The following is a 263,100-nucleotide window of genomic DNA, read 5'->3' as shown; positions in this document are numbered from 1 at the left end:
GGAATTTCCTTTTCTTCATATGCATACAAGAACTGCAAAAAAAAATAAGATAGCGATTCGTTTTAATTGCACGCCTCGTTCAATCACGGACACGGTGTTGCAATTTTGTATAACAGCCGGAAGTTTGATGAATTGGCCACGATGGAAAGCTAGCGAGAAAGCTATTTTAAAAATAAACAGAAAAATCTGATTCATTTGCTGCATATACCACATAAATCGGACTCATATTTGAAATATCATTTTTGTAATGACGTTGTGTCGAAATCGAATTTTTTATTTTCGGTATGCTATAAATTGAGAAAAAGTTTCACAAATACAATACAACTTATTTATATTTACCAAAATGTATAGTATAGTTATTTATTTCTAACAGCCGATTTCAGCTTTTCTTGCCATATCTAGAGAAAGTTGATCAAATAGTACACAGTGTCGACAAGACCAATTCAGTGGCTTGATAGGGAATAGAGACTCCCCATTACTAGACCAGCTCTATTCCTAAAGTGGGCAAACGCCCCCGCCATGTGTGCGTTTGCGGTAACTGTGGGGCACTGACTTCGCCCAATGATTGAGCCATTGGAGACGCTGACTGTCATATTGGGCAATTAGGAAGGCACTGGCAACAAATCGAACAGTTACAGTTTTGTTTGATATAGTTTATTTACATTTTTCGGTGTTTAGAGTTTCTCGTTTAGCGTAGAATATTACGAGTTTTGTTAATCTATAATACTACAGGATTGTTTTGTAATAATTCAAGTCTAACTTATGGCTTAAGTTTATTGAAGCCTCGTTTGCCATAACCCTTTTACTGTATGTTGTCCGTCGTGTTTCGTTGTTTGAAGCGAGAATTTAGGAAATATGGTAGAATATACCTATGATATATATGAACTTATTCTAGTCCAACAGTCTGATTTGCAACCGATGCGTTTGCTGTGTAATAAAACGTTTTCGAATGAAGCGATGAAACCGTCCATACTTTACTAAAATTCATCCGCAAAAGTCATCCAAAAAGATTATACGTTTTTCCAGAGACTTGTGAAAATATAAAAAGGAAAAAAAAAACATTGGCACTATGCTTTCAAATTTATACCAGTAAGGCAGTGATGGTTTACTAATTTACTTGTAGATGAGTGAATTCAAGCCGCCTACCATTGGCGACGAGTTAACCCACCATGAGTAAAGGATGTTCTGGACACTGTTTTGCATTAAGAAGGCGCTTCTTTATTTATTTTATAAGTCTTTTTCATTAAACAATGATATAGTGCAGGGACAAGCTGATGATATGGAATATAGACTATGCAGTTTAACCAAAATCGCATAATTCAGTCTTAAATTAGATGAGTCCATATTGTCAGGAAATGAGCCATTTCTACTCGGGTATGTTTTTTTGTGTATGGTGGATATTCACTTTGTGACCTGGCAATAGCTCCGTCGCTGGATTCAGACACTCAAGGATAAACAGTATTTCAAGGAAGCAAAAAGTGTTCTGAAATTAGCGAAATTAGGTGATCAATATCATGGCGTTTGCAACTGATTGCGCGCCTGCTCATGTTAGGCAGTTGCAATGACTTAATCACCTTAGATGCAATGACTTAATCACCTTAGATTAAAGATGCTAATTCAAATGTTCTGACGATGCACTTTATCAGTGGCGGCGCGTCAATAGGGCCAACCGGGGCAATGCCCCGGTTGTTTTTTCGGTATAATAAAAAATATTCGAAAAATATCTCAATATCGGTTGCACAGACTGTCCACACTAGCCATATTCTCCCGACATGGTTCATTTTTCGCTCGCAAAGCCTTCGCCGAACGTCGACGGGGCGACGCCGATTTTGCCCCGGTTGCTCATTGTATATCGTATTCTCTCTTTCATCTTCCACTCGCCGCGTTGGTCTCGTTTGTTTTCTGTTTCTTTTACTAAATCATCGGGGCCGATCAGGGCTAGCCCCGAAATTATGACGACACAATGCCGACGTTTCTTACAACAACGTGTTGACATATTCACGCATTCCTTCTCGTTCGTTGGTTGCTTAAAGAGTTGATAGTTTCCTCGCCTTCGTTTTTGTCGCTTGTTTCGCTATTTGAATCAGTTAGAGACCTTTAGTCCACTTGCTTTCGATTTTCCACATTCCTTTTGAGCTCCTCACTTCTTTTCGGCTTCGCATTTCTTAGCCTTAGACCTCATAATGAATAAGGTTGATGCACTACTTTGCACTCCGTTTTCGCAGCTGCCGCTGGAACAAAAATTAGAGGTACAACGTCTTGGGCCTTATCAACCAAAAAATTGTTCACTGGAACAATCCCATGACGGAGGAAAGCGTCGGCGTACATTTCGCGCAGAAACTAGGTATAAAAAACACGAATGGTTGTGTTACAGCGAGGACAAAAATGCACTTTTTTGTTTTTATTGCCTACTTTTCGCTACCGCCCGTGACTCACGTTGGTGTAAATTTGGTTTTAGAGATCTTAAACATCTTTCCGAGCGTGCCCGGGATCATCAATCTTCTATGGAGCATCTGGACAATGCAGTAAAATACCGAACATTCGGAAATGTTAATATTGCAGCACAGTTGGATGAAGGACGCGCGGTTTCTATTCGTCGGCACAACTAAAACGTCGAAAAAACCGCCATGTTCTCGGTCGATTGATAGATGTTTTGAAGTTCATTGGTTGTCACGAGCTGTCACTCCGTGGGCACGATGAACGGGCTGGCTCTTCTAATAGAGGGGTATTTTTGGATATGGTGGAATACACCGCATCCCTAGATACAGTATTGAGAGATCATCTGGATGCCGCAACTGTTTCGAAAGGGACATCTAAGGATATCCAAAATGATTTGCTCGACTCAATGTATAAAATTTATTTACAACATTTGGCTCTGGAAATTGAGAATTGCCAGTTCCTTCTGATTCAGTCTGACGAGACAACTGACATCACGTGCGTTTCCCAACTGGCTGTGATTTTTCGGTTTATGAAAGATGGTAAACCTACCGAGAGATTTCACAGCTTTGTACCAATCGTTGATCGCACGGCTTGCGGGATATCGGCTGTACTGAAAGAAGTGTTACAGCCTTACAACGCGAAGTCAAAATTGATAGCTCAAACTTATGACGGCGCGGCAGTCATGAGTGGGTCGAAACATGGTGTTCAAGTTTATATAAAAGAAGATTTTCCTCATGCGCATTTTTTACATTGTTATGCACACCAATTTAACCTCGTTATTAAAAATATGTGTCTTGATACCCCTCTCGTCCGTATATTTTTTGCAAATGTTTCGGGGTTTTCTTCATTTTTTTCCGTTTCGCCGAAGAGCTCTGACCTCCTTCGCCAGATATGTAGCCGCCGTCTCCCAGCTTGTGCACCAACACGTTGGAACTTCCAATCACGCGTGGTGCAGGGTGTGTCCGAAATTAGGTCTGAGCTCATTGAGTGTTTCAATGACATTCAGAGCTCTCCGGTTTGGGACGAACGCTCTGTGAGGGAGGCGGCAGGTCTAAAGCGTCTGCTAGCAGATGGTGGGTTTTCATTTTTTCTCGCTTTTTTCTCCACAATATTCTATCACGTGGATGTATTATACGGCGCATTGCAGTCAAGGCTAATGGATGGAGCGTCTGTGCAGTCGTGTATTTCAGACTTCTGCGATGCTGTATCTCGTATCCGGGAAACAATAAAATACGACAACACATGGAGTGCTTCTTTACGCCGCGGGCAAACAACGCAGCGTTTGATTTTGTCTGCAAAGGAATGCTGTGACATTCTGGTGAATCAAATAGGCGATCGTCTGCGCACTGAACACATTGCCGCGTTCTTTTTGATGAACCCCAAAATGTTTCAAAATTTGCACGTCAATTTCCCATCCATTTGTTGGCTACTGTCTCCAAATTTTACCCCATGATAAACGTGGGTATCTTGGAAATTGAATTGCGATGTATATACACCAATCAAACTTTTTTGAACATCACATCAACTTGCGCGCTGTATGGGTTCCTCATAGATAACACTCTAGTAACTACCTTTGCGGCGTCTGCAAAATTTCTGGACATCATTTTGACGACGCCTATTTCTTCCGCCGACGCAGAGCGAACATTCAGCACGCTGAAGCGTATTAAAACGTATCTAAGAAACACAATGAAGCAAGATAGATTAAATTCCTTGGCTGTTTTATTCATTCACAGAGACGTTATTTCTGGGATGCATGACTTTAATCAGCGCGTTATTGAGCATTTTGCTTCCAAGAAACCGCGGCGTGTTGCATATATGTTCAAGCAGTAGAAGTCTAGCAGCATATATATCTATGAGTGAGCGACGCATGACCTTATCTTTGCATTAGCTTTCCTTTCTTCATAGTAACGTTTTAAACCTTATTTTAGGTTTTGTCTGCTTTCCCCGAAGTTTCTGTTAATATGTCATTGTATTTATCTGGGTAAATATTGCCTTTCCTTTTGAAAGAGGTTTCAAAATAAACTATGTCTATATTTATTAATCCCTTGACTTGGACCGGTTTTAAAGACACTTTCTTATCGTTAAAAATTGTCGCTTTTGCCGATTGGTTGTTACCGATGGAATGGTTTTTATACTCATAAAATGATGGGAGAACTTACAGCGATCATCCTGTCCCCGTAGATGGGGGTGACTTGGTCCCGCAGTAGCTTGCCCCGGTTGTCAAAATGACCACGCGCCGCCACTGCACTTTATAAATCATCGGACACATTTATTTGGAATATTAGCGGTCATAATATTATTTTTGACGATAGCCATGACGGCAGTGAATAAAATGAGGGGGCGCGTGCGCTAGATACTTGCTTACTTGAACAATTATGAAATGAAAATGGTGAAGCATTTGAGCGCTTTCCCCCAGCACGACGGTTGTCGCTGCTCGATAATCAGCATTGGTTTTCGCGCCTCCCTTAACCCTGAAAAGCCGTTTATACGCTTTCTTCTATATTTTTAGTTTGTTGAGAACATAAAACACTGACTGATTGATTTTACTCTCTTCCTAATACTGTTCTAATGTTGTTGCTATTCCTGCAAACTTGCGATCCGAGTCTCACAAAAGTGTTATAGTAGTAAAAATGGCATTGCTTACTTGACAGACTTATTCTATAAATTTAATCAACTGAATTTTTCTCGTCGTGGAGACAAAATCAATCGGACAAAAGTGGAATCAACATTGTCTGGGGTCATCTGGCTCTGTTGTGTATCAATGAAATTCAACTAGACGAGAATTGGTCCAATAGTTGTCAATGTGATCAGTGATTACAAGTTGCATAATATAGGATGTAATATAGCAACTAACCCCCAAATGTACCCCATTTCATGTTGAAATCATCAAAATAAAGTTAATTTTTCCCAAAATTCGAACAAAGACGTAGGAATCAAATTACACCAGTTTCAAGAACATAACATGTTCCACCCAGTCATTATCAAATCAAAATTTATATTCTCAAGACCTTTGGCACTGATTGAAATAATTATATCTAAGTTCCCATCCGTACGATGTACATAATTACCCTTATTGAGATAATAGGAGTTTCTGTTTATAACGTGATATCACGAGCTCATGTTTACAGTATTTAATTAGATTTATGATCGACGTACAAATACGACTCGATATCTTTCAATGTTAAACTAATGTGGATAAATGTTTTAGGATTTGTATTCTGTGTGTTGTGGAAATTTACGAATAAAAACATATAGAGATTTTTAACGCATCTTCATTCACGTGGGCGTTGAAGCTGAAGGGTGAGCGAGTGACTTGCAAGTCAGAGACAATCTACAAATTAGCAATATACGGTGACATCACATTCATTTACCAATTATATTTGCTATAGTATCATTGATTAAGGTATTATATGATGACAGCATTCAGAAGTGAAAGTAGGCGTAGCAGTGAACGGTCTCATGTAGATGTTAGGGGCGCATCTTCTAGTGGTCGAATCTTTCACTGATCACCGACTAACGGTATCAATCCGTTCAGCAAACGAGATTGGTCATTCAACCTTAGCATTGAAACTAACGATTAAAGTACAATTGTTTCTCATATATTTAGTCTTTCATTTACAAAAATAAAATAGTACGCAAGTCCAATTGGTGTTCAACATGTGACAAATGCCAGTTTAGTCTTCAAGATAACGAATCGCTTGCGTTGCTTTATTGCTTTGTCAGTAGATAAACAATTTCGTGCTCGCATGTGACTAGTTTGCCCGTATGATATGATTTTGTGATTCTCGGCTATCGTTATAGGTTATAGACCGGATGACATGGTAGCATAATCGGATATCACACTATGTATGGCAAGTTTATGGGACAAATCCTTAATCACTTCTCCACGCCAAACCCACTCTGACTTTGTGGCTCTGTTGGGTGAAATAGCGATCTTTAACGAGAGACAAATACACGATCCCAATGAAACTCCAAGCACCATTGGACCAGTCGAAATAAAATTATTCAAAATAATTACTGGTACTGGTCGAGTCTAAAACAATGATATATTTCCAACATGCAATTCGTACGAATCTACATCTTGTCAAAGCGAAAGCTAGAGCACACTGCATCTATCTACCAACAACAGTAAATACCGTAACCATCTACAACCAATATTTAACTCCTTACGGATCTATCTGTAGCTTTTCTAAATACGGAGCTGTATATATATTTTTTTAGCGTTTACCACATACATAAATTGGACTTCGTTCGCGAGAGACCGATTTTATCACTGAAGTTATCACTGCAGAAATCGACCTATAATTAGAAGTTCCGCTGATGGCGTAATAGTGAGAACTCGTCGGCGTAATTTTGTATTAGGTTAGAGGCAATTATAGCGTTCTGTGTTCCTATTTGAACAGATTTCTAATTCTACTGGGCGTTGCATTCGGCTGCACTACGTTTGAGCACATACCAATATATCTTTACATTATTAGAAATGACTGTATGCGTAACAAACTATAATAAACCAAGCAGTACTGGGATTCCACGTTTACTTGGTATAGGGAGAAGATGACCCTTACTCTACTCTATATGAAAATACCTATTTTCATCGAATAGTAACAATTCCAACGGGTTAAACCATTAAAATACATTGCATTGTTACATTCCACATTCGTCACACTGGTTTTATTCAATAGGTAAAAATACTCATTGTACTGTCCAGCCGTTCAAGTTGCAATTTGTATCATATGTTACTTATCTCTTGATCTTCAGTAATATCAATAATTATATATTACATAAGATCTTGCTCTTCCTGTTACTACTTTAATATTCGCAGCTACTCATTTCCCCCTTACACTCCAGTACTCAAAATATTAAATCGATGCAATCATGGAATGTTAAAATTGTATCAGTTCAAAGTTGTTTTATATAACAGTATGGGTCGTATTCTGAAAAGCAACTTGAGCACCCAGTCGGACTTGACTTGGACGTGAGTCGGTCTTCGGTGTTAAATCGGTATTCAGAGACCAAACTCGAGTTTCGAGTTCGACAAGGGCTCAAGTTCAGCTTGAGGAGCTTCAAGTACGACCTGGAGTTGGCTTGGTATTCAAATACGCACAAAGTAGTAAATTAAGATACGAATTTTGCTATTTCAAGTTGGAACCTCGAGTCTGGTCAGGGGCTGCTTCGACATCGTACTTGGGTATGGCCAAATCGCATTGTAGTGCTCGGTGAGTTGTGGCCAGGCAGATAACATTGAAAATGGATGTGTTATATATATGTTGCGGAAATGGTCAGACGGCATACCGGACCTCGTAGATACCTGAAAGATTAACAAAATCCACTGAGATTTTGACCGATGTACCGTTTGTTGATCGTTACAGACTCACGAAAGATGGCGTGGTAAACTTCATGGCTTTTTTACACGAAGATCTAGCAAGAGTCAGCAATAGGGGTGCGCCGCTACCGCCACTAATGAAATTAACCGTCGTGCTCCGTTTATACGCAACTGGGTGCTTCAAGGTTGTATCGGGTGACCTTGAAAGACTTTCTAAGCCAACTGTTAGTAGATTGGTGAAGGAAGTCAGCAGAATCATTACAATAAAACATGGTGACTTCATAAAATTTCCTACCTACTATCAGAAGTTCTATCAGAAATCTGGATTTCCAGGCGTAGTTGGCGCGTTGGACTGCACTCATATAAAAATTCAGTCTCCTGGAGGTCAGCACGCTGAACTGTTCAGAAACCGTAAGGGTTATTTTCCATTAACGTTCAAGCGGTGTGTGACGCAGACATGCTTCTCACGGATGTTGTCGCGCGCTGGAGAGGTTCAGTTCACGATGCTAAAATTTTTGACAACAGCTCTTTGCGGGAAAAGTTTGAAAACGGCACATACACAAATATGCTGGTGGCGAACAACGGTTACGGATGTAACCCTTACGTTATGACACCGTTCCTGACTCCACGATGTGTTGCTGAGCAAAGATTTATTAAATCACTGATAAAATCTAGGATCACCATAGAACGCACTTTTGGTGTTTGGAAGAGGGCCTTTCCTTGCCTTTCTTTTGCACTACGCACCAAGATGGACACCACAATGACAATAATTATTGCGACTGCTGTGCTGTACAACTTCGCAAGGCGACAAAGGTAAAAATGACTTCAATACATTAGTAAATAACTTAGACAAGATATTTGAAAAAGGAATCATTTATTTACAATCATCACTGACGACTATTATGCAGAGATACAAGATAACAATATTTCAACAATGCTGGTGGGGCCTCAAGGCAAAAATGTTGCTGGCTTGGATAAAAGGAGGCAGATTGTGCAGAGCCATTTTACCCGTTGAATACTGAAATCATGGAAAGGTTGAATGTCCAAATACCAAAAAACAATAAAAATTTAGGCCTATTCCTGTGATTTTAAAATGCGAACATATGTAAATAGTCAAACTTTGAATTCAAATAAATGTCCAATTTCACAATGCAATAATGTTTAAGATGCTACACAGGGAACACAAAAATCACAATATTGTTCGAGATCAGGGGTTCCCAAAGTTGATTGACCGCAGGCCAAAATTCGATGCAAAAGGATATTTGCGGACCAGAAAAGGCAAAAAGAAAGCGAAGGCACGGCTGGGGTTAAAGACGCACTTAAGCGCCATGAGAAAAATTTAAAAAATAGGCTGTAAGTTTAATTTTAGATACACCTAGCATCGAAGACAAATCGCTGAAATTTGATTTTTTTGAAGAAATGGGAACGCTGCCATTTATCTAAAAAATGTATGTTTTCAATGTCGCAAAAAGGTAAAACATAAAATGTTAAACGTATTAGTATCTATTTACGGTTAAAGTTTACCCGTTGAACTATTTCACATAAGTTCGTTGGGCGCATTTTAAATCATTACACAGGCCTTTATTCTCCCCCAAGCCACAGTTTGGGAACACCTGTTCTAGATGCTACATAGGGAACACAAAAACCCCAATATTGTTTTAGATGCTACAAAGGAAACACAAAAATCTTCTAGCTCCTGTCCTATTAAAGCACTACTTTTCAGAGATTTCAGATTGGTAATCTGTCATCTTTGCAGAATGCTCTTCCTCTATATAACGTATCTGAAGCTCTAGCTTCCTCACCTTCAGATCATGCTGTATCTTCTGGCTTTCCAATAGAAAACTTTCTAGATCAATGCCTGAACGCTTCCTGCCCGAATAGATTTTTGGTTTTTGTTTTCTGCTACATATATTTACCTCTGGGTTCTGAAACGGTATATATATATATATATATCAATGTTTGAATGTTTTCTGAATTTTTAGTGCTGCTTGTACTGTTGTCTAACGTATTTTCTATTTCTGGGATTTCCATACACTCAATCTGGATCACTGTTGGCATTGTGTTTCCATCAATTTCTAAAATGTCACAGAAAAGTTTATGTGAAAACGGCAACACAAAAATGAGCTATTGGTAATGATCGTTCAAGGAAAACTAGTTGAGGGAATTTTTGCCCCATAGGTATCATCGCTGGATGAAAAAGCGCCTCAATCAAAAAAAAAATTTCATTATTTGAGAATATACCCTAACCCTATAAACCTGTTTTTTTAATCACAAATACTTGTTTTACGGCAAAATACGATTTTTCCAATACAACAAAATTTCCTTTGGCGAGATTTCCGGACACGGTCAAAAACAAACCAATGGTTCAGGAATTGAGCTAAAAATTATTCCAGTCAAAGTGATAAAGCAACATGTCAGTTCGACTCTGCATAATATCAAGTATTAGAGTGTCAAAATCAGTGCAGATTTAGAGTGTTAAATCTGCCCTGTAACATACCAGTCATGGTGAAATCTTCAACAGAAAACATGTTTGTGTCACTGTCAAGGTCATTGTACAGTGGGTCGAATTGCTCCGGAATCATACTATAAATTCTGTGGGATAATTCATCTGCTGTATTCTCAGATGGTCCACCTCCCGTAGATCTCAGGCTCTTTTTTTCGTTTAGCACAGCAACCTTTGCCCTATTGAAAAGATATATATAAGATTTGAATTAGGCTAAATATTATATTGAACAGCCAAGAAACGACATGAGTGGTAAATACGGACGCCAGAAGCAGTTCTACAAAGCCTATTGTCGGATTGTCAGTGCTAATACGTTCATTACATAAAACATCATTTCTGGAGTGCCTGACTGTCTGAAATTCTAGATTTTAAAGATTCATAAGTAGGAAACTGAGTCGACTTAGTAAACGTAACAAATTCTGAAAAAATATATAGAATCAAATTAATCGAAAAAATAAATTACGTGTCTCACCTTTAAATCCGAGTAGTGATGGCTCGTATTAATAATTTTTACGATTTCAGTCAATTTCATAATGCAAAAAAAAAAACGGTTTCAAGGCAAGAATATTGAGAAAATCAACATTGAATATGTTATTATTATTTGTTTAATGTTGTCTCTATAAATTGTGACTAGATACACTGCGAATAGATCATCCATGCAACTTTTGTATTGTGATATAATTTTTATATCTGGTTTGGTATCTATTCCAGATAAACAATGAGGCGCACCCAATATTTCCCGAATTTTCAATTGCGATTTGTATGCTTTATAATTTATATACCGTAAATCCTTTTTATAATTTATGCGAGAACGCACATTGAAGTTTCAATCAATCGATCAATCGATCAATCTTTTATTTGTCAACACAAAAAACAAGTATATAGAAAACTGTTACAACAAACGAAATATACTGATCATGTTAATTGTGTGACCGGAGTCGCGAGGGACCTCTAGAGGTCTTCAAGCAGCGACACCTAGCTGATGCAGGGAAATTACCACTCTAATTGGGTTACAGCGAAGAATATATTGCAAACAATACCAGTACGGTATCCTATTGTACGAGTATAAAACTTGCAGTGAGGGGGGTGAAATATGACGAAAGAAAAAAAAAACGGTCATAAAATTTGTAAACAACAGTAAACATAGATTAATTTACTGAGTCATTCAGAGTTAACAGATTTAATGCGGCGGGTATTCTAGAATTGGACTCCTTGCACTCATTATTGTTTGCCCGACTTGCTTAGCCGTAAATATATACTACTACTAGATGTCCAACTCCGCTCGCCGTTCAATAAACAAACAAAGGCGATGTTGCACCTCCAAGTGGCGGGCGTCACGGTTGGTTTTGTTCAGACTAGATGCTGACGACGCTCCTGCATCACAGCTCAAAAACTAGCCCTGTTCATTGATGACTGATCGAAATATTTGCTGAAGGACGAAGAAATTCGATAAAAATGAACAAATAATTGGGAAAACGAAGACACAGTCCGTCTTGCAAATGACCAGGATGCTGTGATAACTTCCTTGTCGAAAGAAAGCAAGGCATCAAAAATGCGATGCATTGCAAAAAATGTCAGTCAGATGTAGGTAAGTAAAGTGGTGACGAAAATGAATACTTTGCACTTTATAGAAAAAAAACGCTTCGTAGCACAGCATTTTGGTCTCACTCCATCTCAAGTATTGTAGCTTTCACAGAAGTTTTTTTTCCACTTGACCTATAATCAGGGCTGCCACAACGTCCTTATTTTTAGAATTTGTCCTTATTTTCAAGGTCTTTGTTTTAGCAAATGTTTTTGTCCTTATTTCTGAGAAACATCTTTATTTTGACGTGTGTCCTTATTTTTAACCTTATAAATGAATATACCAGTGAATTAAACTTTGAATTTAGTTTAGATCTGGAACTTCATAAGAGATAAAATGAGTAAACGTAAAAAAATTGCTGTGATGATTATGAGAAAGAATTCAACGGCGTCGATCGAAACGAAGGGCCAGTGATTTGCGCACTGCAGCTTTTGGGAATGTGACAACAATCTGGAATACATAGATAGAGCATCAATTTCTGTTAATAATGCAATCCAGAAACACAAGGCTCTGCTCCAGAAATTAATCAAACCAATCTACAAATAACTTTTTTAAGAGTCAATGATTATACAAATCTCAACACATGCAAGCAGCTGAAATTTATTTCCATCATCACCTCATTGAACATCCGACACTTGATATAAAAGAAAAATATTTTCAAATCATTCATGAGCGAATACCTATTAAACAATGTAACTGAATGTCAAGATGTAACATCACTACTTGAGAAAGTATTCAAAAAATTTGAGCAAATGTATACGCAAAGTACTGCAGCCAAAATAATAACAACAAGATCTACAATAGGACTCATGGAATATAAAACCAATTGAAGAAACACAGCAGCTAGAACGAAGATTAAGATGTATGTGATTACAGTCAAGTTTTCGTACTCCTGAAGTATGCGTACCAAGAAAGGAGGACACCGGAACGTAGTATGTGTACCACGTTAGGGTTAGGCCAAAATGCCCTTATTTTAGTTCTATTACGAGTTCAGGGACTAACCAAGTGAGTTTTGTAGTATTTGTACCCAAAAGTATGGCCTAACCTGGTACACATACTATGTTCCGTTGTCCGTCATCTTGGTACACGTATTTCTGGAGTACCTAAGTTTTTTTCTCAATAATCCATAGGAATACTAATGTGAATAAACACTGAATATCGAGTTATATTAATAATGGTATTGATGTTTTTTGAGGCTTTGGGAGTGGTTCTTAGCTGGAGTAAAAAGGCAATTTAGGTTCTATCACGTGGACATTGCTACATATTTCTTCTTCTTTGCTTCTCTTCAGTCAACTGGAGCACCGATGGATACCCAGCCCCGCGACCTGCAAAATATGCATCTTTTAAACTGAAAACCTTTTGGCGATTCATTCAATATTTAGGTTGAGGTCCAACGGGCATAGCTGAAGATTTTGAAGGGGGGGGGGGGGGGGGTTAGTTTATAATAGTCCCGATGATCTAACTCTAAAAAGTGTTTCAAGTCACGAAAAATTGATGTATGATATAGTAAAACAATTTAGAAGACTTTTATCTCACACTTAAAGCGGGGTCTGACAGATGTTTGGTCTAATATGGTATATCACATGTTGAAGGTACCAGTATTTGGAGCCCTTCATCCGTTGGAGAAGCAATGAAATGTTGTTGTTTTTTAAATATGACTACAGAATGTGTTGCATGTAGCTGTATAGCATTTATTTTGTTAAAAAATCCTTGAGCTAATCACCTGTTGTAGACTTCCAGTGTGTAAAATAATTTATGAAATTTTAGCTGATCTACTGCAGTCTTTAGATTTCCGTTTTTGAGGGAAGCCACGTCAGTAGTGCTGTTGCATATGTCAAAAAAGGATCTCCGAAATCCTAGCAACAGATGCAGGAAGAACCTACAAAGAAAAATTTCCCCGGTTCATCTGTTATTAATGACCTGAATACTGTTGGTAATTTTAGAAATAATAATCATGATCCAAGTATTTAAATGCTCAATAGAAGATAGATATAATAGGAAAATACAAACGAATTAATACCCAAAACAATTCTTTGTGCTATACCTGTGCCTAATATTTAACAGACATTTTTATCAGGTTATTGAGTTAAACATGTTGATCTGTTCGTTTACATGGCTATTTCAAATGTTTTTTTAGACATATCTTCATAAATTCCCTCTAGATTCCCTCTCCATGCTTAGATAATGGCAATAATAGGTATCCAATTTATGTGAAAAAGGTTATTAGTACCAGCCTGAAATCAAGCAAAATGTATTATCATGACAAACGCAAAACACCTCTTATGTTGTAATATGCAGCTGGTGACTTCGTATACAATGACAGGATGAGTCTGGAAAAAAATTATCAAGATCAGTAGAACTCCATCATAAAACACTAATTAATTGAAGTTAAAATATGTGTGTTTAATTTATGTTTTTCATACAGACGTCACAATTTCAATCACCCATCAGTCAATTTATATTCTTGCTTACTGCTTTGATCACACAGCATAAATCCTCACACTGCAACTTTTTTATGGTCCGAAAATACACATATCTCTTATCAAAATTTACATTTCTTGACAAATCATTACTGTATTGGGTACCTATAGGAACATTTACAACTTACTCTTTTTTATGCTGAACAATCGTAGCACAAAGCGGCTCTCTACTAGACTACATCTACTCATGGGAGCTTTAAATGAATTTAAAATCTTACTGTCAATGTGCTTTCGAGTGCTGAACCGGTCCTAGTGGTCCTTCTCTAATGATTATTAACGCAGGCAAATTTATGAACTGACAACCCGTGACACCCACTGTGTAACCCATGCCACTGACTTACTAAGCATATCTACATATCTCCAAGTTCCCCTGTTCTATAGTTAATCTGTTCTGATCTATAACTATGCAAGCTCAGACTAGTACATTTTACATTAAAAGTTCCCTGTTCTTTAGTTAATCTGTTCTGATCTATAACTATGCAAGCTCAGATTAGTGCATTTTTTTCAGTTCTCAGATCTGAAAATATACAGATCATACATAATAAATGTTGAGTGTAAATAGTTATGTAATTTTTCTATTGTGTGTTATCATAATTCTATAGCCAAAACATGATCTAAAATGCCAGCACTTAAAATTGTATATTTTCTTGGGATATAATGTCTGGTACAGGGTTGCCAGACCCCAGTGATCAAAAAAAGCCAAATCAAGACATAAAAAAGCCAAATCAAGACATATAAAAGCCAGAAAAAGCCAACAATTTTACTAAGTACAAAAACCCCATGATTTATCAGATTTTAAGCCCTTGGCAACGTACTGATGATGATATAGAGCCCTTAGTTCATTCAGTGAGGTACACGAATAGAAAGTAAAGTTCCTATAGAACTGTAGAAAGCAAAATAAATATCAAGCGGACAGCATTATTTTACCATTCAATATATACAATACAGGGTGCCGCTTCAGTCTGTCAGTATGTAATATACCTACATGTTTCTACTTAAACCCGTGATATACCTTAAATTTTTTTCCCTATATCGTACTTATCGTACTATTGAAAATTTTTTCACTTTCAAAATTTATAAACAATCAATTTTATTAAAAAATTATCTAACCCCCTGCCGCTCACAGGTGGACCACTGATATCTTATTCAGTGATTTTAGCGTAGTTAATCACATCGTTACTGCAATTGCAGAATTAAACTAAAGCTCACATAAACCATATCAGGCATAATGAAAATTAAGTTGTACAACTATTTTTAGGAAACCGAACTTAAAACTATCAAATAACACGCAAAACTATAAAAACGAGGCGATGTTTACAACTCTGCTGCTGCTTAGACATCTGTCTGAGCAGCTGCAGAAACGGCAATTATTTGTTATTGGGTATGGTCAACGACTAACATGGGTATGGTTAAGAGGTAATGTAACAAACAAGGAAATCGATGCTCCAGAAAATCCTGATGTTTAGTAGCTAAGTACAGGTAATAAGCTATTTTTCAGTTGTTACACACTAAATATTGTATTTTATATGATTCCAATATTAGACACTAGAATAGACTTGAAAAAAGCCAAAAAAAACGCCAAAAAGCCAAACGGAAATTCTGACGCCAATCGCGTTTGAAAAAAAGCCAAAAATGGCAAATTTGGCGTTAAAAAAGCCAATATGGGTATGCATGGGTGGAGTCCTCATCATTGTGCTCAGTGGTGCTACACTGTAAAACTTTATTATAGAATTGAGATGATTGCCCACATAAGGTAACTAAACGAAATTGAAGTGAGGTTGAACAATAATTGAAGAATCTCATGCATTTATCCTTGATTCTAATTTATGTAAATTTGTCCAGTGGAAATCATCTAGACCTACTAATAGTATGTGTGGTTTTATAGTAAATAGTGGTATCTAAAATTGCTCTACTGTCATTTAAAATGAAATCCACTATATCACATTGTATGTATATTATATCATAATTCAATATCTGTTCAGTTCAGCAGATAACTGGATGAAATTTTGCTATTATATGTAACCTGTAATTAGGTCTTCTTTGTTGCATTTTGATGTGACTATGGTAGTTCTCCACATAAAAATGTATAGCATATTGAACTTTTATTTGAGTTCACATGTTCATGTCTGGAGTTTACATTATTTTTGTTTATATGGACTATTCCTAGACTTGCTGTCGAAATTTTTCTATTGTTTACAATTTCTCGCAATTCCACTATATTAGCTTACCAAATATTGACTTGAATTGCATTTGTCTCACAAGTATTGTAAATTATTATTCATATATTATTGTTAAAAATTGTTCATGTATTATTGTATATTACTGTTTCTTAAATGACATGCAGACATTTCTCTGTCACAATATTTACAGTTACCCTTTATATCAGTGGTTCTTAAAGTATGGGTCGCGACCCAAACATGGGTCGCGGAAGGTTTAAAAATAGGTCGCGACAAGGTCGTCAATGCAAGGGCAATCTAAGAGGAGAAAGACGAATTTTGAGCTTTCCCAATGTTTCAATTTAGCTTCTAAACTCTGGTATTTAAAAATAATGAAATAAAAAATTTCATTCACGGAAAGAACTGTCTTGAGCTCATTGTTACATCACAATTCTGATATGCCAGTCACGTGTATTATTTTTATGGTATCGGTAACCATGCACGTCGCTTGTCGTTGTGTTGACCGCATGGAATGTCGTCTTAGTGGATTAAAATAACCAAAAATGGGTGTCTTTTTGGTAATGAAAATTGTAATAGACGACGCAATGAAAAAGCTCGCTTCTCGACATTAGATTATTCAATATCTAGAGAAAATGTGACTTCATCTCGAGGCACCATTTACCGCGAACGAAGCAGTGCGTGCACATGTGACGAGTAAAAAGTTGTATATTGCGAGAGATACCGAAGGCCAGCTAGGATGTCGTGTTTGCGACGGACAGCGGACGCCTTTTCTGGTACAATTCGCGACAAGGCACTTGTGCGAGCGAGGATATTTGGCACTGACGGTTATCAAAACTAAGCTCGCAGTCGCTTCGATACCCGTGACAACTTGCGTATTGCGTTAAGTAAAATAGAGCTGTGTATTGAGGATATAATGTAAAAGGAATTTCAGTTTCATCAATCTCACTGAGTCAATGGACTGTTTCTAATGAATAGTTGTCTGTATTTGAGTCAAACTGTACTAACATTAAAAACACATTTTGCGTTTTTTAGGATTGGGTCGCGAGTATTCATAAAACTCAGATTTGGGTCGCGCTCGAAAAAGTTTAAGAACCACTGCTTTATATGTTACTAGTACTTTATGAAAATAGGTACGGTATATTGGCTCTTATTCTCCTGAATTTATTTTTAGTTCTGGCCTATAGAATTAAACAATTTATGCTGTAGGTTGAAGGCGTCTATTGTTGATATAAATTGCTGAATCCTATTATCTGTGTTAAACCAAACTTGGATTAATATCTCAAATTATCATTATTGTATATGTTGATATGAATTGCTGCATTCTATTTTCTGTGTTAAACCAAACTTGCATTTATATTATTAATCCAATCTATAGGAGTTATATCTCAAATCTTCTTTAATGTATATGTTGATATAAATTGCTCAATCCTATTTTTTCTGTGTTTAAACTTGCATTTATGTCCCAAATCAAGATTATTGTATATGTTGATTGTTGATATGAATTGCTGCATTCTATTTTCTATGTTAAACCAAACTTGCATTTATATTATTTAATCCAATCTAAAGGATTTATATCTCAAATCTTTATTATTGTATATGTTGATATGAATTGCTGCATTCTATTTTCTATGTTAAAACAAACTTGCATTTATATTATTCTAAAGGATTTTTTATCTCAAATCATTATTGTTGTATATGTTGATATGAATTGCTGCATCCAATGTTCTGTGTTCAAACTTGCATTTATATGTCTTAAATCATTATTATTGTATATACTGATAAAAAATGCTACATTCTCTTCCTACGTTGAGTCCATACCAAACTGGGACATTTGCCCCTATATGTGGGCAATATGGATTATAAAAATTGATAAGGGACAGAACAATAATGAAAAATCTCTCACAACTATTCATATTCTGGAATATGATATTTTGTATAGTAGAGATCATTTAGACTCCGTATTATTCCAAGTGTATATAATTAGAGATGTCACCTAACATTGTACTTCTGTCATTCAAATTGAAATTCATTATTACAAATTGTATGTCTATTATATCATATTTTCTTATCTGATCAAACGGGTTCTAGGTATATTAATATATATATTATGTATAGTATATTGCAGCTTATACTCTTCTTTGAACATACATGTCTTGAGTACTTCCTGTATATATTATACAACTCGTTCGGGCCTACTGTGGTTCTAGGCATCATTAAATAATTTCCTCCTGGTCTTATAATCCATTATTATAGCAATGGAGTACTACCAACTCAATAGTACATCCTGTTAAAATGTGAAAATTTTTTGCATCTCTAGACTTGTCAAATCATAGTGTCCATTATAAATCAACTATTTACTCAATCATAAAAAAAAAATTATATTTCAATTATTTAACATTGAAATAAATCCTCTAACACATTTGGCAATGTTAAGTGTTTAGGTTGAATTGCTCTGTATTCGTGACCCTTTGACTTGATATATTAATCTAGTACCATTCCCTAGAAATCATTCATGTACTATTCATGTACAACTCGCCAATGATGCTTTTTATATTCATATTTTGTGATAATGAAATTACGATACTGCATTATATTTTGCTGTTACATCAACTCATACTATTATAATTGTTTACATTTTATTTATCTTTCATTTGTCGTTTTATATACTACTTTGACATCCCTCTGCAAGCAAAAAAATGTTGATTATTATGCTGAAATAATGCTTGTTAGGTCCTATTAACTATTTTTTCCCCTCCTAACTAGACAAATCAAAGCAGATCATGTTCGTTACATCTTCAATGCGTACCTATGCCATGAAATGAAGCATTTCTGCTAATTCATCACATATGCGTGTAAATTATTCAAATTCATTCAGTAACCTTTGGAATCTCTTCAGACTTTGAAATCCCGCTCCACATAAATAAATAAAAACGATTTACTCTAGCATTCCCCTCCCCAATTTTATTCTTCCATTTTGAGAATATAATTTTAAATTCTAGAATGTTCCTCCCCAATATTTTAGTCATCTGAAACTGTGGATCTTAAACATAATAGCTTGAAAGGGGGAGTTGACTTTGATGACCCTCTGGTCGTATCACTCCCTCCTGTCTATACCAAACTAATTTATTTCTTATTGTTATTTTTATTATTATTAGGATGACTGTTATTTTTGGTTGACGAAAAAAATAAATCTCTCTCTCTCTCTCTCTCTCTCTCTAGGGTCTTCCCACTCAATTGATTGTTTCTCTATTTTGTTTTGTAATCTGCATTCTATCAGTTCTATAGTCAGGTAGATCGTGTAATATTCCATGTGCACAACTAACTTGAATATTTATAAGTCACTCACTTAATCTTGACGCGAGACAGCGCCGTCAACGCAGGAGGTCGCACGATGGTTTCCGAAGCAATAATAATCTGTCAGCGCCAAGTCAAGCGTATCGGCGAATTCAACATCGGGTGAAATTTCCGGAGTTACACAGAGTTGGCTTAACAGCGAGCAATTTGATAGGCGACACTGTCGAGTACCGGTACGGTACTTCAATGGTTATAAGAAGAGAGATAGTCACTAATGTATTTATCTTTCATATTTTTTTTAAACATACCATACGATAGCGATCTAATGGCATTAGGTAAAACATTCCAGAGCTTTACACCCATATATTTGATTGACTTCTGTGTTCTGCTTGACGAGTATCTTGGGAGTTTTGTATTTGATTTTACTGGCTTCTTCATTGTCCTGTTGTATTGTTATTATTATGTGTCTGTGTGTTACTATATGTCTCACGTAAAACGCAGAATTCAAAATACATTTACGAAACGAAAACATATTATGACTGAATAATTAATTCACATTTTTATTCAAAATTACCTTACCTAATAATAATTGAGTTTTGTAGTGGAACCACCAGGTGGCCGCGGTATATAGAAAAAAGGGAATTCCAGCACGAGACGAAGAAAGCCAAGCTGTAATCTGGCGCTCATTGGTCTCTTCAGTCAGGGTTGGTTACGAGTCTGGCATTCTGGAGGCTTGTATTCGAGATTAAAAATTATGTTGGCAGTTTCGTCGGCCTTGCCAGCTATAAAACTTAAACAAGATATAATGAATGATACCGTAACGATGTTATTCTTGAAGAATAGGGAGTACATCACCGTGTTCCTTAACAGGCGATAGCAAACAAAACTGACAAGATTTAGTTGAAGGTAGTCTACGGTGGTATCGTAACATTCCAACACCAGAACACTGTCAAATTATAGCTTACCGTAAAAACGGAATCAAAATAGTCTCCTACTTCTGTACTTTATTTAACGTCAAGCCCAATTCCAATCAAGTGATGCCACAGTTCTATATTTGCAATGAATCTCTCAACGTACCGGTACCGTACAGATGTACGGTACGGCACCGGTACCGGTACCGCACACGATTTTACAGATTCTAGGATTCACGATACTGCGATACCGGTACGACTTGACATTCAGTTTTGCCATTGTTATTTTTGAATGAAAATTTAGAGAATTGGCATAAGTGGAATATTGAGCCCGTGGCAATGCATATATGACTCTATCTGTCTATAGCCCGATAGCGAACACACATAATGTACATTTTTTTAAGCCTTTGTAACAAGAATTTTTTTGAAACATTTTATTATATACCGTACGTAAGAGGTATTACCGGTACCGTACTGTATTAAGGTTCTTAACTTCTTACTTCTGTAGCCTAGGGTGGCTTACTCACTTTGCGGCCATTAACTCAATCGATCTAATTCATGCTGAAAAAATTAACAAGTTGCGACGATATTTCTCACGCATTATCGTCCACTCATAGCTCTGCGAAATTACACTGAAATAAGGCCACAAACAAAAAAGTTACGACCGAAAACCCTACCGATTTTTTCATGTCGCCAACTACCCATTGTCCCATTAGAAAAACTTGGAAATCCATATAAATATAAGAGATAAAAAGATGAAACTTGGCAATGGGGTAGAGTTGTGTTTCTTTTAACCATCTTTAAATTTTCGCGTTTCTACATTTAAAGGAAGGGGAATATGGGGGGTGCGCATTTCCAATACATCGATAATATCTTTGTCGACCAATTTGCGACCACCGTGTTTTTGTCTGTTTGATTGCTGTGATGTGGTGCTTTGTATATAATTTGACGAGTTTTGTTCGAAATGAACGTGTTCTTAAAATACATGACGGTCAGAAATGCAATAAGAAGACCAATTTTTTCACGCATGGCTGCGTGTGCTCTAGTCTCGGCGCTGCAGAAACGATGTTCAATGCTCGAAATCTGCAGTCGCACACTGGTCGTTCACTCGCAAATATGTCTTCTGAATTTCGTACCTTGGTGGTTTGTATAGCTTTAACCCATGGTTGTAAAAAGTTAATTCGAGTTGTAACGTGTAGAATAAATGCCAATGCACATACGGCTGCACCACCCGAGATGTTAAATGAAAATGTTTTTCAATAACCTTTTGTGCTTTCAGTGTATATATATTTTACTGCTTTTGATAAATTAGTGACCTCAAAATATCCACCATGGCAAATGAAGGTGATGAAGTTGGAAAGATTTTTGTCGGAGGACTGACCAGGGAAACGACCGATGATATGCTTAGAAGTTATTTCGCTGCATATGGTGAAATCAATGAGTCTGAGAGTATTGTAATGAGGGACAAATTAACCCAAGTCTCTCGTGGATTTGGATTTGTTAAATTTAATGAACAAAGTTCGGTTGCTGAAGTTTTGAAGAACAGGCCACACATGTTAGATAATAAGAAAATTGACCCAAAACCATGTACTCCAAAAAGCATACAACAGCAAAAGAAAAATGCTGCAATGGAGCATACTTCAACTCACAAAATATTTGTTGGTGGAATCGCACAGAACACTACAGAAGAAGATGTGAAAACTTATTTTGAACAATATGGGACTGTCAATGAAGTTATATTTGTAATCAACAATGAAGAAAAACGACATAAGGGTTTTGGTTTTGTTACATTTGAAGATGAATCTGCTTTCAACCAAGCAGTTGATAAGCATTTCCATGAAATATGTGGGAAAAGAGTAGAAGCAAGAAAGGCCGTACCAAGAGAAAAACAAGGCGGTGGTCGTGGTGGCATGGGAAGACCAGATGGTAGTGATGGCTATGAAGGTTTATACACATATGGATATGCGAATCAAGGTCAAGGAGGTTTCATGCCACCGCAGGGGAACGGAATGATGGAATATGGATATCAGGGATATGGTACCACTTATCCTCAAGGATTTGGCCAAATGGGCCAACAGAGCTATTATGGATATAATTATAATCCAGCAATGGGTGGCTATGGTGGAATGGGACAGATGGGAAAAACTGACAATGGGAGCGGTGCATATGGTGGTATGGGTGGTAATTATCAGCAGCAATCATCTGGCTATGGTCCAGCTAGTAGGGGTGGTGGGAATCAGGCGTACGGAGGTAGTTCTGGTGGGGCAGAGTATGGGAATGGATATGGAAGAAGTGGTGGAGATACTGGAGGAAAAAGTTCCGGGCAAGGATATCATCCATACAAAAGATAATCGTTGAATGGAAGAAGATTTTATAACTTGCTCTGTCACTCAGAGGCTGTGTTATTACGGCTGACCTTTTATATAAAAAAATGGAAAAGATAATATCCCCTTCCCTAATTTGGATAATGTAAAAAGCAATAAAAATACTTCCCGTCGACCAGAAAATCCATTTTGTACTTTTGTGTAGCATTTAATGTGTTTAAATTACAATTTCTGCTGATTTTTGAGTACATTTCATGATTAAACCTAAGTTAGATTAGACTATGCTGTAAATTACTACTAAGACACTTTTAAATAGAATAGTTTAGTTTGCAGTATACTTATTACTAAGTTTATTTAGTCTTAGATATAGAACTGAAGCCTAGAAATAAGTACTTTTCAATTATGAATTCTAAAAAAGACTGCATTTAGTGAGCAGTCCTGGCTTGATATGCTATTCACATGTTAAATCAGTAAATTTTGATAGTTTTTACATGATTTCCAGTCATTGTGTCCATGAGCATACTCTGCAAACACACACAAATTATTAATTAGCTTTTAACTTCTTGTAAAAATTATGATACGCTCAGGTGCATGTTTTTAAATATTATCATTTGCGCAAAACGAGTTCAACCTGTTTTTACCATGAATCCCAGTTCACTTCACATATCTACTACTATTTCTATCCTCATTTTGAACGCTTGATTGTATCTAAACTAACATAATGAGCCCATTCCATAGGTAAGTTTTAGAGCTTGAGATGATAACAGATATTGTTCACTAGTAAAATTCTAACCTCCATTTGGTTTCGCAACAATATTCAATGCCTTCAAATTGTGAGATGAAGTTTAATCTATTTTGTTAGGCTCTTATTCTTACACATATCTTTCCGATAAGTTGTGCCTCTGGTTACTTCACAGACCTATTTATAAAAAATTCTGAGGGGCAATCTTATGTAATCTATATTTTCATGCTGTATTTTCTTCTTTATTAGACCATTGAAGCGACTTACGAGTCTCCCATGTTTTGCAAACGGAAGCTCGTCAGTTTCTCAGTCGTCCAATTCAAAAGAACCCTTGGCGATGCAGACATAAGTATAATTAGAGCTTAGAATTAGGCAAACAGTTATAGTCACAGTAAATATACAAAGTCCATTAATCCATAGCTATGAGAATTATGCTAATGCCTGGTAACTAGTTATTTACAAAGATAACTGTCTGGCATACATTCCTGTTTGCTTTAGGGCGTTCGCCTCCGGTGACACTGAGAATCGGAAGATTTGATTCATCTGTGGAACATCAGAATAAATCGGTGATGGTATCATTTTGGTAAGTATATAGGCCTCTGTGGTGCTGGTATTCAAGTATGAAGTATTTCCTCGAAATGGTACCTCGCTTCGTGACTTCTCTGCTTTTAAACTCCAGGCATATCTGTTATGCTTCTAGAGTGCAGTATTTACATGAGTTTTATTTTATGGCAAGTATGTTGGCTCAGGGATAGCCATTTCCGAATACATTTTAAAATAATATTTTCGAATCTGGAATTCCAAATACATTCTAAAGTCTGACCTAACAAATTTTTGTTTTAGTTTATCAAAACCCAGTAAAATAGGAAATAAACTTTGATAGAAATATCAGAATAAAGCCACAAATCAACAGTATATGTGAAGTAATTGATAGTTTATAGTTACCAATAAAAATAATAGCAACTTGTGACACAGTCAGTTTATTAAAATTGTACACTTAGTACAAATCACCACATGAAAAGATAGCCAAGAAGTTGTCTGACGCTTTCTATCATCGGTACCATGATATTACGATAATAGTCAAGTCTAATGACAAAAATACTACTTGTATTCAGATAGTTGTGTATACTTTCTGAGAGTAATAAAATTCATTGGCAATACAGGCAATTGAAGCAAGCAACAACAATCGAAGAATATTCGTTTTGCATTTACAAATTCTAATATTTAAGCCTAGAGTATTCTACTACCTACCAGTATATTAATTTATGTGAACCATATTGCTATTATGTGTAGCATATTGTTATGTCTAAAATTAGCAATAAGTTAGACTTGGAGGATGAATGGCCACAACTGCCAGGCGCGCAGCCAGGATTTTCAAAATCGAAAATTCCCACTGCCGCCTGTAACAGCCACCGCGATTCCGCGCACGTTCCGTCTTTTCAGCGTATAATGATCATCCTGTCACGTAAAATATTCAATCCATGACAACTACGAGATTCTAAAATATCTTTATATATTAATTTTATGAGTCCAACTGTAACTCGCGGTTGCTTCTCCTTACGTCAAAATAAAAACATTACTATTCGGTCCACGGCGATCTGTGGCCTAAAAGTACGAGATAAACTGCTTGATGTATTTAATTTTAATACGTATTATTGCAATCTTGCCAGCTCGTTAACGCCGTTAGAATAATCTCAATAACTGATATAAAGTCCTGTAGTGAATATACATATAAAGTTTGACAGTAAATTAAAAATCCATATTCATCGCCGCGATTACTCAAAAGAAACGACTTTTACAATGAATAATATAACAACGAATATAATATATATTTTCCGGTTGTGCAAAGTGATGAATTCGTGACCGATACGGGCATATTTAAAATGTCTCGCTTTATTAATTTAATTGTTTTCAACTTAATCTGCGGTTGCGTCGACAAAATAAAATCCTCACCACTCTAATATAACATTGCAATCCGCGGACATAAAAATGTGTGGTGAACTGCCCGATTATATATTGTTTTGATCCGTATTTTGCGAATTCGGCAAATTTGAGATGTGTAACACTGACTCCGCTTAATCGGAATGCCGCCACTCCGATCATTTTTAAGATAAAACCGTTCGAAAAATCCACAAATCTGCCGTAAAATCTTAAGAGTAAAATTTATTTTAGCACAATAAAAATTGATCGAATATACTTTAGATTAATTATATTATATGAATTCTCACAACCCGGGAAAAAACCTTGTATAATGTTAACACGAAAATTGTCGACGGCAATTTAATTAAAGTAATGAATAATCAGGCAAATCCCGCCTTCCATTAGTGACGATATATTTCTAAACGCGGACCAAACATAATGTGTGCCAAAGGCAAACGAAATTTTGCGATTTTCACTGCATAAAGAAACGTTTTTTTAAACTGTCGCGGGCCTCAATAAATCATATATATATATATATATATTTTGTTTACGGTTTTATTTTCAGTATTTAAAATTGCCGCTTTTCAATCAAAAAATTTGCGTTTTCTTTAGAAACTCGCGCCAATGAACGGATTCACAATTCCGTGCGAGTACAAAAATAAAATATTTGTCATCGCTATCGTGGAACAAATTTGTGGAAAATTTGCGTTTTAGAGAAAATAACACAAACGTAAAGGCGTTTACGGCCTAAATTAACACGCCACGCTGATGAAAGCAATCGCGCGCAAGTTTCTATCAAGAATGTTTTCATTCAACGAAACGTCTTGAAAGAGGCGTCGAAAATGTCTGACGTCACAAAAATATCCGATATTCTTATGAACGCTAATTCCGATATTCGAATGTCGAGATATTCGGATTATTTATTCGAATTGGCCAGTATAGATTTTCATCCTCACCTGTGCGATGTAATTGGTAACTTTCAGGTTCCTGGAGTTCTTGGTCTATAATTCGCGTTTGTTTACAATTCCATGACCTAGTGTCCGTTGTTTCGGTACTAATCAATTTTGGGGAGAATTTGATCTCTATTGGGAAGACTTCACTGGGTGTGTGAATAGGCATGGGTAGGGTAACGAAGACAGCAGTTACCAGTTATGGTCAGTAACTCAGTCTGATAGTTCCAATGCACGGGCTACGTGGCCGTGACGGACAGAAAATATTGAAATACGGTCCTGTTCCTTGATCTTTATTGGTGGTTAGGCTAGTAGAATTTGCTCTTATGAGTGCGAAAAGTTAAGTTTTAATTACCATAGCTCCTATCATTAGCTTTGCGTGGTAGTGATATTTTGATCAGTGTATGCATGGAATAGCCATTCGGCTCTCTTCCTGTCATCGCGTCCGAGGTCGAAAAGGTTCGATAAAATAATACTTATCCCAGAATCCTAACATCCTGGTGAATAATTCATTTCTAAAGTGAAACTTCATGCCACGCAATCTGAAGGAATATTCTCTTACCAATAATGCAACTAAAATAATGGATTATTGAGTACAAGACGCGATCGTAGATCTTTCGCACCAGTGTGTCATCCTGTTCAAAGTACATTGTACCGATATTTCGGCTATTTGTTAACCTGAGTTTGGTCGAACCTCTGGGATTTGGTGAAAGTCCTCCGAAATTTTAACATGATATTTAAGTAGCGTACATTCTGCTCCTTTAAGTACTAAACCCACTGTAGAATAATGCAGGAGAATTGATGTTAACGATTCCACATCTTCGTTGTTGTTTGTCTGGTCTAAATTATAAATAAGCAGACCTAGGCAATTAGCGCATCGCGCAGAATCTATGGTTCCCAAACTTTTTTCTCTCTATGCGCATTTGAAAAAAAAAAAAAAAAATTTTCGGCGCACTTCGTACATTTGAAACATGAATGTAAAACATTTTAAACTTTGATATATATATATATATCAAAAATTACTATACTGCACCAAATTCTTTATTTGAACATTGAAAAAATGATCGGTCACATTACCAGGGGCAGGGATGGCCATTTCCGAATACTAAACTATTCCGAATACATTCTAAAATAATGTTTTCGAATCTGGAATTCCGAATACATTCTAAAATCGAAAATAACACATTTTTGTTTTAGTTTATTAAAACCCAGTAAATTAGGAAATAAGCTTCAATAGAAATATCAGAATAAAGCCACAAACCAACAGTATATGTACACAAAGTAATTGATAGTTTATAGCTATCAATAAAAAATAATAGCAACTTGTGACACAGTCAGTTTATTAAAATTATTCACTTTGTACAAATGGCCATATGAAAAGATAGTTAAGGAGTTGTCTGACGCTTTCTATCATTGGTACCCTGATATTACGATAATAGTCAAGTCTATTGACAAAAATACTACTTGTGTTCAGATAAGTGAGTATATTTTCTGGAAGTAATCAAATTTATTGGCAATACAGGCAACTGAAACAAGCAACAACAATCGAAATTTCATTATGCCTTTAAAAATTCTAATATTTAAGCTTAGGGTATTCTACTACCTACCTGTATATTAATTTATGTGAACCATATTATTAATATGTGTAACATATTGTTGTGTTTGAAATTAGAAATAAATTAATAGAGAATAGATAATCACCACTGCCAGCCGCGCAGCAAGGATTTTCGAAATCGGAAATTCCCGTTGCCGCCTGTAACACTCACCGCGATTCCGCGCTCTTTAAAAGAGCCGTCTTTTCAGCGTATAATGATCATCCTGTTACATAAAATATTCAATCCATGACAACTACGAGATTCTAAAATATCTTTATATATTAATTTAATGTGTCCAAGGTAACTCGCGGTTGCTTCCTCTTACGTCAAAAAAAACATTATTATTCGGTCCACAGCGATCTGTGACCTAAAAGTACGAGATAAACCGCCTGATGTGTTTAATTTTAATACGTATTTTTGCAATCTTGCCAACTCGGTATCGTCGTTAGAAAAATCTCAAATAATGATATAAAATCCTGTTAAGTGTACTGTATAATTCATTTCATACAATGAATATACATATAAAGTTTAGCCGTAAATTAAAAATACATATTCAATTTAACCTGCGGTTGCGTCGACAAAATAAAATTTTCACCACTCTTATATATATATCATTGCAATCCGCGATCATAAGAATAAAAACGTGTGGTAAACTGCCCGATTAAATAATGTTCAGATCCGTATTTTGCGAATTCGGCAAATATTTAGATGTAGGCCTACTTGTTAACAGTGACTCCGCCCAATCGAAATGCTGACACTCTTGATTATTTTTAGATAAAACCGTTCGAAAAATCCATAAATCTGCTGTAACATCTCAGAGTAAAATTTATTTCATCACAATAAAATTGATTGAATAGACTTTAGATTAATTCTATTATATACATCCTTACAACCCGGGAAAAAGTCGCTTTTCAAACCTTGTATAATGTTAACACGAAAATATTCGACGGCAATTTAAAGTAATGAATAATCAGGCAAATCCCGCCCTCAATTCGTGACGATATGTTTCTAAACGCCCGACCAAACATAATACGGTAGGCCCACGAAATTTTGCGATTTCCACTGCCAAGAAAAGCGTTGAAACAAAATTTAAAATGCCTTTTTTCGTTTTATTGTTACTAAATGTATGTCGTTCAAATTGTAAATGAGCACCAATGCCCAGCGCGAATTTCCACATATTTTGGAGTTCGTAGTAATGTCCATTTCATGTTCGGTCGTTTCATTTACGAGCAGATTTAGGTGGGTCGATCGACACAAAAGACAAGCAATAGCGTCAAATTGATAACGCCGCTCTCGCACTCCTATAAACATCCAAAAATGAACACGCGTTTCGATATTGTACTCCTCATTAAGATGAATTGCGCAACGAACCTATCAGGTGAGGTTGGTTTTGGAAGGTTAAAAGTAAAGTTTGCCGTTTTAGTATTTTCCTTTTTCTACTCTAGCGTTTCCAATAGGGCAGACCACTGTTTGGCATTTTTCCAACTCTATTCACTGTTAAATATAACGTTGCAAGTAGATGTGTCTTCATGACCTTGACGTAGAGCAGTACGAAAATACTTGGTGCTCTTTGGGGAACAATGGAACGGGGTTCAGTGGGACATGCTCAACGGTGCATCATTTGTCAGTGTCTCATTCATTGAGTGCTTGGAGACCTGTAGATGCGTCAGGTTTTGTGTTATAATAGGCCAGCGGTAGGCAAACCGCGGCTCGAGGGCCGCATGCGGCTCTTCTCGCTAGCAATAATTATTATCCAAATTCAACATCTATATATAACAATTATTCTCAACATAACAATTTTTCTTTTAATTTGTTAAGCGGTTGGGGAAGTTTTTTATCAATGATTTAGACAAATTATGTTTTGGTATGAAAATCGTAGCGTGGAATATAAAGTTAAATTTGCAAACGACAAATCCTAAATCTCAACGATCAAATGTTTGTTGCTGCGTTGGCGGTTTGTTGTAGATTTATTGCGGCTAGTCTCAGTAACAGTGCGATATGTCTGGCACCGCATTGACTACATATCACCAAGACTTTCAGATAGGATGGAAACACACAAATCAACTACTTCTGATATGGGCTCGCAATATATACTTTTCAATATTGTTATTATACGTTCGTGCTCTCGCATATTTCTGACTTGCTGCATGCGGTTCTTATACTAAAACAGTTTGCCCATGCCTGTAATAGGCTATCTATTAGCCCATGGCCCAATTTGGAATCCTTTCCAATTTCAAAAATACATTTTCAGAGTGCATTCGTAAGAGTAAATTATTTGCTTTTGGTAAAATTTGTGTCGCTTGGGTGTTTTCTAGTCGCTGGATAAAAACTACCTTTACCCATTTCTGCATTAGTCCTGCAATGTCAAATGAATGTGCGGTATAGTGCTCAAAAGAAAGAAGTATCCCTATCTTCCCCACGTGTTTTGACAGATATAATACTCGTAGCGCAGGAGAATATGCATATCCGGTAAAAAGTGTTTACTGAGAATATAACCTAATCGTTTCGCGCCGACGCTTTATTTTCAACATCAATGAAACAAGAAATGGTTTCACCAGCAGAGCATTCTGTCGTAAATGCCACTAGTTCTGCTGTGACTCCAAACTTAAAAACTCCACGGTTTAGGCGTCCCTCTCAGGTAATGCCTCATTCTATTAAATCGACCCTCAATAGATTTATGTAGTCCCATCGTTATCCATGGTTTTAATTTAGTATCCTCCATTGACAAAGTTTTCGTAGGGGCGTATTGCTCATTTACAGGTTCAGTCGTGGCTTCACAAAAACAGAAAATTCAGAATTTACATCTGAAACCGAATCAGTTTTCAGCGGAGGCACCACCCCCAATGCCACTTAACGGCCTCTAAACGCCAAAATCACTCTAGTGTGACTAGATCGATGACTTGATTGACAGGTAGCCTACTCTGGGCCACTAAAAGCCTGTTTTGTCCCACTTCCAATTCATCGTAAATTGAAATACCAAGTGATCTAAGTCAGTGGTTTCCAAACTTTTTTGACCATCGCCCCCCTAAAGTAGTTTATACGACTTCATCGCCCCCCGGCAATCCAAAAAAATGTAAAGTCAGAAACGAATATATTACAGACCAAATAAGAAGACAAATCATAGTTTAAATTTGTTTTATGAGATAGATGAGCTTGGTGTTCTTCAGCGTGTTTTTTATTATATCTAAAATTACCCCGTTTACGGAAGGAAAGGCGATTTCGTTGTTTTGATAGCAATAGTAACACGACTCAAAAACTCCTTTTTCACCCTATAATAGGTCAGAAAGGAAAGAATCCAGGGTTCTACCTTCTCAAAAACCGCCGTGTACTCTTGCCTTATAGCATTTCACTTCCTAAATTCACCCCATTCCACATTGAAATAATGAAAACAAAGTTAATTTTCCCAAACTTATAATAATGATTTTCGTACATCTCATTCATTGGTACAGCCTGATGATAACTGCACCAAAATCCTTCGGTAAAATTCATCCCGATTCCTCATTCTACTACGGCCTCCAGTCTGATCACCGGTCCATAATTAACCAGCCATTTGTTTTTGGATTCATGGACTCGGATGTGGAAAAAGCCGTGACCGACTATCGGCTACGGCCCATGGGTCGGCAAATTTTATGTCGTTCGCAGGACAAAATTCAGGGTTGCTAGTCTTTTGCGGGTCGCATATATTTTTTGAAAGTTAAAAACGGAACAGCGCGCGAAAACTGCGACAATTCGTGAACTCAACTCAGTCGTCTTATTAAAAAAATATTACAATGACATTTAATGTGACACTGTCTTGTTGCTGCATCACGCTGGATAGCTTTACGACGCCAAGGTTGAAACATTTTCTAAATGGGCATCACTAATCCCAGTTCTTTGCTTGTTCTTTGTAATGTTCATTTTTGAAAATATTTGTTCGCACAAATATGTACTTCCAAACATCGAAGTGAATATTTTTGCAGGATTTGTGAAATTTTGATAAAGATTTTCTTTAAGAAAATACCTTCTTACAAAAATTAAGCAGTGATGAATCTCTCGAATAGAATATATATGAATTTTATTTCCTTATTGCTTTGCAATATATTCGATTATTGACTGCGCTATTGAACCCCTGCCCTCAGCATCAACTTTTCTTCGTGTTTCCATTTGTCTAATTATAATTAAATTGTAGGCTCGTAAAACGAGTAGCTAGCTGTTCAATGGAATTTTTAGGATATAATAAAATTTAGTCCAAACGTGTGTCACGATAAATTCTGTTACGTAAAAAAATGTAATTTACTCCTCGAGCGTAGATTATAAATAAAAACATTTCATCGTCAAAACCGCCGTTTGGATGTTTCCCCAGGCATAGACTTCCTTGTTTACTTCGTGACATTGGCCAATCAGCAAGATGCAAAAAACGTAACAATGCCCCCTTTCGCATCCGCTCAGGCTCTCAGACACGCTCACTCCGACAGATTTTCAGGCATGGTCGTGAACATTAACTCATTTTCGCGTTTTTGAATCATATTTAGTTTTTAGTTGTTTTTCGGAAATTTAAATCAAATGATTACTTTGTCTTCCTATGAGTTTCAGTTTAAATACAGCAATCACAAATTAGTGTAGAAATAGCTGTGATAGACTAGGCTGAAAATTCTTTATCGGTACTTTTAAAAAACAGATTGTTGAATGGTGTGTATTAGAATGATAGTTTGAAACAAATACCCCATTTTACAGGCAACAACTCGCGAAACCATTCTTAAAATAAGCACCGAAATTTTTAAAGTGGTAAAGTATGGGAAGAATTTTCCGCGGTCAAAGGTCGGGGAAAGGTCCATGCAGTGAATCGTGCCGGGCCAGATTATTTTACTCCGGCCGTATTTTGCCGACCACTGGGATACGCAAACTACCGTACCTTACTGCGAAGACGAGTTCAGCAATTCTTTCGCGTGTGATAATCGCCCACATGATTCAAGCCTGCGAATGCACACAGAGTACAGAATTAAGTGCGCCGAACATAAAACAGGTTTCGCGAAATCGCCCCCCTATCGCCCCCTTGGACTTTTTCGCCCCCCTCTGTATCGTTTTCGCCCACTGGGGGGCGATATCGCCCACTTTGGGAATCACTGATCTAAGTCACTTCTCCATTACGGTAACAGGGCAAAATAAAATAAATATCGATTCCCTGATAATCATATGCGGTACGGTAACTTACCAGTACCTGAAATTCATTCGCAGAACCAGTATGTTCCCCAGCTTTTCTTTTTAGGGGGGGTGTTTCAAAATTTAGGGGGTGGTAAATAATTTGCTGTTAGATATAAAACTAGGCAATTTGTATTCTTAAAAAAATGGTATGTATTTAAGAAACGATGTAGGCTACATGGGGGCCCCCCAAGTTGATTGACGCGAGCCAAAATCCACAGCAGAATGTAATTGTAGGGCCAGAAAAGGGGAGCGAGGAAAAGTGCGGGACGACACGGCTGGGGTTGAGGGCGTGCTCAAGCGCCCTGAGAAAATTTTGAGAAATAGGCACCAAAATAGGCTCTAAGCTTGATTTTAGATACACCTAACATCGCAGTTTGTTATGTAATGAAATCAATAATTATAATATTTAGCTGATAGAATTCCCGGGGAATAGATAACAAGCACGGCTTTCAACCGTAAATATATACTTCTACGTTTCAACAAGTAATTTGCAAGTTGCAACTGATAGTGACTAATGAAGTTACTTGCTCATCTGGCATTGTATGAATGGCTACTTATGGCTTGTTTTGTTACACATTTCTAATTTTTTTGAACATGTTTGTTTGACTTTTGTATGAATTAAATTTTGGAATAAGCTCGTCAACTGATCATAATGTCGCATAATGTTGTATTCCTTCAGAACTGAAATATTTTGTTGGTAAGAAGACAAATCGCTGAAGTTTGATTCTTTTCAATAAAGAAATAAACAACGCTGTCATTCATCTAAAAAAAGTCTGTTTTCAGTGCCTAGTTTTCGTTTTGTGACATCTTTAAGCTTTCTTAATATACGGCTGATATCTAAAATACTGCAGTGTGTAATCCTAATACCCATACGTATACATAAGATACCGGAATAATTCAATTGTTACGAAATAAACGTGCTTAAACTGTGATAATGATGTAACAATAGACGGTATCTTAAACTCAAAAGGTACCACATGAAGGGTTAAACTATTTCACTCAAGTTCGGCGGGCCATTTTAAATCGTCACGCGGGCCGTAATTGGCCCGCAGACTGCGGTTTAGAACCCCTCAGTGTGGAATCGCACCTCAAAATTAGGGGGGGTGTTTGAAATTTTAGGGGGGGTGTTCACCCCCTATAGGGGGGCTGTAGGGAAATCACTGCGCAGAACGGTTCTTCCTTGTTATATAAGAACTCATTTCATTTCCTCTTATCAAATAAAAAAATAGGGTAGGCTACAAAATTTATGTTGTTTCTATCAGAACTGTAACGAAAAGATGAGAGCGTAATCAACTGCGGTACCTTACCAGTGCCGGTTGCTGTGTGTAGGCCTCCTATTCGATCGTGGAACGGTTCTTCTCTGGCATATAAAAACTCAATTGAATTTGCTCTTTATCAAAATTAACAAATACGGTAGGCTAGATTTGCTAAAAAACCTACATTACTGCAATACTAAGATCGCGAAAGGAATAGGTCAATTTCACTGTGGTATGGTAACCTAGCAGTACCGTACCTGCAGGCTTGATCACGCAACCGCTTGAAATAGGTTTTTAAAACAGTGTTCCCTTGAGTAAATTTTAAAACAGCGAAATTTCAAATGAAATATCAGATCTCATAGGATTCATAGAAAGTTTAGGAATAAATAAAAGTAATAGCTCTCTGGAAATAAATCAAACTTTAACAACTGAAAATTTTAAAGCAATTGGTCCAGTATTCGAAGAGAAAAGCGATTTTATAATGATGGTGACAAAGAATAATAACAGTAACAACAACATAATATTGAATCGATCGATATGTCCACTACGTGTCCAATAACAACAAAATGATCGCTATGTCCACTACGTGTCCAAAAACTCTTCGGAATACAGTATAGTTAGTCCCTCTGCAGCGGTTCATTGGTTGTGTTTCGGTCTGTTCTGTTGGTCGCTATCGCCAATCTTGCACATTATTCGATCCCCGTGTTACGTTAATCGCCGATCTCGAGCATAGACATCTTAACTAAGCAGAGCGATTGCTCGGGAAGTGAGTTGTCTGCATCTAATTGTTCGGTTTGGGAGTTGTCTGCCTCTGCGGCACCGACATCGTATCTTCGCAAAGCGATATTGTTCTGTAGGCGAGTTGAAACTCATGCGACTGTCGGTGTCTTATTCGGCTACAAAGCTCACATTCGTGAATATAAAAATATGTGTTAATGTCATGTCTAAGGTTTTAATATGTTTAAAAGCCTAATTCAATATGACCACAATTCAAAAACGCTAACGAAGGCACACAGTCGTATAACGTTAGCAGTCTGAAATTGCTAACGTTACAACGGACTCCAGTTTATTCTGAAAAAGAGTGTACTCAGGGGTGGGCGAGGTTTTTGAAAGAACCACCGGCCAAAAATTTTGCCCACCACTGGCGGGTCATATAAGTCTGACGTTAAAAGTTACATTTTTAAACAATATTCACAGTGCTGCAAAAGCAAAAATGGAAAACAATAAGCAATCATGCTAGTACTAAATTTAATCCCAATCTCAACGGATTCCTTAAGCTATTTTTTTTTTATAGCTGAAACATCAAAATTTTGTTTTACCTCGGTTGTGGCAGCATCGGGCGGGCCAGAATGAATTAGGATAGGATAGGATTTACATATTTATCCCGGGGGAGAGGAAAGCCGATAAGACGGCTTATCCATATGGCGAACCACGGCCTCTCGTCCGGTTACCATTCCAAGTCGGGTATGGGATTAGTTTTTACTGTATTGTTTGTTTTTCGGAAACATGGACTTGGTGGTGGAGGAAGCCGTAACCGACCAGCGGTTACGTGAACCACCCAACGACGGCGAGGAGTCCAGCAATCCTCTCGCACATAACCATCCCTGCATGGGATTCGAACCTGCGAACCCACGCAGAGTAATTAGAGGTGCGGTGGCGAGCGTATTCCTAACGCACCTTTAAATTTGGCCCGCTGGCCGTAGTTTGCCACGCCAGTCGCCAGTTGTACCCTGTATTCGTAGAAACAGGAACAAAATATCGAAGTGAGAATATTGAAAAGTTTTTCTTGCCATTAGGGCCATGAAACGATCGAAATTACACCCCCTCTTGGCCTTAAAACGTCGCCGTAGAAAATGCGTCAAGAAGGACAACTCAGTGAACTCACCAATCCTCCCTCTGTCGTAGCCAACGACTAACATACCGGTCGTAGCAGAGCCATTATACAACAGTAGTGTTGTCCGTGTGGCCGTGTTGACTTCTCAAGATCGGGAATATCTACCACTACACGGTACCGTACTGCAGTACCGGTACCGGATACCAATTTAGCTTTCCCTCTCTCTACTAGTTACTAAATTAGGAATAAACACTCAAGTTTATACGTACCGTACCGTACGTATATCTTTATTTTCATCATTATCGGAATATACCGTAGTACATGTAGTAGGTACCGTAGCTCTACGCAGGACATAAAACAGTTTATACCCCACACGGTACAGCGGTATGTACCGGTACCGTACCGGTATGTGTCTCACAAGTTTTGCGATATACCAGTATACGGTTCTTCTGTACTTCGTAAAGCTTATGTCTGTATTTGTGAACTTTCTTTAGCAAGAGAAGAAGGCTTTTTGAAATTGTGAGCTTTACAGGAAGTATTTTGTATATTTCTGTATTTGATAATTTCAGATCTCAACTTGTTTGTCCCCCTTCTCCCTGTCTCCTGTTCTCACTATTTCGACCTCCTATTCTTGCATTCAACAAGTACTGAAATAGGTACCGGCACTTCTGTACTCAAATAATCTCAGTTTTCAATATATTTTTTTTTCAGAGATTTTTGATAGAACTTTTGATTGGTATTTTATTAGTAACAATGCATTAATAAATTATTCTCTTCTGCTCTCCAGGCTATATTTGAATATTTCCCATGTTCAGATGTTATGTACCGGTACCCATTTCTCCAGATGCATTGTATTACGGTAATTTAGGGACTTGAAAATCTATATCTTCAGCACCAATTTGAATTTTTTTATATGGTAGGTATGATTTTAATTCTTTTTATATATATTAACCTTTTATACCTTATATATATTAAGCTTTAACTTTTATAACTTTGTTGAAGAAGGTATGATTCTATAAATTTTAGAGGATCATTTCAATCTGGAATATCCCAGTTCAATAGTCAGATAGTTAGGCCATTTGTTTATTTTTAAATGTTGCTGTTGATGTTGTTCAAGCAGCTGCAATGCATTGTATTGGTGGTGTCAGGGTGAAGGATTAGGAATTATATGATATTTTATGATTTTACTTACTGACTTATAATATCCTACGATTATATTTTAGTTATGCAGGAAACCAAGGTAACTCGAAGTATGTTCCTTATTCGAGCTTTAGAGCGAATTCTATCAGATAAGGAACTGAAGAAATCTCAAAATGCTCAATTAAGAAAAGCTTGTAAAACTGCACTTGGTAAGAACATGTGAGAATGAAATATGATGCCACTGTAAATGAAATTTATTCATTTGATTATTCCCAAAGCAAATTGCAGAATTGAATAATTCCTTGCTGTATATATTCATACTATCTTTCATGTCAACAGCATAGGGGGTAGATGAGCTAGATCAGACGTGTACAATCTTTTTGCTATTGCTGGCCCTAATACTTTTATATATTAAATGTACCGCTGTCACTGAGATCAAGTTTTATTTAAAACGTATTATAGAATTTATATTACTTGATATATTTAATTTACTTGTTTAAAAATACAATAGAATGTTAAAAACAAATTTTTAAATAAAAGTTTGATTCGAGTCGTGACAATTAATGACTTTCTTAGTTTTGCTCACTGTTAACTATTATAGAGTGCGGCTCACATTCGCAGATGACTTCTTCCACCAACCCTGGTTCTTTCACTTGGCATGAGGCTATATTTTCCAAAACCAGAATAGACGTTCAACCCTTTTTTACTCCTGATAATCAAATGATATCCAATGTAATAAATAAAATTGTTGAGAGCGTTCAATAAATTTTTGATTGAATGATGACCAATACAGTGCAATTTTATAAGCTTTAAGTAGATATTTAGAGTGAAATATAATACCGTAGCTATAGTGTTACTGTATTACTTTTGTACATTTCTGATTGAACAAGCTTAATTAAAAAATAAAATAAATCTGATCAAACATTGTATAAGGTTTTTATATTATTACTCGTGCCTTGGGTAAATTTACCATTCATTTTTCTTATTTTAAATAAAACAGAATAAATTCGTGAGATATAAAAATCTTCTTTTACTTCTTTAGCAAATTATCAATGTTGTATCTATTAAATTTCTTTTCTGTTTTTAGATGAGATTCAAGATGATTTACAGAAGCAAGGGTACAGTATTGTGTTTATCTCATTTGTAATAATGTATAAAAATATCTCATAATCTGAAGGTAGAAAAAATCGTAATAATATGGGATCTGATTTATTTAATGTATTAGTTGTTATTGATGGTGTGAGGTCTAAGTGAGATCATTATTCTCAGCAATGTTTTTTGTGTTATGTACCGGTGGTTCTTCATTTTAGTTGAGTTTGTAAACTTGATATTGCATTACTCGAATTCATGATGTGTGCTATTTTTCAAATAATAAATTAGGTAAGGTATATATATATATATATAAATGGGCTCTATTGTAGTATATTATGGTCATTGTTCAATTGTATCATGAAATGAAAGAAGAATGGAGTCGAACATGTCTGATCTAAATTCATTTATTTCTTTATATTATATAGTGGGCATGATGAGCAGGCTAATTCTCCGCACACGATCATCGAAGCTGATAAATACTTCTTGGCTTTTGAAATGGCATGTAAATCAAAGTCGGCTGGGGTTGTTGGGATAGCTTTGGATTGTTTGCAGGTGAATTTACATTGCATATATGCCCTGAAAGATGTTATGATCATTTATCAACATGGTTTAATTTATTAATGAATCATTATATTCGAACAATATAATATACACTGGCAAATGTCACTTGGATTTTGATATTGAACCAATTAGATAATGGGTTTTGTCTTCAATATATTTTGATTATTCAGTATTTTTTAATATTTCGGGCTTCTTACCCAACTGCTCTTTATATGAAGAATTCAGGCAAATTTGGTCAACTACCGGTAATATAGACTTCCTTATCTCTCCAGTCTCCAGTCTATGCATTTATACAGTATCTGTTTTCTATTTTTATTCATGTCAATTTTTTGGGAGTTCCACGCCTCCAAGCTAGGAGCTCTGTGCCTCTGAGCTAAAGAGGTGAATCACATGAAGTGATTTAATTTATGGAGTCTAATTTTGATTCTCATATACAAGATTCATATTTTGTATTCATATACAGTTAACCTGATTGAGCATATCCAGATTTTATTCCAGAATTCTGCAACTATTTTCAAACATATTTTCCAATGAGAACGAGAGATGATATATTTTTTTTTTCAGAAAATGATTGCCTATGGAATTCTTGTGGGCAATGCTCCTGATTCTACGTTACCAGGGAAACGCTTAATTGACAGAGTGATCGATACAATATGCAATTGTTTCATGGGTGTACAAACGGATGAAAATGTTCAACTTCAAATTATAAAGGTTTGCCTACTTATTGTATATTATTTTTGACCTGTGCCTTATTTAGTCCAAGGACCTAGATAATCACATTCTTTCAAAACCTATTGTGAACAAGAATTTATTAATAAACAAGCAGTGACTTAGAGATATGTCATGGCTAGCTTATAAAGCAGTGGTTCCCAACCATTTACTGACCGACCTTTTACTCCGGCCGCATACTACTGATAAAGCCACTTTTTGGAGTGGGGAACAATGGCTCAAGAAACAAGCTAGAGAGTATTTTATAATGTGACACAACATCCTTTGTGACACAAAACGCAAATGTACAAGAGCAATCTCCAATAAAAAGTTAAACTGACTCTGTTGGTATTGCGGGTTACACATCTCGGGTTCGAATCCCCAACAACCACCTGGTTACACAATGTTCTTCATGAATTAGTAGCTTCCTACATGTCATTAAATATCAGTGGAAGCTTGAAAAGGCCTTGTTCGGTGCAAAAGTGAATAATAATCGTATAAAAAAGAACTCATTCTGTTTAAAAACATCTATTTACTATCAGTGCCTAGCGTATAGAGATTGGGTGGGCAAAATTTTTCATTTTTCTTCTTAAATTGAATAATAAAGAAGTAAATTCATAACCCTAATCAATTTTATTCTGTATTTTTTTTTTTGTGTCTGCTTCCTTATCAGCGAATCAATTGCCTCAATTTCAAGTAAACAATATTATTAATATTGACACCGGGATGCAGATATATATGAAGACAATAGTTGACTTTCTTATGCTTTTTCTTTTCTATCATGTCTGTGTTATTTTTGTAGAGCCGTAGATAAATGCTAAAGGATTTTGAACGATTGATTTAGCGACTAGAAAATTCCATGCCCATGAAAAAAGCAAACAATTGATAACCATTATTTATATGCAAGCTTCGCTTTTCTTGTGGTTGAAAATGTTTGTCTGAAGTAGTCTTACCTTTGTCAGACGAAATGTTACAGAAATACATTTGTATTAGTGGGAAGGCTCTTTAATTAAATAAAAAAAAATACAATAACCATAATAAAAAATAATGATTTCACATACTGCAGAAGTTGTAGGATCGTTCGTCAGTCAAGATTCCTAAACCTTGGCAGGTAACAATATGCTCTATCTGGCTTGTCTATACTCAAATACCGTATCTGCATATCATATTTTGCGAATGTATAGTACCAGGTACCATATTCTTACTATTTTGAAACACACAACATGTTTTGAACTATATCAAGGTAATTTTTTGAGGTATGGTATTAAATTTACTCAACATCAGACGCGATCGACTACTCAAGACGTTGCGGTCGATCTTGATCAATGTGTTGGCCCCCCTGCCCTGTAACTAACATTGCAAATTGAAATAACCTATGGTATATGTCTTGTTTAGGTTCTTCTAACTGCTGTTACAAGCAACAATTGTGAAATACATGATGGCACAATTCTGCAGGCTGTTCGCACATGCTACAACATATATCTCGCATCAAGGAGTGTTGTGAATCAGGTAGTTAAAATACAATGTGCCTGCATTTTCAATTGCAATTCTTTATTAGTATTCATATAAAAGCATATATGCATATCTGGGGTTGCAAGCAATTTGAGATTAATCAATACTTTATTTGATTCAATTTTATACAGATTTAAAGGATAGATATAGAAAAAGTCCTAATAAGAACATCTGTCATTTTGAAGCCACTTTTTATTGTATGATCATCACGTGGGGATATGATGCATCGATAAAAAAATTGCTACTCATTTAATGCTTGAATGGAATTTCCCATAAGTGTCGTATGAGTGTTGTAACATCTTATAATTTATCGTTTACTTGACAGACAACTGCGAAAGCTACATTGAGCCAGATGTTGAATGTTATTTTTGCAAGAATGGAAGCTCAAGCGGTATGTATATATAGTGTAATATTTAACAATTTAATTTAAAATCTCTAGTGTATATAAGACTGGCTGACATTTCCTTAATAATTATCCATCATTTTGACTCAAAATATTTTACCCTACCTGCAATTTGAATGAATGTACAAATGATAACAAATTTTAGCCGGTTTTTTCAGAGCTATTTTATAGTCTATGATTACTATAACTAGACACACATATAATTAAGCTAATTTGTACTGAAGTTTCAAAACATGACTAAAAACTGACGAATAGCACTTAAAACTGTGAAAACGAGCCATTGTTCACAACCAGTTTCTGAGCGCTGTAAATACTATTAAAAATCTTGGAAGAAAATGTAATATAAGATAATCAGGGTCATATTTCCCCTAGTACATCTTGTGGTTGATTGTTAGATTATGGTTATAAGAAATTCATTTGATAATTGTGATATCCTTAATCCTTATCCTATTCAGTTTGATGAATTGAACATCTTTATATCACTTTTATTAAGTGGACTGACCATGTAACCAATGGTGCATATCAGAAAATAGTATGTCATGAAAAGAATGAATAATTTTAACTAGTCTACCAGTATGTAATTTAAAAGGTATGAAGGAATTTTATGTTTTGTTTTCCCCCTTAAACTATTGTCATTTTACAAGCAGAGCAAATAGAGGTAAATTTCCAGACTGTTTAACATGTTAATTAAATATTGGTAGGTGATTGTTCAAGCAAAGCAGTTGGAAAATTTTTTGTTATTGCTTAATCATTCAAGATTCAACTTATTGGATGAGAAAGTATTTTATCTCTGCTATAATTGATTACTTTTCTTCATGATCATTATTGTCTTTTCATTGATGCAGAATATTGACTCTGAATTATATGAAAAAATTGAGCAAGAAAATGAATCAATTACAGAAGATTCTATGGTATGTACCGGTACTCATTTAACATTTTATATCCTCAACAATGGCGAACAAAAACGATTGGAAACAAAATGAAATCTGTGTGCTATATTTAGTACTATTAGAAGGAAAAATCTATATATCAATTTAGCAAATCAATAAATCAATGAGTAGAGATATTTTGATTTCATGAACTCAGGATAAAGTCTTATTATTTTCTGGTTATCTAGTACCTCCCGAAATGTTTTTATTCTCATTGTTGTCCAATGCTGAACATGGAGATCTAATATACTTCATTAATTAGCTAATAATATTTGGAAATGTTTTTTGCAAATATTCAAACATAATATCTACTGGTATATAAAATTGTCCATTATGAATTGAAAATCCATCTCAGTTGAAGACGCAGATGAATCAATATGAATTTTGAATGTAAAAAATAGTATAGGCCTATATAATAAGTAAATTCAAATGAAATTATCAAGTTATTTACACTATACTGGGTACTCCCGTAGTATGTGAACCAAGAGGACAGACACCGGAATCTAGTATGTGTACCAGGGTAAGGTTAGGTCCTAATTTCAGGTACAAATACTACGGGAGTCACTTGGCTACTTCCCGAACTCGTAATAGAACTAAAATAAGGAAAATTGGAATAAAATTATGGCCTAACCCTGTTGTTCCGGTGTTCACCATCTTGGTTCACATACTACGGGAGTACCCTATACTGGGGGTATATCACATATTTATCATGAATTACTTTGACATTTATGAGTCAGATGAAAATAATGCCAATTTTAAAATAAGTAAAATTCTCATTTGTAGTACTGAAATGTTATGGCGTTTGTTTCTATAATAGAACCCATTTCAAATAAAACCTAAATAGTTTGGAGAAAAATAAACACAAACTTACTTGTACTTTAAAACACTTCATATTTCTACATTAACAACTTCAAGCCAGCAATCCTAATAGTGATAATGACATTTTAGTTGAAAATTGAACTGTTGTTTTATAAGATAATATTCAAGTGGTTATGTTTTTGGGACCACAATTAGATGGCGAGGTTTGATTGATAAGATAATAGATAATATTGATAAGGTTTTTTGTACCACCAATTAGTTGACAAGGTTTGATTGATAAGATAATGAAAAATATTGACTGGATACTTGAATAAACAAGATAGTCCATTCCCACAGATTGAATTTTTGAAGTTTTACAAATACAACAAACATTGTGAGGAATTTGTGTTTTAATTGGTACATCAACCCTTATTTATTGCTATTTGACTAATGTTTTCCAGCATTAACAAAGAGGGGTAAAATTCATTCCAGTGTAAAACCCAAAACAAACTAACAATCTGGTCCTTACTTCTATATTATAATGAAAAAGATAATGAGATGAGAATCATATTTTTACATCAGGTCAATCATAATGGGATGGACGAAGGGAACATGGATAGAACAAATGAAAATTCTACGGATAATCTCTCAACACAGAATCAAGGTTCATATTCATAGATACAATTTTCAGTGAAATTGATTTATTCTTATGGTATTTTTCTCCTTTGAGTTACTTTATTTACCTGGTTTGAATACCGGTGATAATAATATTTAAATTTGAATAAGGTACTTAAAATTACTAAAGCAAATTTCTGTGTTTATCAAATCTGTAGATGAGTGTGCAGAAACCACATTCATATACGGTTAGTAATGTGAAAAAAGTCTGACACGAATATATTTTTGTAATGCTTCATATTTGTGGGTTCTTAACCTGGGGAGCGCGCTCGCCTACGGTTATCCAAGGGAGGTACAAAGTCATATCAAATGAAAATTGAGAAAAAAGATTGAACACCACTACCTCATTTATTAAAATGGGAATATATGTATTTCTCAGATGAAGCTCCAGAGAGCGACAGACATCAATCAAAGATGATTGCAGAAACATCGTTAAATCAAGAATCAGGTAAAGGGGATGAAAATTCATCTTCACCTGAACAATCTATTGAAAAGAACAAAGAAAACAATGAATTTGCGCCTGAAAAAGGTGAAACTGAATCTGAGAATGGTAATAACTGTTGTTTATAGCATTGTAGTTTTATGCCATTTTTGGTTAAATTTTGCTTGGCTGTTTATTTCTTAATTTTGTTAACATTGGCCCTATCACAAGAATATTAACGTTGGCCCTATCACCAAAATATATAGGAATACACTACAACTAGAGAAATTCTGGTCTTTTTAAATTATAGTAGCTTCTTACCCAACAATGGCTGTTTGTGCAGAGCATTGTTTAGAACAGTGTTTCCCAACCTGAGTCCGCAATGAGTCAGAAATTCACTGCGGGCCGCAAACGTTTTTGCGAAATTAACTATCAGCCAAGTTAGGATTTGCGTTAGAATTTACAAAAAAACATGAAAAGTCAGTTTATTCACATGACATTAATCGCGTCAATAATTACTGGTTACTGAGTAGGGCTGGGCATATATACGAATATTCAACTATTAGGATAGCATATTTACTAATTGAAAATTTGGTAACATGTGACGCGACAGGTCACTTGCGAGTCGCTTAATCAAACGATTGGATTTCACAACTCACTTGTGGATTTTCGACGAAAACAAGAGTCTGTACACGCTTCGATAGATTCGTAATAGGTGTTTCTCGCAAGTTCGAACAACGTGTAATAAAACAAAATTCTGGTCGGTGTAAATGGTGGCAACCCAAATTTTCTAAATCGAAAAGCGGTCCGCGACCGATTAAAAACGCTTTTTTAGACATTGCAAATCGCAAAATTCCGCGTGCTACCGTAGTATACGTACCAGGGCATTTTCTATTAGGATTCTCTGCTTTACTGCCTCCAGATTGGTACGCACAGTAGTAATGTAGAATTCACACAGATTTGTCAAATTCACAAAAAGACGAGTCAAAACAAAATATAATCGGGCACTTTACCACGCATTTTTGTGTCCACGGATTGTCATGATATTTTTTGAGTAGTATTGCTCTTATTTCGTCAACACAACCGCAGATTAAAAGAATCACTCATGGGGATGGATTGAATAGTTTATGCAACAGAAAAGTCATTGAAAAGTCGGCTTTTTTAATGAGTGACGTATACGCTACGATTACTTCAGAAGTTGTTTGCGAGAATTTCAAGGCGATGAATATGTATTCTTGATTTACTAATATATATATATATATATATATATACTTTCAATATATTTTTAATAAATACTAAATTAACCCTTTCCATGCGATTTTTATTTTTTATTAAACAATCGTATTTGCTACGCCGACTTTATGCATTTGTACCCCCACAACTAATCGATCGACTAACGAAAAAGTAATGATCCTCTGCTGCCCACTGACGGCTCGTTGGAAAGCTTATTTAAAGAGCTTGCAATTGGCAATTAGAAATTTTTTTTTTTTTAAAAGGGGTGGTCTGAGTCACAAACCGGATAGAAAAAAAGCATTTTTTTTCTTGGGTGTTGAAACTTCAAACCGTGATAAAAAATAGAAATATTCGCTAAATCCTTTACTGTTACCGCTTCTTGGTTGGATAACAATAGCATAATATTGCTGTAGCAATTTCGTTATCTAACTCAAAATACTTTGGTAGATGGAAGGGATAATATGTCTTCTATTACCACCCAAAAAACACCGAAATTTGCATAAATTTTAAAAACACTCCCTCGTTCCGCCGCAAATAAAATTCCCATGGTAAACGAAAGCGAGATTTACCGTCGCTCATGTTAATCTCGAAGAAGACTTCTTATCAATAAACTAAAACCCGGAAAAACTAGACCAACAGTTTGCGACTGATTGCTAAATAAAACAGTGGAGTACATCAACGTACCCGCCGCAATCTAGCCGAGTTTTGTCGTGGGTACGTATACGTGCCCACCGCACGGAAAGGGTTAAGTTGTACATTCTGGAAATTTATAGCAGATAGTACGATTTTTTCTAACAGCGATAACGAATTCGCAAGATCGCAAAAACTATGCGTAATTGCGGCGAATTTCCGATTTTGAAATTCGTTGTGTTTGGTTTTTCTGTTGTGTTTGGTTTTATTGCTGCTTTACACAGAGTACGGTTGCAATAAACGCACCTTGAGTCCGCATAGGTTTTCGCCGGTGAGAAAATAGTCTGCGACCAAAAAAGGTTGGGAAACGCTGATTTAGAACCAAAGTTCGTTTTTGAAAAATCCTTTTACATTAATTAGGGTGGTACATGTAACCGCTGGTCGGTTACAGCTTTCTCCAGAATCGAGTCCATGCTTCCGAAAACAAATACCGGGCTAACTAATTCGATACCCGACATGGACTGGTAACCAGACGAGAAGCCATTGTTTATCATACGATTAAGCCCGTCTCGCCTTCCCTCTCTCCAGGGATAAATATGTAAATCTAAATATCATTGTTTATTATTGATGACAGAACAAGAGCAAAAACAAGTTAACGGAATATCAGATTCTGAATCATCAGACACAGAAACAATGATTCGAGATATCATAGAAGACATGGTGTCACAAGTTGTGATCAATACCTCAGAAAATCAAGTTGAAAGGAAAGGTGGGAATTTTTTGAAATAAAACACAGAAGGATACTTCCCTGTAATAAACGTTTTTGACTATAACTAACTAGGGCTGAGCATTTCGAGACGAATATTCAAATCGAATTGAATAGTAAATTATTCGAATCTGTTCACACGATAATTTTCAATCGGCGCCGTCTCGTATCTAGGTAAATCTCTCAATCTTTCTGTGAAGCCATATTTTTAAAATACAGTTCTGACATATGAGATGACTCTCATCTTCCTAGTAGGTTATTGATGAAACATAGTTATTATTGTTTGCGACAACTCAGGGAATTGTTAGATTCAATGTTTTCAGTAAATTATGTGCCTGGAGGACCCACACAATAGAAAAGTCACATACAATTTACATCTTCCAAGTTTTTGAGATTCAATTCAAAAAAAATATTCGATTCTGAAATCATCAAATATTCAAAAATGCCCAGCCCTATAACTAACTTTCTTACCTCATTGTGCTTGTCAGAATGCATGATTTAATATTTATACAAACATATTTCTGGGTATTTTAAAGTCGAATATATAGATAGTATGATTATCCGCTGATATAATGTTGATAGAGTGTATTTGTACGGCGTTCTAACTGAAACCCAGTCTAATTTTGACTAAAGGCTATAATATGTTTTACAATATACATTCAACAAGACCAGACCTATAATTTAGTTCTAAGATTATCATTATTAACTTTTTAGAATCAATGACTTCAGACACAAGTGCATCATCTCGTTATCAGCAGTTGGAACAACAGTTATACAACAGTCAATCATTTTCTCATGTATTACAGAAAGACGCTTTCCTTGTCTTTAGGTATGCTGTTCTTTATCTTGCAGAATCAATGTTGAAAATCTGAAATTCATCTGATAATATTAAATGCTTCTCTAATTTTTGAACCAAAACACAAACCAGAGTCACTTATGAGCAATGAGTATGTTCAAGTAAGGATATCTCAACTTCCAATGATCATGATATTACCCTTGTGGTATGAAAAAAAGCAATCTACTGGTGGTTCAGGGATTATGTTACAAACCATCAAACAGTTGCTTTTATTCTTTTATTAAAATTTTACATACACTTCTCCAGTAAAACATCTTAAGATTATTTATGTTTAGTAACAAGAATTACTCACAGTCGTATCGATTGTAATTCTTTAATCAGATATGAATACCTAATTTTTCTACTCGATCTCGAAGATCTTGAAACAAAAGAGTGAATACTGAAATTTGAAAAAAATACCAATTTTAAAGTATTGTAAAGAGATAAGTACATTAGCTCAATCAATTTTGAGCAAATTTGATATTTATCCTCATTCTGTAATGTAGTTATGATATAAATGAAAAGAAGAAAAAGATGTTTCCAATAAGGTTTTACATATGCGTTTCAATATGCAAAATTAACCAAAAAACTGATGAAACACTAATATGAAGTCTCATTCAAATATTGATGACTTTACACCTATTTTTTTTCATTTCAGGAGTTTATGCAAACTTAGTATGAAACCTTTATCTGAAGGTCCTCCTGATCCCAAGTAAGTGAATTATTAGTTTATTTTTGCATCAGACTTGTTAGGATTGATCGGTGAGTTATCCCAAATTGGTGTCCATTTTAAATCTTTTGACTCCAAGATTGTGTCTGAGACTGATACTGTGTCGTATAAAGCATCAATCCGTTTGTGCTAATCTTCAATAGCTTTATTTATTGAAAGGAAAGCAAGTTTACGTTGTGATCTTGAGATGATGTATACTAGAACAGCAGCTTTGATGTATATTTTTCTGAAAAGATTTCAGGGTGACGCCAAAAAACAGAACCCATAAGTTTCTTTATTACTTTTACGAAAAGGAACAAAATATATTTAACACTTGAATTTCTGTTGTGTAGGATTGAGATTGACTGATTGTACTCAAAAGTTTCAGTAATCTAGGAGCATTGTCACAAAAGATATGTTCTCACTAGATTCAAAATTCTGAGTTCACCTTTGTAAAATTTCTAATCACCTCTGCGATTTCATCACATGCTCAGTTTGATATACTTGCAAGTGACTTTGTGCAAAGGTCAGCAGGAAGATAAAAACAAATTTTTACCATTTCAATACAATTTAGAAAGATATTTTCAAATCAAAGTTATAGGTAGTAGAATTAAATATGTTAATAAATATGATAAATTTCATAATTCATTTTAATTTTAAAAATTGTTTACCAGTTGAGAAATTTTGATCGGCGAGAAAATAAAGTTTTTTATCACTCAATTATGATCTGACTGTGCATAATCACATAATTATGCTTGATAGTGGATGAAAACACTTTGGTTCAACGCTTTGCAAAAACTAAACATGTTTGTTTTGTTTTGATGCTTTCAGGTCTCATGAACATCGTTCCAAAATTTTATCTCTTCAACTTTTGTTAGCTATTCTCGAATCATCAGGTCCAGTTTTCAGATCAAATGAAATGTTCATAAATGCAATTAAGCAGGTGACAACTGTTATTATTTATACTTTTGAAAAATTCATCAGGGCACCCATTTTCTCTGTACACCTGTTGAACGAATAAAGACATCAAGTCATATCACACTAGCTATACGGTGCTCATTCCAAGCTTTTTGCTCTGAGGGATGCCCTGTACAAGTAACCATTGATACGTAAGAAGGACCAGAATCTTTCCGGTTCAGCATTGCTTACCCAATTTATCACATCTTGGGTAGGGCAGTGAGCATGGGATTTTAACCAAAGTTGTGTAGCACTGAATATTTTCATGGTTTGATGATAACTTTCATCTAATTACTGTGAAGACTGTGATATCCATGCATTCACGATTGATCTTCATTTTTGACTGAGCGTATTTGTCACATTGTTTTTTAATTTTGACAGTATCTTTGTGTTGCATTGAGCAAGAATGGAGTATCCAACATTCCTGAAGTCTTTGAGCTTTCACTCGCAATTTTTCTGAAGCTATTGGAAAATTTTAAGACTTATCTCAAAATGCAAATACAGGTGCGTTTGGTTTTATCAATTAAATTTAGTAGAAGAAATAGGGAACTTTTATTGTGGATTGCCTGTAGTCATGTGGATTTTGGGTTAAAAATCAGGTAAATATTCAAGTGTAATCATTGAAAGTTATGGACTCCACCAGAGTATTAATTTATATATATAGGCTTGGCACCTCTTGTCAAGTGTTAGGAATACATTCGCCATTGCACCTCTGATTATCCTATATGAGTTTCGCAGGTTTAAATCCGGTGAGGGATAATTTTGTATGGAAGGATTGCTGGACTTCTCGCAGTTGTGGAGTTTTTTCATGTTAACAGCAGTCGGTTACGGCTTCCTCCACTGTCAATTCTATGCATCTAAAACAAATAACTGGTTAACTAAGCCTAAACTCCACATGACGTGAGAACGTAACATTTTTTCATCCAGTTCTAATATAGTTCAATGATCTGATACATTATCACAATTGTTTTGTGTGGTATTCCACTTTATTACATACCTCCAAGAAAACCTACTTCTCTACTCTGAATAAGAGCCACTAGACAACCACTGTTAATGTGCAGGTCAACCCAGTTTGAAAATAATGCATCAATTTTTTAACACAGATATTGGCTATAGATTGACTTAAGCTCTGATTGCAATGCCAACATAGTCAGTTAGTTACCAAAAAATTTAATCAATTTCTAATAATTTGAAAATCATCGTTTAGGTATTTTTCAAAGAAATATTCTTGAATATATTGGAAACAAACAGTTCATCTTTTGATCACAAGTGGATGGTTCTTCAAACATTGGGGAAAATTTGTGAAGGTAATGAGATCAACTCATTTTGAATTATTCTAGTGTTCATTTAAATTGATTCATTTGAGTATTCCCAAAATTACTGTAAAATTTTCTGTGAGAGACTTCTGTGTTTTGACAAATTAAATGGAAAATTTAATTTTTCAAACTATTTTTACAGTATATTTGTATAACAGATGCACAGATTGTTGTTGACATATATGTGAATTATGATTGCGACATCAATGCTGCAAATATATTTGAAGAACTTGTGAACATTTTGTCGAAAATTTCTCATCAAAATCTCCCAGAATCGAACTTGAGTTCGCATCAGGTATGCTTTTTCAATTTTTTTCTTTTTTACCAATACTGCTGCTCCGTGGAAACCTTTTCACCTAGAGATGTTCTGAGATACGTCAAAGATTAAGTTCTTCTTTTGTATATGAAACTTCGGAAGTCAAAGCTCAATTTTTTTTTAGCTAAGACCCTATTATGTCTTTTGTTTTTTAGGAAAATACAATGCAAAGTAAAAGTTTGGAATGTTTAGTGTCGATACTAACTTGTATGGTGGACTGGAGTAAAGATCTCTATGTCAATCCACACTCAATGTCAAATTTAGGTGAGCAAGATTAATTTTGATAACAATTGATTTGTCTGCTTCTCATATCATGTTAATCGATATGTTATGCCGGTCTTTTGGGCTCATGAGAAATTGTATTTTATTGCATCAAAATTGGATTTGGAGTACTTTGATTTGAAGGAGTAAAATTATGACGTCAATGGTGCGCTTAAATTATTCAAATTTTCTAATTTGAAATACTATTAAAATTTAAAATTATCTATTTATACAATCAATTTGTCACAGTTATAAAACTCTTATTAATATAACTTCTTATAGTATGATTCTCAAAGAATCTAATAAAATATTTAAATTGTAACCTGAATTTGCATACTCTCTAATAACATGTATGACGTTCATTGTATAACAGCAATCAATATTAAACGATACAATCAGTGAATGCCTTCACATGTAATTATCAAACAAAAGATGCAATGCTTGAATATATAAATTTGAAAGTCGTGTATTAGTACTGGTACTTTGAAGCCTGAAAGCATTAATTTCCGACAAGATCTGTAAGCATGCAATGCGGAGACGCTCAAGCAGTACAGAATAAAAAATTTTTACTTTTTAATTGAATTGTTAAATATTGGATCTCATACAACTCATAAAATTATTTGCTTTCTATCAACTTGTAGCGACTTTATCCATCCATGCCAATGATTTGAAATTGATTTGTCTGGGATTAGCAATTTCTCTCCGCCGACAACTAGAATTCAGTAAAATGGTTCATAAGTTGGTCTACTTTGTGTTCAATAAATAGTGTACCCCAGCCGAAGCCAATAACATTTTTGACTTAGATTGACATTGCAAGTTATTAAGGATCATACCCAAGTTTATGTATCCATTGTTCTGATGAAGCACACGCTAAGTAATAATCAATGTTGATTCTTTGTATTCCAATATATTTCCATGCCTTATTAATTAGTTTCTTGTACAAATCGTTATTCAGAATAAATACACTCTGTCTCTGAAGCCATATACAGTGTTGGTGCAACTATCCCACAACCACAAGATATACAGGGTGGGCCAAAAAGAGTGGCCCACCCTGTATATCTTGTAGGATAGTTGCACTAACGCTGACTATGGCTTCAAAGTGAAAGTGTATTCATTCTGAATAATGCTTCATACAAGCAACATTTTTTTGGCCCACTCTGTATATTTCTAATATAATACCTTCTACAATACTATTTTCTCAATCACGTACAGGTAAAGAGCATAACCCTGATGGTGCAATCTCAAATTTATCTCTTTCTGCTGGACATTCATCGAGTAATGTTAATGGTAGCTCACAATCTATTCATTCTGATTCATCATCCGAGCATGCTAGTCTTGAAATAAAGAAACTAAATGCTGATAACCCAGAAACAATTGAAGGCATAAAACAACAGAAAAGTATTTTGGAAAGAGGGATTCAGCTGTGAGTTTTATATTATATTGTTCAATGGCACAAATGGGATTACCTCATTGGGCATGTGGCGATGGGGCTCATCCATTGTGTAATAAAATTTTGTAATGCTAAACCGGAATAATTTTTTTTTTTTATACAACTTAGCATCTCTTTACCTTTTTGTGGTTGCTCGTTTAGAGTCATGTTCAGAGCAAGTATACGAAAGAGAAACTCTTAATGATAAGAATAACATAATCTCTTTTCAGGAAATTGCAAGTTTATTAGTGCGCTTTCATTAGACCATAATCTTCAGGGACCTAATGGTGGAGGAAGTCGTAACTGACCAGCGATTGCCTGAACCACCCACCCTATGGCAACGATGGGTCCTGCAATTTATTCGCACATAATTATTCCCCCCAAAGGATGATCAGAGGGGCTGTGGTGAGCGTATTTCTAATGCTCAGCACAATGCGCCACACCATCGAGTCAGTTTAATACACAATATCCTAGTACCTTCTGTACAATGAAAAAAGTCGATCAAATTATGTCCTGCAATATAAAATAGTAGAGATGTGGATGGAACATTGATTTCAATTTACTAATGCTTTATATAATCAAAGTTTCTGTAGAAACTTCTACTGAGTCTTAGCCAACTTCTTTGCACATAATTTTTCACAAAAATTTAGTTCTTGAAAACCAAATTTTACTAGATTCAATTTGAAACCTAAGAAAGGAGTTACATTCCTGCAAGATCAAGGGATGATTGGCACCACGGCATCAGATATCGCTGAATTTCTATCCTCTGAAGAAAGACTCGATCCTGGTCAAGTTGGGGATTTCATCGGAGAAAATGAAGCGTAAGTTGCAATTTAGCACTTCTTGTATATCTTAGGACATTCCAATTGCCTGTGAATAAACTTGTCTCCTTCTGAATAATTTATGGCCATGGTTTATACAAATTTTGTAGTTTGTGTGTGTTTGACAGGACGATCAAACATGAGACTTAACCCATCACCTCACCCAGGGGTAGGTAAATTACAGCATGCAGGCCGTATGCACTTTTTTTATTCATAGTTTTTCATATTTTGAATTTTGAGCCAAGTCTATTATCCTCAACTGGCCCACTCAGAAAAGTAATTGCCCTTTCCTGGTAAATATATATTTGGAAAAGCAATTCCGACATTGCTTATGTCTTGGTGTATTTACACCATATAAAAGTTTAAGAATGAATACTTGCTATCAATAACCTGTTACTAGTTTAATAATAGTTGACATGTTTCAGTTTTTAGATTTTGTTTTATTATTATTTTCTTGCCTACACAGCCTAAATAAAGAAGTAATGTATGAGTATGTGGACAACCTCAATTTTTCCGGGATGGATTTTGTACCCTCGTTACGCATGTTTCTTGAAGGATTCAGACTTCCTGGAGAAGCACAAAAAATTGATAGATTGATGGAAAAGTTTGCAAGTCGGTTTTGTGATTGTAATCCAAAGTAAGTTATTGCCAAAGTAAGTTTTGCAGAGGTGAAATCTAATTTTATTGATTGAAATTTTCAGATATACAACAAACACAGCTTCTGGGGTTATCATTTTTAATATTTAAAAAACCTTTCTTTTTTAATTTTAGTAGTAATATTACTTGTGTTAAAAATATATATCAGTTCCAAGTTGCTATAAAAATTGCTTCTACTTTCTTTAAAAATGTATTCAATGTCTCCCTCTTGTATTTTTACCTCAGGGACACCGTTTTTGCATCTGCTGATACAGCTTACGTGCTTGCATACAGTATTATTATGTTGACAACAGATTTACATAGTGCTCAGGTATATATTTTTGTGATATGACGAAGCTATGCTTAAAAGGACTTATAGGTTAGCCTGTCCAATTTTTTGTATTTTCCAGCAGTCTAATTCTACTACAATTTGGTATTTGACAATGTTGTTTTTTATCTTCAAGTTCACAGATTCTATCAGCATTTATTAAACTGTTTCATTTTATTTGATTTGATGACTATTTTTAGGTGAAACGTAAAATCTCTGTTGAAGATTACATTCGCATGAATAAAGGAATTAATGACAGTAAAGATTTACCTCGAGAGTATTTGGAAGATATTTATGAACAGATCAAACATCAAGAGATAACATTAAAATCTACAAGATCACAGAACGTCAAAGGAATTAGGGGTATTTTCTTTTATTTTCAGCTTTAAACCAATTTTGTACGTCATTATTATCAATTTTGGCCTGGTTGTGTTTTGTTCTTTACGCTGCCATTTTTCATTGTTATCAGCAAATCATTTAAGATATAGTTCATGCCTGGTATTTTTTATTTTTTCATTTTATCAACAAAGCACACTAACTACTGTAAACTCTGGCACTAAAATAAAATGTGTTAGGCAGGGATGGAAATGAAATATTTTGCTGAATTATTTCTGAGATTGATTATTTAATTTATTTTGGACATAAAGCACTGTAAATCACTGCTCAAGTATGATTAGTCATGATGCATAATATGGCCCAATGTGAAATGCGCCAGAGATGGTATCTGTAATATACATGGTGACTGAAAACAAACAGAACCTATAAATTTTTTAATTACTCGTACGAAAATGTAAGAAATTTATTCCACACCTGATCTTCTGTTCTCTATAGAATGACCAGTGTTGAAACAAACATTTAGACATACTGAACAAATTGGGCTAGAATAATTTGAATATGTTTATCTTGACATGGTAGTCGACCGAATTATAAGCTGAATTGAAATTGTTGACACTTGTTTGGACTGTGTAATTCTGATTTTAAACTTGTCCACGTTGTCATTCAAATGTAATTAGGCCAGACACATCAGTTACTAAATCATTTTGCATATTTTTAATTTCCCAAAACATTATGAAGAAGTTTTTAACTATAATTAAATATAAATGATTCACTGAAAGAACTTAAATTTTTTCTTTAAATAAACAGTTTTTCAGAAATTCTACTACCTCTTCGCATATTACTTATACCCTCTTATTTCAGTGTTGTCAGCAGCTCAGAAAAAACAAGAGATGGATAATATTGCAGACACTGCTAAAGCACTGATGGAAGCAGTCAGTCATGTTCAATCTTCTTTTATCAACACCACTCATCAGGATCATGTCCGTCCCATGTTTCAGGTCTGTTGTTGTCTCTCCTTGATGCTCAATGTTGATTTTCCTATGTCTCATAATAGTTGCAATTTATTGAACCATTAAATATTTGGTGTTTACGTTAGTGGTTATTATATATTAAACCAAAAATTAATGTCTGAGTTGGATTTGACAAGAGGTCGACCACCGTTGAAATTTTTTATATATGAATGCAGAGTGGAGAAAATTTACACCAGTCTATTATTTAAAAATCAACTCGGGCTCTTCTGGTCTGACTTTATATTAGGGAAATTTTGATAGACTTTGGCATATGTATGCCGGTGTCAGACTTACCCAACTGCTCAAACAAGTTCAATACTTGCTAATGGTTATCGCTGAACAGATTGTTGTAAATTTCTGAGGTATACAAAGTTTCTTGGACAAAATTGATCCAAGTAGAATAACTGAATACGAAGAACAATTTTTAGTTCACATGCGAACCAACTGGTTCGGTAGATACTATTTGTTCTGAGGGAAAGTTATCGGATGACATCGAAAATAAACTGTGGTTAACTTCATCCAAACCTTGAAAATCATCAGTCTACTCAATGCCCTTCTAGTTTCACCGGAAATTTTCCCTTCTATTATTACCTTTATGAGTCTGTAAAACATGACTCTGTGGAATTTGAAAATTTGACTGTTACTTCAATATCAATGAAACATGCTAAATTTTATTTCTGCACAGCTTTGGTCAGAACAAAACTTTTTCATTGTCAATTGACCAATTGTTTTTTAAGTACTGATCACTTTTTCCATTTTCTTTTTAGCTTTCTTGGCGATCAATGCTTGTTGCTTTCTCAATGGGATTGCAGGATTCTGATGAGAGTGGAATTGATCAGTTATGTTTAGAAGGCATGAGATGTGCAATCAGAATTGCTTGTATTTTTCAGTTACCAGTAAGTATATGATACCTGTGATGAGATGTGATAGTTTATTCTAAAACAATAATTTGGGTACAGTAGAACCTCTCTTTACGAAATCAATTCGTTCCAGGAAGTGTTTTGTAAGTAGAATAATGGTTAAAACCTGTAACAAAATATGTTAGAATTAGAATACTGCATAATAAATAGAAATGGTACACATGGAAAGAAGGAAGAACAGAGAAATAACAAATAAAGACAACGGACGGTATGTTTGATTACCTTTGGCGTTGGCAAAGATCGGGGTGAGCGGGGGGACGACTGGAGTCCTTCGTAAGTAGAGGTTCTACTATGCAAAGTTTGATAATTCTCGCTATGTAGTTTGGTTAATAACATTAATCTAATAGAAAATAGGGCAAAATACAGTTTTGAATCTTATTTTACCAACTGGGAGAGATTCTCACATCATGCTGTGGTAATATGTAACATTGATATTTTATTTTTTTTAACAGCTTGAACGTGATACTTATGTCCAAGCGCTTTCACGATTTTCCCTGCTCCAAGCAAATGCAGGCATCAGAGAAATGAAAGCAAAAAACATTGAGACGATAAAAACACTGATCAACGTTGCTTACACAGATGGGAATTATCTCCAAGAGTCCTGGCATGAAGTAAGAACTATCGTCACTTGTGTGTTAGTTAAAATGAGTCCTCTGAACCTTTTAAGGCAGTGTGGTTCAAATCCAGGCCTATGCGGCCCGCAGCTTCATTATCCGTTGACCCGAGCCATATTCGGAGGGTAATCAAAAAATCACATTTGGTGTTTGGACCACGCAAATTTTTAGGTGGTTTTTGCCTGTTTTAGCTTGATAAATGACAAATACTGATCAATGTGTTTGTACAATAAAAGTGTTTGTTTTGCATGCTGTATGTACCTATTGGCACTATTGTGGCCCACAAATAATTTTGTGGCCCCTTGAGCCGACAACTTTGGAGCACCCTGTTTTGGGGGGTTTACTATCCAAATAATTTCTGTGTCAATGATTGAGGAGGAGTCTGAATTTTAAGTCATTATTTTTCAAACTTAATTAAATCTATATGGTGCAAGAAACATGAGGTTTTTACTGTTAAACATTGCACAAAGTTCGAATATCTATAAAATTGAATATTTACATGCATTGCACATTGATTGTACATACTATGCATTATGATTCATATTAGCGTAAAAGCAGAAGAGTGATAATATTGAAATAAAAATCATGGAAACTATCTAAAAACAAATTGGTATATTCCTAATGCATAGAATGTATCTACTAAATTTGTTGTTGCCAGATTCTTCAGTGCATATCGCAGTTGGAACTTCTTCAATTAATTGGATCAAAAGTTCGAGATCAGAATGCAACTATGAAAGCTGTTAGATCGGCAAGTGTTGCTGATGCCAATCCAAGTATGTACTTTTTGGATTCTTTTGTTGGTGTCGTGCTATTCTTAATTAATTCAAGTTCCTAAAGCTTCAAGAATGCTATCCTATGAAAAATCATGGTGTATGCTAACTACATATACATTTTGGGATTCAAAATTTTTGAAACTAAAGTAATTAAGAAATATTGCATTCTTCTCTAAGGCTTTGCGACAGTGAAAAAACCTCTGCCGAGTATCGTACTGCTTTTGTATCAGTTATCCAGTTTCTTAGGTAGACTGATCATAGGAAGATATTTGGGATCATAAAAAATGTAATTTTGTGACTTTTTTTTCAGTTTTGACCAAAACGTTTGGTTTGGAGCATAAAAAGCTTGCATCTATCCAAGAATCAATGGGTGAAACAAGTTCACAAAGTGTTGTTGTTGCTGTTGATCGAATATTTACAGGATCTACAAGACTGGATGGTGATGCTATCGGTATGTTTGCATATTTATATTAAATTATGTTTTTTCATATTTGCTTATCGATTTGTTATCATAACCCAAAATCTATTTCAAAACCGTCTGATCTATCCCTCTTGTACTAAATTCCTCTTGTCAGATTTTGGTTTAATATATAATTTTCGTGATGTTTCGGAATATGCAATATGATAGCTCCGAAAATTTATGTTTCACATCCATACGAATGTTGCCAAGAAGGCAGATATTGATACATACCTAAATATTGAATTATATAACAATAGCAGTACTCTAGAATACCTCAAATATTCAAATATACATACTGATAGAGTTTGTTCATTTAAACCAGGGGTCGGCAACCTTTTATCGCTCACGGGCCAAAATTAAAGGTGAAAAGTCATTGGCGGGCCGCACATATTTTTAGAATGTTAAAAATCGAATGGATGACCGATGAATCACATTTTATCACACAGATCAGAAGTTAAATTTTAAGCAGCGCGCGAAGACTGACCATTTGAATATTTTTTGCGCCATTAAACCATTTGCACTTGGCATCAACTTTTCTGCATTTTGTTTTCATTTGTCTAAATTATAATTAAATTATAGGCTCATTAAACGAGTAATTTTAAATTACATACTTGTTACGTTATAATATAATTTAGTCTACACGTAAATTCTTTTGCGTAAAGAATATAATCGACAAAACAGCTATAATTTGTTACTACAACTCAGTGAAGCGTCACGGGCCGGCTTAAATAGCTCCGCAGGCCGTAGGTTGCCGACCCCTGATTCAAACATTCAAACTTATTTTGCTTTAATATTCACAGGATAGTCTGGTTGCAAGTTCGAGCACTCTCGATAGCGTCACTCATCCACTATTTATCACTTTATAGTCATATTGAACTTAATTTTCTTTTCAATTTTGTTAACTGAACCCTTTTTTCTGAAGTTGATTTCGTCCGTTGGTTGAGCAAAGTTTCTCTGGATGAATTGACCAACCAACTCCACCCGAGAATGTTTTGTTTGCAAAAAATTGTGGAAATATCTTATTATAACATGGGAAGGATCAGGATTCAATGGTCAAGAATATGGGCCATTCTTGGTACGTGCTCAGTTCCATAATATACCTATTTTTTGTTTCATGATTGTTATATAAAATCATTGAATGATTATTATCAAAGGCAGTACAAGTAAAAGATCTGTTAATATTCAAAACAGATGGGCTATTATTGACCTAATAGTGATCAGGAATTGTATGATTATCTGAACACAATGTACAATTATCTTCAATTTTTCTAAAGGTAATAACTATGGAGACAGGATATACATGAACAGGCTTCACTATTAGCGCCCTTTTTTGCGAAAACTATGAGTACTTTTGTAATGCAATTTTACATTACATAACGATATTTGTGGAAATTATAAACTATGTGGTGCACATGAGACTCAAAACTTCGAGTCATTCAGAACCAACTCCCGACTTCTGTTTGACAAATTTTGACTACTTCCAACTTGCTATTTGTACACTTACTTTTTGCCAACTTATTACCTATACACTAACCAAAATGATTCTGTTAAACATTTAAACGAGGCATGTAATTCTTAGTCTGACCAATGAAGTTTTTACCTTTATTTTATCTTTTGTTTTCAGGTGACTATTTTAATGAAGTAGGATGTAGTGACGAAGAAAGCATTGCATTTTTTGCTGTTGATAGTTTACGACAACTATCCATGAAATTCTTGGAAAAAGGAGAATTGCCAGGTTTCAGGTAAACAAATCATGCATATTACTTCTTCGGTTTTTATTTCGACAAACAATTTTTACTCATTCAGTATGTTAGAGTCCATAGAGCACACTTGAGTTATAAAGCACACTGTCAATAAATTGCTTAGATTGAGGTTTTGTTCATACATACTGGGATATAAGATGCAGCTATTTTAGGGCATATTGAGTTACCGTACAAAGCTCAATAAACAAAAAAATTCGATATTTTTATGAAAATTATGGTTCTTATTTTATTCAAAGAAAACGTAAAACGACGGGCTGTTTATAAAACAATATTCATCGGTACTGGTTCTGAGTGTAAATTGGTTTTTGAGATAACCAGGATTTAAAGTGCACTTCCTAGTTTGTAAAATACAGTGTTTGGTTAAGTTTTGTTTTCCCGATTTCTTTTTTTCCCATTGCGGCCTTCTGAAAAAAAAACACAATATATTTACTGTGCTAAACATCGCGAATTCCGACATATTTGAGTTTCCGATTTGTTCTGTAAATCTTTGATTAGAATATAAATGTTTTCTTTTTTTCAATTATATATCTAAACTGAATATTTTTCAGCTTTCAGAAAGATTTTCTTCGGCCGTTTGAACATATAATGAAACATCATAATTCACCAAATATACAAGACATGGTGGTGAGGTGCATTGCTCAAATGGTCTCATCTCAGGTAAATCGAAATTTCTATATGTAGGAGGATAGGATCAGTAATTGATTTATTATCTTTACCATCACTTCATGTAATTCTTTATGACCAACCTTTGTTTGTGGTAACTCTTGGGTTTAGAAATGCTGGTGTAACTATAATATGCTGAAAACACAGGAACAGTTTGTACACAGCGTTAGTGGAATGGTAGAGATGCCTTAAAATAGGAAGTTCCCTGCACATAAATGTCTTCGTATTGTTAAAAATATAAAGTGTACAATATATGGATTGTTTTGCACGTTTTTTTCTAAATATAATTTCATTCCAATATGGTTCAAAATTCACCAAAAATTTTGCTCACATTTGTATTATGTCCATTGCGCTAGTCTGCCATCCTTTCAACAAACCTGGTGCTACAATGCTGATGTCTTACTGGTACCAACGTGAATTGCGGCGACTGTGAGAATTGACTCGCAATTTGAATGATTTGATACCTGGCATATATCAATGTATATCACGCAAGCTGCAGCTCTTAATCAAAGCATATATTTATTTGAGCATTGGTTTTTTGTTTAGTTATACATTTGATATTTCAAATTTCTCTCAATACATTGAGTTTGTTCCTATCAATAGGCATTGAACATAAAGTCAGGTTGGAAAAACATATTTGGTGTCTTTACGTTAGCTGCTTCACATCATGATGAAAACATTGTTGAACTGGCTTTTCATGCTACTTCAACAATAATAAGTAAGATTGTTTCTTATGCCTTGTTTCATTTTATTTATGATTGTCGCTGCTCTATTGTATTGTTTTTTGCGCCTTTACCTTGAAATGTCATTTTTACTTTGTAATGTCATACAAGGGTATTTTAAGTATGGTGAGAAATAAACTACTAATTAATACTGATTTTGCCCCAAATAAGACTTGAGATAAGTAAAAACTCGTATATCAGGATTACAATTTATTCGTTAGGTATATAGCATACCTAGTTACCTACTTATTTATATACTCTTAGATAAGCATGGGGTTTGAACCCAAGATTTATTTCGAATAATATTTGAGAGTCACTATTCGGAGTGTTGAAAATAATACTTATTTAATCACTTTGATCACTTAATGAATTGTTCAATACTATAACTGATTATTATTTTTTATTCAGCGGATATCTTCAACCTCTATTTCTTGTCCATTATATACTGCTTCCAAGATGCAATAGGAGCACTCAGGGAATTTTCTTGTTGTGCTTTTCCCGACACAAGTATGGAAGCAATTCGATTGATAAGACAATGTGCAGACTATGTTGCTCAGCGACCTGATGTAAGTATTCTTCTTTTTTCATTCTACGATCAATTTGAGCGAGATATTCTGTGGATTCAATATAGAAATTTGTTATTCGAATATATTCCACAATTCGCGATGACTATATTAATCTGGGGTAAATTTAATTTGATTTGTTTATTTTTTTTGTCTTGAATGCCTTTATTTTTTTTCACTTTGAGTTGTTGGCTTTTTTATTATTAAATGCGGTGCATAAAATAACTGATGAAAACTTACTATGTGCGAAACTAGTTAGAAATCCAAAATTGAGTTTTTAGAGGGCAGCCTATGGTTCATGAAAGTTTGTGAACCACTGGGCTATGATAACATATTGAGACAATATTCTAGTATCATTGTTTTTAAAAGTGGATGTAAAATACTTCAAACCAAAGATGTATTTTGCGCTTCATTCAGTTGAACATTGTAAGAAATAGATATATAGTGGGAAATTTTAATTATGGTTGTTTGGAGTAATAGAAATATTTCAGTCCTGATACAGCTCCACATTTGAACCTTTTAGCAAGGTAATGAATATCCATATTGTCTGGTTTACAAAAAAATAATGCATATAATTTCGCTAATTATTTAATTCCTCATTTTATCATGTAGTATATTTTTTTGGTGCATGCAATTGTTTCAGCTTTTTGAAAGACATTCCGGAGAAGATACGTCAAAACCTGATATGCCTAATCGTGATAATATTTGGGTTCGTGGGTGGTTTCCAATTTTGTTCGAACTTTCCATTATTATCAGCAGATGCAAGTTGGACGTTAGAACAAGGTAAATGATTTTTTTTTTTTGCAAATCCAAAAAGTTTTTGATAGGTAGTTTCCAACTCTTTGTGTGCTTTTGTTCATAATCATTCATAAAATAACACCAATAAACAAGATTATTCTTCATTCTATATTATATGTTACCAAACTTTCTTTTGCAGAGGGTTGACTGTCATGTTTGAAATAATGAAAACACACGGAGATTCATTTCACACTGATTGGTGGAACGATTTGTTTCAAATCATATTCAGGTAGCAAAGTTTTTTCTGAATAAAAAAAATCTGAATCCTCCAGATTCGGTATTCTTAATTGCCCATCCATATATCCTGCATTTCTAGATATTGATTTGTATTTGTAATCGATCAGAAAAGATCACTGCAGTTCAATTAACACATATAATATACCGTTCAGAAATTAATACTCTTTATTCCTCATTCAATAGTATATGAAATTTGGATAGGCCTGCTGGTTAGACCATGTTTAATATCTTCAACTTATATTCCCTGGAAAACACTTTTTCTGAAACATTGCGTATGATAATGGTACTTTCATCTCTCGATATTCTGTAGTACAATATTCTGATCAAGGCTTTGCACAAACAGCTACTGATTTGTGAGCAGCCACAATGTTTTAGTGACACATAACTTTCCAAAATGAATTAATATTTGACAACATTTGAAATTAATCATATGCAATATCGCAAATTTGTTTGAAAATCTGAAATAAGATCACCTTTGGGTAATCTATATTTAGCAATATAATTCTTTCAGAATATATTCAAAATAACAAATCATAATGTTTTAGCCATCTCTGAGTGAGCGGGCAGGCATCGAATTCGAACCCAAGTTGTTTAATCTTTCTTTACTGGCTAACCACTTTTCGCGTGATGTAAAATTATTATTTATTTTTTTCTAAGGATATTTGATCAAATGAAAGTTCCTGAACTTCAATTAGAAAAAAGTGATTGGTTTGCAACCACTTGCAATCATGCATTATTTGCAGTATGTGATGTTTTTACGCAATATTATGAAACTCTTTCTCCGACATTACTACATGATGTATATGGTCAACTTTTGTGGTGCGTTGAAAAAGGTGGGTTTGAAGAATTTCTATTATATAGTATAATGGGCACAACAAACTGCTTTGAAAGTCTGGTTTTTGGAAATGATTTATTTTACATTTCGGAAACCATGAGTTATGTTTTCGATGGGTATCGTTTTGTCTCCATATTATTGCTGTCATTATCGTAATTAATGTTCAAAATTGTTACTGAAGAATTTTCATTTTTATCAGAAAACGAATTTACGTTTTGCTCACAGAGAAGTTCTGTGCGAGCAAACGCTGCTAGCTACTAGCCTAGTGTAGATCGGTAGGACGTCAATCTTCCTTCTTGACAACCCAAATTTCAACACCCTGGATGAGGTGCTGGGCATGGGATTTGGACAAGATATTTTGACTTGCCATGCCATTATAGTTAATTCTGATGCTGCAACCACTTTGAGTTCAAAAAGTATGAGGATTTTTCTTATTTCTATGCAATGCCATAAACGCTCTTCATTCTTATAGAAAATGAACAACTAGCAAGATCTGGTGTCAATTGCCTTGAAAATTTAGTTTTGTCAAACGGAACAAAATTTACAAAAGAAACGTGGAAAGTTACTTGTGATACTATACAGACTGTTTTTAAAATGGTTTCTGCCGATAAACTCATGACGTGGAAACCAGGAAATGATGGTATGTTAACATCCGAATATTTTTGGCCACAGAATAAGCATCAGTTTGAGTGTCCACCTAAGATGATGATGGTGTTATACAGTGGCCTGACAATTAACGTTACCGCTTTTACCTATGAATTAGCATAACAGGGTGACCCCAAAAAACAACATGAGTCATTTGTTACTGAAACCATATACAAACAAAATTGTTAATTGTTAAATAAATTTTTTGTTCATTTTTGTAAGTACCTAAGAAATTGATGGGTTATAATTTTTTTTAATAAATTTATGGGTTTTTATTTTTTGCAGTCGCCCTGTAGAATGCTATATCAAAATATCCCAATAGCAAATGTGCCTTCTCTTACTTGACACAGAGAAACTTTAAGAATCTCTGGCCTTTCATTTCAGTGACATTCGGAACAATTTTAAGGCCTTTGAGTGGGATTTGTGTATCGCAGTAGTGGTTGTTTCTATGATAGGTATGGATTTACAGTCAGGTGGTTAGGGATGACTGTGCATAGCATTGAAGAGATTAATTGTATTTTCCTTCTTTCTGGTAGATATCGCAGAACTTCAAACTCTCCAACTTCGTTGCATCTTGACTGCAGAGATGATAGAATGCATCGATCGAATTCTGTTTTATCCAACAACAACAAAGAAAGATGATGAATATAATGTTACTGTTGCTCAGGTACACGGTACATAAAGAATAATAATATTCCAAAATTGACATTGAGAAATTGTATTAATGACTCAATGGTGCTAAGTGCTAAGCGTCAGAAACCAACTTGTCATCCCACCGCTGATTAGCCTGCGCAGGTTCGTTGATTTAAATTCCATGGGTGATAATAATGTGCGAGAGGATTGCTTGACTCCTCACTGCCATGGTGTGGTCCACATAACTATTCGTTTACGCCTTGCTACACCATCAAGTCAATGCATCTGAATCTATAGCTGGTTAAATATTCCCATACGGTAACCCACATGGACCAGTATCTGGTCTGGACGTGAGGCCGTGATACGCCATATGATTATTTGTCTTATCAGATTTCCACTATGCCTGGATAAATAAGGAATTCCTATTCTAATATAATATTCATTTGCAGACTCCTTCAATGGCAATTGCACAGGAACTTCGTCACAAAGATGCAATGTTTAGTCAGTTGAATGAAAATCACCTTTTCACTATGGTACGGTGCTTGCTTGTAGCTCACGACTTTGCAAAAAGATTCAACGGCGATAATGAACAGAGGACTATTTTATGGAAAGCAGGTAGACCTAAGTTGCTATTTATAGTGAGCATAGGAATAAGGAATAAAATTAAATGGACTTGAAAAGGGTCATTTATCCTGTATGTGCCGAAAATTTCAGCGAAAATAATAAAACTTAATGCTTAAAACAAACAAAAATCAAAATTGGAACCAGGGGAGAGTTCAATTTGTTAACCAGGAGAAATGCAAATCCAATAAATTGGTTGTTAACTTATTATAAACTAACCAGTAACCACCATTTTTATTTAGGATTCAAAGGAAAGTCAAAACCTAATCTGATAAGACAAGAATGCACCAGTCTGTCATGTACATTGAGAATATTATTTCGAATGAAGGACCAATTAGAAACTGCAGAAAGAGTGGATGCTCTATTGTACAGGTATGAATGTAATAGGATACTCGTGTCAATTCTAAGCAACTTTGTTGCGGGGTTACATTTAATAGTCAAGTTATGCAAGTTTGTTACTGTGAGCATGTTTATTCAATTATCATCCAGTGAAGAATAATTTTTGTATCATTTGGGGGCGTAGCCAAGAATTTTCAAAATTTGTTCTGAAATTTCTAATTACCAAGTTAGACAGTAACAACTAGCGGGTCTGCCTGGAGGCCGAAAAACGTGGGTTTTAGCAATCTTGAGGGTCTAAAAAGCTTTTCAAGCTACGAAAATTGCTATGTACCTAAGATGCAGTAAAATGCTTTTTTTTGCACCTTAGAAAAGGGGATTTGCTATTCCCTTATGACTTGTGTACTATGTTCTCATATTAATTTTTTATTACCTAAGCTATCTATTAATATTGAATGGTTAGGAACAATTAATCAAGAAGAGATTAACCACAATGCCATTACTGATATACTGTAGCAATGGAATGATTTAAATACACATTAAACTCAATAATAGACCTTCTGGCAGAATCTTTACAAACATCATTCATTATGCCAATTTCAAGTGAATTATAACTGAACATATCTTAAAATAATAATGTTCAAATTCAATTATTTGAAAGCGTATGTTATTTATATTTTTAAGCAATACTCCAAAGAACAACTTGATATTCACCTAATTTCTGTTTTTTTTTATCATCAATATTTCTTTTATCTTCAGTGTATGTTTGAATGCATTATCATATTTTTCATCACTTACAACTGAAACACATAGGGATGCATGGACACCAGTACTATTGCTTCTAATTACTCGGACATTGAGATTGGAGGAAAAACCAGTGAGTTTGTAGCTCTTTTCTAGCTATCCTCTCATTCTTGATCTTGTAGAACTTGAATCTTTTGCTTTTTTAGGTTTCATTTTAGCTTAAATTGGGAGATTGCTAGCCAAACCTGTTGTCATTGCATGTTGGGTATTCTGTGTTCAAATATCAGTTTGTGTACTGATCAGCCAAAGCCTGCTTTCTTATCAAGTTCATAACCTATTATATTGTACCAGAAGTCCATCCATTGTCATTCTGTAAAGATAAAGAAAAATTCTTTAGCCCCCTGTCTGATGTCATTTACTTTGCTCAGCAAGTTTTTGAATGGATTATAATTCTAAAATAAAGAACTTATGAACAGTAGAATATATCCTGATATTAAATATTTTGTACTTGTTACAGTAATATGATGAATTTATTCCTATTTTCAGTTCCTTACACTGACAAAAAAGCTCCACACTCCTTTATGTGATCTTCTCCTGTTTGAATTGAAACCAGAAGTAAGGTTGTTATTGAGAAGATATTTCCTACAATGTAATGCTGTTTCAACGACATCGAATTCCTGAGATCTTGCTGCACAGTTGCAGTTCAGTGCATTTATATGGATAAATCAAGGACTCAAATTCACAGAAAATCTTTTCAAATTCAAAACCTTCATAAATATTATGCTACTCCAGTGACGGGGGGGGGGGGGGGCAATTTGACCTAAATGACCAGAATTCGTTAAATTTCTCAAGATTTTATTGGTAATCATATGCAAGCTATCGATTTCAAGGACATTATAATTATGATTTATTAAAGAAACTTGAATTATAATTTGGGTAAAAACAGCATGTTCAGCTATAATTTATATATACATAAATTAAATGTGTCGATGAATATAATCACCAGTGCACAGCTTTACATCTCGAAAGTAAGTCATAACTTGAAACCCGATGTCATAATGCTCAAGAAGTTAGTGGCCTGTAAATCATGCATTGAATTAGTGTTTTCACTTCAAATATATAAGAGATTTGCATTATGTAGTTTTAAACTTATGTTATAATAGAACAATTTTGGTTGTAATTTACTGGATGCCGCGTGTCTATAGCTATTTACTAGTTCATACTGTATAATTTTAGGTACTGTTACTCGCACTAATATAGTAGTTACGTTTGAGAAATATTTTATTTGTATTTATGTTTTCACAATATTAAATATTAATTAAAAACAATCACTTACCGTAAATCACCTACTTTGCAATAGAAGTCGGCTGGTTCTTGATCGATTGTTTAAACAACTCTTATATTTCATGAATGATGAAATTCAGATATTTTCTCAGTTCATGAAAGAAGCGACCACCTATCTGTTACTACATTGATTCAAGACTTATTAAAATAGCCTATCCATAAAAAATTGACTTGTTTTAACCTATGCTATGCTTTCAAATGAGTTGTGTAGTAAATCTAGAATTTAAGGTCAATTACGGTATCCTTGAATCATATGTGATTGGTGTTATTATGTCTCGAGATTTTATCGAATTATATCAATACAATGGCACATGCTTATGTGGTTTGTTATGTATTCAAGTTTAGCACACAGGGTTGTATTGATATCACCTATATATATATATATATATATGCGTCTCTATCTATTCAATTTTCTTGTACTTTTCATAATTTGTGTTAATTATGGCAAATGTTAGTAAGTGAAACAATTTGTGCAATGTTTTTGTTGCGTGCATAAAGGGTGGCGCTTGAATTTTGTTACATTAATATGCTGAAGTACAAATAATTGTGCTAAATCTTGTTGAATGGTTTTTGCAGTATAGTATGAAATGTATTCAATTTTGTTAAGTACTATTTGAACATCAACATTCATGCTTGAAGATCTATGGCAGCTATACCTGACAGGTGGTATTTATGCTATGAAGATTCAAAGAAGTTCTTAAGCTTGGGTTCTATGACAAAATTGATTACGACCCCAAAACGATTTAGCCGATTTGCAACAGCATTTGATTGAATATTTTTGATATTCTTTGTTTGTTTTTCATGTGTGTCACGCTGACAGATCGGTACGGTTGGGGTAAAATTGCCTTTGCCTTCAATCAGGCATGTATTGATGGTAACTTTACATCGGGCAATCCGCAATGACATAATTTGAGAAGCCGTAATAGGGGTATTTTTGGTAGTTAATAAGCCGACCAGTTACTCACGACAAGGAAAATAGCGAGTTATCCGTCAGAGGAGCGCTAAAATAGACCTACGTAAGCCAGGCTGATCCAGACGTTTGTTTTTTGTCTAAGTGGGAAAATATTGTCTGGATAGTTGCAGTAAACATAGATACTACAAAACACGTAAAGATTTCCTCGAGACCTAGCTTACCAAAAAAAAGCGCTTGGTGGACCACGAAATAATTAGGTATCAAGGAATACGCAATATGATTTTCGTCAAATCGTTCCACTTCCGATATGTTAATATACCGTCGTTAGATCGAAGCGGTGATACCAAATCAATTAATTGTCTTTGATGTTTAAAAAGCTTTTGATAGAGCTTGGCACACCGGACTGATGCACAGAATTCGAGTCTATCTAGTCAATTTTTTCCAATATATCATTTCTTTTTGGCCGCAGGATTAACGTTGTTCTTGATAGTCAGCGCTCCAGGGAATAACCAATCTCAAACATTGAAAATATAGCAATGTATAAACTCAGAATGTGCTACATAACGATATGTAGCCTACATAAATTTGTTTAGTTTGAAGGCATCACATATAAAATGGAGTCTTCGAATGGATCCTTCCAAATCGTTGACTTTGTTATATTTGGGAGTAAGTTTTGAATGCTTTGCTCGCAATAATAACATTGGCTAGATTTTTGAATTTCCATGGTAACAGTCATTTGCTTAACGGCAATTTGCAATGAAATGTGTGTGGTAAAGTATGCGCATTTACGATGGCAATGTTTTCTTTAAAAAAGTTGCGTGAAATAATTTTTATATTGCAGGGAGCTTATTAGAAGTCGTATGCGGAACGACATTTAATAGCTGGATTGCTATCTCTTCGTCTCAAGCAACATTTCCTGGGACAAGCGAGACTTTACCTATATCCACGGAGAACTGCACTATTGACTCTGGTTTTAATCTAACAGCCATGTTTTTCATTGAAGATTACACAGATTTAACCACAATTTCAGAAATGTCCACGACAATCGAAGAAGAAAGGTATTTATTTTGAATTTTTGCAAACACTCCATAATTGAAGTTGAATAAGTTATGATTTCAATTGTTGCTGATACGCGTGTTTTCGTTCTTTAATTTCATAAAATCGAATACAATAAAAAGTCCCTGATAGAAGTGCTGCATAAGTAAAGCCCAAAACTACACCAATACCAACAGAAACTAATAAGATTTGTGTTAGAAAATTCTTAGATATAGATACAAATATTGATTAAATATATGTGACCCACTCTCTTCTTTTACGCGATAAAAATATAATTTTCAACCAATTCATCAAAAAAGGTTCGCCATCTTAGCATAGGACGTCGCAAAATTTCGTGATTCGTGAACCTTTCAAACAACCCATATCTTCTACTTTTACAGAAACAAAGGGAAGATTATATCGATCCTACCTGTGATGGTGTTACATTAAAAACGTTTAATTATGAAAATGTGGTTTTCTGTAGATAAAGATTATTTTTCTTGGTTCAAAAAGCGTTGCGGACTCCTATCCCCTTTGCGATTTCGTTTTTATATGAACAGACTTTTCTACCAAGGCCCATTAAATATTATTTCACTGACTGTCGTTATGTTTCGTTTGTTCTTTTATATGAAAATCATTGCCAAAAAAGTCTTTTATTGGAAGGTATCAATACGTATTTTTACGGGTAGTCGTAACTTGAGCCTATTTTTGAAGGGCGTCACAATACAATGAAGTTCGAGAACCACTGAGACCTAGTCGATAGCAAGAAATTTATACTCATAAAAATTTCAACTCTTTCTACTTTTTCAATGGTTAATAATCTATATGTAACAGTTATTTTAAATGAAGACGTGCTTTTTATAAGTAATGGAAATCGGTATTCATATTTGGCATAATAAAAAATCTCGTTATTCTCTACATCACCCCAAAATAAGCCCTATTGTTATTTTCGAAATAAAATTGAAGACACTGTCTTATTTACACAGTATGATGATGTGTTTATTAGGAATCGTGAAATTTTTGTTTCACATTATTTTGAATAGTTGTATTTCGAATCAAGAGTCTGGAGAAGTACAATAGATATATTACTTTGTGTAAAACTGGTGCTCCCTTTGGGGCCCCTAAAATTCGTTTCGCGGCCTCTTCGAGAGACGCGACCTCTAGTTTGGGAAGCCCTGGTCTATAGTATCCTATACTATACGTACAGCCAACGGTACAATACGAAATATCCACTTTCAACAGCCAAACAGAACGGAAACGTATAATCCGACTTGCAACTGACAGGAGCCAGCTGGACGTTTTTTTTGCCGTCCAGTAAACAAAGTCACGTGACCCGTGCAAGTCCACTATTTGTGACCTTTTGCATTACCAGCAGAATCCCCGAAGACCTCCTTCATAAATTCAAATGGTGCAGGTCACAAAGTAAAATTTCAGAGCCAATATTTAAAGAAAATCGATATTCACCAATTCCATATATTAGGGGATTCAATGTTCTCTTGAGATAAGCTTTCTTTGTTACTCCGACGAAGTGAACAGTTCGTTTTGTGAACTCTTGCTCTTGAGTAGGCTACACCGTGAACTTTACCCCAGTTCTGCTTATCATCGTGTTACTGTATTGTGGGACACGACATTTTGGAGACACCCTATTTTATGTATAGCCTATAAGCAATAAAATGTGGGGATTAACTGATCGTAAATATATACTACTACGAACTGATATATATGTTGTTGGTCAACATGAAACCGAAAAGTGAATCTAATGTAATGCAGAGCAGCAAACTCGCAAATAGTTTAAAATGATGCTGTTGATGATGAAACGCTCGCAGTGGCGACAAGTCGAAATAATTTTGTTTTATCAAATATGATATAACATAACTTAAGCAGCTGATTCTAAATTACCCATTGGGTATATTAATCAGGTTCCGACTTCTACTGCTTGAATATATTTTTTTCGAAATATTTCTGCCTCTGAAATTTCCATGCCACGTAGTGCCCAGCTGGCATTCCTTGAATAGTGGCAATAGGTTTAATCAGGTTGCCCATGTCCTTCGACGGTAAATGAAATATTGGTATGATATAAAATAAAGTATGCAATGAACAGAATATTATATGGTTGGCCGTGTGGCGCATCGTGCTAAGCGTTCGGAATACGTTCGCCACCGCACCTCTGATTACCCTGCGTGGGCTCGCATCCCATGCGGCGATGGTTATGTGCGAGAGGATTGCTGGACTCCTCGTCGCGGTGGGGTGGTTCACGTAGGCGCTGGTCGGTTACAGCTTCCTCCACCATCAAGTACATGCTTCCGAAAACAAATAACTGGCTAAACAAATAACTGGCTAACTAATTCCATAACCGACTTGAACTGGTAACCGGACAAGAGGCCGTAATTCGCCATATGATTGAGCCGTCTTATCGCCATCCTCTCATGTAAATCCTATCCCATGCAGGCATCAATATTTAACATTGTAAATGAAATTTTACCTGCCGACTGCAACTAAAAGATGACAAATTAAGCCGAAAGTACAGGACCACGATCTGCTAGTTTAAGCTGCGTTGTGGTGGACAGGTAAGGTACGTCATCGGATCAAATCAGCATCCGGTCCGTAGTGTACGGTACATCAAGACTCAAATACTGACATATCACGACAATCCCGATTTAGTTCAGTACCGGTACTCACTAATACCCAATAAAATAACTATCAGATCCTTGAGGGTGCACCAACAAGTAGACAAAGTGCACATGTGCCACCCCATCAGATTCGCACCGTACCAATGACACGTTGAGCACACCACAAATCAAAATTCATACTGAAAGGGTACGATTGCATACGAGCCACCATTCCCTGCGTCAGACTCTACTAGACATTCCGAAGTTTCATGCATTCACCATTGTATTATGCATAATTATAGAACACGTGGTTTTGAGACTAATTTGAAGCAACTGATTGCGCAGTGCCGAGTCAACCTCTTATTTATACAAGTTTAAATAAAACTGTGTACTGCCATCCTCTTTCCCTCCCTTCAACACATTCCTTCAGGCAGTACTTCAAAACAGACCATGAGTTTTGCTACAAGGAAAAAATAACGGTAGACAGAGCCGACGAGTCTATTTGCAATTACGTATATGTCGTAAATTAAGTCAACAAATCATATTGAAATGCAGTGCAGTACACAAAGATACAATCGCAATGACATCGTTTGAAAAATGACACAGATTACAATGAAATATTTCTGAAAGAACATATGTGATTCAACTTTAAATTAACTGAAAACGATTAAGCAAATATACATGCGATCCATCATCAGACATTAATATGGTATATATTATTAAAATTAGGCGTGACACATGAATAAAGTTTTAACAGGGTTCCACATTTATCATTTTTGTAAACAATGATTTAAAATGAAGTTGTTGTACAGAAAAAAAACATTTTTTATGTAAAAAAATTGAACTTTTCCTCACATATCGAATCACGATTTTCTGCAAATTAGGATTAAGAAATACAGACAATTGAATCAAAGAAATTTAGAATAGTGACCCAAATATGGGGATAGACACGAATTTTACAACATTTTGTATATTCTATCATGAATTAACCAAAAACCTGAATCAAATATGTGGGTGAATGTGATATCTGTGATGTATGCTAGCCTGTGGATAGTTATTTTTGATTCAAAGCTCTTGCTCAAAACTGAGCTTGGCGAATCTCTCACAAGTTAGCATAGGACTACGATCAATATTATTTTTGAAATTCAATCAAATGGAATTAATGTTTTGTCAGTATAATGGGTTCCACTACAAACAGTATTTTTATATGCCAGGATTTTGCTGCATATCAAGTGATCTATTATTTCTGTGTTCACAAGAGTCTTGTATATGCTTGGGGATAACAAATTGGGGTCAGAAACTGAATAAGTTACAAAACAAAAACTACGAGAACTACAAAATTGTGACAGACACCCAAACAGACTACTGGCAAATGTATAATTCCACATGCTTTTACAGAGTAAATGTCATATACCAGTAGTCAATGCGCGTCTTTATTAAGGATATGACATATCGCACTGATATTACACTTCTACAGAGGCAAGAAAATCCTAAGCCGTGCAGAATATTTACAGTCTACAGAGAAAAGCCCAAATAAGTATATTAACAAATCCATCGAAAAAGAACCAATCCTTATTTGGGTGTAAGCCATATCCTGAAACTAAACATTGAAATTTTCAGATTAGTTTCAGAATGCATAACCAAATCATACTAAAGTTTTATTACAAAGTATTTTTGATAGATCTAGTTCAGTTGATGAAGAATTCACACCCAAACAAAATAGCATATTGTCGACTTCTTATTTATATATTATATACAATCTTGGAATTTCCAATACATACACTGCTAGCATTTCAACAACTAAATGGGCTATTACATTTCAGTTGTCCAAGTCGACAAAAATTTTAACCAAACTTTAGACATCGGAAATGACATAATTTAAAAGCATTTCAAGTGAAGTGATTAATAAAATTGAACAGATATGATCGCAAAAAATAGCGTAATATCGTTGGTAATTGTTAGTCCAAACCTACAATGATTTGAGATCATGAGCACGATTACGATTAAAATTTGGAAAAAAATGAGCATAAATACAACATACATCGATAAACAAGATTGGGCGATGATGGAATTATATTTCAACCTAAAACCTTTATGCAGTAGTAGTCTTAGGAACGTAGCCTTGCTGACTGTCTCCAGATTTCCGGCTCTGAAAGAAAAATAATACATTATTGTTGCATGAAATGTGATTATTCGGAAACACTGTGATAACTAACATACATAAATTAAAATGTATTGAAGAGTCTTACTGTTCTATTTCCATTTAGGGTTTTCAAGCTGTATAACCGTATATCTAAGATCTACTGAAATTGAACCCAAGTCTCAATTGAACATTTCAATTGATCTACTGAAATAGTACCCAGTCTCAATGAAATAAAATAAAATTCAATATGTTCAAAATATTATATGAAGAAGTTCATATTTTTGTCCTTCATACCAGAGTTTAAAATAGTAGTTGTCCACAGGAATGGGTTTCTAACCATTTGGTGCGGGATATAGAATGTCTGAAATCTGAATTGAGATTTAGGAATAACTTACCGCTGCTTGAGCTGCTCTATTTTTCTGTGTTTCTTCTTCTTGTTGTCGACGTTCATAGTGTCCAAAATCATCGAAGATGCTTGTTTGGTGCTTATAGTTAGCAATAATTTTCAGAACCTGACGTCCTTTTTCAGCAGGAACTTCCTGTGTGTCACGGGAGTTAGTAACCGGCTTATTATCATTATTTTCAAGTCGAATATGGCGCAATACAGTGTTGGGCACATCCTTAACATAGATCCATTTCACTTGAAATTTGCCCTTCCATTTATCTTGCGACCAAACACCGGCACGACTACTATAGTCCACACAGGTTTTCATCTCTGCCACGCCACAGAAATGTCCAGATCCATTGACAGAATAGAGAAGGATGACAGGACCGCGATTTTTCTGCGCTCGAAAACAAGTGTCCAACCTTTTGTTTCCATGCTCTGTCGAACACCAAATATTATACTTGATTGAGCGATGAATGTCATCTTCAGAGTAAGACTTAATCACAAAGAAACGAGCATTGCGAAGGTCCATAGTAAGTCGCTTCGGATTATACTCATTCTGGAGTTTAAGCTTGTCGAGAACAGGGTGAGCCACTGCTGAAGTTGGAGAATTATTTTTCAAATCTTGAGCTTCTTTCTCAGAACTATTTGACTCCGCAGGTTCATAATCATCACCACCATTTCTAAATTTGTCAGAATAAAAAAAGTAAGCAAAAAAAAAATTATTGTTCAATCAATGAAAATCAAAGTATTCAATGAGTATCAACTACTATTAGAGTTTCACTCTGAAAACAAGCTTAAAATTTAGAACCTTTCACTAAAATAGGTGTATTTTTATTTTAAGGATATTAACACAAAAATTAAATTAAAGCACTTGCAGTATGAGAGAATCACAAATGAAATGTTAAATCTTGTTTTCATCAACTGACTATTCATATATGTGTATGGGAAAGCAAGAACTTATTAATAAATCTCTGCGTGGATCAAATATTTACCATATGCAAATATATTTACGATGTTTCCTAAATAAACACATCCATCCTGTATACATTGTGCAATATCTTATTTATGTATTGTTCTTAGTGTATTATTCCTTGTTTTACTTAGAACAAAATTTTTTGCTGATAATTTTGTAAGCAACTCCAAAAAGTATAACTATCTGTATCCAGATATTTGAAAACATTTATTTTTTTTGCCTTTTGCTCAATTTGGCCGTATTTCCATAATAACATTGTCACATTATAGATTTTCTTTTCAGGAAAATTTTAGACACTTTGAGCTCAATCACATCAAATTTTATAAATAGACATTTGTGTTCGAAAAAATCATGTTTATACAATCAGGACTTTTAGCCGTTCTAGCTATTAGCTATGAAATTCTTTTTTCTACATTTATAAATTTCTAATGCTTCATAATCATACAAACAATAAAATCCGATGAAAATACAAATAATAAAACCCTATACAAGAAAAATTATTATGCCACAGAAACTGAAATATTTAGAGGTTCCAGCTTTTGGCAGTTACCGGTAAATTTTTTTTTCATATGTATAAATTTCTAACACATACCAATAATACAATCCAGCACCAACAAAATTATTAGCTATGGAGTTGAACATGCAGTCGGAAAGTTAAAAGCAATGAAAAAAAGTGTCATATGCTGGCGAAAAAGTTGGAGCCATTTTTATTTCAAATCAGCTACCCAGACATGGTCACAATTAATGTTAATAAGTTGAACAGCAATTTGATTAGTCTTACAAAATATTACAAAAAATCCTACTCACTCATAAGTATATCCAGATGCTTTCGAACCAGCCCAGTTGTTAGGAGCTTGACCAAAATGGGCATTAGAAGCTACTCTTGGGGGTACCTTACTTGCGTCCCAATTACCAACGTCCATGTTATGTTTAATAGGTGGTGGCAAGCCAACAGTTGGTTTGGGTTTAGGCTTTGGTTGGGGTTTAGCCGGTTTTGAAGCAATGGCAGCCCACGAAATTGGCTTTGGAACAGAAGGTGCCTGCTGATTGTTGGTAGCAGGTGCCATCTTTGCCTGTCCCTGGGAATTATTAAAACTATTCTGCATTGCAGGACTGTCTGCTACTTGATTGACCCCACCTCCAATACCAACTTGGACGTTTTTACCAACCACAGGTTCTGCATCACCACCCATGCCATGAACATTCAAATTGTGCATTCCATGTTCTATTACATTAATCGAATTAGGAGAAGTAGGCATCTTATTTCCAGCATCACCACTTGACATTCCACCAGGCATCATTCCACCTTGATTATTGTGACTAGGCATGTTCCCCATGTTATTTGGATTACCCATGATCTCGTTTCTTCCCAAATAATCCTGCGGCATAGTCGGCATCATTTGCTGGTAATAGTCTCCATTATAAGCATTTGGCGATGGTTGGTGTCCAACACCAGTGTCCAAGCCTGTGCTATGCGCCGTCGGAGATGTCCAGGCCGTAAACTCATTACCATGTCGGAACATAGGAGCATTGAAGTATGGTTGTCCATTACCTATGCTATTAGGTTGTTGACCAAACATAGCATCAGGCATGAAACTATGCTGCGGTTCCCCATTTCCAATATTATTGTATCCAGATAAATATGGCACAGATTCTCCTGCAGTCGACCATTCACCCATGTATGATGGGAATGCCATTTGGCCATAATAGCTTTGAATGTAGTGGTCGTTTGGAGGTAGACCATAGTTGGGTTGCTGAAAAATACAATGGGAAATTGACTAGAAATTGAAGTAGAAATACAATTTACAAGTGCCACTGTTACATCATGCAGCACAAATAAATCCACATGCATTATTGCATCATCAGTATTGTTTACTATACGTGCGGGCTTAATAAAATCATGAATTGATGAAATGAAATTTGAAGCACTATGGGCTAACAAAGCTATCAGGCATCAATCAATAGCTACTATATTTTCAGATTCCATAAATGCATCAAGCTTGTGAATCAGGTAAAATTCAAAACATTTGCATATTGCTTAATCCTCACTTAAAATTAAAAGTAATTTATTCAAACAAGCGAATATGATGGCATGCCTAAATTAAGCTATACGTTTAGAAAATTAAATACAATACTTTATATCTTTAGTTTCAGAACTCGCCTATAGATATAAGACTTGGCACATGAATCAATGCAATGACTGAATAGTTATTGAAGATACTAAAAAAAATTTTAGAGTCAAGAAATAAAGCTACCGGTAACTGCTTGTATAATTAATTTTTTATTTCATTCAATTCCAGCATCCATCAAATACAGATAATGAACATTACATTTTTAACTTCAAAAAACAATAATAAGCTTCATAAAAAAGTATTACCTATATCGTGTCCCAAACAGTAACCGGCATACCAAAGTCTCAAAGTCAATAAAAGAAAAAATTGTGATAAAGGAATATTCAGAACTAGTCGTTTGCACTTGTATTATTTAAACAAAATTAAAACAACAAGCGAGTTATACATCTTGATCACGGTCCTTCATAAGCCACTCATTCAATTGAACAAAACCAAATATTAGATTTTGGACTGATTTAGCAAGGTTGTGATAACTAACCTGAGAGGTTTGCAAATAACTGGATGAGAATCCTTCTTGCACCATATCTTTCCCATCTAATCCATTTGGAAGACCATCTGTATTCTAAAAGAATTATGAAAAATTTTTTGTAAACAATGGAGTAAAAAAATCCTTCAAAATATTAAAAAATCCTTATATCGATATAAAACGTATTTTGAATGTATATAGGGATTTTATAGGAAGATTAACTCTTTGTTTTAATAGCCAGTAAAATTGGACCCCTCCAGAAGAACAATCTGCATTATGATAGATAGAGATATGATAATGAGATAAATTATGGATTGGAGGGATCAAATATGCATTGATTGACTTTATTATAATCTTCATTGGTCATGGTTCAACTATATACTATTTACGAATGATCAATATACTGAATCAGCAAACAACTGTTCTTGAAAAGTGATAGACAAAAACGAGTCAATAAAATCCTTTTTAACAATATATACATTTGTATAACATTATAGTGGCAGTACCAACAGACTTCTGTTCAAACTTAATTTAAAGTTATTTCGATTAATTTTGGAAATAAATCTAAATGAAAGATGAAAATCAGACTTTAATGCAATGCAATAATATCATATATCACCATCCAGAAATATAACAGAGAAATAAGAATAACCTATGTATGTCACATTAGGGCATCTCTATTCCATGTAACAGAGTAGTCAAAGTATGGTACACCAAAACGCTAGCATGAAAAAATTGACAGTTCAGAAAAATATAACAGATATCAAATGAACTCATCAAAATACAATTCCTAATGGAAACAGATGAGTATTATCTGTGCCCTACCAAATCAATTGTCCCAAATACCAACATAATGGATTCATTGATTAACTTGAAACTTGTATTGTTCGACTGATTCAATTGATTTTATCAGGGTTTTCAGAGGTAACGAAGTATGTATCATCATTGCTGTGTTATGTAAAATGTTGTTTCCTAGCTAAATGACAACATTTGCCCTTATATTATGTAGTTGCATTGCAAAGTATTTTGATATATTAAAATTCAACCTTTCCATCTATATATATGTGCTTGACACTATATTATCATATTGAAACTAAGAAGAATGTATGACATGACAATTTGACTTGAAATTTCAATATAGCCTATAGTTAATTTATTGCACACAAGAGATGTCCAATACAAATAAAATATATTCCAATTGATTTGAAATTAATGATACTTGATCTTTTAAATTTTATAAATAATTTACAATAGTTCCATATAAAAAGCTATAATCACCTTGAGATCAAAATGGCTTTTATTTGATTTCTGAAAACTGTATCAAATCATTGTTTATTCTAACTTTACTGAATTTTAAAATTCAAACCACCTGAACATTGACTATATGTTCTTTGGTGAACCTGACCAATTTGGAATATTTTATCTTGCAATGTATTCGAAATAGCATATAACTCTGAGTTGGTCATCCCATTAAAATAAAACCAAATTTTATAGCATATTCTAGAGAGAACATAACTTTTGTGCAACGCGCCCTAGATTACTGAAACGCTTGGGTACAATCATACACAAACAGAAGTTCAAGTGGTAATTCATTTTCGTATAGATAATTAAGAAATTTGTGGCTTCTATTTTTTGGTTACCCTGTATATATGACAAATTGCTCTAAGTTTGTAAATTCAAAAGTTTATTCGAACTACTGTATTCTTTTCTCTAGTATGTGACAAATAGGTGTTAACCCTGCAATATAAGTTGATAACACATAAATAATAAAATAATACCTGATTCAGAGTAACATCGGACATGTTTCTTTCAATAATTTCACCATGCAATATTTCCCATAAGTACAGAACTCGGTAAAGTTGAAACTACAGTTTTTATTTAACTTGATAATATTAATGCTAAACTTGCACAAAAATATAACTTATCACTCAGTACAAGGAAGTGAAAAGAATGTGTAATAGGAAGAGGAAAGTAGACTCTCTGATGAACTTAATAAATAGTTTAACAGAAATATTAAAAATATACACTGCATTTATCAGAACCTATGATTAAGTTACCGGTATGTTTTTAAGAAAACGAATAAACTGAATAAGAAATTAATTTCAAGCAATATGATAGATGACATCAAAAGCAGTCTGTTACTATTCTTCACCATATTCACTCTTTTCAATATAATGTTACTCAGTACACAATTTCTGACAAGTGATGATTTTGGATAGGATAGGTTTTATTAAGCTTTTGTTAAAAATATCTCACAATTTTGTTAGTCATAATCGAGTCACAGAAAAACTACTAACTAAATGAGGCTAAATCAGGATATAACTATTTTTAGTCTCTCTGATATTCCAATTTTTCAGCCTATATGTCTGACTTTGTTTGATATGTGTTCAGTCTTCAGACATGTGTTGATATGTGTATAGCTTTTACAGTGATGATGGAGTCCTATAATATTTTCAAATAATGCCTTATAACTGAAGTCAGAACTATATTGACATCAAAGTATAATTTTCATTCTAGAATGCTATACCAACAAGTTTATGAGAAAGCAGGTCATATCACACTTACATTGGTTACCTAAGAATTTGCAGTAGATAAAAGATTATAATATAGGAGTGTGGCATTGTCGCTGTATGAATTCCATTTCATCTGTCAATTTACTTGCCATAGTAATAAAAAATATACCGCTAAGTATTTATTCCCTCACCCTAGTAATGTGAGCATGTTGCCAAGAAAAAAAACATTCAATACTTACATCGGCTACTCATGCTCCTCTGATAGTTAAGTACTTACTTCAACTCCATTGCCAATAGTAGCCTAACAACAAGTAGAGAAATGGAAAAATAAATGTGTAATCAATTTCAATATATGGATTAATTGAACATTCATCAAACGATTTGTGAAACAATACTTTTAAATGCGTATTGCTTCTGAAAATGTATTTCTGCAGTAAAGAATATCCTGTGGTATTCTTTCCTGAATTACTAGATTTTTAATAAAAACGATTAAGTTTTAAATAAATACATTCTCAAATAGCTGGCATTATTTATTAAATCAACACTTTTTGTAAAAGGAATATGTATGAAATTAGGTAGAGTTAGGAGGAGGAACTGAATAATGCTTGCGTAATGACTAAAAACTAAAATAATTTGAGGCCTATTCAGAAAGAGGAAGTTGGCAATCAATTTGCTAGATATCATAACATGACCGAGTCAAAACCAAAAAAAAAATGATCTTGATTTCTTGAATGAGAAATCAGACATGCAAAACTGGAATCCTGACATTCAATCAGGAACTCAGCTTGCAAAACGTCTAAGCTCACATGCATAATGTCCGAGATTGCGTCAAACTCAAGACTTTTTGCGTGAAACTGACTTACAATATCGTCGCATTATGGAGAAACATTCCAATGCACGTTTCCCCGGCCTTTGACCGAAAAAAAAATCTTCCTACACCTTGCGTCAAAAACATGACGAAAAACTGACTGGTTGCTAGAAAAACGCAAAGAACTAGAGAAAATTTTTGAAACCATGTGTGTTTGAGAGTGTCGATGATCGGAGAACCCCAGTACTGGGTCCCTAAGTCTAGCAAAAGAGGATGACATTGTTAATTTTCATTTTCTGTTCAATTGAAAGGGAGAAATCTGAGAAGAAGGCAAAACTTTAAAGTTTAAACATAAGAATATCATGTGCCAGCTCACCAACACACACAAATGAATAAAGTAAAAATACAAACATAGGTTAACGAGGCTCGGGCAGAAAAGAACAAGCAAAAATACATGAATAGATTGAACTTTCGAGCTGTTCTACTTTTAGAATACCTACGATACTAATTGACTAATGACCTATTCAATCTGATACAAGGATAGCATATAGAATTGGTTGTTTCGAAAGAAATCCAGGTTACAAGAAACATGTTTCAACAGATGCGAGTTTCAGCTTTTAGTCATTCGTTAGCCTGGTTTTTGGCTTGCTTGTGAAAAGTAGTTGTTTTTTTCAATAAGTTTGTGATGTTAGAATTTGTTAGCACTCTTCATTCTGTCATTATTCAGTTATTGAACACGCTTCACACTGTTGAATATTTTTGATCGCGATCAATCATGAATTCTGGGTATGTATGCAAATTGGCTTGTGTGCATTTTTAAGAAGCGCTAGCACAATCCAGCAATCGGGCATGTATTTCCACAGAATCCGGATTACTGGACTAGCAAAAAGAACCAGGTCTGTACGCAAAGACTGAAACTGGTGAATGAGAAGCATGTATATTAACCACAGAGGTACTACGGTAATACCACTTTCTGTCTTCTTCATTTTTTTTCAATGACTTCTAAACTTGCAGCGAAAAAATACCATATTGCTTTTTGGGGTCTCATGTAGTTTCGTACCTAACGTACTTCAGTCCTTTTAGTGGGCGTAGCATAACAATTTTTTCATGTGTCAATCCTAATCCCCCACCTGAATACACCATCCAAAAATTATATCACTATGACGACACAGTGACGTAATAGAGCCCTTCAAACTATACGGTCATTCAAGACTCGCAGACGAGCACCCGAAATGGAACAACTATCTCTCTCGTTTTCTCGTCGCAACGATAACAATAAGAGAGAGATCGCTGGTGTTAGCGAGGTCGTTATCATCAGCGCCGATGCCGATTCGGGTGATCGTACGTATATTTGGCAAGCTCTATGACGTGATTGTGATGTCGTAGTGACGTAATTTTTGGATGGCGTAGTCAGATGGGGGTTAGGATTGACATATCAAAAAATTGTTATGCTACGCCTACTAGAAGTACGTTAGGTACGAAACTACACGAGACCCATATTTACAGTATTTATGACGGGTCTTCTTACCTAACATACTTCTAGTAGGCGTAGCATGACAATTTTTTCACAAATCAATCCTAACCCCCACCTGACTACACCATCCAAAAATTACATCATTACAACGTCACAGTGACGTAAATAGAGCCCTTCAAACTATACGAACTGCCATCCAAGACGCGCAAACGAGCACCCGAAATAGAACAGTTATTTCTCTCATTTTCGCGTCGCAACGATTCCAATAGGCGAGAGACCGATAACGTCAGTCAGTTCTTTATCGCCGGCGCCAATGCCATTTCAGTCGACCGTGCGTATATTTGGCAAGCTTTATGACGTGATTGTGATTTCGGAGCAATTTAACTTTTGGATGGCGTAATCAGATGGGGGTTAGGATTGACATATCAAAAAATTGTTATGCTACGCCCACTAGAAGTACGTTAGGTACGAAACTACACGAGACCCATTTATGACATGCAGACATGTTTTTTCGAAAAACAACTCGAGTCTGCTTTACCACAAGGCTGCAAGGACCGACAGCCTGAAGACACCAGGATACGGTACCGGTACCCCATTAAGATATCGGTAGGAAGACTAAATAATACCGATCAGACTTCACACGCCTGCAGCTTACAGCAGTACAGGCATAAGCCATAAGCAGCCTTGTAGTTAGGATCTAAGCTACAGATATTGTCCTATAATGAGAAGTTCCATTCCTGCCTGGCTTGTTACCAGCTAAAGGAGGTTAATGCATTGAAATAATCGCATTTTCTCCATCCTCAGATACAATTATACAGTACCGGTACCAAAATCTGACGCACATCTGATAATAGCAGCCGCAGAGAGCGTTGGGTTCCAAGTTCCAACACCGTAAACGCCTCACGTGATAAAATCAACCAATCGAGACAGACTTTTCAACATACAGTATATTGAGTTACCATATTTTTTATCAACTTTGTCACGACTTCTATGCTATGCTGGAAAACTGTAAAAAAATATAGCAAAGTCGCATTAGGTCGACTTAGTTTTATATTTAAGAATTTTTCAACGAAAATCTAGCCTGAATTTTAAAAATGATTTCAATATAAGCCCTCTCCTCAAAATAAGACCTAGTCAATAACGCGAATTATTTTTTTTAACATCCCTCCTACACGTTTTAAATGATTGATAATCCATGTTTTACAGTTATTTTGACTGAAAACGTGTTGTTTATAAGTAAATGAATAATGGTTTTCATATTTTGTATATTTAAAAATCTCGTAATTCTCTAATTTGTAATTTTGTTTTTGATAAATGGAAATTTAAGACATCCCTCGAAAATTAACCCTATTGTTATTTTTCGGAAGAAATTTGAAATAATACCCAGTCTTATTTTCAGGGAAACATGGGTATGCACAATACCATACGGGCCTAAAACATACGAGTGTGCGGCAAGCCCCTCTATTATAAGCATAAAATACAATAAATCAAATACGTATAATATGCCATATGGTCCTTTATACAGACAGTTGTGTGTTCTTCGCACATTATCGAGTAGGGTGTTTAACATCCTACCGGTACTAGATAAGATAAGATAAGTTTATTTCGACTCCATAATCAGCAGAAAGGCAATGAAACGGTTGATAAAAACAAATAAATAAAAACTGATCATGAAATCAGGAGAGTAAACAAAACCTTGGATAAGGTTTAAAACGTACAGAATATAAGATGGAAGGTATTGCCAAAAAGAAGTGGTACGTGTTCACTCACCTAAAACTACTGAATCAAATCATTCACACTCACACACACAACCATATGGCATTAATAAAATTAGAAAGAAGAGAGAAACTTCAGATAAATTATATGGTAACCAAAAAAAATAATTAAACACATAAAAACTAATTAATTATAAAGTCAGTTTTTACAACTTTATTTCGTTACTCGAAAATTAAATGAATGTACAATATGTACATAACATAGTGAACAGAAATATTACAATTAATCTTTTTTTAGTTTATGTGGTTATGTATTTGAACAAAGGCAATATTATTTCTAGAAACAGGACTACGACACCAACAAATGTCCGAAAAAAAAACAAATAAATGATACTTAAATCAACTGCAATATCTAATTCACTTTCTTCTGAATTGTTTTCGAAATCCACTATCTCGAAAATCGACTTTCCTCTATAAGTGTACTGTGATTTTTGCAGAAACAAAAAGAATTTTTGCAAAAACAAAAATTGTGCAATTTAAGTTGATTTTGGCACACTTGCATAAATTATTTTGACTATTTTTCCTACACTTGCAGTTTGCCAACTCAAGAACTAATTTGAGGGCCACATGCTTCTTCAGTGAATCATTGTTGGGTGTAGAATTTAATCCTTATGTTTGCCAGTGTTAAATAGACGTGCCCTGGTATCATTTACATTCTTCATATCCTCTTCATACAGTGAACAAACAAATTCTTCAGCTTTATTTATTAATGCCTCGTTAACCTCAAAAGATCTTCATAGTTGAGAAAAAATGAATTGAAAACCTCAATGAAGTCTCCAACATGAGTTTGATGGGCAGTTCCAATTGCAGAAAAGTGTTAAAGTATTTCAATATGAATAGCCCATCTAAGCTGTTTGCAACTATTATGATTCTCAAATACCTTTACGCTTCAAGACTTCTTGTTTAATCCATTTTATAGCACTGATAGCAGCAGGGATTAGAGCCTGCGTTAGGTCGGATTGGTGGAACATTGCCGTTTTCTTTTGTAGTACAGTATCTAAAATGAGGAAGAAAATCATATTCGGAACAGCATGAGTGTAAAAATACCACTAAATACCATGAATACATAGTGCATTTTATCTGATGTACTCAATGAGCGTATATATGCTCATTGCATGTACTACAGTCCAGCAGTGTTTGCATACCATTACTAGACTATATCTACACTAAATTTTGATATATCACAGTCTGAAATGCCCTATGACAGTATGAGTATGAACTATAGACTATATTTTAAAACATCAAATGTCTGTCTACAACAGTGGTTCTCAACCGCCCACCTGGGGCAACAAAGCAGTTTCAGGGGGGGGGGGGGGCACGACACAAGTCTAATAATTGGTCATAAGGCGACTTCGTTTGCATAATTTCCTTCCAAAATCAAATTCCCTGTTTTGGCGTTCACCGCATTTTTATTAACTAGGTTATTTGTGATCACTGGGTGTAAACACTTTCTTGTGCGTGAATTGTTTGATCATAATGGATTTCGAATCCACCAATCAAAATAGTTCGCTGATAGGCCGTCTAACCAATGACATTAAACAACATGATGCGCAACTCAGGCATTTTTGGCCGAAGATCGTATCCGATAGCACGCTCCAATGCACATACTTGACGAGACGAAAACGAGCGGATGTGTGCTGCTTTCAAGGCATAGCACTAACGGTGTTCGTTCCTGCTTTGACAGTTGTTGTCGATTTTAATGATATATTGGAAAATTGAAGGTAAGAAGAAATCGGAAAAAAGTAAGGTAAATACTATTGTTGTATATCACACCCGGGCATTGCACTGTTAAGTACATGTGGGAAAGCCAGCTTTTGTCAAATACTACGAAGTTATTAAATCAGTACGGTACGTAGTTGCCCATTTGCCGAAATTGCATATTTACTTACCCCTTACGGTTTCAAATAGTTCATGCACCTCCAATTAGATTATTTTTAATCAGTGAGGATATATACTCATTGCTGTAACATACTATTGCTCATTCACTTTTATTTGCGTATTGAATCAAAGGGTTAACAAGTTCACCTAACATTTCACTCATACCGGTCTATATTGTATAGTAATTTTCTGACTAAACGCCTTTATTAGTTGGTTTATATACCAAATTCAGTAAAACATTTTTTACATAAAACATGAGATATTGGATTTATTAGCTTTTCCAATCTAAATCATATAGACTGCTTTATTTATTCTTAACGAACATTATTAAATCTCCTCTCTTTCTTTAGATGTAAAAATTGTGGGAAAACCTGTCTAAGCATTGTGGGACTCCTGCAGCACAAGAGGCAATAGCAAAAATATAAAGTATATCAATCAAGTAATTAAGCCGACATAAAGCAAAACTTTCAACTATTCGTCCAACCTCAATTTCCTATTATTTATTCACAGGACAACTGTAGCAGAAGGGGAGATATCAGAAGTCAGGCGACATATCAGTGACAGTGTGATTCCAAGAAATACAATCAGAATACTCCATAAATGTTTGCAATAGAAGAACAACCTATGGAGACATGCAAAGACATTTGACCCTCCGGTAGAGTTGTGTATGGCCCCTACATCCTGCAGGGCTTGAGGAAAATAACTAAAAATTCCAAAGCGTAAGATTACATAAGCGGTCTTATTTGTAAAAAGTCACAAAACATGCCAGACATACTTAAAACAGCTTTGAAAAATGAGGATTACGGCTCACTGACTACACCTGTGTTATATTTGGTTCATCAACTTTTGGTAGTACTAGAGAAGAAATTCAGGAAAGGGTATAATCATGATTTATGATAAAATACTGTTATATATTTTGGACAGCTTCAATCTAGACCAGGGATGTCAAACTCGCGGCCCCAGAGAACTTCCAGTGCGGCCCTCGAACGCTTAACAATAATTGTAATAGTATTTTGGAAGTTTTTTTTTATCTAAATGTAATAGATTTTTCAAACCTTTCAAAGTAAAATTGAATATTCACACAGAAAACAATTTACTGAAAGTAGTTTTGAAAAATTAATTTTTTTTGTTAACATCAATCTAGCGAAAGAATACTTAAATAAAACATTTGAGTGATTAAATTAAACGCAAAGTACATGAAGAAGGTGGCATTTTCAAAGAAAATGGGAGTTGCAATATTTCTGCATTTCACAAAATTCTGAAGCACATTGTGTCATATTAATTTCTCATATTTCCATCAGTACAATAAAAAAACACAATAAGCTCAGCAGTCATTATGACAAATTCGAAGACCAACTTCGAACAGAAAATTTCCATGTGCTTGTATATTAATATAATTATATAACGACTCAATAGAAATAATAATTCAAGCAATCCTATGCCATGCAAAGTGGCGCGAAATGTCTTGTCGAAAAAATCTGTCATTTGTTTTTTTACTGATCTATACATGAAATGATAAAAGTAACTTTTTTGCATTACTGGAATTAATTAAACATTCGCAAAGATCCAGATTAACCCATGATCATGTGACCTCGTTAGTTAGAGTTAGTACTATAAAATCATTTCAGTCTGGCCTTAGTATGCTGGTGACACAAAAAAGATGCCAAACGTCAGGACCACTGTAATTAAAAACATTGAGTTTATACTGTAGAATTTTTGTTAATTTTAGGTTCATATATTCAGATTAAGTCATTTTAGTGTATGTATTATTTATTCCTTAACCAAAGCTTGTTCAAAAATGATTTTGATGGTTGTACATGGAATTTTATGATTTTTTGTAATAAATACAATAACTTGCAATAATAGTGGAATGCAAATATTAATATGTAATTGCATTTGAAATTAAAGAAAATAATAAAACCTAATCCAATTGTTTAGTTGCATCACAATATATGTCACAAACTAAAACTATCTGAAAAATACACCACTGACAGTTTGACACCACTGATCTATTCTAGACGATTCAAGCATTGCTTTGGGAAATAATATCACTTCAATTAAATTGAAAAAAATCTCGCTATATTAAATACAAAATCGTTGCTATCATAAAGGTAAACCAATTCAGCCACTCGGAATATATTGGCCTTCACAAAGCAATGGAGGCAAAATTGAGAGTTCATGAGCTATGAAATTTTGTTCTCTTCTTTGTCTTGAACTTTTCATACTCCTCAGCCTCTATTAATTTTTTCTAATTTTAATTACCATGTGATGGTCATACATATCTTTAACTTGTATTTTCTGTCATAATGTATTATCTCAATGTGTCAAACTTTTAATTAGTGTGCATATTTTGCTTCCAGCTAAAATAAATGTATTGTCTTGCTTATTACCTCAGCTCGGAGTATTGACAAGAAAAAGGTGCCCATAAATTACGTAAAAATTTTTTAACTCTTTGTTATAATCAGAAATCACAATTAATAGGAATTATAAACACCCAACAATCAATGAGAATTATATGCCAAATCCCTCAGAATAAATTTGTCTTCTAAAATCGGAGGAAGGCAAAACATATAGGTAGTTTCCATTCACACAAGTCTTTCAAGAAGACTTGCTCGAAACAAACTAAATGAGTATCGTCAGTTGATCAGTAAGGCTGCAAGTTGAATCAGCCCTGCAACCTCCTGCATAGAAAGTAATATTAATTAATGGGCTATGAGCTAAATTCCTAAATTTAGACACAAACCTATCTACGAGGCATTATGTACCAGCAATGTTACCTACGATTAACTGAATATGTAATATGTCTAATAAATTCACCTACTAAAGCAAGTTCGATAAGTGCAAACTTTGTATTATGGAATTGTATCACAGCACCGTTAAGAGAAGTAAAAACAGTTTTGCTGTTTTGTATGACACCCTCTTTAAATGAAATTTCAATGTTTAAGCGCAAACATTAAAATTACTAACTTTGAACTTTGTCATTATCTGCAAAATGTTCCACACAAATCTTTACGCTATCGCATTTGCAATCTTCTCTGATAAAAAAACGTCTATGATGTCTAGAATTACTCTTTACAGCTTGTCTGCCATTCCAGCTTCCCAAGTGAGCAAAACTTCTTAGATATAGAGATTATTTTCTTTTGTTACAGGCGCAAAAAGGGCAGGTACTACAAGTAAAGAAGACGCCGAGTAGCAAAAGCGATTGGAAAACGATCGCGAAATGCGACGAGAAATATGTGCATTGGAGCGTATCATGAAATATAATCTTTCGCCTGTAGTCTTATGGAGTGACGTCAGAGTTGCCTATCATGTTGTTTAATGTCATTGGTCTAACTTGCAGACGGGCGGTTTCACTAGACTGCAAGATAACTTTCGCTTTTCTCATTATAGATGCAATATGCCATATGTAAACTCATAATGCCTAAAATACGAAAATGGAACAACAATTACGTTGGCTTTACCAAAGTAACTCGAGATGACAGAGAATGTGTTCTATACCTGCATTACTCGTATGTAATGAGCATTGAATCATTACGTCCACCTAAACTCCAAAAGTGAAGTGACAAAAATCATACGCAGGTGGAAGACTTTGTCACAACCTTTGTGCGAATCTGGTTTTTCTGATCTTGTTAGCATCAAAACCGTCTCAAGTTTGACAGTGACATTCGTCTGGCTATATCAATGACGGTCCCTAGAATTAGGAACCTCGTCAGACAATCCAAAGCGCAAGATACACATTCGTTGTATACTAAAAAGCTTGGCCTTCCTTGTCTGTGGTTTGTTTTTGCATTCCATAAATAGTCGTCAAACATACAATCCAACACGTTTAGTTTTTGGAATGACGTACAGGGGGCCACAAGAGCAAAAAGGCGCCGGAAGGGGGCCACGAATCATAAAAGGTTGATAACCACTGGTCTACAACTTGATTTCTCACCTCTCAATCGTTTCCAATGCTACTTTCTTTCCACTCCGGCATAACTTATCATTGCTTCCCAGGTTCTTGTCGACTCTATGAATTTAGATTTAGACCAACCGACATTAGTAAAATTGATTATTTTCTTCTCTTTCACACAACCGTGCATTACAGAAACAACCATTAATTTCTATTTCCAAATGTGCTGTGGCCTATATAGTAGTATAAGTCTGCTGAATAGTCGAGAAGAGTCATTGAATTAATCATAAACATTTCATGCAAGCCAGAAAATATCGTTGTTTGTGACATGTTATTCTAGGTCTAGCCTTCCTTGGAGTTACCGCACCGTACCTATTTACCAACGTCTTATGAGCTAGTGCTCAACTAAAATTGCGATTTATGGTAAGGATATACAAGTGTTTAATATCTTACTTATACTTTTCAACACCTCCTTAGAATAACTAAAAAAAACTATGGAAAGGCTACTCAACGCAAAAGCGAGCAGTAGTAGTAGCCTACATCTGATATTCATCCGACCACTGGGGTCCACCTACAGCTGACTAATTTGATTGTTACGTCATGCAGAAGTCTGCGTTCATTGGCCCATGATACCGGAAAAGCAGAGAAAATAGGACAGGTGGTAACACATATTTATTGTAGTAGAAGCGTCTTTGCTGTAAAACGTGCTACTTTTGGAAGTGGGCAATATTTGTTACTAAAATTCTGAGAAACATTTTAAAATCATTTTCAGGTATAGTTACCTTATGTGCGCTACGAAACTGAAAGATAAATGGCCTCGGCTCGCGGCCTACTTCTAGTAAAAATCATACTGGGCACAGAAATAGAATTATATCATTGACAATATTAGCTTGATAAAGAACATTATCATTTGAATTAGATACATTAGAATATTCAATATCTTCTTCTGTGCAAGGAAAGTAAGATTACTTTGCTTTTTGGATATTTCTGCGATTGCGACTATATCTCTTCCATCAGATTCAACAATGTAATTTCTTGGTAAGTGATGATTTTGTCATAGAGGGATTTGATTCAATTGGATAAGGAGCTACCTATAAAATATAAAACAAATTGTGCAATATGACAGTTCATTCTCTATCAATATTTGTGTCATTAAGCACGGAGTTCGTCAGGGATCTTAACTTGGCCCATTATTCTTTCTAGCCTACATAAACGACATGCCTAGGTGTCTGGACTCTTCTGAGTCAATCGTGTTTGCTGATAACACTGATTTGATTGTATTTGAGAAAAACTTGGAACAACTATTGACAGTTGCAAACTTAGAACGGATCAATAATCATAACTTGATGTTGGTTAATAAATTATCTCTTAATATCAACAAAACTATTCTATGCCAGCAAACATTAAAATAGTGAGTTGCTTAAAAATCGTACTGCTCAATGGCAAAGAAATTGAATGAGGGAGAGAAATAAAATTCTTAGAAGTTATCTTTGATGAAAATCTTTCCTGGGTATCACAAATCGCGCATGTCATCAGTAAAACAAAAAGAAACTTGGCAGTTGCTGGCAAGGTATTCCAGTGTGTTAATCAATCAGCTTCACTATCAGTGTTTCAGTCATTTTTACTTACTGTTTCTCAGTATGGTTTCATGGGAACCAAACAGTCGTCTCGAAATTGCAAATTATTTGTAATAATTTTTTGAGAATTGTTTTTGGGAAAAGAAGACGCGAAAACGCGAAGCATTAGGCTACTTCAAACCCCTAAATATACTGAAGGTTGAAGATATGATGTGATTTGAAGTAGTATCATCAATTTTTGACTTTTATGATAATGCGCTACCAAACTGCTTTGACGACATACTTCTCAAAAGTACCTTCAACAAGAAGTAGTTCTCATTTGTTCCTACCTTTCATGAGTAAATGCCCTATGTTATATTGGATCCAAACTGGGGGACTCTCTTCCCTTGAATTTGAAGATGTTAAAATCCTTAAAAATCATAACAGAAACAAGTTAAGTCCTACTTGCTATCCAAATATTGAATAACCACACTGATAAATACATTTTCTAGTATGTAATAGGCTACAATGTTCTGATATCTCGAACGCAAACGAATATCAAACCACAAGAGAAATAAATATTTTTTGTTGATGGACCACGACAGAGAGTCGGGATTTGGGACACTCTGCACTTGCATATACTTATTTTCGTGGGTGTGAACTTTGAACAGTTATAACATTGCTATTGTTCCTGTAACTACTAATTATTGTATGAGTTTACCCGCTTCCCATTTTAATAACTTATCTGTCTAGTACTATAACAGTATATATTTACGCTATAACATTTGGGCAGGACATTTTTTGTCTGGTTATGTTTTCCTTATTCAACAGTAATTTACATACTTGGATAAAATTTTCTTTGGGTAGCTGTTCGCATTCTGACTTTTGCTTGTGCATGTTTTTTTTTCTTATTAATGTATTACACATGCATAGTTTATGTTTTTCATTTGGGTTGTGGAATTCCTTATGAGGGTTGTAGACATTATAATATATTTCCTGCAATAAATATTATTTATTGCAATTAGGCGAGCAGTCGAGCTACATTGGATTCCATCTTCAAGTTTTAATATATATGATGTGGTATTGAATTTATAACAATTTTCTCCTGTGTCCCAAACACAATTTCCTTTCAGGTCTTTCAACTAGCAGTTTAATGATAAATAATTAATGATCAATATTCCCTCAACAATTACTTCTCATAATAGTAGGGTAGGCTTTTGCTATTTCCTAATATACGATCATTGAAAATCCTACTCGCAGATTTATTTTTCGTTCTCAGGTCGTTTCGCGATGATCAAATCAATGCAAAATCTAGCTTGTCCAACAATGATAGCGTCAACATCGATAAAATTTGCAAAGAATGGCGAATCATCTATGCTAAATTTGCACTAGTTGTATAATATCTATGAATATAAATGAGAAAACCTTGCTTGAACCTTTTAAGAACCTATATATTCCCTTAACCTATTCTCCTACCTTCGTACCATACTGTCTTAATTAATTTTAATTACATATACCAGGGTGGTCTAAACTGCGGGCCGCACGCGCGGCCCCCGGACACATTCCGTGCGGCCCGCGGAACAGTTTTAGCTACACTAAACCATTGGCAGATATTTGTATTTATTGGCAGAAAATGTTTGAGTTCTTTTTAATCTATTCCAATTAGTCCTTTTCGTAATCCAGATGTCGGGATAAATATTTGTTAACATCATGGAATTTTAATGTTGTATCTATAAACGTCGAGGCGGTGCCTATATGGGAATAACGTCCTGTGATCGGTCTCAGGAAAATGAATTGTCTTGTGCAGACAGGACCAAGCCGTTGAGATGAGTTGCGCTTTTTATCTAAACCTCAAACCTTAAGCTCAACGTCAAGAAACTCCTCATTTGAAGAGACGTTTTGTGCCTTTATTTTAGTATAAGCACTCCGCTATTTCCAATCGCTGGATATTTTGACAGCAGTGACGAACCGCGGAGCTGACTTAGCGCCGCGCGATCCATTTTTTTTTAGCTGTGTCCGGAATCACAACTTAGACGGACTTGGTCGTAGTCTGCTCACACTACAAGGAAAAAAATTAGCCAAATATAACAATTCATCACACACGGAGTGTAATAAAATAGGTGACCGATGTAAACCGGGAGGTAACGTATTTCCTTACCCACAACAACGTCAAACCACAGTGCCTGGTGTGTTTTCGAGGGTTCCATTACATTTGAACCCACGTACATTTGAACCCATGACAATTGCACCTGTATGCTATTGCACCTATGGAATTTTTTTTGTTTCACGGATAGGTAAACCCATACTAACCCTAACCCATGGGTTTTAGCACCCGCATATAGATTGAACCCGTGGATATACGCATGGGTTCAAATGTACATGGGTTCAAATGTACGGTCACCGTTTTCGAGTAATATCTGCCACGGAAGAATATCATTTTAAGACATTACAAAACCAAACACGGGAAAAGATACCGAACATACCACGATATTTCTTGGCAAGCAATTTAATATCTAAAGTCTTTATATATCCCCCTAAAAAACTGATTAGAACGGTGAAATATCATTCTTAAATTCACTTAAAGTGGGTAAATTCGCGATGTTTTGATCACTTTTGATCACTCCGACTGCAGCCCGCAAGACATTTCAAAAGTTTATGCGGCCCACCAACCTTTGACCACCCTGACATATACTGTTTAATAATATTTGATATAATACGGACTCTAATTTGGCTTTAGTGAGTGAAGTGGTCTAACTCACCCCTTCATGCATCCAACTTGACATCAGGAAACTCAACTATAATCAGCTTGGCGATATATTTTTAGAAATATTCTTCTTTACGTTTCACTCCTGTTAACTAAATCGGTATCCAGATTGGCAATCTTTACAAAATTATTAATATAGCGTGGCAAAAGTGTTACTGCATACTGCTCCCACACTTGTCCCGTTAGTCTCAGACTTCTCCTGCTTGTCTCAAATTTGTACCGCTTGTATCACACCTGTCTCACAATTGTCCTGCTCGTCCTGATGAAATAAAAAACTTGTCTTGCTTGTCTCATGCTTGATCTGCTTTCCCCACATTTGTCTTGTTTTTACCACGCTTGTCCCATTATTTCAAAACTGTCCTGCTTGTAACACACTCACGGCTTATCTATTCTTCATTTCACTTAAGATATTTCAACGACAAACATGGATATTTGGAAGTAATTCAGTTAACCCGATTCTAAAATGAATTGCGACTTTTTTGATTTGTATTTAGTATGCGGTCGGAAATATTATAAATTCGGAAAGTTTGACACTACTTTTAAACAAAGTTCCCATTTCTTGAAGTTTTTCTGAAAATACTGTCAATTGAATTAATTTTTCTTCGTGTATGACCATACTGGGATGACAGTCAACGTCAAAAATAAAAACCTTTAACCGTTCTAGAAAAATTTAGCTATATATTTTTACCAGATCATGGAATTTAAGAAGTAATTCTGCCATCAAGTTTCAAATACCCTTGTTGGAGCCCATGATGCAAGTCCTTCTTGGCAGCCCAATTTTTGAATTCTGATAGCAATACTCATATTGTTCAAGCTTCATTTGATAATAGCATATCATTTGCAGCTAATCATCTATGCAATAGGGTGCTTTTCATGTTGGTGGACAATAATCAGAAAGCAGAATTACCAGTGAAAAGGACGCGCTGGAATTGCTCATTCCGAAGTAACACGACGAAGTTATTTTTTTATCTGACTGAGAAATAAAAAACGTTGAGATTCGACCGAGGCTTTCAAGGAATAAAACGAGAATATCGGTTGGAGACCCAAGACTTATCGATCGGAGGTTAGGGGATCCCCTAAAACAGCGCTCTTACTCCATAGTGACACCGTGTGTCCCATCACTAATTAATCAATAACTCGCTAATTAGACGACATAATTCATCGAAAATCAATAGGCTTCTGATCCGAGCTATGATGAATGCACATGCAAAATTTGGAGCAGATTCAACCTCGCTTTCGTGAGATATCGCGTGCATCTAACAGACAGACAAACAAATAGACAAATACCTATCAACATACTTACCGATCTTAAGATCGATAAGTAATTACTGCTTAACCCTCATTTCAGATAGTAACCCCAGTTTTGAATAAAAATTGAACAAAGTGAATTCAGCAGGTAATAATTGTAAGTGATGATTTATTTACCGATATATTTAGTGATTCAGCACACAATTATAAAGCTAATAGAGCAGATAATGGGCAAGAAGAATTACGAATTAAGTGGATATTGGCATATAAAGGATAATTCACGATCACACGAAATATCATTCCAATTGCGATTTTTAAACGCAATTTCCAATGCTACACAATTTTCACTTGTTGTTGAGTGAGTAGACCTGTACAAATCCCAAGAATTGAAGGTTGCCAACGGTGTTCCATCACTAGAAAAAATAAATAAATGCAGTCATAAAACAGTCAAACAGATAACTTACTGGTATAAGGTGGTCTATGTCTCACTCATTATATGGGCAGATGGTCAACGGTGTGGGATGGTAATTACGAGCCATTATAAATATCATTCAATAAATCATATTCACACATATCTCTGAATACTTGATCTTGATTACGTGCGTGAGTGCGTAGATCTTTGCTCATAAAACTAAAGTTTACTCTGTTTTTTATTGAATTACTTATTTTGCAATTAATATTACCTATAAATAAAATATCCATCTCTTGTGCGATCATCCAAACCAATCCAGAGCATTGCCCAATCATCCACACTTCTGCGAATGAGATCCTGAGAAATTCAAAAAATATGATTTTAAAATTTTCCAAAATGGTAATAATTTTTTATAAAGGCCAGGATATGATATATAATGTTCATATTTATTTGCCCCGTAAAAGATAGGATATTATAAGCAAGCTTAATCATGTTGCGAACCAATCATAAGTAGATAAGTATGTTGATAGGTATTTGTCAGTCTGTCTGTTAGATGCCTGCGATATCTCACGAAGGCGTAGTTGAATCTGCTCCAAATTTTGCATGTGCATTCATCATAGCTCGGACCAGAAGCCTATTGATTTTGGATGAATTGTGTCGAGTTATTAATTAATTAGTGATGGGACACAAGGTGTCACTATGGAGTAAAAGCGCTGTTTTGGGGGATCCCCTAACTTTCGATCGATAAGTCTTCGGCCTCTGACCGATATTCTCGTATTATTGGGTTATGGGTTATTTTATAAAGGGAAAGTTCAATTTAAGTTTAACAATTTAAGTCTTGATTTGTTTTTAGGATTTAGATGACACATTAATAACTTTAAAATAGTACAGCGAATGATGTCTATTAACCATCTTCATCTGAAATATTCTAACCTTGATGAAGTCTTGTTGAGGTTGAGACTTGATTGCAGCCAGCAATCCTCCATTCGATTTGCATATATTTGAAGCATCATCATATGATTTTGTAACATTCATTATTTCATAGCAGAAATCTCCAAATGCTAATCCAGCAGAGCAAGCTTTTTCAAACAAAACCATCAGATAAAGTATATAATTTCGAAATTCAATTTTTGACTGCTTAAAAGTACTTAATATTGTGCAACAACACACAAGGTAAGATGGACATACATTCTAGGGTGATCCAAAAAATAAGAACCCAGGACATTTGGAACATATTCCATGGGGTACACAACTTTGCGGCAATTTCTTGACAATTTCAAGTGTTAAATAAATTTTCTTCATTTTTATTTCAGAAATACGTATGAAATTTATGATTTCTGTTTAGTTTTGGTCACCCTGTATCATTACCCTATTTTATAAACCTGACAATGCTCTTACATGTTAAAACCTGATGCCGATAACATCTTAGGAAAAAACTATTTGAAAATAACATATTGAACCCAATATCCAAATATTACTTCCTCAACATTTGGTTTTGCAAAGATGTAAACTATAAATACCTGGACTAACACATTTTCCATTTGCAACAGACACATCATCTATAGCGATATCGCCATGGAAATCATGTCCCCGTATTGCCTCAAATACAATTTGGAATGATATTGGAGAGTTGATTTGCAGTCGACCCGCATTCCAATCGTTTCCTTGCAATAAATATCAATATATTACATGGTTTACACAAGAAAACATCACTTTTATATAGTGGATGCAAGACGTGTAAAGTAGTAGTAAAAAAGATGAATTTTAATAAAACTGTGATAATTATGGTCTACTATTGGCTTATAGTTTATTGAGAAATAACAGAATTCAGAATTGTGAGATAGACTTGAAAGCCTATTCACAACTACGGTATATAACATATTACAAACACCTTGTTGTCCAGTTTTGAACCACAGTAGTTTTATATGATTGTCTTTAGTTTTTATGTAAACATTCAATGTGTTGATGTCCGCTCCCTGTTAAGATAAAAATTAACAAAATCCATTTCCATCAGAATTTATAAATCCATAACATTAGAAAGAAGTAAAAAACAATGGGAATTTCGACAAAATAACAAGTTAATGTTGAAGTTATGCCCAGACAGACATTGTAGAAATAATTCAGAATATTTTCATACAAAATTTCTGAAATATTTTGAAAATTGACTTCATTTAACTTCTAAACACCGAACAAAAATATATCAATCAAACAATGTTTATTATTTTTCTTTATCAAATTAAATGTTTCACATATAGGGTGGACATGAGGTCTTGGAATTTTTTTAATTGAAAGAATTTTAAAGATTTGAATTGGAAGAATTTTGAACAATGGTCCTTGTTTTTATCAGAATGTCTGAATTACTTGTGTATATTTTGATCTTATATACTTACATGCATGTGGTAAAAAAATTGTAAACATTGAGCATTACTTGCTGATAATTCTGGACTAATAAGCCGAGTTCTCTCATTCAAGATCCTACAACACAAATATTCAATTTAGTCAAATTTGCACTCCATTTTAGAAAAACAAAATATACCTAAAACAGCAAGAGACTCAAATGTACAATGTGTAGGGGCTAATACTCTTTCTTGAATGTTGAGAGAGAAAGTGGAATTAAATTCAGTTACATAAAAAAGTGGCAATGTATTTGGGATAATAATGAGGTGACTCTCATATCACCTTATTCTAGCTTTCTTCAACAATAGGACAACGAATAGGACAATTACCTAATTTTTAATGTTCTTGTTCAATATCAGAAATGTAATGTACCATTATGAATTTAAAATAGGTATTGTACACATGGATTTTCACCATAAACAACAACAAAAAACATACAAGACAGATTTCTATATTATGAATTCTCTGTTACCTTGGATTTGAAGCTTCCAAAAACATATAATAACCACTTAATGTGCCAGTGGTATGGTCAGTTACAGGTCCAGTATCAGATGATGATGTAGCACCGGTGTTTCTTTCCCAATCAAAGTCATCTGTTCTATCCTGTAAGATATTATTTATATTAACTAGCTTGAAGCAAATTTAAAAATACTATGAAATGAAAAATACCTAAAAATGTATTCAGGATTAGACTAGCAGATAGACTGCCAATCTAACGTTATTAAATTAGAATGTCAATGCAATATTATTGGCTTAGGACCTTAGAAATTATTAAAAAACAAGGTATTTATACCACTACGATATACCTCTCTGCAAAGTAGATGTGGTAAAGTACACGGTAGAATACAGTACTCAGAACTAGAGTAGTATAGATCAGGGCTACTCAACTGGCGGACCGCGGTCCGAATCCGGATCTTTTGGGTATTCGATTCGGACCGCGCCTAATTCTTTATTTTGGATTATTAGCCCCACTTTTGAAGTTTACTTTTATAAAATCACCTTTATAGATTTAAATATATATAGAAAGAACTATAACGCCATAATAAACAATCTTGATGAACTAATAATCATTAGCCGACCGAGGAAGCGCGTGTTTAAGGATGCCGAAATATAATTTCTGGGAAAAACCGGACCCAATACTTTTAAAGTTTCGTACGCCGATCTTTGGTAAAAATAGTTGAGTAGCCCTGGTATAGATTACTGATGTTAGAGTAGAAAAACAGATGTCCTATTCTGTGCAAAAATATTGCACAAGGAATACTATTCATATTTGCACCTGTATAAATCCACATATGTTAGGTTTTTCGAAATCACACGAAAATGCAGGTTTGGGGCAAGATCCTTGTTTTAATGACAAGTCATCCAACGCTAGATCTCCATGATAATCTGAACCTCTTATTGCTTCAAAGATCAGCTGTTAAATACAAATGCAAAATTTGCAATTACAACATTTACATAGGAACAGTTATTTGCTGGACCCATCAGCGCACTGATGTTACCTGTGTGAAGTAGCTGAAGCAATTAATTGATTTGTTTTAGGGTTGGGATCCCAAAAGCTCAGATATCCAAAACCCCAGGATTAATTTTGATGAATCATCAAGAAGGGATAATAAATGTTTCATATGTATAAATATTTTTACACAAGTTTCACAACACAATATTGCTGTTTTCTCATAAAGATGTGTCAGTGTCATATGTACTCAGTTTTCATGTCCTCAAATGGTAACAGCGATGATGCGCTACTATTAGAACTACATATGCATACATTCAAATATTTTACTCAAATGTTTGCTATTTCGTATTTTATTGAAATTAATATTTGGCAAACTGAAGAAGTATAGGCCTACCGAGGAATCTAATTTTTGGGACTTCAAATTTAGTCGCAAAATACAAAACGGCGGTGTGGCTCAACGGGCTAAGCGTTAGGAATACGCTCGCCACCGCACCTCTAATTACTCTGCGTGGGTTCGCAGGTTCGAATCCCATGCAGGGTTGGTTATGTGCGAGAGGATTGCTGGACTCCTTCTCGTCGTTGGGTGGTTCACGTAACCGCTGGTCGCAAAATCCAAAACTTTTGTTCTGAGTACCAGGTTAGCTGACTTTTTTGAAAGCTATCACCTTCTTTACATACAATATAGTCAGGGGTTAGCTTAAAATTGTGTCGAGTCATCATCCTGTTATTCGCAAATAGCATACTGGTAATTAGTTTGTGTAATACTAGTAAATAGTTTAAGGAACCAAACTATACAGACTCTATAGCTTTCATCAGCGTGAAATTCCAACTGTGATTTCAACCATAAATTTTCTTGGCTACCAGATTTTGACCATAATAAATGCTCTCGACCACGTTCAGTTGATAATATAACAGAAAGATCTCCAGCTCCAACTCCAAACATGTGATAATAAAATTCTAAACAAGCATCTGTAAAGAAATATCAGTCAGGTTATTGAATGTAGCAGAAATAGCAGCCATGTAGATCTATGATACGCTGATAATTTGCCTTGCCAGAAAAAGACTCTCAGATTTTACGTACAGCTATATGCTAAGCGACATAAGTGAGAAATTTTCGGTAACAAAAAGGAAATGTCGGGTATGAGAATATTTAGCCAGCTATTTGTTTCAGACGCATGAACTTGATGGTTGTGGAAGTCTGAACCTGCGAACCCACACAGTGTAATCAGAGGTGTGGTGGCGAGCGTATTCCTAATGCTTAGCAGGATGTGCCACACCACCGAGCCTTAAAAATAGAATTCTGCTCATCCTGGAGGATTTATCGATGTGTAACAGATTTAAATTTTCCCTACATTTTATGTTATTCTATGACGTCTATCATGGGTTGATGCTCAGCTTTAACGAGATATTATAAATGAAATCAGTCAATTTCAGGTAAATTTATATGCCCAATCATTTGACCATCTACCATGTAATGCAATTTTAACAGGTTTGTTGATAAATGTATTACAATACACATTTAAATCCATTTTGTTTGAAGAAATTGAACAGTACAAGATTGCAATAATTACCAGATATAGTAGGAAATAATGGTGTTGCTAGCCTGGCAACATCACCCGTCTGGCGTGGTCGAGAGGCTTCAATGTAAATGTAAACACCTGCATGCAAAACAGAAAGCAATATTTTAAAGAACACCAATGTTCAATGATAAGTGTTTAAATCATGAATTTAACAGTAGAAAATTTGAAACCAAATAGAAGTAATAGCTTTATAACAAATACAATGTTTCAATAGTTTAGTGTCATCATACAACAATATATACCAGATTTGTCTCCACTAGTATGATCAGCAGAAGGTCCAGTATCTTCAGAAGGTGTACTCCCATTATATAAATGCCAATCAAAATCATCACTTGAGCTTTGTAGCATGTTGCATGGAGTTTCAAAGTCACAATTCCACACTGCATACATGGGAAATTTGCAATTTAGAATTTTTTACCCTTGGAGAATATAAATTACTTCACAGACTTATTATAAAATCATCCTCATCTCAAATATATATAAAAAAAATAGATGCAATTGGTACATGTGATCACGAACATATTAGGTAAGTACCTCTGTTTAATGGTTAGCACATTGTGATAAGCAATATAACAAGGCTTGCTATTAAACTTTTGTTTGCCCTGCTAAACTCCTTACCAACTACTAGCCAGATGAAAATTCTCCATCAACCAATCTATGAAAACTGAAGATGAATTTTTAAGTTATATTTATACCCAATCTGGAATGGTAACCAAATAGAAAATCATTGTTTGCATATTGAAAGGCCTTATAAATTAATACCCAAATAGAACCAATATAATTTATTCTTATTTCAGATCAAAATAATACTCAAATATAATTTTAGTACCTTAAGAACCCAGGCACAGTAAAGTCAACTTACCTGAAGCAGAGGATATAGAAGTTGTTAAAATATTTGTTGTTGAGATTTCTTCATCTGGCAAATTTGTTGAAGGAAGTGAAGTTGTTGTAAGCGTGATATTATTTGTCGGACTAGATAAGGGAGCTGAAAAAAATAACCATTTGTGATTGCTTGTCTAACATCAATTTAGTTTGATACTTAATAGGATTTGGAATCTCATAATCATCATATTTATTCCCCCTGTTTGATGAAAATCTTCTTGTTAATTTTTTTGCATGTTTGAACGACCCATTCACTGTTCTTCTTAGGCTCTTTTTAATTATTCACATAATGCCTCAACATGTATGCTATTTTCATAAAATCCAGGAAAAACGAAATAGCTTTATTGTATGCAAACATGTATATTTATATTTTCATTCCAATTTCTTCTAAATACTAACACTAGGTTAGTTCATTTCTTACGTGTTTTCGCAAATCCTGTCAATGGTTCACTGAGAGTAGAAAGTTTGTTCATTGCAAAAATAGTGATGAGATATCGTCTGTCGGGTACCAATGTCCCAACAGTGACTCGTGTTTTGGTAACCTCCATCTGTTCAAATAAAATTGATAATAACGAAAAAAAATATTTTCATATACCTAAACAAAGACAAATAATGAAAAAAATTAAACTTCCTTTGGAACAGACGACTGTATTAAATGGCAGACATGGAATGAGAATAAGAAGTGCCTAAAATGAGATGGACTGTACATATACTAACATAAACATATACATTGCCAGGACAGATGTGTGGCATTACCTGCACAGATATTACATTATTAATTTCTTGAACTTTTATTCTATATCTTGATACACCTGGTGTAATTGAAGCAGTCCATGAGAAAATAAGAGATGTCGGATGTGAAGATACAATATGGAGATTCGTTGGACTTTTTACTTTGTTCAATGATGGTGAATCAGAATCTTCAACATCAACTAATAAAAAACATTTGGATAAGAAGTTTCCTGATATAAAGTATTTAATAATTTTTTTTCATGGAAATTGTTGATGCTGACTAACAGATCACCATTATGCAATTACCAATCTTCTGTGAATTATTATCAATGAATTCATTTGTTTGATTTGTTTGAACTAAAAAAGATTTAGCAAGGTCTTCATTCAGATCTTAAGATAAATGATGTGCACTAACACTCACATAATATTGTAACATTTATTAGACGGGAACAGATTTATAGGACAAACACTATTGTTTCCGTTATTTACCAGAGTGTTTGTAACCTTCAGTACGGTATATGCTTTTGTAACAATGTAAAACTTGTTAAATACCTTGCGTTGTGACATTTATATTGGCATTTGCTGATCCTCTATTGTTATTCATTTCGAGATTTTTGAATACAACTGACCAGTCCTGAACCTGAAAAATTTGTGGAAAGCAATAATAAGATGACACTCTTTGAAAAAGTTTCTGTTATTCTCTAATTCTGAAACATTTTAATTTAAAGAGAGTATTTTTAGGAAAGAATATTTATTGGTGAAAGTTTTTCATTTCTTGCAATCTTTATATGTACCTCTGTTTGATGCATACTTTTCAGATCTAGTTATTCAGTTAACATCTTTTTTGACCATATGCTCAACTATGAAATTTTAAATATAAATGTTGCTGTTAGCATTCCTTGGCACAGATTACATATCAACTTTAAACAAACCTTTTCACTGAGATCATATATGTCGAAAGTGTGATTTTGTAGAATTATTTCCATCTCTTTTGATTTTGTTGTGTATGTATTATCAAAATATTCGAGAGATTGGAGACAAGTATCAATTTGGTTTCCATTCCATTTACTTTCCTCAGAAACTGCTTTTATTATTGCTTCTGTATTCTGTGTACCAAAATAAATATTGGAATATAAAGTGTTTATTTACAACTAAAGAAAATACAATAACAAAATACAGAGTAGTCAAATTGCATCATCAAATATGATATTGCTTTTTACAAATTGAATTTTCATTGTTTCATGTTCATCCTTATGTCTGGTTTCCGACTCCAAAAAACATCTAAATGTCCTACAACTGTAATTAGAATATTAAAAATACATCTCACCTCATTTGCTTTGAATAAAGTAGCTAAATCGTTTGTGTGTTGTCTGAGACTTTTCTCTGCTTTTATTATATGACCGTCTCTTCTTTCACCTCCTCTCATCAAAAGTTCAACTTCTATGTTGAGTTGTTTTAAAGTATCATTGACTATTCTTGAAAAATCCTCATTAACTCCCAATAACACTTTTGTGTTATTTGTTTGGGCTTCTATATCATGATGGATGTTAGAGGCAACAATTTCGAAAAACTCACTTTTCTGTAAGATAAAATGTGAACGACTAGATTTGCAGTTTTGTACTCTCATTTCAGAAAATATACTTGCAGCTGATGACCATGGCTATGTGCCTAATGATTGCTGGATACATATTCTTTCAAGGATATTTCATGTATCTATTTTTCTCGATCAAACACAATTAGTACACAATCGGAATAAATTGACATGGCTAAATATCTCATATCTAACCTGTAATGATTAACAGGGTTTGTAGTTTACTTATGCAATATATATACTTACAATTTTTTCATTTTCTATTCCCCAATATATGTTACACATCATGATTCACCCATTTCATAAATATATTGTCATAAATATATTGTCATATTGTCATCATCACAGATGACAAATCTTTTGATTGGATATTACTTTGTGGCACATGACAGACATCTAATCATCTATTTATTATTGAGCCAATATATGAAAGGCCTATATTTTTGTTTGTTGGTATGTGCTATATTATTCAGGTTTTACCCTTTTTACATCATCCAGTTCTTTCAACATAAGCTGGTCCGATAATCGTTCTTGATATTGTGAAGATTTCATTTTTACCAAACTTCGATTCATTTGTCGCATTGAACCCAGCATATTGAGTACATCATCCTCCAAAAGAGGTAACACCTGCTCGACAAGACTCAAACTGGAGAGAAAGGGATATAGGATAGGATTTACATATTTATCCCATATGAAAATGCCCTCCCATAAAGTTAATTTTATATGAATAGCTTTTTAGCCAGATCTAACTGGAAGGAATAAATAAATACTATAAATCTGCTTCATAGTTGGGTTTGCAGATTTGAATCTCAGGGGTAATAATTATGTGCGAGAGGATTCCTGAGCCCCTCGCCGATGCAGGGTGGTTCACGTAACCGATGGTCAATCATGGCTTTCTGAAAACAAATAACTGGCTAACTAATCCCATAATCGACATGGACTGGTAACCGGACAAGAGGCAGTGGTTTGCCATATGATTAAGCCATCTTATCGGCTTCCCCTTCCTCAGGATAAAAAAGTAAATCCTGTCTTATCCCAAAATATATGCAAGTAGGTATATGGCTTCATCCTGTCATCAATCACATCAATCGAAACGCATGAATCCATTGCATGAAAAATGCTAATCATGATGAAATCACATTTAAATAGTTGAACAGTTTAAAATTTATTTTATATATATTGGTATACCGCTGCTTTTCCATCAATACACTTGAATTCAACTTTGTAATATTTTCTGAAACACTGTTTCCAAGTTGATAGATATCATTTTTAGTTTGTTGAATACTTTCATTGCAGGTTATAAAAGCATTCATTATATATTCCTAAAATGTAAATGAAGGAGTGTATTTATTATATAGAATAGAGTTGAAGTGGAGAAAATATAGGCAGATGATGCGGAACAAGATAAAGACAAAAAACAAAGAAAATAATTGCCATTATTATTGCATTTCACATCACAAAAAATAAATTACTCATCAACAGTAAATTATTATTTGTATAAAATTTGACAACAATTACTCACATGAGTGTGATTCTGTGAAGCAAACAAATCTGAAGTTTGGTAGCTCCCGAGAAGTTTATTCTGTGATTCTGAAAATACAAAATTACAGAACATCATTTATATATTTCAGCTATAAAAATTGATTGAAATGAACATACCTTTGAAATAATAATAAAAAATTAGACATTTAGAATTATTTTGAATAAAAAAAAAATTTTTTTGGTAATATATCAATGATATTACAGAATTTTCATAACTTTCAAACATTAGAGATTTTTCAACTGTAAATATTAGTAAACATTTCAAGTCTATTTCTTTATTAATTATTTTTCGAGAAACTGTAACTTTAGTGTTGAATCAAAAAAATATAACTGATACTGCTGATGAAGTTCTTTGTCAAAATGTTCCAAAAGTAAAAATTACCCTTTATCACTTTTATTTCATTGATTATGTTGGTTGAAAAGTTCTTCTGACTTTCTTTTATATTATTTATCATCTTCGTTGATGTTGGAAGAATATATAACAAAGCAGCTTCTAATCCACCCACAAATTTAGTAAGATTGGACAACAGACTTAATTCAGGTGAATTACGTAGTATTGGTTCATTCATCTGAATAAAAGATAGGTTGGATGTAAAATTGCGTAGTCAACAACTTTTTTGCTGTATGACTTGATCCTGATGCAGTTTATTGACTTCTTGATGATATGCCCACATACCAACCAAGCATTATCACGTTGTGCAAAACACTGCGATATATTGCTTGAGAAACATTAAATTATTTACAACTCCTAGAGGCAGATTGAGACAACTGACATTACTTTATCAAAATGCCTGACAATACTGAAATTAATAAATCCTTGAATTAATATATTTATTTAGTTATTTAACATCAAAATTTATTATGCTGATGTTTTAAAATGAACTCTTTGCTAGCTTTATTTGACTTTAATTAATTTCCATCTTTTATTCAGGAAATAGTTGTTAATTAAAATAGAATAATCATAGAATTCATTTTGCATTTTGCTGCATAAAAAGAACAGCCATATCCTTATCAACATGGAATGTTTAAACATAAGAAACAGAATAAATAATGAGATAGAGTTTCCAAGTAATTATATTTCCATGAAAAATCTTCTTGTCAAAAGTTAAAATACGATGTCTCTGATTAAAAAAAAATACAAACCGGCAAAGATTGAGCATTTCCACCAAACACACTCTCTTGTAATATATCATCAGCTGGATAGAGCGATGGATAAAAATCATCATATTCTATAGATGTTTCTTTTTCTAACATTGCTGAATGCTTGGCATTAAAACTATTCCAAGCAGTAAAGTTGATATGTACAAGATCTTCCTGAAGTGATTCCAGCATTGAAAGTATTAAACCAAAATTGGAATCTTCACTGACTCTCTCATCTCCTAAAAGAATGGTATAGAAATTTTACAATGATAACATTTTATTTGAAGAATCCTATATCAATTGCTCATTAACCTGAAGTAGAAATAAAAGATCCAAAAAGGAAAATGAAACAGTCTGATAAAATTTTGATAAATTGAAGATTTCTGTTATTATTCTGCCCTTAGGATTGATCTGTTACGTATGCGTTAGTAAGTGGAGTATAGAAGACAAATAGAAAAAAGTAACAAAAGTTGGGTTTCAAATACCAAAATTCCGATATAAAGTTTTTCATGGTTTTATTATTAATCAGCAATAAAAAAAAAAAATGTAAGCATATTCTTGATGATCACTTTGTTAATTGGCTATGACCTTCATATAATTTCAATAGCTATTTTTCCTTATTGTTTTGCTAGCTTGATACGAATAATAATATAAATGTAACTATTTATATTTTTCATTAATGGCTAGTTATGGATAACTCACTTTTCAAGCTGTTCATTACATTTTGAATTGATTAATATAGGTGCATATAAAAAATTAAAAATATTGAATTTTTTAATAGACTTATGATAAGTAATATTGTGTATTTTACCTAAATCATGTCTATGCAAATTCATCAGCATTGATATTTTGTGTTTCATGATGTTTTCAGAAACTTCAGCATCCATACTTTTAATTTTCAAATCTTGTATTATTTCCTCGTGTCTAAAAATATTACATTGGCAGAAATTTACATTTTAAATTATGGTATCTATATATAGATATGTGGATAAAACAATGCTTAAATATGCCTATTGATTAAAAATGATTCATTCTGTGCGTTCATGGGTTTTCCCATCTTAGCATGATTGCGTTTTTTCATCAGTTTTTTACATCCACTGGATGTCATTAATTAGGTATAATATCTCTTCACCATCCATAAAAATTTATGGAAAAAAGTTCATGTCATTCTCTGAGTATTGTTACATAATTGGTTGTACTACGACACTAAATTTAGCATGCATTCAGTTGCATTTAAGTAAAATGATATTGAATTGTTGAAAGTTTTGTAAAAGTCAAAATTAACCTATTATAGTTTGCATTCACTTCCAATGACTGATTTTCATATCGATTTGACTTAGCAACAAGTACATCTAATGTTCTGAGCATATAATTATGTAATTCATCAAATATTTTAAGTTTTTCTGAATATTGAAGATTTTGCGCCATTTGAGAGGAGAATTTTCGTAGCAGAGAACGAATTTCTTCATCTCGTAGTTGTAAGTCTTGTGCCTGAAAATAAAGAATAAATATATCACAGGAAACTGGAACTAAGTGTTCAATGTAGCAATTGTATCCATGAAAATGGAGACCAAGCTGTTGAAAGTTTATTATTAAGCAACACTAGACTCGAAATCCTGCTAGTGAACATTTTCTGGCACCTGATAAGACTGGTAGGTTTATCTTCGTTTCAAGATAAAATTGTATTTGTGATCTTAACCAAAACAAGAAATTGGAGGCAACACATGACATATTCAAATAACAGAAAAAACAGGAAAGCTGACAATGCCTTAGGTATGCATAACAAACTGTAACATGATAATAGAATGAATACGAATGGACCTAAATTAATGCAGCATCGTACTATATTCGGTCAGTTTTTATAATCAAATGAGAATTACCTGCAATTATAACATTCACTTGAGTACTCACTAATTCCTTAAAAAACATACAGCAAAATACTTACATGTCTTCTTTCCATGTCTGTTTGCTGCTCTTGTAAGGCAGAGGAAGTATAGACTTTTATATCAGTCAAATTTGATTGAATCATAAATTTCAATTGTTCACGCAATTGTTCTCCAGACCGTTGTATTTTTAATTTCAAATCTAATATTAGTTGTCTGTGCTTGTTTAGATTTTCATCTGCCCTTATTTCAATGTAACTCAAATTTGCATGTATTGTTGATAATTCATTCAACATATTTGCAATGACTACATCCAAGTCCTAAATCAAAAAATGATAATTTTCCAAACAGTATCTTTATTCGTGTACTTATTCAAATACTCGAGCATTCCGTTGAACGGATTTTTATCAAGCTTTTAAATTTAAAAAAAAAAAATTTATTCCTAATTATGCAAAGTCATAAACAAGCATGAGTATATATATTGAAGCAAAACTATTTAAGCATTACAATTTTTAACTTTGAGGAAACATTGCAGGGATGAATAGAATTCAAAATGCAGTGGAAGCCACATAGAAGGAGTTATATCTCACAATCTCTTGCCAATACAACACATGATTAAATTCATTATTGTAAATTCTGTACACAATTAGTTTCTAAATAAATACAAACAAAATTTTGAATATCATTCTGAGATACAATAGTTCACAAACCAAAAGTTATTTTATCTATTGAATGCAAAGCTATAATTACTTCCAATGAATGATAAAACAATTTCATCCTCAGTTATTTGAAAATTGTAACTGACAGGATAACAAAAAAAAAGGAGTCGAACATTTTCAAAATTGTTGATAATAAATTCTTTTTTTGTTATGTGAATATTCGACTGACTTAACACTTGATTCAGAAAAAAAGCTTTCTTAAATCATGCTATGCAAAGACCAGGGGCGTGCAACTGTTTTTATCGCAATGGGCCAAAACGTAAAATTATGGTACCGCTGAGAGACGTACCACCATACAAATATTTTTTAGGAAGTCGAAGTTGAGCTTGCAAGTGCTTAAAGAAAAAGCATTTTTAAATGGGATCTGGCATAGACAACGGATGATGTAACTAAAAAGTTGGTATTTCATTAGCTACCTACCTTGTCATGCAAATGAATATTATCAGTCTTCGATTTCAAACCATCAATCTCCATACTGTTGTTGATTGAAATTTTAGCAAGCGTATTGAAATCATTGTTCAAGAGTTTGAAATTCTTTTGCATCAGGCTACTAGTTTGATTTTGCATGCTTGCCACCAACTCAATTAGATTTGTCATTCGACTTTGAAACGTTTCATTTATATTAAATATGCCTTGCAATTCTGTTGATGTATTGTAAATAGCCTCATCTAAATTGAGTTTCAATCCCTGTAACAGAAAGGAATAAAAATAAATTTTATGTGAGAAAGTGGAGTGGATAATTTTATGTTTATCTTGAAAAATATGATTCACAGGTTCAGGAGATTCCGATTTCTTCCAGAATTTTATAATACAATATCAAAATATTAAGCTTTTCATAATGCAGAAATTCATAAATTGGGTTAATGATGAATTGAATACATAATATCAAAAAACCTATCAAAAATTTTTTTGACAGAAATATAGAACTAAAATTTATTGCATTGCAATGTGTATAGATAGAATTATTTCATGCTGCAATGCTGTTTATGAATATTTAGTATTGCAGGTACCTCATACAAGTGATGTGTTCCAATCAGTGAATCATGTACTTGAGTTAAATTATTTGAGAAGTTGAAAAAATTTACTTCAAGTACATTCAACCTTCCATAAACTTCATTGAGTGCATCCAATCTACAAAATAGTTCGTTTGAATTTGAACAATTATTTTCCAAAGTAAATATTTGATGAACTAGTTATAAAATACAATGTGATGTGATGAATATACCAATCTTTAATAAAGCAAAGGAATTGAAGCTAAAGTTGTTTGTTTGGTTTGGGTGGCTAACCAGGTCAAGAGGAATGAATATGATTGGTAGAGAACTTTGAACACTGCATCCCCTATAATACGATAGGATTTCCTTGTTTATTCCAGGGGGAGAAAAGCCGATAAGACTGTTTAACCATATGGCGAACCATGTAATTAGTTAGTTATTTGTTTTCGGAAGCATGGTTTAATGGTGGAGGAAGTCGTAACCGACCAGCGGTTACGTGAACCCCCCTACGATGCAAGGAGTCCAGCAATCCTCTCGCACATAACATCCCCCGCATGGGATTCGAACCTGCGACCGCAGAGCAGAGTAATCAGAGGTGCGGTGGCGAGCGCATTCCTAACGCTCAGCATGAGCCACACCGCCGTGCCAAATATCAAATCTGATATGTCATATACCCTAATATGCAGTGTGTCGGCTGAGGGGGTTAGAGCAGATCAAGAAGATTGTTAATTTTATTTATATTTGAGGGTATATTCTAGTCTGCATGTATGAAGTGGCATGTAATGCACTCATTGCAGTACATAAGTATGTTTTACTTCTGCTAATGTCTTGATATGCCAGGTCTTAAAATAAGATATGATTTACATATTTATCCTGGGGAAGAGGGAAGACGATTAGATGGCCCAATCATATGGCGAACCACGGCCTCTTGTCCGGTTACCAGACCATGTCGGGTATGGGATTAGTCAGCCAGTTATTTGTTTCAGATACATGGACATGATGGTGAAGGAAGCCGTAACCAACCAGCTGTTACTTGAACACCCTACGGCTGCGAGGAGTCCAGCAATCCAACGCAGGTAATCGGAGGTGCAGTGGTGAGCATAATCCAAATGCTAAGCACATAATGCGTCTCACCGCCGAACCAAAATAGTTTTTGCAAATTACTGAGCAAGACAAAACAACTGTACTCGGGCAGAAATATTACATTCACTATTACTGCATTTAGAATATCTATGATAAAATATGATTAATATGAAAATTTTTAAGGTGGACTTTCAAATATTATATACCGGTAGTCTACCTAAATGTTTGTAAAATACTGTACATGAGGGAAATATTTTATACCTGGCAGTTAAATTGTTGTTAAGAGCCAATTTATATTGATTAAATGAAAGAGACAAATTATCGATCTTTCCACTTTTATTTCTTGCTACTTCACTTATTATTTCAATCTTTTGGTCATTGGAATTTACTTTGAGTGACACATCTTCTATTAGTTTAGTAGTGTTTTCAATATATTTCATTTGTCGATATTCATTGTCAACTGTTTTTTGTTTAACCTGTGGAATGAATAGAAAATCTTGTTAATTTTGAACAATATTTTAAATTTAAGATAATAGGTAAATAAAATTAATTTTAGATACAACTCAAAATAAAAATGATATTGTTGATAGTATTGTAGGGAGTTTTATATCAATGTGTTAGATTTAGGTACTTTAGAAAAGATGGCTTATAAGTAGAAAAACTGTATCTAAATCAAATATGTACAAAATACCCGAAAAGACTAATATTATTATCCACCTTTGAACTTTTATTTATATTCATCCATGAGAGAAAAGCCAATAAAACAACTCAATCATAATGCAAGCCACAGCCTCTCAGCCGAATATCAATTCATATTGAGTATGGGATGAATGAGTGTGGATAGTGGAGGAAGTAGTAACAGACCAGCCAGTGGCTATGTAAATCACTCTATGATTGTGTGGAGTCCAGCAATCCTCTCACACTAAATTATCCCCCCAAAGGATTTAAACTTGCCACAAAGTGTCATCAGAAGTACGATGGCAAGTGTATTTCTCGTGCTTAGAACAATAGGCCATACTGCCATCTTGTATCAGTAGAAATCAAAAAATTTAATATTTTAAATTTGCACTATGAAATCAATTCACGAGTGAATATATTTCAAAATCAGTACTATAAAATGAAACTGTACACACAATAACAGAATTACGAAAACAAATACCTCTCTGAGAAATTTTGCGCGAGAATCTGATTCATTAATGAACTTCTGCATTGAATCTTCAACGAGTTTTAATGACAGCCCATTTTCTGTAACATTCTTCGTTACAATTTTGATGTAGTTTTTTAACTTTTGCTTAGCTTCACTCAAGAACTCTGAAGAACATCGCTTATTTGAATCTGAATATCTGAATTCTTCCCCACTTTGTCTTGTAGAGAATGATGGTATTTTCTAGAAATATATAAAACAATACGACAACAAAAAATAAGCTGCACATTTTTGTATAAACACAGTGAATTTGGGTTACTTTAGTAAATAAACAAAGTACCTTGAGTGCTTTGGTTAAATTAATTTTAAATAATTGAAAAGTCTGAATATTGTTAGAATTTTCCAAAATTGAATGAGATAGCAATGTTTGATTATGCTGAATCTCGTCCATTTCTCTTATTGAAACTTTAAGATCTGTGATCCAGTTTTCTTGATCTGTTAGTCTGTGGAAAATACAATGACAAAATTAATGTTCCATATGTTCAAAAGTAAATCAACGGGAAAAGTAAATAACCTTTCATTCAATTTTTCTTCTGATTTGTTTATTGCCACCAAAGCTTGCAAGAGGTTGTCTTCATAAGCATGTTTTCGTAATATCTTCATACGGTCAAGAGTATCAGCTACATTATCATAGCTCTCATTAATATAATCATATACATCCGATATTTTTAACGCATTATCAAAAATTGCTTTATTGTGATCATCTGAAATTTTCTGTGCTTCATTCATCTGAGTAAATGAATGTTAATAAACAAAATTATCAAATCAAATTTCAAATATGCTGCTCAAACTTATACGTTCATACTCTCTAATATCGGTAAAACAAAGCAAATTTATAATATTCAACAATTTTTACCCATTTCATTTGTTGTTGAACATGCAATACATATTAGGCAAGAGGATAGAAAAGCAAAAATAATTGAGAATTTTAAAATAGAAATACCATAAAGTCTAATGGGATATTTATTGGAAAAGTTATTTCAGGATAAGGAAAGGTACCGGTAATCAATCACTTCATAAAAAATTTCCAAAGTTTGCTTAATAGAGAAAGCTGTAAACAGTGGTAAACCATCTTATTATATTAATGAGTCCAGCATTTCTCTGACATATAAATAATTATTTTTAAGCTGCAAACCCACACAGCGCAATCATCGATTCGATTTGGCGATGGCAAATATGTTTCCAATGCTTAGATCAATGAGTCAATTGGCAACATAGAATTCAAACATCAATAAACAATAAAGTCAGCTATCCTGAATCCATACTATATTACGGTATATGTTGTTATGCAAAGCTAGACATTACTTAAAACAAAATACAGCACAAATAGAAAACCCACCATGGTGAGCAATTCATTCTTTTCCTTCTGAATCTTTTCTATGTTGCTGCGGATATTTGAAAGAATCAGATCTGTTTCCAAATTTTTCATCATTCCTGCTTCAATTTTACGATGAAGCAAGGATGTCATTTTTTGTAAAGATGTAATTGATTGATTGCAATACTGATATCTCTCAGACCATGAAATTATCAATCGTCGCAAATTGCGTTTTATAAATATCGTTTCGTTAGTTATGTTGAACAGTTGATTTTTCATAATCTAAAAATAGAAATATAAAATCAAATTTTTGAAAAAATTAGGATACAAGAAATAATGTTACTTCCCATCTCCACTGTGTGCTTTGTCATGCCAGACAAACAAATATAAACAGAACAAAATGAGAAAATTTATTTATTGCTTGAACACTTGAACTTCTGTTTGTGCATAGTTTTACTCGAAAGTTTCAATAATCAAGCTCCTTTGTGCAATAGTTATGTTCTTTCTAGAACAGGGATGGCGAACCTTTTTCAATGAATGGGTCAAAAAATATATTTTTATCGCGGAACAGAATAGAGTGGGTCACAGATATATAATCAATGTTTATATCTATAGGAAACTTCCGAAACAAATCTTATCTTCTCTTGGTGTAGTTTTGGGCTTTATTTATGCAGCACTTCTATCAGGGATTTTTATGGCTCTCGATTTTATGAAATTAGAGTACGAAAACACGCATATGAGTTAACGAAAACGTTTAGGATGATGCGGCAAATTATTTTACGGTTCCAAAGGGTTTGGAGGAAATTCCATTCTGATAGTGTTATATTTTTTGATCAGCTTTCAACCACATTAGGGCATTTTGTACCGCCCCATTGTTATTTCAGATTTCTGGGTTTTTATTTCAAGTCTGAAAGATTTTGTTTTCTCAACCGCATTGTAGGTGAGAAACTAATAAACTGCAAAGTAGCATCTGGTTCTCGTATAACCCCTAAAACAGTCTGGAAATGGACCTCCGAAAGTCAAGAGATGTTGCGAGAAATAAACAGATCAATTGCATTGTTATGTCATAAACGATCTCAGAGCCAATAGCTGAATAACGTTACACAGCGATGCAGAGTGCAGACACGGCATCCAGATTAGGGGTTTGGAAATTACCATACCGGCCCGAAAATTAACAATTTGAGTATGAGCGATCGCAGCCCTGGCTACAAAACTGACGGTACATTATAATAGTTCAGTTATTGTTAGATTAATTTAAGGCCGGTTTGATCAATTTTTATCACTGTTATATTAGCATTTTATTTTATTTTGTGCCTTGGCGGGTCACGAATAAAACGCGGTGGTCAGTGGTTCGCCATCCCTGTTCTAGGATATGTTCCAAATGATCTGGGTTCTGTTTATGTAAGTCACCATGTACATGTGATTAAGAAGGCTTTGAACAAAGATTTAGGTATAACATTAAGCCAGTAAAGGAATTGCAAATACAAACGCAAAGCTTGCTGTCCTGTGAAGTGAACAATTTAAATATTCTTATATACTTGATATATAACATATATGTCACCTGATATTCAGTTTCCATTGTCTGATCTACTTGCTGCAAAGCTTTGATATTAACAGTATTATTGGATATTTTTCTCATCATCTTATGAAAAGATGCATTAGAAAGTTTTTCATATTCCATTACATCATGGTGTAAATTTTGTGAAACATGGTCATTATCCTCAATCCTTGAAAATAAAATTTTTTTATTACTGCCGAAGATCAACTTAACTTTCTAAAAAAAATAAGTGTTTTGAATTATTTTTTACATTGTTTCAGACAGAATTCGAATATTCATAATTGTTACTGTTTTCCATCATGCAAATTAGTTTACAAGGAATAGAAATAATAATATTTAAATCATGTAAAATTGAAGTGGATATCAGGGAGTATATAGCCCTCTTCAAACATCCAAATTTATTGATGAATGAATAAAAACACTGTTTATGTTTTAAACTGGTGTTATATAATGAATATTATAACTAAATATCTTGAAATTCCTCCTAACAATTCATTAATTATACATAAAAATATATTATTATCGGCACATTGATCTTTTTCAATGCATTCAAGTGAAGTGTACGATTTCAAACCTTTCATCGAATTATACCAATGGACTGATTTTACCTGTTTCTGATAAGATTCAAACTGCTATTAAATTCTTTCCTGTCATTATCCATTGTTTGAATGACCTTTGAAATCTGAAAAACAAAAACATCAACAACAAAAGTTACAATTCCATTATTAGTCATTTATTTGATTATTCGCTTGATTTATATATGTTTCCTGTAAACCGATGCAACGTTTTTGTATGTACTTGGTCAGTTTGTCCTATCTCTAAAACTTTACGTCAATGAAATCAAAGTAACTAGAAAACGACTATCATAAACAGATATTCACATATATGATAAAAAGTATCAGTAAAAATCTAAATAGACATGACTGGCTCGGCATATTGGCGCATCGTGTTAAGAGTTAGAAGTATGCATGCCATTGCACCTCTGATTGCCAAGTGTGAGTTTGCAGATTCAAATTTGGTGGGGATAATTTTGTGCGAGAGGGTTGCTGGACGTCTCGTTGCCACAGGGTGGTTCACGTTACCGCTTGTCGGTTACAGCCTCCAACACCCTCAAGTCCATACATCCAAGAACATATAACTGGCCAACTAATCCCAAATCCAACATTCACTGGTAAATGGACGAGAGGCCACCATATGATTACCCGGTTTAATCATATTCCCTTTCCACCGGAATAAATAAGTGAATCCTTTCCTATTAGTGGTGTATGAAATTATTTAACAAAAACAAACCAGAACCATAAAAGTGAGAATTTGAGAAATAATGTATCACATTATATCATAATACTTTTTGCCCTGATATACACCACTGCAATATTTTTCTTCATATTACCTGCATGCCTATTTGTTCATTTTTGTCCATGAAATTCATCTGCTTATTTTCCAACAAATTAACTTTTTCACTTATATTTTGTCCATATTCATTATGCTTTTGAAGTATTCCAAAAATTAGGCTTATATTGTTTAGAGCGTTGTTTTCAACATTGTTTATCAAGTTTGATTGACTTGAATTTACCGAAATCCAGGACTTATTCAAATCAATCGCTGTTTCTTCAATTGCAGATATTCTAGTTTTGAATACTGACATTGATGTTTCAGATATCTAAAATTATTTATGATCAATTAAACAACTCTTGGCAAATACATTATATTTTGACACTACCGGTGCCTGTAACTCTGTTCTAGAATTCAATCTGAAATCAGTTTTAAATTTTAAATAATATCATTTTTATCTTGTTCAAATTATTCTAACAAAAATAAAATCATATTACCATAGTACCATATTGGTACTAAATTATCCTATGCAACTAGTGTGTGTGATAGCTCAGTGGTTAGAGCATTTGACTTGACTATAATGCAACCGCAGTGTAAATTCTTGAGTTTAACTCCAAAGCTCTACCCCCTCGCAGTGTGTAATAAATCGGGTAGGCAATGCCGAACCAAAAGATTTGTCCTTACCAACTATAGTAGGCCCTTATTTACCGTGATGTTTTATGCAGAGCTTTGTACAGAGCTAAGGCTTATAAATATGTCATATGAAAACATATACAACCTACGATATACAAAATTATTTGATAAATCACGATTTAGAAATTGGATAGTTTTTTTTATTAAGAATGAGAACACATGCATTTTTGCAAACAAATACAATACAAAATGGTTCCCAACAGACCTTCGCATTAGATGTTATTCGGTCAGTAAGTTCATTCACTGTAACAAGCAGTCCAGTTGTCATGTTCTTAAATTCCGTAGCATAGAGTGTAATATTTTCTTTGTACATCGATAATCTAATTATAATAAAATTCAATTATTAAACATTGGTAGAGAGCGGTTAGGAATTACATATTAATACCAAGGGAGAGAAAGGATGATAAAAAATAGTAAACCACGGCCACTCATTCGGTTACCATCCATACTGTGTATTGGATGACTTAGTCCATTGTTTTTGTTTCAGATGCATGACCTTGATTATGGGGTGATTAACACTGCTAAATTAAAAAAGCCCCTAATAGCAAATTCAGACTTTAGAATTCGGCTGTGTCCATTGTGACATAGCCATTATCCAGTCTTGGTCTAACCCCATTCTCCATGTGAAGTCTGGATCTATATGGCTATGGCTTTTTCTAATGTATTATTAGTTCTTTAAAAAAAAACTATGTGCTCACCTGAGCTTTTATTAATAATAAAGTAATAAAACTAGAGATAAAGATATTGAAATTAAAAAAAGACTTACGGTATCTTATATTAATATCTAAGAGTCAATAAATGCCAAGAAATAATGAAAGTCGGGTACTTGCACCAATCAGATCAGGCAAATTCGGTTAAAAAATATATATATTTCCAAACAGAAAGGTAGGTTATAAAGCTCTCAATTTCTGATTTATTAATATTTCCTACATGATATAAAAGATGAGAAAGTAACAAAAAATTACCATGAATTTAGTTTATGAATTGAGTACAGTAGTATATTATAAATGACAAATAATTATGCAAAATTAATGTTATACAGAAATGAACAAACATCTCACTTTTCAGCAGTGTCAGTTTTAATATCATTTATTGAATCCATGACTGTCATAAAAGATGCATTCCCAGAAAGTTCAGTGAATCTTTTCAAATTTTCAAAATCATTTAATAACATTTCGCTGGTGGTATTGATGTAGTTGTATATATTAAATAAATCTTGAAGATGTTTAGAAAGTTGTTCTTCATTTCTATTGGTTTGTTGAAACAATTGCGAAATCTAAAACAAACAGTATTTTTAAATTTACACACAATTAAGTACAATATAAAGCAGAGCTCTCAAACTTGGGGTCCCAAAAGGGTACTGGAAGAAGTACTTGAGACCCACCATCACCGAAATAGAGCCAAGATTCTGCCTTTTGTACGAGAATATGGAAGCACATCACAAAAAATTTGGCCGTGCCAAGTGGGTCGTGATGGAAAGAGTTTGAACAACACTGATATAGAGTAACAGATACTGATGTAGCATTCAATGAAAATACTTTTGTACTGTTTACTGTTTTTCACCTTCTTTTGGTGTTTTTTCTAAGCTGTATACTTTACTGTATACTAATATATTCAGAATATATTAAATGATTGAGTTTCTGTGATTTTGCATAACAAATACTTCTAAACTAAATACTGAAAATAGTCGATAAACAGGAAAACAATGTTTATACTGGTTCCTAAATTGAATAATCTACACCCTTTAATGGTACAAGATTTCAAATCATAGTCACTGCAAAAGATATATTAGTAACATGGCCTGTGAAAAAGCAGATTAAAAAGATTAGTTGATCTACCCGAATTCTGATGCTTTCATTGTTTTGCTGGTTGATTCTGAGATTATTTTCAGTTCGGTTTTCTATACTTGTAATGTATATATTGTTTTCATAGATTTGCTTCCAAATTCCTTTAACATTATTCAAACCTTCTTCTTGTATGATACCAATTGATTCATTCAAAGATTTTTGCTTTTGAGCCAATGTTACACCCATAGCACTCATTCCATTTTTGAGAGAATTGAATTCCAATGATATATTAAACAAGATTGCCTTCATTTTCTGAAATTTTTGTAAAAAAAAAAAGAGAAAAAGTAAACAATTTAAAAAAAATACCTTATTCAATTAAGTGGTTTTTGCAGATTTTTTTCTAAAAAAAAAAGCAGCTAGACTGGGTAAAAAAATTAAACATGATATCGTTACTTGAATCATTACGTTTATTTTGATTACTAGTATTGATATCCATACCTCTTGTGCCAATGCTGTTGTTCCATTCAAATATTGTACAAGTTTCCAATAATTTCGTACTGCATGTTCAGAACTGTTTATCTGGAATTTCTCGAGTTGGTCGAGTCTTGCAACAAATACGTTGTTCCACTTTTCAAATTTAGTCATTCTGAAAATTAAAATTTATTTTACTTATTTATTTATCCCTGCTATTTCAAGCGTCCATAAAGACTGACCTATAAAAAAAATGAAACATATGATAAATAATGCTAAACAAGAATAAAATCAAGCTCATAAATTTTAAACTCAGTTCTTAGATAGATTATTGCAATTAAAATAAAAAGACTATTGGAGAAGTGAGAATTGAAAAGGCTGAATAAATACGGGGATTACAAAGTTAATTTTATCTATGAATGAAAGGTTAAAAATACGATTGGCACGCCTACTCAGTATATACTTGAAAAATTATTGTACATTTCTTACCTTTCAGCATTATTTATGTCTGACTGGTAAATTTTTTCTGATATTTTGCTTAGAGTTGCATTCTTGAAATTATGAATTGATACTCGTAATCCCTCCATCTCTGAACTAAATTTTGCGGAAGACTGATTTACACGAGAATTCATATTTTCTTCCAATGTACTTATGTTGATCTTAATAATCCTGAAATCTTCTAGCAAACTTGTCATCTGAAAATTAAAGTAAAATAATAATATCGATTTCAGAAGAGTGAATATAAACAAAGGTACAACAAAAACATACCTGACTAACTGAACGAGTGTAAAATTGTTATGAATTGACTTGTAATAAATGTATTTAATTCCAGATGATCATTTTAATATGCCTAATACTATTAATTTTTCTTTGTAAACAAAATACAACGAAGTCTTTTGGAATCATGATTTTGAATAAAAAAGCTGAAGTTGTTCTATAACTATAACTATTAATAACCTCCTAATATTTTGAAATATTCATTTAATACTTTTGTTTTCAAATTATCTGTATTTATCTCTTCCACTTTGCTCAAATTCATCAACAACATATTGTTTTGATTTACTTTTGTGTCCAGGTACACAATATTATCACCCATTGATTTATTTTGACTTCGTAACATTATATCCAAATAATCCTCCAACGTTAGTAACTCCATTCGCAAAGATGTGATGTTGGTCAATGTATCATAATTGACTGCTTTAGCCTCCTAGTGAACCAAAAAATATGTAAACTCAAAGGTAAATTTCCAAAAAACTTACCGGTAACTGTAGTTAAATTTACCTTTTCAAAAATCTTTGAACGTCTTAAATCATCTGTGTTGTTTATCACCATCTTTTTCAATTGATCCAAATTAGTTCGTATTTTCAGTGAACTATCAATTACCATTGCAGAAATGGATTCATTGAACTCAACAAATCTATAGACAATATCAAAATAAATATATTGTTACATGATACTGAAGCATGCCATGGTAGTGGTTTTCCATATACAATCATCAAACAAATTTTGACCTGAACAATAAGTCACCATCACCGATCTATAATATGAATTCAAGTATTAATAATTAGTTTTCGATTATTTGTCTACTTTATACGTGCTATGCATAATAAAAATGCAATACATAGTAACAACTGGTGAAATCACAATGCTGACAAAAAATATATGGGAAAAACACCTTAGGAATAAAAGTTTTTCTTCGTCAGTTAAATTTTTGCTTGCTATAGAAATATATAATCCAGAATTTTGAAAATCAAAAGACCACCCAAGTATTGATAAGACCACATACATACTGTGCATAGACCACATACAAATGCTCTCAGATTACGCAGAATAGCTTAAATTTTGACAAAAAAAAATTTGACTACGACAAATTTACACATACTCACTGTTATCTTAGTGGTGGTAGTTTTACATTACATTAGTTGTACATTTATATAATATGATGCACTAATTACTTTTGAACAACATCCAAACCAAGTTTTCTGTTTTCTTGTAATGTAACATTGTATTTCACATCACTAGATATAGCGATTTCTTCTCGTAATTTTACAACTTCAGAATTGAGCAAAGAAGACAATTCGTTTACAGTAGTGTTTGTTCCAAATAACCCATCGAAGTTCAGTTTTGTGTTAATGTTGTTTTCTTCTAATGCCACTGACAGGTGGTTTATCTGTTGAAAAATATAGATTGAACAAATGTTGCATCCACAGAAAACAACTGGAACACAATTGTTTGCTATCAAGAATGTAAACTCAGGCTTCCAATCTACATCAAATATAACATTGTATTTACTCAGAATCAGTGTTTGAAACATTATCTTTACAAAATTCAAGCATTATTAAGAAAGTTTATTTCTATTTCCACAGATAAGAATCGCAAATTATCAATTACCTTGTTTTGTAGGTTCTTTAATGAAGTTTCATAATACTTCTCATTATTATTTATTCTGTTGCTAATATTTTTCATGTGAAACAAGTTTTGAGCAACATCATTCACAATTGTGCTGACATTTTTTTGATTTGATGTTGTAGAACGTTTGATCAAGCGTAATGCATCACTCTGATTTTGATATTTTTGTATCCAACTATCATTTAAATGTTCTATTTCAACTGATAATGATGCCATATTGGAATATATATTTGAAAGAGCTTCTCTGATGTCCTGAAAATATATAGTTCATCATAGTTTATATCATAGTTTTAGCCAATGTGACTGCAAATTAAAATATGGTCAAAAATGATAAAATAAGCAATATCATACCAAGTTTTGTATCAATGTTGCATTATCTGATTTTTGTAATTTATCGATATCCTGTTCATTGTTTGCAAGTTTCTCATACAAATTATTGAGCTTTTCATATAGTTGAATATTTTTCTTAGTAAAATTTATCATTGAATCATTCAATTTGACAGAATTCAAATCTATGAGCATACTGTTGTCCTGCATATTTAATCCTAAACCAGATATTTCTTCAGCATGTTTTTTGATGGAATGATCAATATTGGTTGCTTTCTCCAACAAGTGTGCAAACTTGAAAAAATTACAATATTATATTTTAGTATATGTATAAGTATTTAGTATTGTACTATCCTGTACAATTTTGCAATAGGCAATTCTCAAACAAAATTATCAGACATCTGCATTTTCTCAAAAATATAAAACTCAGAAACCATTCACATAGGCAGTTAAGTTTTATGGTACAATTTTAGGCGCTCCCGTAGTATGTGCACCAAGATGGCGGACATCGGACCGTAGTATGTGTACCAGGTTAGGTTTGGGTACTAATTGAGTACCCAATTTTATAAAAGTATCATTACCATGTTTTTACCTTGTTCTCCATCTTCTTTTGAGATATTTCATAAATTTCATTATGATATTCCATTCCACTACTAAGATTTTTCAATTGCATTTCATTTTTAGCAATTTGGTTTTTGATTAAGGTAACATGGTTTTGATTCACAGATGTGTAACTTTTGATCATGCTCATAACTTCACTCTGGTTTTGATATCTTTGTGACCAACTATCATTCAAATGCTCAATTTCATTTGCTAATGATGTCAAGTTGGATGAAATTTTCGACATTGATTTTCTTATATCCTGAAAATAATTTTGTTTCATTTTGATACCAAACTTGATATTTATAGTTGTCAATAAAGAAACTCCCAATGTGTCCAATAATTTTTTTTATGTTCAACACTGATAACAACGAACTATAAAAAAGACAGATCAAAAATATTATACTTACAAACCCGATTTGAGTTGATTTGGAGATTGAAAATTTTTTATAAAGAATTTTAAAGAACAATGCAATGTAAAAAAAATTATTTGCAATCATGGTAACATAAAATAGAAAACCTCATTGTGCAACATTTCTGTTTGCTGTAATTCTTCAGCATTTTGTTTGTGGTTAACAAGTTGCTCAAACACATTATCGAGTTCATCATTGATTATAGTGTATTTTTCCATCAGATTTATCAATGAATTGTTCATTTCTATAGTATGCATATCAATTTGCAATCTGTTTTTTTGTATATTCAATCGTGATCCATATATCTCTTTAGATTGTATCTCGATTTTGTTGTCAATACTCTTCGCTTTTTCAGACAAGTGTAGAAGCTAAAAGATAAAGGATCTCACTAAAATTATACATAATGGAATACCTGTATAGAAATTTGTGCATGCATTGTTTAATATCTGTATTCGTATATATATATTCAATATTTGTCTAGATTTGAATGTAACTAGTATACCAAATCTTTTACCAGTACATAAAATGATATTGATCCCTACGCAGTTTCGTTCAAATTAAAATTGATATGTGATATAGAAAATAATTACTGTATTTGTCGTGGCATTCATAGACTTCCTCTGAATTGTATTCAAATCATCTATTCCAGAGTAAACAGTTTCCAGGAATCTGCTATGATTTGAAAGTTTCGACAAAATTTCTACATCGTTTTCTAAAAAAGTATTTCTTTTTCAATAATTCATAATTCATTTTATCATTTATAATTCTGCAATAATCTGCAAGTACTTCATGTGAAATGACATACCTTACTTGTGGAAATAATCTTAACCACATAATAAAATCTCAGACTTAATGGAGCATTATAAAAATTGTAATCCGAACAAATATTTGTTTTATTATTGCATTATGGTTTTTCTATTTGGAACTAATGCCACATACTTTCATTATTTTCTTGCTTCTCTATCCAAATCGTCTCTATGACCTTCAAGTTGTCTTCCATTTCCTCCATTCTTACTGATGAATTCAACATGAATTCCTTCATTCTCTAAGAGAAGTATTATTTCATTTCCATTAAATTTCCAGGAATTAATGAATTTTATTTTGGCAAACTTCATACACAGCCCAATAAAAGCTGATGCATTTTATCATTAATATCAAAAAATGACTTTTTGCAAATTTTGTTATAAAAGTTATGAAATAACACCCAACTTATATATAGAGAATAATATGCTGAGAAAAGGGACCTCAAAAGTCTAACAGCTTCCATCACAAAGGTTTATTGGTATTTTGAGAATATTGTGGGTTTTATTTTTTCTAGTGTATTTTCCAACACTACTCTGGCACTAATCTAAAATATCAGCTTTATTAGGCATCTTCATCACGCATCTTATTCCTGTATTAGAATTACATTATCTTGGGTTTATTTCAATTACATTTCTTTTTTACGTTTTTGTGCATTTGCTAAAAATAAGATTTGCTCTTAAACCAAAGTAAGCTACAAAGCAAAAAACATCTTACTTCAAATTTAGTAATTGTCACATTATTTGAATTGAGTAATTGCTTTCCCACTTTGTCATTTGTTGATACTTGATTTGAAATTTGTATGAATTGTTCATGAAGACTAGCAGAATCTTCACTTATATGCTCCAAAGATTTATTATGATGGTTTATTCTAAAATATTATCGGTATGTAATTAAACAAAATTGTTTAATAAAAAAGGTAACTGAAATTCTTAATGTAATATACTAACATATGTGACAAAGAAAAAAAGTAATACCATTTTATTACAGTTGTAAAAAAAAGAAAAAGTAATGTTTCTATGCTCCAGGAAAATTGAAAATAATAGATTTCATCAAACAAACACATCATGATAAAACATATCAATTGCTTCTTAGTAAACTTATCAAATTTATGATGAACATATGTAATAAAATTTTAATGACCAAAGATATTAGGCATTGACCAATTTCAATCTTACTTAAAAAATATGAACTTGCCTTTCCAAAATCTTGATTTCAGATTCGTGTATTGCAGTGAAGGCATCACTCAAAATGTTTTGATCTGAAACTCTGATCATCTTTGAAAGTGTTTCAAAACCATCAGCATATTTTGCACTAGACTCATTGATGAATATGAGAGTTTTCATGAATTGTTCAGAATGAGATTCAATTTGCTTCTCATTATCAAGAGCTTTGTTAAGTACAAGATTTGCCTGAAACACAATATATTACCAAGTTACCCAAAATAAAATATTTTGAGAACATATCATGAAAGAAAAAGATGGCGTCTAATATCATTCTGTCCAATAACTGAATAAAAAACCAAGACATTTAGGTTGTATATTCAATGGCCTTTATTTATTAATATTAATAACCATTTCGTATTATATCTGTTCTAATATAATCCTGTCCAATAATTGAATGGAGGCAATAAGACGTTCAGGTTGTATATTTAATGTTCATTTTTAATCATATTGAAAATATGACATTTTAATTTTGACACCATTTTAGTTGCATCTTCTTCTTTGACTGTCTGTTCAATATCAAATCGATTCATTCTTCTGTCAACAAATCCTAAAAGTTGAGTATTTTTCTGTATATCCATCAACATCCCTTCGATAGAACTCCTTTGCAATAGAAATTTTTCATCTAATAACCCTATTGTCTCATTTTGCCTTCTTTCACCTCGGTGCCTATGTTTTTCCGTTTCAACAAATTCAGTACGAAAGTGTGTGAAATTGTATGACAAGTTTTTCACAAAATCATCCAGTGACTGAAATTTTCAAAATGTAGAAATATATAACTCATAATCTATCAAAAATGAATGTCAGAATTTATTTCAGTACCTTCATTATATCCATACTTAAAGAAATGAAATAACAGGATAAGTAACATTACAAGTTATACTTCAAGTTTGATGAGCAAAATAACATTTATTTAAATTGATAACTATTGAAAGTGACCATTTGATAAACTACAGTACATAAAAAAACATACTTTCCATTTCTGTGATGTTGCTTCATAGTTGAACTGTATACCTCCAATATCACTTTGTGTATCATCCAACCTCTTTGTCAAGTTAGATAATTTGAAGTGAAACAATGACGATTCATCATTGAGGTGCATCAACTTTTCCCCATATTCGTTTATTCTTAAATGTTTGAATTAAATAAGCAAACAGTGAAAACAGGTTTTCATTGATGAAAACCTAAATATGTCTATGTGTATGCTTGTCTAGGTTAGTGAATTGTGAAACACCTTATAAACATGAGATGATGATAAAAAAAAATTATTAAACTTTATTCTCTCATAAATTATTATAAAATGACTGCAAACTGCTTATGGCCACCACCACCGTCTCGTGGAATCCAGACACAAATTATTTTAGGTTTCATATATTATGTACTAATATCATTTAAATATTTAGGATTTACATATTTATCCTGGGAGAGAGGATAAACATAGCCTCTCGACCAGTTAGGAGTCAATGTTGGAGTTTTTCAGTCAGTTATTTGTTTTCAGATGCATGAACTTGATGGTGGAGGAAGCCGCAAACAAACCCATCCCAGCGAAGAGGGCGAAGAGGGTAATTGGAGGTGCGTGCGGTGGCAAGCGTATTCCTAACGCTTAGCATGATGCGCCACACTGCTTAGAGGCACACTTATTACATACCTAGTAGTGGCATTTTCTTGGATTTTTTCCAGTTTATCCAAGGTGAATTCTTGAACTTTCTCACAAGTAATAATATTAGATTTATTCAATTTATCCATATCTGAAATAAATTTTAAATTTGCTTTTTCAATGGCAATAACTAAATCTGATATGTTCCAATGATTGACACTAATACTATTCCAGTTGTTATCCACTCTTTCCAAAATACTTGAGATCTGAAACAAGAAATGTCTTGTTATAGTTATTCTCAATATTCTAGAACTACTTTGTTATTAATTGACATTTGTTGATAACTGATAATTGTAGTACATAATAATTCCATGGCAAATTGTTACACAAGCCAACCACACATGCAGGTCTAAACAAAAAATAGAAGCGAATTTGACCTTTACAATGGTTCTTCGCATATTTTGTCATGAATTCATTTCATTTTATATTTGTCTGGTGTAGCCAGATTAGCTCATGTGAAGGTAGTCACAAAATAGAACAAATTAAATTTGGCACTGACGAATATTGATGCAAGATGCATTTAACTAATTAGTGTAATATAAATTATCTGGTTTTCAAAAGTTTATTTTCGAAATTGGGGTGAAGTAAACTCGATAAGAAAAGATACTAATCAGCAATTGCAATAAATTTTAAAACAATACCGTTTTGGCAAACCGTTCTTCACTATTTTTCTGTTCTCTTGCAATATCTTCAACTTTATGACTAATAGTTGTCAAAGCAAGATCATTACTGCTAATGTTGTTTCGAATATTGAGAACATTTTGTTCATGAACAATATTTCTGATTCTTAGGTCATTGATAGTTTTGTTTTGATTTTCCAAACTATTCACAACAAAATCATCCATCTGCTTCATTAATGTTATGTTCATGAAGATATCCATATCTATTTTTTTGAATTCCTGAATGCATAGATACATACCGGTAAGTCATATTTCTTCTTATGTAGACTAATGATCATATACATAACTAGTATCACATAATAATTATTCATCTTAATCAGTGGTTTTCAAGCGAGGTTCTGTGGCACCCTAGGGTTCCGCCAGTACAGTCTGCGGGTTCCAATATTTTTGTATAATTTGTATCTATTTGGTTTGTATTTATTATCATTATATTGCCATTACTATACTTGCTACAGTTTGAAGATCATTTTGTTTTCCAGTATTAGATTTTCTCTCATAGATATTCATAGCTTATGCAATTCAAACAATAAAACACAGTTAAATTATTGTACAGTGGTTCCTCAAGCCTTCATTGGGGGTTCTCCCCACCAAAAAGTCTTGTCTACATCTAATAACCTGCTAGTCACAGATATGATCTTCAGAGACCAGTAAAGATGCTAAAAAGGGATTCTAATTTTTCAAATGATGCTATGATGGTTATTAGGTAAACCCAATGAAATAATAAATAAGCAATACGTTTTGCTGTTAGCATAAGCTTTGAATGGCTCGGCAGTATGGCGAATTGTGCCAAGCGTCAGAAATATGCTTGCCACCGCACCTCTGATTACCCTGTGTGGGTTCGCAGGTTTGAATACCATAATGTGCTCACTTATGTGCAGGAGGACTGCTGGACTCCTCGCCAACATAGGGTGGTTCACGTAACTGCTGGTCAGTTACAGCTGCCTCCACCATTAAGTCCATGCATCTCAAAATGAACTAACTGGCTAACTAATCCCATACCCGAATTGGATTGGTAACTGAAAAAGAGTCCGTGGTTCAACCATATAATTAAGCTATATTATCAGCTTTCCTCTTCCCGAGATAAATTTGTAAATCCTATCAAAAATCCTATCCTATTTTGGAACAGTAATGAATGTTGAACTTAAATTCAACAGTTTTAAATTTCTGAAATTTGATGAAATAAATAAAATAAATAGGAACTTCTAATATAAATCTTTATAATATTAAATATGATTACCTCAATAGCCTGTGTAATTGTAGTATTTGAAAGTACTAATTGTTTTATATTTTTCTCATGATCTGAAATGTATTCTTCAACATTTTCGATTCGCAAATGAAGATGTCTAGTTTTGTTTTCAATATTCTTCAATGATTGACTATGTGCACTGTAACTGAGTTTATAGATATATATGATGGTATTTTTCCTATAACAATTGTATTACTAAAATAAAAATATTACTTCTCTATAATTCTAATCTCAGACTCATTCACACTCCTTAAGGCTTTTGATAAAATAAGATCTTGAGAAATCTTCATGGACATTTTAATTTTGTTCAAATCCATGAAGAGTTTTCTTTCAGTTTTGTTGATTTGAGCAAATCCATTCACAATGTCTTCAAAGAAAAATGCATTATTTTCTTGATTTTTGGTCAAGTTCTGTAACACTCTTCCTACCTAGAATAGTGAAATATTGAATATAATTAAATAATTAACCTTGTTAATAAAATTGATAAATATGTCATAAATGATTATTTTAAACATAAAGCAAAACAACTAAAATATACATTGATATACTTACATTTTCCAGTTGCTTTATATGTTCTCGGTTATGATGATGCATAATGTCAGTTGTATTTATGAGTTTAAGACTGCTTTTCGTTGTTTTATTCCAAATGTCTTTAATTTCATGTTTATTCAATATTGTTTCATTTGTAAGGTTATGTAATGAATTGGTGAAAAATTTATTTTGCTTCAGTTGCATTACATCCATTGCCGTCATTTCATCTTGCAATTTCTTGATCGTTGAAGTTATATTTCTTATTGCCACAGTTATCTGAATATTTGATAAAAGATTCTTGAAGTTGTTTTTTTTTCTACAAACTCAGAAGTTAAAATGTATAAACACAAATTCAGAAAGAAAATTTTGACCTCATTAGACAAAACAGCTGTTATGTTTGAATCCTGTAGGTGTAGAACATTCAAAAGCATCTTATTGATTGACACTTGTTCAGTGATATTTTCAAATTTTACTTGCAGTTGGTTTGATGTTTTAGCGACATGAGACACAGATTGGGTAATTTCTTCCATTCTAAAACAATAATAGAAAATTTGTAAAATAATTTACAATGAAAATATGCAGTGCTAATCATTAGCTTCATGAATGATTCTTATTCTGATACATAGTACATAAAAGACTGTAGGGACAATATAGATTAAATGAAACTTGAAGATTGCTTTTGAAATTTCCAATAAAAAATAGAAACAACCTAATAGCTTTAATGTTGCATGTTTATAAATATATTTCAGTATAATTGGAACATCAGTTTAATGATCATTGTATGTTGTGAAAGTACTAAGTCTTGGTAGTAAATTTTTCTAACCTTTCATCAAAATTAATTTTGGTCTTATTCAGACTTTCAATTGCATCTCTTTGTGAATCTTTATATGAGATTATAAGCATTTTCTGTAGCTTTCTGATATTTGAATTGATTGATGTATTAACATTATTTATATTTTCTTGATTGTCCAGTACTGATTGAGAACATGAAGTAATAGCAACATTAATACTTTCAAGATCACCTTGCAACATCACCATCTAAAAGCATATAAACAAATGTCAAAAGTAACAGATTATCAATTGCTTGGAAACATGATTGATAAAAAAGGAAAAAATTGATATACAGAATGTTACCATGAGTTATATATGAGATAATGGGGTAAAATATATATTGCCTGGCAGGTATCAATTGAAACAAAAAATATTCACTTTAAATTATTATCATTATTAAACAAAAAAAGTTCAAAAATCAACATGCTGTACCTTCTTATCAACAATCCCCATTTCCTCTTTCTGTTTTATATTTGCAGCAACAACTCCTGAAGTAATATTCGACAAAACTGAGAATGCATTGCCTGAGTCGTTTTGAACAATATCGATTCTCTTATCGTGCAATATGATTGCATTTCGAACTTCTGAGATAGACGTGTTCTGCTCAGAAATTTGCTCAAACAATGAATTTTTCATTTCATTAATTTCTTTTGCTATTGCAGTCATCTCCATAGATAAATTTGAAACAAAATTTCTTATTTCCTGTAGAAAGTAATGATGATCAATTCTTACTCGTCTTCATGCAATCATATGTGACATTCTAATACTATGATGTATTAGTTTTTTAAGTATTCTTTTTATAGATGCATATTGCACAAATGCGATTTAAGCCAATAGAGTTTTCTATGTCTATCCAATATTGTTTTTTATCATAAAGAAGTGCATCATAAATAAAGTGCATTTGGATTCATTTGTTCAATACAGTGGTGTAATAAAGTCATCCAAGCATTCATTCAAAATAAATGAGTATTACAATTTATTCAGCTAATCTAATATTCGTAAATCAACTTCTAAATGCTCACATGAGATAGGATGAAAAGGCCGAAAACAACAATCTAAAAAATAAGTCTACTTGAAATAAAACAAACCGTTTGCTCTGAAAACATTGTTATATTGACTCTCTGTATTTTTTCAACATTTGTTTCATATTTTAAAATTCGATCCATGAGATATCCTAATCTTTGTTGAATTCCATTTAATTCATCATTCAGATGTTGCATGGATTTATTTGAACTGAGTATTCTTGCAAATGGAAAAACATTTTAGTAAGCTAAAAACAATTTTTCGAAAGACATATAAAGTCCAGAAAGAATGGGAAAGTTGAAGAGTTTCAACATTTCCTATTGTCAGTTAGAAAAACGAAGTGGCAACTTGCTGAATTAGCACTAAAGCATTGTGGAAACTAAGAGGTATTTGAATAAAAGTATCTGTACAAAATTCATCATTTTGCAACAAACCTTTCATTCATGTCCCTTTCTGAGGTGTTGAACAAATCCATCATATGTAGCATATGAGAAATTTGAGATTGTTTTGCTGATTTCATTAAACGTTTGATCACTGATGTAACATTTGACAAAGTTTTGTTATTCAATCCATATAGCTCTGATATTTTCACAACATTTTCATCGATTACTTGATCTTGGATCTTCATGGTATCAAATATAATTCCTATCTAGAAAAGTAAAACAAATTCTTGTCGCAATTTGCAAATTAAAAATAATAACCATCGAAATACATAATTTCATTTTCTAAATTATTTCACAAAATTAGCATTTCAAATTAATATAGAGAATTGAAATTTTACGATAAATATATCAGAAATTCATTTTTCGAGTTTTTGCAAATTTTGCTCGTCTTGACAAAATCACACCTTTCATCTTCTATATTTTTTCCATGCTCACCTTCGTTTCCAGATTTTTTGTTAATTCCTTATTTTGTTCTATGATGTTTAATGTAGATTCAGTGAAATTTGAAATGAAAATGCTTGAGTTTCCAATCTGTTCTATAGTTTTGATAATGTTCGTGTTGCCACGTTTACAAATATTCTCCAACTCCATCAATTTCGTTGTTTGATTGTTAAACTTCGGCAACAAAATTTCGTTGGTTTTTTCGAATTGAAATTTCAATGATGTCAGATTCTTCTCAATCACTTTGATAGCTTCTTCTAAGGACTTTGAATTGAAGAATTAAATTGAATTGAAAAATTGAATATTTTTAAGACTTATAGAATATAATTATGTTTTATTACTTTGGTAGCATAGTCGTGTAACACCATGTTGTATATTTACTTTTACTTACCTTCACTCTTATTGCTGTGGATGAGTTATATTGAGTCAACAATGAGACACTTTCCGAATAGTTAGACATCTTGAATCTCAAATCAAAGATTTCATCATCAAAAGACTTTACCGTTTGATTAATTTTTTCTTTCATGGGAGACAATGAGTTGTCATTTTCAGTAATTCTAAACAGAATTCATTTTTTTTTAGATACAAGAATGGGAACATATTTCAAATATGTACTCAATGTATTATTTTGAATTGAATACACAAAATAACATACCTCAAAGATAATTTCATGAATTTGTCAGCAAAATCTTCATCAGTTTTCTTGAGTTTTTCTGATACATATGATACCTGGGTATGAAAACAAATTTCTGAATAACAATTTGATACATATATCTTCTGTATGATACAATACTTTTTTTACCTACATCAATGTATAAACTACACATTGAAAAATTTCTGAAATTAATATTAGATTGAATGTCAGCACAGAAAAACAGCCTTAGTAAGTTTAGCATACCTTAATACCCAATGCCATTTGCTCCTCTAACATTTTTATCTGATCTTTAACCAGCATATTAACCTTTTCAGTAAGGTTAGTGGGATACAGATCATTTGTAAGTTTCTCCAAAATATTTTCAATATTTGCTGCATTCTGCACAGTCTCATTCTTTATATTTATAAAAGAATTATTGTGACTGGTGTGAGTTCCCAACAAAGATGTCTGCAGTATTTCCACTTCTCTTTGTAATGGTGTAACAATACTTGTTACATTAAGTAATGCATTTCGAACTCTCTGTATAAGAAATATAGTTATATATATATATATATACTGGTATATTGAGTATATGTATATACACGTTCGTCTGATCCAAGGTCCTAAGCTCTCAAACTGAAGTAGAAAAAGTATTTGAGAGAGAGCATACATGCAATTCACTGATAGAACTTGATTCAATTCAAGTCAGTGGATCTAGAAAACAACAGGTGAAAAGAACATGCCCAATTCATCCCATTTTATCTAGGTTGAAAAACAGTACATTGTAAAATTATTCAGTGCGAGAACACCTCAAGAACAAAGCTTGTGTTTCCAACAAGACAAAAAATCATACTGGAATAGATTAGGCAACATAAATTATCTAGCAAAGAGACTTTCAACCATTGGTCTATAAATCAGTACCAAACTATCAGTGGTGCCAAACACAGGGCCACTTTTCATCCTTTGTATACATAAGTTAAATGAATATTCAACTGATGTATACATACAATGAAAATTAGCACTGTATTAGACACCACTGATGTGTATACATCAGTTGCAAATCATTTAACTGCTTTTATCATGTCGGTTGGTGAATTTGTTATGTGCTGTAAATTGGAAACACTTGAAATAACGGGACCTAGTTATGACAATAATTTCTGTGATTCAATTTTTTTTTAAATATAAGGTTGCAAGGTTTTGCTTTATTTTTACAAACACACTAGCCTAAAATTGAAAACCAAAGATCTAGATAATAAATGGGCAAAAAATGGGTGAGAAGATTGCACTGGACTCCTGACGTGGTTTATAGAGTGGATCAAATAACTGCTGATAAGTTAGAGCTACCTTCACCCCCAAAGTCCATGCATACGAAACATCAACTAGTGAATTATACCTTGCATGAACTGGTAACCAGCCGAGAGGCCATGGTTTATCATATGATTCTATCCCTATGATTCCTCACTTTAGTTTAACACTAAGTTTTCGCAAAAACTAACAAATCTTACATTTGACTCATGTTCAAGAAGTTCTTTTGTATGCTGCAGATTTTCAATGCTTTTTATAATGTCAGAGTTGTTTTGTTCTATTGCATGTAGAATATCATGAAGAAGACCCACTGAAAGCACTTGCTCATTGTTGTAATCATGTAATCTAAACAGAGATATGGGCTTGTAATTACTACCAAATGTTATGAATAAAAGTTTTTTTAGCTTATTTACCTCAAAAGATCAATTTTAACCTAGCTTAAACTGAAGTGTCATTATAACTAAAACGGAAATGTTAAACAACAATTTTCTGTGGTGGGTATGTAAAAGAAAGGCTTAAACCATGGCTGCCCAGCCTGCAGACTGCTGGACTATTTTTTGCGGCCCGCCCAATAAAGTTACTAAGCGACCTTTTTAAATTTTTACTATGTTATATAGGCTTAAGTACCGGATTAAAATCGATAAGTATTAATTATTCATTAACTTGATTGATTTTATGTCAATAAACTTGCCATTTAGGTATTATGTGAATTCTAACGAAATCAGCACATGGCTGGTATCGAAGTTTGGTACAAACGTTAGTGGCCCGCAACGAATTTTGTCACGTGAAAGTGGCCCATGAGACGAAAAAGGTTGGGCAGGCCAAACTATCTTCTAAAATGTTTATAATGATAAGAAACAAATAAATGCTTACTTCTGACTTATGTTGATTTCCGAATTCTCAATTGCTTGGAAAGATTCTTTTAATACCGTCTTGTACTGAGTTTTAGTATCATTCGCCATATTGTTAATTTTGGATAAAAGATTTTCATATATCTCACTAATTTGTTTGCTAGTATCAATTAATCTATTTGCAATAGATGTGATGCTGAGTTCACTTTTGTCAATAGCTTCATTTGCATTTTCTATCTGTAAAAATATAAACAGTGTAGTTGTAAAAGTTTTCAACATGTTGAAACGGTTTTTGCTGGAAAAAATGTGATATATATAAAAATATTAATATTAAGCTAAATGGTAATCCAAATAATAACTAATTATCAAGAGATTGAATAAGGTTGAGGGTTTGTCCAAATTATTATAAATTTGTAAAATCGATCTGTAAAAAATATACTGGTATATATAATTCCTTCTATTTATAATTCAATTTTTGGTGTAATTAAATTTTAATTTTTTTGTGTGTCAAGTTTAATAATATAAAAGTTGGAAAAGGGAATGAAAATATTTTACCAAAATTACACTGAATTATTGATCCTAAATAATTACAAATATTACAAAAATTGTGACATTAAGACACATACATACCTTTAGATTAATACTTTCTACTGTTTGATTACTTTTATCAATATATGCAAGACAATATTCAACTTGATGCTGGTTCATCACAGATATGTTTTGAAAAATATGAATTTTCTCTGTTTGAACATCGTGTTGACTTTTCCATGATTCAGCCAAATCACTTATGTTCTGATTCAATGTTTTCAGCTTTTGTGATAGAAGTAATGTGGAATTGTTCACCAGCTAAAACATGAACAAATAAAAACTTCTTCAAATCCACGAAAGAAGGAAATATATCCTTGAATAGTGTATTGCAGATTCTTCAGCTCACTATGAAATATTTGTGAAAGAAAATAGCTTCCAAAACAGAAACATTTTCAGTAAATTCAAATAAAGTAAAAAAAAAGCCAACTATGAAATACATTTAGAAAAATGCTTAATATTCTGTGTGTGGACTGTCAAACTTGTACAGCATAAACATATCTAATTTATATTTTTCATTTATTACTCATTAAAACCAACTATTTATATTAATGTGATTTATATCAAGTGATTTGTACAAAGTTAAATTGAAATTGACGTACCATAAAAAAAGTTTGAATGCCAATAAATTTGAACAAAAAATATTTGAATGAAACTGTATTAATTTCAGCTAACATACATACGCTTACAAATATAATCTTCCCCATGTGAAAGTATAGTATGATCAAATAATCATCAGTAGATAAAAATGTTTATCTTCATTTAATAAAATAAAGTAGTAAAATTGTAACTCATAGTTTTACGGTACAGAATATAGTCATTGGTGACAATTGCATGCAGCTCTGAATTTGGAGGTTTTGGTCAAAACATCACTCACCTTTTTCTATTTATCAAATGTTCATAAATTGACGTTATTTACCTTAGTGTGCAACATATTCACTCCACTATATTCTTTTAAAACTTTTATATCAAAGGAATTATTTGTAGCTTTTTGTAGTACAGCATTTAGTTTATCTGAGAAAAGTCTGCTGGATACATTGAGCAACCCAGAAATATATATTGATCTATTATCCTGATCCAATATCCTGATAAAATGAGGTTACTTAAAATATGTAAAAATGCACATAGCATAATTATAACAGAGATAAGATACTTGGGACACACAACAATAAATCTAAATAGTAATAAGTCAATTTTATCATCATTTATGAACACTTGTATTAGGTTATATTATTATAGGTTGCAAGCATGACCTATGTAAAAAACATAATTTTATTTAGGCCAAGATTTTCCTTATTTTAGTTCTATTACGAGGGACTGACTGTCTGTGTTAGCCAAGTGAATATCCCCTTGCCCATAGCTTTCAGTCCCTTCACACAACTTGATGTAGGTAAAATATCCGAACAAAATTAGTTACCTCCATATTGGTACACATACTCCTGGAGCACCCATTTACTATTACAAAACCTAAATTTTCAGTTATTGACCTCATCTCTACTCAAACTGGGCTCGCGTATTTTGTTTCACATATGGCCTAGCAATATTTGACGCCACCTATGAATGCATCACAGAACTATCTGATTGGATCCTAGCCTGATTGTTTTTCCTTTAGAAATTTTGACTTTTAATTTAATTTCAATTAATTTAATTTAATTACACATACATACTTTTGTTCCAAATGTTTGTCAGTAATGTTCAAAATATTCAACTTTTGATATATTGAATTATGGCTATCCTGAAGACGTGCCAATTCATTTTCAGTCAATTTTTTTAATTCGTCCAGAGAATGATTCATATTCAGATGCACAGAGTCCATGTGAGAATGAGTATTGAACATTTCTTCAAACACATATGAGACATTTCTTTCAGTATGTTTCAATTTTTCCACAATATTTTCGATCTGGAAAAAAAGCGCTTTGAACAAACAAATTTGGAGCAATATGACATGTCATGCAACTTGTGCAAGTTTCTGCAGACCATGTTACTAATAATTATGACTTTTGTTTAGAATCTCAAGTACTATACTATATGAAATTTATTTTAACAATGACAACAACCTTTGAGTCAGCATCTTTGTTGTTCTGTTCCAAATATTCCAAGTTATGAGATATATTTTCTGTTGTGTTAACAACATTCAAAATTTGTAGTTGATGCTTTGATAATGTTGCAAAGATTTCATACGAATTCATTGAATACAATTCCAAGAAATCAGTTAGTTTGTTAGTTTGATTTTCTTGTTTTCTACTCATCAGTGATGACATATTATCCATCAGCAGTCTCAAATTGACAGTGTTGTTTGAAATATTTGATACATTTTCTTTCATTAGCTAAAAGTTTACAGAATTGAATATTATTAACGAAAGCTCAAAACTAGATATTATTTAATTCGTTTTGACATACAGTATTCAATATGGTATTCATTCACTAATAAAAAAGAAATTCAATTTAAAATATATAAAAAAAAAACATCCACAAAAAAAAAAAATTAATACTGCAGTGATTACTAACTATGTCTTAAAAATTGACAAAATGAGATCTGAAATTTGAGAAGGATAAAAATTCATTATCTTAGCTGCAAATAAAGCAAATGAATTTTAGGTTATTTTATAATATTGTTATTGCGGGCACTTCACAATATATCAATAAAAATTATATTTCATCCCTGAGTCATATAAAGTACTAAAACATTTGAAAACTTTGCTCAATGCATAGTTCGTTGAGAACATGGATGTTACAGATGTAACAAAATTACATACATTCAATGAATCCATAGCTGAAATGCCATGTAGTTGTAAATTTTTCACATCTTCAATGGTATATTTACTTTGTTTGAAGAGTTCACCTATTTTGATACTGACAATCTTTGATTCATTTACCAGGCGTGAAAAAGCAAGATTGCTCATAGAGAACCTGTTGCATAAAAATTTCGGAATTTATGAGTCTTGTAAAAACAGCTGACATGTAAAAAATTACTCACTAATATTTTCCCTATTTTACAAAAATGTTAGCAACAGTAGGATTAACTCATGCACATTGAGCCAAACACATCTAAATGTGTTTTTGTATTTACAATAGCCATCTATTGTATTTGAATATTCATATCAAAGCCTTACCTTGTATTTATCAACTTCTGAGATTCATTCATGAATGCCAACACCTTCATTATCTCATTACCAAGCACATTTTTCATTTCATTTATGCTGGGTTTTAGTTTTGCCAAGGTCTTTTTAGTGACATTCAATTCTTGGTCTGTTGCATATGACAAATTTGCAATTTTTTGATTGAGGTACATTGCCATTTTTTCTACATTTGTTATCTGTATGTATAAATATCATTGAAATAATGATGAACAAAGAAACGCGCCATTAATTCTGTGGTAGGTCAGCATATAATGCTTAGAAGATTGCAAGCCAATTATTTATATATGTGCTGAATACATTATTACATTCTTGTTATAAACTCTTGTCTACTATAGTATAGACCAGTGTTTCTCAAACTTTTTTTGCTCGCGGCGCACTGAGCAAATGAAAAAATTTGCAGCACATTTGTAAAAAAATGAAGGTCGTTTTAAACAAATTATTCCGCAAATGTTAATGCGATGTGTGTGCCTGTTTTAAGAAGCAATTGAAATGAGGTTCCGTCGCTCCATTTTTTGCTTTTAATTTCAGCCATAGCAGATAATCCGTTTTTCAGAGCCATGAAGAAGCAAATGGCTAGATTATTTTGATGGCTTTTGCATGGATGATCAAATATAATTTGTAAGCAAATAGACTTGTTGAAACTTGCTTTCCTGTTAGCCTAACTAAGAGCGCAAGTCAACATGGTGGAAGGTAGACATTTTGTTCACAAATACATTATGACATAACAATATAATTATAACATGACAATCACCTTTACTACAACAATAAGGCAAATGCACTAATATTACCAGTCTTATTAAATACTGGATACTCAAGTCTCACAAGCTTGCCCATTGCATGCATGCCTATGTGTAATACAAATCTAATATTCCAAAAAGCTCTGCAGCACACCTGAGTATCTCTTGCGTCACACAGTTTAAAAAAATAGGATAATAAGACAGATTGACATCCATCTATACCAGTGGTTCCCAAACTAGGGTCCGCGGACCTTTTGGGGTCCGCGAAGCACTTTCGGAAGGTCCGCGAAAGAAATCTGTTTTATGCCTCATAGTGAAATAATGCAAATATTAAGTGCTTAAATTTGCAAATTTGACGCCTTTTGAGCCCCACAATCACTGATCGTTCACTTTTTGTTTCGATCATGTGTCCCATTGTGATGTCACAAAGCAGCGGATCTATGACATCACAGACAAAGTTCAATTGCTGCCACTATAAGTTAACTAACTGCCGAGGTGTAGCTTACCCTGCCTTAGCGCGTCTGTTGGTATAGGATGGAGTTACAGTAGGTAGTTTATAATTATAAAGTATGCCAGTCCGCTTCGAAACGCTGTTTTACGCTTTTGTAGTGAGCGGTAGGTAGCGTTAACCAACTTTGGTTTTTGCGCAACCCTTCACCGTGAAATGTCATTTCAAACTTTTTTAATTCATGTTCACAGTAAGTGCATTTTCATTTTGGTGAATAATAAACTACTGACTGACGTTAAGTAGAGAGTAGTCAGAGAGGCACTACGTTTAGTTTTTAGCTGTCAAATTTAGCCTTTGACACACGGTAACGGTATGCATATATTTTTACGTTTTTCGCTCTGTAAAATTTATTTCAAAATGTCTTTTAAAATTGTGATGTTAGTTTATTGTGATAAACACAGGTGAAGAGAAGGATTTTCACTATACCGTACGACGCATTTATTTTTTTGTTGTGATCTTTTAATGTTTTATTCAAGTGCATAGGGCCGCGAATCATTAAAAAAATTGAAAGGGGTCCGTCGTGGAATTTTTTTGAAAAAGTTTGGGAACCACTGATCTATACAGTTTACCTCTCCCTTCGCATGTCAGACCATAGCCAACCAGTAATTAAGGAAAAACTACATCGACGAGGGAAATAAGTGAGGCAGTCTGTTGCTGCCTTTGAGTTATGAGTCTGTAAGGTATGAAAACTTACCTTTGATTTTACCACACCAATCTCCAAATCATTGTCTTGGGTATTTTTAGTCATGTTTGATATGATTCTTTGCAATATCTACAAACAAAATAATAGTCATGACTATTGCCATATTTATAAGTTATATTCATAAAAGTACACAAATATACAAAGTACCTTTATTTTTAATTTGTCAGATTTATCAGAAAGATTTACTAGGTTTAGATCCTCCGTGATATTAAGTATATTTTGTGTAATAATATGCAAATTGGTCTTCAGTTCGTCCAATTCGACTTTTTGTGTGGCTTCTTGTAGCATTGACATTCTTAAAAGAAAAAATACACTTAGCAAATTCCTTTTTTTATCTACAATGAATATAGAACCCTCTGTGAAATAAATGTTTTCTATTGTTCATTATGTGCCTAGTTGTAGTGGCATACGTGTGAGAATAAAAGATATATAGATGCAACCCATACCTTCGATTATTTGCAATAGTCTTATTGTAGTTCTCCAAAATATTTGATATGTTGATTATCTGTAAAATATATTATAATAATTTATATCATAATTTCCAATAAATTGAAAAAAAGAAATGTTATTAATGTTAATTATCATAAGTAGTGAATGCAACACCATAAATTAACTTTCATAAAACAGCTCCGGCGTAATGTCAAAAAAACACAGGGTATACAAAACTTCAAAATTATTTGGGTCCGGTCTTTCCAGAAATTATATTTTGACATTTCTAAACGCGGATTTCCTCGACCAGCTAATGATTATTAGCTAATCAAAATTGCTTATTATGGTGTCATAGTTCTTTTCATATATATTTAAAACTATAAAAGTCTTTTTATAAAAGAAATCTTTAAAAGTGGGGCTGATGATCTAAATTAATTGCGGTTCGAATCAAATACTCGAAAGGTCCGGATTCGGACAGCAGTCCGCCAGTTGAGTAACCATGCTATAGAGTTTGATTGGGTCATTGTTACAAGCATTTATGTTAGCTGAATAACTGAAACAGCATGATAGATAATAAACTAACACAGCTGGTTTATGCACACTAGAGACATCCTGAATTCACAATTATGACTTGGGCAATCATATCAAACATTCAAGCTTACCTGTTCCATAATACCAAGTTTTGTATTAAGTTGCTCTGCAATAATATAATCAACTCTATCACTCATGTTGGCAACATATATCATATTTTTGTTCAATTTTGATAAGACGGATTGCCCTGAATTTTCACTCATAGTTCTCAATTTGTTGTAGAAAATACTGTGATTATAATCAGACTCTCTCAGTGACTCATTAAGGCTTTGAATCAGTAATATGTTGCTCGAAATATTTTCCAGCAAATCAGCAGACACTTTGTTAAGACCATCGTAATGATTCTGAAGGGTAGTCATGTTTTGCACAGCATTTTTGAAATTATTGCTCAGTAGATTGAAGCTGTGATCCATATTTGTGTTTACATTTTGAATACTTTTTTGCATCGATGATACGTTTCTTGTCAGCCAGGGTAAAGATGTTGATATTTCCTGAACGAATATTTGTACATAAGTTATGTAGTTGAGGGTTTCCTAAAGTTATTCAAAAATTATTTGCTACCATGGATACTCTTCCAAAAAATACTTTGTCCTAGTTACTGTAATTACACCATATTTCATATTAGGATGAATGAAGCATTCAAATTGGAGATGAAAATAAATTTAGAAAAACAATACGATCTAAGAAGCTTGAATGATATATGCAATTATTTATGACAAGTCAATTCATTGCAAAAAATGCACATTGTAAAATAAAAATGACAACAAAAGAACACAAGAACAAATAAATGAATACAACCCCTTCTCAATGCAGGCATCTCTTGCAGTTATAAAACTTTTCCACAATTTGTTTTAACATCACTCACCATTGCAACCTGAGACACATTTTCCAAATAATTTTGTTGGTGATTCAGGAGAAATGTCATATTTGCAAGACCAATAGAGTAGATCTCTTTATTAGTTTCAACCACAAACGCAATCCTTTTTAAATTGTCAAAAAGTTTTTGAAGAGTAATATTTCCTTGAATATTTCTGTACACAGAATTTTATATTGGTAAGTTATGTATGATAACAATCAAATACGATAGTGACATATAAAGCCTATACATAAAGAACAATGAAGTGATGTGTATTTTCTCTATATTAGTGGAGTGCAATGTCTCATCCTATGAGCCGCCCTTAACAGGCCCCAAATTAGAACATCAATTTAAGGTAATCCCTTTAGTTACATAAAATATTACAATGTTCCATACCTTTTCTGTTCTGCAATGGCATTTTTAGCTAAATGTTTAGATATAAAGAATGTTTTGTTTGCCAACTCATGAAAATGACTTTTCATTTTGGATTTCAAAGTGTTCAATAATTCATTTCTGTGACTGTTCTGTTGAAGAATTGCAAACAGCAGTCGACTGGTTGCATCTACATCTTGTGAAAAAATTGATCCATTGTTAAATTCGTTTGAAAAGAGAATCTCATCGTCTTCCTTTATGACCTAGTGTTGTTGAAATAAATTGAACACAATTATAATTAATGAAACTGCAGTATTGAAAATAGTAAGATATTTGGTATGAAACTGAATTCATTTAACTAGCTCTTGTTTTTTAGTTTTCTTATTTGTCATTTCTTGTTTACAGAAAGTTGTATAAAATATAGATCTTTGGTTTAAATCACCTCTTTCAACATTTCTCCATGCAGATGCCATTGAAAATTGAGTTTTGTTAATATTGCCGATTCTCGTAACTTCATATCATCTGTGGTTTTTGATAAACTTTTGGCCATATCATCCAAAGATTCATAATTAATTTGGAGGCGATCCAACCTCTCATTTGTACCTAACAGAGACTCTTCTATTTCTAATCTTCCATTAGATAGAAAATCAACTATTCCATACAGTTCCTGATTAAAAGGTGACACATATGTAAATAATATATTTACAGATGAAGCTAGGTGCTACTGCTAAATGTAAATAAGTCACAAGATGACTTTAAAAATGACTTAGTGTACACAAGAAAACAATACCAACACATCCATCTTTCTTCATATAATTTAGAATGGGTCATATTATAGTTGAACTTGCCCCTTGAGAAAATAGTAAAGATACAATTTTCAAAACAAAGTATTACTAAAATTACAAATACAAAATACCTTTTGAATTTCTTTTAAACCTTGTAATTCTTTAGACTGCTCATAAAATTTCAAAGACACATTGGAATTTATCTTGTTCATTAAAAGTGAATTACTGTAGAATGTTTTGTTTAGTTCACTTATATCATGTAATAACTTTATTTTTATGTCTTCCACCAATATTAAATCAGATCTGCATAAAAAAAAAACACAAAGCATCATTTTGTACAGCACCTGAAAATTAATTCAATAATTATTTTGCCGACTGAGGGCACATGCTCAGATTGTAAGTAGAATAATGATCTGAGTATGGGCATATTATTTTTTATAAAAAACTTATCTCAAAGCAAATATTATGAAAAATAGGAAGTTATGAACAAAACTGAGAATGTTGTAATGCTATAAACGAACACGTTTCATTAAACACGGAAATCTTACATAAAAAAGTCACAGTAATAATCATTTACATCAATTAATTGATTCACTATAAATCAGTTGCTATAAATAAATTAAACAGTTTGAGCATTACAAATCAACCTAAGGCCATAAAAAATATGTGAACGTTTCCAAGCATAAATTGCAAGCAAAGAATGAATATTATTTTTGAAAGAAAGAAGAATATCCAATATTATTCAATCAAGTCATAACATCAACTACTTGTTTCTCATTTCATTATCAATTTCTTCTATTTTTATCAGAGTGTTGTTTAGTTCATCTTTTGTGCGAAGTATTTCAGCATCTACACCATTTAATCTTCTTTCATTATCTCTAGATATATTCAGCACTTCCAAAAGGGCTTCTTTTTGAGAATGTACAGAATTTGATAATGATCTGATTCGATCTGCATATTCAGATGAATCATTTTCAACAGTTGATTGAATCTTGATAAAAAAGTTATAAGTTATAGGTACCTAGCTGTCAAATTTTATACAGTGGCTGTAGTGTAGTCAAAACACACCATATTTTAGGTGATCTGTAAATCAGGTAAACATTATTTTGGTTCAATATTTGATAATTTAAATTGATGACATAGGATTAAAACGATTTAGATTAATAATTATATGTTAAAAAAATAGTGTCAAACCTCAAACATCTTGCTGTTTATTTTTGAAAATTTCATTTCATTTCTCCTTATTTCTTTTGATAAAGATTGAACATTTCTGGAGAGGACGTTCTCAGTATCTTCGATGGAAACTTTCTGGAGATCTGATCAACAAAATGATTATTTTATTTTAGGGCGATTAACCACAGCTTAACTTAATGGTATTCCATCCAATACTGTGTACAATTCAAAGTATTTTAATAAAATTACAAACCGATCATTCTTGCCAGAGAATTGACATCAATTGTCAAATTGTATAATATATTGTTTCTTACAATTTCTTCATCGCGGAATCTTGAAATTCGAATCTGCAATGTTAAAAGAATATTTCAAATATTGAATATTAAATAATAATTTCAAGGGTTTTTTAAATATCTACACCTCTCTGGTCTATCAGTATTGTTCATTGGAAGTGAAAAGCTAAAAGTATAAAGAAGCATAAAAATAAATCAGGCATTGTTGAAGAAATATGTCTAGATATTTTATAACAAGTGATATGAATTAAAGTGTACCTCATTCAGCATACTAGTGGAATTGACACGGTAGATCTTTGCCCTGAGTTCATTTGCAGCAGAATGTAATTGTTGTTCCTTTGAATGTGTTCTTTGTTTCTCTTCATACAAGGATAGTTGTAATTGATGTATCACAGAAACCGTCGAGTTCATTTCATTACAAAGTGAGGTGATAGAATTACTGTTTTCTGCAATCTTTTTATCATGTGAAGAAGCAACTTTCTCAAATGCATCAATTCTGTAGAATATAAGAAGTGATATCTATTCCTGATGTCAGGTAACTTAACCTATTACAATCACAAAAACTTCGAGAATGGAGGTTGTTGGTTCAATTTGTCTCGTACTTTGACAGTGAAAAAGCTGCAACATACTAGTAGAAAAATTAACTATTAAATGGCATTGTGGGTAAAATAAACCACTTCCAAAAATTACAGGTGAGAATACAAAACATATGCAGACTGAATTTATTTTCCAAACCTAGTTTTCAGAAAATTGATATTCGCAGTTTCTTCTTTCACATGTTTTAAATCAGCTGTAAGAGTCTGGGCACTATCTACGGATTGAAGCAAATCTTGCTTTATTGTTCGAATTTCATTGTCCTGTGATCTGAAATTTTCTGCATTTGATTCAGTTTTTTTATCGACAACATTCAGCATTTGAATATTTGATTGCTGTTGTGATTCCAATCTATGGGCCTGAATATAATTATGAATTATACTCCATGGAGTATTGCAAATAACAAGACTCTATACAAGCAAACGTACTATGACATCTTCATCGATCAAATGAAATATATACTCAACTCGAGGCAGTCTTCATTCCCAGATACAAAATACAAAAAAACGGTGCTCCTGAAGTATGTGCACCAAGATGTCACATAACCTTAACCCTAACCTGGTACACATACTATGTTCAGGTTGTGCACCATCTTGGTGCACATACTTCAAGGACCAAGGAGGTCCAAAAAAAACACCTGGTGACAAGCTTATACTTATCAAGTATGTCTTTAATTTTGGTGTCAGATATAATTTAAGATCTTGACTCTGTTAGAATTATTAGTGTATACCTTGTTTGAAAAAAATATTCTGAAGAATATAAAGTACAGGTATAGGCAGTAAATTTCCTATGTTTTCTACGTTTTAAATACATGTACAGGATGTCCATAAGGTCTGGACACATAGAATAAATAGATATTTTTAGTATGTAATTAAAAGTAATATTATTTTCACTATTCATTTTTATTCAAATAACATCTTCAATATATCATTTGCAATGCAAATATTAATGCATTTCACAAAACTGGCATGCAATAAATCTACATGGCTGTCAGTTTTGATACATTCAATTTTTATTCGTTGAGTGCATTCAATCAGTGATTTTTGTTGAGTACACTTTCCTTTATACTGTGGTGAACAGGGAGACCACTCCGCATCACCATATCTTCCAATCTAATTGGGAGAATTTCACTCAAGCAATCTCTTACATTCATTGCAAAATGGGCAGGAGTGTCATCCAGTTGGAATGATCACCCTGGAATTCTTTCACTAAGAGTGGTTGAGTGACAATTTTTCTAATTGGATTGGACAAAATTGATGGACATCCCGTACAGTATATTGGTGGGGGAACTGTATGAAAAAACAAAAAAGGAATTTATTTTGAAGTGATAAAGTATATTAGGATATAAATTGCCTTTTTTCGAAATATTTAGGACCTCCAAATATAACATATACCAACCTTTATCTTTAGAGTATCAACAGCTATCCTTATATCTCTAGTTCTGTTCAAAGTATTTCTGATAGATTCCTCCAATACATCAACTTCAAATTGCATATTGTCCCTATCTTGTTTCAAGTTGTCAATTTTTCCATTTGAAAGTTTTGAAGCCTTGAGTGTAGAAAGAAGGACATTCGAATGAAAAAAAATTGTAGAGGATAATTCTGATACTCGTAATGAGCGAATACATTACAAACTATTTCCTGTCAAATTTGGTGTACATTATTGCCATGGTGCAATGTTTTATTGTGGGATCAGCATATAGGCTGCCTATATATGTAATTTAGTGGTCTATAATCATACTTAAATTTGGCAGGAAACTGGAGGTATATGTTGTAATTGATATATACTTAAAGTGAAATTCAGACAGTTGAATTTTCAAAAATATAATGATAAAGTATGTTGTCTAGGACATATACTGATTAAAAATAAATCACCTCTTTAGTTTCCAGTAAGGAATGTTCTATTTCATACAATTTTTCTACGTTAGAACGTTGGGCTGCATTTTTATTCTCCAAATCAGATTCTACGCTATCAAGCTGAGATTTTTGTTGCTGGTTGTCATTTTCACATTTAACTACTCTGTAACATTATAAAAAAAAAGGTCACTATATTTTTAGCATATATATGCGTAATCAAAATACAAGTATTTGTTTGATTTTTTTTTATATGATATTTATGGCTATTTCAGAATTTGACCAAGGTGCTATCTTGTTTGTATGGGGGACGTCTTTGAAATGGGATGACTGGTAGTGGTGGCCAATGCCAGTGAGCCACTGGAGAAAATTAGTTATTATTGAAATTGAACAATTGGAACTTACCAAGATCTAAAACACTCATAAAAACTTCATATGTATCCAATATCCTACGTAGGTATAATAGGCTAAATGAAGGTAATATTAGTCATTTCTGTATTCAATGTGTAAAAGAACATTTATTTACCTTGATTCAATATCAGATAAACCTATAGCAAAAACACGTTGCTGCAACTTGTTCGCGGTGTATAAAGCCTGCGTTGCATTGATTTCGTATTTCAAACTCTCAATTGCCTGCTTCAGTTCAGCTACATTGTAGAAAAGTTGTCTTGTTGCATTAGATGCTGATGTATGTAAATACAACAATGTATTATTGACAAAAATATCATTACACCTACAATTCTAGTGCTACAAATATGATTCCAATGAATACACATGAAAAATAAAGTAAATATTAATGGCATTTCCCAACCAGAAATATGGATGTCCTAGAGATACCCAAGTTGAACCGAGTATGTGTTTATGTAACACAAGTTAGATGCCCGAATGATACACATTCATATTTTTTTATCTTTCTTTATAAATGTTTTGTGTGTGTGAGATGGGTAAACTGGCACATGTATTTCGGCATGTCTTAAAATTTATTAAAGGTTTTGCCAGTTTCCTGATTTTCACAAACTTTTGTGTGTTCATTGTTTTGTGTATGTCTTTTTTTGACGCTCCAGAAGTATGTGCATTAAGATGGCGCACAACCTGAACCCTAACCTGGTACACATACTATGTTCAGATTGTGCGCCATCTTGGTGCACATACTTCTAGAGCTTCCTTTTTTGGAGGAAATCAAAATAAACTTTCACTTACACTATACACCTAAACTTGTGTAAATAATTTCCTGTGAGTGGCAGAAAAATTCATGCAAATTAGATATGCGAAGATTCAGAAAACCTTGTGTATTGGTTACATGCTGGCATAAGAGTGAAAATGGCAGAATATTTATTACCAAATCATTGTGAATCAGTTCTACTATATTATATTCATATTATTTATCTGGCATATTGTATGATTTAATTACCAAGAAGGCAGCAAAGTAAGTGGTTTTTATTACCCATAAATTCATATTTGAATTGTTGTTTAAGCAAACGGATCGATGAGCTCTGATTTGCTGAATTTATCACGATTCCATCCAGTTCTATCTGATGGTTATTAACATTGTTTTTTATTTGTTGTATGGAGGATGAAATATGTTGCATTTTCTGTTCTACAGATGCTAACTTTTCTTTGTTTTCTGATGTGAATAGTCGTGTTCTGTTCGAAATCTGTCTCTAAATATCCAATAAAAACAAAATTGTAAAGAACGTAAAGAACAGATTTTAATCAGCTACCAATTGAATGTTCTACATGTAATATTAGGTATATCAATAAATGTACACTACTTTGGTTGGTTGAATTAATCTGTACAAAAACACAAATATTTTATGACTGAACTTTTGATTTCATAGGTATAAAATTACATTACTTGTCTCACGACCATCATTCTTGTGCTCTCTACTGCCTGATCAACAACATTAAATTTTGTTTCCAGCATTCTCAGCTTTTCCTCTAAGGTAGTTGTGAAATGTCCGGCTCTTCGAATTTCCATCTTTGTCTCCTCCATAGTCCGCTTTTGTTGATTGACACTGTCTAAGAAATGGTATACAACATCATGAACAACGAAACAATATAGGGTATAGGGCATAAATATAACACAAAACCTCGAAAATGATTATTTAACAAAATAAAGAATTAAACGCCATCAACATTGTATGGATATTTAATTTGTACATATTGATGAAACGTTGTCTTCACATAGATCAATCGTTTCAAGATTACAGTTTAGACTCAGATTGTAGGGAATAAATTTATAAAACCTCATTCGTTCACACAGGCACAGTTACTACGTTTAAGATATAAAAACTGTGGGATAGTTAAAACTTGAATTTTAGTTACTGTTACCATTCCTGTTTTAGCGACTTTGTTAACTCAAACAACTGTTATGTCAATACCAATTATAACTACCGTAATATCTCGATAAATTTCCATTTGCTCGACCACGAGAAACAATTTAAAATTACGAACTTTTGAATGGTCTAAAATTGTTCGTATGCAGAATATTCAATTATTGAAATTATTCACAAAGTTTCTTACGAATTAATTTACCTTCTACAAACTCAAGCTTTTGCTTCATTAAGTTCTTTTCTTCCAATTCTTGTATACGATGTTGCTTGATAACATTAACATCTGTCGTCAAATCAAGAATATTATTGACTGCTTCAGTTATCGATGCTTTGCTGTCTTCAGCTGTATACTGAAGAATAGAAATTTCATTTTCTGTTTTGGTTTTCCATGTATTGGTCGATTCTTTTAATCCAAACAGCGATAATTTTAAGCCATCTACTCTGTTAGTTATTTCAAGTTGCGATCTTTGACTTTTTGCTTTTTCTATTTCTGAATCCCGCTTGAAATCATCAAGCGCAGTACTCAAAGCGTTAGTTTTTTCGTTGAGTACTGTATTTTTACTATCATATTCTTCAGCTTTCGATCGAATCCTCTGTATTCCGTACATTATATCTGTCATATTTCTTTTAGTGGTGAGTGCATAAAGTCTTATTTGCTTTTGAGTATCTCTCAGAGTGTCAGATATCTCTGTCAGTTTTTCTTGAGAATTTTCTTGTCTGAATCTATGCAGTCAAATAAGAAAATACATAACTATTTTTAATATGTGCATGCAACGGGTATGACCATAATCAGCCAATGAATAATAAATACTTTTCAAAAGTTAGTCAGCCATGTGCTCAGTACACTAATCCGTACTTTGTTTAGGAAGCACGCTAGTTTTATTGCAGCTATTGGTTGTACGTGGTTGTACTACTTCAAGTAAATTCAATTGTGGATAACGGTAAAGCAATTTCGAATTTTAAAAGATCCATGATTCTTACTTACTCATCACTACAAATCTAATAAGTGGGAATGGAATTCCGGATGCCCTGTGAATTAAAGTATCGAAAAATAAATCGAGATATAGTATTCAAAGTATCTTTATATGGATTGCTTACGTTATATCACTTGTTAAAGATCGCAGTTCTTGGACATCCAGGTCAATTTCATCCAATTTCCGTTTACTCTCTGTCACTGTTGTCTTGATTTCATCAAATGAGTCGTGTACTTTTGTGACATCACCAGAATTTCTCAGAACCAAATTTCGTAAATTTATTGTGCTTGCCACGTCTTCCTTCAATCTGATTATTGATGGAAGTTCGTGAGAAAAAGTTCGTATCTGAATTAAATGGATAGTTCTCATAAAATATGAAATTCTTCTTTGGTAATTTCAGGCAAGGGGTAAAATATCTTGCTCATTGCCGTCTTGCTCATTGACAAGAAGAAAAGGTAATAATTATCGTCCGAAGTGTTTCATCGCAGGGGTAAAATAGAATACAAGCTTGCAGTTTGAGTTTCATTGTAAGGCGAATAAAGTGGTTTTAGATGGATGTCACAGCTATTTGCCCCATTATCCATAGGAGGGAATGTAATACAAAGGTGGAGTTAAAGAAATATGTTACATCCTGAGGTAGTATGGACGTGGTAATTAACATCATTCTGATAATATATTTTCCAATTTTTACAAATATTCTTGCGTATAGTTTAGCAGGGGCATAGCCAGAGGGTGGTTTTGGGGGTTGGCCCCCACCCCTTTAAAATGTAAAAAAGCATCTTTCTGTATCATACATAGCAATTTTTAGGTACTCGAAACGCTTTTCAAACCCTCATGACTCATGGAAACACACGTTTTCTGGCGTTCGGTCGGACCTGCTATAGCGGTCTCGATCTAACTTGACAAATAGAAATTTCAGAACTCGCCCCTTTGAAAATTTCTGGCTTCCTGTAATTTAGTGTGATCATATTTTCATTAATATTTTCTTGTTTAATGAATGATAAACAAATATGCGTGTATGTCTGTTCACATTTTCAAAAGATGATATAATTTTGTTCCTAAACTACAATACCTCCGACTCCAGATACGCAATATGACGAGATGTGTTTGCAACATTTGCTAACAGTCCAACATTGTTTTTGACTTGCTTATTTATTCCGAACATTGCATCACCAATCAACAATTTCACGTCATTCTTTGTCAGTGCATTGGTGTCTAATGGATTTATCAGTTTTTCTTGCTTGAATAATTCAATTTCATTCTCCAGATGTGAAATCCTCTCGTTTGTGCTTTTATTAAATTGTTGGAAATCTTCTTCATTGACAGCATTTCTCAACTTAAGACCTGAAAGTGAGAGAAAGTTCAAACTGCAATATAAAATATTTTGATTTTGACACTCTAATTCGAAGTTTATTATATTCATCACAAATTTTATGAATTTAACCAGATTGCGATCCTATCTCATTCGAGATATAAAAATGTCTGGCGTTTGTCATAGATGACCGTCGTGGACTTTGTGCATGTATTGCCAAAATCCGGTTAAAACTGAGATTTTGAAACAGATTTCAACAAGGAATTTTGCTCTCTCATCCGAGCAAGGCTATGTATAAGCATCAACTGATATGGAAGAAGCAACTATTCATGGAAGTCATATTGAATACCACACCTTCTATATTTCTTATTCTACGTCGAAGATTTATTATGGCAGAATTCTGACGACGATCATCTTGAGTCTTCTCTCGTATAGATTTCACAGCAGCTTCTAGTATTCGACGATTCGATCTTATTCCTCCAACTAGTTCTGCATTAGCTCTCTGAAACGCAGAGCGGACGACATCGAATCGAACATTAACATTTTCCACCTCCTGAGACCTATTGCTTTGAACTTCAGTGATATCTTCGAGTGAGCTTTCTTGGATTTCAACGCGAGAGAATATTAAATCAAGCCGCTTAGATAATTCATGAATAGAAATGTTCAATTCTTCGTTCTCCATTCTAACATCAAGTTCGCTAGTACTCTCAGATTGATTTAGTACTTTTAATCTTTCTTCAAAGCTATGAAGCTTGTTGCCAAACTCCAACAAAGCATTTTCAATCTCAGAATTTGATACTATTCGCGCAACTTGAGATCTATTGAGATTGGCACCCTCTGTCAGTGGATAGTCTCCATCGAATATTTCAAAGTGGATGAGTTGATCACTGATATCGTCATCCAACGTTCCATAATCGTATTCTTTTTGCTCTCCTGCGCTTTCGTTTGATTTAATCAGGCTTTGTAATGTGCCGGCGAGTAGTTTGGTGTTTTTATCTAGGACCTGCAATTTATCAAATCTTTTAGATACGGATGGTTGTGGTTGATCTAAATATCGGTTATTTATTTGAAATGGACATCAGACAATTTTTTAGTTGCAACTACAATGAGTTATATTAATTTTTGGTAGATTTTATGGATGATTTGATAAGAACTAACCTCGAAGCAGAAAGGATAAAATATGAAATATACGATTTTCAACCTACACGTGCCAACACAGAAACGAGCATCATTATTTGGAGCTAAGTAAAATTGGCAGTACATGATGACATTTTTCTTCGTAGTTTGTTATTAGAAGGCTGGTACGTGAGAGCTTGAGACAAACTAGCGGTAAGGGTCAATTTACTTTCAGACGAAAGTTTCTTCTCAGATATTATCTCAATAAATATCTTAATGATGTATGTGACGGAAATAGTCAAAGTAGAAAGCATATAGCAAATATTGGGACAATTTTATTCGAATAATTATAGCGTGCCCCAAAGTCACAAGGTAAATTGATGAGATGTAAAAATACCATTGAGGCGTTTTCTACGTTGGAGATTCGGTGCAGAAGTTTAATTTCTATTTCTGAGACATTTCGAACAAAGTTTTCACAGCAATGGGTTGTTGTTTTTTCGAAATTGTCATCTTCAATTTGCTGAATTTTTGATTGAATGGCTTGCATCCTGTTTGAAAGAAGTAAAACGATATTTAGACACTAGTGAAAATGGTAGCACAAATCAAAAACCCTTTTTAAACATATCATAAATAATGCTACCATGGTAATACGTCTGTGCAAAATCTCTTAGGGAAGAGAACAATAAATTCTGAAAATAAAACATAAGCAATTTTTATTCGCTTTCTCACCTGAAATTCTGTGATTCCGAATCATTCAAACATTTCTTTATAAGACTGGAATGGATGGAAACACTTTCTTTCAAATACCCAAGGCTTTTTGAAATTTCTAATATATCACTACCAGTGTTATCCTTGCTTATATACAAATCATCATCTGTTGAAAGCAATTATATAATAAATTGGATGAAAAAATTTCGAGTAATAGAAACGTGTTGTAAAGTACAAACGATCGCCGGTTGCCATTGTCTCTGAATACTCTTGCTGTAATACAGATGTTTCAGATTTTGTATACTGTCATTTTGAGAGAGAATGTCAATGTATTTACAAAACCAGCGTTTTGTTCTTATTATGATAAATGATTATTCATAAATTTATTGGCTGAATTTGCAAAAGCCAATATTTGAGACATTCTTGAAAACGTTGAACCATCGAAACGAAAATCAGTGCTAGAGTACCGAGAATTTTGCATCATTTGAAAATTGCATTTGAGATCTGAACATCTGACCCCTGATTCCTGGATCCAATATGGTCTAGTCATTATTCATTGTAGCATGAGCGAGTTGTCGCCTTTTACTTAAAAATATTAACAGTGCACATGAGGATCCTTGGACATTCGTCCTCAAATCATCGCAATTTAACCGATACTCTTAGTTTACTTTAATAGTAGTTACGAACATACCGTTAGTTCTCAAAACTTCCGAATTGCCATGTTTCATCATCTCCACTTCTCGTTCAATACGATTGAGTTTGTCTTCTGTTTTTTTAATTCGAGTTTCATGATCATTCGTGATATCAAGTATTCCTGCAAAACACGTGCGTTTTGAGGTACAATTCAATATATTCGCCGTTTCCTTTCATAAGCAAGTTTTTTGTTGCGGTTCCAAGCTATACATTCAGATGTTCGATATTTATCATGATGTGTAAGAGGAAAACCGATAAAATGCTTGATCATAGAGCATACTACGTCGCCGGAGAGTTTCATGATTTGAAGGGCTCTACCGTTGAAATGGGCGATTAGGGGCATTTCCCCCAAATATAAATTTGAACGAGCGTAGCGCAGATGCTCGTCAGTTGCAAACGTATTCGAGGACTCCAGCCGATGCACATGCCTTTCTCTAGTTTCACGTCATGCTGACAGTGCACGTGTGTTCATATCACTTAATAAACAGATCATCTGAGAGCAATAAACCGAATTTAAGGTATTTCATTTCAACGCATACGAATATACGGTAAATATAAGCTGAAGAAAAATTTTCTACATCGTTCAGATAATAAAAGTCCATCCAAGTATTCCAGATCTGAGAGTCCCATTTATAGGATCCATGATTTTGATACTGATGGTTTTGCAATACCAATAATTTTGAAACGCTTTTTCAGATATTGCCCCCAAACCGATACAAACCAGTGTACCTCGAGCAACGTTCACAAGTAGAGTACTAGCTTGTAGTTACACATTTAGGAAAATAGCTTATCGCGGAGCTTCTCAACATGAAAATTGAAGCGTACTGATCCTGGTAATGCGCGACGATGCATACGTATGCATAAAAATGGGCTGTCAAAAAGCATAATTATTTTTACCGGGTTATGCCAGAAGAAAAGCCCATTAGCAATTGAAAATCAAAACGTTCTCTCAGTTCACTGCGCTCAGCTGCGACTGGAAACAAACCTCTCAAAAACGAGGTTCATAAAAATCCCTACAAAATAACCGCCAAGATCCAAATTCCCATAAAACGCTATATTTTTGTTTCTCTAATTGATAGGTTTGGTGGAATACTAGCACAACTTTGTGCATTACAATTGCACCCTGTCGGTAAAAAAAGTCCGTCAATTTACCAAAAGTTCATGGTAACTTCGCATTTCAAAGTATCGTAAAGCTTGAAACTCGCTCGCCTATTTGCAGGAGAATTATAACAAATATTTACCACTAAGCCTTCTTGAAATTGTTGCTGACAATGTTATAGACAATCTACTTTCCAAAGAAGATAAGGTTGACTTCATGAGCTTAACATCTGTGTCGATTCTTCGTAATGAAACATCGACTTCATTCATCCAGGGCGTACGACCACGTTGCCTCTGAGAAGTAGGATTATACGATCCTGGAATTCTCTGTCGTAGAAAACTTTCCGTTAATACAGTATATATGGAATGCTACTGTATTTATGCCTAATTTTTACAATTATATATTTAAATTTTTAGTCTTTTACACAATACATAAAGTGCAAATGAACTATTGAACTGAAGAACTTATGACTCTATTGAAATAAGAGCTCGAACCAAATAGCTTTAAATACCCGTATTTTCCTTTAATCGCCACGCCAGCACTTACCTGATGCTGATATACAGGCTGAGCAGGTCTAACGCGAGATCTAGTTTGTCCATCACATTTGTCGATAAATGTCACCAACACTGCAATGGCGATAACGACACTTATTGTGACAGAGAAGTTGTGGAACACCATTTCCACAAGATCTGTCTTCCTGTAACTCGCTGAAGCTTGCTCATTCGAACTGCGTGCATACGCAAAATGGACTCTGTTTTAATTCAGGGACAAGGGGTCTGTGAATGCCTTGGAAATTTTTTCTCTTATGGTGCTGTAAGAAAGTTGCACTTGTGAAGGTTGAACTGAATGTGGGCCAATGAAATATCGATATTGCGTTGTCACAGCACCTTCAATCAAGCATGACATAATAAATTTTTTCGTGGATGCTGAGCGCATCATCGACCGAGTAAATATGCAATCAATGTAAAATTGTATTTTGGATAAAATATGAATAGAGTATCTATTTTACTTCAGGAAGTCTGGATGCAACTCTCAACATGCGCATACATTTACTTTGTGTACATTTACAGTAAAGTAGGTTATCTTGAACATGTTTGCGTATGGAATGTTCCAAGTGTTGTCGCATAAGTAATGTAGGTCAAGCTACTGAATTAATTTGATATATCTCCAATATTTACACTGTATTTTTGTGGAATATAAAATTCAGCAAATATCTGCATAGCCTTTATCGGTCATTGAATCGACTTAGATAAATCAATGCGACCAATTGACGTATAATCAAGCTGTGCCCGTGATGGTATGGCATTCATATATACTTGAAAACGTCTCATTTGTATTGTACTCAATATATTTTTCTGACTGGGCTATTCGACTAACTAAAATTTTAGCTGGATTTCAATTTTTGTGATCAAAGATTTTTTTCGGTGCAACATTTTGTACACAGAAAATTGTGCCCGCTTGCCACTCACCCTTCCTCTTCGCTACAGGTGCTTCACCGGCTCTCCGAATATCAGCTACAACTATCATCGTCAAATAATCACAGTTTTTCATTGTCGTAATAGTGGTGATGCTTTTTTGTTTGATTTCTACGCCCCCCCCCCCCCCCCCCCCCCCCCACCAAAAAGCTTTATTTTCTTTGCTACCAGTTGATCAGCGTTGTTAACTTTTATCATGCGACTATAGTTTCATTCTGTAAGGCTTCGAAATTTGAAAGGTGTGGGTTGCTTTCTTTCATCTCAGATCCGATCCCGCGGATGTTAGCCAAATTGAGTAGTCGATATGATGCATTGGGTCTGATTCCTATGATGTGTTTTACTCGGTTTAATATACTGTAATTGGAAACGTGTGCCCTCGTCGGGTTAGATTTAGTGAAGTCATGTCATAAGCCGATTCTCCGGATTTAATTCAACGCTTCGCTGATCGAATAACGTGTTTTCCGCAGCAATGCTCCATCACTTTTTTCAATACGCGTCCAGATTTTAATGTCATTTGTCATTGGACTTTCGTGCCCATTCTGGCGTTGCTCTCTACTGTGGAGTTCATCGTGATGTATTGATAAAAAAAGTTTTAGGAGAATTTGTATACAAAAGGCAAACTGCAAATCAAAGTCCTGCTGATGCTCATTATGTCTAAGATATATTACGTTGAAATTTCCTATATATTGACAGGATAAATTGGCGCGCATGCAGGCTTGTCTACGTTACATATTTTTCAGTCCCATCCCATAACAATTTATGCCTGTCTCATCCCATGGGACGTAGCACTTGGGATCTCACTCGCATGGATAAGCCTGGGTATGTGTGTGTGTGTACGTGCGTGTTTTATTTAACTTTATATTGCACATATATACATATATACATTTCGTATACTCCACTCTAACCCGTGTATGAGGCCAGTATGATATTGTGCATACATCCCGCCTTCAGTATCTATAATTACTAACTCTTTTATATTGCTTTTACGAGACGAATAAACATAAATACAATATTTTTGGGTGAGCGAACACGTTCCACTTTTTTTGACAACAAATTTCAATCTAAAATCTGTACGTTTTAAACTTTACTTAAGGTTTTGTTTGCTTCCCTGGATCTGTAAAAGTTTTATTTATTTGTCTTGTTTTATTTTCAATTATTTTATCGCCGTTTACGCTGATTATGGAGGAATCCAACAACCCAGATAGCACAACTACGTTGGGCCAACGTTATAATCCGCCGGCAACCGTTGTACGCAGTTTTACAACCATTTACCATGGTAAGGCCATGATTGGCCTTCAACGAAACACTCCATTATGCGAAGAAATGCGCGCGCGATTCGAATATAGCACATGAGGTCGCCATTCATTTTGGCGGTACTCGTAATCGATAGCCTGTTACGAGGTTTTTGCCGTGGATGGGACAGTGACATTGAACTTTTTATGCTTTCATAGTAGAATGGCGAAAGTAGAGATAGCCTAGTTGTAACCGTGTAAGTTAATCTCATGGTACCGGTACTCTAAGTGCGTTGTCAGGTCACGGTTCATAAGGGTGATAGGGTACCATACGGGTAAAAGTTACATATTTATCCCTGGACACCGTAGGTACCGGTAACGGCAGAACGAGATGAGGTACGGTACCGTGCTTGGTCTTTTGGCATTTTTTTGTTAAACTTTTTTAGGTTGCCATCTCTCATTTACCAGTATTCGTTATCGAGTACCGGTACCTATGGTAGATACCGGTAAAAGTTACATATTTATCCTGGACACCATAGGTACCGGTACTGGTAACGACAGAACGAGATGAGGTACCGTACAGTACGTTACCGTACTTGGTCTTTTGGCACATTTTTTTGTTAAACTTTCTGAGGTTGCCATCTCTTATTTACCAGTATTCGTTATCGAGTACCGATACCGGTATTGGTCCTTCATCCCTGGATATAGCCTAATTTTTTATATTTACTTTATTTGTATAAGTGCAAACATTTCCGCAGCCCAAATCCAACCCGTTGAACGACTTAATCCAGTAATCTGAATAGTTGTACATTTGTGAACCTTCTGTCTGATGAATTTCAACAAATCTAAATACAGATCTCAATTGGCTGAAATCTAAAATATGTTTTAACAATTGCCACAATCAAACTGAAACTAAAATTTGATGTTTTTGGGTAAAAAATAGCTCAAGGATTATTGTTTTCCCTTTTTGTTTTTGTAACACTTTAAATTTTTTTTCAATTTTTGTCCGAGGTCCGAGAACTTTGTCCAACCCTGCTCTATTTCATATTTTCAGCTTTGTTGAGAAATAAATTACTGATTTTTGAATAATATCTATTTTGTTTTAAAATTCAATAGAATTATATTGGGTAATCATATATATTAATATGATTTATTTTCAGTATGTATGCTATGTAATCTTACCCAACCAACCTTAATTAAGTGTTATTATATTTTAAAGTGAATTGGAAAGTAGACCGCTAGCAAAAAAGATTCGGGCGATTGGGGGGAAGCCCATCTCTGTACAATGACTGCCGAATGTGCATGCAACTGTGCAATGCCCAGCGACTCTAAAAGCATGAAGTATTGTACGACACATCCTTTACAAATATTTGGACATATTTTGTGTAATATCCATTTTTTTCCCGGTTCTAAATAATTATTACCGATTAGATATTCTGTCAAGTGTCAATATTACCATTGTAAGTTTAATGATATATACCATTTTTATAATAGGCCCTATGACAATGGACTGGAAAATTCACCTGCTTCAATTCCCTCTTTCACGCAATCATACACTGTGTCATTTCAAGTATCTCAATGTTTCAATGCGGACAATGCCAAAACAGGTGCTTTTGTTTCATAGTTTGATAGTAGCTCCTTGCATACCTGTGCCATAAAATATTGCACAATAGCTAGATATATCGGTTGAATAATTACCTAGTACAACATCATGTGGTTAATACTGTATTTTCCGGCGAATAAGTCGCTTTTCTAGACCCAAATTTTTAGCCTGATTTTCGGGGGGGGGGGTCGTCTTATTAGGCGAGTATGATCATTTTCATTTTTTTGTTGCCCTATTATTGAACCCGGACAATAAAATACCTTCGGCGATAGCATCCCCCACGTCCTCATCAGGTTAGTTTAATTAAATCGACATTCTCGTGCTGTGAATCTGAAATTTCAATGCTGTGATTATCATATATGGACTGAATATTACGCTATAAAAAAAAGTCATAGGCTATTTTAACCAATGCGCAAACGCGGCAACCGCTCGAAAGGCATTGCATGGTAATTTGAGATTCCCGACGTTGATGCGATTTTACTACCCCGACTCATCGGCCGGTTATATGCAAAAACCCATTTTTTCAGGCTTAAAAACAGGCCTCGTCTTATTCGCCGGGTAGACTTATTCGCCGGAAAATACGGTAACTAATATTAATGAAAAATTTATATTCTGGTAATTAGTATAGGCCATTCGTTCACGTTTATCATCTGAAAGACAATCATGTACTATATATGGTGTAACACTAACTTGATTTTCAGAGATCAAGCCATGCTCCAATCCAGTCCATGGAAAAATTGTTGGGACAGGCGGTAGAAACTCTTATGCTACAAGCTACGGCATCTGCAACTTTCCACTGATTATAGTGTGGACTCGGACATAAAGGAATTGATGAAATTCATTGTCAATTCATTGTCTGATTACATTTTGATCCAGAAAACATTCAAGGATGAAAAAATCGCTCGTGAGTTGAATACTTTTATAGGCTGATTACATACACTTTACGGCAGTGGTTCCCAAACTTTTTTTTCCGCGACCCCAATTTTTGTAAAATCACAGACTACAGATACTTGTGACCCCACAACGAGAAAACATTAAAAATCAATTTATTCTATTCAATCATTCTGATGAAAATCGACTGTAAGTTTGCGGGGCATTAGTGCAACGTGGTTGTACTTGTACTTAACTGTTTAGTTCAGTGGTTCCCAACCTTTTTACCCCAGCGGCCAGTGGGCAAGCAAAATTAATTTAAGAGTTCGCTGACCGGTAACACATGCCATCGTATGAAGACCACGATGTAAAAATCTCTGAGATTCAGAATATTTGTGTAGTTTTAGTACAATGTTAAAATATTGCAGATTACTCCATAATTAATTGGAAAGCTAAACAGAACATGAAAGTAAAATAGGTGAAAATACCCTTGCTGGGTCTCATCTTATTGAGTGCCTTTTATTTTTTGTCGTTTTGTTTTTGACTGCATGAAGCGCTTCGAATTTATGTATGAAATACAATATGCCCAATATTTTCGCTTCGTGTTCAAGGAAGGTTATTTAAATGTCTAAATACGATCTGATTGCAATATTAAAATTGTTCACTTTTATACGAATGGGATGTGGACAAAACACATATGTGTATATTTTAGAGTAGATACTCGCGATAATTTAACATAGAGCTTTTGCAACGGATGGAAACCTTTTCATTAGATGTATTCTTATAATCTGAATGTATTCTCAGAATCTGACAATCTGGAGTGAAAACAAAACCTTAATTAAGATTGAAGCGTAAAGAATATAAGCCCCCTAGCACAACAGCAAATGATGAAGTTACAAATAAATTTATTGTAAATCTATTAAACAAATAGACTAATCATGGTGCATGATGTTTCTAATAATATAGATGAATTTCAACAAGGAATATTTGAAGACATTTTAGTCAGATAAAATCTCAAATCATCATTATTCCCTCCAACAAATATTCCCATCAAAACATTGTCTACGCCCCCCTTGCGGAATCAAGAATTTCTGTATTTCTCAATTATTATTGTCTTGTCAATGTAAGCTTCACTCACACATTTGCGACTGCAGAAACTTGGCTTAAGATTCCTACTCTGAAAATTTGTTGGGATGCAGTTATTCAGACTAGGCTTTGAACTCTGGTGCTGTAATTTGCTAATACTGCAATTTAACACAGAATTTTTATATTTTTCAGCTATGGATGATCTGGCAACGAACTCCGATTAATTTTATTACATGTATACATATTTGTAAAATAAAGACATTTTGTTATCTTTTGTTTTTTATTATATAAATAATGTTAGATTAGTGGGAAATTTCTATGTAGTATAGATCCATACCCTGTCTGTACAACACATCGCCTAACTTGGCCCGACCATGTGCCACGATTGTATTACAACGTGTCACCTACGTAGGCCCCGCCATATGTCACGATTGTGTTACAACGTATCGCCAACGTTGGACCGGCCATATTTCACGATTGTGTTACAACGTATCGCCTACGTTGGCCCGATCATTTGCCACGGTTGCATTACAGCGAAAGGACCGACGTTGGCCCAGCGGCCAAATCTTCGCTGGAACATGGTTGTTCGCCATTATTGGGCCGGTGGTTCGAACAACGTTCGGCCATGGTTGTTCCGACGTAGTTGTGCTATCTGGGAAACTGGCTCACATGTTCAAAACTATTGTTTCTTCTAAAACAATAAACCACGTGCCGCTTATATCGTATTTCCCCGAAAATAAGACCTACCCTGAGAATAAGACCTAGCCTGACGTTTTAAAATGATTTTATTATAAGCCCTCCCCTTAAAATAGGACCTAGCCCTAGCCAATAAGGCAACATTTTTTTTACCTAGTCGTTAGCAAGAAATCTCACCTACTCGTTTTAATAGATAGATAATCTATGTTTTGCAGTTATTTAGAATAAAAACGAGTTATTCAAAAGTAAATAGATATCGGTTTTGATATTTTGTATATTGGAAATCTCGTAATTCTCTATCTTGTAATTTTGTTTTTGATAAATGAAAATATAAGACATCCCTCGAAAATAAGTCCTAGTGTTATTTTTCGAAAGAACCCAGTCTTATTTTTGGGGAAACACGGTAGGTACTGATAGCGAATTTAAGACTAGTCTATCGCATCGTTTGCGGTATAAATTGTAGATTATTGTAACTAAACTAAAGATCCTCAGAAGACTTAATGACACTTAAGGTATTTATTTAAAACTATTTTTGGATATACAACTAAAAACTGACAAATAACACACAAAACTACCAAAGAGATGCAATGTTTACAACCACGCTTGAATATCTGTTCGAGCAAAAGAAGTGTCTGAGAGGCGACATAAAAAACAATTGTTACGTCATTGTTAACTTATTGATGATTTGTAATTGTTACGGAAATAAACAAGGAAATCGATGCTCGGGGAAACATCCATAAACTCTTACTTTTATTGCTACTGGTCAGAACTTCGGCACGATGGGAGTCTTAATTACTAAAGAACCCATTTCGCACTGTACGGTACTTCCTCGCTGGTCTGTCAAACCCACTGAGCTCTCTAGTTAATACACCTCAATGGTCAAACCGGAGACAATGAAATGTCAGAATGTCATGTAACATTTATAGCCAAACATATTGTCGCGAAATTTTATTCTCGAAAAAGTCGGCTTTTTGATATGGTAACAGTACTGCAGTATCGTACGGTACCGGTATTCTCGCAAAAAAAAAACACAACGTAAAAGACATTCGAACGAAAACTTAAAAAAATCTCGGCTATGAAATATTTTGAGGAAGTTTTCTCACCATGATGCTGATGTTTTTCTCGCCAACAGCTTTTCTAGCTCAGTATTTGTTGTTTTGTTGTTGATTTCTTTCGACAAAGGACGCTGCTATTCCTGCAATTCTGAAACTGGCTACAGGACTAGTACCGGTACCGTACTCCGTAACTCTGAAGCTCCAGAACTCAGTAAGTCTGTAAGTTGATGCACTTGCTGACTTGGCTTGAAGTTAGACTACCTCGAAGCCAGGTATCATAGAAGATATCAACAGTGTTTCTGTTGATGTCAGAATACATGCACTTACAGACTTAACAATCAACATTTAAACAGTGAAATTCCATAATTTGTCTAGCCATACCGTACCGTAGCCTATCTATGTCAGTATGTTTACTTGTTCAACTTTAGATATGTAAGTTGCAGAGTCTAATTCTGAAATTGAAGCAAAATTAGTTTTCAACATAAATTTAGGGAAAGGGCAAATAGCCTATTTGAATTAGGGTATTTTCATAAAATGGGACATCTTTTACTGCTATATCTGGCTGTGGGCCTAGGCTACTGCGTTATCAAACGGCAACGCCAACAAAAATAGTGCCTCTGTGGTCTGGTGGTGTCTAATCCAAGTTTGGAGCAATATACATAAAATATTTTATTCATGCTTGCAGCTACTAAAAACGGAAAAAGGTAAAACATACATTTTCGTCATTTTTTCAAAACAGCCTTTTAAGTTTTGTTTTTGGGCTACTTAAAGCCCATCCTTCTGTTATTGTTATTGAAATGTGACTGATAAGAAAACATGACAGCATGAGGTTACAGAGTTTTGCTCTGCAGAGAAATTGTATTACGGTAATTTTATGTTGCTTGATTTGTCGGAATACAGTGGACTGCTGGTAACCTATAGTACCAATAAGAGCTAGATTGATAACTCAATCTGATTTAATAATCCTCAAGATTTTGCTTATTCTTAACTTTCTGTGTGATTAACTTGCCATTTTTATGACAGATGTCTAGCCAGGAAATATAAAACATAGAAAATGAATTCTGCTCATGCAACTGAAGCAACTCCACAAGATGGGTCTAATCCCATTCTGTTCATAAATTTCAATCAAGATTTCACTTCACTTTCAATGGGTTCGAAATATGGATATAAACTCTATACTGTCAACTCTGTTGATAACTTGGAAAAAATATATGATAACGCAAGTGAAACGACTGATGTATGCATAGTAGAACGGCTGTTTTCCAGTAGTCTTGTCGCTATTGTCAGTACAAATGCACCAAGGAAATTGAAGGTATGATTGTGTAAGAATATGCTTTATTATATGGAATTAAAAAATTGCATTATCAGAATTCACACTGTCTTACTACTTACTGAATAGAGTGCGAAACAGCGCAAAAGAGAGGGAAACATTTTTCTTCCATGAAAGAATTATTTATTAGCGTCCGTGAAATTTTAAACAATTCGATGGGAAACAGTATACAGTAGTAGGGAATGATCACGAGTTTATATCAGTAATCGTCAACATCTTCAATAAATAACCTAACATGACGCAATATGAGCACACCAATAGGCAAAATCAAATTAATTTTTGAGCTCCAGAAGTATGTGCACCAAGATGGCGCACAACCTGAACACAGTATGTGTACCAGGTTAGGGTGCGTCATGTTGGGTTATTTAAAGATGTTGAAGATTACTGATATCAACTCATGATCATTCCCTACCACTGTATACTGTTTCCCACTGAATTGTTTAAAATTTCACGGACGCTAATAAATATTGAAAAAAAAAAGGTTTCCCTCTCTACTGCACTCTAATCAGTAAATAGTAAGACCCGAATTCACAGCATCAAAATTCTTCATTCATAATACGGTAATAGTGTGATAACTCAATATTTTACTGGAATTGTTTTTTGATTGATTTTTGTGATATTTTTTGGTCTCAATATTTTTTTAACATAATTGAATTTCTGTGAAAATTATGTGCATCATAATAATCTCTATATCAAATTCTTTATAAAAGTTATGATTTTTTTTTGATATAATGGCTGTTTTTTTAAAAATGACAAAAGCAATTTAATCAATTGCTCGAAAACTGTAGGAACTCTTAAATACTTTCTTGCATGAAGTATTTGCCTTCATATTTGGGTGATGCTCTCCAGCTACATTCCAGCTGAATTTCTGATTAAACGCAAACATAGAATATTTGATCGGTTCAAATTTGTATTTAGCATGTTCAATTGTTTTCATTTACTTTATTCTTCCGCACATTTATAATGATCTATATTTGTCTGCGCCTTTCCCTGATTTCTTTTCCGACCAAACACTTTTTCCAGTCAATGTGATACATTTTAGTACTCATCCATTCACTCTCAAAATGTATAAAGTACCATGTCAGCAGATCAGTGATTAATTTTCAATATGAGATGAGTGTTCTTAAATTGTATTCAAGTCGCTTTATCATATACATGATATTTTTTCATTTATAAAGAATGTTCATTTTTCATCTCTAAACTATTTTGACTTAGGTATGCCATTTCAAGAAAGGAACTGAGATATGTAATTACAGTTATTCGAATACAATACTTGCTGTGAAATTAAATCGTTTAAGACTGGTTGTTGTGTTGGAAGAAAGCCTATATATTCATAATATCAAAGACATGAAGGTTTGTATATTGTATTGTATGGCTGTATCCAAATCCTATTTCCATAAATATCAATTCTTGTTATTGTAGTCAAATCAGGGATGAGAACTAAGAGTACTCTTATACTACTTATTGACTGAAATTATCTGTAAGACTTTGTGAAGATATATAGTCCTACTATCACATGTGTAAAATTCAATTTTGTATCAAAATTGCGATTTGCATCTGATTTTATACATATTGTGATTGTGACATAAACCTGCATATTATGTCCTGTATTCTGTATACCTGTCATTGACTGAATTGACCTTTTAACAGCCTTTGTAAGGAAATCATTCCATGAATCTTGGGATGTATGATGAAAATTGAAAAACTGTTTCGTTTTTGCAACACAGGTACTTCATACAATAAGGGACACACCACCTAATCGAGATGGTATATGTGCACTCAGTGTGAACAATAATGATGTATCATTCCTTGCATATCCTGGTAGTACTCTTGTGGGAGAGGTTCAAATATTTGACATCACTAATTTGAAGGTTAGTGACTTGATGGTATGAGTAAAATGAAATAAAGGCTCTGAGCCACCTCTGATTCATAAGCTAAAATGTGATTGCTGTTTAGATTGCATTGTGTTTGTCATTCATGATAAGTGTTACCGTTTACTCATTTAGTGTTAACGGGTCACCAGATATTTCATAATTTTTATATTTATTAAGACAAATGATTGATATATTGACTAAATTACTTTTCTGAACTTTGTTATCCAATTTCTATAGTTATTTAGTTCGAATAGTGTTTCTATTTTGCAAAATGTCTGTATATAGCCCAATTTTCACCAGAATCCATGATTTTGATGATTGTTAAGTTACTGAATTGAATTTTTGTCGTTTCAACAGTTCTTTTAATCAAATATATGCTGAAATAAAACTTTTAATTTAATTTTATCGTGCTAAATCAATACTAGATTTGTAATATTTTCAATTATTGTATTTTTTATACTGACCACAGGCAGTGATGACAATCCCCGCTCACGACAGTCCTCTTGCTGCCCTCACCTTTGACTCCTCTGGTACCAAACTTGCAACAGCTTCAGAGAGAGGTACAGTTATTCGAGTTTTTTCTATTCCTGATGGTCAACGACTTTTTGAACTCAGAAGGGGAATGAAGAGATGCGTTCGGATATCATCTTTAGCTTTTAGTACGGACTCTGTGTTCCTGTGCGCATCCAGTAACACAGAAACGGTGCATATTTATAAACTGATCGATCCCGGGCAGGAGAAAAATGCAGTCGCTGCAACAGAAGATGGAAGTACATGGATGGGTTACTTTAACAAAGTTTTAACCACATCCGCAAATTATTTGCCGACTCAAGTTTCGAGTGTACTGAACCAAGGTCGTGATTTTGCCACTGTGAAACTGCCAGTATCTGGAACACGAAACGTATGTGCCATTGTTAGTATGCAGAAACTACTGCGTGTTGTTGTCGCAGGATACAATGGGTATTTGTACATATACAACCTTGATGCCCAGGAAGGAGGTGACTGTTCTCTCATTCGTCAACACAGTGTTCTGCAAAATCAGTCTGATGATATGGAACAGGGAGCAACAGCGACCCATGAACCTGATCAAGCTGGCGAATCTCCTGACTCTAACAAATATCAGCACTTGCCAACTACCTCAATACAGATTGAAGCCTCTGCATCACATAACATAGTGGATGACAAGTTATCATAGAATGGTATTGGAGGCAATAGAATGTTCAAAGATACATCAATGTAATCAGATAAAGACACCATGAGTACAAATTTAGTACATGGAAGATTTTTAAGAATAAGCAATCCTCTCATAGAAATATATCTTTGTCTTTTACAAGTTCGAAAATTCTGATGAAAAGTCATGGTAATGTGCCAATATAAAATCATACAAAGTCGGTAGATATTCATTATATATTTTGGGGGGATAAGTTTCGATGGAGGTATAAATGACAAAATATTACTCACAGATCTCAGATTTTCAACCTAATTTTCAATCATTCCATCTTGATTGGTTATTTCAAAGCTTTTAGCTTTGATTAGCTTTTATATATCTCTGTCCGATAAATGAGCAGTAGTATTAATAAAGCTGTGTGAAATTTTGCTTTTTATTTCTAATTCATGTTCCTTTAAGTCTCTGTATTGTAATATTCTCTTTGCTCATATTAATTGTTTTTATTTGTGACTTCATATTGTAATTGTACACTTCTGTTGATAAAGAAAGTCTGGTGACACCAATCTTCCCGATTTTAGAGATTCAGATGTCTAGCTATTATAATTGGCTATCAGTAATTAACCCATTTAATTATATTATTGTATTTGTTCGTTATAATTGTACAAATGATAAATTTTGTATATTTATTGATTGTTTAAAGTAAAAGTGCAAATAAATCATTTGTAAATATTAGCATTTGTTTGTGCCCAGCGTGTAGGTGGTTACAGAAATGCCAAAAAAGGTACTCCTGAAGTATGCGCACCAAGATGTCGCATATCCTGAACCCCAACCTGGTACACAACCTGAGTAATCATTGTTGATCGTTAGTGGAAATTACTTTGAATCTATCTCGGTTCCAAAAAAAATGCGAGTAAATCACTTTCAATTAACGCCATATATATGTAATACAACAGTATAGGGCAATTTACCGTATTTCACAAGTGTCAAGACCTAAATCAGAAACTCAAATGTGCCCTGTAATGTTATCATAAGAACTATAGACGCGTTGTTAGGGTATCGATGACTATAAGGCTCACAGGTAAGATAAGCGGAGTAATCTAAGTGAGTGCACCCAACTATGAGGGTAAAATGCTAACAGAAAGCTCGGGAACCTGCTCTGGAACGCGTAAACACACACAGTTGTAAATACATGACTGAAACCTCATTAACACGAAAAACCATTCGGGCGCCTTTACTTATCACACTAAAATACATGCAGTATCCTAGACCTATGCTATAGAAAAGTCCCGGAAAAGTCTGTTTCCTGTGTAACCGTTCTAAGCTTGATTCTCAAAGAGAGAAACGAGCAAATCTTGACGACTGTTGTGCCAATTTGTCACTCTTTTGTAGAGTACCAGTATATAATGATTCCATAGTAATGTCACGTTCAAACTAAACTTGTTCCCACAGAAGACCAAAAACAGCTCTGTGCTATAATTCCAATACAGTAATTGAGTTTCACGTACAGCTACCATCCCATGTAACGTTTTCCTAGTATTTTGAATAAAATCAAATTGACACTGGTAGGCCTAACCATCCCGAGTCTCATCATCTTTAAAATTAAAATCGTCTGGGTAGGTCCTATATTAACTACAGAGTAAGATATTTCATTTCCATCATGCAAGAATCAATGTACGTTATTAAAGCACAAACTGATTTGAAAGGTTTATAATGACATAAAACATCATGACAAAAATGTAGGTATGATTCATAGCAATAAAAGAGGTAGTCGAGTCAGCGACGCTCAATTATTGATATTTTAAATGTAACATGTCATTATACAAATAACAGAGTATCTTCAATAAACTACTGAAATATTGCCAGTCACAAAATACTACTCAATGTTAACTAGCGTTAGCGCCTTTCCAATTAGCGAATCAGGCATTAGCGCCTCTCCAATCAGTTCGAAAAATGCCCTCGCCCAAAAAAATTTCGACGTTCTTTTAGGCGATTTGTGGCATCACTGACTTAACTGCTTCTCTCCTCAACGGGGGCTCCAGCTAACCTGACTCTCTACTTTTTCGTATAATTTTGGTCGATTTAACACGGGACGGACTAAAAGTAGGCACTTGCAAATTAGGCACTTTTTTAGGCACTTATTTAGGCACTTCGAAAAAAAAAGTAAAAAAGGTGTAATACCTTTTAAAAACATAATTAATTAGTTAAAAATGGTCAAATTGAATGTTGAAAACGCAAATTGCAACGGGCAAACTCAATAACAATATTTAAAACGTAGTATTAAAGGATGTCGCACGCGCTTGGTCACCACATATGCTAGGCACATATTTAGACACTTCGAAAAATAAAGAAAATGGCAATTATCACTAATAAAAGACGGAGACATAAACATATTACCCACACTGATTAGCCTGGGTAAATATCCAATAGATGCACATGAGTCTAGTACTGGAATTTAGAAATAATAAATTGTTACCGGTAGGCACTTATTTAGGCACTTCGGAAAAAAGGTGAAATGGACGTAGTAACTCCTAAAAAGGTAATGAATTAGTTCAAAATATTTAAATTAAATGTTGAACGCGAAAATTGCAACAGGTAAATCCAATAACGATTTTTAAAACGTAGTATTAAAGGGAGACGCACGCTCTTTGTCACCACATATGCTAGGCACATATTTAGACACTTCGAAAAATAAAGAAAATGGCAATTATCACTAATAAAAGACAGAGAAATAAAAATATTACCCACACTGATTAGCCTGGGTGAATATCCAATAGATACACTTGAGTATAGTACTGGAATTTAGAAATAACAAATTGTTAGCGGTAGGCACTTTTTTAGGCACTTCAAAAAAAAAGGTGAAATGGGCGTAATAACTTTTAAAATGATAATTAATTAGTTGGAAATTGTCAAATTAAATGTTGAACGCGGAAATTGCAACAGGTAAACACAATAACGATTTTTAAAACATAGTATTAAAGGGAGACGCACGCGCTCTGTCACCACATATGCTAGGCACATATTTAGACACTTCGAAATATAAACAAAATGGTAATTATCATGAATAAAAATACAGAAAATAAAAATATTAGTCAAATTAATTGGCCTATTTGAATATCCGATGAATGCTCTTGAGTCTAGTAGTGATATTTGAGAATAATAAATTGTTACCGGTAGTCACTTTTTTGTCACTTATTTAGACACTTCTAAAAATGCGTAAAATGGGCGTAATAACTTTTAGTAAATAAATAAATAATAACTTAATAAATTCCAGTACTAGACTCAAGTGCATCTATTGGATATTTACCCAGGCTAATCAGTGTGAGTAATATTTTTATTTCTCTGTCTTTTATTAGTGATAATTGCCATTTTCTTTATTTTTCGAAGTGTCTAAATATGTGCCTAGCATATGTGGTGACCAAGCGCGTGCGACATCCTTTAATACTACGTTTTGAATATTGTTATTGAGTTTGCCAGTTGCAATTTGCGTTTTCAACATTTAATTTGACCCTTTTTAACTAATTAATTATGTTTTTAAAAGGTATTACGCTCTTTTTACTTTTTTTTTCGAAGTGCCTAAATAAGTGCCTAAAAAGTGCCTACCGCTAACAATTTATTATTTCTAAATTCCAGTACTATACTCAAGTGCATCTATTGGATATTCACCCAGGCTAATCAGTGTGGGTAATATTTTTATTTCTCTGTCTTTTATTAGTGATAATTGCTATTTTCTTCTTTTTTCGAAGTGTCTAAATATGTGCCCAGCATATGTGGTGACAAAGCGCGTGCGTCTCCCTTTAATATTACGTTTTAAAAATCGTTATTTGATTTACCTGTTGCAATTTTCGCGTTCAACATTTAATTTAAATATTTTGAACTAATTCATTAACTTTTTAGGAGTTACTACGTCCATTTCACCTTTTTTCCGAAGTGCCTAAATAAGTGCCTACCGGTAACAATTTATTATTTCTAAATTCCAGTACTAGACTCAAGTGCATCTATTGGATATTCACCCAGGTTAATCAGTGTGGGTAATATTTTTATTTCTCTGTCTTTTATTAGTGATAATTGCCATTTTCTTTATTTTTCGAAGTGTCTAAATATGTGCCCAGCATATGTGGTGACAAAGCGCGTGCGTCTCCCTTTAATATTACGTTTTAAAAATCGTTATTTGATTTACCTGTTGCAATTTTTGCGTTCAACATTTAATTTAAATATTTTGAACTAATTCATTACCTTTTTAGGAGTTACTACGTCCATTTCACCTTTTTTCCGAAGTGCCTAAATAAGTGCCTACCGGTAACAATTTATTATTTCTAAATTCCAGTACTAGACTCAAGTGCATCTATTGGATATTTACCCAGGCTAATCAGTGTGGGTAATATGTTTATGTCTCTGTCTTTTATTAGTGATAATTGCCATTTTCTTTATTTTTCGAAGTGTCTAAATATGTGCCTAGCATATGTGGTGACCAAGCGCGTGCGACATCCTTTAATACTACGTTTTAAATATTGTTATTGAGTTTGCCCATTGCAATTTGCGTTTTCAACATTTAATTTGATCATTTTTAACTAATTAATTATGTTTTTAAAAGGTATTACGCCCTTTTTACTTTTTTTTTCGAAGTGCCTAAAAAAGTGCCTACCGCTAACAATTTATTATTTCTAAATTCCAGTACTATACTCAAGTGCATCTATTGGATATTCACCCAGGCTAATCAGTGTGGGTAATATTTTTAGTTCTCTGTCTTTTATTAGTGATAATTGCCATTTTCTTTATTTTTCGAAGTGTCTAAATATGTGCCTAGCATATGTGGTGACAAAGCGCGTGCGTCTCCCTTTAATATTACGTTTTAAAAATCGTTATTTGATTTACCTGTTGCAATTTTTGCGTTCAACATTTAATTTAAATATTTTGAACTAATTCATTACCTTTTTAGGAGTTACTACGTCCATTTCACCTTTTTTCCGAAGTGCCTAAATAAGTGCCTACCGGTAACAATTTATTATTTCTAAATTCCAGTACTATACTCAAGTGCATCTATTGGATATTTACCCAGGCTAATCAGTGTGGGTAATATGTTTATGTCTCTGTCTTTTATTAGTGATAATTGCCATTTTCTTTATTTTTCGAAGTGTCTAAATATGTGCCTAGCATATGTGGTGACCAAGCGCGTGCGACATCCTTTAATACTACGTTTTAAATATTGTTATTGAGTTTGCCAGTTGCAATTTGCGTTTTCAACATTTAATTTGACCCTTTTTAACTAATTAATTATGTTTTTAAAAGGTATTACGCTCTTTTTACTTTTTTTTTCGAAGTTCCTAAATAAGTGCCTAAAAAGTGCCTACCGCTAACAATTTATTATTTCTAAATTCCAGTACTATACTCAAGTGCATCTATTGGATATTCACCCAGGCTAATCAGTGTGGGTAATATTTTTATTTCTCTGTCTTTTATTAGTGATAATTGCTATTTTCTTCATTTTTCGAAGTGTCTAAATATGTGCCCAGCATATGTGGTGACAAAGCGCGTGCGTCTCCCTTTAATATTACGTTTTAAAAATCGTTATTTGATTTACCTGTTGCAATTTTCGCGTTCAACATTTAATTTAAATATTTTGAACTAATTCATTAACTTTTTAGGAGTTACTACGTCCATTTCACCTTTTTTCCGAAGTGCCTAAATAAGTGCCTACCGGTAACAATTTATTATTTCTAAATTCCAGTACTAGACTCAAGTGCATCTATTGGATATTCACCCAGGTTAATCAGTGTGGGTAATATTTTTATTTCTCTGTCTTTTATTAGTGATAATTGCCATTTTCTTTATTTTTCGAAGTGTCTAAATATGTGCCCAGCATATGTGGTGACAAAGCGCGTGCGTCTCCCTTTAATATTACGTTTTAAAAATCGTTATTTGATTTACCTGTTGCAATTTTTGCGTTCAACATTTAATTTAAATATTTTGAACTAATTCATTACCTTTTTAGGAGTTACTACGTCCATTTCACCTTTTTTCCGAAGTGCCTAAATAAGTGCCTACCGGTAACAATTTATTATTTCTAAATTCCAGTACTAGACTCAAGTGCATCTATTGGATATTTACCCAGGCTAATCAGTGTGGGTAATATGTTTATGTCTCTGTCTTTTATTAGTGATAATTGCCATTTTCTTTATTTTTCGAAGTGTCTAAATATGTGCCTAGCATATGTGGTGACCAAGCGCGTGCGACATCCTTTAATACTACGTTTTAAATATTGTTATTGAGTTTGCCCATTGCAATTTGCGTTTTCAACATTTAATTTGATCATTTTTAACTAATTAATTATGTTTTTAAAAGGTATTACGCCCTTTTTACTTTTTTTTTCGAAGTGCCTAAAAAAGTGCCTACCGCTAACAATTTATTATTTCTAAATTCCAGTACTATACTCAAGTGCATCTATTGGATATTCACCCAGGCTAATCAGTGTGGGTAATATTTTTAGTTCTCTGTCTTTTATTAGTGATAATTGCCATTTTCTTTATTTTTCGAAGTGTCTAAATATGTGCCTAGCATATGTGGTGACAAAGCGCGTGCGTCTCCCTTTAATATTACGTTTTAAAAATCGTTATTTGATTTACCTGTTGCAATTTTTGCGTTCAACATTTAATTTAAATATTTTGAACTAATTCATTACCTTTTTAGGAGTTACTACGTCCATTTCACCTTTTTTCCGAAGTGCCTAAATAAGTGCCTACCGGTAACAATTTATTATTTCTAAATTCCAGTACTATACTCAAGTGCATCTATTGGATATTTACCCAGGCTAATCAGTGTGGGTAATATGTTTATGTCTCTGTCTTTTATTAGTGATAATTGCCATTTTCTTTATTTTTCGAAGTGTCTAAATATGTGCCTAGCATATGTGGTGACCAAGCGCGTGCGACATCCTTTAATACTACGTTTTAAATGTTGTTATTGAGTTTGCCCGTTGCAATTTGCGTTTTCAACATTTAATTTGACCATTTTTCACTAATTATTTATGTTTTTAAAAGGTATTACGCCCTTTTTACTTTTTTTCCAAAGTGCCTAAATAAGTGCCTAAAAAAGTGCCTAATTTGCAAGTGCCTACTTTTAGTCCGTCCCATTTAACACCTCTACTGTTCTTTTAAAACTGGGTTGTTCAAATGGAGATTGGAACAATCCCTACTCCTCATCAGGGCCCGGTCATTTCAAAAGATAGCCTATATATAGTATATCGATTTTTTTCGCATTATTAGGGTAAAAAACTGTTCAATTACTTTAAATTAGCATGTTTACTTTTTGAAGGGGGTAGAGCGGGGGAATATAAAGGGCAATCAAAGTGCCATAGCTAACATTATGAGATGACGATATAAAGTTGTCAATCAAAGATACACGGATTAAAAATCATTCACATTTGAATCATTCGCGACCCCATCGTTGACGACCCATGATATAACCGACAATAGGTCATTTTTTTCCACCGCTCGTCTCGGGCTAGTAGCACGAGAGAAGCCGAAAGTATAGTGTCAAAGCCCTCGGATATTGGCCACGTTGTTGAAGTAGACCTAAGCAGGCATTAGGAATTGTATATTCAGTCATTGACCACATCCAATAAAGGCAATTTCGTTTACAACAGATTTTATGAATTGATTTTCGTGTATTCCATATAATATACAAGTATACAATATTTACAATACCTTGTGCTGACAATGCCACAGACCTACAATGTAAATACCGTGAAAGTTCAAAAGCCCACTGTAGGATTACCGAACAGTTCCGTACATACATCAATTTATGATATATAAATATTACAGTCAGAAGAATTCCACTGAATTTATGTTAGTATGACCGATGAGATTTACAGAGACAACAACATACGTGTCATTATTGTATTGTTCATCATAAAGAAATCGGCGTCGACTTTTAGTGTCGAACAAGCGATCAATTACACTAAAATATCATATAACATTATCTCACCTTTATTTGCGATGAAGATTATTTATTTAGGCATCAAATCGATATTAAAACTTATTATTAATTCAAAAGCGTTGAACAGTGTAGATATTTTGCCTTGAGTATGCGAAAGAATATACTGTATATATTCATGATATTTTCCATGGATACAATAGTATTGTATATAGTGCGAGCTAAAAGTTAGGTCAAGTTTGGATAGAATTTACAAAATGAGTTTTATTAATTTTTACCAGTAGTTTAGTCTTGAGTCGAGGGTAGGGATTTGTTCAAAAAGAATTCTCTTAAAACAAATGTTTAAATCAAGTGTTTTTCGCCTGTATTTTTCAAAACGGCTGTACTATTTGATTTTTTTGTATTAAATAGGTTGAAGGAAAAAGGATGTAAAAACTTGCCAAGCGCTTCTTATTTGCAATAAATCCTTCGAAACGCCACAACTATCGACTAGGCACATACACACCTTCTCAAGCTGTATGTAGTTCAGTGCGACCGCAAACGTGGTAGGCGCAGTAATACGTAACCGATAAGCAATTACGTGAATGACCTTGCGACAAAACCACCTTGCGAAAATTGAAATGTGATCTAATGAATCAGTTTGTATAACTTTGAAAACCCCATCACTTCAACCTTGAGAACAAAGTATGCTAAGCCTAAATTAACCGTAATAATGCCTTTATTTTATGAGAAAAATGTCAATACACAAACTCGAAATCCTTATTATCGCGTCATAACAGATTAGTTATAGCGTCTTTGCACCAGAGGACTTACAATTAGCAGGGCCTACCCTAGCGCGTCTCATCGTTTAAATCAGTATATTGCCGCCGATGTAAGTTTATTCTTCATTATCGTAACGCACTCGTTTTGCCGAAGGATGCCCTTGATCCAATTAATTTTGTAGTAGGCTAGTGAGTTAAGTTTCATGATTTTTCTTTCCCAAAACCTCTCTCTGGTATCTCGGATAAACAATCCGGCTGAAATCTTATGACTTTGGTGTAGATACCACCGTGGCGAAAAACGTACGCAATGGAAATAAAAGTAAAAACAAGAATTTTTACCCACATTTTTGAAATTATAATTTCGGCAGCGTATGCAGCTGCCAGAACGCAACGTTTTGGCGTAGTTTAGCGCGATGCAAGGGGTATTTCAATAAAAAATATAGAAAAAAAAATTGATGTTTTTTTTTAGAATTGATAAAAATCAAAACCCTACTCGAGGCATGCTCTAGCTAGGTTATATTCGATTTAGAGCAGACATGGGCAAAGTACGGCCCGCGGATCAAATACGACCCGTTGGGTGATTCAATCTGGCCCGCCTGACGCTGCCACATCCAAACTGAAACCAAATTTTGATGTTTTAGTTAAGAATAGCTCGAGGAAGTTCAGTTTTGGCACGAGGCCTATTGTTTTCCACTGTTTTCAACTAGCAATATTCGCACCTCGGATAAACCTCATTGGTTACGATACCGCCACTGCGCAAAGCTGCTTTTGTAACACTGTGAATATTGTTCATAAAAGGTAACTTTTTACGTCATACATGGCCCGCCAGTCTAGATGGGTAAAATTTTTTTTGGCCCCTTTTCCAAAAACCATGCCCACCCCTGCTAAAGAGTATATAGTCATGCAAAATTATTATCATATGTTGTTAGCCGTAAGCTTCAATCTTTTCGTGCTGCTAATTTCGATATTGTAATTGTAACGTTTAGGTTCCTGGAAATAAAAAGAAGGCAAGATGGAAATCATAAAATGTTCACTGTTTCCTGCTCTTGAATCCTGAGTATTGCACAACTTCAGATGAAATGTTTTTAAAAGCTTTACCTATAGTTAACACTTTCATAACAGTATGAAGCAATGGTGATGATGAACGGGTATAGTATGTGTGGTAACAATCAATTCACAAGTAACAATCGTCTCAATTGGATATTACTGGGTTTGGATTGGCATCCTCAAGATAATTGGCCGCCTGAATTTTCTCCCTGGGAAACTTTTTCTTGGAGAAAACGTTCAAAGCGACAAGGTGATACAACGGCAAGGAAAGCATCTAAAGTTAAAACGCACACTACAAATGCTAAAAAACTCCGCCGTGGTGAGTGAGCTCATGCAATTTACTTTTTTTCTGCTTCTTTGAGTGTTTTCCAATTTTAATTCTGAAATGTCCAAGAGTGGAGTACGTTTATATTAATTAATTAAAAATTGAAATTGATTCAAGAACTATAGAGTATATAGAGCATATATATCTGCACCCACTGGTTGCTGCAACTTTCCTCTCATTTTTATAGCTCCAGCTGTCACGTTTCCATGTTTTCGGCAATTTACTTCGGTTTTTTTTCGGCATGTGAGACTCGGCTATTTATGATCTGCAAAGCTACATACAATTCTCATCTATTATTTTTGACAAATCATGCGTTTGATTAACGTAACGTTTGTAAACTGGTTGCAGGATCATTCAAGTTCCATTCTGAAATCGCAGAATATATTCGAGAATATCGAGCTATGAGAATTCAATTTATATCGGAATACAGAAGTTGTGCATGCCATGAACCCTACACATTAAAAGATGTTGAGGCTGCTTATGAAACATTGCAAAGGTTCCCTGGACAACGGTGAGATTTTGTATTTGACTCGCATCGCATTTTTAAAGTTATTTTTAATGCATTTTTTCTTATCAAAAACTTGTGTTAGTAGATGGCTGCATATACTATAACTTGAATGGAAAATCCAGGGCATTGCTGAAAAGCTGGTGGGTCATGCACATGGACGTGAATGACAATGCCAAATTGAGAATAGTTGTCGTAGTAATCGGGAATATGTTGAAATAGAATCAGATTTGCACTTTTTCAGTATATTACATATCAATTTATTTTTCAGTATTACTTTAACGAGGAAAAAGAAAATCCCGGAAAATAATGAAAACGGGTAATTATTAATATCAATTCGAATTACTTCAAAACTAAGTGATTAGATAGAATGAGCTTAGATATGAGTATTTTTCTGTCTATCATAAACCAATTTATTCAGAGTAAATTCAACAGTTCACAGAAATGAACAATGTCAAGAGCAGCAAACAAAAAAGTCAAATGAAGAAAAAATTCTATTTGATATGAGCAAATGCGACTCTGCCGGTATGGACTTCAATTTTATTGTGAAAAAAAAACGCAAACGAAATTTCAGTTTTTGTAATTTTGTGAAACTGTCTTGCCGTTTACTATTAGGTATTTCAACCAAGGTAGACTGCTTTGTTGATCAATACATTGGACGACATTTTTTGGGATTGAAAACTCAGTCTCAAACTGACGTTGCCAGGCAAGAACACTGTCCTGTTGTGGAAATAATTATCCCAGAGGATCACGTGGTTACTCGAATTTCGTCTGTGACACCGTCATCTCAGTCCTCAATAAAACTGCCACACTGTAATAGCGAGTCCTCTATACCGCTTGTTCGACGTAGTTCGGCCTTTTCTCACGGGACATCTAGTTCGATGGGTAGTGGTTATTCAAGAATATCAACATCGTCGAATGTCACAAATCCAAGTACAATGGGTGTGTGCGACATTTGCCCATTTCCGCGAAGTGTTTGCACGCCTAAAGCGCCACTTCTATCCAATGATAAAAACAACATTATGAAGCAAGTCAGCAAGTGGAAAGAATCAGAAAAGCCCGATTTAAATGAAAAACGAGCAATTCCCTGGAAAACTCTGAAATACCTGGGATATAACCCATCTATGAGAAGGTACTTGCATGAAATATACACTCCAGTCGGAAGAAATCGTCTCAGAACACCTTTGTCTTTGTCAAGTAAAAAGTGTTTTCCCACTGCTAATGAAGCAATAATAAAAAACAATGAAGATCAAGATAGGCAAAATACAATTTTATCATCTGCAATGGCAAAGACTACGATTTTCAAAAAAGACAGCAATTCTTTCCCGCATTTTCAATCGAGCAGAAGAACTTTTCTAATTGATAGACCTGTGAACCAATATACGGGTGAACGGAAGCCAAAGCTCGCTATTATTTCTGCATGTCAGACGGTTGTAATATAGCATGTATTATTGGTAAATGAATGTGATGTTACCGTATATTGCTATTTCGTAGATTGTCTCTGACTTGCAAGTCACCCGTTCACTCTTCAGCTTCAACGCCCACGTGAATGAAGATGCGTTAAAAATCTCTATATGTTTTTATTTGTAAATTTCCACAACACACAGAATACAAATCTTAAAACATTTATCCACACTCGCTTTGAATGGTTTACATCGTCTTCTTTCTATCGAAAGATATCGGAGTCGTATTTATACGTCGATCATAAATCTAATTAAATGCTGTAAACGTGAGCTCGTGATTTACGTTATAACCAGAAATTCCTATTATCTCAATAAGGGTAATTATGTACATCGTACGGATGGGAACTTAGATATAATTATTTCAATCAGTGCCAAAGGTCTTGAGAATATAGATTTTAATTTGATAATGACTGGATGGAACCTGTTATGTTCTTAAAACTGGTGTAATTTAATTCCTACGAAAGTCTTTGTTCGAATTTTGGGAAAAATTAACTTTGTCATGATGATTTCAACATGAAATGGGGTACATTTGGGGGTTAGTTGCTATATTATCTCCCCATCTTACTAACTGGAAGTTTAAAGATTTGGCACCCTCTAATAAATTGAAAATAAATAGAAAAATACAATACACAATGCTAAAATTAATGATATAGGTCAAAAAAAATATTTGCATGTATATGATCTACAATGAGACACGACATTGAAATAAAGAAGAGTTTATAGAAAGAGTAATGGTTGTAAAGTAGAATTACAGAAGGATGGCGTATTTTTATTTGAAAAATTTTGGTTTGGACGGTTAAAACATATTTTCAATTTAATGTATTTCGCTACGCTAAAATACTCAATGCTCGCATTATCGCATTGTTACGATTTTGTAGACCTAGTTGGTCAATATATGCTTGTCCCATGTCGGGAAGAAAAAACGCATTTTTAAGTTTATGCCATCTCAGGGCTTTTTTGAAAAAATAACGCTTTTGGATACAATTTTTGTTTAACGAGCTTATTATTTCACCGTTCTATATGACGGCTTTGTAAATAATTAAAAGTATGACTCGCTCGAATCTACTTTTAGAGAGCATTTTGATAATAACGAAATCTATTTAATCGAAAATGAATGTTAACCACAAATATTTAATAATATAAATCTCTAAAAGGTATTTGAAATTAGAATATTCAAAGTTTTACCATTAATTAATTTATAAAAATTGAAAATCGAATGAAACGCCATGTATATATAAGGAGAAAAAGAAGTACTTTACCTTAGTAATAGTGGAAGAATGAAAAATGTCTGTCTCAATGAGAAGAAAAACCTGCAAATCATGAAACAAATTGTAGAATTACATGCTCCTGATCTGTGTATCCTTTAGATATGCGCGAAAATATCTCTATTGTTTGGAATAGAGCGCGTAATTTACCGTAAAACAGTCCATATATTGTTCATTGTTTTCAACAGTTCGTTTTTGATTAGGTTTTTCACCTCGAACATATATCATGTTCTAAAAGAGTTCATTTCGATCGATGTTCAATACAGTCCATATTCATGATTTTAACGTTTCCAGAGTCCGTTACCATAGTTCAACTGAATTTCAATTGAGATCATTGTCTTCTCATAATGTTCTTCATTATTTCGGCTTGTCAGCAATTTGATACTTCAATCGTTGTTCCAGGCAATTTGAATCTCCCCGACGTTCGTAAGTTGGTCGAATTTGATTTTCGCACGTTTAGTATAGACGGTTTCTCGGCAATTGTTGAAAGCTTTCGCTTGGTCAGCTTTTTCGTTGATTCCGTCCAATTGTTGCCAGTCCTGATTGTTGTCCGTACTTGTGGTTGAACCCTGTTGATCTGCTCCGTTTCAGAAGGTTAATTCAAGTCGGCTTTGTCACCATTTATAGCATAAATGATTGTTATTATTTATAGCATAAATATTGGGTAAATGAATGTGATGTTACCGTATATTGCTATTTCGTAGATTGTCTCTGACTTGCAAGTCACCCGTTCACTCTTCAGCTTCAACGCCCACGTGAATGAAGATGCGTTAAAAATCTCTATATGTTTTTATTTGTAAATTTCCACAACACACAGAATACAAATCTTAAAACATTTATCCACACTCGCTTTGAATGGTTTACATCGTCTTCTTTCTATCGAAAGATATCGGAGTCGTATTTATACGTCGATCATAAATCTAATTAAATGCTGTAAACGTGAGCTCGTGATTTACGTTATAACCAGAAATTCCTATTATCTCAATAAGGGTAATTATGTACATCGTACGGATGGGAACTTAGATATAATTATTTCAATCAGTGCCAAAGGTCTTGAGAATATAGATTTTAATTTGATAATGACTGGATGGAACCTGTTATGTTCTTAAAACTGGTGTAATTTAATTCCTACGAAAGTCTTTGTTCGAATTTTGGGAAAAATTAACTTTGTCATGATGATTTCAACATGAAATGGGGTACATTTGGGGGTTAGTTGCTATAGTAAAACCGAAGGTAACCGCGAAGAGATTGGTTGCAAACTAGACTTAACTGGCCGTTTCACATATATATTCCAAATGCACGGCAACATCGGTGACACTGCCACTAACTTACTCGATTATAACGATGATAACCAAAGGTGCTTTGCAACAGGCTATTAATAGAATCTTTCTTAAATGAATTCACTCCATTATTCATTACGTTTTCATGTCATTGCCGAACTTTATAAAAAATACAAATAATAATTCGTAGTTACATGGCAGAGAGGACAGAACATAATGTAGCATAGTATTGAATAATATCTCAGCCAATTCTGATTCTAAAATGGCTTTTACATCACTACAATCAATTCTAAAGCGTACAGATGATTTAGGACTTTTATTCATGACTTAAATTAAATTTATCATCAAAGTTTTATACTAGTCATTATTTTATCCTCACCATTAACAATACATCGTCGTTATTGAGAGTTTTATATACATATATCATGACATAATTAATCTTTGAATGCCGTTTTTAACGATTTGGGGACTAAATTTTAAATACCGGCGGCTTTTTATATGGTGTTGATGCATCGGGAGTTCAACTGCCGGAATTATTAATATATCAGTATCTAGCAGTGAACTGAATTTCAATATTTAAATATATCCAAGTCAAGAGCAAATGGGCCACATCAGCAGGATATGAGAATATAACTTCGTGCCAGACCGCAGCCTCAAGTGTAATCACCGGCATAGGTCGGATATAATGATACGTTTCAGTTCGGTATATTGCTAATGCGTGGACGTGATTTATGAAAGGAACTGTAATTAACCAGATTGCTCATTAACTCCGTGACATCAATCAATCATGCCCTTTTTCGCTTGCCACCGGTAACGGCGGCCCACGCAATGGTGTTGTATTACATCAAAATGAAAATTCCAACAGCATGACGACCGCTGACGTAACATTGAAAATGATATCTGAATAAAGTTATCATCTATAACTGGCTGAGTTCCTAACCTATATATTGTAAAGTTCCTAAATCTGCTGATAGCGAGTTCGATGTAGTTTAGACACTCATTAGTCATTCGACACAGGTATTCCCATTTTTATCAAGCGGCAACTAGTTTTTGAATTTTTGTCATACATTTTCAACTTATACGAACATCTTGTTGGTTGGTTTATTCAAACTGATGACAGTTATGTACTTTGCCCATGATCTCATTCCTTATCGGATCTCCGCTCTAGGAAACTTTTATACTCTTTCTGTCTTTCTGTGTGTTTGTGTGTCCGGTTGTAGCGTCTAAATGTCTGGATCGGTCTGGATGAAAATTATCACGTGAGTTATCCTGTCAACCTAGTAATGAGCATTTAATTATTTATTGCCCGCAGTATTACCCACTAACCACCCATGCAAGGATGCCGACGAGACGTACGGCGCTCAAAACGAACTGGCAGTTTCGAGAGTACGCCAGGGATTTTTATTCTGGTGGATCAATTTGTAAAATTGATACACGAAAATATTCACAATAACATTCTATTTTAGTGGGATGCCTGTCCTTGATTTTCCTCACTCAAAGCTTCAATATTTCGCTTGAAATTATGACTTTTAGCTGAACACAAGATTCAGAATTATCAGTCGTTAGACACCTGCGATGCATCGGGGTTAAAAACGGAATAAAACGCAAATACCGCATGCGAGCAAACAATGATAACGCAAAAATAATGAAATAAAATGATAATAACGAAACAATGAAAATAAAACACAGCGAATATAACTACATGTTCCGCACCGAATGTATGGTATTTTTTTCATTATTTTAACATTTAAAAACCTGAACCTGTTTTAGAAAAAATGTTCAGGACGCCGCGTGCCGTATAAAATCGCGTGACATGATTGGCACGCGTGCCCGTGGCTGCCGACCCCGTATCGCGTGGATGGTAACGAATTGCTGCAGGGCGGGCCTCAAGTATCAGCGAAATACTGAAGAAAGCAGACATCGCATGTGATTGCAGTAACACATATTGTGCTGGTAGTGAGGTGAAGATGTAAATAATTTATAACGATAATTATAAAAAGAGAAGCTGGTGTACTGACAGGAAGCAGGCCAGTTTAAATGAAACATAATGAGTAACTACAAAACTACAGCAACCCCCCAATATAAATTGAAAGGGAAAATATTTAATAATGATTCGAGTCATCTCGATAAAGCTGAAAACATAGTTTGCTTTTCGTAAGTATTTACTAGATATTTATCGATACAATCCATGAAACCTCTTGTTTTAATTTCACGATGTCTTCCAATGACTCTTTATAAAGGGTTATCTTCTTGTTTTAATATTTTTTTTGCGGTATACTTACTCAATTCCATTCATTATTGAACATGAACGATAGGTTTTTACATTTAAGTGACTGGTTCATTTATTTTTATTTCACGATAAAGCAGGAAGAATAATAATAAAAGGAAAAATGTGACACAGTGAATTAATAAAGTACATTATCAGATAATATAAAAAAGAACAAAACAACCGCTGTATTAATGAATTCGAACGTTGGAGTCGTTTCTTCAATAAAGCATTGTCGCAGTCGGGTATTGTTTCAGACTCGGATACGGTTTGTCTGTTTGCTTTATATTGTTGGTCAATGAAAGATATAGAATTATCAAGCATAAAATACATAAAGTGAAAAAAAGTTTTTTCAGTCAATAGGCCACAATACTAAAATTCGTCCATTCGGTTAGAACCGCCAAAGAAATAAAGAAAAATAAACTAAACATAAATAGTTCCAATACTGCAAGAAATATCTCAACCGTTAAATTTCATTGTAAACTCCTAGAGTAAAGTAAATTTTGCAGGTTTAATTATATATATATTTTAAGGAAATAAATAGATCAAAGAAAGAAGATAATTGCAAAAGTAATTAGACAAGATATAAATAAATTATTCAAGTATTGTTTTCAAATTAAACCACCTTCGATAGTCACCGGGCATCGAAAGCCACAATCAACGACTAAATGTTTCAGTTCTAACTCTCCATTAGGTTCATTCGATTTTGCAGCCATTTTAAACAAGAAAGTTATGGGATCACCGTGAATAAAGATGTACAGGTAAGAAAAATGCACCAAGACATGAACCATTGTCGCATAAGCTAAGCCTGGCTAGAATTCTCTTCCGTTACGTTTGTGAATTTGCTTTCGGATACATTGTTATTTGTTATTACTAAAGACTGATCAACTTCAGTTTTACCTGGAGTAATAGAGTTTGTGTTATTATTAATTTTAGTAGAAGGGGATCGCGACATTTCCACCAATTCAACTTCGTCCTTTTTCGTTTTAACTTTAAATTTCCCTGTTTGTGGATTGAATTTTAAGTTTTTCCCTACAACGGGTCTGGATTCTTGTGAAGAATCTTTTATGTTTATAGAATCCTCAGATAAACGAGCAACATCAGATTTAGATTTTTGTAAAGTCTGATGCCAAGCGTTTGTCTCTGAAGAATGGAAATGTTTTTCGCTTCCGGAGTCTAAACTATCCGGTTTAGGAAGAGACACAGAAGAATTCTGTGTGTTTTCGTGTTTTTCCATATTCGTCTGCTTTTTGAGTGGTGTCTGAAGTATATGATCTGACTCTTGAATATCCAGGGAAAAATCTTGATCATCAGTTGATGCCTTTTCTTCAAGCGCATGATCGTTACGTATGACTTGTAAAGAAGTTGATGGTCGCAGTTGATCGAGTTTGGTTTTATTAGTTCGTACATCCATTTGGGCTGATTTAGCTCGCCTTTCTAATGAGGTTTTTCTTGGCTGCGGTGAATTTAATATATCGTCCACCTTTCCTGAAGCTTCATTCATTTTAATCGTTCCATTATTCATGACAACATTGTCGTGACAGGTTGAGTCAGCATCTTGGTCACTTCTTACTTCACCGTTTGTTGACGGTGTGTTTACTTCATTCAATTTCGAATCGGATTCGTTTTCTTTAATCATTCGAATAGGTGATGATGCTAATTGTTTTTTGATGTCAGTTTGACTTGCATCTTCCACGTCAGGAGGGGCGTTCAAAATATTCTCATTTTCTGGAATTTGGGGTATTTCGATTTCGGCTACGTCTCCATCTTTTGTAGGATATATATGGTGTTCAACTAAGGCTTCGTTTGGTTTAATATTATTGTTTTCAGTGTGCAATTGTTGTATTTCATCGACACTAGGCAATTTGCTTATCCCACTTATTTCAGTTTTCAGAGTTTGTTTCTGAGATGAAGCTGATATGTCACTAGATAGTGAAAATGAATTGGATCGAGTAAAATCCGATGACGAAACATGGCTGAATATATCGGAGCTCACGTCGATTGCTCCTCGCCGTCTCCTTCCGTGGAAACCTCTCCACGCCTCCTGTGAAACAAACGATATTTTGATTCAATAAACGCTAAATACATGACAAGACTTTGTTATAAAATTTCTTTGCATTCACTTACGACCAAGCGAGACCTAATAGTGGTCAGAGAACATTTTATGGCCATATTCTCAAAACCTTAGAACCTGTCAAAAATGCAAAAGGGCAAAGAATGTACCTGTATGACTTTTGCTGCTTTTACTCTTCTGCGTAAAACAAGAGTTGTTGTCTCTGCTTTCAACGTTTTTCTATTTGGGAAAGACTTCAATAACCTGGCTTCGGCTTCCTCTCGCATTTGATCAGATATTTCAACTTCACCCATAATGCGTTTTACAAGAGCAAATAAAACGTCCAGACAATGAACTTTATCTCCATTGACTATGGGCAGATTGAGCGCTGCAATTTTAATCTAAAATAAAATATAATGATTGATAGTGTAAGCTAAAGTGGTCCGGTTTGGGTACAACCTTAGTAGTTTTCAATGTGTCTAAATACTTTCACAATTGAAAAAGAGAGCAAGCAATGCTCAAATATATGGACACGAAGAAAATATTCACAAAAACAGTAACAACAACAAATTACCAAAACAATCAATGAGTCCATTTCGTGCCCGAAAAGACAATAATAGTAGTATATTATACTAAGCAACCAACCTCATTCGGTTTTGCGAGTTGAAACGGTGGATGTAAACTGTGTAAGAGATTGGATAGCTCTGCAATTGAAACGAACTGAGAAGCTTTAGGATCGTATCTTCCCCACACCACATAGAAATACTCGAAATCATCCTGCCCAACGCCAGATTCTTCCTGCTGAAATATTTCGTCGAAATTTTCGAGGATGATGGCAATGTACATGTTGACAACAACTGAAAATAAATGAGATATTAGTGACGATAAAGAGCACACCTGTCTATTGATAAATGTAAAGTATACATGTTTAAAAAATAATAAATTTAATATTTAAGCGACTTTTTGCAAAAGTCAATGTTATGGTCTCTATGCCGACCTAATGATAAGCTGTACGAATGGTCCCGAATGACCTTATCATAACGTATAAATTCTTTGCAGCGTTTGATGGACAAGTCACGATTGTGAGTCGTGTCGGTTCGCATCGAGTTTAAATTTATCAAATAATATTTTTGAATGAATAAAGTGGTGCTTATTTGGCTGAATTATTTCAAAATCATATTTGGAGCTCAAATTTTGAGTTTTAGGTCAGGCCAAAAAAATGTGGGTTTATAGGCACAAATTAATGAGAAGAATTCAAATAACCAAAACTCTCACAAGTCGACAATTTATGAAAAAAAATTTCCTCACCAAATTCAAAAAACTCACCCAAAAATACTAAAAAGATGTAAGCTACAAAATATATGATAGCAAAATGATATTTTCCGCAATCCGCTCCATCGCAATCAGTGTCGTTCATGAGTGGATCCAATATGTCATTCCATCCTGCTGACGTCATCAAACGAAATAGAAGCATCATAGAATTCCCGAAAGTGCGGAAGTTAACGATATCGTTAAGAGCTCCTCGTAATTTCACGTCCATAAAGAATGACATACCTATGAACCAAAATCGAGCGGAGTGGATATTTAGTAAAAGAGAACGAAGAACTGAACGGAACACCAAACGAGTAAATGTGATAGATTAACACATGAACTAACTAAATAACAGTTTTTACACCAAAAGAATAAGAAGCAGTATAATTTCAGAAGAAAAACAGTTGAAAATATATCATTGAATATGAGTTGTCGATTTATTGCTGGACATATGCTCCAAGATCACCCAGAGCTGGTATACGTCTATCTAATATATACCGGTATATTTGATGAAGAAGTACAAAAGAAATGAAATATAATATCCAAACTACTGAAAACGTCGATTGAAATATATAAAGTAGTTTCATTTCTAGCTCGATAGAATAAAGCGCGTACCTAGAATAGCGAAGATGATCATGAATACTCCTAACAATACTGCAATGTTGAAAAGAGCTGGAAGTGAAATCATCAAAGTAAGAATCAATCTTCTGATTCCTCGAGCTGCACGAATCACACGCAATACACGAAACACACGGAATACTCGCACCACTCTCAACAATGTTGGAGATACCAAAAATGTCAATAATTCTTCAAGAATGAAACCTGTATGGAAATACATTTATAAGCTGAATAAAAAAAGTTCGCATTGCAATATATAAGATGTGGACAGACTAAAGCCCGATATTGGTTCGCTATTGCACATAAAGCAAGTTTATATATATATATATTTATATATATTATGCGGGATATTGTACTTTGTTTGCAAATCAGTAATGATTTGATGAAACCAGAATATGAATTGCAATGCAGCCAGAATTTTAGTTAGTTAAAAAGTGCCCATACGAATCATTTGCGACGTATTTTGGTAGCCAAATACAGCGTTTACCTGTTATAGAGAGTATAACAACAACGAAGTCGAAGACATTAAAAGGATCTCGAAAATAGTAGAATCTTGTTCCAATAATTTTTAACGTCGCTTCAATTGAAAATACCGCAGTGAATGTAATGTCTACGTATCTAAGCACTGTTGTCCATGTTTTTGACATCTGATAATGTTCCATTGCTAAAGTGATCATGTTCAACACAATGACGGAGAACACGGCTACCTCAAACTTGCTGTGCGTCACTAATTTGAAGATTTTTTGTTGAGTAGGGTTCTGTATACACAAATAAGTGTATTAGTTGGGAAAGTAATAATTGTGAAGAAATAGAGAGAAAGTACAAGGGAGAGGGGGAAACCTGCATCATTAGCAAAATATTTTTGAGACTTTCCTCTATTGTTACACTTTTTCTAGTAACAGGTGGGAAGAATTGTGGGCAAGATCATGCAAAAACCTATAGGGATAAATTAATCGGAATAAGCTTTGTCTTACCTCTGGTGGTGGAATTGTTTTCTTGGGTTTCCTGTTCAACATTGTTCTCATCGTTTTATAAAAGTTTTTCTGACTTTCTGTTAGAAATGCTTCAACAGCTGATGATGATTCAGTCTACAAATAGAAGCAAATTGTTACCATCATACTTTTCCTTACTGAAAATAAACCAACGCACGACGATTCAACGAACCTGTTTTCTTAGCTTCTGAAAACTTTCGATGATGACACCAACAATAAGATTCAATATGAAAAATGATCCGATCAGTACAAAACAGAAGAAGAAAACATATGAATATTTGTTTGCTTCTCTGTACGGCTGTTCATCAACATTTACAGTATCGCTAGCATCTGCCATTATCTCAATCCAGCCTTCAAAAGTAGCCTGCAGAAAGAAACAATACATTGTAACAATAATCTAATAATACAGAGGCTTTAAAAATTACAACAAATTTCACCTACAAATACTTGAACTTACCACTTGAAAAAGCGCTATCATGCCATTGAGTACATTATCGAAATTGATTCTCGGGGTGATCCATCTATAATCGGTATGTTGTTCGCAAATCGTTCGATTCGGTACAATAGTGTGGTTCAGTACATTGCCTTCTAAATCTTCACACCTACATTGTGTAAATATGAAATTGAAATTCATAAAGCTCCGTACTCATGGAATTATTCACTTACTGTGGGAAGTAATTGGTAGAAAGCATGGGTTTATTATAGTGTTTATCGATAAATTTCGATTCCGTACCTGTAGAATCTTCCTTTGAATTGCTGAACTCCGATAATGCTGAAAACAAGCCATAACAGCATACAGACGCACAATACGTTAGCAATTGACGGGATGCAATACACCAATGCGTTAACGACGACCTGAAATAATTGAAAAAATAACTTCTAGAAGTTTATAGATTAGTGGAAGATCTATTAGATAGTGTATGACAATATACAGTTGCGAGGTATTGAGAGATGTTTCATATACATATATATAGTGCAAACTGGGCACTTTCTTGTTGAAGTCGATCCATTTTTAATTATGCAAACTCCTGTTATGTAGTCTACATCTGAACAAAGTTATCTAGATTCCAGTCCTATGTTACGTTATACTAAATCGGCGCTTTGAAAACCATGGTCTAATCCTGTGAATTGACGAACTTACCCTCATTCCTTGCCACCTAGATATTGCACGTAAAGGACGTAGTGCTCTCAATGTTCTCAAAGCTTTTAAAGATTCGACTTCCCCAACTGCAGATGCTCCAATACCAATCCAAGAAATCTGAAATTACCAATATTGAATAGCATTAATTACCATTACTAGCACATTTGCGTACGAAATATGAGAAGTATTATCACTAGAGTCTACTATTAATGAATTCTGTTACACATAGCAGCATAGCGTATAATAATAATTAATGCTTACCACGACGATGACGAAATCGATGATGCACCACCAATTGGTAAAATATTTGGACCATCCAATTCCGATCCATTTTAAAATCATCTCTATTGTAAAAATAGTTGTGAAAACATATTCCAAAATATTTAGAACTTGCACTTTTACTTTATCTTCTTTAAGATACACGTCTTCCATTGCCTGGAATTGAGAAATTGTTTGTTTGATTTTAGGGTAGTCACACACGATCAATCAAGTCCATCTTTTGTTTAAATACTAGATCTTTTAAATAAATTCAAATGTCTCTAGCCCAAGTAAACATAATATTATTTTCACCGAAATTGGTGTATTGTTTGTTATACGTGATCTGTGGTGCTAGAAGTATACGAAATGTAAGCAAGTGGCTTACGGGTAAAGAGAAAAAAGGGAAACATATGAATACAAAGGCAGAAGCTGTGTAGAATCCAGATCGGGCCACCTGATGTTGTAGTGGGAAACAGCAACTCGGCGTCCCAAATTACTATAATACTCAACCCGAATGAATTTTTTAAATTCAAGGTGACTGTTAATTTACATTACGCCTTGTATTCAGTGAATGATTTCGAACGATTTGTTTGTAATTAATTATTTAAAGTTTCTAGTTTTTACTTACCAAGCAAACAGTGCTTGCCAGAATGATGAATAGAATGAACCACTCAAATATTTGATGACTAACAACTCGAAATATGAAGTTTCGGAATATTTTCCATTTTCGAAACAGACAATTTTCGCCATATCTGTCGCAGCAGTTGCACCTAAATTAAAATCAATGTCACATAATACTTTAACTTGATAATATAAAAATGAAATGTGTTGAACCAAATTATATAACTAATTGCGGAAACATTTGTCACATTATTTTAGCATAACTAAATACTTAAAATGGTCAAATAGTGCACTGTAATCTAGCTGGGATGATCTTATAGAAAGTAGTATGCGAAATTACTAATTTCCACATCCAAGTCAAAGCACACATTCCATTGAAAATGGTCATAGTGAACAATAATATACGCGAAGCAAAATCTAGACGATAAAATGTTCGAGCAGTGTTAACGATAAATGTTTTTTCACCTTCAATTTTAGGCATTGTTGTCCAGTGTACAGAATCTCATGTACTTTGTCACTTATGATGCTTTAAAATAGCTACACAGCATAATATCGTGTTGAGGGTTAGTTTCTGTGTTGTTTACAATTTTGTCAATTCTATTTTGTGATTGATGACTCTTCAGATCAAATTACTCGAAAACACTGACCAGTGCGTATATTGAGCTCGAAGTTCTTTTGTTCAATAATCATCCTGTCATGATTGACAGCCTGACCGAATGACAGGCAAAGGACACAAATAATTGCACAAAAATAATATCTCGGTTTACAACTCATTTCACTTATACATGGGGTATGGAAAAAGCTTGGAAATTACCCTAACCTCGTTCGGTTTATACCGGCATTTATCATTTACATGTCTAGTTTTACTGACGTCGGTGGTCACTTACGACAATTCACTTGGTTTAAATTGTCTATGCCAGCTAATATTGAACATGCGTCAGTTGTTTACGGAAGATGAATATCACTCACCATTGAGGAAAACAAGATGGGGCATTCTTCGGTTTTGTTTTTTTCTTCTGTTCATGTTCCATGTGATTTTCATATGGCGTGTCTTCAGTTTTTTCAATGGCCACTACCGATTTTACGTTTTCCTTCTCATTTTCTCCACACAAGGAGGCACAACACTTTTTGTACCAAGGTAGCTTTATTTGAACAGCTAAATCTGATTCTTCAATGCCATTTTCTGCATCGCCTTGTCTCTTAGGATATACCTGTAAAATATACATAGAATTATATGCCACTGAAAGTCACAAAGTATTCATGGCTTATTTGAATAACAATGCAAAAATTTCGTCAATGAGTGTATTTTGTATTTCGTTTTCTACCTTGCTATTTCCTGATACAGCAAAAGTGACTTTCTTCGAGACTGAATTATTAGCTGCATCGTTGTCTTCGGTACTGTGTGGTTCGTTCTCGTCAACTTCTTGGATTGTCATTGGTACAAAATTTGCTTTCTTCATTGTGACAGGAGAATCCTCACTGAATGAAAAGTTACAATACAGAAATACTTACAATAACAGATATGTTTTAACCTAAGGAACTTTCAAAACTATTACAAGTTTGAAAGTGGGTATTGAAAAACCTGTGGTTCATTGATAGAACAGTAGAAAAGTGATTATTACAAGTTGTGCCTTACAATGTTCAAGTTCTCGAATGAGCACCTGATAATGGTAATGAGATGGCTAAATTTCAGTTTGAATATAATGAGCCCCCGTCTCAAAATGCTCCCAGATCAAAATGTAAAGTAAAAATGTAATAATCGCAATAAAGTGGAGCAACAGAATCAGAAAATTTGCCATAATAACGTGAGCAATGAGTACGAGCAGGTAGTCAGTGAGTAGGAATAATTCATATCTTAAATTCGTGGAATTGGAGATAAAACGTAAAAATGGCTTTGTTTTCGCAGAAAATTGACAAAAATATGCCAGAAGCAAAGTACGCAAAAACATAGCTAACAATCAGCTGTAATACACACAGTTATTTGGCCATGCTACTCTTTTAGCACACAAAAGAATTTTGGAACAATGCCACAACGGGAGGGAAAACAAATACGTTCCAGAAACTATATTGTTACAATATTCGTCATGTGGTTTGGTCAGATATAGATGGTCCTGAGATACGAAGCACAACCGAACATACGACAAAGCGGTGTAATTTGAGTATATAGGATTGTATAGATAACAGCTCTAATTCAATCAAGGCCTAAATCAATCGTTTGATCCGATATTTCGAAATGACTTTAATGGCGAGAGGGTTGTCAAAATCACTTTAATGTACTGTTTAACAAACAGAAAGCAACAAAGAGATGTCACAATTTCAGTGACGCCTTCATGGGTCACGAACTCAACTATTAAGATTAAGGAATTCCTAAAATCATTGCCGTCATTTCATAAAAATTATAAATTCAAAGTTGAAACAATTGTTGTCACAAGAAGACACTGTGCTGTAGCAAATTGTCAGTAACATTCTCAGGATAATATTTATCTGGTTTGTTGAGTTTAATATATTTGAGTGATACTAATGTATTCTTCCAGATAAAAATAAAGTTAGAAAAGAATAATAAAATTACTTACCTAATTCTTGACTGCTTTGTCAATGTCCCTTGCCTACGTGGTCTTGGTCTGAACGGATGGTCATTTGGTGGGCTTGGGCTGTCTTGAGAAAACGATCTTTTTAGTGGAGGAGGATTTTTCTTTATTGTGATACTTTCAGAGTCTTCTTCGGAACTCTCGTCAAGCGAGAGTGCTCTTTCTTTTTGAGTTGCTCGATGCAGAGCAAATATGTCAGTTGCAGACATCGATCGTTTAGGTGAAGAAATCCCAGAATTCAAAGTATTTGTGCTGCCTGTAGTTTCATCGTTGTTTTTAGGCTCTGAAAATGTTTAATATAGTTACAGCTAAAAAACTTCAAATATAAAATAAATGAAGATAGAAGAGAGAGAAGGAAAAATGAAACCACATACCGTTCGGATTATGCGTTCCATTTTCTTTGTTTTGATTATTTTCATTTTCCTTGCAATCGTTCGCAGCAGTAGCATCCACTGACTTTCTACTTTGTGATTTTTTCAGCAATTTTCGAAATCTCTCGACCCCCTTTAAAAATTGATAGAAATTTTTCATTTGATTTAATGCAATTTTACTACGAAAATATTCGTAAAAACAGGCATTTTAAGGTTTGAAATTTGTCTGAAAAATTACGTGAATATTTTATTATGAATATGAGTATATTATGAAGCTGGAATATATTTTTTTAAACCATACTACAGCTTATTTTACTGAATATAAAGTAATTTTGCGAGTCTTGTCGTTCATTTCATAACAAGAACGCGATAAACCAATTTGACATGCCTCCGAGTAATACTCATCTCTCATAAAATAGCAATAATCGATAAATGTTTTTCTTACCAACTTCAGTTTAGCTGTTTTTTGATCTACTTGTTTTGACTTGAGATTATCAACGTTGAAAGCTTCCAATAATATAGCGGTGAAAAGGTTCAACACCTACGAATGAAATAATTTTATTATTACAGAGATATCACTCCATCAAATAATAGGGGACAAGGAATAAAGATCCATTGTAAGTATTTGTTATTGAAACCAGCCTACAGATATATATTTTAATTTCAAAAAATAATTAATCACTTTTATTATTCGATCGGTAGACGGAATCGCCCCATCGCGTTAGGTCATGACATAGAGAAGACAAAAAAAGTTTTATTCAAAATATCAATCAAAGTCATAATTAAATACGAAGAAAATACAAAGTCATAAATTTTAATTAGATAGTCGCACGCCAGCAAATATGAGCTTAATTTATTTATTCGAGCTATTTCATGTTGAGTGGCCGATCCATGGTTTTTATTATGCTTTAAGAACTTTTTTAATAAAACACAAAGGGGTTGTTCCTCATAGTAGAAAGCAGATTTGGGTAAATTATCAAAGCAATCAAATAGAACGATAAACAATTTGACGTATTGTAGTGTATCTTATTGTTCTTCGAAATTAAAAAGTGAAATATATTCAAGCAATACCAAGATTCAAAAATTCCGTGTCTTATCGCACGTACTTTTTTAATATTGAAGGGAATAAATATTAAAAGTACTTTCCAAGAACTTGATGCTTTGTATAATAAATTAATTTCATTATTGAAATAAACATACAAAGTTGAAACTGAATGGATTCATTTCATTTATTTAATTACGTAAATTATTTTTAAGGATTGTAGTATTAAAACTAATAATAAATAGAAAGATGCGCCGAATAACCATAAATGCTTTGCTTTTACTGATAAAATATTTTCTGCAATTAATTTTTGATAAGAATTGTGAATTATGTAGTGAAACTTACAAGAAAATTCCCTATGAATGTCATCAACAAAAATACGGGAATGCATGAAGCATCAACCAACATCATACAATCGTGTAAAGGTTCTATCCATTCACCACACATAACTCTCCAAACTAATAGAAACGAATGATAAAAATCGACGAAATTCCAACGAGGAACCTGACCGTCGTCGAATTTATCGCCTGAGTTAATGTAAGCATGACCAAAGAGTTGTTTTCCTGGAAAAGATAGACAAACATATTTATTTGAGGCATTAAATGGCTGAACAAAGTATAAATCCTAAATTTTCACAACAATAAAAAATTAATCACTGTATTTAAAGGCACCTTAAATTTACATTGGAATTTCTTCAAAGCGAAGCCTATCAAAACAAGTATGAGTCTACGGGTGGAGATGGACATGAGCAATATACTCATCAGGTACGTTAAGAGTAAAAAAGGGTTTCACTGTAGCATATTGGTGAACGAATGTGCACTCAGGCAATATATGTTATAGTTGTGGTTGGGCCATTGTTCAATTGGAGTGAGTAATTCAATAAATATTAACAGAGAAAAAAATAATTCTGATATGAGTATCTTACCTACAACAGCAAATATGAAAAGCACCATAAATAGTACAATTGTTAGATATACAACGGCACTCAAACTTTTTAAAATAATAGACATCAGTTTTCGCATAGTTGTCCAGATGCGTGCAAGACGAAATACTCTCATCTGCAAAAAATAGCAAATTTAATTATTTCTCGTCATTTGGCATCAACAGCTAACGCCATTACTCTTTTGTGTAATATCTGTCAACTTGACAGAAAACGAAAATATAATTTGCAATCAATCGCCTTGAAATCAAAAATGATGCCGCTGTATGCTTATAGTACATTTTATAAGATGTTCTGCCTGCATATATCTCATTATATAATTTTTTTTCTGATGATAATCGATCTTTATATAAGTCTTTTTATTAGATTTTGGCTTTTTCACAAAGTTCTACGGTAATTGCGTCGCTCAATTGTCATTATTAAAATTAATATATCATGTATATAAAAATTAAACATGGCAGCGTAACAATACATATATGTGTGTATGTTGGTATAAAGCTTAGTACAATTTAGCTTTTCAATAAAAATCAATCAAAAGGGGTTGTAACATATAGGAACAACTATTGAATGATGACACCAATCATGCTACCATCAAATTCCTTTTTACCAACTTACCAGTCTCAAGCTTCTCAGAACTGACAAAGCACCGGTACTGGATGGAATCATAAATTCAATAAGACTTATTAAAACAATTGTAAAATCAAACACATTCCAAGGATTTCTGAGATACTCAAGAGGCGACATGGCAAAAATCTTTAAAACAGCTTCGATTGCAAATATTCCAGTAAAAACCTGTTAAAATATGAATAAGGAAATTCAGTGTCAGCACTATGTATTACTAAATATAAAACTGAATATCTAAACCTTACAGCCTTTCGCAACAACACATTTTATTAAATTACATGAATACGGTCATACTCAGTAAAGATTTCACAATTTGAAATACTTGAATCTTTAAAATATTTTAAACGACAAGAAAATATAGCAAAAGAAAGTAATATAAACTTACATAGTTTCCATGAATGAGAACGCTTTCGAAAGTAGGATGTATTTCATGATGATCCATAGCGAGAAATGCTGTGTTTGTTAAAATACTGAGGACGACAATACCCTCGAATAGTTTATGTTCAACAATCTAAAAAGCACAAAGGAATAGTGACAAATCGTACATACAAATTTTGGTAAATAAAAATATGCACAGCTATGTACAAGTGATGAACATTACAATGTGCTGATAACTCAAATATTTCAAGTAAACCATTTGCGTCAATTAATTTTATAAACTGAGTGAATCGAGAACTAAAAAAGTTCAAAATCTTCTGATTCGTAAATAAGACAGTTCGCAATTGTAACCCATGAATGTAATTTTCAATCAATAATTATTCACGACACTGTCACAATACATGGATACAAATATTCTAAGTCTCTCTCAAGCTTTGAAGTTTTTTTCTTGCCACCTGACGCACACATATATTTATGTCTCTAAACTTTAAAGTATAAATGAAAAGTATTCTATGCCAAATATCAGCCATGAAAATAGAACAGACCGTGCCTTAAAGGTCCAAACGGTGTAGTAAATAGAAAAAAAAATTGGCAACTAGAAAATCTTAGCTCTGATATATTTGCCATGATCCAGGCAAGCTAGAAAGTTGGGCTGCAAAAAATATTTCAAAAAATTAATTTAGTCACAATGGTTGAGATGAAAAATTCGTTGTCACCTTCAGAAGGAAGTTCTGGAATTCAACAAATCTTGGGTGACACGACCATGAACAACATGCTCCATGGAATGAATTATATCTCTTACAAATCCATTTCTTCCATTCTGGTACAGTGCTTGAGGCTGTTAAAAATATGGAACGAATGAAATAAAAACTAACAAAACAAAAAACAAATAAAACAATAATAATGCAGAAAGGTCTTGTAGTATTGACATGACTAGAAATGACGTTTTTCCTTAATATATAGAAACAATAAAATTATTCTCATCGACACAAAAAAATTGTTTAATTTTAAAATATTCAACATATCGTCTGAAGTTTTAATTACGGAGAACCTCTCATCCAGAAGTGATTCTGTTAAACCTCAAATATAATAAAATATTAATATATAGCAATATTCAAATTTGAATGCATAAAAGGTAAGCTCATATCTAGCTAAAAGAGATTCCTTAAAACACATTTTCTTACCTGATTCAGAGCTTTCAAGCGATATATTTTTTCTGCTACTATTTCGAAATGTCGCTCTTTTAGTATCTTTTGAATCAGAAAGTTTTGAATAACTTGGCTCTCTCGTCAGTTGATTGTCGTTTTGTGATAAATCCCTTTCCGAGTTTCCTTTTATAACTATCGGAATTTGAGAACGAGAGTCCTGCTCTTCTGTATTATCCTTCTTGATTGCACCAGAAACAAAATTCCGGAAGGATCGTTTCCTCTTTTTTTCTGAACCTGAGTCGCCATTTCCGGTATTGACGTGTAGGCCACCATTTTCAGCACGCTCTCGCAAAGATGACCCTATTTGGTGTTCTACGACGTCCCCGAACGAAGCAGGTGATTGTAATTTCTGTTTCGCCCTTTCCATAAGCAATCGACGTCTTTTGTTTCTGCGACGTGCGTTTTCTTTAGCTCTTTCGCGCATTTCGCGCAGTTTTGTCTGTATTTGAAATTACTACGTTACTGATACAGAAAAATATGCTTGAAATGCTTGCTAGTCATTTACAGCAATAAAAATAAAATATTACCATTTATAATTCTAGAATGATTATAATATAGTCCGTGTCGAGTATAAGCAAAGGAAGACCTCGGCGATCCGTAAATATTGATTTATTCTTTATTGGGTAGAAATTGGCAAGAGCAAATTATTTTACCTGTTTTTCGTGTTCTTTACTGTAAGCAAGAGTAACGACCGCCAATAACAAGTTGAGTAGATAGAAAGGCCCCAATATGACTGACATAAAAAAGAACAAAACGTTCCACGCGCCTTCCGCACGAATAATCTAAAAAAAACAATGCTTTTTTTGAGAAGATGAGTATTACGTAAAGGCATATAAGCAAAAATTGATTAAAGCTTATGATTCGAAAAATATTTCTGGTAACCAAATCAAGCAGTAAAATGGGTGGAATTGATATTGTCAATCCTGGAGAGTAATCTTGATTTGTATTCGCTGTAGTATTGATAATATTTTTTAGTTTTTTATTATAATTATAATACCTATTTATCTATGTAAACATTATAAACTACCAAAGCGGGAGTGCGACTTAGGCAAAAACTAAGTAAGGATCCGTTAGAGATTGAACCAATTAAGTAATTTTTATACCTGTAGTGATGGAGGAATAGAGAATTCCAAACAGGCAAAAGGGAGAATTTCAACAGAAAAGGTTGGAAACCACTGGTTTATGGTTTAAAGCAGGGTGGTCCAAGGTTTTCGGCTCCGTGGGCCACAAATTTATTTTTTCATTGTTCGCGGGCCACAATAGTGCCAAGAATACGTAAACAGTGCAATACAAAACAAACACTTTTATTGTGCAAACACATAGTTATCAGACATAGCCATCCCAGGCTAATAGAATCCGCATTCGATTTTTAGTTTTCTATGATGCCTATATTGTTAGCATATATTCCCGACCAAAAAGATAGAAAGCCAGATAATAATTTGAACTGCCAAGCACATCATTCAACTTCGCTATTTGCCTCGGCTAGCCATAACACTAGTCAATTAAGTGACATTAGTGATTTAACAATATATCACAGATATATATCACAGGCCACAGATAATGAAGCGGCGGGCCACATGCGGCCCGCGGGCCTGGGTTTGGACCACTCTGGTTTAAAGTATCACAAAGGTTTTAGTCTTCAAATATGAGACCTTATTTCAAGGTGTCAATGCTTGTATATACTGCACTAAGATGATCTCAAAATACGATAGACCACGCTTAGAAATAGGTGTCAGTATAAACAAAATGTGAGATTACAGAACTTTTCGACACTCCCTCATCTGATTAAACAATGTTGATATTTCTTATGTTAAACCCATCAGTGCGTTGCTTATTTCAAAATCTTTTAATCTTTCCGTTCATATCAATTATTCAAATATCTGAACTCGCTAGGAATAAATTTGGGCATTGGCTACATTTTTATGTTATTTGCCGGCCTTAGGTTTTCATGTACGCTAGACTTTTTCTGTGACGCTCTGTAGGGTGTGATAACTTGGGTGTTAAATACTCATTTAATCGCGGTAGACAGTCACGTTTGTTTAAGAGCTGGCTGATTAATCTCTCAGACTCTCGCTCACAGTAAGTAGCTTTCTAAAATCCATTACGAAATTTTATCTCTCAACTTTTAATCCAAAATAGGAAGAATCTCTTATGTGAAGTGAAGGGCCTTGGAATTCTTAGTAATTGTTAATACAATGGTAATAATTATAGTAGTTTTACCATGTTATAAACATTCTCCCAAAAGTCTAACGTCAGGAGCTGAAATGACGTCAGCATTGCCCATCCAAAGTGATCGAAATTAGTAAGTCCATGATTTGGATTTTCACCAACGTCCTGCATACACACATATCCATCAGGACATAGTCCACTCGAAGAAGCGTTGCCGCAAACTTCTTTCTCTCCTGACACAGGATTCCAATTATCTAAAAATTCGAACGAAATATTTATAATGAACTCGCTCAATACATGATGGCTAGATCCATGCAACAAACAATATGAGAATTGAACATCTTTCAAGAGAAATTTGCCTAAAAGTAGATTTCCTTCTGTTTATTGAAACGCAGATTAAATTGTATTGTAAGTGCTTAAAAATAGATTGCAAACACGGAGGTGATAGTAAAAGAAACAGGTCGAACGATGACTGAAAAAAAATCTAAAGGCTATGTGAGAATCGATATTGATACTTTTTATCAATTGGAATATTTTCCGCAATCGTTTGCTAACTTTTTTCCATTGTTGCACAAACGAACTGGATTTATTACATACCGCAACTAAAATGGTTTGTTATCTTCCTATCTATAAGAAGTTACATAACCGAAGCGTATTAACTATCAATAACTAATAATCCTCAAAATGAATTTTAAGAAAATAAGTATTAGGCATATGTTTATTTGTATTATATACTTACTGCTATCTTGTACATAATTATTGAATTCTTCTGCAGTTAAATTATCAGCCGAAGGCAAAAATTTGACGCATTTTCTTCTTAAAACACCTTGATATGCCTGCAGTGCGATGAGTGATATGACAACGACGAGAAATAACATGATTACCATCACTTCAGCTAACGGCTTTAAAGATTGCAAAAGCGCGTTTACAATCGTTTTGAGACCTAAAGATTAAAAGATTGTTTGAGAGTGAAATGAACCGAACTGAAAATTGTTAATTACTTTTCGACATTCAAGTAAATTTTGCACTAATTAGCTAACACCCAGCATCGCAAATATGAACCAAACACAAATTTTCTTCGAAGTCTGAATCATAACCGTATATATATGGTAGGGGGTCGCTAGAAAAGTAGAAAATTTGAAGGTCAGATGAGATCACGAATAAAATGCGTGCTAACTCATTTCTTTTTCAATACGTTTTTATTTCTTTTAGGTTGTTTTAGGTTGATACCTTTTAGGTTCTATTTGATTTCTGTAATATTTCGTGTAATATAACACATAACCTTAAAAAGTTTTGTAAAAATAAACAGCTGTTTGACAAAATTTTCTAGCGACCGCCGACCACCCTGTATTGTCCAATCATATACTCTACCTGGAACAATAGTGAATGATTTGAAGGCTCTAATAACACGAAAAGTTCGCAATCCCGACAACCCTGATAAGCCGATATTTGCCGATATAATAGTGAGGAGTATTGTCACCCATCTGAAATAATAAAATATAATTGACATACATATATATATATATGTATAAAAAGATAAAACAAACACTGTCGAGTAATTTGTGATCGGTAGAGTGATTTCAAAATAGTGTTCTGTTTTCTGTTTGTGATGATAAACTAGAATTTCTCAATATTTGTATAGATTTGTTAATTCATTTCATCCCTCATTTTATCTCACATGAAAGAATTTAGGTTGATTCTTGGTCAAAATATTGGATATTATAATTGCTATACGCTTAAAATACGATACGATTATCTTAAATAGATAACTCAGTCGACCATACTGTGGTACGGGTAAAATTATTCATGTGAAATAACGTTTTCTCTTTAGCCATATTGTAGCTTTGTAGTGATATCAACCAGAACTTTGAAGGGACTTTAAAAAACTATTTCAAAAGTTTTCAACTTTATTTTCAAAGTTTAGTAATACGTTTTCCCGAGAACCAATATTTATTTCTGCCGGATGGTGATTAGACGTTATTATTGAAATTCAGCAAAGATCGGCATTGCTAGCCAAGTGCGAACACTACTTCTGTGTACTGGAAAGTTATCCTATATTGTTGGTGAATACCGCAGATGAAATTGGTAATTGACCCGTCGCAGACGGTACATGGCATGGTGGTTAATTGAGGCTTGGCACCATTGCACGACACGTAGTTGAACTCTTGCATACTCGCTGTTGTTTACTTGTTGTTTATGGCCACACAACGAACAAATTAACCTACGCGATCTTCGCATTGTAGTGCCAGTGGTGCAACCAACGTGTATGCTTGGAAATTGGTATCTGTGCTAATCTTTACTGAACTAAAAGTTCAAATGGTAGTATACAATACTGTAAGCACAAAACTAAATAATTTTAACTCTCTAGCAGTTGGAACACAAAATCTTTATGTAAAAATTACTTTATCATAAAGCTCTTGCGACGTCAAAATTATTGAATATTGGAGGACAATCTACTGATTTCACAAAATAATATTATGTGTTCAACATCTGTAGATTTGAGAAACACTAAATCTAAACAGAACATTAAATAAATAATGACTAAGTATGCAGGTAAAATAATCACGAAGGTTGTAAAACTTACGCAAGCATGACAACTATGAAATCCAGCCAATTCCAACCATCACGTAGATATGTAAATTTACTTAAAAAAACTCCTCTTGCCAACATTTTTATGAGCATTTCACAGGTGTAAATTGCAGTGAAAACGTATCTGAATAACAATACATTTGATTAGCATTTTTCTATCAAGATCAAAGTGCATAATATACCGGGTACAATAGCGTTACTCTATCATGCTCAGATGCTCAGTTTCTCTTGCTTCATAATTACGCGGGAATAATTTCTTTTCATATTATTACATCGTGAAATAGAAGAAGCCAAGCCTTGTACTGGAAATGCTCTTAAAAAATTTTTCGTGCAAGTCAATTGCTGGGCGCCCATTAATCAATGAATTCAAAACGAATCACAGCCAACTTCAATAATGACGTAGTAATCAATTTATTCGTCATATTGGAAATTTTGACGCATTTGCTTATTTTTAGTTTGGAAGAAATAACGTTTTAATTTAAAAATATTAATTTTGCTAATTTTGTATAACTCTGCATGCGATTGAAAGAGGCCGATACAATGCGCCAGAATTGTCCATAAACACTTGCTTGATGAAATGGAAACTTCCGTCGGCATATATTGGCGACTTGGTTGATATCACCATATCACATTTCACACCTGATAATTTTACAGAAATTTATTGCATACATATAACCTAAAATAAATAGATTCACTCAAACATTAGAATGAACTTTTGCACTTCTCTTCCATGTTATTCCCATTGGTTATTTATAGTATTTACAATACTTTGTGTATGGTAACGTATCGTTGATGGTTTCTTAAAAATGAAACCAGATACGGATTTTATTGTTCTAAAATCACCTCCTAATTCATTATATTCATTGTATTTTGTAATCACATTATACAATTACATAATTACAGACCTCTGATTACACCTATATGAATGAAATGGAATTTCACAAAATAACTGGCATTTCATTAAGATTAAATTCATTTTATTTACATGTTGTGAGAATGTTCCCGTTTTACATTGGCTACAACTATAAATATAAGTTTGAAAAATTAGAGATATGGCATAAACCCATGTTTACAAATTTGGGATTTTGGAGGAATCTTCCAAGACGTTACCTATATTGCTACTTATGTGTCTGTGGGTACCGGGGTTTATACCAGTGCACACCAGGTGCAATGCCGGAAATGTTTTCCTCACATTTTCAATAAACCATAATTACTTCTGAACTAAAAATTTTTTAGGCCAGTAATAATACTATTTGTCTTATAGCAGGATTTACATAAACTTGGCTTTCAGAATTATGACTGCAATTCAATGTATATTAATAAAGATTTCGATATTACTTACAATCACTAAATGTTGAGAAAAGATTTGGGCGCCCCAAAAGTGTGTGTACCATTATGAATGTAACTAATTTTGTGTAAAGGGACTGAAACCTGTGGGTAGGGGGTATATTCACCTGACTAACACAGACAGTCCCCGAACTCGTAATAGAACTAATATAATGAAAATCGGAATGAAATTATGGTCTAACCCTCACGGGAGTACCAAGATTTGTTAAGCAGCTGCAGAAATAATTTGATAACAGGCATATCAGCTTTCATGAGAAAAAAGCCCATACACTTGCTAATATTAATTTCTTTTACAATCTTTCAAGTTCATTTTTATACCCTCGCCCAGGTGGTATACGAATCTTTTGATATATCCAGGGGATATTGTACGGTTAAACGCTTTAGTTAGGCATACTTATATTGGCAAACAATTGATCATGTTTACAAAATATATTATTTAAAAGAAGTTAAGAAGCATATGTACGTGCTGTAATGGTAACACTGAACTGACATCTATAGATATTTGATCAGTATCATTGCTGATTTGATAAACCAAATAGGCCTTTGTCTATCAAAGACAAAATAGATTGTTATAACATAAAATATAAACTGATGCTTGTTGATCAATAACTTAAGATACAGTACACGATTGGACTTTGGATAATTGTCAATCATGGCGTCATAAAGTACATAAATTATAATAAAGCAAAAATTGCCTTGAATGCCTACAAAATTCAGCTGAAATTATTATTGTTTCTATCGCATATTGATTTTTATTTTTAATTTTGTCCAATAATTTTAAAAAGTGGTTGTTATGACGTCATTCGGCGCTTCAAAATGATCACGTGGATTTTTCACGAACAATTGCAATCCGTATTCCGTATAGCGTTGCATGAAATGCTGAGGCAAGTTGGTAACAAAACATGCCCGCCAAGCGAGACAACGTATCATGTGCATTTCTGGACAAAAAAATTTATTTAGCGAAAACCTTTGCTAATAGATGGGCGACGTACTACTTGGGTGCATCACCAGTTGACCATACTAGATCGTGGATAAATTCCGACATAGAGGGGATGTCATTTTTGGATTTACCTTACACAATAGAATTAAAAGGAATACTTAATAAGGGATGGAAAAAGTTCTTTCAAAGTGTGATATAACATATTATACTCTTCGTGAAGACCAAACATATATGTTCCAAACAACTTACATGAATTTATATACCTTATATAAATTGTTCAGGTAAGATTAAGCTAAAACACTTCAAACAGGAATGATAAAATTCTTACTTACTCTGATTCGACAATTTCGTTATCCAACGCTAGGAATACGCAGTTGACAACGATTGTTAACATGACAAAATAATCAAAAAATCTGACAAAATGAAATTGTTAAGGGTTTTTAACATGAAAAGTTTCGTATAAGTTACTTGCGTTGAAGTATAATGTTTATCCATCATTTCCGATTCATAAAAATAAATCATGCTATGGAAACATCCTTGATTGACTTTTATTTTACAAGGGTGGTAGGGTGGTTACGAGTTGAATGGCATAACGATTAAGTTATTAGAAATAACCTAATTGCCTAGACTTTAACCATGTAGACAAAGTTGGCAATCCCGACAGTTCCAAGTCGAAACGTCTGGCTGTTGTGAATTGTTTTTTTAATTAGTAGTTGCATTTTAAATGAAATTTGTATAAAGGATACTGGTTGACGGCAATGCGAATTGCTAATCTTCTAATCGGGTTGAAAGGTGAAAAGATGAAACATGATCCCGATGCTGAGAATCGATATATATACATGCTGGAGAATCTTTCAGTTGCGACACAGAAAGTCTGAAAAACAGAAAAAATTCACTTCAATGAATGTGTTAAATTTTAAAAATCAAATATTTACAATTTAGCAATGATATCAGAAACAACAATTTTCATTATTTATTTATTTTTTGAGATATATAGGCGAGTATTCGGTAAGTCCCGAACCATGATATTGTTACGTAGATAAATCACAATTTTGTTCCATGCAAATTAGAAGAAATACATGTTCTTAAAGTGGTATTTTAATTATTGCATAATATTATTTTAAACAAAGAAATAAAAAAAACTCTGAACAAAAAAAGTAAACCACTTTACTTAGTTATTGAAATGGTTGGGGTTCTGGATTGGTCGAGAAAAAGTTGAAGGGTTGATGATAAATATTGTATTGTATTGAAAAAATATTGCTGTACAGTCACAGAGTTTGATAGTTTTATGTTGATATTCGAGTCAGAGTCCTAGCCATACCTCAAATTCCCCGGGATTGGAGGTTAGGGCCAATGTTTTTTAATTACGGTTAGAACTAATGGTTTTGTCAATTTGTTACTGGAGCTGGAGTCGGGAGTTTTATGATCAGAGCTAAAAATGATCTAATCTCTGATTTTCGAAAATGAGTAAGGAATTGGAAAAAAAATCTCGTGGATTCCGAGTTATATATAACATATTATATGATGATTGTGCGGACAAAACAATTATACCTCATACGACATATTGTGCGATTTCAAGACTGATCAATACTTGAACCCACGAATTCTAACCTGCGAGTTCTAACTTGCCTCCAGACCATCGCGCCGTTCAATATAAGGGTGAATGCCATAAAATGATTCATTGAATTGATTATTCATGGATGTATAAATAGCCATTTTACTTCATAATTAGACTGGGAATGAATTATCCTATCAGGATCGTTGATAACATCGCTATTTTCCCCTTTGTTAAAACTTTTTGCCCCAGTGATCAAGCCCAATGACGCTCGTGACGGAATAGAATGCAATGTAGTTTTGCTTGAGAAAATACTAGCACTTACCTATCTCCGTGGGAATCGATATGTAATACAGTATAAACAAAATATGGGGGAAAGCATCCTTAGAAACCACCAAAAACCAATATCGAAAATATGAATAATTTAGTTAACGTTGCTTTTGTTTCTTTGTTTCGAAGAACTTGCCGAATTTACTGTTTATAGTTCACACAAATATCTGTCAGATTTAGATTTTTAATACAAAGTTGTATGCTAACCGAGAGTGTACACTGATGTGTGTGTTCATCATCTACATCAGTCTACACTTATTGACCTATTTATATTTTGCATCACAATTTTTTAATCATCTGAATATATTCGTCCGAGACCGCTGGAGCAAAAATACTCGTACGTTTAGCCAATAGAATATAGATGAAACTGAAAAGAGCCATGGCCAACAGTTATGATTAATGTATCACATGACCCAATTTCTATAATTTGTTTTACTTTGATTAAGTCGTCAAATATATCGTCTGGCATTGATGAAATTCGATCGATGCCGCTGAACGGTTGAGTGATGATGATGGGTATACATACTCAGAAACATTTTTCAAAACGTTTCTCAGGGACAAAAACTGTGCTTATAAAAAGACTCAATATTGCTTTGTTACACAAAACACAGGTGATCGAACAAATGACATCGTCGTAAGACGTCCTTCATCTGATATTCTATGATAAGATATTAGAAACATAAACGCTGGAAAGGGTTTTGCATATATATAATTCATCGACGTCGTTAAACACAGAATAAATTCACCCGGTATCTTTACCCAGACGCCAAGAGACATTAACATCGCACCACGTTTCATGTTCAATAAAACAAAAAGACGGGGAAGGGAAACTCTGGTAGATTTGTTGCCTAGAAAGAGCTTATATTTCGATAATGAAGGTTGTTGCATTGAAAAAAATTAACTGTGTATACACAAAAAATTTGAATTCAAAAAAGCAGGAAGGTGATTTTCTTTTTTGACTAATATATATTATTGATGAACGGTAACGAATTCCACGTACGGACGCCACGTCAACTCAACGCAAACGTCACTTCGTAACCGCACGCAATCACATTACGTCGTAGACATGCTTTAAAATTTCAACCATCAAATCTTTTCAATCAATTATAGATCACGAGATGGGGTATATGTTTATCATTGATCCACAGTCGAGCAGTACTAAACTATCAATGACAACGCACTTTTTCATTGAAACTACTATAATTAAATGGATTTTAAAAAAGAAATCACATTGTTAATCGAGTAAGAAAAACTGAGATCAACCAGAAGCTACAGTCGTTTGCCCGCAAATTATCAAATTGCTTCACTGTCAGTTGAGGGAATTACTTTGATTTGAGGGTACAATTCATTACCGTTAGTGCCATTCCAAAATTAGTTTTTTGAAACCTAGGATAAACAACTTCCGCGAGCCACATTTTTTGAAAATTAATGAATACAACGTTAAAATATAATATAAATTCAGTGCTAAAAAAAAGTTAACTCTATAACAGTATTCTGATTCTTCGATGGAAGAAATCATGTAATATTAGGATGGATATTTCCAATTTTTTTATAAGTATAAAGTATTGCGTATATTTATCCACGTTAGTGATCCTTAGTAATAAGATAAACTCTAACGAAATATTGTTTGAAAAAACGTTCCAGTTCTCAAGGAAAAAGACTTTCTTTGACCAAAAAAAAAAAAAACACAGAAAGTTATAATGCCTGTGACCTTCAACGGGTACATACTGACAGGCGTTCTTGTGTTTGACGGACTGTACTAAAGAAATAGAAACTAACAGACCATATATTGGTTTCGTATATCAAATTTCTGGACGAACTCCCAATCTTTACCTTTTATAAGTATTAATTATATATATATATATATATATCGGGAAATCTGAGATATCAAATGCATTCGATCATGAATATTTATAACTTTTGTGAACTTTTCAAAATAATTTAGGAAATATATCTTAAAGGATCTTGAAATCCAAAGTGTTTGTTCTCCACAAGATAAATCATATCTTGGAAACCGTACTGCGCAAAGGAAAGTCAGTAAAATTAAATAGAAAAAAAGTTTTGACAAAAGTAACTTGGAAAAATTTGATAAATTCACAAACAGGCTAGATATACAGTAACAAAAACTAGAATCACATTTAAACAACACATTTTCTAATGAGAACGTAAGCAATAGGCACTATTTACGTCGCTCTGAGGAGTATTTGAGGGCAACAAATTTTAGGTAAATTATTGGAAATCAAACTCGAAGAATTTAGTTAGCAACGATGAAAATACATACAGTTCTACTAAATTTGATCTCAACTTACCTCTTCACCCCGCTCTTTATAGTATGGATCGAGATCTTCGATTGGTCGACCAAGAAGTCGATCAGGACACTTTCCATAATACTGCGGTAATACTTCGCCGTCACAAAGCGTTGGATCCGGTCCGGTTTCATCGCCCTGTGTGTCTGTTGCAGCTGAAGAATTTAAAAATATGGCTTTGTATGACTTCTTATTCCATTTTATGTGAAATACTTTCAGATAATTTTTAATTGGTACCACTTTGTTGCACTGTGTCGATGTGAATTACATATAAATGATCACGCGAACAGTTGGGATTCGACGTTCTACATATACGCCCAATGGCTAAATAATGATGTATGTTTTTTACGTAAAGGAACAACAATTTTAATTTTGTGTTAAAATCTGATAGTTTGAAGTCAAATAATTTTTCTATTTGTAGTGAATATTTGTGCTATTCGAATTAACAACATTCCTATAGATTATAGCTTGATGAAGTCTCATAAATGTTATTTCTTTGGTTTATCTTACAGGAAACATGGGCCGATTTTCCGAAACAATAATTGGCCCAGTTTTTCTCCATGACTTTATTGGTCAAACTTACAGTTATCAAGTATTAGTATTGAGTTCAACATACCTTATTTGTTACCATGATTGAGAATCATATTACTACTTAAATCGATTTGGTTGATAATTGTCAACCTATAATGTTACATGTGTATCTCTATGAACACGAAAAACCGACTCCCACATCGTGGCCATAAGGAAATACACTCCTGGTGGAATTACATATCTTCTACATTACCGCTACATACACCGAATCAGCAAAATGCAATTAATGTTTTTGCAATCATTCGTTTGAAAACGTAGCATTATGTCAACACCGTTTTGATACGAACCGGGTTAGAAAGACTAAAGAAAGCAGATAACCCAAACGTTTGAATGTTTTTTATTCAGAGTGTTATATTATTATACATTACCGTCGCTCTGATTCTTTTTATTCAGTTCAGCAGCTTTGAGCTTTTGTTGTTTCTTTCTTTCAGCATTTCGTCTTAACTCATCAAATGTGTCGATCGTAAATAACTTGTATTCGCTTTCCAGTTCATTCTCCATTTTCAATGATGAATTTTCCGGTATGGCACAATGTTATTACTCAGTAATAATATATGCTACAACCATGTCGAAGGCTTGCTTCGGAATTTTGACCTGTTACCGACAACGAAGTATAGCAGATATCGGCATACTTAGTCTGAGATGAAATTATATTTTCCAAAATTTTTGTAACTCCAAAACAGTAAAATAAATCTTTGTAGATACGAATTCCAGAAGAAGGCGTTTTGGATGTTATATACCTAAGTAATTTTAAGTATTAGAATCTTTGAATAAAATAAATAAATGAGGCAAAACATTGGATAAATATGCAAAAAATAACGGACTGGCATATTGTTTGTTTTTGGGGAGATTTATATAGATTTTGACTCGCCATGGCTCAAAAAATTATCACAAAACTACATGTAAGTTATTGCGTTACGATGGTGACACTGACGGTGAATTAGATGCTGAATGACGTAATACCTGGACCCTTTCAACTTCGCGTGGATAAGGTTCATCCGTACGAATAACAATCTCACGGAATATAAAATTTCATACCATAAATCTACAAGCGAACCGAAAGCCAACCGGCTATGTTAACGAACAAGGACAAAAATTATGATAAACACAAGTCTTTGTAAATATCATCAAAATGCCATTTTTATGTCAGCGAGAATATTTTTGAGTGTTTTCCAAAGAATACTGCATTTTTCTGACTGACCCGTGGTGCCACGTTACAGTAATTATTTGGGTTTGGAATTTTATGACGTGATTATAGCCGAATACCTTGATATATACAATAAGGTGCGGGGTTGCGAAGGTTACTTTGAACAAAATATTGGTCGAAAAACATTCTAGTTGAGTATGGAGACAAGAAGTTTTGTCACGGATGAATGAGGAGTTTACAAATATGTGGTCAGTAGTGTAGACAACACCACTTCAAATTTACCACCCATCTAGGTTAATAGTCGTAGAGGAAAGCCATTCGTGGGATGATTTATCTCAAGTCCTCTTTCTACAAACTGTGATGTTATTACGGGTTGCTTCTATACTTCTATTCTAAAGTATACTTCGCCAACTCCGTAAACCAAAAGGTTTGTACTTGCTTTAGTAAATCTTTACTTCATCATACAGCTCAAGTAGTCATATTAACTGGAAGTGTAATAGTAAACTTCAAAAATATTCACCACATTACATTTGAAACATAGATTCATAGAAATCTATAAATTAAAATTACACAACACATAACGAGTAGGTGCACATCAGAGAAGCTGCAATTAAATATATATGAAAACCTGTAATTGTGAGATATCATCCAGCCATAACATTTGTGACCTTTTTCATACTCGGATAAGCGTGGATCATTGGGAAGAACGTCAACATGGCGCGATATATCCATGGACGCTTTCTGACGCACTTTATATTTGGGATTAAGGTGAAAATAATACATTGTCGACTTTTAATCCCAGTATTACTCGTTACTGGCCTCGTTCGTGTAGTTTTACCTGTTTTCAAGCGACAATCGAGCCAACAAAATGTGATAAATCTATATTCAATCAATACACTACGACAATTTAAACAGCGTTGTCAGTTGCGCATCTCTTCTACAGTGAACTTATATATTCAACTCATTGGTGTGCATGGGTAACCATCTAAACGTCATTTGATACTACCAAGTAGCAAGCCCTAACTCAATGTATTTGGCCAAGTCCAAATTGCTTCGTTAAAAGCAATTACCTGTAATTTGCAACTTTTATATTCTGTAGCATAGACGGCTCAATACAGGCCCTTCCACATTACACAACGTACTATGCACCTCACAAAAACTGCGTACATGATATCTTACCATATTATATACTACAGATAAAATAAAAAGTGCGCCTGAAATCTCGTTTTATTTATTATATTTTGTCTCCAAAACTAATGTCTTCCTGCAATTGAAACATAATACATTTGAATATATATAATACATACCACAGTTGAAATATTGGAAATCATAGTCTAAATGCGCCTTGAATACGCCTAGCTATACGGTAGGAAATAACGTCATATTTCAGTACAAAACATTAACGTTTCCAAACGGATCAATTTATTCTGTGTTACTATATTTTAAATAAAAAATATTAGAATTCGCATTATTGCAAAAAATTCATGCATTTAAACATTTGAATTGGGTTATCCGTGGATTCTAATATCACGAATACAGTAAACTAATTTAAGCTTATGGTAGTATATTATTAAGATTATTATATTAAATAAATTAAAAAAATATTAACAATACAGAAAACTGAAAATTTAAACAAAAACAATGTATCCTTGCAATTAATTTGTAATTTGTGAAAATACGTCAAAACTGCTTGAATAATTGGCTTTAAAAATAAAAAAAACTTTGGTGAAGAAATCTTTAGCGTGTTTGTATAAAATTCGTTATATTTTTGTATGATATGATCGTCAGTTTGCCCGCGATTTTGATGATTATCAAATACCATGCGAATTTAATTGTTTGTACGTTTATATATTTCTCAATTTAACCTTTGAAAAGTGGTAGGTCGCTGAGATGTCAGGGAAATTACAGCAGCGGCTATCAGGCTTATTTCAAAATATCATCAAAAATGTATGTTATATATAAAAAAAATATGAGCACTTGGCCTTTTAGACAAAAACAGAGATGCATAAAGCGGTCGGTGAGATTTAATTTTACTTTCACAATTTTACAGTCCGGTTCAATAATATATTCTTCACACATGAAAATAGTGACATGTGGTCATGTACTAAGTCAGCTCAATGTATTCAGTATTTAAATCCATTTTCATGCTTTTCAATTTATATCTTTCCCGGTACGCAATTTGATATCTAAATGTAATAATTTAATTAAAGTTGTTCGCCTTGAGGAATTTGTTACAACTATCGTAAAATCGAGTGGAAATATCCAATTTTGTTACCTAATTTTCTCATTAAACTTTCATGCAGAACGAATTACAATTCAATAAAAACGATGTGAACATAAATCACTGGTTTAAAGATTGATTCTTTCCCTAACCAGGCAAGATCTACATAAGATATGTCTCATGACATGAGTGGTTTAAGTCGGTAATTACTGCCCTACTTTTCTAACACTTATGGCGACTGTTAATGGTAATTATTCGCTTAGCCCTTTTTGTCCGTGACTTCTCTGGCAATATTTTCATCGCAATATCTGTTGCGCACGTTATCTCTTTCTCTCTAATAAATTTGATATCTATCTTCGTTAGTACTTCACAGTATTTCCACCAGAATTTTAATTCATCGCAGGTATCAGAATCAACACGAATAAAATAGACTTCAGGAAAACTTTGTTCTAGCTAGTCGAAAACCCAACACCTAAAACTGTTAATGCTTATACTTGACGAAATGGACGGTGAAACAAAAGCTTTTGTTTCTCTCAAAATAAATCCACTAACTCTCAGCTCGCCTTCCAATATGATCATTGAAATTTAATCTATGCCATATAAATTTTCAAGTTTGAGTTCGATCCTGAACGTTACCTTGAGACGCATTAACATTTACTGAGTTATTAAATAGATCAACAAGCGAGTTATATTTGCCGCATTATCCAATCAAAACATCGACCAAAACGGCCTAGTTGCGATTAATAACTGTTTTATCGGTTGACAGAAAGTCCCCAGAGCCACGCGACAGAATTATAATAATTACAATCAATTCTTTATATATTGATACAAAGCTTTCCCAAAATCGAACGTTATTTATCTGTGCTCCTGACTAGCGTGCTTATGATTAGATTTAGATATTGCATTTCGTATCTGGGAGTTATATTATTACGGCACACGAGCGATCGAATATATTTTTGCAATGGGGCTTCATTCATTCCCACAGGTACTCGTTATTTCTGACTTAAAATATAAGGCATACTCCAAATCGATTTGATTTACGCACAAGCGAATGCTTTTCACCACACCGTATCAAGCGCATTCACGTTTAAAGTACACTCATATTCACAAAACAAGCTTGAATTTGCGGCTTTTGTCCAAAGCAAACCATGTGGCCCACTGCTATTATTATTGAATACGTATCCCTAATGTCTATAATTACATCAAACATTTTAATCTCGCTCGAAGTTATATGCCTCTTCCGTCTCCAATTATAAGTTTTTAAAAAAGTTTCCTGAGCGTATTGCTTTCTAATTATGCTTTCAAAATAACCAAACATGATAATTATGTTATCTATCTTTGATTGCTGGACATATGCTATTACGATGAGGCGATTGATCACAAAGCATCAAGACGCAATGTGCTGAAGTATACACGGTATAGTTTGTTAACAAAAACGTGACCTTGCCTATTGACAATATATTGGACATTGCCCGTTTTGTTTCTGCATATTTAATCTTTAATCCATTTTCAACATATTATCTTGTACATATTCATAAGAAATATTACGAGAAATAAATTTTTACAATTTTACAACGCGTGTTTGTACGGGAAAAAACAATTCGCCCGATAAATAAGTCTGCATCACGATTTGAAATATTTATGACCAGAAGGCGTTTTCATGGCTACCCGCTCGCCTGTTGTCAAATACAGATGGAAAAGAATGCATATTAAACAACGTTTCTAATGCAAATAATATCAGAAACTGGAATGGCTTCTTCCGCGAGAGGAGATTAATCCAATAAACTACACACGAGACCTGCATATCTCAAGAGATTATAATTCTTAATCCGGATTATTAAGTTTTATCACCATCATTTCCACACATCTTTTGGAAATCTGATGTATATATAGTCGTTTTCGTATCGAAACTTTCGATATTGTATGCTAAACTAATATTTAGTAGTTCGGTTAGGAATGACCAAAAGTTCAAAAATACTTGACATATGACGTTATTGAAATTAACACTTTTCAAATATTATTTCAGTATTGTACTGAACGCCCCTCCATGAAGAGTTTTCTTGTGATACATAATCAATTTTTACAAAAAAAGTTTTATTCCCAAAGACTCAACCGTTATGAAAATTTGACATCATAGGCCTCTGAGCAATTGTGGTGGTCGGCGACTGACAACTTCACTAACTCAATATACAATTCTGATAATGTTTCCTGAACAAATTCAATTAACGCGTTTGCCATTAAACATATAAAACAAATACAAAGTCGTATAAAAACAAAATTTTGAATTGATCCTTTCCAAACATAGGCGCCAGACAATAATAATGCACATTCTAGGAATAATTTGTCACCAAAAAACACCTTAATGCAAGGTAACAACGTATAAACAAAACAGAAGTCTATTCAACTAATTTTTCATTTGAATCTCCGCAAGAACCAGAAAACTTAGAATAAACTATCAATCTGTAGTATCGTCTATTGTTCAAATATATATTCGAAGCACTCCAACTTAGTATCAACCAGCTCAATATCAATTGCATGCGTCACAGTATATGACCGATTGGAAGACTAGTTATGTGTCATTATACATAGTAAATTTAGCCGCAGGCTTTCAACAAACTAGACTAGACAACCTTTAATCCGTGTCTTGCATGAAATTCGATCATACATTGATCGCTAAATCGTTATACCTTTAGCAAGCTCCGGTACAGGGAAGTTAAATGCAACGTACTAAGAATAAAACCACAAATTTCATTATTTTTCGCACCAATTTAACTTTATTTTTAACTGCAATACATGTCAATAATACGTGCTATTATATTCAATAAATGAACCGACAGCCGAGGTTATGTGCAGCGAGCACATGCACATATTGTAGGTGGCGAATTGGTGCAGAAAGCTTGTTGGAACTTCTAATACAAGACTGTTGGATTTGGGGTTTTTAATTAGTTTGTAAATGTTTCATGTTATCTCTAACGCACGATACTATCGAGATAAAATACAATCCAATGCTAGGCATACGAAGTTACCAAACAGTAAAATCGGTCTAATCTAGCACTTTTGGCCCTCAATGTAATTTCATGTCATCATGTTTTCAAATGAGTATAATATTTTGTAAAATTCCAACAAACTATAACTACCTCCACCCTAGACTGTTTCTATGGTTCTTAACCGTAATGATGAAAACTACATCATTATTTATCGAAATACAATCGAATAACATAAAGCGAGACGGATGAGCTGCGTCACTGAAAATATTTCCCATATTAAAAACAAATTCGATAAAAATTTTCGCCCTGTTACAAATGTATATTCAAAACATAGCCGACGAAAGCATGTAAAGAAGAGTACCATGTATAATTGTACCATATTTCCTGCAAAATATTTCCGCACCCCTAATTTTTAGAAGCCGCGTTTTAAACACACCTCAGATTTGTTGATATCAATTACCATTTTCTAAGTCTACTGCATCGATCATTCCCACACTGAATCACACATAATGTCAAATCATGTATCAATTCATTCATCGTTTTGTATTGAATTGTATCTCGTTTATAATAAAATGAATACAACGAACAATATTTCGATGGCTAAACTTGGAGTTTTTTGTTGTCAAAGTCGGGTTGCAAGAAACTGCTGTTGCGCATTTACCTAAAGAAAAACTTATGGCTTTAAATTCACAACTGTCATTTCTTATACTGCAACACTTCTGACTATCTGTAACTATAAATGCTCCGCCAAGGTCCCACATTTATTTATTGTCTACAGACCTTTTGAATTTGACTAGGACGTTTTATTACTATGTGATATCAGTTACCAGATTCTGAGTCTGCCTCATCAATCATTTCTACTGCACAATTACACGAACTGTCAAAATATGTATCAATTCATTCAACATTTTGTATTGTATTACGTCTCGTATAAATCAATCAAAGAAAATTTACCTCACATATAAATATCTGATAGAATTATTTCACGATTTGATGAAACATCTGTGATTATCTGTGTATCTTATATGATGTATTCAATGTTTAACTAGGGCCGGAAATACTCATACTTGACCAAAAACTAAAAATCGAACTAGGCACTTTCGAAAATAATATATAGTTTCTTAATGTCAGTAAATTAATTCAGTCACAATGCTTCATCATTCTAAAAACATGACATTGTGTAACAAATCAATGACTGTAACTGTATGACGAGTCATAATTTTATTGATTTGCTTTTCGCATCCTGTATATATTTCAGCGAAGCAAATTGAATTTTGAAAAATTAAGTCATCGATGTTCGCAGACTCCAGTGTTTCACCCTTATAGACTATGAGAGAATACAGAATATACAATAACTCTTTCCGTACAGTGATCATTAACGATTGAAACATACAATACATATCAGAAAACGATTGCAAAACTGTTACCTGGGATCGATGACATCATGAGGTGATTTTGTTAAATCTTTAATATCGCTCAATTTTTTATTGATATTGTCAAAGCAAAAAGAGTTCTATGTGAACCGAAAATTTGTGAGCATTTGTTTTCACTGTAACTATTCAAACACGAAATTAAACAGGTGGTCTCCACGAGGAAAATAATACTCGTAAAACTGAGACGAATACGATAAAATAGAAACGTTGCGATGTAGGCAACAACGATAATTTTTACCACTATGACTTCATATTAGAACGTTGATTACTAACTCAACTGTCAATATCATCATTTACTGTCAATATCATCAAACTATTGACGGCGTTGTTAAAGATATCACCTGATTCAAGCTTCATGAATTCTGAAAATCCTACCGTCTTTCTACCTCGCGTATGCTGTAATCGATTCTGTGTATTTCACCTGCTATAATTTACTTGAATAGCAATTGTTTGTCGAAGTCGAACTAAATAAATTCCAACTAGTTTTGTCATTTCAAAATGAAACATAAAATGCCCAATATCGCAGAGCAGGTCGTTTGTGGCCTGGATTCTATTCAAAAGAAGACAATTGCTTGAGCGATGAAAGGGGAGTAACACAGCGCGTAGAAAGCACAAGAAATGGACCTATCGAGGTGTTTTTGTTTTTATTATGGTTGCCTATTCAAGTCGCGTGAATATGAATAGCTAGCTTGTGGGGTGACTGGTGTCGATAGTCCATAGACCAACGAGACACAAAGGATCACAAATAGCCTAAGCATTTATAATGAGACGAAGATTCATCCCGCGACGAAACTAAATGTAGTAGTTCATTCCGTATTCAAATCTAACAATTATGAAAACAAAGTTCATTGCTAGTTATGACTTCGAAATGGGATAATATGGCTATAAATAATATATTCATTTTACTAATACCAATCCAAGACCCGAAAACACCATGGCGGATATATCATCATTGAAACAGAAAACTTTTCCACTCCAAAAACATAAAACATATTTAGCAATATAAAAAAAACAATTTTTAATCCTATTGTGGTATACCTCTGCATTCTACGATCCAGACGAGCAAAATTATGCTCCCTAGCCTTGAGTAAAACACTACAATTTCCAGAATTACGTTGAAATGATACGATTTGAGCACCTAAATAATTAATATTGACAAAATTAGATCCATTAGCAAAAATGAATTATCAGCTTCAGGATCAATTTGTATCCTTTTTTGTCTCTATATATAACTGAATATATAGTTAAAAAGAATATTTTTTGTTGTTTCGCACAAATAACTTTGGCAACAACTAAATTCGAAAAAATCAAAAGAAAATGTTAAACATGCTTTGTTTATTTATATATAACGGGGCAAAAGTTAATACGGGATTAGAGTCAATTGAAAACGTTGTACAAGATTTAGCCATTATGCTGATTGGCTAGCTCACCCATCATTACGTTTTATGTTTTAAAACTGGCAATTCACAATAGCTTGAGCAGGTGAAAAAATCGACCAATCGATCACATTTACAGTTTAATTTTTGTGAACTTTTGTCATTCATTTTATTTATAAAATTTTGTTATTATCAGAAGTAAATGATAACAAGTCGATATAGTTTCTGATAAATTGAGCATAAATAAGAGCATTCTCATGTGACGTAATATTCCGTATTATTCATTCTTAGTGGTAATGAAATATTGATTCAGTTTCTAGACAAATTCTCTGGAGGCATAATACTTTAATAAAACTGTCATTGATCTTAAATTTAATCCCAGGGATTAATTTAACAAACAAAAGTCAACTTTTATATTTCCAATACAACGAAAAAGTTTTTACAGCATTGAAATCTTATCAACTCATTCATGCAAACAGTGTCAGAGGCTATTATGCCTTCAATTTTGTTCATCCAAACTCCGACTTTGAAGTATTCGCGCGTGTGCTAGCCAAAGAAGTTTACGTACTGTGGTGTGTGCATGTCAGTTCAGAGTCGCCTTAGTAAAAGGTCCACAGAAAAAAATTCATCGAAATTTAACGTAGCTGTTTTTGAAGATAATAATATAGTAATACTAACTATATTAGCAAAATATTCAGTTCAATTTTTTTCAAGATTTTGATCACTTGGATTGAACTGCAGAATGTCAATTTAAAATTGTGTGTATACTGGCGAGTATACAGTATATACCAATGACTGCATATCTGCGTTCCCATTTTCTACACAAGGATAATTACTTTACGCTATTGTATAGTGAAAGTAGAGACAATTTCCTAACGATGTAATGACAAAATTTGCTTCAATGTAAAATAAATAAATTTTAGCCAATATGTAAATATATTATAATCGCCTCGAGCCGAGTGTGGAAGTCTAAATTACTAATAAACAATTGCTACTAAAGCTTGCGAATTGGCAAACTCGAACTATCCTGATATGTGGAAAACATTAAAATATGGAAATGATGTATTCCATCTGTAACAGGAGCACATTAGCTCCGAACGTTTTTATACTCTACAACGAATAACGGACGGCTACATACAAATACATTTTTATTTAATAATGGTGAATTTCTACCGTACCTCGCATCCTATGTTAGCTAGAATAATCAACTAATAGTATCAATATATGCAATAAATATTTTTCACGTTGTTCCACAAACTGAAAGTTCAATGTTTTCTTAGAAATCTAAGTATCGACCCTGTATCTTGCCTGCATCTAAATATAAATATACATCTTTTTAAATCAAAACAACTAACATAGAGATAGTGAATCACTATTAGTGATCAGTTGACAGCCGACAAATACTACTTATTCCCTTCCATTAGAGGTTATATTTCACTTTACTTCTTACAAATTTACTTACAAATTTTTACTTTTCCGAAAACACAACAACATCCAACAGACCATAAAACTGAAATAGTATAACTCAGTCAAAAATGATATGTAGCAACAATATAACTTTAATTGCTGATTTAATTACTAATTTAATCTGCACCAGACAAAAACATGACAGAGTTTTTCAATTGCCAAAGCACCACCTTCAACAGTCTCCATTGTTTCCAATAGAACAAAATCCTAATCCGAATCAGACATCCTCACATCCAAACCGATATCCCTATTGATCCAGATAACCGACTTATTTCCAAGTTGTCAATTAGATGATGCATTATTCATCGCAGCCTTCCGGCAGGAGAATAGGCAACTAATACGATCTATCAACACTGTTTTGTATTATTATTTTATTGCCTCTACTTCGTTCAAACACCAACTGGCTGATGAATACCAAGATCGTGCAATAACAATCTATTACTCCCTGGTAAGAAAATTTGAGTATTCGTACATAAATATAGCCGACGTGCCGTCTTTGATCATATACTGGATTTAGATTTGTCATCGTCCAAAGGATATTTGATGATCAAACTTAAAATTTTATTTCTAGGTCAACGTTAAGCGTAACTGGAAGATTTTCTCGCCTACAGTTAACAGTTTTACAGATTAGAATATCATATCGTAATATGGAACATATATACTGTAATATAACGAATAAACATCAGTTTCTATCCAAATGAAATGTATTTGAGTCAAAATATATTTTCAAGCTTATCAAATAACTGTTCACATACACTTTGCAAGAATATTAGGATATTTTTGGCCCCCAATATTTAATGTAGAAATAGAAATAACCCTTTGATTGAGAACCGGAGCTAAGTTTCATTATTACTCATGGGCGTGAATGATTTTTAGCTCATTTACGTGCTTTCGTCTATTTTGGTCTAACATTTATTTAGCGGGCAACAAAAACAGGTACACTTTATGCATTATTAAACATAAATTGCTAATTTCTGACGCCAGTGACACGACCTCAATTCTTATTTCTAATTGAAAATGGAAAAAATAGAATTCTTCTTGCAGTTTTCTGGACGACAGTTCAACGGAGCATAACAAGCGTAAAGGGTAACAATCCGTATGGTTGCCAAATATTCAAATTCTTAATCAAATAAAATTGGTCTCTTAATTAAATTTTGAAATCTTGCGTTATCGAATATTAGTCATAGACGTTTGAGACACGTGCAACGGATACGGTAATCTATCATACATTTACGTTCTACTGTTTTACATTCTGGGTGGTGAGACTTTTAAGATATATATATTTTGTGACAGCAATATTACAATACTATTTAAGTTCGTTTAATGCATCAGAATCAATAGCGTATAGCAGGGGTGGCCAACCTGCTTTCGACTGCGATCGACTAAAATCTTCAAAATAGATCGGTGATAAGGTCATAAACAATAATGAGTTGAATACTGAATACGCAAATAACTGCACACACGCATACAAAATTTTCACCTCTGCCAATAAGCTCTGCTCTGCGGCCGCGTTCTCAATGAAATTGCCACAAAAATTTGCATTTTCTATATTCCATTTGATCAATTTGATTATGTAATTGTACCCGGAGTAAATGTTTCATCATTTTTATTAGATTCATTCAAATCATACAATTCAGATCTAGGGCCTGTCTAATTTTTAGTCGTAAGTGGTTTTCATTCCCTTCAAAAAAAACTTGAAAAGTATCCATGTATTATCTAAAAACCAAATAATGAATATCCTCAAATCATACATTTTACATGCTCAAACTTCAGCGTCCAATTTACAGTCCGATTCTTTGCTCGCTTGGAATTAGAAAAAAATGAGCATTCTGATACCACTGCTACCGTTGCAAATAAAATTGATCACACTACTTTTGGAGTGAGGCAATAAACTTTCGCACAGTGCAGAAATTGTTGTAGGATCGTTTGTCAGTCAAGACACACGATATTCTGCTAGTTCATTCCTCAAATTTGGTAGTAGTGAAACTTGCATTTGTTACGTAATAATATGCTTTATCGATCTTGTCTATACCCAATTACTGCATGTATACACTGTATTTTGCGCATGTACAGTACTGTATTATGCGGGCGTTGTATGAAACTGTTTTTTTGGGGGGGTATGTTATTCATTTTACTCAACATCAGACGCGATCGACTACTCGAGACGTGGTGATCGACGTGTTGGCCACACCTGGCGTATAGGGACGACCCAATGACCCCTATTCCAACGCTTTCAGAGGATATTATCAAGTTTTTTTGGTTCTGTGATTTCCCACATTTATTTTTATTAAATTGACACCGCTTATGGTCATAATAAATTATCATTATTTCGATTTCAATTGGAATCTTGGCTGATCTCTGTTGAACTCTATTCACAACATTTTTCACGTAAGTGTAATCGTAAGTCCTAACACCTGGTAGCCGGCGTGGTCATCTAAAAAAACTTACAATATTATGCCATTGTTTTCCGCGTTCCTAATGTTATTAGAAATATGCAATAACAATTGTTGGTTCATTCTGAGATTGTTCTCGATTCCGTAACTTGATATGAAACTCTGCCCATAACGTTTATATCGGACATACGTTGATTGAGTTTTGTTACATTCATACAACTCTACTTGTACATATTGTTTCAAGTAGTAGCATACAAATAACCAAAATTTCGGACAGAATATACAATTCAAAATCCTTCAATTATATTTAATGAAGGTATGTAAACGCGCATTCTCGTACTTACAAAGTTGCAATATTCTTTCGACTTACAACTACTGGTCTAGATGTTCTGATTCCCCACGTGATCTTCATATTAGAGTTGTAATATTGATCAATACTGTGTAGCTTACAGGAGTTCTCAACTTTTTTCCTGTTAAGTACTTCCGCGTCATGAAATAATCAACACGAACCCCCAGTAATCAGACACCAAACAGTTGTCATATATTAACTAATAATTTTTAAACTGAGTTTTAAAGCAGTGGTTCCCAACCCCTAGTTCGCGGACTGGCACTGGAAGCTTTATTGTTGGTCTGCGAAAAAATTTGTTGTTTTTCAGCCGTCTCCATCAATGTTGTTTGTTTATTACTCTTTCGACGACATATTTCTGTTTGCGGTATCAATGAGCCCGACGACGTCTTGTCGTCGAGTAATCACACTTTTTCGGTTCCGATTCATCGCGAATCGCCCGTCAAATCTGACAAGATGCAGAAAGCCAACGATCGGCACATGTATTTTTCTGTTCTGCATGCTTTTCCTGCTTAATATGAACTTCCAATTAAAACGTTATGAATATTCTTTGTTCAAACCAGAAAACAGTCATAAACATGAATAATAATATTCCAGGGCTTCGCCATGACATCCAGTAATATATGAGCTTGTTGCGATCCTGCAGGTTTGTTTGATGCGTTGGTAAACTGTAGGAGGATTAATATGAGATCGGTTAACCAACAAACTATTTTGATATTTTTTAATAAGAACGAGGAGAATAAGTTTCTTCTGGAGTAAGTTTGATCTAATTACTTCAATTTTTGGTCGGCGCATTATTTGTTTTTATTCATGTGAAATGTTTTCAAGTGCCCACCATTGCATTACATTTTGTAAATATGTGTTATTATTTTCTATTCCACTCATTTCATTAATACAGGACATTAGTCTGAAGGCTGTTCCTGTTTATTGCAAATAAGTTTCTCAATTCGAGGAGCAAACAACACATTGTCTTTTGAGATTTCCCAGTTTGGCTGCAAATCTGTGGATTTCCCATTGTTGAGTCACAACAACGCAAGATCAGGGAAAATCCATGCTGAGTTTCAATCGGCACGCATTTTCCTCTTATAGTAAAAGACAAGTACCCCTGGAAATCCTCTCGTGAACCCCTGGGAGTTCGCGGACCCCAGGTTGAGAACCCCTGGTGTAGCAAATGCATCTACAGTGATTTGTTTCAAAACAATGCATTGGCTGATCAAACGAAAATGCTTGGAATAGTAACTGGCAATTGTCTTTCCGGCAAGCACTTCAGTGCTGTGTCAATCTGTGTTTGCTGGGCAATCGCAAGTCCCGATGAAGTATATATACGAAGTATGACGTTTTGACAAAAGTGAGGCCATGAGTAAATGGCCCAATACAGAAACTGTACGCAATACGCATCGATAATTACGCAACTACCAAACTCGATTGGAAACATTCTTTATATCGCCGTCAGTGAATCAGTCAATTATCGCTTCAGCAAAACGTATATGCGTGTAAGTGCGAGCTATATTTTTTGCATGTTTTCCACCATAATCACAAAATTGATATTTCCAAGTAACGAAAGACACATCAAATGGCAGGCTAATATTATTCGAAATTTTCAGTGTTTAAAGATTGTATTTTTCGCTAGAAAGCTTTCTGTTCTATTTATTTCAAAACGTTCTGTGGGCTCTATGTGATTCATTTTTCACTTTGTTATTTTGTGTGATGATCTCATTAAAACTGATAAAAAAACTGTTTGTTGCGGCCTCTCTAGTGCTACTACCGGGTTACGCAAAGTTTTTTAACCGCACCGTACAGTAGTTTAGGTGAGGTAGGGTACTGTATACACGGTAAGGTAGACTTACTGCTTGGCTTTCGTGCCCATATATCGCTTATATGTCGTACACATCGCACTTGTTCAATCTGTTTATAATAACTTAGGGACAGACGTTCTTAAACTGTGTGCCGCAAACGTTTTGTGATTAGAATATAAATTAAATATATATATACATAATATTTTCTATTGTCTATCCATTTTACCCAATCCTCGCGCCTTTGAGGGAGTACAAAATAACATGACATTGTAAAACAACTATTGCGATATCGCAGTTGTCGTAAATCGTTCTGCCTTATCAATAACAACAAGAGAGCAATGCTCAAATATATGGACACAAAAGCCAAAACGAAATATTTTGCCACCAATTCCCCGAAAAGCATATTATGGTATATATTATCTACGCACGGTAACTTACCAGTACCTGTATCAGGGTATCTGTAACCCAAACTGTTCTAGATTTTTCAGGTCCTGTGACAATGACAATGAGACGTGCTTCCAGTTTCAACTTGAATTGAAATACCAAACGAGTCCCTACTGTGTTATAAGATCCGGTACGTAGGCTAATCTCCCGTTCCCGCTAAAAAGTTTCGACTTTCGCTAAGCACGAGGTTCGCTGACTTGCGGTCGCGGAACCGCTACAATTAATTATAGTTAGAGAATAGAAGAACTATTCTCCCAGAGAATTTTGAAATAAAGAGAAGTACGAGCCTTTAGCAACAAACAACAATCTTTAACCAATGAAAATTTCAAAGCAATTGATCCAGATAGCGATGATTTCATAACAACAACAAAAAAAATAAACTACTACTAACAACATAATACCAAAACGATCTATAGATCCACTTCGTGCCCAACAAATATATGGAAACAAAAGAATGTAGGAGAAACTATAGGTCTGATTACATGTCTGTCAAAACCAGACCATTGGAATAGTTCGAATCTGAAAAATCGAAGTGGTCTCGGACACCAGTTGACGCTCTCGATGACATGACCACAACCAACTTGATGAAAACAGTTCTAGATCTGCTTGATTCGGATATACTTCCCAGTGGAGTAGATTTGACTATTCAAGGCTGGCTCAGAGCACCTAAGTTCACTTGGCCCGTCCTTTAGCACGCCGTTCTCTCTTCTTTGGCTGATAATAGGGTCGGAAGTGTTTCTTGCGCTATGTGTTATATCTGTCTAATCCGCGCCTTATTATTGAACCAACTGTATAGCTTTGCCGGGCACGGAATCATCAAATCATCTAGCAGGGGTGCACAACAAGGGGCATGCGCGCCCAATGTGTCACGCATTAGCTCAAACGTCGCGAACGGTTTGGTGAAATAAAATGCTTGTATTTATAATTATTACTGAAAAAATTGAAAAGGAAAATACTCCCACACTGAAGGCCGAAAGAGGTGCAGACGTCTTGATGGTCTTAACCTATGAACAACCTATATATCGTAATGCAGAGACGTAAACAACTGTTCCCAGAGTTATTAAATGCTGTCGATGCTTCCCAAAGTAAACTGGAACTGTTTGTGGATCTTGGTAGATACTACACAGCACATAAACAGCCTATGTATCAGAATGCAGAGACGTAACCAACCGCTTCCAGAGTTATTGAATGCTGTCGATGCTTCCCTTAGTAGACTAAAACTTTTTTTTTTTGCCAAATAAATTCCAATGCCAAACGAAATTTTTGTAATAATATTTTAAACTGGAATCGATTTATTTTAAATACGGTACATAGTTTTCATGTTTTTGTTTTCTCAATTTAAATCCTATTCCCACAATATAAATCAATAGTAGAATAAAAATCCAAATAAATACAAAATTCATACCATTACCATGATGTCATTAATTTGAGGTAATATAATCCATATATGTCCAAAGAAGTTGAGTTAATCCCCATGTAATCCACTCAGCAGTTATATATAATTTTAATTTACAGGTAATCAGTTTATTTTAGTTATCATGAAAAATGGAATAAAAATACAAAAATTAGACAGGGAATGTGGAAAAAAAACACGCTTTTGTATTGGGTTTTCCTTATTCGCGACTTATGTTTCATAGTCCATACCCCATCTTCTTATGAAAATGATGCACCAATAATACACTTTCAATAACTTTCACAGTATGGTGTTGCATATAAACTTACATCATGATTGACCTATGTAAAAGATCATCCATGTGCTCATATAACAATAAATCATTTATTTCGCTTGCTTCTAGTAAATTTAAAATCCTTACCAGTTTACACTTAAAAATTTAACGCATACTACTTTCCATTTTATCTATTTTACTGAATTTCGATATTCCCTGTTGATTTCCGCATATTATTGTGATTAATTTTGCATTTTTTTTATTTGCATTCCGAATCGTTTGCTATAATAGTATTCTGATTATTGTCTATGCAAAACCATTGCCAAAAATCAATAGTCCAGTCACATTCTTAAAATAAATGACATACAGTTTCTTCAATATTATCTTCACACATTACACATATACCTGGTTCATTAATGAACCAGTGTTTTATTTTATCCCCTGTTGGCAGTTCATTTTGAATAACCTTCCAACACAACTCTTTATACTTATTTCCTGTGTTAATTTTCCATATCTTGTTCCAATTAATGGACTTGGTTAGTTGAAACTTATTTTTAATATATTCAGTGTGATTGTTCAAAAATGCACCGTTTTTCTTTCTTTGCAAAAGCCAATAAATTTGTTTAGTGGATAAGTCTTTCGACCCATTGTACCTGTTGATAAGTAACCTCTTTTGGACTATTTTCTCTATTTCTTGATAGGATTTCTCTCCATTCTATCGAAGAGCTTCCCATACTTGCCTTAACTCATTTGAACACCTATTTAATAAACTACTTCTCTCAAACGTACTCGTTGTAATATTTTGTAATTGCGGATAAATTATTTTGTATAGGCTATCAAGCGTTTTGTCAGGTATATCACCAACTGTTATTATTTTTGCTTGGACCCTACCTAATTTTGCAATGAGTTCAGTTTTATTCCTATCTAAGATTAATGAATCGTGCCAAATAATTTCATGTGATATTTCCGCATGGTTTTATGGTTGATTCCATTCTAAGCTAACTTGTTTGAATGAATTAATAATACTGGTATAACATTTTGGAATATTGATACTAGTTTCCAATTTAAAATTCAAATGTAAACATTCTAAATTACCTTTTGATAACACTTCAGAATACTTTTTCACATAAAATTTTGCTCTTTTAGCCCAAGGACTCATATTCCCCTGAAGCAATTTTGAAATCCATTTTATTTGCAATGCCTTAATTTGATTCCTAACGTTCATCATTTTTATACCCCCTTCATTTTGTTCACTACAACTGATATTCCTACTGATCATTTTCGCTTTTTCATTCCAAATAATTACTTCCAATTTCTGAATATATTTTTTGGCATAAATTCAAAAATGACCATGTACCGTAATTCTGATAGTAGCAATGTTTTAGCTATAAGAACTCTTACTACAATAGTTAGATTCCGCCTTTTCCAAAGATTTATAATTTTTTGTATTTTTGCCAAAATGTTCAACCAGTTTTAATCTCTAGACTTATGCGTATTACCAATATATACCCCTAGTAATTTAATCTCCTCACGTTTTACAGTTATACCCTTATATGTTTCATTCAACGGCCTACTTCGAGCAGTTCCACATATCAGCAATATACATTTGTTCTTATTTATTTTAAGACCAGTGCCACGTTGAAATAATCCCATTAATTTTAACACTGAATCTACAAATAACAATGACTCAAGGGTTAGTGCTATGTCATCTGCAAATCCTTTATAAACTTCTCTTTGATTTATGCAGTTTTTAAATCCAGTTATTTCTCTGCCCTTTTTGATATTTGATGATATTAATTCTGAAATGAATAAATATAACAATGGAGAAAGGGGGCAGCCCTGCCTCACACCTCTCTGCATCCAAATTTTTTTCTGTCAAATATTCATTCACATTTATTTTTGAAGAAGCATCTTTATATAAAGTGATTATCCAATTTATGAGGTTTTTTCCAAATCCAGATTTTTTCAATAATTTAATTAGTATATTTCTGTCTGTCATATCATATGCTTTTTGTTGATCTATTGATAAAAATAATTAATGGTAAATTTTCTCTATTTGCCCAAATATGTGCCGTCTCGAATAGAAATAAGATTTTTGTGAATTGATCTCCCTGGAACAAACGCAGTTTGATTAATGTCGATTATGTCCGATAATAAACTTTTTATTCTGTTTGCAATTATTTTAGCTATCAATTTCTTTATTTTGTGGTAGCTTTTACATAACAGTAGTAAAATTGGTTTCAATTTGGTCCAAAATCTAAAATAAAATTCTTTCGTTAGACCATCTGAACCAGGAGCTTTATTTAATTTGAGTTCTGTCGTGGCTTGTTCAAGTTCATCATCCGTTATATCATTTTCCATATAATCTTTCTGTTCATCTGTTATTTGTTCATAATTGTATCATAATTATTAACCAACGTTTCCTGTATATTAATATCTATTCCAGTATCCTTGTTATATAAATTACTATAATATTTCACAATTTCGCTCTGTATTTCACTTAACTCATGGATAACATTAACATTCCCATCACTTTTTCTTAGCGATTTGATCATTTTAGTTTCAGCTCTGATTTTTTCAAGATTAAAAAATATTTAGAGGATTTTTCTCCTTTCTCTGCCTATTTAATTCTAGACCGAATTATTGCCTCCCTTGTTTTTTGTTTAATGTATTGTTTAATTTCTGTTTCTGTGTCCCGCAAATTGATTTTAGTTTCTTCATTTTCAGCATATATTTTTATTTCTTATAAGCACTCCCTATATAGATTCATTAATAATCTTTCTTTTTGGTTTTCTTCATCTTTTTTTAGTTTAGAACAATGAATAGCCCATTTTTTTATTATCCTTTTGCAATTATCCCAGAAATGTCCTCTTTCAGTTTCATCCAGATTTTTAATATCAAAATGCCATTTTTTTATTATAGCTTTTATACCTTGACAAAAATAGTCATAATTATTTAATTGGGAGTTATATTTCCAGTACCCTGGTCCCTGTTTTAAACCATTCATTGAAGATATTTTGAGATATACCGGATGATGATCAGACATGACAGTTTCTTTAGTTTCAATCCTACTAACGTTTAGGGTTTGGCGTTGCAAAATATACCACCGATCTCATCGACTCTTTGAGTTTAAATTTTGTATATTTTTTTTTTTTTTGTATCCATGTATATTGTTTTTTGTTGGTATTGATGTGTCTCCATATATCTACTAAACCTAATGTTGTAATAAACTCATTCAATTTTATCCTCTTTGTATCTTATATTGGAGTATTTATCGATTTTGTTCAAAACGCAATTGAAATCTACAACATATATCCAATATTGGGAATTTGCGTTTTGGTTTATCCCAGTTTCTATTTATTTTTGTAATGCTGAAAAGAATTCACTTCTTTCCCTACATCTATTCTGGGCATATATATTTAATAATGTAAAATGTTCGTCGAAAGACTTCCATCTCACTAAAATATATCGACCATCATTTTTCTGTATTTCATCAAAATTTGCGTCTATTTTATTTGATAACAATATCCCAACCCCACTAGAAAAATTAGAAAAAGTTGTTCAAATTGCATTACCCCCCCCCCCCCATTCTTTTGTTCATTTTTCGCATCGGTTTCACTAAAATCGATTTGCGTTTTTCAAAATTTCTCATACCATTAACATTATAAGTCAAGAGAGTAATTTGGAAGGTAACATTCATGATGTCTGAAAGTGGTACTACTAATTATGTTACGGCCTATTCTACCCAAAATTTGCCCCCACGTTCGAAACAGTCAAATAAAAAAAAATTAAAAACGTACTAGCTATTCTTCTTGGTCAATGGAATCATTATACCAGTCTTGTTGTTCGATTATATGTGGGTTTTCCTCTATTTCCTGTGTTATGATATCACAAGGTTCTGGATTTATTTGTAACTCTTCCACTTGAATTGTCTGTACTGATTGTTGTGTATTGTCATTTATTTGTTGTTTCTTTTTTTGTTCAATTGTTTGAGTACGACTCAAACAATTGTAGCTATTTGTCAATTTTCAAGCACGTACAGCTGTGAACAAGCATTCTCAAACATGAAAATAAACAAAACCAATCTACGGAGTGAGTTAATAGATGAGTCCTTTAGATCCAACGATGCGAATCGCTATTTCTCCATTGAAGCCCAGCATTTCAAATTCGGTTTATCAAGAACGTCTTCAGTGCAGTAGTTTTTGAGTACAATAAACTGTTTCATTAAAAAGTTACTCGTTATTGTGATTATCTGTTCTACGGAAGCTCGTTTACGATACAAAATATCTTGCAAACGTGGCGTGGCACGCAACAAGATAGTTTTTAAAACTTTGACACGTAGGCTATCTCCATTCAAGTTGTGCACACCTGGTCTACAGACTCAGAGAGAGTATGCTCATTTGTGAAACCCCACCACACCAGTCATAATGTTTACTAGCAAAACACTAGCAGAATCCCTTTCACGACAATCACAGGTTAATCAATTGTGCGTACCAATTTAAGCTATTACAACAAAGATACACTTGACAGAAACTTTCTGTCATGGGCACAACTGCCTGACTGAAGGCTCATTCACCCGTAGGCGTTCATTGATTTGAAACAATAATACAAAGTTTGTGACGTCGCGCTGAGGTAAGCTAGATAGAGAATATGGTATTTCTTACTATTATAGCAGTAGCAATATATTAACTTGGGGTGACCTATACTTGTCAATACCACAGAAATGCTTTTGTCACGTCGATCCATTCTCATCTTACAGACTTATCGTCCCAAGGACGGTAGCCGAGTGCTCTTCGAGTTGAGTTCGGCGGAATAGAAGCAGATAGTAAGCACTAGAAATTGTGGGTTCTAAATTTTGCAAATGCAGCAGTACGGATTCACAAATAAGTGTGTTACTCAAGTTTGCAAAACACTCAGAAGATTCCATGTGCTACAAAGCCACACAATAGATTTGGCAGTCTGACGACGCACGTAAAGAAGTTTATTTCCCAGCAGAAATGCACTAATTTGAACATATATATATAATACAAAGCCACCAGTCCTACCTTGACGACAGGACAGAAAACGGCATGCGACAGAGGTGCTCGGAGTCAAGCAAGAATAGTCCAATCCGATCATTTGTCAATATATATATCAGCAAAACCAGAGCTCCAACTCCACAAGTTCCTGCACACGAAATCAAGACAACATAAAGAACTAAAACATTAAAAAAGGCGCCAATTCCAGCCTCGTGACACAAATAACACAAGAAGCCAATTTGTTGGTTTGGCAGGCTGCAAACTTCGGTAATTCCCAAGTCAATTTCTTGGTAAAAATTGCTCTGATATGGGCCGCAAGGGAACCCGGCCAGAGGCTCATCAACCCTAACGCGTTTGCCAAGCAGGCCATTGAGTTTAATGATTCCTTGATATCACAAAAACGATGCGACGGCCAGTATTTGCTAATAATTCGAAATTCCATTGGCAGAATTCTTCTCGCTCCATAACCAGCAGGCTCATTCGCTTAAAACGAGTGATCCATACTGCAGACTGTCGTAGCATGTGACCAGCTAACCAACTTTAAGTAGGCTACCAATCCTTGCTAATTGTACAAACATGCTTCGTTCCACTCACTAGCAAAGTCTATACTTTCGTATTTCTGGCGATAATATTGGGAGGATAGAAACAGGTGGTACAGTTTACTATCATAACAGTAGAAGGACACATTTACTTGCACTTGAGTAGTAATCTTTGTACTTAGGTTTGATTGTAGCTGGTCTAACAATCTAGTTTTCGAGAGCTTCATGAGGCTTACAGTTTTTGAGAATTGTTTTTGAGCCATGATAATATCCGAAAAAAACGCAAATGTTTTGATCGTTTTGGAGAAACCATAGAGCAGTCTTATTTCGTGTTCGAAATCGACTGCGCTTGCAACATTCTAGTCTCATAGGTTTTCATTAAAAGTAATTTTATCAATCTCGACGCCAGGACTCCAAAGCACGCCGTATCCTCACATTCGACAACAAACAAAGACCAGCCATCTGAAATTGTCATAACAACGCGTGATAACCATAAATAAAGCAGAATATTCATTATACCATTGATACAGGTAATTACTATTGCAACGTTGAAAGAGCAATGACAATAAATCACAGCCAGCAAGATTCAAATCAATAGAAACAATTAAAGCAAAATTATGGTTCTACAAAAATTATAAAAATATCTATATACAGTACATATATGTGGAGACCCACATAACAAAAATCAAGTTTAAATAATTCTATACTAAGAATGGCGTAACTATGAACTTTAATTTTAAAAATTAACAAATACTAAACACACTTCGCGAAAAATGCTTCATAGTTTAATTGGTACGATAATAAATAAGAATGCATATTTTACAAGTACGCACTACTTCCATGTCACAGTAATTCTATCCTAGAAGATCATCACTCAGATTATTAAGAACAATTGACAATTAGGTTTGCAATGAATTGAATAGGGTATTCTAAAACCGGTATGTTTAATGGTTTCATACCAAGAGAGAAAGTTCATTGATAAGCAAACATAAAATAAAGTATTTTCGAAGCAATTTGTCATAAAAACGTATTTGTCACAGAACATAATATGCTAAATACCCTAAAAACTCATTGTTATTTGTGAAAGATGTATAGCTTTTGATCCAAATCTTGTCCCCACATTCACATTGATTTAGTTTTGAAACCATGCAGCAGATGGCGCAATGAAGTAAATATTCTTTTGCTCAGGTACGGAGGCTATTATGATAGAAATGCTCAAAAAGGCCTGATGCCTCATTTACTCGTTCCAGTAAAACTTTGCTTCTAAAGAACTGGCTCAATAATGGCTCTCAGTAACAACATAAAGCCGAGTTTTTCATATGCATTTTTAGCGCCATAATATATATATATACATCATAATCTGGCAATTGTGGAGGGGGAAGACATTCGAAACTGGTTCTTCATCTGACTATTTCATTCCAATCTAGGACGAATCGTTGTTGCCTGAAAAGAAATAAATTTATTTTTACAGTTTTAGTTTATATTTATAGCACTTTTTGTTCCATGAAATAAAAAATTATGGCGAAATGCCTGAAAAGTTCCTTCATTTGGAACACATGTTTGGAATTATTATTTGCTCGCGCTTATGTAATTTAAATATATAAAACAAATTAAAAAATTTATCTTGCTACGTTTATGAAAGTATTGAACATTCGAGCCTTACTAATTCATGCACATGCGTATACCACCACTTTCTGTCTACACTAACAAAACTTGAGCGTACCACTTTTCCGGCGCAGATCCTGCGAAAAGCTTGGAACTCTATAACAAGTTTGAAAATTGTAATATTCCAATTGATTTTTAATTTTTATTAAACTTTTTTCAAGCACTCGGATGTTTTCCGAAGAAGCTCAACTGTGGCATTAAGCTTTCTTGCCTGACCTGAGTTCGTGAACTTTTCTAGGAATATCATTAATAAAACTTACTTTACTATCTTAGTTGCAGCATATTATATATAGTTGCTATTCTCGCCGACGTGGGGAATAAGTCCATAACTTGTGTTTGATGTTACTTACTCTAGTGCTTACTCCGGAGTATCATGTGGCTCTTTGTTCTCGGAGCTCTGGCTCCCGTGAATCAAAGTGGGTATGGCAGTTTTTTGTTAGGAGCAGTGGGAATTCACGGAAAGGGGAGACATAAAGCCAAATACTCATTACTAATTACACATCACGCATCACGGCTGGCTCCCAAAGTCGCGATCAGTAAAATTGGTCGCATCTAAAGTGATTCAAGTCTGTCAAAACAAACTTTCCTTTTCATTTCGTCATTGACTGAATTTTTGCATCATTGGGATTTCATTTGTCTCCTTCTCAAAATCTCAATAAGAACTAGAATATTGCACCATAAGTGTTTTTCCGGGAGTTTAACAACCACTGACTGACATTACAGAAGATGCTGCGGCTCCGAGTAGGTTTGAGTTTGATTGGAAGATGCCAAATGGCTCTTTCAATGCTAAAGGTTGGCGACCCGTGCTCTAAGTCTAGTGCATGCAAAGTTGTGTAAAATTATTAATTAACAAATTTATCAAATTATCTCTAAATATCATGCTATACTAATAAATCATGACTCCATGATGTACTAAAAAACTACAAGTTTAATCAAAATTACCCTACAAACGTATATTTACATGGCATAATTATAAAAATACCAGGTTGAAAAACCTGTTGTCATCACAATATTTTTTTCATCAGAAATCTGCTTGATCATCATGTTTGATCAAGGTCATAATATAGAATTCCTTGCATCATGCATGGCATGCTGCTGAATTTATAATGAAGGAGACAAGGTAAAATAAACGAAAAAATACCAACAAAATTTGCAACATTCTTGGTACGACTTCTTTTTCACAAGTACTTGCAAAAAAGTAAATTTCACAACGCTGAAAATAAATTGAGTAAATTGACTTAGACACATAATCAATTTATGATAAACCATTTAGATAAATATTATCATAAATATTTTAACCATTGGTGCACGAACACCAATATCAAAAAATTATATTGAATCTCATTTTTCATAATTATACATTATGATTATATATGAAGTAATATATATATCGGAATTAAAAAAATTGTATGAAACGGACATTGAAAACTCAAGTCAATAAACTTTAAATTCTCAAAATCCTTGCAAACCACTGAAGATGGGCCTGCGAATCATTGGGAATTGGCTATATAGAGTCTTAAACATTTTTGAGCCACATGCTTTCAAAAAAGAACAACATTTTGTTTAATATTTCACACAATATGGCTTTAATATCTGGTGTTTTTTTCTGGAATATATTCATAAACAAATGTAAAAATGCAAAAGTGAGCTAAAGTTATCACATTCATGTTTTAATCACAGGCTTCAACATGTGTAGGTAAGCTTACAGAGTAAGCAGTGTTGAACAAATATATGAAAAAGAATAAATAAAAACTAAGGCCTAAATCTATGAATATATAACTAAATTCAAATTGAAGGTTGATGAGCAGTGTAACCCAGTATAAACAAGATTGGGCCAAAACTAATCTAAGAAAGTATTAAATATATTCAGTCATACATGATGAATGTGTTCTATATTTGTCAAAATTCTATGTTGAGAAGATGTGATTCATTTTGGCCCAAACTCGTGACTACCGGATTAGAAAATGTCAATCCAAAACTTATCAAATTTTCTCAAACAAAAAATAAGTTGTAATACTATAATATTCACTATGTGTGAAGGAATATTTACAAGCTAGTTATCTTTAAAAAATATTTACAAATTTTGTGTTTGGAAATAAACACAGGTCAGGTGCACGTTAAATATGCATACAAGTATATAAAAAGTGCTTGAAACAAAAACATATATGGAGACAATAAAACACATCAACAAAAATTCATCGAGCAGTATTTATCCTTGTTTACTGGGGTAGATTAGCTCTAAATTATATTAAAATGAATGGATAAGTTTCAGAAACTTGAACATTGATGTTATACAACCGCGATTCATGATAATTTCATGAACTGCTTTTCTCTAAATTTTTTACATAATTGGTTATATCCACCAAATGATGGATTTCACAATGATAAATCGCATTATCTAGTTGTCATAATTGGAATCTTTGTGGATTGTCTCAGATTGTATTTTAAATTTACCAGAGGTTAGTAAGATTCCTAATTCGGATAGTTACACACCCGTGGTAACGGGTATTGGACCTGGACGACAAAGATCACAGCAGAGAAACATTGCATATAAATAAAAAGACAATTGAGTGGCAAAAACTTGAAGTGCAATGAGGAAAAAATAGTAAAGGCTTCAACTACAACTAAGCTACGTTGTGGTGGAACTAGTCGCACCGAGTGGTTGAATGTTCTCGAATATGTACATTCGAGATGTTAAGTCATAACCACCATCAAAATATATTCAGTCAGGCTATTGTCTTATTTGAAATGACATCAAATGAGACAATTTTAATTGATTCATCCTGACAGTAAATATTTCGATGGTCAATTTTGACATTGGTTACAAAAATAGTTCGCATGCTCGTTTTTATTTTACATGCTGTGTGATAGAATATGCATTACGCGATCGTAATATTCATGCATTTTGTCTGTTAGTTTTCTTCATAGGTTGCTATTAGAGCATTTTTTAATGAACTTACGGACTCGTGCAGCTGCTTTCTTTAAACTTCCATCTTTTTCAACAATGTTGTCGATTGAATTGATGATTTCGTCAGCATATTCGCTTCTCAAAAGGACTTCGATCGATTTCTTTACGGATCGGGGGACGCCATTTTGCTTTGATTTTCTGCCGCGTCCTCGGCCGCCTCGTCGTCGCGGGACTTTCTTTTCGGTTTCCTGTCGGGTGCTCATCACTGTCGGTGTGACTGTGGTAGATTCCTTCTGCATGCTGGCGATTACTTCTGAAGGCACTCTGCTGCCGCTGGTGTCGACAGCCCTGAGGAGTTTGCTGAGGATGAATTGGCGATGGATGTTTTCTCTGTGTCGTCCTTTGGCATCTGTGATACTGTGGTCGGCGGATGTTGATCTTTTGCTAAAATATTCAACGTTTTAGGTGAAACACATCTAATTTCACTATATTTCTTGGAATCGAAGGAAAACGAACTACTCTACTTGTTCACGCTGTTTTATTCAACATCGACATGGGCTATAAATGAGACACATAAATGTTCCCAGATAATAAATGTACATGCATATTTGAACCAGAAACATCACTTATAGAGATATTTAGTATATAATCTACCTTATTTGATGTTCATCGGATTTGCGGATGGCCATTCCACTCACAGATAAAATGCAGCAAACTTCAATAAAAAGTACGATGACAGTGTTGTAGTTCATTTTGATGTTTGTTTTTTGCTTGATCAATAAATTTCTATAAATATATAAAAATTAAAATTATTAATCAAAATTGCAATAACGGAAATATAAATAATATATCATTTAATTCGCCATATCTTAGTAATTCTAATAGGTTTAATCTGGCAAAGCCCAAAGTTGATTTTAGTTTTGAATGAAAAACGAAAAGTTTTACATGGCATATTAAATTGTCACGTGGTTATCTCAGTGATGTTTTTGTATAAAAAATCCGATATTCAAAGCTGAATTTAAAATAGTGAACTAACAAGAATATTATATAAATTAAGTAATTTTCTTGGGATGAAAACGACATCTATTTTTTAAACTGCCGCTTTGTAGATATTGTTGGTAAATCACTAGCCAGATAATAAGTAATTTTCAGTTGAGCATTAATACTGAAGCTTCGTCAAAATAAAAATAAAATAATATCAAAGCGTTTTTGTTTGATTGTTTGCACACAGCAATACCCAACACAAAGGAATGCATTCTTTTCTTAATGTGTTTCTACTTTATTAGTCAGGAATAGGCCGCTGTATAGGTTTAAAAATATTCCCCATGTGAAAGTGAAAGGTAACATAGCGTTATGCTAATTATTGATGATAAAATCTCGACAGCCTTCTCAAAAAGACATCATGTGTTTTCGTTTATTCGGTAATTAATTCTCGACAACTAGTATTTTCAATTTATCCGCTATTCGAATTTTTATCTGAAAGTTATCTTTATTTAGCCGCTCCTTTGTTGCTGTGTAAATGTATTGAATCATAAACTTTCTATTTGAATTAATCTCTGTCAGACATAGATTTATTTAGATTTATTTTTAACCGACTGTCTCGTATAAGAAAACATTTATAATTTGTCTTCAGAGGTGCTGCGCTGTAATATCAGGATTCTAGATGTAAAGTCATTCAAATACCCAATTTTATGTCAATTCATTTTATTTTAAAAAAACACCGCCAGAAGAAATGGTGCCACTTGACATTTATTGCCATGTTTTGTTTAGATATGATTGAAAAATTGGTTAAAGTAATTTCAAAATTGTCATTTTTGGAATAAGAAAATGCTGCTTGTAAAATCGAGATAATTACTATATATGGTGCTATATTTCAGTCAAATATTGATATACCGGTATATTAATTTCAGAATTCAATTTACAAATAATTTAATTATATTTGAGTTTTGCTAAAAAATAGAGTCATTTGCGATATTCAAATTGGCAATATGTTTCAAAAATGCGAAAGAATTCTGTAAGATTCCGGATAAGACATTATTCTAGTTTGAGAATAGTATTATGGTCAAAAAACGATAAAATAGAAAGTTAGGTCTTTCGCTTCATCCAACATGCTAAATTATTGATATTGAATGCAAATCTGACGCGATATAACTCTTTGTAAAAAGTTAGATCTATTCACACATGCTGTAAAAAACGGCGTTGTTTTGCGTTATGCGATACTGTACATAAACTTTTTTAAATACAACCCAACACTCCTACTACTATGAAACCTCGATAGACAAATTGTGAATATCATTACAAATTATGGAAAATTCTATTTTATATAAAATCTGGCGTTCTTCGTTTGTGGCTGTAATAAATATTCAGCATATTAAGAAGTCTTTTTCTGTATTTGATATCTCCTGTGCAAATTCTTGGCATAAAATGCTGCTAAAAAGTGGTTATTATTTACAAAATTTACCACAGCTTTTGGTTTCAAGTGTTTTCCGCAAGAGTTTATATTTTTGATGCGTTATGATTGTCAGAGATTAATACTACATTGTGTTAAAGCAAACAATACAATAATATGTCATCGTTATGAATAGCGTTTCCGAATAGTTGGTTGATGACTTTCTCACACACAACACTTTTCAACATTATGACATAATCCGATACGGTCAAAGAAGTTTTTACGTGTAAGGGTATTTTTTAAATAGACAGAAATGTAAGCTCCCGCATAATTATATTTCCAGTGTCGAAAATTATGCCAAAATCCTCGAGCAATGGCAAAGATTAACCGAGCTAAAATTTGAATACTGTAGAATCTTTTTCAACTGATACGAAAATTAAAGCAATATTGCGAAATGTTTTTGAGGACAAACTGCAATTGCATCCATTTAGTTTCCTCTTTCAGAGTCATTCCTCATTAAGTTGACTCCAAGAAAATAAAATTGTTGTTTACCAGATTAGCCGATGTATCTCAACTGACCTTTATCAATATAAACAATATCTACATTAAATATATATGACAAGAGATAGCCTGAAATTAAGTCTTTGAAGGGAATAATGAACTTTGCAGAGCTGATATATTACAAGTATAGTGATGTTCATTAACTTTACTTACTATACTTACCTCAAGATAGTCAATAGTTTCTTCACTTCGAAAATTCGTTGATAGGTTGTTATCGTTATGTTTTATTCCAAGGTTTCCTAAAGGAATTCCTTGTCGTCTATTGCTGTTCAAAATCAACGAACATATTTAAAAACATTTTATAAGTCTAGTTTACATGGAAATTTGAAAGTGATTGGAAGTAGACGTACACTAAGTATTTAATCAAGTGCGCCATTGGATCTTGGTGTTTATATCATGAATATTCAAAATCTTTCTCTCTTTAGAAATTTGTAATCCATATCCAAAATTCTTGGTTCTATTCTTACTCTAATTCTCTGTTAGGAATTCTTATTTTAAATGAATATTTTGTCTAAAAAAACTCCTGTATTTCTGTCTCCGCATGAGCAAAGTCACAAAAACTACCTCGAAAATGAATAAAACACTCAAAACTCGAGTTGAAACAAATAAAAATTTTGTCGAGAACATTAACCATTGGTAGAGCCGACAAAATCAGTTAAAGCGCTAACGCAAAGTTTAAGCTTAGTCAGTCAAACTATTCACCATTACAGTATTCAACTGTCTCTTTTAGATATTATGCGGGAAACACACACCAAACGCGAAACACCAATGATAAATTGTCAAGTTGGAAAAGATTGAAAATCTTAGAAGAATGGCCCCAGTTCCGCTCATTGTTGAGACGACTACTACTCATTATCTAAAACTGAAATCACTAATTCTTTGGCTTGTTTGTGAATGGGGTATAGTTGATGTTTTTTGTTTACATTGATCTTTCAACTTTTTCTCGAGGTTTAGAAATCACAACTCTACTCAAGTGAGTTTCTGACTCTTGCGTAATTACTTGTGCCCCGTTTTTTTTAACAAAATTTACTAATAATTTTCAACTATTTGCTGAAAATTCTTGCTGAAACCGTAACACACATGTATACTACATCCTATTTTATTCCTTCTAGTCTCCTACTGGAAGGCGACGGTAGACAGGGAGACGTCCGTTGACAACAATGGTAATTGGATATTTCATATGAACTAAACTAGGGAACCATTTAGTGAAAAACTCCAGGATGAGTATTATTAGACGTAGATTCTGGAACGTGTAAAAAAACTAAAACACTCGTTCTCACGGTCGGTACAAGGCGATGTTATTGTCCTAACTATCCCGGCTTTTGTAAACAAAATTATATACAAGAATATTAAAAAATCGAACGAAAACATAACGGGTTATAACGCAAAAACCATGCAAAACATGTACATCTTACCATGGAGCACTTCAATTGAATAGATTAACAAGAATTGGAATCGTGTTTTTGACAAATCTGCGAAGACTACGGATTGATTTGCGATTGTCTCTTAACAAATGAAACAATTAAGATAATAGAATTAATGTAGAGCCCCGTAAAAATGGTATGCGTCTATTGTTTTCGAAGTCTCGCTTCGACGAAGCAAAAAGGAAAGAAGATATTCCGTTTCTGTTCATCGTGAATCAGTCATACGTCCAGCCGCGTGGGGCGCTTACCCATCGGTGAAACTTTATTCTGTAAAAATTTACGTATGATCCACATGCATTTTGGAGTTATTGTAAATGATCTTTCTGAATAAAACAAATTTGGGCGGAGTTTCAAAAGATTCACTTCTATGCCTATACATTTGCTGATATTCAATAAAAATATTTGATCGGGATCGGAACGTATTACTAGTTGTCTGCACGTGATATTGTATATACTTGGGAAAGCGTAAAATAGACCGTTTTGTAGTGAAAAACAACAAGAATTTCAAAACGTTTTCTCGATTGTGCGCTTTATTTGCTTTGCATGATTGGCAAATTTCTCGTAACAGTTACTCAAAAGTAGTTGAATTTATAATTGATATATGTTGGATTGTGAGTGAATGTTGCAATTATGTTAAAAATTTGCGTTGAGCGTCGGTTCTGATTCTATCTGAATGTCAGGTAATTGAGTCATACCTTTAAATAATAAAGACTGACAATGTACGAGGAAAAATAAAACCATTCAATTAGTTGTTTTATTCAATACATTGTAAGAACTACGCGTGGAAAATGTTTTGTTTTTGAAAGTTCTAGATGGCGTATGTGTCATCCTACTAAATAAATAACCAGTACATTATGCATAAATTTTTGATTCACGTTTCAGATTAGACAACTCAAAATATACATTTCTCCTAATATTCTCCTCTGCAAACTAATTAGAACCCATTTACTCCCAATGTCTCAAATGGTGCTTGGTGCCGTGTATGTTCAAAGTATTAGACATCTGACAAAGACATGGGACTACTTTTTGTATATTTCTCTGTGCACTACAAGTACATCTATAGCGCTTATGATAAGTACATCATTTTTGAAAGATTGGTAATATCGTCATACGCAAAGCGTAGATAATTGAACATTGCAATCGGTGCAGCATCTTGTTTACGTTAGATGGTATTTTATCAGGTTGTTCATCAATGAGTCTGTGATTTAGCTCGTCAACGATATGGGAGTCGATCAGATAACACTTTGTTTCTACAATTTACAGCAAATCTTCCATTTTGTTTTAGCAACTATCGTTGGGAATCTTTGAAAAAACGTTTTGAGTCGAGTTTGAAAAATCACAATAGCGTGCTGTAATGCAATAAATTACGAAAGGCAATCTTTCAAATGAAAAGAATTCGATGGTTAAATGTGAAAAACGTAAATTTTATGATATAAGTTGTCATGAAAACTATCAAACCTTCTATAAATACGTTGACGATAAGATACTAAGGCCAGAAATAGATGCAAACTATCCAGTCTGATATAACTTAAATCAACACAACCAAATGACGGATGACCCAGACACTAAATGTTAGCCGAGTTTGGAGTACAATGGCTTGAACCAAACATACGTTGTTACAATGGGGTACACTCCAACTAAGGTCCACGCTATGTGGAATACAAATATCAACGTTTTCGCTTCGTAGGTCGTGTATTGGCGCTGTTGTGTAGAGATTAACAAAACGGAAGAGCTTTAGAGATTTATCTCCATTTTGCTAAACTTTAAATGCCAATAATAGTCACTCACAATAGTTCGTTTGTGGTATTACATAAAAACACGCCACGCGAATCGGGACAATACTGACAGTTGTTATTTACTTACTGCCGTCGGGGAAAATATTTATTTCGTAATCCAATTCTGTTCTCATTATTTTGAAACGGTGTTGTTTTGATTTGTGAATGTGATTCATTGTGGTGTTGACCTGCCCAGGTTGTTTCATAAGAGACCGTCCAGATATGTAGTGATGATGGTGTATACCTTTTCAAACTTATGTAGAATCGGCATTGACAGTAAAATAAATTATATACAAAATGTAACACCCAAACCGAGTTTGAAATTTTTAGTGTTTGGGGAGCATCAAACCGTTCTTATATTTACCTAATCAAACACCACAAACATCGGCCAATTTCTGAATTCTGAAAATCATTATGTTTAATAATATTGCTAATATATTTCGAAGATGTTAAAAAAAGCAAACCAACAGAGAATCGACCCACTTTAGTGACGCACGTGTGTAAAAGATTCAAATTTATTACGAATTACGTCACAAATCTTCGGCTTCAAACACATTTTATTTGAGACAATATTATTGGAATGGTAGACGCAGTTGACAAGACAATTGACAATATAACCCCATAGGATTTACCGTTAGTTTTTTTAGATAAAAAATAAATCGTAATTAAATGACTCTTGGGAGAATTCACACATTCCCAAGACAGATTTAGACTTTTTTCATTATCTGAATGCTTCAATCCTACCAATGTTGTTGTAAATTTTATTCGCAGAAGAATGAATATGATTCAGTTATGTGGAGCTTTGATGACAATATATTGAAAATATGTTCGTTGAATTAATGTTGTTTTAAAGCATAATACGACATCGATTACACGTATATCTGAAATTTTGTCCGGTAAAATGACTAATATTAAAAATATTACATGATTTGGTAACCAAAATTAATTTACACTAAACATGATTGTTGTTTTACCGAGTATATGCCAATTTCAAAACCTATTCTGGTAATGGTTAAAGACCATGGTTACGAAATCTACAATCGTCAATAAACCAACGGAAAAGTAGATCTTTAGTTTTTTTCCACATCAAAAATAGATTCAACATTGATAGGGAAGTAGAATAGTAAAAGTAAAACCGAAGGGTTAGAAGCGTTTTATTTTGCGCACAAATACTATGCTTTGAGAAAGCTTAGTGGCTTAGTGGGACCTTCGAAAGACAAAGACTATAAGTGCCATTAAAGTTTAAGACAAGATTGTAAACATTTTTGCAAGTGCAGTTTCAAGTATTTTGTGGCGTCTAGAGCTGCCGCAAAACCATGGTGGGATTCCCAAACCACGGCCCCTATGACCAAACCCACGGCGACCGACTTTTTAGCTGCCACAAACCGATAGCGAACTGCCGTTACGACCGCAGCAAATCGAATACCACCAATTATGCTGCCGTAACCACGGCAGGTCGGCTGTAATAGCAGGGCTGCCGTTGATCCGCTGATGGTGATAAATACTGGGTGAGTTTGAACGTTTTTCTTATGGATACAGTTTTGATGGATTTGGGGTTAGGGATTAAGTAGGTATAATTCCGCATGATAAACTGAAATATGGTACATGAATTTGTGAATATACCGGTAATAGCGCCATAAAACCATGGCAAGAGACGGCGTGGTACGTTCGTGGCAGGAGCTGCCATGAATTGGTAAGAACTGCGCCTCCATTTTTGCGAGCGGAAGAAAGCATGTCATGCGTTTTCGACGGATTCGGTGATTTTTTGCATATAAACACGATCAAGCTATTTTTATTAAGTAAAGTAAAATGAATACTTGTTATTTAATTCAAGAGTATTGCCAGACGAAACGTTACAGAAATATATCTGTGTAAGTGTGCAGCAAGACTCTTGAATGAAATAGAATGATCTATTATGTAATCTGCATATTTCCTTGGTAGGCGACAGCTCCTATCAGATCCCGTGTATCTAAAAAAGAATGGTATTTGTAATGATCCTGCGTCAGGTCAGAAAATTGTATAACAAAGTATGATATTTTTTCAATATTTGGATGTACCACCTTTATATTATTGATATTGTGACTCTCCATGTTCGTTGAATTAAATTAATTTTAAAATTTGATACCAATGACACAGTGTATCAAAAATTTCAACTTGTTCAGAAAAGAGTTATTTCAGAATTAATTTATATTTTTTTAAAACATTACAGTAACTCGATGCTAAGTAATTTCAACTCTAGAAATAAAATTAAAATGTCTGTCGATTTCATTTTTTTTCATACCTTATTGCATATCACGAAGAGCCATTTTTTGTTATTTAAAATGTGTATAAAAAGCAATCTTATTGACTATGACACATGTTGACATTTGCTTCATTTATAAAGTATCGACATATTATTTTTGTAGGGCCAAGCTATAGGCCTACTCGTTGACGAAATGTGGTAGTACTCTTTTGCTTAATGAAATTTTCAAACGGCTATTAATTTGAATATGAGAAATGGCTTATAACAAGTGTGAAGTAGATTCCTTTCTTTATGGCGTTCTAAAAAAAATCGCCTTTCTCTCTAATTACTGGCTCAATTGCGTTGGAATTTTCAGTGGTGAAGATTGTATTTTTCGCCAGATGGCTTTTACTTACTTACTATATTAAAAATATTCCCGTGATCTCTATGGAATTTTGTTTTTGTGTGCTATGACGTGATCAAAATTTGCGCACCTTGTGACGGATCCGCGAACGCATATCATCGGATCTCTTGCTCAGCGAACGTCGGCGGATCTCGTGGTTACCGATAGTGGGAAGTTTTTTTATGGGTAACGGTAGACTGCGGTACCTGATCTGATAATATAGAAGTGACCCGAATCAGTTTGCATTTCAATTCACGTTAAAACTGAAGCATGAAGAATGGATCATCGTCACAGGTCCTGAAAAAGCTATGGCAGCAGTCTCTGAAGCGTCACCGCTACCCTGAAACAGGTAACGTACTGGTAAGTTCCTGCACATAATTTTTCGGGAAATTGATAATAAAATATTTCGTTTTGCCATACGTGTCCATATATATTTGAGCATAGCTCTTTTCTTGTTATTGGTTGGTATTTTTTGTTGTCGTTAAAAAAGGCGCCTTTCACTTTAACTACTGGACCAATTGCTGGACCAAGTTTTCAGTTGTTAAAGATTTTTTTATCGCTAAAAAGCTGTTATTCTTATTTGGTTCAAAAAATCCTGATGGCTCTATGGAATTATTATGTGTATGTGCGATGACGGTCGTCGCGTTCTGGTGGTCAGTCTAAGTCGGGAAGACTAACGGTACTGTAAAAGTTTAGATATCCGAACTACTTCGTTTTGGCCTACGTGTCCATATATTTGATAGTAATCGCTCATTGTCCTTCATTTCCGGCATCGCAATTGAAACATATAAAGGTAAATAAAATAAATAATTACTATACTATGTATCCAAATAATCGTTTCGTCGTTCGTTATAAATGCGTTCGAGTCATCTCTTAGAATAGTTTCGTTTGCTGTTGAGTGAAAAGGGGGAGGGGGCTTAGACGAGTCAGAAGTTCAGTTGTGATGTTGTCAGTAGGAAAATAGGGGTGTACATCCCAGTCGTGATAAGATGAATTCCCACAGCTTACCACTGACTCGCGGGACACAAAGTTACTTTCGATGATTCGCCGAATCATGAATTTATGCAAAAAATATAATAACAGTGAAAAAATTGATAATAAAATCGGCGTTACTATTAGGCCTACTTCAATCGTTGTTCGAGGCAACTTGAAGGTCCTTGTCGTTCGTAAGTTTGTCGAATTTGAATCTCGCTCATTTTTTTTTTCAAGCAATTGGTGAAATCTGTTGGAAGATATGGAGATTATTAGATTAGCAAGTTACGACTTACTAGGATATATATTTGAACGTGGCACTTATCTTTTTTTTCGCTTCAGGTTACCTTATTGGATCGGTCAGATTGTTGTTCATTCCTTTTGTTGCACTCTGCTTATCTGCTTCCTGTCAGAAAGAGTTTCGAGTTGGGCTACACCAAAATATATGGGGATTAACTCTTTGAACCCTGAAAGCCGCTATAGCGGCTTTCCCGAGAAAGTCTTCTGACGCTGAAAGCCGCTTTAGCTTTTATAACTCCACTAAAAGCCTTGAATTACAACTCCACTAAAACTTATTCACTCTCGTTTGCCTGGCGCAAATGTTGAAACGCATTCAAAAAATGATGAACTTTTTAATTCAGAATATGTTTGTAATATCATGAACCAGAAAAATTCAAAGACATTCGGAAACCTTGCGAAATTGAAAGAAATATGATTTGAATTCCTAGCTTTATTTTCAGATTGTTTACACATTGCGAAATCCGAAGTGCATATTCATGGTCCTCTTGACATACGACTTCATCAACCTAATACAACTAACAAATGGGTTTATGTAGCCCAGGGGTCTCCAACTCAAAACATTTCGCGGGCCACTTTTTGAAATGTATTGCCACGCGGGTCGCAAACCAAGAAAATTTAAAAATATACAAAAATGGGTATCTGAATGTATTGTGTTGAAATTACACTTGAATCTTACGGCAAAAGAGACATGAAACATATTCATTCACTTGTGCTGGATATTTGGTTTCGATGTTTGGCTTTATTTTGCGTTGGTGTGCTAGTCTTGAGACAACATGCTTCACTTTTTACAGTTTGTCGGACCGGACTCTTGGTGTCAAATAACACAATAAAACCTACTAATAGTTGACATCGTACTATTTTGAATTTTGTGGAAAAATCCCAACAATGAAGAGGGCCGCAAGAAAATGGCTGGCGGGCCGCGTGTTGGAGACCCTTGATAGCCAAATACGATGGAAATATAAATTGTTGATTTCTCCATAAATTGGATTTTTAATTTTCACGTCGTAGATTGTCAGGGCGCAAAGTTTTCAGTAAATAGTCCGTTACCGTAGTCCAACATATAGGCGCTATATAATTACACTACTGTGGGGGTGCGATGTATATTCGTGTCAATGGACGGGTATCTTTACAGCTGTCGTTCCAAAATTCATTTCAGTCGTTATTTCATCAAAAGATCCACAAATTAATCGCATTGGAGCATCACAAGACAATATTACGATTTCATCATCCATCTCAGTCTTTTTCGACAAGAATTCAATCCATAAAAAAGAATTGACATATGTAGTAATTAATGATGTTTTTGGAACAGTCCGGTATATGAGTTTTTTGCTTTCGTTTATGAGTTCGTTTAGCAAACACAATGTTATACACACATTAGAAAACTAAAATACTATTGGCAACAATACAAAGTGCGCTTATTTTAAAATCTTGGCCATGTGAACTGCTGGTCTTTATTAAAAGCTTCAAAATTCTTCACATATTTTGAAGTATTTGAACAACTATTCCAAATTGACCTGGTTACCAAACTGAAGAAAATCAATAATATTAATTTCAACGAATTTGTAAATGAAAAATTTATATATTGCTGGGTTTCACAGCAGTACCTACGTTGAAATGTGTGTGAAGCTTCGAGTCAATTGTTGGACACGTCAGTGTATATAACGATCATTTCAATGTTATGTTGTTGTTCTTGTTCATATTCTTCTTCTTAGTCGTGTAAAATCGCTTTTCTCTTCGAATACTGAACCAATAGCTTCAAAATTCTCAGTGGTTAAAGATGAAATTTTTCTTCAGAAGGCTATCACTTTTATTTATTTCAAATATTTCTGTTAGCTCTGTGAGATTTATTTTTGTTTGCTATGACGTCACCGAACGTTCTGCGGACGCATATGCTGGCACTCCTCTTCATGTCTTTTGATCACGCGCCATCGAACGTCGGTGGTTCGTAACGAAATCCTTGCTCTGCTAAGATCTGAGGAATGGTGAATAGTGCCGTACTTGATGCTATATTACAGTAGTGACTCGGATCGTTGGTGTTACTACAGTTGTGAGTGGACCATCTTGCAATTTCAATTCACGCTGTCACGAGACAGGAACTTCTAAAGATAGAGCAGTTCCGGTACCGTAACACAGCGCGGTGACACTGAACTAACTCGTAACTGTCTCGTAAAAGCGGGGCTTCCAGTCACTGTTATAACTGATGTCTTTAAATGTTGGTGCTTTTCCTGAAATTGGTGAACGTGTCCATATATTTGAGCATAGCTCTCTTGTTTTCAATAAACATTGTGTTAGAAAACTTCTTAAAAAAAAACGAAAGCCTAATATATATAAAAAATAGAAGTAGTAAGCGCTATATAGGAATAACTATATATTTTTTCTATAAAAAATTTGGCAGCTTTTGGTCCCTGCTCCAGTTGTATTAAAAAAAATTTGTTTCGCCAACAACTAAACGAGCACTTTAAAAACAACAGCAATCTAGCAAAGAGTTGATATGACAATCAGTGGAAAATATAACCCACTGATAATATATTAAAATCATGTTTGATATTCATCGTTAATTCAGATCAGACCAAAGCAATTAGGATGAGAGTGAAATTTCGGATTTTCATGAATAAAATCTTTTCTCGTCCAAACCCCAGAGATTTTCGATTCATTCAGCTGTTAGTGAGCGTTATAACTTGCACAGACGTAAATCGACTCCATAGACACAGGCGAGGGCCTGAACATTCGTGAAGTTTTTAAAGTTCGCACTGAAGTTTTATCTCGTTTACCCGCTAGTCAATTTTTGACTCGATTTTTTCAACTGTTTTTAAATGAATTTTTATTTGTTAATCTCTATAAGTCAATAGAACATAAGAACGCAAAATGGGAGCTTTTCAGGATCCATGTAATTTCACATACGAGTTATTTATATTTGCAACTCCGTGGAAGCATTGAAAGTTGATTGCAAGATTGAATCCTATTCTTTGAAGCAAGGACCAATTTGTATTGAAAATACCTATGCCTCGATGCAAGTACTCCAAATACCATATATATTTGTATTATAGTATTGGTACGTCAGAAGTCCTGACCCAAGAATTTTTTTTTCGGTTTTAAAACGTTGCTCATTATTGATAGTTTTTAGAGCAGCGGCTCTCAAACGTTTTGTTCGCGCGGCGCCAAATTATTGGGGGAAAAAACACGGCGCACTTACACGAAAAAATGCTGCTTTTAAAAAATAAAAATAAATTTTGTGATCGTTAATGTTATTCTTCTACCTCATCTCTACCTGATTTTTAAAGTGAGGGGCGCTGCCTTCGGCGAACCACTGGTTTAGTATAGGAAAGAAAGCACTTAGTCTAATGGGTGTGTTGAAAAAGAGGGTTTGGTAGTTTTATGGGATGACAATATGATTATTGCTGTTATTGAATAGCTAAGTTCCAACTATTTTAAGTTTATTTATATTCATGCTGTTTCGATATGGTCTCATCGGACTGAACTAATATCTAAAGGAAATAATAACGCATGTTACATTTCTTCATTCATGTTGATATGACGGTTATTTATCTTTATGAGCATTATGTGAATCATTCCCTTTCTGGGGAAAGGTCACTAATACAGTTGAAAGTAGCCTATAATAAAAGGTACGTTTTAGGTTCATGTTAGGTGTAGTTACACCTATAAGCATGAACATGGAATAAAACCGGTACAGTTCAAAAACCTATTTATTGAAACATATGCGTTGTCGTTTCTCAGACCTACTTAGTAATAAAATTGCATACAGTAGGCATATTTGAATTAGCCGAAAGGCGAATTTTGTTTGCACAACTTTATTCATCTTACACTGTAGCAATTCAGACCACTACAATAATTTTGTTTATTTAGAAAGGTTAACCGCGCAACGGAATATGTGCCAATCGGGCAGGTTAATAATTGATTCTGGCAATGAGAACGTATATCAATTGTAACTGCCAAGTTCTTCGCAGAGCTTACTTTGATGCGCTTCTGTAGTACTCGTGCATTATATTAGTTGAAGATGCAGAGCACTAATTATTAGTATATACTGAATCTAGTCCGGCATTACTAGAAAATGGAAGTAATAAATCAAGAACTTGAGTCGAATTGAGTACATGACGTCATAACAAAAAAGGAAAAACGCGTTTCAACAACTTGCGCTCATTTACAAATCCCTATCTGTTTTCGTTTTCTTAATTTTCTTGGCTATCAGGCCACAATACAGAAAAAAATATGAGACGAAATTAGCCTTCACTGTAAGCGCTGATAAATCGCCATCACATAACCGTCCGAAACCAAAAGAGGTCGAATATCTTAAATGGCAATTTCAAGGTAAACATACTTTGTAGTTTTATGCTGGAATATAGATAGATGATTTATCAGTAAGTTGAATAATGAAAACCTATGATATAATACCTTAGGCCCAATCGCATAATTTGGATTAGATATGTGTGCAACAAGATTTAAAATTGGCAAACACACAAAACGAGAGCGTTACTGTGTAAATATCAACAAGGAAACGATAAAAACGACGTGAACTCTCTGTCGAACCAGAATCCTAAAAACGCGCGGATTACACCCAAATCCGAATCTCTAATAGGTTCAATTATTACAAAAATAGAGAATTCCGAGGACAATGTTAAAAGACATAGTCTTTAATTTAATTACTGTTGTCCATAGGAAAAAAAACGCTCAAGCTTTTATTATTCGTATAGTGTTGTTCAGCAGTTTGGGTAGTTTCGTGGGATGACAATATGATTATTGCTGCTAGTGAATAGTTAGGTTTCATCTCTTTCAAGTTATTCATACTCATGCTGTTACGATGTGATTCCATCGAATTAATATCTAAAAGAAAGAACAACGCATGCTATATTGTTACGGATAAATTCTTTTATTACACCCATGTGGACGATTTTACTACATTCAGCATGACAGATATAATATCAGGTTCATTGTTTTGTTCAAAATACATTTTATGTTCTACTCTTTTAAACAAAGGTAGCTGTAATATAAGCAGGTTAACACGTCGGTTGCATTAATTCAATCCAATACAATTCTACTTAGAATTTGAAAGACTGAGACTTTTATATAATTTCAGTTCTTTATTCAAAATAATAACTATTATGGCATATCTGAAACAAGAACTACCTGAATGGTGCCAAAAAGACTTCGTTCATTTCCAAGACACTTTCACATTCTCTCCAGAGGACAAAGTTCTAGAATGGAATGATCATTTATTCATTCCACAGTTTCATCCAGATACAGTATCTTATGCTTTCGATCACCATGAGCCAAGAGAAAACGAAGTGATGGTGGCATCGGTTGCAAAAACAGGTTTAAAAAATAGTTACAAATAAAAGAAATAGGAATATGACAATCACAAGTTATGTATTCTTTTCAGGCACAACGTGGACTCGAGAAATTATTCGTCAGATATTGTATGGAAGAGACGAAAAACTTGATAAATTGACAAAAGATATCACTTTACCGAATTTGTATCTTGAGACATGTACACGTAGGTGTTTTTGGAAATTAATATCTACATTGTTTTAAATACATATCATTCTATTGGATACCCACTCACAACTGTTTGTTCTAAGAAAAATCGTGATTAATGTTATCACGTTGGTATTCTAGCTATTGAGTTTGCTATGATTTGTTGGCATTTTAAAACTTATATTACACACAACGTGTCCTCTGTCTATAGAGTCTATAGCACGAATGATTTTTACTTCCATTTAAAATAGCAATTCAATGTTACCTGCAGCTTTGCTTTTCTCATACACAGTACGCTTGTTATTTATTCAATACTATGTAGATTTCTTCAAATGTCTCTATTTCGAAGTAATAACTTGCTTGATTGCTGTCGTATTTTTCAGCTTCAAAGTTCAACGTCATGCACAATATTCCTATACCTAGAAGATATTTTGTTACACATCTACCAGCTGAATTGGTGAATTTAGAAAAATACAAAAAAAGGAATATAAAGGCAAGCTTTAGTACAGGGGTGGGCGACATACGGCCCGCGACGAGATTCTGACCGGCCCGCTGACTGTACATCAGTACATTATGATATTACATTATTACACTTTTAGTAGATTATGATAAATTCATTATGTGTTTTTTGGTCTATATTTTTTTGTAGTTTAAACTTTACTTTAAACGCGATTTATAATTTTCTTTCTTGCATTAGCGAATAAATATGTGATTAAGATATTGAATACTATTCATATTATAATTCGGCCCGCCGAGAACTGCATATTCCCACATCTGGCCCGCCGACTAGAGAAGTTGCCCACCCCTGCTTTAGTAGAATATAGCTTAAAGAATATTATTCTGTAAACAAAATAATATATCGATCATTAAAAGTGATATTTTAGATTTACAAAAGTAATGATACCACCAAATTCATAACATATAGTTAAGATGTGTTTCACATATCACTTGGTAAACAATTGAAATTGTATTTAAAAAATATAAATAAACAAGCAATGAAAATTTTATTGTGATCATTTTTCAGATCGTTTACACCTTGCGGAATCCAAAGGACAGGCTGGTATCGTTCTTTAATTTTTTTAAAAGATTTCCATGGCAGGGTGAATTAGCAAAATTTATACCCGACGATTGGAACGAATTTTTTGAACAACAACTGAAAGGTGATGGCATCCACTAACATGGGATAAACAACAAGCTTTCAATCTCAGAAAAAGTCTTTATTCCAAAGTATTCTGCCTAATTAAATAACTGAAACAACTGAAAAAAAAGTTGTGACATAAAAATTCCGTTAAAAAGCATCAATCATCTGACAATCGACATTTGATTGAAAATGTATAATTTTTTATTTATTCAATTAGATCCTCTTCCTGTGACTATGCGAAAAGGAGAATCATATTTGGATCACATTTTAAGTTGGCTGCCGCATATAAAAAACAACAAAAACGCAATAATGATAGTGTATGAAGAAATGATAAAGGTAATCCATTTTGATAGAATTCTGAACAACAATGACTGATCACTTAATCAAGTCAGCTAATAAGACATTTTTTCAAAACCTCACTCCGGAATGTTTGAATGAAATTTTAATGTTGAAATATATCTATGTTCTGAAATTTTATCACACAACCAACTAAAAATGGGTTACGTTGTGTACGTACAAATATGATTGTATAATGAGAATTACTCGTGTGTGGTATTAGATAACATTTCAAATCTTATCTAGTCGGGATGTTTATGAAGTGCTTAGTCATATATGGTTTTTGAATGGTTAATAAGAGTTAATATATTATACTTATACGTTTTATCATTAACGCATGTAGTGAACGCAAGCAATAAAACGCGTTAGCATGGTCAGAAACCGTCTAAAGTATAAATAGCATTGATTTAAAAATGTTCATAGTGAAATGGTGGTAGTGTGATAAAATTACAAATAAGGATAGGAAGTAAAAGCTTCTATGTGGTAATAATTAGGGCGTGACGTTATCAAATCAAGTGAAGTTGAATTTGCAAATTCCGTGAATACAATTGTAAATTTATCGGTAACTATTATAGCTATGATAATGGTTGTGGTATCGTTTTGTTGGAAAATAACACAAGAAAAAAATCAGATTAAAATTAATTACCTATAATTAAGCCTAATCCTTTATTAGACACAATAGCTACAAACTTTTGGGTACTCCTGTGGTATGCGAACCAAAATGGCGGACATCGGAACGTAGTATGTGTACCAGGCTAGGGTTAAGCCATAATTTTATTCCAATTTTCCTTATTTTAGTTCTATTGCGATTTCGGCGACTTGCCAAGTGACTCCCGTAGTATTTGTACCTGAAATTATGGCCTAACCCTAACCTGGTACACATACTACGTTCCAATGTCCATCATCTTCGTTCACATACTACGGGAGTACCAATTTTTGGACACGAGGTCGCATCTGTGAAATAATATTGGACAGTTGGACACGCGCGTTAGCGTCATCTCGCGGAAAAGAACTCTAGAATACGCTGATTAAGGGCCTAATGGTTGACGATAACGAAAAATTCGGAAAAGACCATACAAAATGGCCCCAGGAAACTCAGGGAGATAGGGTTTTAACGCTTGACTTTGAGATGTATTTTGTTTTATATCAAGAATCCTTTCGAAAAAACAAAAGAGTTGTCAGAATTCCTTGGAGTAGAACTATCAGATGACGAAATCTATGAAATAGTTAAAAATTGTTCCATTGATAACATGAAGAAGTCGGATATGGAGTCGGAATCTGAAGACGGAATGAGTCGCCATGCAATTACTCAATGCTTGACAGGTACAAAAGTTTCATAAAAATGAGTTTAGTCGCTATGAGATTTTTCTGCACTACATGTGCTTTGGTATATTTATTTATTAGATAGCTTTTCAGAAAAGTTCATGCTGTTTTTATATCTATCTTCAATCCTTTCCCCCTATTTGTGAGTCATGTGATTCCTGTATTATTCAGGAACCATTGGCAAATGGAAAAACTATTTCACTGAGAAACAATCTGCTGAAATAGACAGACAAGTTGAAGAAAAGTTGAAAGGAACAGGAATCAAATTTATATATGAATAAGTTTTTATCGTGTGATATCATCTTATTTGAATTTATCACTTATAGGCCCTAGACCGACTAGAAGCACATTCGAGAACTACTTTATTACTCTTGCCAATTGCTTAGCTTGCAATTAATGTACTAAGAAATATACTGGTAATTTTAGTCTTTTTTCACTAAAAAGTTTAATTTGGTCGTTTAATATTTCATATATTTTAGATATTCTAGCCCCTTGAGCTCTCGTGAGTTAAAAAATATCTGATAATATTAATATTGAATGTATAATTTTTATAATTTTCCTAGAATTAAATTATATATTTACCACGTATCAAATGTTTATAATGTATTAGAATGTATTATGTAATAAATGGTAATTCAAGTATATTGTATTAAGTATATTAGGTCGTTGAATTTGCATATAATAAATTTATTAAAGATGAGACTAATCTTGATAAATCAATCAGACAGTTATTACGCTTGAGATTGTTAAGATGAGCTCAGAAATTAGTTGATATCAGGCTTTCATGTGTTACCGATTCGGGTTTTATGATGACAGAATAGAAAAATCTTTCTATTATCATTCAAATTGAACTAATTAAATTGAAAATTTATTGAAATTTATCCAAAGCACGGTCACTCGCACCCACTCAGGATATAGGCAGAAAATAACTCATGCGCAAAGTCATGTAGAATGCTACCGGAACCGCGCAGTAACATAGGTATGCATCATGTGACAATAGATAACAATCATTATGAAAATATTTGTTATCGATTAGATTCCTACGGGTCTAACTACTTATCGGTTTTCGATGCCTTTATGTCGATATAATGATAAATATAATGCGAGGATGTTATGACAAGAGTGAAGAAACTATACTAAATGATTCGATAGTCTTGCTGCACACCACCACAAAATATATTTTTGTAAACGCTTCGTCAGATGAACAATATTCAACTACAACAAGAAGAGAAATTGCATGCACATTTATACGATGGGTATCATAGCAATATAAAACTTTTATGGGAATGGGAGTTAACGAATGTTGAAGAATCAATAAAATCGGTTATTGTAGATAATTGATTAACAGTGGGGCACTGCGATAGGGAATTTTAAGGTTTGAACAGACACAGAACTATTCAACCAAATATTATCATGAAACCACGTGCAACACATGGAAAACGTCATCTACTATAGATAAACTGCAACCATTGTGACATGCAGTACTTGAAGAAACAGGAAGATATCTAGAATATCGGATCACAGAATATATTAGAAGTATTCAATCAAAAACAAAGACATGATCGTCGGTGCTCAATTCTACCAATCTGGACATCCACTCAAAGACTTAGTGTAATCGGCATTGAAAAACTATTTCAAGCCTACATTTACCGAAAAAACAACAATCGTATTTAATTCATCTACTTGAGACGCATAAACCACAAGGAATGAGGGCATTGGTAAATATGAAACACACTGGTTAAATTGATTTTTTTGTTTTTCTTGATGCTTCAATCAGATGTAAATCCCATATGGCCGGGAATGTCGTCAACATTTTGAAAAATCCGCAAAATTATTTTGTCTCCCTGACCTATAACATTCAATTGTGAGAAACAAATGACACCATTGTTTAAGTTAGAATTTTTATTCAAATCCGAAGCGGTGAAATACTCTGTTCAATCTCTCAAATCCTTTATCGGAGTTCTCCACTGTTAAATTCTACAATCATCAATTTTATGGATTCTCTATCATGCGAAACTCTAAATGGTATGATAACCTTATGTTGCTATGACACCCATTGTATAAATGTGCGTGGATTCTCTTCCAGTTGCAGTTGAATAATGTGGTTTGAGAAAGTCTGACCAGATAAAACTTTACATAAATATATTTTTCTTAGTGTTCAGAAAGCCTCTTGAATAATGACATTGTGAGAATTTAAACGTTTTCGTTAATTTCCATGCAATGAAACACACATTTAAATTCACTTTACCTTCTCTTCACCAAGTATGGCCCGTTTCTCTTGAATATGTAATAATTTCATGTGGTCAAGTACGTGACTGATAATTATTCAAATTTTATTTTTACATTTATCCTATATTCAAACTTACACCTTTCTAAACAGCGAGTCATTACTAGTTATACTGGTCCAATAAAAGAAAATGGTATTAAGCTTACGCGTATGAATAAAAATGATTGGTATTTTATCTTTATAAGCAAAAGTTTAATCAGCCCCTTCCCGGGGCCAAAAAGCTACTAATGCATATGAAAGTATAATATGGTACGTTTTCTATTCTAGATATAATATAGAAATACCAATTTAATCACAAATGACTTCAGAGTTGCAAATGGTCACATTGCCAAGGTTTAAGCATGAACATTGAATGGAACCGGTATAGTTCAAAAACCTATTCATTGAAAAACCTATTCGTATGCCAAACCAACCCACTTAGTAATATATATTGCGTACACCGTACAGTATTTGAACTGCCTGGAAATTGAGTTTTGTTTGCACAACTTCAATCGCCTTACATTGTAGCTATCGAGACCACTCTAATGATACTGTTTACTAAAAAAAGGTTTGTATTCTACAGAGGAATATATGTCGGTCAAGCAGGTTAATAATTGACTCTGGCAATAAGAACGTACATTAGTTGTAACTTCCAACTACTTTGCAGTGCTTATTTAGATGTGCTTTTAAGGTACTCGTGCATTAATAGTTGAAGTTGCAGAGAGACTTGCAGAGCACTAAATACTCGTGATGGACCTAGCCCGTCACTAGCGCTACTTGTTTTTTTTTTGGCATTCAGGCCACAATAAAGAAACAAATATGAGACGAAACTGGCCTTGACAATAAGCTTTGGAAAGCCGTTCGAAACCAGGAAATCGAATCGAATATACTAAATGCCAATTCAAGGTACACATAATTTGCCGAAATATAGATACATGATTTATTAGCAAATTTTCTAATTAATAATAATTTGTGATTTAAGGTACTTATACTTTGCCGAAATATAGATAGATGATTTATCAGCAAATTTTCTAATTAATAATAATTTGTGATTGAATACTTTAGATATGTGTGATATTTCAACAGAACCTATGAGACCAATCATTTGTACCACACCACACATCATTTGGATTAAACATTGTTTGCGCCAAGATTTGTAGTGGCAAACGGACAAAACGAGAGCGTTAATATGTGAAATTCAATAAGGAATCATTAATACGACTTAGACTATCTGACGAATGCCAATCCTGAAAACACTTGGATTCTACCCAAATCCGCATCTAT

The 263,100-nt window shown here is 33.8% G+C and overlaps 13 protein-coding genes, 1 long non-coding RNA gene and 1 pseudogene across 20 annotated transcripts in view; 8 read left to right on the top strand and 7 right to left on the bottom strand.

Moving 5' to 3' along the window:
• Window positions 1-11,927: 11,927 nt before the first annotated feature.
• On the bottom strand, window positions 11,928-14,024 carry LOC144425828 (uncharacterized). Its single transcript, XR_013477687.1, has 3 exons — window positions 13,892-14,024; window positions 13,571-13,726; window positions 11,928-13,172 (listed from the first exon to the last, which is right to left on the bottom strand). It is a non-coding gene; the product is annotated as an uncharacterized LOC144425828 (long non-coding RNA).
• Window positions 14,025-21,970: 7,946 nt separating this feature from the next.
• On the top strand, window positions 21,971-23,312 carry LOC120345844 (DAZ-associated protein 1-like). The gene has a single exon (XM_039415413.2). The coding sequence runs from the start codon at window positions 22,041-22,043 to the stop codon at window positions 23,058-23,060; it is 1,020 nt and encodes a 339-aa protein (XP_039271347.1). The 5' UTR covers window positions 21,971-22,040; the 3' UTR covers window positions 23,061-23,312.
• Window positions 23,313-37,259: 13,947 nt separating this feature from the next.
• Window positions 37,260-69,558, top strand: LOC120345498 (brefeldin A-inhibited guanine nucleotide-exchange protein 1-like). Its single transcript, XM_039414964.2, has 42 exons — window positions 37,260-37,427; window positions 37,735-37,860; window positions 38,739-38,769; window positions 39,169-39,295; window positions 39,869-40,015; window positions 41,408-41,521; window positions 41,850-41,915; window positions 42,773-42,838; window positions 44,237-44,318; window positions 44,709-44,879; window positions 47,248-47,382; window positions 48,094-48,208; window positions 48,873-48,926; window positions 49,755-49,866; window positions 50,262-50,384; window positions 51,088-51,187; window positions 51,355-51,491; window positions 51,668-51,776; window positions 52,986-53,196; window positions 53,877-54,023; window positions 54,490-54,660; window positions 54,906-54,990; window positions 55,188-55,350; window positions 56,185-56,321; window positions 57,101-57,229; window positions 57,706-57,864; window positions 58,526-58,640; window positions 58,951-59,091; window positions 60,023-60,175; window positions 60,725-60,842; window positions 61,412-61,520; window positions 62,130-62,244; window positions 62,657-62,814; window positions 63,455-63,594; window positions 63,749-63,838; window positions 64,504-64,679; window positions 65,154-65,321; window positions 65,863-65,993; window positions 66,409-66,574; window positions 66,823-66,952; window positions 67,676-67,793; window positions 68,207-69,558. The coding sequence occupies exons 2-42, from the start codon at window positions 37,737-37,739 to the stop codon at window positions 68,339-68,341; spliced, it is 5,178 nt and encodes a 1,725-aa protein (XP_039270898.2). The 5' UTR covers window positions 37,260-37,427; window positions 37,735-37,736; the 3' UTR covers window positions 68,342-69,558.
• A 4,485-nt stretch (window positions 69,559-74,043) lies between these two features.
• LOC120345467 (YTH domain-containing family protein 1-like) lies at window positions 74,044-81,601 on the bottom strand. The gene is made up of 5 exons (XM_039414924.2): window positions 81,442-81,601; window positions 79,676-79,759; window positions 77,873-78,819; window positions 76,100-76,772; window positions 74,044-75,710 (listed from the first exon to the last, which is right to left on the bottom strand). The coding sequence occupies exons 1-5, from the start codon at window positions 81,463-81,465 to the stop codon at window positions 75,654-75,656; spliced, it is 1,785 nt and encodes a 594-aa protein (XP_039270858.2). The 5' UTR covers window positions 81,466-81,601; the 3' UTR covers window positions 74,044-75,653.
• Window positions 81,602-97,729: 16,128 nt separating this feature from the next.
• LOC120346300 (uncharacterized) lies at window positions 97,730-140,658 on the bottom strand. The gene is made up of 73 exons (XM_078115428.1): window positions 140,395-140,658; window positions 140,005-140,237; window positions 139,257-139,422; window positions 138,383-138,598; window positions 137,775-137,989; window positions 137,102-137,246; window positions 135,861-136,136; window positions 135,618-135,691; window positions 135,354-135,519; window positions 134,957-135,226; window positions 134,513-134,727; window positions 134,144-134,297; window positions 133,488-133,757; window positions 133,048-133,262; window positions 132,596-132,755; window positions 132,246-132,500; window positions 131,907-132,121; window positions 131,685-131,838; window positions 130,409-130,666; window positions 129,759-129,973; window positions 129,084-129,237; window positions 128,590-128,859; window positions 128,085-128,299; window positions 127,605-127,758; window positions 127,026-127,131; window positions 126,677-126,798; window positions 126,194-126,454; window positions 125,666-125,935; window positions 125,098-125,367; window positions 124,729-124,998; window positions 124,293-124,507; window positions 123,619-123,754; window positions 123,326-123,544; window positions 122,827-123,032; window positions 122,365-122,512; window positions 121,918-122,178; window positions 121,141-121,355; window positions 120,285-120,399; window positions 119,445-119,714; window positions 118,663-118,736; window positions 118,058-118,223; window positions 116,521-116,778; window positions 115,696-115,910; window positions 115,462-115,624; window positions 115,137-115,364; window positions 114,239-114,453; window positions 112,913-113,033; window positions 112,323-112,589; window positions 111,246-111,503; window positions 110,586-110,791; window positions 110,112-110,224; window positions 109,304-109,539; window positions 108,543-108,729; window positions 108,141-108,208; window positions 107,807-107,940; window positions 107,099-107,264; window positions 106,355-106,606; window positions 105,960-106,133; window positions 105,580-105,667; window positions 105,052-105,227; window positions 104,717-104,843; window positions 104,276-104,398; window positions 103,656-103,793; window positions 103,405-103,491; window positions 102,633-102,802; window positions 101,657-101,794; window positions 100,853-100,983; window positions 100,374-100,458; window positions 99,875-99,959; window positions 99,504-99,647; window positions 98,917-99,062; window positions 98,255-98,340; window positions 97,730-97,984 (listed from the first exon to the last, which is right to left on the bottom strand). Exons 1-73 carry the CDS (start codon window positions 140,605-140,607, stop codon window positions 97,813-97,815), a joined length of 13,359 nt encoding a protein of 4,452 aa, XP_077971554.1. The 5' UTR covers window positions 140,608-140,658; the 3' UTR covers window positions 97,730-97,812.
• A 242-nt stretch (window positions 140,659-140,900) lies between these two features.
• On the bottom strand, window positions 140,901-159,324 carry LOC120346564 (uncharacterized). The gene is made up of 30 exons (XM_078115196.1): window positions 159,153-159,324; window positions 158,749-158,932; window positions 157,506-157,628; window positions 156,836-156,980; window positions 156,504-156,654; window positions 155,345-155,993; window positions 154,751-155,022; window positions 153,803-154,023; window positions 152,907-153,427; window positions 152,227-152,390; window positions 151,816-152,032; window positions 150,898-151,054; window positions 150,393-150,537; window positions 149,917-150,066; window positions 148,660-148,877; window positions 148,183-148,420; window positions 147,885-147,978; window positions 147,653-147,774; window positions 147,226-147,449; window positions 146,590-146,761; window positions 146,116-146,340; window positions 145,698-145,936; window positions 145,311-145,476; window positions 144,517-144,936; window positions 143,872-143,930; window positions 143,573-143,720; window positions 143,417-143,494; window positions 141,451-141,653; window positions 141,094-141,247; window positions 140,901-140,909 (listed from the first exon to the last, which is right to left on the bottom strand). Exons 1-30 carry the CDS (start codon window positions 159,282-159,284, stop codon window positions 140,901-140,903), a joined length of 6,000 nt encoding a protein of 1,999 aa, XP_077971322.1. The 5' UTR covers window positions 159,285-159,324.
• A 1,954-nt stretch (window positions 159,325-161,278) lies between these two features.
• LOC144425908 (uncharacterized) lies at window positions 161,279-165,141 on the top strand. Of its 6 annotated transcripts, none has more exons than XM_078115687.1 (4): window positions 161,279-161,709; window positions 162,808-162,920; window positions 163,618-163,820; window positions 165,065-165,141. In XM_078115687.1, the coding sequence occupies exons 1-3, from the start codon at window positions 161,705-161,707 to the stop codon at window positions 163,737-163,739; spliced, it is 240 nt and encodes a 79-aa protein (XP_077971813.1). In that variant the 5' UTR covers window positions 161,279-161,704; the 3' UTR covers window positions 163,740-163,820; window positions 165,065-165,141. The 6 variants fall into 6 exon arrangements, 4 of the variants coding, with proteins under 4 accessions (XP_077971813.1, XP_077971812.1, XP_077971810.1 ...); XM_078115686.1 differs by having other exon boundaries at window positions 161,279-162,659; XM_078115684.1 differs by having other exon boundaries at window positions 161,279-162,698.
• A 2,166-nt stretch (window positions 165,142-167,307) lies between these two features.
• Window positions 167,308-171,727, top strand: LOC120346170 (WD repeat domain phosphoinositide-interacting protein 2-like). The gene is made up of 5 exons (XM_039415839.2): window positions 167,308-167,327; window positions 167,647-167,935; window positions 169,169-169,306; window positions 169,681-169,824; window positions 170,297-171,727. Exons 2-5 carry the CDS (start codon window positions 167,678-167,680, stop codon window positions 171,020-171,022), a joined length of 1,266 nt encoding a protein of 421 aa, XP_039271773.2. The 5' UTR covers window positions 167,308-167,327; window positions 167,647-167,677; the 3' UTR covers window positions 171,023-171,727.
• Window positions 171,728-180,323: 8,596 nt separating this feature from the next.
• Window positions 180,324-180,449, bottom strand: LOC120346835 (U4 spliceosomal RNA; annotated as a pseudogene).
• A 223-nt stretch (window positions 180,450-180,672) lies between these two features.
• LOC120346568 (uncharacterized) lies at window positions 180,673-183,901 on the top strand. The gene is made up of 5 exons (XM_039416332.2): window positions 180,673-181,051; window positions 181,406-181,568; window positions 181,834-181,881; window positions 181,984-182,087; window positions 182,178-183,901. The coding sequence occupies exons 1-5, from the start codon at window positions 180,817-180,819 to the stop codon at window positions 183,002-183,004; spliced, it is 1,377 nt and encodes a 458-aa protein (XP_039272266.2). The 5' UTR covers window positions 180,673-180,816; the 3' UTR covers window positions 183,005-183,901.
• Window positions 183,902-187,886: 3,985 nt separating this feature from the next.
• On the bottom strand, window positions 187,887-214,569 carry LOC120345534 (sodium channel protein 1 brain-like). The gene is made up of 33 exons (XM_039415014.2): window positions 214,177-214,569; window positions 213,221-213,372; window positions 209,773-209,900; window positions 209,359-209,439; window positions 206,735-206,863; window positions 205,522-205,634; window positions 204,890-205,093; window positions 204,202-204,404; window positions 202,635-202,763; window positions 201,958-202,420; window positions 201,490-201,611; window positions 200,781-200,906; window positions 200,387-200,563; window positions 199,757-199,889; window positions 199,177-199,394; window positions 198,235-198,330; window positions 197,793-197,922; window positions 197,404-197,701; window positions 196,156-196,309; window positions 195,800-196,041; window positions 194,838-194,979; window positions 194,213-194,386; window positions 193,952-194,068; window positions 193,544-193,665; window positions 193,268-193,412; window positions 192,983-193,174; window positions 192,793-192,906; window positions 192,306-192,576; window positions 191,816-192,022; window positions 191,216-191,443; window positions 190,535-190,746; window positions 190,060-190,290; window positions 187,887-189,880 (listed from the first exon to the last, which is right to left on the bottom strand). The coding sequence occupies exons 1-33, from the start codon at window positions 214,307-214,309 to the stop codon at window positions 188,639-188,641; spliced, it is 6,828 nt and encodes a 2,275-aa protein (XP_039270948.2). The 5' UTR covers window positions 214,310-214,569; the 3' UTR covers window positions 187,887-188,638.
• A 24,650-nt stretch (window positions 214,570-239,219) lies between these two features.
• Window positions 239,220-244,458, bottom strand: LOC120346155 (uncharacterized). The gene is made up of 3 exons (XM_039415823.2): window positions 244,328-244,458; window positions 241,870-242,001; window positions 239,220-241,659 (listed from the first exon to the last, which is right to left on the bottom strand). Exons 2-3 carry the CDS (start codon window positions 241,965-241,967, stop codon window positions 241,230-241,232), a joined length of 528 nt encoding a protein of 175 aa, XP_039271757.1. The 5' UTR covers window positions 241,968-242,001; window positions 244,328-244,458; the 3' UTR covers window positions 239,220-241,229.
• An 11,919-nt stretch (window positions 244,459-256,377) lies between these two features.
• On the top strand, window positions 256,378-257,927 carry LOC120346570 (cytosolic sulfotransferase 3-like). Its single transcript, XM_078115195.1, has 4 exons — window positions 256,378-256,588; window positions 256,656-256,769; window positions 257,134-257,243; window positions 257,775-257,927. The coding sequence occupies exons 1-4, from the start codon at window positions 256,378-256,380 to the stop codon at window positions 257,925-257,927; spliced, it is 588 nt and encodes a 195-aa protein (XP_077971321.1).
• Window positions 257,928-259,418: 1,491 nt separating this feature from the next.
• Window positions 259,419-260,085, top strand: LOC144425642 (uncharacterized). Its single transcript, XM_078115042.1, has 2 exons — window positions 259,419-259,550; window positions 259,722-260,085. The coding sequence occupies exons 1-2, from the start codon at window positions 259,478-259,480 to the stop codon at window positions 259,829-259,831; spliced, it is 183 nt and encodes a 60-aa protein (XP_077971168.1). The 5' UTR covers window positions 259,419-259,477; the 3' UTR covers window positions 259,832-260,085.
• A 2,280-nt stretch (window positions 260,086-262,365) lies between these two features.
• The window catches only part of LOC120345916 (cytosolic sulfotransferase 3-like), a 4,137-nt gene continuing 3,402 nt past the window's right edge, over window positions 262,366-263,100 (top strand). The window contains exon 1 of one of the 2 annotated variants that reach the window (XM_039415509.2): window positions 262,366-262,722. In XM_039415509.2, the coding sequence (XP_039271443.1) occupies window positions 262,710-262,722 (13 nt within the window). In that variant the 5' untranslated portion in view covers window positions 262,366-262,709. The other variant, XM_039415507.2, reaches the window with a different exon arrangement.

The sequence above is a fragment of the Styela clava genome, chromosome 8 (genome assembly GCF_964204865.1).
Source record: "Styela clava chromosome 8, kaStyClav1.hap1.2, whole genome shotgun sequence".
NCBI classification, from domain to species: Eukaryota; Metazoa; Chordata; class Ascidiacea; order Stolidobranchia; family Styelidae; genus Styela; species Styela clava.
This window is presented reverse-complemented; position numbering and strand designations above follow the sequence as displayed.

Bases quoted from the DNA above. Each gene is read 5' to 3' on its own strand.
- LOC120345467 (XM_039414924.2), bottom strand. From the start codon at position 81,465: ATGTCCGATGTTACTCTGAATCAG. The intron at 78,820-79,675 runs GTTAGTTATCAC...TGTATTTTTCAG, and splicing joins GTTATTTGCAAACCTCTCAG to CAACCCAACTATGGTCTACC. The intron at 76,773-77,872 runs GTGAGTAGGATT...TGACAAATTTAG, and splicing joins GCATCTGGATATACTTATGA to AAATGGTGGTGATGATTATG.
- LOC120346570 (XM_078115195.1), top strand. From the start codon at position 256,378: ATGGCATATCTGAAACAAGAACTACCTGAATGGTGCCAAAAAGACTTC. The intron at 256,589-256,655 runs GTTTAAAAAATA...TATTCTTTTCAG, and splicing joins GGCATCGGTTGCAAAAACAG to GCACAACGTGGACTCGAGAA. The intron at 256,770-257,133 runs GTAGGTGTTTTT...CGTATTTTTCAG, and splicing joins GTATCTTGAGACATGTACAC to CTTCAAAGTTCAACGTCATG.
- LOC120346155 (XM_039415823.2), bottom strand. From the start codon at position 241,967: ATGAACTACAACACTGTCATCGTACTTTTTATTGAAGTTTGCTGCATT. The intron at 241,660-241,869 runs GTAGATTATATA...TGAATATTTTAG, and splicing joins TCCGATGAACATCAAATAAG to CAAAAGATCAACATCCGCCG.
- LOC144425908 (XM_078115684.1), top strand. From the start codon at position 162,599: ATGACTGCCGAATGTGCATGCAACTGTGCAATGCCCAGCGACTCTAAA. The intron at 162,699-162,807 runs GTAATATCCATT...TTTTTATAATAG, and splicing joins AATATTTGGACATATTTTGT to GCCCTATGACAATGGACTGG. The intron at 162,921-163,617 runs GTGCTTTTGTTT...CTTGATTTTCAG, and splicing joins TGCGGACAATGCCAAAACAG to AGATCAAGCCATGCTCCAAT.
- LOC120345534 (XM_039415014.2), bottom strand. From the start codon at position 214,309: ATGGAGAATGAACTGGAAAGCGAATACAAGTTATTTACGATCGACACA. The intron at 205,635-206,734 runs GTAAGTTTTACA...TTATTATTTCAG, and splicing joins TTCATAGTTGTCATGCTTGC to ATGGGTGACAATACTCCTCA. The intron at 189,881-190,059 runs GTACATTCTTTG...TTTGTTTCACAG, and splicing joins AAGCAGCAAAAGTCATACAG to GAGGCGTGGAGAGGTTTCCA.
- LOC120345498 (XM_039414964.2), top strand. From the start codon at position 37,737: ATGCAGGAAACCAAGGTAACTCGAAGTATGTTCCTTATTCGAGCTTTA. The intron at 57,865-58,525 runs GTAAGAACTATC...TGTTGTTGCCAG, and splicing joins TCCAAGAGTCCTGGCATGAA to ATTCTTCAGTGCATATCGCA. The intron at 65,994-66,408 runs GTACACGGTACA...ATTCATTTGCAG, and splicing joins ATAATGTTACTGTTGCTCAG to ACTCCTTCAATGGCAATTGC.
- LOC120345844 (XM_039415413.2), top strand. From the start codon at position 22,041: ATGGCAAATGAAGGTGATGAAGTTGGAAAGATTTTTGTCGGAGGACTG.
- LOC120346170 (XM_039415839.2), top strand. From the start codon at position 167,678: ATGAATTCTGCTCATGCAACTGAAGCAACTCCACAAGATGGGTCTAAT. The intron at 169,307-169,680 runs GTTTGTATATTG...TTTGCAACACAG, and splicing joins ATAATATCAAAGACATGAAG to GTACTTCATACAATAAGGGA. The intron at 169,825-170,296 runs GTTAGTGACTTG...TACTGACCACAG, and splicing joins TTGACATCACTAATTTGAAG to GCAGTGATGACAATCCCCGC.
- LOC144425642 (XM_078115042.1), top strand. From the start codon at position 259,478: ATGAAGAAGTCGGATATGGAGTCGGAATCTGAAGACGGAATGAGTCGC. The intron at 259,551-259,721 runs GTACAAAAGTTT...TGTATTATTCAG, and splicing joins AATTACTCAATGCTTGACAG to GAACCATTGGCAAATGGAAA.
- LOC120346300 (XM_078115428.1), bottom strand. From the start codon at position 140,607: ATGGATAATATGTCATCACTGATGAGTAGAAAACAAGAAAATCAAACT. The intron at 130,667-131,684 runs GTAATCATATTT...CTATGCATTCAG, and splicing joins CAATTACACAGGCTATTGAG to GAATTCAAAAAAATAGATAT. The intron at 114,454-115,136 runs GTATTTGTTTTC...TTCATTCCACAG, and splicing joins GCGCAAAATTTCTCAGAGAG to GTTAAACAAAAAACAGTTGA.
- LOC120346564 (XM_078115196.1), bottom strand. From the start codon at position 159,284: ATGGTGTTCCACAACTTCTCTGTCACAATAAGTGTCGTTATCGCCATT. The intron at 156,655-156,835 runs GTGAGAAAGCGA...TCTTTCAAACAG, and splicing joins TCGGAATCACAGAATTTCAG to GATGCAAGCCATTCAATCAA. The intron at 148,421-148,659 runs GTTTGGAAAATA...TATATTCTACAG, and splicing joins ATCAATTTTCTGAAAACTAG to AATTGATGCATTTGAGAAAG.
- LOC120346568 (XM_039416332.2), top strand. From the start codon at position 180,817: ATGGTGATGATGAACGGGTATAGTATGTGTGGTAACAATCAATTCACA. The intron at 181,882-181,983 runs GTAATTATTAAT...CAATTTATTCAG, and splicing joins CCGGAAAATAATGAAAACGG to AGTAAATTCAACAGTTCACA. The intron at 182,088-182,177 runs GTATGGACTTCA...GTTTACTATTAG, and splicing joins GAGCAAATGCGACTCTGCCG to GTATTTCAACCAAGGTAGAC.